A 277,324-nucleotide genomic window follows, 5' to 3' on the forward strand; every position below is an offset into this window, starting at 1 on the left:
GGCGTTGCGTGGCGTTCAGAATTTACAGCCAGGAAAACAGGAAGAAGATTGGGGGCAGAATTCCAAACAGGAGTAAGGCATTCGTGTCAAGGATATGTGCACGTGTACCACCATCAGAGGGAGAGAGCCCTGGACTTTGGAGTCAGAGTGCTAGGTCTGTGTACACTCACTGCGTGACCCTGGGCCAAGCACCTAAGGGCACTAACCTTCAATGTGACACATTTAGTGAGCACCTGGCAGGCCCTCACCCTCTCCAGGCGTTTCCTGATATCCTTCCGCATACCACCACTCCCCCCCCAAAAAAGTGGACTAGGTTCTTCTAGGTTCCAATAAACACCCTGCATTTACTACATATTTTTTTAAAAGATTTATTTGTTTTTGGCTGCAGGGGGTGCTCTCTCTAGTTGCCGTGTGTGGGCTTCTCGTTTCTGTGGCTTCTCTTGTTGCGGAGCAGGGGCTTCTGGTGTGCGGGCTTCAGTAGTTGTGGCACAAGGGCTCAGTAGTTGTGGCTCGCGGGCTTAGTTGCTCCACGGCACGTGGGATCCTCCCAGACCAGGGATTGAACCTGTGTGCCCTGCGTTGGCAGGCGGATTCCTAACCATTGCGCTACCAGGGAAGTCTCTACTACATTACTCTAGAACGTCAACTTCCAACGCCAACGAGATTGTGAGGGTCTTAGCCTTGTATTCACAGGGGGAGCTAAAAACAACAAAAAAAATCATTGTTAAGGTTTAAATAGCAAAAAGACACCCTTAACTACACACAACTACACACCAATGAGTACATGTAAAGGTGGCGAAATCTGAATAAAATCTGTGTCTATTTTCTAGTTGAGATATTGCACTAAAGTTTTTCAAAATGTTACCATTGGGGGAAACTGGGTAAAGGGTACATGGGATGTCTTTGTATTATTTCTTAAAACTGCATATGAATCTGTAATTATCTCAAAATAAGTTTAATTTTAAAAAAGAATACCTTTAGTACCAATATAAAAAAATAACATGATTTCTTTCCTGGAAGAGTTCTGTCTAACCAGGGAGAGAGATGCATAAACAATAATGACTACACAAAGTGATATTGTTATTCAAAGTTCTGTGTGCCTGTGAGGGAGCTTTAGAGCTACAGTAATGGCATTAGCATAAAGATCAATATATAGATCAATGGAACAGAATAGAGTCCATAAATAGATCCAGACATATATGATCAATTAATGTTGCTAAGGAAACTCACTGGGGAAAGAATAATTTTTTTAACAAATGGTGCTGGAACAATTGGATGACCATATGCCAAAACAAAGCAAAATAAGCAAAAATCTGACCCTTACCTCATACTACATACAAAAATTAACTCAAAAGACTTAAATATAACAGGTCAAATTATAAAACTATAAAAAAAAAGATGAAAATAATAGAGCAAAAAAACATGAAAAAGAAAAAATAAATTTGATGTCATCAAAATGAAAATCCTTTGCTCTTCGAAAAGACACTGTTAAGAAAATTAAAAGGCAAGCCACAGACTGGGATAAACTATTTGCAAAACATCTATCTGACAAAGAACTTGTAAATACAATAAATCAAGAGCTCTTACAACTCCATAATAAGACAAATAAATAAAAAATGACCAAAAGATTTTAATAGTTATTTCATCAAAGAAGATATGTGGAAGGTCAATTAGCACATGAAAAGATGCTCGATGTCATTAGGAAAATACAAATTAAGAACCACAGGTACGGGGCTTCCCTGGTGGCGCAGTGGTTGAGAATCCATCTGCCAAGGCAAGGGACACGGGTTCGAGCCTTGGTCTGGGAAGATCCCACATGCCGCGGAGCAACTAAGCCCATGCGCCACAGCTACTGAGCCTGCGTGCCACAACTACTGAAGTCCGCGCGCCTAGAGCCCGTGCTCTGCAACAAGAGAAGCCACCACCTGCTCACCGCAACTAGAGAAAGCCCGTGCGCAGCAATGAAGACCCAACACGGCCAAAAATAAATAAATAAATAAAAAGAACTACAGGTAGACACCACTACACACCCGCTATAATGGTTAAAGTGAAAAAGACTGACTTTACCAGGTGTTGATGAGGACGTTAAGCAACCAGAACTCTCACACACTGCTGGTGAGAATGTAAAATGGTTTAACCACTTTAGGAAACTGTTTGGCAGCTTCTAAAAAAGTTCAACACACTTACCATATGACCCAGCCATTCTACTCCTAGGAATTTACCCAAGAGAGATCAAAGCTCTATGGGAACATTCATAGCAGCTTTATTTGTAATAGCCCCAAATTGGAAACATATCCATCAACTGGTGAATGGATAAACAAATTGTAGTTTATCCATGTAATGGAATACTACTCAGCTATTAAAAGGAAAGAACTATTGATACATGCATAACATGGATAAGTCTCAAAGTAATTATGCTGAATGAAAGAATTCGTACAAAAAAGACTATATAGTTCCATTTATATAAAATTCTAGAAAATGCAAACTTAATCTATATTGCCCAAAAGCAAAACGGTGTCTCCCGGGAACTTGGAGGTATAGGGCAGGGAGGGATAGATTACAAAGGAGTAGAAGGAGACTTTTGGGGGGTGAAGGATATGTGTATTATCTTGATTGTGGTAACATTTTCACTGTGTATGCACGTGTTAAAACTCATCAAATGGTACACTTTAAATATGTACAGTTTATTGTACTTTAATTATATATCAATAAAGATGTTTTTAAAAATTCAATAAAACAGCAACAGTAACGTGTACTTTTTGGCAGTTTACAAAACACTTTGTGATATTCACAGCACCCAAGGGAGGGAGGGAGCCAGGCAGTACTTTCCTGGTTTCCCAGATGAAACACTGGGCCTGAGCGAGGTGACAGGGTTTGCCCCAAGCCACAGCACCAGGATATAGGGGAACTGAGCTGGGATGCGTGTCTTGCGTTGGATTGGTAGGGTAAAAGGCACTGGAATTGGATCCCAACCTGTCCCAGCCATTTACTAGCTGGTCTCCTTATGTTACTTCTTTATATCCTCATTTACTGTGAATTAAAACATAGGTACAGAAACATCAATGAAACATACATGTACAGTTTAATAGATGATTATAAAATGAACACCCATGCATTCATCACACAGGTAAGTCAAGAAACATATTACCAACAGGGGGCTCCCTGTGAGGCCCCTCCCCAATCACAACCCCACCCCTGCACTGCCACCCCTACCCAGGTAACCACCACCTTTCCAGTTACTGCTCTGGTGGGAGCCCCCATGGTCTCTCTCTTGGATTAATGCAAGATCCTTCCAACTAGGTCTCCGCATTCTACCCTTGCCCCCTTCCTTCTCAACACAGGAGTCAGAATATTCCTTCTAAAATATAACTCAGATCATGGCACTCTATTTAAAACCCTATAATGGTCCCCTATTTCACTCAGAATAAAAGCTACTCTCCCCATCACGCCCTGTGCTCCAGCCGCCTGGCCTCCTTACTGTTCCTCACGCAGGAAGACACCAGCTAGTCTCCTTCCTTAGGGCCTTCTCTTGGCCTGTTCTCTTAGCCCCAGTGGGCCTGGGACTGGGCTGGAATACTCCCTCCCCACCACTTAACTGACGCTTTCCCCTCCTTCATGCATTTGCTCAAATCTCTCCTTTGCAATGAGGCTAACCCTGACTGTCCTCTATAATACTGCAACCTACTTGCCCTCAACTTCCAGTGTGGGAATTGGTTATTCTTTTTTTTTTTTTAACTAATTAATTTTTTTATGGAAGTATGTTGACTATAAAATTGTGTTAGTTTCAGGTGTACAGCACAGCCATTCAGTTATATATACATACATATATTCTTCAGATTCTCTTCCCTTACAGGTTATTACAAAATACTGAGTAGAGTTCCCTGTGCTATACAGTAGGTCCTTGCTGGTTATCTGTTCTATATACATAGTAGTGTGTATATGTTAATCTCAACCTCCTAATTTATCCCTCCCTGATTTGGGAATTCTTGATCCTCTGTGCTTTTCTTTTTTCCATAGCACCACCTTCCAATATACTATTATAACTTCTTTATTTATTTTATGAATTGTTTATTGCTGTTTCCCCTGATAAAATGTGAGCTCCACAGGGTGAGAATCTTTGCTTGTTTCATTCACTGTTGTTGCTGCTCCAGTGCCCAGAATAGCATGTGGCACATTGCAGGAGTTCAGTAAATACATATTAAATGAAAGAACCACTGTCCTTTTTTTTTTTTCCCAATAATCATTTCCTTGCTTTTCTCTGTGGTTTTTCCACTTATGTATCCATTCCAAATAATACAATTTAGTTTTGCTTGTTTTAACTCTATGTGAGTTGAATCCTACTATAACTGTGTTTTTATGGTCTACTTCCTTTTGCTCAACACTTGTTTTTTGAGACGCATTCATGTTGCTGTGGGTAGCTGCAATTCATTCATTTTCCCCTGCTGTCAAGTTTCTCCTTGTGTGAATATACCACAACCCATCCATCCATCCAACTGTTGATGGACATCTGGGCTCTGTCCAGTTTTTGGACAATCTTGCATGTGTGTCCCCGCACATATGCGTGTGAGAGTCTCCGGGGTACATACCTAGGAGTGAAGCTGCAGGGTCTTAGTGTATGTGACTCTTTAATTTTATAAGATAAATGCCAAATGGTTTCCAAAGTAGTTTTTTTTTCTTTTTGGCTGCATTGGGTCTTTGTTGCTGCGTGTGGGCTTTCTCTAGTTGTGGTGCGTGGCCTTCTCATTGCGGTGGCTTCTCTTGTTGTGGAGCATGGGCTCTAGGCATGCGGGCTTCAGTAGTCTTAGCACACAGGCTCAGTAGTTGTGGCTTGCGGGCTCTAGAGCACAGGCTCAGTAGTTGTGGCGCATGGGCTTAGTTGCTCCGCAGCATGTGGGATCTTCCTGGACCAGGGATCGAACCCGTGTCCCCTGCATTGGCAGGCGGATTCTTAACCACTGCACCACCAAGGAAGTCCCCCAAAGTAGTTGCATCAATCTGCCCTCCCATCTGCAGTAAGGTCACCTCTTTGGACCTCAGTTTCCCCTGTATTTCCTATGTAAAATTAGAGAATTGGACTAGGGTATTTCTGAGGTCTCTTTTGGTTCTGACTTTCTATGAATCTGTCATCAAGGAGCCCTGAATAAGCAGCACTTGGGGCTGTGCATCCTTGAGACAACACCTAAGTTGTGAGGGAGAGAGGAGGATGCAACCTTTGCTTGGGATGAGGCCTCCAAACATCCCAGGATGTCTCTTAACATTGGTGTTGGGAGACTTCACTGGTAGTCCAGCGGTTAAAACTCCTCGCTTCCAATGCAGGGGGCCCGGGTTCGATCCCTGGTCAGGGAACTAGATCCCGCATGCCTCAACTAAAAGATCCCATGTGCTGCAACTAAAAGATCCCGTGTGCTGCAAATAAGACTAGGTGCAGCCAAATAGATAAATAAATATTAAAAAAAAAAAAAAAGATTGGTGTCAGGGTAGAGACTTTGGCCCTGCTGGAGCCTGACAGCTCTTATCTGTACACCTTCTACCTGCCCTTGAAAGAATTCCCCAAAATGGAATGCAAAGAGAGACAAGAGGCAAAAATGACAAATTCACTCAGAGATAAGGTAAAACATGGCAAGTAAAGGTCAAGGCTGAGTGATCTGTTAGGGAGGAGTCATGCAGGCTCTGTCTTGGAACAGAAAGTGGTAAACTGCCTTCCTAGGGGAAAGTTTCCTGAACGAAGGGGGAATTTCACAGGAAAACACCTGGTGGGGAGGAGGCAGCAGCAATTTTTAAGACAGGGTGAGGGTAAAGTTGGAGGTGACTAGAAAGAGGCCAGCCAGGATTGGTTGGTCTGGCTGGAAGATACTTCCTGAGTACAGATGCTGGCTCTGGTGGACCCTCCCTGGGGCACTTCTCCAGGGCACACGGGCCCTTGGCTCCAATTGGTGTTGGGAAAAAATTGAGTGTTGCAGGAGTGAGAAGTCCCCCTGGTTCTCCACAGGGTGGAGGGACGATGGGTCTCTGCTGTAAGCCCCTGTCTCTGGCTGTCACAAGAGAGAGGTGGGTTTAGAACTGCACACTCCCGTAGACCCTCCTCCTGGCTGCATCTCCTCCCTCCTCCCCCTACTGTCCCCCTATGATTTCTTTCTTTCATTCACACATTCATTCCAGCGTATGTTCAGTCATATATACAGTGAGTGCCTAATACATGCCTAGCCCCATGCTAGGCACTGGGGATGCCATAATGAACAAGGCACATTCCCGAGTCTTGAGGAGCTTATCGTCCAATGGGGAGATGCACTGGATATGATTATCTTTCCCTCCTCTTCACCTGCAGCAGGTTGTAGTGGACTAGGCAAGGGACCTGGTGGCAGAGGGTCAGTGGCTTATCTGCAAAATGATGATGACACTTAGTGCAAGGGGTTGCTGTGAGGAGTATGTGCTAGCACCCATGCCTCTCACGTAGTAGGTGCTCAATGAATATTAGCCAAAATGGGTTAAAATCTAGGAGGGAGTCATTAGGTAGTCTAAGGCTTCTGAAACTGACATAGAGTGCCCAAAGCCTGGGCTCAGAGATGGTACCCAGTGACATGGACCTGTCCTCTGCCCAGTCTAAAAGAGGAGGGAGGTGATTCAAAAGGGAAAATCAAAAGAGTTTAGAGCTTTTAAGTCAGAGAACAGAAAGATGAGAACATGGCGCCCAGATTGATTAATTTGAAGCAGAGGAGCCTCTGTGGGGGCATGGTGAGGTAATGAGGGAGTCTTCCTGCGGGAGGCTGGGGGTAGAGGCCCGGAATGGGACCACTGAGAGAACTCAAAAACCTCAGTGATTGGCTCATGGACGTCTGGCCAGCACCTCTCCTCCCTCACTCCTTGGACAGTTACTTTCTTGTTGTCCTTCCCAGGACTAGTCAGACTTGGGTCCAGCAACATCTAGATGGGGAAGATAATCACTCAGCAAATATTTATTGAGCATTTACTATGTACCAGGCTCCACTCAAAGTGCTGGAGAGACAGCAATGAAGAAAACATGTACATCTGCAAATATATCTGAAGGATAAATTGTTAGAAGTGGAATTGCTGGGGCAAAGGGCATATGCATTTAAATTTTTTCTCCACATTGTCAAGTTGATATACAAAGTTTGTTACAGTTTATGTTCTACTTGGATGCCTGTTTCTGGATGAGTGGTTTTGTTTTTTTTTTTAATTTTGTTGAAGTATAGTTGACTTACAATGTTGTGTTAATTTCTGCTGTACAGCAAAGTGCTTGTTATACATATATGTATTCTTTTTTATACTCTTTTCCATATGGTTTATCACAGGATATTAAATATAGTTCCCTGTGCTATACAGTAGGACCTTATTGTTTGGATGAGTGTATCTTTCTAACCAGAGGGATAACTGCTACACAGTTGATACCCCTGACTGCAATCTTCCCACTAGCCCACGAAGATCCTGAGTTGCTATCCACCAAGGCCAGAAAAGGAGTACCTTCATAGGAGATCCTTTCTTTAGCTGTGATGAGGTCATCTTTCTCCAAGATTGATGCTATTTGGGGAGATTCTTGGTAGGGGTGGAGCTCACTCCATGTAGGAGTGGAAGACTCTCTATGACCAAGAGGAGAGGGGAGTTGAGGAACTGCTATTTCAAAAAGATGCCTGAGGGAAGGAACCAGAAAGTGACATCAACAGGGATCACTTTGTTCAGGCATGGGCAGCAAGTTTAGCTGCCCCACTCCTGGCTATGACTGGATTGCAGGGAGAAGGGTTTGGCGGAGTTTTTGTGCACAAGAATGTCAACATCGTTACAGTGTATGACCCCAGTGCTTGGCAGGGACACGGCCATGCGGATTCTCTGCACACTGGGCTGACCCCTTCACCTGAGCTGCTCAGCGCATGATCCTCCTTCCTGGAGCTAGACAGCTGTTAGGGTCAGGGAGCAGCTCGGGAGACCTAGAGGACTGGGGTGGACATAGGAAAGCTCCAGAATGTCGCAGCAGTAAATATATGTCTTGGTTTCCAGGACTGTCTGATTTCAAAAATACTGCCCCACAAGTTCACCAGCACCTGTCAGGCCGGGTGTCCCAGATTTTGACTTGGAAAATATAGTCTGTCTGACAGGTAATGGAGAAGGGGGAAGGCAGCAGTTCGTTCATTCCTGTGTCTAAGCGTGGGATTGTGGGGGGAGGGGCGGGAGCAGGAGACCAGCAGAGATGGGCCCAGCTCTGTGCTAGAATCTCCCGTTGAATTCTCAGCTCTGCGCTGAGGTGAGCAGGTGAGTAGGACGCAAGGTGGTGTGATTGACGCCTTTCTAGCCCCACCTGCTTACCCGGTCCTCCGCCCTATCCCACCCACTTTGGGAGGTCTAATCTATAAGCCTCAGCTCACTGCCTCGCCCCACCAGCTCAACGAAGAAGGTCCACGTGCAAATGGGAAAGCAGTCTACCACGGCTGCTTAAATACCTGGTCTAAGCAACTGGGTTCGGTGTGACCGATTTCAGGCTGCGGGGATACGGACGTCAGTTTCTCCCCCGGGGAGACAGGAAGGAGACTCCGGGTTCCCAAAGCTGCTATACAGCCCGTTCGGTTGACACCCCAGGCCCCCTCCCCAACTCCCCCATCGCAGCGGCGGTCCGCCCACCTTCTAAGCGATCAGGCCACTGCCCCCAGCCTCCTACGTTCTCCTCCCAGTGTAGCCCGGCCCATCTCCCCACCCGAGGCCCCGCCCCCGACCCCTCCCTGTCCTGGCAGGCTCCGGAGAGGCGGTGCCGGCCAGCGGTCTGGGACAGACGCACCAGCGGGACTACAAGTCCCAGCAGCCCCTGGGGCCCGGCCTCGGGGCGGGGCTATACCGGGCAGCGAATTGGGAGGAGCCCTGGAGCTCAGGCTAGGGAAAGCGCATGGCCAATCGCCCGGGGGCTCGCGCCGTGTGCCGATGGGGGCGGGGAGAAGCCCGCCAGGGCCCGGACAAAAGCCGGATCCCGGGCGGCCACGGGAAGCTGGAGCGCTCCAGGTAGTGGCGGTGTTTTGGGGCCTGTAGACCGAGCGCCGCTCACAGACTTTCGCAGAGAGGTGAGTGGCGGGCGACTGCTTTCGCGAGATGGACCTCACCTGGTCCCGGAGCTTCCTGCCTCCCTCCCCCAACCCGGAACCGCCTCCCCCGACGCCGGCTTCGGGCTCACGCGCGCTCCCTGCACCTGCTTGGAAGTTTTGAGGGTCTTAAGCTTTAGGTTAGCCTTCGCCGGGATCCCGGCTGGTCGCCTCCTGTCGCCCCCTCCCCTCCCCCACTCCTCCACATTCCAGTTCCTGGGAGTTTGCACAGGGCTTGCCGCCGTCCTTGGCTGTCTTCCCTCCGCCGAATTGCATTTGCCCCTAACTGGAGCCCCTCATCCCCACCCCGGGGCCAGTCCTCGAGCCTCGTCGGGCTTTATCCGGCCACTTCTTGCCCCCATCTGGGTCCCCCCCACCGGATGCCAGGGACGGGAAGTAGTGGCTAGTTTCCCCACTCCTACCCCTCATAATCCGGGCTTAGGCCCTTCCTCTTAGTTCTGTGGAGAGTCGACTGAGCCCCGCGCCGAAGTGGAGGGAGCGAGCGGGGCACGCAGCCGCTGCGGGCCATATGGGGCCGGGCCGACCCAGGCCTTGCCACGAGGACCTAGCCTTGGATCGGCGGCACAGGAAAGACCCTCCTAGCTCTGGAGGTGCCGTCGGACCCAGCCGCTAAGCGACAGATGGCCGGGGTACCCGTCTCCCTCCCCACCCTTGGCGTTGATGCCGAGCTTGGTTGAGGCAAGGTCCTCAAGGGGCTGGAGGATGCTGCCGCCGCCCTCCTGTTGGGCTTGGCAGAGGGCCAGTCGCGGCGCCAGCTGCCCTCTCCAACCTTGGCGGATACTGTGAAGTGCCAAGGAGTTCTGCCATTAGGTAGTCCTCCGGAGTCGGCCTGGGAAGAGGATTTTGCGGGGGTGGAGGGGAGCAGTGCATAGCACAGTTTGGTCAGCCAGCCCACAGCCCGCTTCTCTCTCCACCCTTTAACTTTGCTCTGGGTTCCACCCAGCTCAGATCATTGGGTTTCTGAGATTCTGAAATGTTGGGTGAAGGACAGCTGGTAGACCCAGCTGCCCAGAGGGTTGTTTTCACCTCTTAAAGAGCTGCTGCTGCTGCTGCTGCTGCTTCTTCTGCTTCTTTTTTTTTTTTAAGAGCTCCTTAAACAGCTTGGAGGATGGTGATGGGAACAGCCCTCAGACACTGAGCTGGGTGGTTGGTGCCTCCACCCCCATTCTCCACTATGTTTGCTGCAGTAGGGGACCCTCAGAATTCTGCCCCTCCTTTTACTCCAGGGATTGCCTGTCATTTCAAAAAAAACCCCAATCCTACGGATACTAACGTTAAAATAAGTGCTCTTTGTCCTTCCCACAGAGACCATAAGTAGCATCCCCAGTGGTTCCTCTCCACTGGCTGTGTCCCAGGGATACAGTCCTGGGGAACAGACTCCTTTCATTCAGCCTTCTCTGTGGGCTGCTTCTGCCCTCGGTGGCTGCTGTGGATGAACTCTTATCCTGTCTGCAGAAAAGACCCCATTCTGCTCGGAAGGTCCCTCCTTTGGATTGAGAGAGAGAGAGAGAGAGAGAGAGAGGGTGTGTGTGTGTGTGTTTTCAGGTTCCTTGGCATGATTTCTCCCACATATAGCTAGGTAACAGTTTCCGGGGCCCCAAAGTGGACCCCTGGGGTCTTAGCTCTGCCCTGAAACCATCTCTCACCAGTTTGCTAGCACATTCAGTTATTCAATTCCTGAGGAGGCAGCCCAAGACTCTGTAGTGGGGTGTGTGTGTGTGTTGTGTTCCCAGCACAGATTGGTATACACGTTAAGTCCCGTTGTCACTTGAGCAGATGTTCTTAGCTATTGGTCTCTGGGCTGTCAGATCATGGTCATAGGTCACCACCTTGAAATGATATGCACAATTGGGTATGTGCACATTTTTCTGGGCTTTTCTTCTGGTGCTCAGAAGAGTCTGAGACCTCAAATAGGTTAAGAGCCACTGCCCTAGAGAGACCCTACTGAACGATTAAACTTGCGGATTTATCTGCACCCAGTCCACTCCCTGGCTTTGTGAGCCTTCTTACCCTGTCTTGAATATGCAGAGGCCAGATTCTTTCCCTGCTTGCTTTTATTCTATCATGTAAATTCTCTGTCTTGGCTTTGAGAGGGCCTGCCCCATCTAAGCCACAGTGCTCTAGTGGCAAATCTGTGTTTGGGTGAACTGGCAAAGCTTTTCTATCCTGTATCATGCCCTGTTGTCTTCTCTCCCATCCCCTCCCGAGGACTGGTTGAAGATGAGTTCTTGGATCTGAGATTTGAACAAGGGCTCAAGAAAATTGTGATTTTTTTTCAGCTGCAGAAGGTCTCGTTTCTCATCCGTGTTCTTTCCAAAGTTGGGTCTCTGTTTGGGGAGGTGCCAGGTTCGGGGGGTTGTTGTTCTGGGAGCGCCCTCTGCTGGAGAGGCTTAGCGAGGGGCTTCCTTTCTCCTGGAATCTGTGATCTGCCAGCGGCTGATGTGTCTGAACCGCTAAGGGTGGTCAGCGGCTGCCCCCTCCTTTCTCTGCTTGATCTGCCCTGGGCTGCACTCTGTTTGGGAGGTGGGTAGGGGCACGTGTACCCATCTGATTTCAGGACCAGTTTTTCTGGTCTGAGTCAAGGAGGCTGGGAAATGGAGCTGGAGTGGGTGGGTGGTGGAGGGCCGTGAGGCAGTGGGGCTGGTTGAGGTACCTCCTTCGGAAACTTACGTTGAGAAGGAGCCGGAAGTCATCCCAGGGGAAGGTGAGAAAAGGGAACGTCTCCTTTGAGCCCCTTCCCAGCTACCTGACTTTGGGCCAGACACCAGACTGAATGCACCCATTGTGCCGAGCTGGAGACTAGCTGGGAGGCTGAGGGAGCCAGCCAAGCCAGGGTGAGAACCTGAAGCCCAGCCTGGCTTTTGGGAGGGAGGTGCAGAGTGGCCCCTGGAACTCTGGCCTTCCCTCAGCTGGGAATGGAGATCAGCCTTCCTGAGTGTATAAACCAGCCAGCCCTCCAGTTCCACCCTCCTTTATTTACACTTGACTTTTCTCCCCCAGCAAATTCAACAACTTCAGTTCTGGGTCTTTGTTGGAGAGGCAGAAGTGACTTTTCCTGATCTGGCCAAGCTCTTGGCATGAATGACTTGGTTTCCTTTCCCTCCCTGTCTCCCCACCCTTTCTCTCCCCAAATCGCTCCTGGCACTACCCAAGGGAGAATGGGTGTGTCAGGACGAAGCGATGGGGAGGGAATATGAAGAAATTGTCATCAGAGACTCTTCTGTGAGGTGTAGGTAGGGGAAATGGCCTGGTCCTTGGAGAACTGGTCTTTTCTCTAGGGCTGAGGTGTGGGTTTTCTGGGGACCAGGAGTGAGAGGGTTTGGGTTCAAGCCTTGGGTCCCAGACTTCCCCGGTTTGGCAGTGGTTAAGAATCCGCCTGCCGGGGCTTCCCCGGTGGCTCAGTGGTTAAGAATCCGCCTGCCAACGCAGGAGACACGGGTTCGAGCCCTGGTCTGGGAGGATCCCACATGCCGCGGAGCAACTAAGCCCGTGCGCCACAACTACGGAGCCTGCGCTCTAGAGCCCGCGAGCCACAACTACTGAGCCCGTGTGCCACAACTACTGAAGCCCGCGCGCCTAGAGCCTGTGCTCTGCAACAAGAGAAGCCACTGCAATGAGAAGCCCACGCACCACAACGAAGAGTAGGCCCCGCTCACCGCAACTAGAGAAAGCCTGTGTGCAGCAACAAAGACCCAACGCAGCCAAAAATAAAAATAAATAAATTAAAAAAAAAAAAAAAAAGAATCTGCCTGCCAATGCATGCGACACAGGTTCTAGCCCTGGTCCCGGAAGATCCCGCATGCCGCAGAGCAGCTAAGCCCGTGCACCACAATTACTGAAGCCCATGCCCCTAGAGCCCATGCTCTGCAACAAGAGAAGCCACCACAATGAGAAGCCCGCGCACCACAACAAAGAGTAGCCCCCGCTGGCCACAACTAGAGTAAACCTGCGCGCAGCAACGAAGACCCAACACAGCCAAAAAAAAAAAAAAGCCTTAGGTCCCCTGCTTTTTTTTTTTTTTTTTTTTTTTTTTTTGGCTGCGTTGGGTCTTCATTGCTGCGTGTGCGCTTTCTCTAGTTGCAGTGCGCGGGCTTCTCATTGCAGTGGCTTCTCGTGTTGCGGAGCACGGGCTCTAGGGCTCAGGCTCGGTAGTTGTGGCTCTCGAGCTTAGTTGCTCCGCGGCATGTGGGATCTTCCCGGACCAGGGCTCGAACCCGTGTCCCCTGCATTGGTAGGCGGATTCTTAACCACTGCACCACCAGGGAAGTCCTCCCCCCCTGCCCCCGCCCAACCCGCTTATTAATTAGGCTTCTTGGACAAGTTATCTTAACCCCTCTGAGGTTTTATTCCTCATCTAAGAAACAAGGCCATAAATCTCCATGTCCCTCCCAGGGCTCACATACATGTGACCGAGGATGGTTTCTGCCTCTTCTCCCAACTCTGGCTCAGTTAGAAGTGACCAGTATGGGTGGTCCCCAGAGAGGCCTCTGTTTTGCTCTAAATTAGTAGCTGGATGACTCAGTGGGGTGGGTGGAATGCACTGAAAGTCCCAGTTCCCCCAGCCTGTTTCTGCTCTGAACTTGGTTGGGAGTCTAGTGTCCTGGGAGAAATGGGCTTTGACGTGACTCTTCCTCTTTGCTCCTTGGGGGCTTGGTCCTACGTGAGGCTAAGTAGACTTGCTCGCCCAGCCTTCAGGCTGGTGATGTGTATAAGAGTGTGAAGTGGGTGAGTCTGGGTGTGGGGGAGACCAAACGTGGAGGGCGTATAAGGCCAACATTGCACGGTTTGGCTGTGTTCCCCACAGGTCACAGAACCAAAGGGTGTGTTTCAGTGTCTGTATGTCCACCTTGGCTGGGACTAGCACTCAGGTTTGGGTCACATCCCTGCTATTCCTGGTCTCCCCTGCGGCTTCCTTTGTGCCAGGATGAATGTGGTCTTGGGTGAGCTAGTTTTCCCAAAGGGAGTGGAGGCCAAGAGTCCCTGGGGAAATAAATGCCACCTTTCTTTTTCTCCACCATCTTTCCTCATCCATCATTTCCCGATCCTCCTTCTATGATGTTAGAAGTGCTGTTTGAGATCTCCCTTCCATCCCTCCTCCTGGGGCAGCCCTCTTCTCCCTCGGAGAAGCGCTGAGATCTGGTTTTATTGTCTGGGAGCAGCTGGGCTTGGGTCTGCCCTGCTGGAGAAGATAGCGCCTCCATCTCCCCAGCCCCTCTGACCAGCCCCTCTCACCCCACCAGGTAGAGCAGGGCCCTCCGCAGCAATGTCGGCCAAGGCGATCTCCGAGCAGACAGGCAAAGAACTCCTCTACAAGTACATCTGCACCACCTCGGCCATCCAGAACCGGTTCAAGTATGCCCGGGTCACCCCTGACACTGACTGGGCCCACCTGCTGCAGGACCACCCGTGGCTGCTCAGCCAGGTGAGCCCGCGCCCGCCCGCCCCCCCCCCCCACCCCGGCCTGAGCCCCTCCGCCAGGCCCAGAGTCCCAGGAAGAGAAAGCAGTCGGTTTGCTGGAGATGTCCCCCCAGGGCATGTGATGGCAGATGGCCTGCAAGGGTGGGCAGGGTGCAGGGGGCTGAGCACGTTTTGTGTTTGGCCCCGGGCCCTGCATGCTGAGGTCCCCTGGCATTGCGTACAGAGCCTGGATTGGAACTGGACAAACCGGAGTTCAGATGGCAGCTCTCTACATATTAACCACGTGGCCTGGGGCAAGCCATTTCACCTCTCTAGAGTTTTAGATTCTCCATCTGTCAAATGGGCATAACACTCACCCTGTGAGTTTAAGGATTAGTAACAATGTCTGGAAAGTATTCAGTGTGCTGCCTGGCACTTGGTAGATGCTCACTAAAAAACATCCACCCTATCAGGAATATGTGAGGGCCATGAGGAAGTGTGACGTTGTACTTTGGGTAGAATGGCTGATGGGATCCACCCTGGAGTAGAGGCTCCTCTCTGTAGATCTCTGCAGGGCTATTGTTGGGACGGTGTCTGGAAGCTTAGACTTCTTTGGCAGGTCCCAGAGGGCGGGACCGGGACCAGTAGGGGGAGGCGTTCAAGGATGCAGGTTTCCTCCCACCATGAGGCAGCCCAAACCACAAAGCGAGCTGCCTCCGGAGGCGGTGAACTTCCTGGTACTGGAGGTGTGTGAGCAGTGGCTAGGGGCTGCTTGTTGGTCTTATAGACAGGGTTCAAACACAGGGATCGGGTTGACCAGATGTCCTCTAAGGTCCTTTGTCACCCCAAGGCTCTGTCTCTGTTCTTTGTTTTGAAACACAGGTGCTAGTCCATATTCTGAGGAGTTGAATGAAGCTAGGATACCACATAGGGAGGGTAGGGAATCACTTACTCATTCAGCAGGTATTCAGTGAGCACCTGCTCTGCCAGACCCCATCCTGGGTGAGGATGGCTTTAGATTCCTGGTTGTTAAAGATGTTGGCTGGGGTAGGTGAGGGAAGCTTCTGGGAGCTGACCTTGAAGGTTGGGTGGAATTCGCTCTGGGGGTGGGGTGGATTGGAAGCCACCAGGCTACGCTGTGCTTTGGGTCCCCAAACTGTCACCTCTTACTGTACCCTATCTTTCCTTGCTGTAAATACAAACCCCTCTTATTCCAGAGCTTGGTGGTTAAGCCAGACCAGCTGATCAAACGGCGTGGAAAGCTGGGCCTAGTTGGGGTCAACCTCACTCTGGACGGAGTCAAGTCCTGGCTGAAGCCACGGCTGGGACAGGAGGCCACAGTGAGTCTGGGTGTAGGATCGGGGTGGATGTGCTATGGTAACAGAAGCAACTGTGGTCGCCTCCAGATCAGCAACCCTGTGGGTCACCCCCACAGCCGGCCAGATTGCAGCCTGGGGAAGGCAGGAGCCCAGCAGAGCTGCCTTAGGCAGCAGGGCCGCCTTGGTGCTCATTCCCAGCTCCCCTATCAGGGAATGGCAAGATGTGCTATACAGGTAACCCCAGTACAATTTGAGAGCCAGGCGGAAATGGTCTGTTTCTTTAACAACAGTCGTGGAGATGGGACTCTGAGAACTATTCTGGGAACTCCTTTCTTTTCAGTTTCCAGAAAGGGTAGGGTAGCTTGTCATGACCTGCGTATATAAGTGGGTGGGTAAAAAGAAAAAAAAAACTTGTAGAAGGGAGACGCAGAATCATTTAGGCAGAAACGTTCTTGGGCCAAGAACCGAGGAGGAGGAAACAATTAATAATACTGAAGAGTGAACTTAATTCTTGCCTTCTCCCAGCTCGTTGATCCATTTCAACTCTGTAGATGAGATAGTTAAAAGTGGAATATGGCTTAGGAAGGCTAAGTGATGCCCAGAAATAAAATTGCATTTCTTTTTCTTCTCCCAGAAGGAGCTGGAGAACTGAAGGGAGGGAGTAGGCTGAGGCTTGGCTTACCCTGGGGAGGATGTGCTGTCCGTACCCGGCTCTGTCGCCTCTGGGGTGACCACGGACCGGGGCTGAGCTGTTCTCTAACCTGGTTGCCCGGGAGTAGGATGAAGATGGTGATGGAACCATCTTCCTTTTGACTGGCCTTCCTCAAATTAGCTCTTCACGTTAATTTCCCAGTTTCTGGCTCTTGTGGGTAAAGAGGGATCCTTGAAGTTATACACAGGCCTGGGGGCAGAGGGATCTTGACCTCTGTGCCCCCAGGCCTTTGGGGAGAGGACAGCAGGGTTGGGGGCTGAGCAGTGTCCCCAGGGAGGTCCTCATGCTTCCTTCTCCTCAGCTGTCTGTTGGGAGGGGGATGTCAAGGACCTCTGAGCTGGCAGCGGCGCTGACCCCGGCAGGAGCAGCTCATTACCTCTGATGGATCACTGTCTGGTCCTGACTCAGCAATGACGCACGCATGGGTGGGCGGGGGCTTCAGGACACGCTGGGAGGGATGAGGGCTGTCTCGCCTTGGCTGCTGCCAGGGACCCACTCAGACTGATTAGCTCTGCAGGGCTGTTGTCCTCAGCCGGGAAAGTCTGTGTGGAAAAGTTTTCCCTGTCAAGCTCCCCTCTCTCCCCCGCTCCCAGCCATTCCCTGCGCCTAGACTCACGTTCTGGGGCTGGGTCTCCCTGCCTGAGCTCTGGGATAGGTAGCCTTGATTTGTCCGAGCGCTTTAATTTGTGGCACGGCAGAGGGGGAGATGCTCCTGGTCTCTGCTTTTGGGGGCGGGGCGACGTTGCAGCTCATTTATCATCCTCCAGAGGAGGCAGGAAAGAATGTGTGAGGTCAGTGTTGAAGTGTAGCTGGCACGAGGTGGTGGGTGGAAGAGGAGATCTCATGAAGACTTCTTGAGCCCATTGCCCTGGTTTCTGGAAAGATCTCTTTCTGGCAGGTGTCGTGGCAGTAGTGCTTGGGCCCTGCCTCTGATGGGAGGGCGAGGTGGAGGGACCAGAGGGCGATCCTTCCTCCTGCCCTGCGAGCAAGACATGCCTTCTGGTCTAAGCTTTATCTCCCTCAATCTCTGTAGGTTGGCAAGGCCAGAGGCTTCCTCAAGAACTTTCTGATCGAACCCTTCGTCCCCCACACTCAGGTATGTGTGGGGTGGCTCCAAGCTGGGTCTTCTCCCTCTGGGAGCTTTGTGCCTGTTGACCCTAAAATGATGAAGGAGAAATCAAGCTGCTGGAGAAAAACCAAAGGGACCAGAGTCTCTGAAGCGGTGCTAAGGGTTTGAGGGTGCTGCGGAGCAGGGAGTCCAGAGATGAAGGAAAGGGCTTAGTTTGCAGCAGGAAGGAATCAAGGCTGGTAACAGAGGGGACTTCCCAGTGCTGGGATGAGAAGGACTTGGAGGCTGGGCCCCTTCCCCCAGAGCAGGTCACGTTGGCTCAGTCTGGACTGTCAGCCAGCAAGGCAGTGGCCTCTTGTCTCTTGTCCTCAAGGGGAAGATGGTGACCTGCTCTTACCTGGTGAGAGGTGTCTACGGGGTTTTAGAAATGATACCACCGGGGTTGGGCCCCTCACCCACGTGGTGCTCTCTTCCCCCGTAAGGAGGAGGAGTTCTACGTCTGCATCTATGCTACCCGAGAAGGGGACTACGTCCTGTTCCACCACGAAGGTGGGGTGGATGTGGGTGACGTGGACGCCAAAGCCCAGAAACTGCTCGTTGGTGTGGACGAGAAGCTGAATCTTGAGGGCATCAAGAAACACCTGTTGGTCCACGCCCCCGAAGACAAGAAAGAGTTGAGTGAGAGGGATGGCAGGGAGGTGGCAGCAGAGGAAGGGGGAAGGCCGACAGCTCTGGGCACAGAGTGGGGAAGGCAGAGTGGCCTTCCCTGTCTGGGCACCCACTACACCGCCCCCGCATCTGGCCGGAAGGTGGGGAGCAGGAGGCAGGCACAGCCACTCGCCATCCCCAGGAGGGACGCTGGGGGTGGGGGGAGGCCGGCTCAGACCGAAGTGTGCGTCAGCGTCCCTCACCTCCGTGCCCCGTCTGTCTGGCGCGTGTCCCCCTCCTGCCCCATGCCTGACAGCTCCCTTCCGCCTCAGTGGCTGAAGAGTGATGTCTGGGGAGCAGGGTTTGGAGCAGAAGGTGAGGGGTCAGCGGGGTGGGTGTTGGGAAGGGGAGCTGTCAGTGGCAGTGAGAGATTGCCACTGAGCCCACTCCGCCCCGGATTGACAGTCCCTCTCTGCCTCCCCCTCTAGAATTCTGGCCAGCTTTATCTCCGGCCTCTTCAATTTCTATGAGGATCTGTACTTCACCTACCTCGAGATCAACCCCCTTGGTAACTATCTCTGCTGGGGTGGGACAGGGCAGAGTCCCAGTACCTATGGTAACCCTGGCCTTGACGTTCCAAGGATCAGACCCCCACTTGCAGGGGGCAGCGCAGACAGCTGTGCGTGGGCGGAGGGATCTCCAGGCTCCTGTTCCTGAGCTCTCAGGAGGCCACAATCATTCCTCTTTCCGCCAACTCCAGTTTCTTTCTTTCTTCTGTGATGGGGAAGTCCTGGTTATGATCTGACTCTGCTCTGTGGCTCTCCCTGCCAGTGGGTTAGGCTGTTCTGCCAGGAGCTGAGCTGCCCCTGCATCCGCCTGACCAGTCAGACCCTTCCTTCCTCTTGGTGCCTCGGAGACCCCCTCCCACCTCCCCCTCCAGGAGTTGGTCCATCATTGACCCCCAAGGCTGGAAACACCTTGGCAAAGCCTCTCACGCTGTGAAGGAGGCAGGTGGCGTGGGCTGGCTCTGGCCAGGGCTTCTTAGGGCAAAGTCCTGATTCAGATTCCAACTAGGGATGTAGCCCCTCTAATGGACCAGATGGCTCTGTGCTGACTTAATTAGCTAAATGGCCCTGGGGGAAAGGGAAATGGACTCCAGTGAGGCGGCAGTAAATGAATCCTGCTGGCTGGGGGCCCAGTGTGCGCACGGCTTCCCACTTCTCGCTGGACCCTAGGAGACCCTGGTGTGTGCACCCAGGGGCCTTAGAGACTGTGCCTTAAACACTTTTTTTTTTTTTTTTTTTTTGAGTTCTGATAGACTTTATTATTATGTTTTTTTTTAACATCTTTATTGGAGTATAATTGTTTTACTTTTTTTTTTAAATAGCAGGGTTGTGGTGGATGAATAGTTAGACATTTAAGGCACGGAGTATAGCATTTTATAAAAATGCTTAAAAATTGCCACAGCAACTGAAACAGACGTTCCTGCCCTATTACCTACAGGTCAGGGAGGGGGGACTGGTCTTGTAGAATTTGTTTTTCCTTGAATGGGGGAAAAGCTGTGTCTCCGTAAGGACCAATCTGGTTTCTTGTTGAGCTAGAGAGTCGTTAGGCCTGGGTGGTCCCCCATGGGAGTGGTGTGTGGGGAAGTCTGGAGGGGGTTGGAGGTTGATGGTCGTCTCTGCTAGGGCCCATGTCTGATGGCCTGTTCTTTTTTTAAAGTGGTGACCAAAGATGGCGTCTACATCCTTGACTTGGCAGCCAAGGTGGACGCCACTGCCGACTACATCTGCAAAGTGAAGTGGGGTGATATAGAGTTCCCTCCCCCCTTCGGGCGGGAGGCTTATCCAGAGGTAAGGCTGGTTTGGGGAGGAGATGGAGAGTGAGGGGGACCGGCAGGGTGGCGGGGGGGTGACTGATCTCCTATGAGCATTTGGCAACCCTTGTGGGCTATATATTTGGCAGGAAAGGAAGGCCAAGTGCCATTTAATTTTTTTAAAACCCTGGAGGAGGAGGGTGTGGGGGTCAGCCAAGCCTCTGAATCCCGGCCGGAGATCCTTTTAGACTCCCCTCTCAATCAACCTCCCTGGGCTCATGACCTGATTTGTTGTTTCTCAGTAATTCTGAGTGGCTCCCCGAATCCTGTCAGGAAGGTAGTTCTCTCGGCCACTTGCTGAGAATTTTAATTGCTCCTTCCCACCCCATCCTCTGAGAGGTCCTCGCCACAGGATCAGGCGTGTGTGACAGAACCCAGGTCAAGGGAAGAGGCTGGTCTGGGGGGAGGAATGGGGCCTGGGGGGCGCGGCACGGGATGAGCTAGGCAGGCAGATGCTGGGAGTGGGGGCCGTGGTGGAAGCAGAGTGACATAGCGAGGTCTGGGACTTGGGCAGAGAGCCAAGGGCTTGAAGTCTGACAGAGAGGAGTTGGGAAGTTTGTCTCCAGGCGGTGACTGGCCGTGGGTGGTTTGGTACTTGGAGACAGCATCACGTTTTGTCCCAGGCACATGAGGCCCTGCACAACCCCTTCTCCCTGACGCTGTGAAGGCAATGGAGGACCTCTTCATGTGACTCCAGGAGAAGGGGAGGGGTCCTGGGATCTGTGACCTGGTGAAGGGTGTGCCCCCCATGGCCCACCTGTTGCTGTCTGGCCCCTAGGAAGCCTACATTGCAGACCTCGACGCCAAAAGTGGGGCAAGCTTGAAGCTGACCTTGCTGAACCCCAAGGGGAGGATCTGGACCATGGTGGCCGGAGGTGGCGCCTCTGTCGTGTACAGGTGACTGAGAGGGCTGCTGAGGGGATGGCGGCTGGGTCCACCTAGGCTTCCCACGTGTGGCCTGGATCAAGTCGCTTCACCTCGGTGTCTCCAGTTTCCCCCCTCGGTGCAGAGCAGAACTCGTGGGGCATCCCCGAGGGGCCTACACAGTGTCTCTGCAACCTTCTTCTTTGCTTCGAAATGAAGTTATTAGTTATAATTCTTATAATTAGTGATATGTGCTCCATGCAAGAGTACAACAAATACAGAAAGTGAACCAGAAGGTGAATGTTGCTTGGCTGTGTCACCACCCCTCCCCCTACCAGGTCACCACGGTGGGTGTCCTTCCAGGTGTTTTAGTGCCTGTATGAATAGTCATACTTTTACACTTCATAGAAGTGTTGGGTAGGGCTGGGAGGAGGCCCCCCCGGGAGAGCCTGATGCAGGACAGTTAACCTTCAAGTGTGACTTGTTTGGGCCTTGAGGGTCTGAGGTCCGAGAGGTCAGTTCCATAGGCTGCCCAGCCTCAAGGCTTCAGGGACGTCTGCGTGGCCTCCCAGGCGCCAGGCTGCCACCCTCTGCCACTCAAGTTGGAGCCAGCACTGACTTCCTTGTCTCCCTGGCAGCGATACCATCTGCGACCTAGGGGGTGTCAACGAGCTGGCGAACTACGGGGAGTACTCGGGTGCCCCCAGCGAGCAGCAGACCTATGACTATGCCAAGACGATCCTCTCCCTCATGACCCGCGAGAAGCACCCCGATGGTGAGACACGCACTCCTTCCCCGGACAGCCCAGCGTCCTCAGTGGGAACAGCTTTGGCTGGGCTGTGAGGCACCAAGGTTTTCCTGGTCCTTTGCAACCTGGGGCTAGTTATTTAACTTCTGGACCTCAGTTTCCCTGACTGCACAATGGGCAGTGACAGCGTCTGTCAGACTGGGGGCTCCGAGGGGGCAAGGAAGGGATGGATATATAAAGCCCTATGAGCAGGTGCAAGCGGGGAGGTGGTGGTGGCATGCTTTTGCTGACTGCTATAACGCGGTTCTTAGCGACTCACTTACACATTTATTGTCTGGGCTGTGTGATTCCCAGCTTTCCTATATCACCTGTCCTGTGTTTTGGGACTACAGATACCAGTTCCCCTTCCCTTGAGCCAGATAGAGATTCCCACCAGGGGTATCCAAAAACCAAGCTGGGTTTCTAGATGCCAGCTAGGAATGATGTAGAGATTCTGTGGGTTCGAGAATTCCCTGGCGGTCCAGTGGTTGGGACTCCGCACTCTCAATGCCAAGGGCCCGGCTTTGATCCCTGGTCAGGAAGTAGGATCCCACAAGCTGCGCGGTGCAGCCAGAAAAAAAAATTGAGATTTTCTGGGCTTGGATTAACCACCTGCTTGGTGGCATAGGTTATGGAGAGTTGAGCTGATGACGCTGAACGGGCATCAGGAGACACCAGCTTGCTCCCCCGGCCTCTGCACTGGTATCTCCTAACAGCCGGGGGACGCTCACTCGGGAGAGAGCACTCCCTCAGTTGGATTTCCGGTATGACGCCCAGGTCTACCTTTCTAACCCTTTTTTGACTTCTCTTGCTCCAAACCCAGGCAAGATCCTCATTATCGGAGGCAGCATCGCCAACTTCACCAATGTGGCCGCCACATTCAAGGTAACCAGCTGCAGGGGAATGTGGGTGGGTTGGGAGCGGGGAAGGGAAGTTTCTGGACAAGTAGGTTTGAGACAGAAGCAGGTTCCCATGAATTACCCAGTCCGGGGAGGGGTTTTTGACCTAGGGATGCACAAGACACTGGGATGGATCTGGATCCGAACCTGTGTGTTTTCTGGGCAAGCAGCTAACCCTCGCTGGGCCATAATTCTCCCATCTGAAGTGTGGGGAGAAGGGGAATTTCTGCCTTCCCCCCTTTCAGGACCAATTCTTCAAAAACTGGCTTGACTGATCTCATTTCCAACACTCCATTGAAAGATTCTGGGTTCTCTGCACCTCCTAGTGTTTTGTTTCCCAATCATCTGCCCCTTCTCCAAAAGGTTGGCATGAGGAAGTGTCTGATGCCCTGGGGCTCCTGCTCATCCAGCCAGAGGCCCGTCAGCCTGGGTCCCTGTGCACAGGTCAGGGGCGTGGGCCCCAGTTTAAAGAAAGTGTGACTGCCGGTCAAGAGGGATGACAGCTAACGTGTCTCGAGACTCCTCCCCTTCAAGGTGGCCGCCTCAGGAGGCCACTTATCCCATCCTGTCAGGTGCTCACTGAAGCCCTTCAAAAGAGTGTCTTCCATCTGGTAGTTCCACATAAGCTTTGAAAATAATGCATAAATAAGTGTCAGTCTTGAAAGTCTGAGCTCTCGAGAAGTCGGGGACCAGGAGGGGACCAGGCCTCGCCAGTCCTGCCTAAAACAGGTCCCTAATTGGACCTGATTCAACAAACAAATGTGACACAGGTGAATCTCGACAGCTTTAACTTCCGAGCAGCCTGTAATAAAGGCAGTGCCGTCGATAAGGGCGGTTAGGTCTGGAGCAGGAACTGTGTGTAGAGTTTCCCATGAAATGCCATGAACGACAGAACTTAGACTCAGTAGACTTGCTTTCCATCTGGAGAGACAAAACTGGTCCACACCGGTACCTGCTTCCACGTTACCAAAGTTGACACCCATTGCAATGCTTTTCCCCCAAATCACTTGAAGAAGCTTTTGTAGGACTTTGACATTTAAGTAGACTATGTCCTGATCACGCTGACAACTCTTGCATAGGACCTCGGTATAGAGTTTCCCCCAAAATTGCAATAAGAGAACAAGAACGACTACAGATGGGATAAGAGAGACCAGCAAAGCCCCACTGGCGTTGGAGGCCCAGCACCCCGCGCATCGAGGGGTGTCACCGCTGGGTGCCCCATGTTCTCACCTCAGCACCATTAACAGTGGTTGCTTGTCCTGGGCCTTTGGGTTGCTTGTGTGTGCAATACGTGTAAAATTCTTGAGTGCCAGGGCCTGCTGTGCTTTGTGAGAAGCCACCCTGGTTTTCTCGTTTTGTTTTGTTCGGGCTGTGCCGCGTGGCTTGTGGAATCTCAGTTCCTCGACCAGGGATTGAACCTGGGCCGTGGCAGTGAAGGCGCTGAATCCTAACCACTGGACCACCAGGGAACTCCCAGCAGCCCTTGTAATCTACACCCTGGGACATTTGTTTCCCATGGTTATAACTGCTTGCTTTATGGCTGCGTTCATTCTAGTCACATGTCTGTTGTCCCTTGCTGCTTCCAGGGCATCGTGAGAGCGATTCGAGATTACCAGGGCCCCCTGAAGGAGCATGAGGTCACGATCTTTGTCCGAAGAGGTGGCCCCAACTACCAGGAGGGCTTACGGGTGATGGGAGAAGTCGGTAAGATGGGGAACCTTTTCTGTCTCTCCCACCCTGAGTGTCATGCCTCCTCGGGATTCCTGAAAGAGTCCATCTTCCAGTGCCTCCATGCCCTCCCACCCGCCTCTGGAGGTGCAGCTTGCTTCTGCTGCTGTTCTGTGCCCTCCTGACACAGAGCACCCGACCGAAACCTAAATTCAGAATGAGCAGGAAGGCATTTTCATTCAGCTGTTCGTTTAGCAAATAATTGTGTAAGGCCTGCTGTGTGCCGGGCCCTGTGCTGAACCCTGGGGTCACAGCCACACGCGACAGATGACGGGCAGCAGGCTCTCGTGCAGTTGAGGACAGCGACTGCAGCGTCAGGTGGCATGAAGGAAGACGAGCAGGGGGAAGCAGGGGACGTCTGTGCATCTAGCATCTGTGGGAGGGGACAGCGCAGTTTTAAATGAGGCAATCGGAGAACGCTTGACCAGAAAGATGGCATTTGAGCAGAGACCTGGAGGAGGGAGCAGTCAGTGGTGACTGTCTGCCGAGGAAAGGGCAAGTCCCAAGGCCCTGGGGTAGGACCAGCTGGGCGGGCTGAGGGACTGGGGTCGGGAGAGCGAAGGCAGGGAGTCCGGGGATGGAGGCAGAGAGGCCGAGGGAGCAGATATGCGCGGGGCTAGAACAGGTCCCGTGGGCACTTGGCTGTGACCCTGGCAGCTGCTGGAAGGCTGAGCAGAGGAGTGACACCATTTGACTTAGGTTTGGGAAGGTTGTTTAGGCTGCTGGGTGGAGACAAGACCAGAGGGCAGCCAGGTCGAAGCAGGGGGACCACCTAGGAGGCTGCGGCAGCCTCCAGGGCAGAGTGGTGGCCTGGACTGGGGCGCAGGGGAGGGAGACAGTGGTAAGTGTCCAGACCCCGACCGCTGGTGGCCTGGATGGAGGGAGGGGTCCGGTAATTGATAGAACCGGAGGGAGTTGCCCCTCGCTGAGCTGAGGGCAGAGAGGGTGTGGGTCCATTTTGGTTTCCTTTCTTCCTTCTGCATTTTGGGCGTCTCCTGCAGGCTCCTGAGACCTCAGACTCAGAGCCGTCAAGAACTTGGGGACCACGTCACGTCAGGGAGGACTAAGATTAGGTCTCCCTGAGTTGACCTGATAGAACCAGCAGCTTTGGTCTTGAGTGAAGCGCAGCCCCGTCGCTAAGAGCAGTTATGTGTGGGGTGGGGGGTGAGGGTGAGGAGGATATGAGACGCTCCTGCTCGGAGATCACGCCCCTAACTGGAGAGGCAGAACCTTTCCACCTTCCCGTTTTCCCAAATCTGCTATCCATGGCAAACACTAACCCACCTAGATCACTTGAAGTGGTACCAAGTCCTAGTTTTCACCTAAAACCGTGGACCTGCCATGGACTTAGCCCTCGGAACGGCACAGTGAATGTTACTCAGTCATGCCTGGGACGTTAAACTCATGGGACAATGAACAAGTAAACAGCGGCTGGAACAAGAGGCTGTTTGGTGGGGACCTACAGGCAGGGCGGTGTGGAGGGGAGCGATTGTCGAGGTCAGGGAAGGCCTTTCCCAGGAGGTGGCACTTGAGCTGAGCTGAGTGACAGCCAGGTGACAGCTCCATGCAGAGGAAGGAACAGGGCCAGAGCCCTGGGGAAAGGAGCCCGGTTGTTCAGGAACAGAGGCTGGGCCTGGGTGGCTGCAGTGTGGTGGCCACGGGCGACAAGTCTGGAGGGGGTTGGAGAGCCGGGCAACGGGAGGAGCGCAGGCTCTCATGGTGCCTGTGGTCACTGGAGAGTGTCTGTAAAGCTGTTTCTTGCTCTTATTGGCAGGTAACCTTTACAAAGTTTTGTTTGGTGGTGAAGATAATGACCACCAACTCCTTGGGGGATAATTGGTCTTGCACAGAAAGCGCCAGACATCGGGCGGGCTCTAAAGGGGCCTTGCCAGAGTCATGTGGCCTTCCTTGCAAGGCACTTATTAGGAGACTTGAACCATGGATGCTTTTCCGTCCCTCACAGGGAAGACCACTGGGATCCCCATCCATGTCTTTGGCACTGAGACTCACATGACGGCCATTGTGGGCATGGCCCTGGGCCATCGGCCCATCCCCAATCAGCCGCCCACAGCGGCCCACACTGCAAACTTCCTCCTCAACGCCAGCGGGAGCACGTCGGTAGGTGCCAGTCTTCCTCTGCCGTAAAGCCTGCAGAGTCATCTTTGTTGCCCCTCATATCCCATCCCATCCTGGGCACAGTCCCCGGCTTTTTGGGGGCATTGGGGAGGTATGGGGAGAAGGTAGTATGTGGTTGGTTTCTGTGTCTCTGCCAGTTTTTTCTGCCCTATCAAGGTAGTATAATGGAAAGACCAGGGATTTTTTCATCAGACCTGAGGTCAAGGGAGGGACCTTGGTGGGTATTGCCAAGAACCTGTTTGCTCACCTGTAGCTTGGGGACAATACTAATTCCTGTCTCAGGGGGTTGTTAAATAGTTCTTTTGGAAGCAGCTTGTAGGGAACAGAGCTGTGCATAGTTCTTGTTACCTGAGTTCTCTGGGGCCTTAATGACCAGTAGCTTTTTTCCCAGCTGTTCCCTGCGACTGTTTCTCTCTCCTTGTCCCCCCAGACTCCAGCCCCCAGCAGGACGGCGTCCTTTTCTGAGTCCAGGGCGGATGAGGTGGCACCTGCAAAGAAGGCCAAGCCTGCCATGCCACTAGGTAACTCCCAGCAGTTTCAGGACCCTCCTGTCCCCCTTCCCTTCCTGGGCCCTGCTGGGCCAGCAGAGGTGGATGGAAAGCGGTTTGGGCTTTGCTTTTGGGCATGGTGCCTGGGATGGGAACAGACACGAGGGCGTGGTGGCTGGAGCCTTCCCCGTGGGCTCTCCTGGTGCTGAGGGCCCACGCTGCGCCTGGGTCAGCCCACTCCCCGTTGTCTTCCCCTCCGCCCCCTTCTGTGGGGGGTGTGAGCTGGGCAGGGAGGCTGCGGAGGAGACAGGGGTACAGAAATACCAGGTGGGGGCAGGGTCCCTCAGACTCTCCTCCTGAGTGGACGGCAGGAGCCCAAAGCTCAGGATGGCAGAGAACTCCCGCGCCCACGCCCCCAACCATCCTGGGGCTCTTACCAGGACATTCCCTTCCGGTGAGCCCACCGCCAGGGCACACATTGTCTACCAGCCCGTCTGTGCTTTGCCTGCTCGTCTGTCCCTCCTGTGATTCACCAGAGACATGATCCCTGCCAGCCAGCCCTTGCGACCAGCACTAGGTAACCTGTGTTAGTTACCACTGGGCTGACATGGCCTGTGCGGCCTCTTCCTGGGACGGACAGAGCGTGCTTAAGGCATCTTGTGAAATAGTGACGCTGGCTCCAGGCACTCAAGATTCGAAGCTGCCGCCCTGCAGTCCCCAAACCGGCAGCTTTGTCCACAGCACAGAATGACAGGTCCAGTCCCTCGGCCTAATCATCTCATGGTGCTTCATGGGGACAAAACAGGTTAAGAGGGTGGGACCGGGCCCGCTGTCCCTCTGGAGGGCCTGGGCCTTTGGTGTTCAGCACACCCTCCAAGCCTTGGTGCTTTTGCTCCTCTCTGCGCTCTGTGCTCCTTCTCCCCTTCTTGCCTCCACTCTGCTGATCGGGGGTCTCTCTTCTGTTGGCCTTGCTCCTGTCTGTTGTGAATAGACAGGAGACGGTGAGCGCAGCAGCCCTGCAAGGCTTGTCCATGGACCCCTCCCTGTTCCCACCCGCTCCCCTCCAAAGCCTCCAGCCATCAGCGGGTCACTCAGTTGCCTTGGTCATTTTCTTTGACAGATTCAGTCCCAGGTCCAAGATCCCTGCAAGGTAGGATGCCCCCAGCTCCACGTGTGGCTTGTTAGCGGGTTACAGTCTTACGGTGTGCTTTGTCTCCCCGTCCCCGGTGGGTTGCAGTGTTGTCTGGTATACTTTCTGTCCCTGCCTTGGTGTGGCCTGTCCCAAGTCCTAGTCTTCGCTCTCCCTTCTTTCCCACCCCTGCTTATTTCACGCCCCCGCTCTCCTTGCCGTGGGGCTGTGACTCTATACGGGGGAGGGGGTGGAGAGCGCAGGAAGGGCAAGAGCCAGGCCCACAGCCTTGGAGAGTGGGGTGGAGCCGGGGAGGGAGGGTCCTCCGGGGAAAGCGGGAGCCATGGAAACTGAAGGGGGAGTGGCAGAGCCAGCGGGCCAGGAGGGGAGCCACTGACCACCTGATTTTCACCTACATCCCGTGATGTCCTCGTTTTCTTTTCCCACCTCAGCCTCACCACCGCCGACTTCATCCCAGACTCCCAGCACCAGGGACAAGTTTAGATTTCTCTGGGATTTGGGTGGAAGAGAGAATGGAGAAGGAGAGAGAGAGACCCGGAAGGGTGTGCAGTAAATCTGGCGAAGGGACTGGGCTTTGTCTGGTGTGTGAGGTCACTGTTTAGCAGGGACATTTTCTGTGTGTGTGTTCACACACACTGTACACATTCATCTATTGACCGAGGTGAATAGGTTCATTGAGGTGAATAGGTGAATCAGTTCAAAGTGTCAGGGCCTCCATTTACCTTTTTGACATTGACAGCTGTGAGAGATCCCCCGCTCTGGGGAAGGGGAGTTTCTGGTGAAGGGGGGTTTCGTAATGATGACCTCTGACTCCTTGCTAAGAAGAGGAAAGGGGTAACTAGGCAAGGTCAAGTAGCCCTTCCTCCCCTACCTCTGGCAGCATCCACTGTTACCTAAAAGACCAGACCTGAGGCTGAGCCCTGCTCAGAAGGACAGAAGGAACGGGGGCAGACTCTCAGTGAGAGAGCTCTTGGCTGTGGAGGGTGGAGGTGGGGTTTAGTCTTACTGTCCTGAGCGGTGCTGAGATGTGGGAGAGGAAGGAGGGCGGTGGATCAGGAAGGGAGGGTAGATTGGGCCAGGACAGCAGAGCCAGTGGAGGCGCCTGGTGGGGGCTTAGCCCCGGAGCACAGGTTCTCTCTGGGGCCTCCATCTGTGCTGCCGCTGGGCTGAGGATCGCCACCTTCAGTTTTGCCTTCTCTGTGCTCTGAGAGCTCCAGTTCTGCCCCCTTTCGAGCTGGAAGTGCGGGTGGGTTCGTAGAGATTCCAGGCCTTGTCCTGATTTCTGTAGCCTCTCGGGTGGGCAGACGGGTGTATGTGCACATGCGCGCATGCTGACTCTTGGGGGTGTGGGTTCCCCGAGGATGGGGAGTGGTGGGGCGGTGCTGGCTTTATATCCCTCCTCAGTTGCACAGTTGAGCTGCATCTCAGGTTAGGACAGAATCCTGGCTCTGATGCTAGATGACCTACAATCTTCGTCATTTGGCAGCTCTGGCCTTCAGTTTTCTGGGGCTGGAAAGTGAGGGAACTGGATTAGGTGGCCTCCCTTGTTCTGTGATCTCATGTCTCGTTGGAACCCAGATGGGTCCAGGGCACGGTAAATCCCGGGTGTTTGCACCATCAGGAGCCTTCTGTCGTGAGAAGCTTATGGCTGTGATGGAAGAGGCAAGCCTGCGTAGGGATGAGAATCTTACATGCCTTGGGAAACTGGTCTCTTTTAGCCAACCTGTGCTAGTACAGTAGGTTAATTAATACCAATGCCCCTGAGCTCTCTGCATTATTTTCCTTGGGGGAGCTGAGAACCTCCCCTGTGAGCTACTTTTCTCCAGCAGAAAGCAGGAGGGTCAGGTGACCTTCCCGTCTGGGGTGACAGCTCAGGAATGCACTTCTGCCAGCTCTTGTTGTTCCCCTCACCCCTTTCCTGACGCCCCTTTTCTGCCGGCCTGTCCAAGAGCATTGTTCTGAGCAGGAAAGAGCCACCTGGGAGGAGGCTGTGGGGAGAAGGTCAGGTGGAAGCTCTGTTAGGATAAGGCTACAGCAGACCTCTTCATTGGACCTACGCTGACCTAGAATCAAGAGGATTCAAATCCTGTCCCGAGCTGGCTTATGTCCAAATTCACAGGTGATAAAGATTGTTGGGGAGCCGTTTGAAGTCTTGTGGTAGACAACAAGGTCCTACTGCATAGCACAGGGAACTATATTCAGTGTCCTTTTATAAACCATAGTGGAAAAGAATACACAAAAGAATATATATATGTATAACTGAGCCACTTTGCTGTACAGCAGAAATTAATACAACATTGTAAATCAACTATACTTTAATTTTAAAAAGTCCAAGGGACTTTCCTGGTGGTCCAGTGGTTAAGACTCCATGCTTCCTAAGTCAGAAAGAGAAAAACAAATATCGTATATTAACGCATATATGTGGAACCTAGAAAAATGGTACAGATGAACCAGTTTGCAGGGCAGAAACAGAGACACAGATATAGAGAACAAACATATGGACACCAAGGGGGGAAAGTGGTGGGGGGGGGGTGGTGGGATGAATTGGGAGATTGGGATTGACATGTATACACTAATATGTATAAAATAGATAACTAATAAGAACCTGCTGTATAACAAATAAATAAAATTAAATTAAAAAAAAACAAAAACAAAACAAAACGACTCCATGCTTCCACTGCAGGGGGCACAGGTTCAATCCCTGGTTGGGGAACTAAGATCCCGCATGCCCACGCCCCCCCGAAAAAAAAAAAGTTTAAAAAAAAAAGTCTTTCGGTCACCCAAATTGGGAGAGCTTAACATTTTTTTCTGGTGACTTTAAAAATAATTGATCAAGCCCTCGTTTGCATATACACACCTTTCCTGTGAAGTTGAGCAGGTCCTGTAGGAATTCTGCTGTCTGTTCACTGCTGAGTCCTTTGCCAGCCAGGCAGGTCCTCTCAGTTCATTTTGCGCTCTCTGCCACCTCTTTCCAGAAGAAATCTAGGCGCCTCTTCCCCCCACGTTCTCAGAGTTCCATCTTCTTGACATTCCTTTGCAGTTTTGACGTGTCGCCCTCGTGGGACATGGGGCATGGAGGGGTCTGGCAGGCAGCCCCCGGGGGGGATGTGTTCTGGGTGTACTCGCTGTGTCTCTGCCCCCCAGGAAAGAGCGCCACCCTCTTCAGCCGCCATACCAAGACCATCGTGTGGGGCATGCAGACCCGGGCCGTGCAGGGCATGCTGGACTTTGACTACGTCTGCTCCCGTGACGAGCCCTCGGTGGCTGCCATGGTCTACCCTTTCACGTGAGTTGCGCATGGCAGGGAGGCTGGACGCGGCCGCCGAGTGGGATGTCCTCATCCCATCTCCTCCAGCAGCAGCACAGAGCTGGGCAAGCCCTGGATTGTCCCCTTTGCCCGAGAAGCATCTGCCCACCCCAGACGGGGGTGGTTGATGTTCCTGGGGGATCTTTTTCCCCCACAGACTAAACTCTTTGAAGGCAGACCCTGCCTTTCCGCCTTCCGGGTGAAGCCCCTCCCGAGCCCTGGCAGGTTAAGAGTGTCCTGACCCCTCCTCTGCCTTCCTCACAGCGGGGACCACAAACAGAAGTTTTACTGGGGTCACAAGGAGATTCTGATCCCCGTCTTCAAGAACATGGCTGATGCCATGAAGAAGCACCCGGAGGTGGATGTGCTGATCAGCTTTGCCTCCCTGCGCTCGGCCTATGACAGCACCATCGAGACCATGAATCACGCACAGGTAGCTCACTGCGCCCCGGGGCGGGAGGCAGGGGCACCCTGAATGGTGTCCGCTGAGACAAAGGCCTTGGGATTCGGGACTGGCCAGTGATTTGGGGGATAGTGGTTGGAGACCTGATCTTCAGGAGGCAAGGTAGTCGCCAAGGGTAGGTGGGCTGCTTACCCGGGCTGGCAAAGAGTCAGTCCGGGGTCGTCTGCCTCCACCAGGTCCTCTCTGTGCTGAGATTGGCTTTCAAAACAGGATCAAAAGCACTTTTTTTGCTTATTGTAAAATTGTTACATATTTATTATAGAAAAGAATTAAGTGCTGATAGTAAGAAGGAGAGGGTAAATACCTCAAGTCTCATTTGCCAGAAATATGGTTGCTGACCTTTGAGTACATCCTTATTCACACCTTTTTCTGGGTTTGAACAAATGGAATAACGCTGTGTCTGTTTTATAATCCTTCAGTGACTCTTTCCACATCAGTACTTACCAGCAACATCATTTTTGCTTTTTCCAGTCTCATGATGAGCATACGTCCTTGTTTCCCCAGGGTTCATGTCTCGAAGTCAAACTGCTGCATCAGAATGTGCAGATTTGAAAGCCTTTGATCCATCCTGCCCAGGTGCCCTCCAGGAAAGTCCAGAAATGGGGACGTAAACTCCCATCACTAGTTTGAGAATGCCTGTTTCTCTGTACCCTTGCCAACACTGAACGCTTGGACGTAAAGAACATACATACTTGACAAAATGATAGGCATTCTATTTAATTTGCATATCTTTGATTATTAACTAAGATGAGCTTCTGAAAATATGTATTGGCCATTTGCATTCTATGACATGGCCTCACCTCCTTTTTTTCTGTTGAGGTGTTTGTCTTTTTTGTTACTGATTTGTAAGAGCCCTTAGGGATTAAGATATTGATTTTTCTGTTCAAAATTATTGTCCGATCCCAGACTGGCTTACTTCAGTTTATGACTGGAAACTTGTTTTGATATCTAGATGAAGCAAAAAAGAAAACACACCTGCTAAAAATGAGCGGCTTTTCTAGTTTAGAACAGAGGTTGGTGAACTACAGTGCAAGGGCCAAACCCAGTCCCCTGCCTGTTGTAAATAAAGTTTTATTGGAACACAGCCATGCTCACTTATTTACATATTGTCCATGGCTGTTTTTATGCTGCAGAGGCAAAATTTAGTCGTTACCGCAGAGACCACATGACCAACAAACCCCAAAACACTATCTGGCCCTTTATAGAAAAAGTTTGCCTTGGATCTTTCCCGCCACCCCCCACCACCCCCTCTGGCTTCTCCCTCAGCCCACTCTCTGGTCCAAGTGTGGAAGCAGCTTGTTTCTATCAAGGTTTTGTCCTGTGGGGATGCACAGTCAGAGCCTCAGAGGGCACAGCAGGGATAGCCCTAGATAGCTGCTTTATGATCCGGCACCTAGACAGGTGGGAAACAGGTGGGGCTGAGTCTCATGAGTTTTTGGATAGGTGAGAATATAACAGTTTGGACTACAGCAAGTTTTCAGAAACATTTGTTCCCACTTGGTTACTGACTCACTGTGGTGTTAACCAATGGAGCGCAGTTTTGGGTGCCTCTCTTTGGGGGGAGGGTTGAATGATCAGGGTAGGAACAGAGGCCTGTGGGAAGAAGGGGGTGCATATTGTTATCATTACTCCTGGAAGGGGGCCTGGGAGATGGGTTCTGGAGTGGTCGCTGCCTCGACATCTCAAGTGGTGAAATGATAACGGGAAGGGACTGTCCTCGTGCTCTAGATCCGGACCATCGCCATCATAGCTGAAGGCATCCCCGAGGCCCTCACGAGGAAGCTGATCAAGAAGGCGGAGCAGAAGGGAGTGACCATCATTGGACCTGCCACTGTGAGCATCCCTTCCACTTCTGGGCCCGCAGGAAGCTCATTGCTGACTCTACTGTCTCCCGTCTAGTTTGAAAAGATTGAGAGAGTACCTGTTGAAAGTCAGTCTGTCCATTTCCAGTTAATTTTTTTTTCCAGCTGCGCCGTGAGGCCTACAGAATCCTAGTTCCCCAACCAGGGGTTGAGCCCAGGCCCCGGCAGTGGAAGTGCTGAGTCCTAACCACTGGACCGCAAGGGAATTCCCTGTCCGTTTCCAGTTAATTTTTTTTTTTTTTTTTTTTTTTATTTATTTAATTTATTTATTTATTTATTTTTGGCTGTGCTGGGTCTTCGGTTCGTGCGAGGGCTTTCTCTAGTTGCGGCAAGTGGGGGCCACTCTTCATCGCGGTGCGGGGACCGCTCTTCATCGCGGTGCGCGGGCCTTTCACCATCGCGGCCCCTCCCGCTGCGGGGCACAGGCTCCAGACGCGCAGGCTCAGCAGCTGTGGCTCACGGGCCCAGCCGCTCCGTGGCATGTGGGATCTTCCCAGACCAGGGCTCGAACCCGTGTCTCCTGCATTAGCAGGCAGATTCTCAACCACTGCGCCACCAGGGAAGCCCTCCAGTTAATTTTTTAAAGGACTCTTTTCACAGACCATATCACCTTTACAGTTTCGAGGGGCTAACAAGATTTCTTTAAGTGTCCACCCTCAGACAACCATAGCATGGTCTTTGATTATTCCTTCAACTGTAAACCAAAGAAGAATCTACCTAGGGGCCTTATTTTTGACCCAAAGGCCTTTACATAAGAAAAAATTGCCCCGTGAATGTTTTTTGTTTTTGTTGTTTGTTTTTACTTAGTTGTTGTGTTAAAAATTTGGCTGAAGCTAAGAATTTTTTTTTTTAACATCTCTATTGGAGTATAATTGCTTTACAATGGCGTGTTAGTTTCTGCTGTATCACAAAGTGAATCAGCTGTATGTATACATATATCCCCATATCCCCTCCCTCTTGCATCTCCCTCCCATCCTCCCTAACCCACCCCTCTAGGTGGTCACAAAACACTGAGCTGATCTCCCTGTGCTATGTGGCTGCTTCCCACTAGCTATCTGTTTTACATTTGGTAGTGTATATATGTCCATGCCACTCTCTCACTTCGTCCCAGCTTACCCTTCCCCCTCCCCATGTCCTCAAGTGTAAGATTTTTGAGCTAAGCAAGGGACCTTTCATCTTGGAGGTAGAGGGTGATCTTGAGCAGAGGTGCACACTTGCATCAGACACCTTTACTGGGTGCTGTTGCCCTTTTGGAGCAAAAGAAGCGACCTAACCCTGAGTATACATCTCCAAATCTGCAGTCGTAAGCCACGTTTTACCAATAAGGCTCCCTTTTTTCTGTGTGATGTCTCTTGATGGGGAGAAGAGAGTCTTCCTCAACAGGAAATCTGACATGCAGGTGCTGGCCAGGGTGGGCTGGGCAGGTAATCCCGGGCTCTGTGACCACCCCCCGAGCTCTATGGTCAATCAGCCCGCCCTCCTTCCTGACCGCGGTTTCCGCCCCTGCAGGTTGGTGGCATCAAGCCCGGGTGCTTTAAGATTGGGAACACCGGCGGGATGCTGGACAACATCCTGGCCTCCAAGCTGTACCGCCCCGGCAGCGTGGCCTATGTCTCGCGTTCAGGCGGCATGTCCAACGAGCTCAACAATATCATCTCTCGGACCACGGATGGCGTCTACGAGGGCGTGGCCATCGGCGGGGACAGGTGATCAACTGAGGGACAGGGCGCTAGGTCCTCTGTCTCTGCTCGCCGCCCGCCGCTGAGTTCCAGGCACATAGGGATGTTGCTTAAGTCCATAAAATGGGGCATCTCTTCTCTGTCTCAGGACCAACATGAGCATAAGATCAGAAAATACAGAAAAAAACACAGAAAGGTGTTTTAAAAGGTGTTTGGGCTTTGGGGGTAATTCTGTTTGTTGTCTGAGTTGTGGCCGGAGGGTGGCAGCAGAGTGCAGTGCTTAGCAGGGCTCATTCTGAAATCAGACCCCGGGGGGTTCAAATCCCAGTTTCCCTGTTTGGGGTGGGGTGGGGTGGGGTGGGGGCAATCCTGGGCAGGTTACCAACCCTCCCTAGACCTCCATCAACCTTACGTAGCAAACGGGTAAAGTCATAGTCCCTACCTCCTGGGGTTGTTGGAGGATTAAATGAGACTAACACAGGGCCTGGTGCTTAGTTAGTACTCAGTGCTAGTTGTGGTTAATAAGAGTGAAAGGAAAAACTGTTCCTTTACTCACTACCGTACTCACACTTCTGGCCACAAATGTGGCCAGATTTTCCCACACCAAGCAGTTCTCTGATTCTCTGCAGACACCAGCTGGAGGTCTTACAATTCAGTTCACTTCTGACACTCTACTTCGGGATAGCATCATAGCGTCAGGTCCCACAGGTTCGGGGCTCAGTCCCACAGGAGTGCCCCCAACTTCATATGTCAGTCGCAAGTCCAGCCCTCTGGTACTTCTGACCTGACCACTGGCTATAAGTCGGAGGTTCCCATGACCCCCTCCTCAAGTTCGATAATTTGCTAGAAGGGCCCACAGAACTAAGGAAGAGTTTGCTCACTAGCTTACCGGGTTATTACAAAAGGACGCAACTCAGGAACAACCAGATGGAAGAGGTGCAAAGGGCAAGGCATGTTGGGTACGTGGAGCTTCCCTGCCTTCTCTGGTGAACACATCGCAGGAGCCCTCCAAGAGTTGCCTCATGAGAACAAAAGACACTCCTATCACCCCCATGACTAAGGAAATTACAATGTTTTTAGGAGGGCTGTGTCAGGAACCGGTGTCAAAGACCAAATATCAGAACAAAAGATGCTCCTAGCACCCCTGGTCACTCAGGAGATTACACGTGTTTTCAGAGCTCCGTGTCAGGAACTGGGAGCAGAGACATATACGTATTTCTTACTATTTCACAAATAGTGTCCTCATTATTTTTGTTAGTAGCAACAGTAATCAGTAGGTCATCAATTGAGTAATGTCTTAGAGCAATCCCTGGTACTTATTACCATAATAAATGTTAGCCATTACTGTTTACTGTTATTACTGCTATTAATACTGCCACTGTTCGGCTCAGAAACCAAAAGCTGTTGGGAGAATGAGTCACCTTGTCAGTCTTCCTGGCTCTCCCAAGTCATTTCAAATGGAGCAACTGCGTGAGAAGGGACTCGCTGAGGTCTTCAGGGAGGTGTCCTTGGGACCCCTAGTCCCCAGGTGCTCCCTGACAAAAGGCTCTGGGTCAGACGAGTCTGGGCAGTGCTGCCAGTTGTACTGTCCTCCTGGGATTTAAATGCTCCTGAGCGTATCAGAAGCACTCGAAGATCTACAAGGACCTTGTAGATCTTAAGCCTACTTGGCCTTAAACAACTCTTTTGCAAACTCATGTGACAGTAGAAAATTTAAAAAAATATTTTGGCCTATACACAGACCTTCTAGCAATCGCCTAGGATATAGCTTGGTACGTTGTATTAATTATCTTTTGCTGTGTTTTAAAAAAGTCACCCCAAAACAAAGTGGCTTCAAACAACAATAAACGTGTATCCTCGTGGTTCTTGTGCGTTAGGATTCAGGGCTCAGCTGGGCAGTTCTGGCAGGTGGGCTGTCTGTTGAGGTGGTCAGATGTGGCACGCTGGAGGTGGCCCGTCCACGTGGCTGGCAGGTGGTTCTTCTCTGCGGGCTTCTGCACAGGCTGCTGAGAGTCCTCAAGACACGGCGGCTGGCTTCCCCTAGAGCGAGCGATTCAGGGGAGAGTGCTGGACAGAAGCTATTTTTTTTATAACCCCGCCTTGGAAGTCAATGTCACAGAATGACTTCCTCCATATTTTGTTCATTAGAAGCTAATCATTAAACTCTACCCAAATTCAGGAGGAGAGGCATGAGTTTCCACCTTTTTAAAAGAACTTGTGGACATATTTTACAATCACCCCACATGTGCTCTCGAGGCATCTCTTACTGCCGTATGAACTTCTCTTGGCTTACTAGTTCCTCTTCCTTCCCTTCCCTTGTGCCCCATTTACTACCTCCCCCTCCCCCATGATTCCTAAGGCATCTCTGGACCCTCACTGGGCATCCACACCCACAAAAAACCCCGCAGTGTTCTTAGTACAGGTGTGCTTCCCACACCTGTACACACACCTCACCTCACCGAGTCTCCGGATCCTGAACACCCTCCCTGCTCTCACCAGGTACCCCGGCTCAACGTTCATGGATCATGTGCTGCGTTACCAGGACACCCCAGGAGTCAAAATGATTGTGGTTCTTGGAGAGGTGAGTTATTTTTAAAAAATGGTTTTACAGCAGAGATTGACACAACATTGTAAATCAGCTATACTTCAATTAAAAAAGAAAAGGATACTTGATTATTAAAGTCAAAAAAAATTTTTTTCTGATTATAAAAGTAATGATGATTTTAGTTTTTAAGAAATTCATGCATTTTGGTTATCTATAACTGAAAATGACAGTCCCTGGTAATCCTACTCCCTAGACACTGGGGCTTAGAGGCTGTCACTGTTAACACTGCCGTGTTTGTTCCTAGGAGAGAAGTTCTTGCCTCTCGGTGGCACAAGATATTTTAGTGCCAGCAGAGGAGAAGCTTTCACTGGCTGGCCCCAGTCTGTCCCTGGTGGGCAGTGGATAGCTGGAGTCAAAGAGCCTCTCTTACTTGTGCCCCTGATCAGGTCTGGTCCTAAATTATCTCATACCCTTAGTTCAGGAAAGGGGAGTTCCGGGGACTCTCCGAGGATACCCACTGCCCTTTAAAAATTCTTCCTTGCATCCAAACTCGATCTTCCAGGCCAAAGCCCATGTCCCCTCATTTTCTAGCCAAGTTCTAGCTCGGGACACCTGATGACCCTGGCCCCTACCTGATTTGGGACAGATTTCCTGCTGCATTGCTGCTCTAGGTGCAACTCAGAATGGGTTCCACTGACTTGGGGGCTTTTTCTTGTTCCCTGTTCCCTGGCAGATAGGGGGCACGGAGGAATATAAGATCTGCCGGGGCATCAAGGAGGGCCGCATCACCAAGCCCGTGGTCTCCTGGTGCATCGGGACCTGTGCCACCATGTTCTCCTCCGAGGTACAGCCGGGACAGATCCCTGCTGGGCAGGGAGGCCGAGAGAGGGGGCGTCTGAGGGGAGCCGTGTGGTCATCTTATGAAGCAGCTGGTTTCTTCGATAAACGTTTATTACCTGCTTGGTTCCTACAAGGTCCAGCTGGGGCCCTGCTCTCTAGAAGCTAAAATCCAGTTGGAAGAGACAAACTCATAGCCAGATTAAGGCCAGAACAAGGCTCTGAGTCCCTTCTCAGAGTAGGAGCAATTTACTGCCTGGAGGAGTTGAGGTGGCTTCATGGAGAAGACGAACTGCTCCTTAAGGAATAAGGAGGAGTTTGCTGAGCTAGAGGGAGGCTTGGGAGGGAGAGGACACACCCTAGGCTCAGAACTGGGGAGGGGGGGTGGTGGGCTCGGGGAGAGGCTGTAAAAGAAAACCTCTGGATGTGTTAACATGACCGGATGCCTGTGACAGTGCCTGGGGGCAGAAGTAAGTACAGCCTGTAGTGGATGTTAGATAGAAAAGCTCTGAGCTGTCGGACTCCTGCTGGGTGCGATCGGCCAGACCTCAGCCCCTGTAGTCCAGCTTAGACAATCCTCTGTCTCGAAGATGGCCCACCCGGTGAGGATGAAACCGAGGAAACAACCACCTGTCACCCATCAGTTCATCAGTAGCTGAGCAGGCTCTGAGTGTAAGGCCTTGACCTCTGCTGTGTGTATATGAAACAAAACTTGGCCATCAAGGATTCCTGCAGCAATGATAATCCCTACGCTTAAACCCTCAGTTCTTCGAGTCAGCCTGTCACCCTATCCTTTCGCCCTGGATTGCTTGCCTTTCCCCATCAGAGTCCTGCCCACCTCCAAGTGGCAGTATTTGTCCGGTTGTAAAATGCACCTCTCTTTTGAACCAGCAGTTCCATTCCTGCAAATTTACTCTGTGGGTCTGCGTGCAAAAATATTTCAAGGTATGTGTACAAGGATACTCACTGCAGTGTTGCGATGGCAAGAGAAGGAAACACCCTAAACGCTGGTCGGGAGGGGACTGTGTCCTCATGGCACGGCCATGTAATTGGAAACCAGGCAGGAGAAGAATGAGGTGGATTTTGAGATGTCGACATAGAGTGCAAGTTATGTTGACTCTAAGAAGGGGCAGGGTGCGATAAATGCTTATCATAGGATCCATCTGGTGTAACTATGAACTGTGCATGTGTATCTGTTCTCTAAGTAAGTGAAACGGGAGGGAGCGGGTCACGGAATCCTGCCCATCCTCCAGGGCTGAGCTCCACTCTCACAGGCTTGAGAATCAGCTCTTGGTGGATCTGTGTGACTGGGGCAAGTCGTTTAGCCTCTCCGTACCTCAGTTTCCTGAGCTGTAAAAAGGGGATGATTCGGGGTTGTTGCGTGACTTACATAAGAAGGTAATTGTAAAGGTCTGCCACATACAGGTCTTAGCAAATACTCATTTCCATTCTTCAACACACCTGTTCTGTGAAGTGCTTCCTGATTCTCTTTCTTCACGGCTGCTCTCCCCTCCACCGCAACAGCCAAAAATAATTCCTCCCTTCCCTCCAGGGTTTCTCTTCACCAGCTCTGCTTTACAAGAGCCCCCCACCTCCCCACTCCCACTATGCCGAGGACACCTCCGAGAGGGCAGGGACCCTGCTCTTCTGTTTCTGGCCAGGTGCTCATCATCGCCCCGTGGGTAGGGCAGGTCCTCAAGGTGTTTTGCTTTTGCTTTTTGATTCGTTTTTTTTTAACAACTTTCTTTGTGTAGTTTCAAGGATATACAAATGTAGAATAGTACCTTGACAGCCCAGCTAATAAGTGCTTTTTGATTTCTTGAACAGGTCATATGACCTTGCCCTATAGAGGAGGTGAGATAGGTATACAACACAATATCCTCAGTTCAGTGCCTCGGGGAAACTGAACTGAGAACTGGGGGATGGGAGTAGAGACAAGGGGACAGTGGTAAGGTGGCATTTGCACAAAACACTGGTCCTGTAGCAGTGGTCCTCAAAACAAAGACAACGGGAAGCTTCTATAAATTATGAACATGCGATATCATCTCTCTCCCTTCTAAAAGCTTTGGTGTTAGCTTTGAGAAATCTGAGTTACACTGGCTTAACTTCCTTGGACACAGTGTTCTCTAAGTTTATGTGAATGCAGAACCTCCTTCCCACCCCATCCACCCACGCAGATTAAATCCTACAAAGAAGGCATTGGGAACCCACTTTGAAGCATGTGTCTTCAAGCCCCGCTAACTGGAGCAGCGGCTCCTAACCTTTTCAACACTTCAGCCCCTTTTGTTATATGTCGTGGTAAAGAGCACAGTGAGAGGCCACATTGCCTGGTTCAAGTGCTACCACGTACTACCTGTGTGACCTCGGGCAAGTTACTTTACCCCTCTGTGCTTCCATTTCCTTGTTGAGAGGAAACAGTCGAAGCTACTGAATGATGACATTTGTAAAGCTCTTAGAAAAGTGCCTGGACACAGTGTTATTTAAACAGGGAAGGTATTGTTATGATTACCCACCACACCTGCCCTAATCAGGGTTTTATACCATGTTTCATTAGGTTAATTCCTTTTCCTTGTTGCTTAATCAGAGACACAGGTAACACTTAGCTCTTCTGATTGGTTTTCTCTTCCCTCTCACTCCCCATAACCAGTTACTACCCCTCCATATTCTATTGACTTTATAGTTTAATCTTAGTTCATGCTCAGGTGGAAGGGGGCAATAGCTAATTGGCTCCCTGTGATTGTTGCTAAGTGGGAATACAGGCCAAATGGTGCAAAATCTGACTTTTTAAAAGAAGCTGGAAACTTGTTGTTTTTTAAAAACCATTGAATTGTGCACTTTATTTATTTATTTATGGCTGTGTTGGGTCTTCGTTTCTGTGCGAGGGCTTTCTCCAGTTGCGGCAAGCGGGGGCCACTCTTCATCGCGGTGTGCAGGCCTCTTACTATCGCGGCCTCTCTTGTTGCGGAGCACAGGCTCCAGACGCGCAGGCTCAGTAGTTGTGGCTCACGGGCTTAGTTGCTCCGCGGCATGTGGGATCTTCCCAGACCAGGGCTCGAACCCATGTCCCCTGCATTGGCAGGCAGATTCTCAACCACTGCACCACCAGGGAAGCCCGTTGTTGTTGTTCTTAATTAATTTATTTACTTATTTTTGGCTGCGTTGGGTCCTCGTTGTTGCGTTCGGGCTTTCTCTAGTTGCGGTGAGCGGGGGCTACTCTTCGTGGCGGTGGTTTCTCCTGTTGCCGGGCACGGGCACTAGGTGCACGGGCTCTAGAGCGCAGGCTCAGTAGTTGTGGCTCGCGGGCTCTAGAGCACAGGCTCAGTAGCTGTGGTGCACGGGCTCAGTTGCTCCGCGGCCTGTGGGATCTTCCCGGACCGGGGCTCAAACCCATGTCCCCTGCATTGGCAGGCGGATTCGTAACCACTGCGCCACCAGGGAAGTCCCATTTGTATTTTTAATGATATCTTCTGGTGTTCTGTTTTGCTTAATAAGGGTACATCCTTTATACAAAGTATGCGCAGGACAGTCCGATCCCGCCTGTGAGCTCAGCTTAGCTAAGGCTGGCAGTTTGTAACTTCTCACAGTTGCTCGAAACTAACGGCTATTCTCTGTCTCCCCACCCGCCACCCCGACAAGTGCCCCACGGGAAGCCACATGAAGGTGTTTGCGGAGTTGGGTGCTAGGCTTGGTGTCCTGGCTGTAGTGCACCAGCTGTGTGACCTTGAGTAAGCTCTTGAGCTGCTTGGTGCCTCAGGTTCTCACCTGTGAATGAGAGTCAGACATCGCGCCTATTCAGTGAGCTTTCTGGAGGCTTGAAGTGATTCACATAGAGCACTGAGTGGGGTCCGGCCTGTAGTCAGTGCTGATGGTCCCAGGAGCCTTTGTCCTCTCTTTCGGGGGATTAAGGGGCCTGGTAAAGCTGTTCTCCTTTGCCTTCCAGGTACAGTTCGGCCACGCTGGAGCTTGTGCCAACCAGGCTTCTGAAACTGCAGTAGCCAAAAACCAGGCTTTGAAGGAGGCCGGAGTGTTTGTGCCCCGGAGCTTCGATGAGCTTGGAGAGATCATCCAGTACGTGGAGCTGGTGGAGGACGCCACCTCCCTGTCCCTTTCCCATTCCCTCCCGAGGACAGCACCCTCTCCAAAATATAGGTGTCTGATATGCCTGGACCCTCTCAGGTGTCTAAGGCAGCTCTACGGATGGTGCAAAATCCTTTCTTTCTGGCTTTCATTTTGTTTTGTTTCTAGGAGCAGCAGTTACGCGCCGTTCAGACTGGCGTTAAAACATTTCTGAGCCTGCCTAGTTGGCGGGCCATAAGTGAGAGAAGGGCATAGAAACATTAGAAAATGTCATCTCAAACCAAATGATAAAGAGCTGCTGGATAAGCTATTGTCTCTTCCCGTTCCTTCCGTCTGGCCTTCCATGGCTTCCAGATTCTCAGCCTTCTCTAAAGCCCCATTCAGAGACGGTGGGGCAGGCCTTGGCTAGAACCTGTTTTCATAACTGCTGACAGGAGGGGATACAGAGCTGGGAAACTCGGGGGTAAGAGGGAGGAGCGTTCGTGGGATGGCTTAGAAGAGCCCAGAAGAATAAAATCCACATGGATGTCTTTTCTTCTCCCCTTCCCCTGCCTCCCAGGTCCGTGTACGAGGATCTCGTGGCCAGAGGGGTCATCATACCTGCTCAGGAGGTGCCGCCCCCGACGGTGCCCATGGACTACTCTTGGGCCAGGGTAGGTGCCACGTGTGTCCCTGACTGTGTGGGCAAGGTGCACTGGAGCTTGTGAGGTGGCCCCTTTTGACCAGCAGGTGAAACAAATGCAGGGCCCAGGAGGGCAAGGGGTGGCGTGTATCTCCCACAGCTGTGTGGCCTGACCTGGGAACAGGGGCTGGGGACAAACAATGTCCTCTAGAGCTGTTTGCACCTGCTAAGAGATTTCAGGCTACTTGTCTAAGGCGGGGGCATAGATAAAGAGCGAATTTCCTTATATACAAGAACTCTTAGAAATCAATTTCTTTTTAATAATTTATAAATTTATTTATTTACTTATTTTTGGCTGCGTTGGGTCTTCGTTGCTGCACGCAGGCTTTCTCTAGTTGCGGCGAGTGGGGGCTACTCTTTGTTGCGGTGCGCGAGCTTCTCATTGTGGTCGCTTCTCTTGTGGAGCACAGGCTCTAGGCGCACGGGCTTCAGTAGTTGTGGCACACGGGCTCAGTAGTTGTGGCTCGCGGGCTCTAGAGCGCAGGCTCAGTAGTTGTGGCACACGGGCTTACTTGCTCTGTGGCATGTGGGATCTTCCTGGACCAGGGATCGAACCCGTGTCCCCTGCATTGACAGGTGGATTCTTAACCACTGCGCCACCAGGGAAGTCCCTAGAAAATCAATTTTTAAAAGACCAGTACCCATTAGAAAAATGGATAGGAGATGTTCTTTCAACATAAAGAGATGCTCAACTTCACTCTTTATAAAAGAAACCAAAGTAGAAACTGTGACACCAATTTTGCTCTACAGGTCAGCAAAGAGAAAAAAAAAAAGTTCTCTGATACATTGTATGGGTGTGAGGAGGCTGCTACATTGATTCATTGGTGGCGAGAGTGGTATTGACACAGCCTTTGTGAAAGGCAGTTGGGTCATGTCAATCCAATTTAACAGCGCTCCTACATTATGGCCCGGCCCGGCCGTTCCAAGTCTGGAAAGCTCCTTCAAGGAAATGCTTGCATATACACACTTGTTCAAGAATATTTTTCTAGTTGATGGTCATCAGTGGAGGAATGGCCAACCTGTAGGATTGTCATATGAGGGGATACTCTACAGTAGTTAAAGGAATGAACTAGATCTACATATGTGCTGACATGTGTAGAGCTCAGATTCATTGAGTGACCAGCACATTATAGGACACTATTTATATTATGATTATGAAAAATGTAGGCACGCAAAACACCGCTGTCTCTTCTCCGCGTGTCTTTGCGTGTAAATAAAAGTAGAGAAAGAAAGGTCCAGAAAGATGTCCTCTAAACTAACAAACACGAAGGCAGAAAACCAAGATGGGGTGGAGGTCAAAGGCAACATGATTGTAGCTGTCCTAGTGTGGATTTTTAAAAAGGAGGATGTATTCATGTTGCTTCTATAATTAAAACATAACTTAAAAGCATTTCTTAAGTTCACAAGGGATAATTGAAGAAATGGGCTTGGACAGAGTTAGCTGTTGCTACCCCTGTTGTGCCCCAACTCTGGAAACGGAGGATTCAGGAGCTCGGTCTCCTCCCCCCAGGGAAAGGACGTGTTGAGGGGATTCCCCATTTTCCCAGCCATGTGCCTCGTTACATTTTGCTGGGGGACTGGTAGCTGTGTGTAGAGTATTTTAAAAATTGTCCCTTTGGATTCATTCTTCCATTTCTTAGCCAGGTGACCTGGGGCTGGTTACTCTGTTTGTGAGGTTAGAATGAACCCCTGGATTTCAACAGCTTAGCGAACTGCCCGGGCCCGCGAACGCTTGGTAAAGACCAGCAACAGTGCCCAGGCTGAGTGGGTGCCGTGGCATGATTGCTCCTATTTTCTACGCCCCACATGATCTAATAAAAGGGCTTTTGCGCTTCCTTCTTGGGAGGACTTTGAGAGCTGTTGCTTGGCCGCCAGAATTTAAGACCTGCCTGGGACACTGGTTCTGGGCACAGACAGTGGGGCCATTGTGGGAAAATCGCTGTGGTCACCACAGCCCTGCTTGCCTCTGCCCCCATCTGTGCTCAGGAGCTGGGCTTGATCCGCAAACCTGCCTCGTTCATGACCAGCATCTGTGATGAGCGAGGACAGGAGCTCATCTACGCGGGCATGCCCATCACTGAGGTCTTCAAGGAGGAGATGGGCATCGGCGGGGTCCTCGGCCTCCTCTGGTTCCAGAAAAGGTGAGGCGTGGAGGGCAGAAGGTGGTAGGGCCCTGTGACTCAGAGTTAATTTTCTTCCCCTGACAAGGGAGTGGGGGTGGGAAGCCTTGGGGACCATGTCCAGGGCTACTCTTTATGGCCACAGATCAATTGAAAGGTCAGAGAAAAGAGATAAAGGCTGTTCCTAAGTCTTCCAAGGACAGAAAGGCCAGCCTTAACCAAGAGAAGTAGAAAGCAATGACCTCATCAGGGATCTTGGATCAGCCCCTTTCCCATGGGAACTTTTAAAGAAATGGGCCAGAGTTGAATGCAGGCCTCTTGAGAGAAAGGTAGGGGTTAGCAAAGGAGGTCTAGGGGCGTCCAGTAGCTTAAGGAGTGCAGGCCTGCTGGAGTTGCTGAACCGGCACAGTTAAAAGTACCTTGTATTGTGTCCTCTGTAAATTTGTGTCTCGTCAGCCTGCATGGAGAAAAAAATTGGTTTTCTCTGCAGCTCCCAAGCTGAGCCCTCCCCTGGGACTGACAGTTGAGCAAGGAGGCCAATGAGTACATGTTCACAGAGCCCTGGCTTGGAGTGGCTCTGGGCAGAAAGCCAGGGGGAAGTCTTGGTTTGTGTCCTGCCCTCACCTGAAGAGAGATGGGTCTTGGTCCTGCTTTGGACCCTTCCTGGGAAAAGTTCAAGGGTTGTAACACCCGAGCAGGTTTCACTGTGTGTGCTCTTGCGTCCCCACGGCTCCAGACTTTGGTTTTTGTTTGTTTGTTTGTTTTTCGGGATTTTTTTGGCTGCACCGCTCAGCATGTGGGATCTTGATTTTGGGGGGTTTTTTTGACTGCGCCGCACGGCTTGCGGGATCTTAGTTCCCCAAGCAGGGATTGAACCCGTGCCCTCGGCAGTGAAAGCATGGAGTCCTAACCACTGGACCGCCAGGGAATTCCCCAGACTTTGTTCTTAATCATCAGCTGGGAGGTTGATCGCTATGCACTGTGAAAGGGACAGGGATCTCACCTCCTCTGTGTCTGGCACGGCGAGAGTAGTAACCACAAAAAAGGTCACATCCTGTCACAGCAACTCAGGCTGAAAACTGCCTAAAGAAGAGATTTCAAACCCTGCTTGCTAACCTCAATTCCAAAAGCAGTATTTGATCTCGGCAACATCCAGAGCCACTCAGGAATCAGAAGGTTCTGCCTTGGAGTTTTAAGATCGTATTAGGCCTGGATTGGGAGGTTGCTGCCCTTCTTGAGTTTGAGTGACTTGTTCAAGGAGACGGGAGGCAGGAGGACCGTGGCCTTGTCAGCGTATCTCCTGTTCAGCCTCTTGCCTTTGTTCCAGCGCTCCCGTCCTCTCCCCTTTGCTCCCTTACGCCCTCCTCCAGGTTGCCCAAGTACTCCTGCCAGTTCATTGAGATGTGCCTCATGGTGACGGCTGATCACGGGCCAGCCGTCTCTGGGGCTCACAACACCATCATCTGTGCCCGGGCCGGGAAGGACCTGGTTTCCAGCCTCACCTCGGGACTGCTCACCATCGTGAGTACTGTCTGTCATCCTGGGAGGTAAACAGCAGGGACACCAGGCTTTAGCATCATGCCGCTTGGCTGCAGCGGGGTCATAGAGGGAGCTGTGGAGTGTGACACCCCATGCTGGGGGCTGTTCGGGGCACGCCGGATTGGCCTGCGAAGCTGAAGGAGACTCCGACAGCTTGGGGCGACATGGGCTGGCTCCTCCTATAGGGCGACCGGTTTGGGGGTGCCCTGGATGCAGCAGCCAAGATGTTCAGCAAGGCCTTTGACAGTGGCATCATCCCCATGGAGTTTGTGAACAAGATGAAGAAGGAAGGAAAACTCATCATGGGCATTGGTCACCGAGTGAAATCGGTAAGTTGTCGCTCTCAAGGCACTGGATCTACAGGGTGGATGGGGATGAGAGAGCACTGATTTAGTGGGGCACAGCCGGGCTCTCAGCTCCCAACATGAAAAGCTTTGTTGACAGATGCCAGCACTGAGGCAGCTGTTTTTTCCATTATAATACAGACTGCCCTTAAACAGTTTTTATTGTGTTCAGTTGTGGTGTGAAAATATGAGGAGCTGGAAACTTGGTACCTTTATCTTCCCAGGTGAATCTTAATAGGAGAAAGGACTAGGGTCAGGGTTAAGGGGACATATTGGTCACCTTAGGCTACATAATGCTGCAGGTTGCAGTAACAAACAACTCCAAAAATCTCAGTGGCTCACAGCAGCAAAGGTTTGTTTCTTATTCGTCCTCCATCCACTGTGGGTTGGCTGCAGCTCCGGCTCCGTCATCTCCACTGAAGGAGCAGCCCCTATCCAGGAGATGCCGGTCTCATGTCAGAAGGAAAACAGCCATGGCAGAACCACAAGAAAGCTTCGTAAAGCTTCTGCTTGGAAGTTGCACAGCCCCCTTTTTTTCACTGACATTTCATCGGCCAAAGCAAGTCAATGTGGTTAAGCCTGACACCACTGGGGCAGGAAGAGTAATAAAATCAGGGCCAGCCCGATTGGGAGAGGCCAGCGTGACTATTCTAAGTAATTAATAGAGTCTCTCACAGGGCGGGTAGTCCTCTGTGTGTCCTGTGTGAGTTGTGTTTAGAAATCAGAGGCAACGAGAGAAGAGGAAGCGGCAGCTGCTCGGGGTCCTTGGCTCCGTAGCTCCAGAAACCTCACTCTGCTGGTCTGAGCGGGGTGTGTGACGCACATTAATACGAGAGGGTCATGCGTGTGATCCAGGCATCCCCATGCTGGGCCAGCTCAGGGTAGATCCAGAGGCAGCTGGGTGGCAAAGACTGAAGCAGGGACAGTGGTTCCTTCTGAGGGACATTGCATCCGGGCTCACAGAACTTGGCTCAGCCATCGCCACCTCCCAGGCAGACGGCACACGCACAGCACAGGACATCTTCCCCAGCTCGCGGCAGGCCTGCGCTGCCACACCCAGTCTTTGGGTGCCTTCCTTCCTGGACTCCATCCTGACCTCGCGTGTCTTGGCCAAGGGAGGAGGTCCCTGTGGTATCGGGACTTGGCGGGCGCCTAACCTGTCTCACTACCCCCCCCCACCCCCAACAGGTGATCGCTTAGTGTGGCTCTCTGAACAGAAGGTTCATCTCCATTCATCTCAGGTCCAGACGTTTTCCTGGAATTTCAGGGATGCTTTGCTGCTCCACTGCCAACACGCGCTTGCTTAGTTAAAAACTTAGAACTTGGTTACAGCTTGACTAGGTTGCCGAGCTGGTGGGCAGTATGGCTAGCGGCTAGCTAGAACCTCAGACTTCCCATTGAGGGTAGGCACCCCAGCCCCCTGCTGCTTGACCCCATGGCTGACTTACCCAACATCGCCACAACTCAGGTGGTTTTGAGGCTCAAATAAGATATGAGAGGACGTCAAAAAACCTTAAGCCCCACAGCAGTGTCGTGATCTGTGCTACATGGAATCATACATGTGGATCAGGTCCCTGAAACACACCTCCTGGATATGACACGTACGGTTGTGTCCACCTGTGAGACACAAGCATGAACATATCTTTTTTTTTTTCCCCCTTTGGCCGTGCCACACAGCATGTAGAATCTTAGTTCCCCAACCAGGGTTCCAGGCCCCAGCAATGAAAGCGCAGAGTCCTAACCACTGGACCACCAGGGAATTCCCAGGAACATGTCTTTTAACAGCAGGGTTAGAGTGGGTTCCTCTGTAACTTTGGGTCACTTCCTAGATAAACAACCCAGACATGCGCGTGCAGATCCTCAAAGATTACGTCAGACAGCACTTCCCTGCCACACCCCTGCTTGACTATGCGCTGGAAGTAGAGAAGATTACCACCTCGAAGGTAAAAAAGAAAATGTCCCTAATGCCCGAATCAGAGTTTTGGCTGAATTTCTCGGGGAAAATGAGAGCCAGGTTACATTTTGACTGTGCAGCTAAAATTGAACCTGGTTTTCTGGAAACGTTTGTTTCTGTTGCTTAACTAAGTTCAACAGGCCTACTAAGTGTCAACGAGGGGTTGGGTCCTTTGCTAGACATTGGGAATTAAGTAAGACACTGTCTCTCCTAATCAACTGGGATGTTTTGGTGGGAGCCTTTTAAATGGTGGTCAGGAATTCATAGTAATAGTTGTAATAGTAATAGTGGAACATTACGAGGAACAAAAATGAGTAATAATGATAAATACTTGGAATTTTTTTGCCTTCCCAGAAACCAAACCTTATCCTGAATGTAGACGGTTTAATTGGAGTTGCATTTGTAGACATGCTCAGAAACTGTGGGTCCTTCACTCGGTGAGCTTGCAGCTATTTTCTTCTTCCTAATGCTTACTGATTTTTCTTGTTTCCTCCCAACTCTAAAAGCAATGCATGCTCATTAGAGAGGATTTAGAAAATATGGAGAGGTATAAAGAAGAAAAAAAGTGCCTCTACACCTACCATCTAGAACATCCCTTTTTTCTACTTTGAGTTCAAAGAGAGCTAGCTTCTCATTCCTGGGCAGAAATTGTACTTTCTGTCTGGGGGGAGGAGGGCAGTCATGTGAGCCATTGTTAAACTACAAGTGGATTGTGTGTTGCAGGGAGGAAGCTGATGAATATATTGACATTGGAGCCCTCAATGGCATCTTTGTGCTGGGAAGGAGTATGGGCTTCATTGGTGAGTTGGTAGTAAGAGTTCTGTGTGTTTGTTTTTGTGTTTTTTGTTTCTGTTTTTGTTTGTTTTACCCAGTGGTTCAGATATACCACTTAACCTATGTGGCCAGTTTCTGTAAGAGAGATGACACATTGTCTTAATCATTGTTCCTAATCCTTCCTTTCTTAAACTTCTGCCTTATCTTTATCTTTGTTCCTTTGTTCTTGGAAATGAGTTTGATTGCTAGCCCAGGAAAATAGAATGAAGTCCAACAGTTCCCTTTTACCAAGGCTGGCATCTGCCTGTGGGATGGATCTGGATGTCCTTCCCCATTTTTTTTGTATTAGTTAAGATTTCCCTTCCTTATCTCCTCCCCCTCACCAAAATTTTAAAAACTCACCAACTCTTAACAAAAAGATGTGTTTGCTTCATTTTAGGACACTATCTTGATCAGAAGAGGCTGAAGCAGGGCCTGTATCGTCACCCATGGGATGATATTTCATATGTTCTTCCGGAACACATGAGCATGTAATGGAGCCAGGAACCCTGCTACAGTAAATTGAAGCCGAGAACTCCTCCCCCCCCCCCCCCCACCGGGGAAATAGCCACAGACAGCTGGCACTGGAGCTTGCTTAAAGGATGGGCCTGGAATGTAAACAGCCACCAGTGTACAGGCACCGAAGACCAACACCCACAGGCTAACACTGTTCAGTCTACACAAAGAAGCTTAATATTTTTTTTATAAGCATAGAAATAAGAACCCAGCCAATACTTGTAACATTTACTCTGCTACCTGCTGTATTTATTATATGGAAGCATCTGAGCACTGTCAGGATAGTGTTTTTCCTCATTGTAGGGTGTTACAATGTTGCTTTCTTTTTTCCATTAGTTAAAAAAATGTTTTCCCCTTGAAGGAAGGGAATGACACTTCTAAGACCTCAAGATACTCTCCATTTAAAGGACCCCTAATACCTTGTTTTTCCTTTTCACTTTTCTTCCTCCTCATATAACCTGAAGAGCATTGTATTAATCTGATTTTTTTTTTTTTAGGATCTTTTCGTATGTTGTGTGTTAAGAGTTTGTTTGGTATCCCCCTGAAGTGTTCCATGTTGCAGACCAATGTCAGGGGGACAGGACCATTGCATCCTTAGCCATTGTTACAGAATATGTGGAGCAGTAATTTAAAATGTAAAGTCGTAACATACATATGTTTAAAATGGAAGTGCAAAGCAAAAAGCTGTGAAATGTCTTGTGTCTTAACATTCTCTGTATTTATGCAACTGACTTGTCTGTTATCGACTTGTCTTCAGTTTGCATCTGTAATCCACAAAGATTCTGGGCAGCTGCCACCTCAGTCTCTCCTCTGTATTATCATAGTTTGGTTTAAATAAACTATATAGTAACAATGAAAACATACTGCTGTCTCATGTCATCCATTTCCTTTCATCTGCATTCCTTTGAAGTGTACCTTCTAATAGTTTTACTACATGTAGTTTTAAAAATGTTCATCCATCTCTTAAAAAAAAAAAAAGAATCAAAATACTATCTTCAAAAAAACCCCACTATCTTCTCCCGTGAATCTGTACCTTCCATTTCGCAGTGAATGGGAACCAAAGCTTTACTTAGATACTCAAGCCAAAAGCCTGCCTTCACTTCTCTGGTTGCCAAGTCCTGTCGATTTACCCCTCTGATCTACCCATATCTGGTCTGATAACTTAGTGCCCTTAGTTCCACTTTTGTCCCCTTACAGTCCATTCTCCACACCGCCACCAGCGACATTTTAAAACAGGCATCTGATTGAGCCACTCCCTTGCTTAAAGCCCCAAAGTGGCTTTTATTTATCTTTTTAACAAGTATGTATGGAACAGTAACTGTGGACCAAGCACTATGTAAAACACCTGACAAGCATCTCATTTAATCCTCACAGCGATCTTCCAATCTAGATAGTATCCCATTTTTAGAAAGATAAATTAGTTCAGAGATAATAAGTAAGTTGCTCACCCGCATCCACTTAACTGGGGCTCAGTCTCGAGTCTTTTTTTCTTTTTCAATTTTTACTCCAAGGCCATTCTAAACCTTTAAATAAAAATCCAATGTTGCCACCCAAGACAACACTGGGTAAGGGTCTAAGGTGGCTTTTGTTTTACAAAATGATCACGAAGAGCACGCTGCTCTCTAAGGGGATGGAAATAGCCATCCTCCCAAGGGCGTGTGCATGGGCGGCCCCCGGGGAGACAGTCATAACTAGGGAGCAGTACGTTTGCACCTTACCTGAGGGGGCGCGTTAGGTCGGGTGGGGAGGCGCATGCGCAGACCCAGCGGCGGCCGGCTCCGCCCCGCGCCCACTATTTATTCCCAGAATCCCTCTGTGTCGCACCAGAACAGCCGTATCCTTCAGAGCCTGGGGGGCCGGGGGCGGTGGCGTCAAGATGGCGGCGGCGGCGGTGGCGGCGGCAGCAGCGGCGGCCGCGGCTGCATCTCTGCAGGTGCTAGAGATGGAGAGCATGGAGACGGCCGCCGCCGGCTCGGCGGGGCTGGCCGCCGAAGTCAGAGGCAGCGGCACGGTGGACTTCGGGCCTGGGCCTGGCTTGTCTGCAATGGAGGCGAGCGGGGGCGACCCGGGCCCGGAGGCCGAGGATTTCGAGTGCAGCTCTCACTGCTCGGAGCTGTCATGGAGGCAGAACGAGCAGCGGCGCCAGGGCCTCTTCTGCGACATTACCTTGTGCTTCGGCGGTGCGGGAGGCCGCGAGTTCCGGGCCCACCGCTCGGTGCTGGCCGCCGCCACCGAGTACTTCACGCCCCTGCTCTCGGGCCAGTTCTCCGAGTCCCGCTCGGGCCGGGTGGAGATGCGCAAGTGGAGCTCCGAGCCCGGGCCCGAACCCGACACGGTGGAAGCCGTTATCGAATACATGTACACCGGGCGCATCCGCGTCAGCACGGGCAGTGTGCACGAGGTGCTGGAGTTGGCCGACAGGTAGGTGGCGGAGGCGGGATGTGCAGGGCGGGGGTGGGGATGCTTGCCGACCGAGGGCCGCATCCAGGGAGGGCGCAGGAGAAGGCGGGGAGGGCAGTGCCCAGGGTGGGCTCGAGTGAGCCCTGACGAAGTGCATTCGTTTGATACTTATTGAGCGCCTGCTGTGTGCTGTGGGGCCGCCCCTGCGCTGGGTGCTGAGGTTGCAGCCTGCCAGTCCGGCGAGGGCTCCCTGTCAGACTCCAGGTGAAGGGACAAAGGCAATGAAGAAGGTCCGCATGTAATAAGTACTGTGTTGACATTTAAAAAGGATGAAAGGATAGTGATTGCGTAGAGGAAAGACCTTTCTGAGGAGGTGACATTTAAACAGACCTTTAAACGGCAACGGAGTACTGGCCATGCAAAGATGGGGAATGACCATTCCTGGCAGATAGCACAAAGGCCCTCGGGCGGGATCTCATTTGGCTTAGAGAAGAAGTAAAAAAGGAAAACTCAGTGATCTAGTGGGTGAAGGGGAGAAGGGTGTGTGAAATGTGTTGGAAAAAGGAGTTTGGGTTTTACTGGGTGATGGGAAGCTGGCTAAAGAAATTATCTGATTTAAAATTTTTTTTTAATAAATTTATTTATTTATTTATTTTTGGCTGTGTTGGGTCTTCGTTTCTGTGCGAGGGCTTTCTCCAGTTGCGGCGAGCGGGGGCCTCTCTTCATCGCGGTGCGTGGGCCTCTCGCTATCGCGGCCTCTCGTTGCGGAGCACAGGCTCCAGACGCGCAAGCTCAGTAGTTGTGGCTCACGGGCTTAGTTCCTCCGCGGCATGTGGGATCTTCCCAGACCAGGGCTCGAACCCGTGTCCCCTGCATTGGCAGGCAGATTCTTAACCACTGCGCCTGTGGTGTGGTAGGGAAGCCCCTGATTTAAATATTTTAAAGATGATTCTGCTGCTGTGGAAGATGGATTTTAGGGGCCCAGATGGATGTTCCAGAGACTAGGTAGGAGGCAGGTGAATGCAGTTTGGAGATGGGGAGGAGTCTTTGGGGGCAGTATTATGTTACACATTCGTTATTTGAACAAATACCTATTGAGTACCTATTATGCATCAGTTCAGACACTGGGTTCTAAGCTGCTGGGAATTCAGCAGTGAACAAAACAGACAAAAGTCCCTTTCCACATTGCACTTACATTGGTAGATGGACAATAAATAAAACAGCATGTGAGGTGATTGCTAGAGCTGTTTTGAAAATTATATAATGGATGGTGGGGCATATAGAAAGTGCTGGTGTAAAGGAGCTGTTTTAAAAATTGGATGGATAGGGGCTTCCCTGGTGGCGCAGTGGTTGAGAATCTGCCTGCCAATGCAGGGGACACGGGTTCGAGCCCTGGTCCGGGAAGATCCCACATGCCGCGGAGCAACTGGGCCCGTGAGCCACAACTACTGAGCCTGCGCATCTGGAGCCTGTGCTCCGCAACAAGAGAGGCCGCGACAGTGAGAGGCCCGCGCACTGCGATGAAGAGTGGCCCCCACTTGCCGCAACTAGAGAAAGCCCTCGCACAGAAACGAAGACCCAACACAGCCAAAAATAAATTAAAAAAAAAAAAAAATTGGATGGATAGAGAAATCCTCGTGAAGAAGAAGACATTTTGCAAAGATCCGAAGGAAGTGAGGTTAAGGGTGTTTCAGGTAGGGGACACAGGTGCAAAGACCCTGAGATGGTGCTTGTCTGGGTGTTAGAGAATAGCAAGAGGCCAGTGTGGCTGAATCAAAGGGATGCAGGGTGAGAGGAGTAGGAGAGGCCTGAAAGTGGTAATGGGGATGGATCCGGATCCCACAGGGCCTTGTCAGCCTGTGGAAGGACTTGGGCTCTTACTCTGAATGACATGGGAAGGTTTGGAGTAGAGGAATGATGCAGTCTGATTTGGAGAATGCTGCTGTGTTGAGAAAAAGGATGAGGTGGTGGGGAAGGGGCTGCAAGGGCAGAAGCAGAGAGACTAGTTTAGGAGGTTGTGGCAGTGGTGGTGGAGGTTTGGATTGAGGAGGGAGAAGGAAAAGTGATGAGAAATGCTTTGATTCTAGACATTTTGAAGGCAGAGGAGATGAATTTGCTGATGGATTTGATGTGGGGGGTTAGGGAAAAGACTGCTAGTTTTTTGACCCACTGGAAAGATGGAGTTTGTTCATTATTTATTTAGATGTAGAAGACTGCAGTAAAGTGTTTGGGAGGAAAATCAGGAGTTTGGTTTTTGGTCCAGGAAATGTCTAGTAGGCAGTTGTATAGATGAGCACTGGGAGCTACAGATTGGCAGGAAATTAGCATATAGGTGGTAATTAAAGCCTTGGCACTGGATGCAATTACTTAGGAAGAGAGTGTAGATAGAAAAGAGAAACAGCGGGACTGAGCCCTGGGGTTCTCCAGACTGGTAAAGAGGAACCAGCAGAGGAGACTGATCCCATGGAAGCCTAAAGTGTGTCAAGGAGGGAGTAGCCAATCATGTCAGCTCCGTCAACTGTAAGCGATCACTGGATTTGGTGATAATAGAGGTCCTTGATGGCACTGACAAGAGCCATTTAAGTCTGACTGTCAAGAGGATCAGAAAAATGATACACATGGACATGTGTGGAGAGGAGTCCAGGGAGGTCTTCCCCCCCGCCCCCAAGATAGGAGATAGTGGAGCATGTTTGTGTGCTGATGAAAAAAGAATCTGTGGAAGAGGAGAAATTGATGTTATAGGACCAAAGTCCTTGAAACCAAGAAGGGGATAGAATCCATATTAAAAGTGGAGAAGTTGGACTGGGAAGGCAGAGTATAGCATACAGCTGTTAGGCAGACAGATTGGATAGTGGGAGAGAATTCCCCGGCAGTCCAGTGGTTAGGACTCGGTGCTTTCACTGCCGGGGCCCGGGTTCAATCCCTGGTCGGGGAACTAAGATCCTGCAAGCTGCGAGGTGCGGCCAGAAAAAAAAAAGATAGTGGGAAAATGAAGTTTTTGCCTGACTGCTTCTGTTTTCTCAAAGCATGAGATTGGGTCATCTATTTGAGGGTGGGGTTGGGTGGGTGGATGTAGGTCTGAGAGAAGAGAGGGAGGTTTGTTGAATGCAGATGGATAGAGAAGGGTCATTGCACTCACTCAAGCTACGTTTGCTTCTGTCATGTGAGCTTGTGTTCATTCAGATTTACTGCTGCTTTACTGGAGAATTGGGGTGAGGAGAGGAGAGAACACCCCAGACAGTTTACTTAAAACTTTAACTTCTCTCCATATGTCAGTTGCTGAGCAGCTGCCTCGTGTTTGGCACTAAGTGCCCTGCAACCATCACATCCAATCTCACCCATCAGCTCTGAGGCAGGATTCCTTTACTACCTCCCCACCTCCCCCCATATACTCTTCCTGTTGATCATACCTACCTCGCAGGCACTTACAACCTGAAGAGATAATAGGAAGTGCCCAGCATGATGCCTGTCACATGGCACATGCCTAGTATACAGTAGCTATTATTTTCATAGAGCAGTGTTTCCAAATACCTGTCCAAGGGGATACGTGTCGGCTTACTTGGAGTGGCTGCCAAAAATCAGAAGTAGGGGGTGGGGCAGCCCAGGAGTGAGTGACCCTGGCACCCAGACATGTTTGAGAGCCACTAGAGCTCTTACCACTCAACCTTGTCTTTGTTTTATGTCTGAGATGGTGTGTTCTCTGGAGAGGGTGAAGGGAGCCTGTCTTGAAATTAATCTTCATATCGCAGTCAGTTATTAAGCACAATAATCATAATAGCAAATGATTACTGAAGTGAGAGAGGCCTGGACTGATGAAGTCATTCCTTTTTTTTTTCTTTTTTGGCCGTGCCAAGCGGCCTGTGGGATCTTGGTTCCCCAACCAGGGATGGAACCCGCGCCCCCTGCAGTGGAAGCGCGGAGCCTTAACCACTGGACCCCAGGGAAGTCCCGATGAAGTCATTCTTACATTATTTAATGTTCTCAGTTCTGGGGACTTACTCTTTAGCAGTGGTCTCAAATTGGCCACCCTTGGGGCTGAATTCTGCCAGATTAATTTATGTGAGCAAACAACATCTAGTCAGCTACATGCCAAACTACTTTCTTTCCTTTTTTAACGTGGACCATCCTACACGTTTTCTGTTGTTGTTTTATTTCCTGGCTTCTTCAGATGTTTTCGTTTGCCTTGCCTCACCTGCTTTAATGAGAACCCAGCTCAGGACAAAACCCCTGAGCACCACCCCTGCCCCCACCCCTGGGCTACTCAGGGAGAGAAAGCTCTGGTGAAGAGAAGATTAAAACCTCTGACACAAAGCCTGCACCGCCATTCCCTCTGAGAGCTGACCAAACAGCCTCCCAGGAGTCACAGTTCCTGTACCATGTAGCTGATGGTAAAGAAATTCTCTTCACTGAGACCCAGCCTCATCTAAGAAGAGGCTGGTTGCTGGCAAAGGACTAGGGCAGGATGGCAGAGACAAGTTTGGATTGGGATTTGCCTTTGCCAAGGGCAAATTAAAGTGGAAATAAAGTATGGGACTGTTGTACTTTATTAAAGGATATGTTCTGAAACACCTTACATAATCAAAAACTCTTGTTTTGTGTGTGTGTGTATATTATACATACTTTGTATAATATATAATATATATAAACTATCTAATGGAAATAATTTAAAATATATCATATAAAGATGATTTTTATATATGCTTTTAAACCTACTTTTCAGGACAATCCTTTTTAAGTTGGGAGGATATGCTTTTTTCAGGTGTTGTGCATGAAGTGAGATGAAGCTTACATTTCAGTTTGTATAATTCAGATGCACTCAAAGTGCAGCCACATAAAATATGCACATTTGAAAATTCTTTCTCTTTTTCTTGATTTTAGGTTCCTATTAATTCGTTTAAAAGAATTTTGTGGAGAATTTCTCAAGAAAAAACTTCATCTCTCTAATTGTGTGGCCATTCATAGCTTAGCTCACATGTATACTCTAAGCCAACTTGCTCTGAAAGCTGCGGATATGATACGGAGAAACTTCCACAAAGTAATTCAGGATGAGGAGTTTTATACTTTACCTTTCCACCTCATTCGAGACTGGCTGTCAGACTTGGAGATAACAGTTGATTCTGAAGAGGTTCTATTTGAAACAGTTTTGAAATGGGTTCAGAGAAATGCTGAAGAGAGAGAGAGATACTTTGAAGAACTTTTTAAATTGCTCAGATTGTCCCAGATGAAACCTACTTACCTTACTCGTCATGTCAAACCAGAGAGGCTGGTGGCCAATAATGAAGTTTGTGTCAAGTTAGTGGCCGATGCAGTGGAGAGGCATGCTCTTAGAGCCGAAAATATACAGTCTGGCACGTTCCAGCATCCCGCTTCTCATGTCTCATTATTACCTCGCTATGGGCAAAACATGGACGTGATCATGGTTATTGGAGGCGTGTCGGAAGGAGGGGACTATTTAAGTGAATGTGTGGGATATTTTGTCGATGAGGACAGATGGGTAAACCTACCCCATATTCATAATCACCTTGATGGACATGCTGTCGCAGTAACAGAATCCTACGTGTATGTTGCTGGGTCGATGGAACCTGGGTTTGCTAAAACTGTGGAAAGGTATAACCCAAACTTGAATACCTGGGAACACGTTTGTAGTCTGATGACAAGGAAGCATTCTTTTGGACTAACAGAAGTCAAAGGGAAGCTATACAGCATTGGAGGACATGGCAACTTCAGTCCTGGTTTTAAAGATGTGACTGTTTATAATCCCGAGCTTGATAAATGGCACAACTTGGAATCAGCACCAAAGATTCTTCGAGATGTTAAAGCACTAGCCATTGAAGACCGGTTTGTGTACATCGCTGCCCGCACTCCTGTGGACCGGGACACTGAAGATGGATTAAAGGCTGTCATCACTTGTTACGATACGGAGACTCGACAGTGGCAAGATGTGGAATCTTTGCCACTTATTGACAATTACTGCTTTTTCCAAATGTCTGTGGTCAATTCAAACTTTTATCAGACAGCCTCATGCTGTCCCAAGAGTTATTCTTTAGAAAATGAAGAGGCAGTAAGAAAAATTGCCAGCCAAGTTTCCGATGAGATCCTTGAAAGCTTACCTCCAGAAGTCCTAAGCATCGAAGGAGCGGCCATTTGCTATTACAAAGATGACGTTTTCATTATTGGAGGCTGGAAAAACAGTGATGATATTGACAAACAGTATCGGAAAGAAGCTTACCGATATTGTGCTGAGAGAAAGAGGTGGATGCTTCTTCCTCCCATGCCACAGCCTCGTTGTAGAGCCACTGCCTGCCATGTGAGAATCCCATACCGGTACTTGCATGGCACTCAGAGATATCCTATGCCTCAAAACTTAATGTGGCAGAAGGACCGGATCAGACAGATGCAAGAAATACATCGACACGCCCTAAACATGCGACGAGTGCCAAGCTCTCAGATAGAATGCTAGGTTCTCTGATATGTGCAGCTCAAAACAGTTACACCTGTTCATGAGGCTGAAGATACCCAGACTGTTACTTGAAAAAGTATGTCGATAACTTATTTTCTACATGAACTGATTATTGCCCCATATAAAGGAAATATAGTCAAAAACTGAAGAATGGGAAGATCAATTCAATACATGGTAATTTTTGTTAGTTTGCAGTCTTTATCCATCTTTGGTTTGTGTGTGTGTTACCTTTAATAAGATCTTATTCAGCTAAGTGGAAAAACCAGGTGTAGTTACTTGACTGTTTGTCTGCCAGCAAGTTATAACTCCTTTGTCTGAGGGTCTTATGTTTTGAACATGCTTTAAGCACCAGTTATATTTGCACATTTACTTTGATAATCTTTTTCATTTTTTTCCCGAATGGTTGGTTTTGACAAGATCAGAATTTATGCATTGAGCCGTCATCTACAGGAGGTATGTGCAATAGTGAGATTGAAATTTGAAGGAAAAAGCACAATATTTCAGCAAGATGATTTCAGAATGTTTGCATTGATACTTTTTTGTATTTGTTTATCTACAAATGCTATCTTGTTTATTTCTGGAAGAGAAGATTGATGAGAAATTTGTGATTGGCTCATGTATTTTTTGAGTATTTTTCATTTCTTTAACAACTGTGTTATGAACTTCAAGTCATCACTCTGAGACAATGGTAGTTGGCAAGAGTACTGATCTTTAGCTGATTGAATACAGAGGAAGTTATATCTGTGAAATTTGTTTCTCTAAGAAGAAAAGTATTATTAGTCTAGAGTAAGAAATCAAAGGCACTGAAAAATTTAAAAACGCTTTTTTCGGGAGTTGCAGGCTTATTTGAAGATTAATTAATGAGTGTAAATAATGCCAATGACAATCGACACAATGCCTTCAATTTTAAATTTTGCTCTGATGCATATTGTATGGAATCCTTACCATTCCTTTCTAAAAGAAACTTTTTTCAAAATGGGAAGGAAGTAACAATTTAGAGAAATGTTGCTAAAGAGAAGCCTTATTATTTCTCAGCCTGGATTATTACAATGTTTTATCTAGTTGCCCTAGACTTTCATTGGAACTTTGCCTGAGCCTAGAATACTACATTTGGGCGCATAATTATGGCTCTTAAAAATTTATCACTATGGTTATCTTTTATTTATTTTTATGCATTCTTCTGATACTCTTATCTGCGCCCAGGCTTTATGTAAATTACCACTTAGGTTGACTTTTAGCGCTCAGTTAACATAAGGGACTCCTGCTCTAATGGTTTGAAGTGTGGGTCCAGTATACTTTTCTTGTTTCTTTCAGAATGTCTCTACCTTCTTAGACATTCTGAAATACCATTCTAGAAGGTGAATTCCAAGTACAGTGATTTTTTTTTTTTCCCTAGTCCAATATAGTTAATCTTATTAGTTGGATCAAACATCAAAAGGAAAAAAAGCACAACCAGGAATTTTGGCTCTCAGTGTGCTGTGAGACTATTAATGTTTAGCCCTTGGACTCTATACTAAGAACTTAACTGAAATTTCTGAATTGGTATCCCTGCCTAGGACAAAGTTTTTCAATAATGTGTTGGAAATCTGCTTTAAAACCGTTTAATTTAGGCCGGGGTAGGGATGGGAGACTGCAAGTCTATTTCTATATGAGGATATATTATCCTACCCCACCTCTACTGTTTTCTTAATTTCCATTTATTTGTAGTTATTTTAATAAAAGCTATTTGGATTCTGAGAAGTGCTAAGTAGTTGTGAGAGGTCTGTGCAAGTAAGACAGAAAAGTTCATTGAATGAAGTTCTCATTTCTCTCTGATAAGACTGTGCTAGCAAACTGCCTTTTCTTGGTGCTGTTGAAATAATTTAGTAGCTCACTAAGGTGCCAGTTTCTCTCCAGAAGGGTGTAAGGTTTTTGATTGCCTTTTTTTTTTTTTTGTCTCAGAGTTGTCTTCTGAGACAGTCATTACCAAGTTATTTGTAGGGTTATCTTTTTTTCACATGATGTGGCGGAAGTCATAACTCATAAGATTTAGGTATAATCTGGTTTTGAAAACGTGATTGAAACTGTTGTTTTTTAACTCGGCAGGCAGCCTAGGCCATGGCTGGAAAGAGAGGGTAAGTCCTTCCTTGCATGATGATGTGTGCAGGGTTCCTGACTACTGAATTCCTAATTTTCATATTTGAATTCACATGTGTGATTTCACATCAGTAACTTGTGTTTCTGAAATATCCTAACTAACTTGTTAATAAGGAAAGAAACCAGATTTGCTTAAATCTGTTCAAGGCTGACATTCTGAAATTCTAAACTGGAAATAACTTCCCGCAGTATTTGGAAAGGTTCTGATTATGATGACCAGCCTAAAATGGCTCTTTGGGAAAGAAATTTCCTTTTTGATGAAAACTTAAAGATTGTGTTTGATAATTTAAGCAGTTAAAAATACAGCTTTAAAAAGACAGCTTAATATGTATTCAAGCAAACCTTTTTTGCTTTTGTTTTTGTTTTGTAGAAGGAAAAGAGAGGAATTGATTATACCAAAAAGTAATAACTATACATAACTTTGAGTGAGGCTGCTTATATCTTAGAATGGATATCCTTTAACTATACCTACCCCACCACGGTTAAAAAAAAAAAAAAAATCAGTGTATATATTGAGAATGTCAGTCATGAGCTTAGTGTTTAAGTAATACATCTCACTTGCAGTTGTTTGCATGATTAGTCTTGTGTATCTTGATATCCAACTTTGCTTTTGCTGTGCCAATTCAAAACTACTTTGCTAAAAAAAAAAAAAAAAAAACACCTCAAAATTCATTGACATCAGTTTTGTCTTGATTACTTGATTTTGTATTGTATTTCTGGGACCAAAAAAATTTTGAAATCTTTTTTTATGTAGGACAGAAGTTTGAAGCTGGAAAGATAGTGTTTATGGCAGATTTCTGTTCTTTTGTATATTAAACTCTTCAGGCTGCTGGGAAGGCAGTTTCTAGGGCACACTTTTTTTCCTCTTTATGTTTCTTGCTAGTGTAGACGTGGTATGTTTAAATACTTCATTCTCTGCTTCATAATTCTAATATGAACACTATACTATTGGTAGACACATAAGCTGAATTGTATATTTTAGTTACTTGGCCTAATCAAGCATAACCAAAGGGAGGTTTTTTTGTACTTGCCTCAAACTAAGCTTAAATAAGAAGGGTGTATCGGCCACATTTCATGTCTTTTCCAAATATGTAGAATTGTGAAGCAAGTTCTCTGCCTACACTAGAAACATAGGGTGTTTATAGGTTGTCATTTAAGTGTAGAATATTTGGTGAAACAATTCAGTCTCTCCTTTTTTAAACTGTTAAACATTCTGTCACAGTTCATCACTCCAGTTTGTTACTTTCTTGAGAATAGTCCATTTTTGTTTTTGTTATAATGCTTACATTATAATATGTTTTCGTCATTGGAAACAAAACAGCTCATAGTCGTGATGTAATACAATAACAATAACATAACAGTCATTTTTACTTCAAGGAATTTAATTAGATAGCCAAATAACCACTCTTTGTTGATTACCTTTGTAGGGCTTTTGTCTTACTCTCCATGCCCATTACTGGAAATGTCTGACAGTGAAGCACATACAATAGAGCACTTGTTAACTTAATCCTCCTGCATAATGCACTCGTGAAAAGTAGTGCTTGCTACATGGGTGAAGATCTTACGATCCATGTGCTGGGGCTCTTTGAGTTATTTGTAAAATAAATATTTAGTTCCAGTTGATACAGTGAGTTTTCTGGGCTAACAGTATCAAGCCCCTATCTACTGCAAGTATAATCTTGACTGCCCCCCTTTAGTCAGAGGAGATGTAGAATTTAGGACACTTTGAGACATTACATTGTAAAATAGCTTGTTTTATGTTCCTAAAGCTATCTTGTTCTGTGTTATAGCTACTAATCATCTCAATGTGTTTTAAATAAATGTATTTCTTTAGAGCTGATTTGCACTGTGATTTTTCCTTTTTAATTCTGCACCATTGAATATAATTGCTTTCTTCCTCCCCCCTTATTCCCTTCAGTCATGCAACCCTTGGCTCCCTTAAGTTGAACACTTTCCAATACTCTTACAAGTTTAAACACTGCATTTATTTAAAAGAAAGAATTCTTATTGCTGAGACTTTTTATTAGCTAAATGAAGAGGCTCATACAGGTAGGGTACTTGTCGAGGCGGAATACTTTACTTCATCACGCAGTGCTAATCCTGTGAAGTTGTCTCGTCTAGCTGCGTATTCCCCAACATTGGCCAGCCCTGGTACCACACAGCAGCTCAGAGCACTGCGGTATATACTCATGTCATGAGCATCATACCACTCTTCAGTCTTTTCATCATAGCACTCAACATTAAAGGTGGTGGTAAAGCCATTAAAGCCACCCACCACAAACAAGAGGTCGTCTACCACCTCGATACCAAAATTGCTACGAGGATTAAACATAGTGGGGATCGTGCGCCAAGTATTAGCCGCTGGGCTGTAGGCTTCTGCACTCCTAAGTCGATTAGCTCCGTCAAAGCCGCCTACCTGTGGACAGCAGAGGAAACACAGCTGGCTGTTAACCATCGCTTCTGTTTGCTGAGGATGCCCTCTTTGGGGAGGGGGGGGGGACCAGTGATTTCATACCTCCCTCTTCCACTGTCTTCCATGGAAAAAAGCTTTCAAATTCTTCCCAGTGGTAGTGTAAACCTATTTGCTAATAGAAAATCTAGGGCTATAATTTTTGTTGTACAAAAGAAACTCACCGCATATATGTGTTCTCCATAAGCAATTACGCCTATTCCACTCCTCCTGCTTCTCATGGGTGCTATGACTGTCCACTGATTACTCTCAGCGTCGTACACTTCTGCTGTAAACAGGCATTCATTTCCGTTAAACCCACCACATATGTAGACCTGTGTGAAGAGAGTTCCAAGATTATTAAAATTGGGGAGTAGAAAGAAAGGGTGTGTATATGGTGGTGGCTGGGGGCAGGGGACACTTCTGATGCCAGTCTTCAGTCTGAGTTTCTTTTTTCCACATGTGCATGCATTGCTTTTTTTTTTTTTTTTTTTTTTAATTATGACTGTGTTGGGTCTTCGTTTCTGTGCGAGGGCTTTCTCTAGTTGTGGCAAGTGGGGACCACTCTTCATCGCGGGGCGCGGGCCTCTCACCATCGTGGCCTCTCTTGTTGCGGAGCACAGGCTCCAGACGTGCAGGCTCAGTAATTGTGGCTCACGGGCCCAGTTGCTCCGTGGCATGTGGGATCTTCCCAGACCAGGGCTCGAACCCGTGTCCCCTGCATTGGCAGGCAGATTCTCAACCACTGCGCCACCAGGGAAGCCCCCATGCATTGCTTTTTAATAAGTAAAATCAGAAAAGATAGTTACAAAGGGCCACTTAGTCATCTGATGAAGGAGTTAGTATTGCAAAGTGAATACTGCCGCTTCTGTTTTCCATCTGTTATTTCCAGGCTTGTTTGCTTTCACATCTCCTAACCCCACCTTCCCCCGGCGTCTTACCTTTCCGTGGAGTGTTGTGGCACTCGCATCACTCCTCTGTTCGTGCATGGGGGCAATGAGCGTCCACTGGTTGGTCTCTGGCTCATAACGTTCCGCAGTGTTGAGACGCACGTAGCCATCAAATCCTCCCATGGCGTAAATAAAATTACTGAGGACTGTCACGCTGACGTAGCAACGCCTGGAGTGCATCGGGGCCACCTGGTGCCACGTTTTCTTGACTGGGTTAAAACGCTTAACACTGTTGAAATAGTCTACACTATCGAACCCCCCAATGATATAAACATAGCCTTTCAAATAAGCTGCCCCGTGGTAGGCACGAGGACTCTCTTCCTCACAAGTGACATTCAGCCATCTGTCTGCCCGAGCATCATATGCCTCAATGGCATTGGTGGGGCTCCCACCACTCCAGCCACCAACTGCAAATAGGATGGCATAGGGCAGGCGGGGCCTGGTGAGTGGGTTGGTGAAGTCAGAATTAGAAGGTCCGTTCATGTTTAGGTCATACATGGCCCTCAGTGCATTAATGATGACTGGCTTGCATTCCTCACTGTCTTTGACATAGTCATTCATCTTAACATTGTTCATGAAGTATTCAGCATGCATTAGAGCCAGGCGAACCTAAGAAGGAAATACAGAAAGCCATTCAGATGAGGTATGGTGTCTGGAAAACCCATGTCCTTAAGCCCACAGTTTTACAGTCTCCTCTGAATGCAGTAGGGTCATGTTTTGTTTTGTTTTTGTAATTTACAGCTCACAGTTTAAATATTTGTTTTTTGGAGGTGGTATACATTTGGATGCTGAGAATGAGCGAGGTAGAAGCCACCTCAAATGGTCACAGAGCTCGTCCATTCCTTGGCCCCTGGACAGGACTGTTAGACCAGAAAGAGCTGCGGTCATTGTTCAGTAATTGGATATCTATGCCTCTATATGTAAAATAACATGAATTAGCACCAAATGGCTACAATTGAGTGCAATACTCATGATCTGGTTTCTTGTCCAACTCCTATTTTGGTTGGGGAAACTCACAGAAGGAAAGGGGTGAGAGGAAGACCCTTTAGAATTCTTTTGAAGGCCTGCCCTCTCCTTCCCCCACTATCAGGGAGAATCTTGGTCAAAGAGAATATAACTGGAGCAGAAGGAACTAGCAATGCCAAGGGCAGAGAAAATTGCAAAATTCCAGAGAATAGCAGGGGATGCCTTCTACAGATGTACATATATAAGTACATGTAAGTATGACCACAGCCTTGGAATCTGTCAGACATCTGAGTATGGCTCTTGGGACAGTCCCTCTGGGATAAATGAATCAAAAGTGAGCAATTAAGGGAATTCTCTGGCAGTCCAGTGGTTAGGACTCCGAGCTTCCACTGCAGGGGCATGGGTTCGATCCCTGGTTGTGGAACTAAGATCCCACAAGCCATGTGGCGTGGGCAAAAAAAAAAAAAAAAAAAAAAGCAATTAAGCATCCCACAAAAGAATAACTAAACGACCTTGGGAAGCAAAACTGAAATATGCTGCTTCCTATTTTGGGGGTCATGAGAAATCCATTTTAAAATGGCCTCAAATACAGCATCTTCTTGCTTGACGTTGAGCTCATCTTTCTCAATGATATCCTTAAGTTCAGTGACTGAGAGCTCTAAAAACTCTGCTGAGACTTTCACCATCTCCTCAAAGTTGTGCAGTATGAACATGTAGGCCTTCCGCCTCAGCTCGGGGCAGTAGTAGTAGTCTGTGAACTTGCAGATGCCGATACAATTAACCAAACACAGCTCCGACTTGAGGAACTCACAGCAACCCCTGACAATACCCATGATGTTAAATTGGTCTGCAGCAGCCAGCAGCTTCTCCACGTTCTCTGGTGTGATGGGGATGGTCCGGGTGTACGCATATTCGATAATTAGCTTCATCATGTCGGGGGAAATGCCAGGGATGTTGTATACCTTCTTTTCAGTGTTGTTCCAGCCACTTGTAAACAAAGCTCTGGAAGAAAGAAAGAAACTAGCAGTCACTGAAATATTTCTCTCTAGTTTGCCATGTTCCCTCCCCCCCGCCACCTTCTCTTGTTGTGGAAAATTTGGACATTTTCCAAATAGCGTGCACAATAAGTCAATTGGAAATAAATTGGCGTGAGGAAGCGGGGGGGAGGAGGGTAGGTTTTATACAGTGGTCAAGAGAACCTTTCCAAGAACTTTGACTTTGGTCACTTTTATTCCTATCTTCATGATAAGTAGGCTTTTTCCCATTTTGTGGATGGAGAAACTGGGATCTACAGCTGGGAGTAAGACCCAGGTCTTTTTCTGTCTCAGCCCATTGCCCACCAAATTCTACCTTAATTAAGGAAATTAAACTTGAGCAAATACACTTTTAAAACAAGTATTACTCAATCAACACATATCCAGAATCCGATCGCTTCTCACCTCTCTCATTGCTACCTTCTTGGTGTGAGCTACCACCAGCTCTTGCCTAGATTATTGGGAGTAAACCTCCCAACTGATCTCTCTGCTTCTGCTTTTGACACCTCCAGAGTTTATAGTCTTATCCCAGCCACCAGCATGATTCTTATGAGTTTATGCTCCTCTTCCACTCAGAACCTTCCACTGACTTCCCTTGTTACTCAGAGTAAAATACAAAGTCCTTACCAGGAACTACAAAAGACCTCTAGGATCTGGACCATGAATACCTCTCTAACCACATTTCCTCTTGCCTTCCTCCTCACCTTGCTCTAGCCCTGCTGGCCTTGCTTTCCTTGAATACACCAGAGATGCTTTCATCTTTGCACTTTGCTTTGTACTCTGCCTGGAAGGCTCTCCCAAGATCTCCGTTATTTCCCAAGACCGCAGCCCCTTGAAGTCTTTGCTCAAATGTCACTTTGTCAGCAAAGTGATAATCCTATTTAAAATTACCACTGACCACTCTCTATCTTCCTTTTTTTCCCTAGCACTTATGATCTAATATGTATTTTATTTATTAAATGCCTGTTCTCCCTACTGGAAGGTAAACTTTACAAGAGCAGGAATGTTTATACATTGTTTTATTTCCAGTACCTGTCACAAAATAGGCACTCAATAAATAACTATTGAATGAGTAAAATGACTACTATTCCACAACAACTTATTGGGTCCCTACTATGTAGCTAGGTACTTCTCTAGGTGTTGCAGAGGACAGAAGTCCCTGCCCTAATATATTTTTCCTTCCTTTTTCTAGGAAGTTTAAGGGAATGTGGGCTCAGAGATCAAATTCTCTAGAGAAGAGTTCTGAAAACCTACAGCCTCTTGGCCAAATTCAGCCCAACTCTTGTTTTTGTACTGCACATGAGCTAAGAATATTTTTTACATTTTTAAATGGGGAAAAAATATTTTGTGACACCTGGAAATTAAATTCAAATTTCGGTATTCATAAATAATTTTATTGGAACACAGCCATGCCCTTTCATTTAGTATTGTCTATGGCTGCTTTCCTACTAAAGGCAGAGTGGAGTAGTTGTGACAGAGACTGTACGGCCTGCAAAGCTTAAAATAGTCACTATTTGGTCTTTTTGTATACACTGCTCTAGGTCTAGATGAATGAGAATTTTTAGCAACGGGTGGCACGCACTTATCATATCTTCATTGGAACTGAGTACTCAAATATTTTCAGCTCATGAACAAAGTAGGTCTTTTACTTCCTGGGTTACAATAGTTTTGGCTCAAACTCCCTTTTTCTTCTGAAAAATATTTCCTTGGTTCTTTCCCCTCATCCCCCTTCCCACCCTCTCAGTCCTTGTTAATTTGTCACCCTGTTTGAGATCGTCTCAGATAGGGGCTTAAGGGGTGGCTGAAGTGGCATTGTCATCTAGGTTTAAGCAGGAAATCCACTACAGGTGTCCAACCTTCCCAAAGTTTGGTTTGGGTGAAAATCAAAGAAAAAAAGCATCTGGCCCACCAACAGTTGGTCGAAATCTAGTTGAAAACGAGACAGAAGAGGCTCTGGCCCTAACTGTGTCTCTTCAGAAGACAAAGGAGCCAGTCTACAGGAGCCCAGGGCTTTGACGGTGTCCCTAAACTTAAGATAATGGGGCGGGAAATATGAAATGAACCAAAATGTCTCAGAATGAGCCCCGTTCCCCCTTTTGGCTTAGTCCAGCAACCCTGTTATACCTAAAGTAGGAACTGCAGCTACAGAGGATGTTCTTGTGGGCATTGAACTCAAAGCCATTGACCTTGATGACCACGTCGCAGAGCTTGCCCTCTAGTCTAAGCTCGTTGAAGATCTCACAGGTCATCGCACTCATCTTCCTCTCCATGTGAGGCTGGTGGAAACATGTGGAGGCCACTGCGCTCTCCATCTCCATGGCACCCTGGGACAAGCGGAGAGAGGCTGCTCTCCTAGGGTGTCAGGGAGGATTGTGGGGGCCCTTCAGCCAGCTGTCACTCCTTCTCCCTACTACATCTCTCATATAAGGGCCTAGCAGGCAGCCCAAGTTCCAGAATCCTGGGCCCTTAGTGAGATCACTCTCAGGATTGTGCTCTCAGGTTCTGGAACTCTCTCCTGTCCCTGTCCTCCTTCCTTCCCCACCCCTCCCCCAAGGCATCACTCAGGCTGAAGACCACCTCACATCTTCCGCAACCAACCAGGAGCAGGACGTGACCGCCAACACCACGTAAGACTTTTGATTCACTCTAGCTCCTGCTGCCCACTTCCGGTGCTCAGTCTGGCATCTCTGCGGCATCCATCTACCTTCTTCCGCAGCTTGGCACTTGGCTCCCGAGACACTGAGTTCGAGGAAACCAAGTCAGAGGAGGCAGAAGGGAGAAGTAAAGCTGATGGGTTTTCATTCTGGCCCAGATGTGCAGGGCCCTCCTGCCCTCTGGACTGAGTCACTCATCTTCTGTGATGAGGAGCGAGCCCCGTGAAAGAAGCACCTTCTGGATGTCCAACAGAACTCACTTATGGCTCCTTCACACCCTCTCCCATCTGCGGCCTTTTGGTCATGCAAACCTTAAGCCTGGAAACGTCCATTCCGGTTAGGGTTTTTGTTCTAAAAAGAGTGGCACCCACCCACGTAACCCCAGCCTCTTGGGACACTCCCCGTCCCCCCCAGCCCCGGACCCGTTCCCCGTCCCCCCACCTCACCCGCGACCCGCCTCCCCCCCGCCTTCACCCACCCCGGCGGAAGCGACGCCTGCGCAGTGGGGCGGCGGGGCGGTCGTTGTGCCCACGCCGCCAACCGGCCGGCGAGCGCCATGGCGGAGGAGGTGAGGCGGGAGGAGGAGACCGGCGTGAGGCGGGCCCCGAACCCCCGGGCGCTCCGAGACCCCCACCGGGCCGCCTGGGCCTCGCCGTGCTACTGCGGCCCGTAGGCGCCCAGGCCCGGCCGGAGCCCCCGCTCGTCCCCCGCGCCCCCGGCCCGGCCTCGCCGGCCTCCCCTTGGGCCCAGCGCGGTGCCGGGGTCAGCGGTTCTCTCGGGTCTCGGGACAGGTGAGCACCCTGATGAAGGCCACGGTTCTGATGCGGCAGCCCGGGCGGGTGCAGGAGATCGTGGGCGCCCTCCGCAAGGGCGGGGGAGACCGCTTACAGGTACCGCGGGGGGGCTGGGGATGTGGCCTGCCCAGTGCGCCTTCCCGCTTTGCTGCGGACACCTGCAAGCATGCCTTCATCCCCTAGAAATGGCCAGGTGCCCGAGGGCAAGACTGTTTTGCCTTGGGGGAGAGTCCACCTGCCCAGAAACCTAGATTTCAAATTTCTCAGTAAGGTCGTGCTGGAGACAGAAAGCACCCCACACCAGGCCTCCGGGTCTTGTTGTCCTCACTGGCCGAGGTTGGTGGGCTCCCCAAGAAGGCGCAGATGTGTAGATGGGCCAAAAGGTGGGGGCATCTTAGGAAGGACCAGGGCATTGAGATGGGTGCTATTGAAAGAGTGGAAGGGGTCCTGATTCTGCAGTCCCCACCCCCATCCTCAGAGAGGCTGGGTCTTCTCTGGGTTAGCACAGGTACTAACTAGGATTAGTTCTTCCTTCAGCGCTTCCTAACTCCCCCAAGGCTTTGCCCGTAGACTGGCACTGAGCTGTTTGGACTTCCATAATCATCCTCCCTGGCTGGCACAGGGCCACCCTGGAAGGAGCCTGTCTAGGCTTCATCTCTCTTTTGCATTTTAGGTCATTTCTGATTTTGACATGACCTTGAGCAGGTTTGCATATAATGGAAAGCGATGCCCTTCTTCTTACAGTAAGTCACATACTAGCTTGCTTTATTGGGCTTGACAGGATGATGGCTTCTAAGGGGCAAGTAAAAGGAGTTCTGTGTTTTTGCAGATATTCTGGATAACAGCAAGATCATCAGTGAGGAGTGCCGGGAAGAGGTGGGTTACTCCCTTCTTTGCTCAGAAATGGCTATCATGTACGACTTCCAGTGGTTCTTGGTTAGGACCAAAGATTCCAGGGTTGAGACCTTAGAAGATTAATTTTTAAAAAAAATTGGTGTTATGCTCAGGTGGACCTAGTTTTAATACACTGAGACAGCTTTTCCTTATTGGCCAAGACATGTGATGATGGATGGTTGGAATATGCTTACTGCTATCTGTAGAACTTAATAGGAGACTTCGATGTTTGTTGTTTAACCCTCCCACAACTCTGAGAGGTGGATAGAATCATTACTGTCTCCATTTAGCAGATGGGAAAACAGAGGCTTGGAGAGGTTTGAGCAACTTACCCAAGGTCATACAGCAAGATGCAGAGCTTGGTTTTCCCATAGATCTGATTCTGTTCCCGAACTCTTTCCACTATATTATGCTCTTTCCTTGATAGTATAAATGTTCTTGGTAAGGCAGCAGGTACCAAGAAAGACTTCTGAATTAATGTCTATGTATGAAACTCCCGTTTCCATAAGATGCATACAGATATTGTAAAGCGATCCCTGTAGCCTTGGAGTTCATTTTACTTTGCTCCGTGTTCTTCCCATCAGTGTCCTCTTTGCCAGAGCAGAGCTGTGCTAGCCCCTCGTTTCTCTGCAGGTTGCTGAGCTCTTTCTGCTAAATAGCTATATCATTTAGTTCCACTTGATTATGAAGTTCACCAAATTGGTTACTAAGTGGTCTGTTGGTCTGCCATATTGGTCAGATCTTCTAATACTCTGTCATGATTACTGGTTATTAAGATGGACAGTGGGGCTTCCCTGGTGGCGCAGTGGTTGAGAATCTGCCTGCCAATGCAGGGGACACGGGTTCGAGCCCTGGTCTGGGAAGATCCCACATGCCGCGGAGCGACTGGGCCCGTGAGCCACAACTACTGAGCCTGCGCGTCTGGAGCCTGTGCTCCGCAACAAGAGAGGCCGCAATAGTGAGAGGCCCGCGCACCGCGATGAAGAGCGGCCCCCACTTGCCGCAACTAGAGAAAGCCCTAGCACAGGAACGAAGACCCAACACAGCCATAAACAAAAATTAATTAATTAATTAATTAATTTAAAAAAAAGATGGACAGTGAATTATAGATAGCTCTTCTGTTTCTACACTTGTCTCTCTGGTGATGCCACTTGCAGCTTAAGGTAGATTCTGGCTCCACCACTGATTGCCTTCGGCAGATCACTTTTTTTGGTTCCTCACATCCCTGATCATAGCAGCTTCCAGAGAGCTACGTCCACAAATAAGACAATAGGTTTGGATGCTCTCTCTAGGGTAAAGAAGCTAGAGAACATTAAGATTTGTGGCTTTGATGGGTTCCTGAAGAAATTAATAAAGCAAAATTTATGTAAGAAATCTTTTTTCTTTTTAAAAATTTATATCCTGGGGGCTTCCCTGGTGGCGCAGTGGTTGAGAATCTGCCTGCCAATGCAGGGGACACGGGTTCGAGCCCTGGTCTGGGAGGATCCCACATGCCGCGGAGCAACTAGGCACTTGAGCCACAGCTACTGAGCCTGTGCATCTGGAGCCTGTGCTCCGCAACAAGAGAGGCCGCGATAGTGAGAGGCCTGCGCACCGCGGTGAAGAGTGGCCCCCACTTGCTGCAACTAGAGAAAGCCCTCGCACAGAAACGAAGACCCAACACAGCCAAAAATGAAATTAAAAAAAAAAAAATTTATATTCTGTTGAATTCTGTTACACTTTCAGAAAAATGTTCTCACTCAAGAAAACATTGAGAATCTTAACACATTTTAGGAGCTTTCTGTCTTTGTCAGTCTTTGTATTTAACCCTCTTTTGGACTGATGGTCAGGGACTCCATTTGATCTCATAATATTCCGAGACCATGCACGTATTAAAATTAAAATTTTTTACTTAGTCAATTCTCATTTTTATTGGGCCCTGTTACTGCCTGAGCCCGTGTGACACATGATCCCTGAGGCAGCCTCCCTAGATTGTGGAAGGTCCTGGCATGTGGAAGGTGACCTTAGCCAGAGGAGGTGCACAGAGATGCTCCCTGTGAGGTTGTCCACCTGACGTTGGCAGAGCGATGGAGTTATCCCCTAACGTGCTGTGTCCCAGGCTCCAGTCTTCTAGTTCACTTGAATGATTTTTGCCAGATCTGTGTAAATTACCCTGCTTTTAAAGATCTGAATGCAATTAACTTGCAAACGAAAGAAGCAATCTTGATGAAAGCATGAGTGTGCTATTCTAGTTTTCTTTCTTTTTCTGACATACGTTAAAATGAATCCCAAACCACTAAAATGAAAAGTGTTTTTATCCATGTACCCCCCCCACCAAAGTTATCTTGCCTACCACCTGAGAAAATGTACCACATTTTGGGAAATACAGCGTTAAATCCATTCTTACTGATTAAGCGGGAGTGCAGAGGGATGGCCAGCTCTGCAGCTCCAGTCACTCCCTGACGTGAAGTTGCATCTTCTAGGTGACTTTTTTCTCATGCTGGACTGTAGGACTCTGCTGGGGAAAACTTGATGTGGACTAAACGGCTTTTCTCTTCATTTGGATGTCACAGCTCAAAGCGCTCCTCCACCACTATTACCCAATTGAGATTGACCCACACCGGACCATCAAAGAGAAGTTACCTGACATGGTGGAATGGTAAGTGATGGTGGTGGTGAAACGCCCCTGGCCCTCACGATGCTTGGTCTGGACGGGGGCGTAGTTTTCCTGAGCTTTGGTCAGATGCAGGCTCCTTTACCTTACTGAATGCTTAACTGAAGACCACAAGCCCAGCTGCTAGAACAAATTGTCCAGATACAGCCAGGCTACGTGTGGCTACTGCTAGAGTAGAGGGCTCACCAAGTATCCTTGGAATGAGTTAGAAGCCCCTTAGTTTGGGGCAATAAGTGCTTTGGGGCAATAACCCTCCTAAGGAAACCAGTATCACTGGGCAAAGCCCCAGTTCTCCAGAGAGCGGGGTCACAGAGGAAGGGATTCAGAAGAGCTTTGACATCAGCAGCAACTTGCCCAGCTCTTGTGTTGCTGCTGTGTTGCGGTCTCACCCTCTTCCTTTAGGGACAAGCAGGGTCCTTCAGGAAATGGCTCTGGGGAAAAGGATGAGGCCTCCGCTGTCAGTACTTCAGAGGGGACTCGGCCCTGAGATGGGAAAGGTCACTTTACTTAGTGGTTTGAATTTGGGGTTTCGTGGGGTGTCTGTTTCCAGGTGGACCAAAGCGCATGAGCTCCTGTGCCAGCAGAAGATTCAGAAGTTTCAGATAGCCCAGGTAGTGAGAGAGTCCAACGCAATGCTTAGGTGAGCTGCCTGCTCTGGAAAATGTTTCTGCCAGACTGTTTGGAATGGGTTTGCTCACAAAAGAGAGGCTGGGAAGGATCGAAGAGGAGTCAGTTGCTGGGAGAGTCAGAAGCGATCTAGCACCATGAGTAGCTGACGTGCAGAAGGTTCCTCTCTGGACACAGCCAGAGAATTTTCTATCCTTGGGTGTGTCCTAGGATGCGGTCTGCCTGCTGGTAGTGGATGTGGTATGAATATGACCAGGGCTCCATCTCCTAGGACAAACAGCGTCTAGCTCATTTTTCCCAATGATAAAAAGACTTTTGGGGTCCCCATGGTGACTGGTGTTCTTTATCCAGACATGGGAGTTGACTGACCTAGGACCCTTGATCATCCGTGGCCTTCACAGTGCAGCTGTCTTCTGGAGCGTTCTTTACTGGAGGAGGGATGAGGGCACGTAGAGGAAGGAGTCAGCACGGCTGCCTTCCCTCAAGGATTGTGTGTCCTGATTGGGGAGAGAGGCTAGCTCGTGGAAAGCCAGGAGAGTAGACATGTGCAGACCCAGTAAGTGCCTGGGTGGGTTGGAGGTGTTCCCCAGTGAAGCTGCCTCAGGATAGCTGCCTGGTTGTATTTTGCTCAGGCAAAATAATCCAGAAACAAACAAACAAACAAAAAATGTGGTTATGTGGTGTATATGAAGTTCAGGGACAGGGAGATCAAATCAATGGTGATGTGAAGTCAAAATGGGGGCGATGGCATCGACTGGGAAGGGACATGAGGGAATCTTGACCTGGTTAGTAACTACATGTGTGTGAACGTATGTAAATATTAACTGAGCTGAACACTTAAGATTAGTGCACTTTAATAATTTACTCTATGTATTTTATACCTCAATTTAAAATGTTTTTAAAAAAATGTTAAAGATGTAACCCAAATAGAAAGTAAAGAACAGTTGCAGAGGCAATGCCATTTCAGAACCATTCATGTCACTTCAGGGATGGATACAAGACGTTCTTCAACACCCTCTCCCAGAACAGCGTTCCCCTTTTCATCTTCTCCGCGGGTGTTGGGGATATCCTGGAAGAAATCATGCGCCAGAGGAAAGTGTTCCACCCAAACATCCACATCGTCTCTAACTACATGGAGTTTGATGAAGATGTGAGCTGGGGCCGGAAGAGGGGTGGGGACCGCCAGCCGGGGTGCTTCACCCTAAATGTTAACCTTGATGGGAGAGGTGGGAGGGAAGACATGCAGGCTTCTTTGCCCTCAGCAGTTATTTATTTATTAGTGCCAGCTAAAGAGTCGCTTTTGAAGGACCCACTCTTGGGTGTTTGGCTGACAGTTGACTCTGCCAGGGAGGACCGGGTTTAGGGCTCAGCCAGGCCCCGTGTCACTGTCATGGCTCGTGTGCCATCCTAGGTACTCAAGGGCTTGGACTTGGACTTGTTTTTCTTGAGCCAGAGGTGGGCTGCTCTGACTCACCCGTGTTCTGACTTCTTCCCCTTAAAACCAAGGCTGGAATTTTCATCCCTGTGACCTGTGGTTAGGGTGTGGCCCACAGCTGAGGTTAGCGCACGTGTAGCCAGGCAGTGCTTGTATCACGGGCTTCATGCTTTCACCAGAGTAGGTGATGAGCGATATTTGATGATCCCTGTTAGTTTAAACCAGGGGTTGTAAACTTTTTCTGTAAAAGACCAGGTAGTAAGTATCTCGGGCTTTGTGGGCTATATGATCTGTGTCACAACTACTCTGTCACACAAAAAAGCACCCATAGACAAGATGTAAACAAATGGGCCTGGCTGTGTTCCAGCAAAGCAATTTACAAAAATAGGCCAAATCTAGTCCACGGGCCCTAGCTTGCTGAGCCCTGTTGGATCACAATGAAGTTTTGGCATTATCTGTGGCTTTCAGGATTCCCTTTCCTCTGTGGCAGAGACAGTGGAACACTGGTCCTGAATGGGTCCCTGTAGCCCTTCTGTCTGTCTCTTGTCTTGATTATTTAGGGCTTCCTGAAGGGATTCAAGGGCCAGCTCATACACACCTACAACAAGAACAGCTCCGTGTGCGAGAACTCTGGTTACTTCGAGCAGCTTCAGGGCAAAACCAACATCCTCCTGCTGGGAGACTCCATGGGGGACCTCACTATGGCTGATGGGGTTCCTGGCGTGGAGAACATTCTCAAGATTGGCTTCCTAAATGACAAGGTAGGTAGGAGACCCGGGTTCTTCATGCTGGCTTCTCCTTCATTCCTGTTAACGAGTGCTTATTGAACACCTTCTGTGGGCTAGACGCTGTGTGAAGTATGAGAGGCACAGAGGTCAGACACAAACCATAGTCTCATAGGAAACAAAAGAAATACCCAGTGGTTACAGCTGTGCACGAAGCACACAGTGTGACCCAGAGGTCAGAGCACGTCATCAGAGCCCACACTTACCGAGTGCTCACTGTGTGCCGCGCACATTAACCCAGTTAATCTGTACAGTCATACTCTGAGGTAGTGACTATTATACCCAGTTTACAAATGAGGAAACTGAGGCAAGGGGCTTAAGTAACTTGCCCAAGGTGGCATAGTTTAGAAAGTGGTTGGGCTGATTACCAGTCCTCCTAAATCATACCAGTAGGGCATGATTGAGATGGGAGATGTTGGTATTCAGGATGTGGGTTTATAATTTAGAGAAGGAAAGCATAGGAACAGACCAGAGGTTGACAGGGGTGAAAACATAAGGTCACAGAGGGGCACAGTATGGCATCAGGCTAGAAGGCCTCCAGTCTCACCCTCGGCCAGCAGGTGCTGAAGCCTTGTGAAGATTCAATCCAGATAGATTAGAGGTAACATCTGATACTTTTTGTTTCTAATCGTTGTGACGGTCCTTTTGGCACTGACCCAAGGGTTAATTGTGGCAGCCTGCATCCGTGGCCATCTGTGTCTCCAAAGGGCAGGTCCCGGTAACCTTGAACTCCTCCTGGGGAGTCGCAGCTTGAATGCCCTCTTCCCCAGCCCCAGGTGCGCAACAGTGGGCAACGCGGAGGGCAGGGCGCTGGGGGACTCTCGTTCTCTGCTCCCCGGGCAGGTGGAGGAGCGGCGGGAGCGCTACATGGACTCGTATGACATCGTGCTGGAGAAGGATGAGACGCTGGACGTGGTCAACGGGCTGCTGCAGCACATCCTGCCGCAGAGGGACTGGATGGAGATACAGGGCTCCTGAGGGCGGGCCGGGGTCAGGCCCTGCGGGCTGTGACGAGGAGGGGCTTCACCCGAAGGCCACTCTGCTCTGAGCACTGCTCCTCCCCGTGCTGCAGAGAGGAGTCCGGGCGGCTGGGAGCTGCTGGCCCACGCCCCTCCCTCCCCCGTTCCCTGGCTTCGTGGTTTGTGTTCTCCGGAGCCTTGAGGGACCCCTGCCAGCCCGGAGGGCAGCAAAAGCCATTCTAGATGAACTGTGGACCTACACAGTGTTAGCACTTTAGGAATCATTTGGTCCAGGGAATCTTTTTTCCAGTATTTTTTAACATGGGAAGCTGCTCTTCAAACAAATCTAATATGTGAAACAGATCAAAATAAAAAAAGGAAAAGACAGAGCTGTTCCGATTGGGGTGGGGGCGGGGCAGAGCCTGTACCTCCTGGTTCTGGAGGCGCAGGAACTTCCGAGAAGCTGCTAGAGCTAGCTCCACAGAACACAGTTTGAAAACCCCTGAATTAGCCCAGGAGACTCTGAGCACAGCGAGCACAGCCTAGTGTGTCTGCGGGCATCACGGTGGGCAGGCAGGGGTGGAAGGGGGTGTTTCTGACCTGGAATGGTTTGACTTGATTCTCATGCAGCCGTTAACCTTGAAATTCAGCTGGGATCAGCTGAATGTGGCCGGCCCTGTATGCAGAGCCCCCTCTTTATGGGTCCCTAAAGTGATCCATATGAGTGTGGATTTTCACTGGTGCCCTTGGCTCCTGTCCCTCCTCCTCCTCCACGGCCACTGAAGTGGATGACTTAAGGGCGGTTGAGTCGGGACCTGAAGGGAGCAGGTGCTCAGGTAGTCAGGTTCATTCCCTCGTCCGCCTGCCTGGTGGCTGGTAAGTTGTGTTTGTCTGCAGCTCAGCAGAGAAAGTGACGGGAGTGTTGACTGAGGGCCAGCTGTGTGCACCCAGGTGCTGCAGGTGCCGTTTCATCCTCACAGGATGCAGGAGGTGCACACCTCATCCTGCAGGAGGTATGGGTCCACTTAGAAAGGACCAGTCCTTTGCCCAAAGGCCAGAGCTGGGAGCTCGAGCTGGGGTTGCAGTGTTTCCGCCAGAGCCAGCCTTCTCTTCTGCGTCGCGCTGCCTCCACACGGACTTAGTTCAGGCTGCCCTGTTAGGCTTGCGGGAGGGTGGTTATCATCTGAGGCTGTCACCTCTGTCAACCCCGAGGTGCTTTCTGTGCTTTGGGACCAGGGGGTATCAGTCACTGGCGACCATGGGGAGCAGCTCCGTCTCTCGGGGGATCTTGGGCAAGAGCTCGGTGCTTGTGGGGGCAGTTTGGGGTGTGAGTCCAGTCAGTTATTTTCTCTCCCAAGCATCCCCCCCACCCCGCCCCCTTGGATGGCTTGGGTCATCTCTGTCGCACTGGCCAGAGTCCAGCCAGGCAGGTGAGGGCAGATGGCCTGATGAGTGGCTGAAGCAACTCCTTCAAGACACCAGAGGTTTGAACTCAATTACCTTTCTTTCTGGCAGGAGGGAGAAGCACCAGGCAGGTGGTAACAGCTGGCGGCCAGGAGCAGGGAGAGGTGGGAACATCGTGGTATTATTAGAAACGATCTATGTGAAAGGGGAATCTGACCTTTGTGGTTTAATTTAACCCTTGAGCTTTGCATGTTGTGTTTGAGTTCAGCGAACTTGTTTTTCCATTCAGCTGGGACCCTTAGGAGATCAGGATCATGTCTCCAGGCCTCCCCTGCAGGCCTCTCTCTGTGGACACTTACCCCCCAGCCTCCCTCCATGGTGAGGGCCCCAGCTGGGCCTCAGGGAGGCAGGAGGCTGAGACCTAGGGACACAGGGTCTTGAGCTGAAGGGCCATGGAGATGGCCTGCTTTGCTCCCCTTCCTCCCAACACTTGGGTCTAAGCTCCCCGCCCCCAACCAAGAAAGACCACATCCCAAGGACTCTGGTTTCAGATGTGTTTTATTTGGCACAAAGGAGAAGGGGGTATGACACCAGTTTAGCCTTTTGAGTGTGCAGAGCTCTGCCCACCCCCCTTCTCACCCCTCAATAATGAGCTCAGCCCCGAACCAAGGATTTCATAGCCCTAAGATCCATCCAAGTAGGTTTCCTCATACCACCCCCCTTCATTTTTCTCTTGTTCTTTGGTCCCTAGAGAAGGCAGCCTTCTTTAAGGATAAAAGGTGACACAAAGCCCAGCCCTGAAGTGCAGCACCCTAGGGGCACTTCAGCCACCACTGGACGGCAGCAAGGAGGCATGGGACAGGTGAAGGGAACCGGACAGGTAAGCTAGGGCTGCCCCCCCGGAACCGTCCCCTTCCCTAGGAACCAGCCAGAGCCGAGGGAGGAAAGCTGGGGGTTCATGTTCCTGGGGAGCTGCCAGGACAGAGGAATGGGGGCTGTGGGCAGCTGGGGGCGGGGCAGGTTGAGCATGGTGATGAAAAGTACAGGTAAAGGGGAAATAAGGAAATGATGAGCTTGGCCTTGCTCAGTGGCTGGTGACACGGAGGGGAGGTCTGAGCAAGGGGCCAGCAATGACCCCAGCCAACCCCCAAACTCCACCAATCCCCAGATTGGCTTTGTAATTCCAAAACTTTTAAGGAAGGGGTTTGGGGTTGGGAGAGAAAAACCGAATAGAGATCTGTGCTGTGGATTTTACTCTCGGGCAGTGGGAAAACCAGAGTTGTCCCCTCTGACCACTTTCTAGAAGCTTCCAGACCTCATCCCAGCAGAGGGGAGGGCGACTGTTGGGAAGTCAGCCCCACTGCCCACTGTCCCCTTAGACGTGGACCTTTGCATTTGGGCCCAGGCCTCTGCCCTTCAGAGCTCCTCATGGACCCGCTCCTGGTCTTCGTCCGACTTCAGCTTGAGTTCCTCGGCGGTGATGTTGCCATCCTGGTTGCGATCCTGATTCTGAAACATGTCTCCTATGGTTTTCTCAGGGTCCTGGCCAGGCAGGAGGCGTCCTTTGCCCTCACTGACTTGAGCCTTGATGAAGGTGGAGAACTACGGCGAGGAGAGCCAAGGGGAGGGGGAGAGAGCGTCCTGCCTGAGCAGCTGTGCTCACCTTGGGATGGGCCCCCAGGCGGAGGCCTTCCAGTGAGGACTGAGGAGGGGAGCTGGTGCTGCGTCCTGAGGGGGGCGGGGGCGGAGGGCGTGCCCAGGGTCAGGCAGCCATGGGGGAATGGGCTGCATGTGCCAGAGGCAAAGGCGGGGATGAGGGGCTTAAGGCACACTGACCCGCAGAGGGGCAGGAACATGGGTGCAGACAGGATGGTGGACACACGCTGTTCTCGTTAGATGCCACCGTGCAAGGTGGCTTCTGCCGGGTGACAGCGTGGGAGGGATTACTAGAAGAAGCGAACTCCTCACCCACCTCCTCCGGGGGGACCTCGCCATCCTTGTTGAGGTCCATGTCTTCAAACAGGTTGGCAGGAGGGTCTTCGTGCCACACAAACAGGTAGCCTGTGGGCAGCCCATCCTCCCGGGACACCAGCTCCACCTCAAACAGGAGCACAGCACTTCCAGGGACCCCCCGGGCTGGAGGGAGGGGAGGAGGAGAGAAGGGAAGGGTCTGGGCCTGGCTTCACTGCCCGCCCAGTGCGCTCCCAGCCTACAGGCCTCAGCTCCTGCCTTGGGGGCTGGAGAGGGGGGCATGGAATGGGAAGCATCCGGAAGGCTTCACTCACTCCTCCCACCAGCCGTCAAGGCTCCAGGTGGCAGGGGCAGAGGGGAGGAGGAAAGCCATCAGGCCAGTCTCTGCTCCTCACCTCCACTCTCTCCATGTGCCAGGTGCGGGGGGACCACAAGCTGCCGCCTCTCTCCCACACACATGCCCTGCAGGCCCGTGTCCAGGCCTTCGATCACCTTGTGGGCACCCAGAGTCGCCTCCTGAGGGGCCCCGTAGTCATGGCTGGGAGGAGAGCAGATTCCCAGGTCAGCGTTCATCCTGGTCCCCGGCAGGCCCAGCTCCCGAGTCACCCCTGGTGCCGCCCCACAGGGCAGGGTGCAGGGGCCCAGCAGTGCAGAGACAGGATCAATCCCCTTATCTCGCCACTGCCCTGCAGCGTGGCCGGGGGCTCATCTCTCCCTGCTCGCTTCCCTCCACTGAGTGGAACTAGCAGCTCCCCCTACTGCTTACTTCACCCTCCCTCTGCCTGTGGAGTTAAGAATTTCAGCTTAGATGGGAGCTTAGGGAGGAAGGAAGCGTCAGGGGTGCTGCTAGGAGGACTCCCCATGCCTGGGCCCACCCACCTACCCAGCCCTGGCCCTGCCCCGGACCCACGAGGAGAAGAGCTTGGTGCCATCCAGCAGAGAGCAGTTGTAGTGGTAGCGAACAAAGTCCCCAAGCTTGGCCGTCTCGTTGCAGGTCTCCGGGGGCCGGGACAGGGTCTTGACTTCCACAGGATCTGCAGGGTTGTGGAAGTCGATGATGTGGACGTCGAAGATCAGCACGGCAGAGCCAGGGATCTTGTCTCCTGGGGCCAGAATGGGGGGCGTGGATCAGCTGGAGTCTAGGAGGGGCTGCTCTAGGTCTCCATGGAGGCCCCAGACCTTCCCCATCCTGGGGTTTTAAACAAGGATGGGATGGGATGTTTGTCCACATAGTCAACTCTTGTAATATACTCTGTGGTGGTGAGGAGGCAGGGGAGGGGAGGGGCACGCCAGCTGGAAAGCCTTTTACATATGTATCTTGCAACCTCCCAATAACTTACCCTGCTGATCGATGTGATTAGTCTCATTTTACAGGTGAGCACACAAAGGCTTCCAGCAAAGCTGGGACTCAAATCCCGGTCTCTTTGCTTCCCAGGGCTATGCTGTTTCTGTTCTTCCATAACCACCCTCCCTCCCCAAGCTCAGGAGTCGGCTGCCCTTCTCCAGTGTGGAAGGGGAGAAGTGGGGGACCGCCCCCTGGAGAAAAGGATGGAGTCCTTGTGGCAGGAGTTGGGTGGGGGACCAGTTTTTTTGATGAGAGGGGCAGAGCAATGGCTGGAATCCACCCCCTTCGCCCCCGCTCATCAGGGGGAAGGTCAGGAGGAACTGAGGTGTTGGCTTGGGGAACAGGGAGCAAGCCTACCAGTCCCGTTCTCCCCGTAGGCGAGGTGGGGGGGGATGGTGATTCTCCGGCGCTCCCCCATGCACGAGCCCTGCAGCCCCTGGTCCATCCCTGGGACGACATAGCCCTGCCCCACATAGGTATTGTAGGTGCGGTTTCGGGAGTAGCTGCAATACGAGGGCGGGGAGGTGGGCAAGGGAGTCACAGTGGCCCCGCCCTTCCCCCAGCACAGAGCCGCCCCCAGTCCCCACCGCCATCCTCAGGACCCCCCCGGACCTGGAGTCAAAGAGGGTGCCGTCCATCAGGGAGCCGTTGTAGTGGTAACGCATGAAGTCCCCAGCCACGGCTCTCCGGACGCAGCCAGGTGGCAGCTCCAGTGTCTCCAGCTGGACCGTGTCCTTTGGGTTGTGGACGTCAATCAGTAGGACATGGAAGACCAGGGAGGCCTGCGGGGGGATCACAGTCCCTGGGGAAGGGATAGGCTTGAACCATACACGTGGAGAGCAAAGCAGGGCTTCTTCTCCACTCAGGAAGGCCTATGTGAGCACCGTGCAAAAAGGTACTAACCCTGCTTTCCAGAGCCTTTGACGCCCATCAGCAGCCCTGCTTCTTCCCCTGTGAGGCCTGAGCTGAGCTTTCCCCAGGGCCACCACCAGCCCATATGAGCCTTTGTGTGAATCAGAACAAAGCATCTTAGTTCCCCAACCAGGGATTGAACCCGGGCCCCAGCAGTGATAGTGCCGAGTCCTAACCACCCAAGCACCCCTTCTTAGTGAGGTGATCACCAAGGGTTAGATTTCATCACTACTTGCCTCCCTGGCCGGGTGTCCTTGTGCAGTACTCAACCTGAACAACTGTATGTGGCAGCCCACTTCTAGAGAATCCCCAAGTCCCTGCTTGCCCTCACCATAGCCTTTCTCGCCATAGGCCAGGAATGGAGGGATGACGATCTTCCTTCTCTCTCCAGGACACATGCCCAGCAGCCCCTGGTCCATGCCCTTGATCAGCCAGCCAGAGCCCACGTAGGTGTCGTAAGTGCCACCTCTATTGTAGCTGCAGAGAATGAGGTAGGGGTGAGGCTGCTGTTGGTGGGAGAGGCAGGAAGGCCCCCGATTCCCCGCTGCATGCCACAGCCCCTGGCGCCCCAGGGCTCCTTCCAGCCCTTACCTGGTGTCGAAGGCAGTGCCATCCAGCAGCGTGCCATTGTAGTGGTAGCGGACGAAGTCGCTGTCCTGGACCATGCGGGGGCAGTGGGGCGGGCGCAGCAAAGTGCTCACCTGCACGGTGTCCGCCTTGTTCCACACATCAAGCAGGACCACATCAAAGTAGAGGGTGGCATCCGGGGGAATAAGCCCCGCTGTGTTTGGTGCAGCCCCCAGGGTGGGGGGTGGAGTGGAGGTCTGAGCATCCTGCTTGGCCTCCCCCTCCACCACCCTTAGTTCCCCTTCTCCCAGGTCAAGCTAGGATCCTACCCAGGGCCCTATTATTGCCCTTCCTCCCGCCCCAGCGGCAGGAGACAGAAAAGTCTAGTCCCAGACCTGCCTCGCTATTCATTCTGCGCATGCATTGTGACCTTGGAAAGCTGCTCTCCCTCTCTGAGCTTCAGTTTTCTTGTCCTGGGCCCTCGCTTCTGCCTCCTGGTCTCCTCCACCCCCATGCCTGGGCCCCAGCTCTCCTCACCCACGCCGATGCTGCCGTAGCCAAGGTGCGGAGGCACAATGAGGCGTCGCCGCTCATTGACGCACATGCCCATGAGGCCTCGGTCCATGCCGGTGATGAGGCGCCCCACGCCCACCACGATGGCCACCAAGGTGTGGCGGTCATAGCTGGGGAGGGAGGGGACAGATGGGATACAGTGGCCTCTGCCCATGGTTGCATACATGCACAGGTGCACACAAGTGCACACACACACACAATCCCCCTCCCTACACAAAGGTGTAGATCCACAGGCTTCTCAACGTTTCAGGCCTCCCTCCTAGGTGGGCCGTGACTCCCACCTTAATAGGATGGGCTGTTACAAAAGGAAGCCCTCCAGGAGGCCAGGGGCTTTTATCTGCCCTGGGATGGGGGGATGGTGACAGCAGTCCTGTCTGTTCCTGCTATGTGCAGACCGGGGCGGGAGCGGGGGGCGGGGAGACCAGTTATCCAGCACTTAAATGATAAGGCCGACGAAATGCTTGGCATTTTGCATTCATTATCTTTTTAAAAATATTTATTTATTTGGCTGCGCCGCATCTTTAGTTGTGGCACTTGGGATCTTCGTTGCGGCACGCGGGATCTTTTAGTTGCGGCATGTGGAATCTAGTTCCCTGACCAGGGATCGAACCCGGGCCCCCTGCATTGGGAGCACGGAGCCTTAACCATTGGACCACCAGGGAAGTCCCTGCATTCATTATCTTATTTAATTCTCTCCCCTGTGAGGTGGGCATTATTATTATTATTATTATTTGCTGCACCATGCAGCTTGTGAGATCTTAGTTCCCCCACCAGGGATCACAGCCAGGCCACAGCAGTGAAAGCGCTGAGTCCTAACCACTGGACCACCAGGGAATTCCCGAAATGGGCATTATTGATTTCATTTTTCTTACGAGAAAAATTGAGACTTGAGAGACCAAATGACTTGCCCAAGGTCACACAGCTAATGTTTGGTCTGTTGAACTCCAAAGCCCACGTTTGGGCCACGGCACCATCAATTCACAGAGGAAAGGAAGGGGAAGCAGAACTGGCTGGGGATAGGGATTGGTTTTCAATTTTGAAAAAGCCTACTCTAAAATTGCCACGGCTTTTACTTGTTTTTAGTTACAGTTTTAAGTTTTCAGAAGTTAAGGAAAGATGGGAGATTATTATTTTGATGGAAGGTGTCATGAGTTGTAAAAGTTTTCCAAGCTCAGCACCGCTTGGACCCAACCTGGATCCAAGAGTCCCCATCAGGATCCCCGATAGGGAGGTCATTCCCCAACTCCCAAGCCCTCCTCCACTCCTTGGTGGCCACAGGCTCACAGCTGTACTCCTGGCTACTGTCTATGCCTCATTTTGCCCACTGAGCTGGTTGTATGGCCTGCTTCCTCCACAGCGCCGTTGTGAGAGCCCAAGCATGGCAAGAAGCTTCTACCAGTTAAACACTACCAAAGTTCTCCCCAGAGTCAAGGCTAATGTGTACTGAACCTGCTTGCAGACTGTAAGGTACTGTGTGAAGTTCACTTTCATTCATCATCTTGAGTCTTACCATCAGCCTTAGGAAGTAGGGACGCAGTTTTTCAGACTGTTTTTTAGTCTCCTTTTTTTCAGATGAAGAAAGTAAAGCTTAAAGAGGCAAAACTCCTTGTCCATGATCACAGCCTGGGTTTGAATCCAGGGTCTTGGTCTCAGGAGTTCGTGTTCTTACCCAATAAACTGCCTGCCTCCAGAGCCACTAATTTCTATAGGCCGACTTGTGTGTTTTGGGGAAGGGTCTAAGAGGGACTGACTTCTTGGGTGTGGGGTGGGGGCTTGTGTGTGTGACCTGGACCCAAGGTTTAACTAAGGCTGGCCTGGCGTACGGCCCTGCCCCCACCAAGAAAAATGAACTTGCCAGAGCAGACGGAAAGCTTGGACACAGAAGAGGAGCCCATCTCTCAAACCCCAAGGCTGGCAAGATGGGCGGCAGCACTGACCTGGTTGAGCTAAGATGGAGGGAGATGAGGGTGAGGGATCACGGGGAGAGGGAGGCATGAAAACCCTCGGAGGAGCCCAGGGTGGCATGTGTGACTGTGTGACATGTAGGCAGACAGGGTCCCTACACCAAGCTATGCCCTGCACTCCCTGATCCATCCTGCTGTCTTAGAATGCCCACCTGCTTTACCCAACTGGCTGCTAAAAAAACCCCTCCCCCTCCCCCAAAAGCTCTACTTACTTTTTCTCTAAACACAAAGGCACTGAAACCTGTGGCTGGAACCAGAAAGGGAGTCAGGGTGGATGGAAAGGTAGAGGGTGCTGGGCTGAGACCACTGGAGGATTCACATGCAACAGGGACCATGCCCTTCCCCCCAACTCTGTGGACCAGAAAACCCCCTCTATGTCTTTAAATAAAGCGCTGGTAAGTAAATAGAGTAGTTCACTTTGATTCTCAAGCACTCTGAGAGACAGAGGGAGTTTGTGTGAAAGAAATTGGGGTCTTCTGAGAGGCGAAGGTTTGGTTTGAAATTGAGGGCAGGGATGTCTGGGGAGATGGACGTCTAGGAGTCCCCCCACCCAGGGTGCTGTGTGTGAGGTTAGGGGATCACGGTGTGAGTAGGGAGCATGCAGACACAGCTTAAAAGCAGCAACAAGGGAACCCCAGGACTGAGAGAGCTTGGTCCCGGGCTCCGGGAAGGGAAATGGTGAGTCTGGGGGCACTCAAGCCATTACCTCGAGTCAAACTTCTTGCCGTCCTCGAAAGTACCGTTGTAGTGGTAGCGCACAAAATCCCCCATCTGCACTTCCCGGGGACAGGCCCTGGGGATGTGGTACCTCTCGATGACCACATCTTCCAGGGGGCTCCCGGCCGGGCTGGCGCGGCTCAGCCCCCTCCCCACGGCCTGCAGCAGCAGCAGCAGCAGCGATTGCAGCAGGGGGAGCCGGAGGACGGTGTGGCTGGGGCGCCCCGCGCGGAACATGGTGCCTGGAGCTGGGACGGCCGGCTGTGAGGGCGAGCGAGAGAGCCGCCGCCGCCAGACTCCTTCCCCCAACTCCTCCCAGAGCTGGCTCCCCCTCTTCCTGTCCTCCATCCCCACCCCCGCCCTGGCTGGTCCACGTGGAATGGGGGCTGGGGAGGCTGAGCTGGCGGGGCGGGGGGGTGTGTGGGGGGGAAGGGGTGTGGAATAAGAGGAGGAGGGCCAGGCTGATAGCTTTAGAGTACAAGGAAAGCACCACAAAGCCCTCCAGATTTACCCCCACCCCCACCCTGGGGCTGAGAGACCTGGGAGGGGTAGGGAAGTTCCGGAAAGTTGGGAAAGTCGGAGCCGACTTATAAAAAAAAAAAAGTTCAGAGTTTTTTTCTGGAGCCCCCCGGGTCCTAAAGCCAGACTGAGGCAGCCCTTGTTTCTTTGGCTGGCAGCGCCAAACTAGGTCTCTCCAGTGGCTGGTGAGGCTCCAAAATCGGAGGGGTATCTCAGTGCTCCCTCCCACCCCTTCTGCCCCAGGGACGGCCTCTCCAGGGACGGGCTGCTTTGTCCTGCAAAAGCTGGACTGCCAGAGGACTTTCTGACGTGGGGATGGAGATCGAGTGGGAGGTGGTTGAGAGTGGAGGATGTGCAGGGTAAAACCGGGGGTGTGCCTCCCCGTCGCGGGCTGGGGGGACACTTGGAGGAACCTCTTCGGGGCTGGGAGTGGGGAGTAAGCAGAAGGACCGCTCTGATGGAAGGAAGAGCAGATTCCAGGGCTTGGGTAAAGTAGCGTGAGGTGGCACTTCCCTCAATTTCTCTATATTAAGGTCCCGGGGGCGGGGGGGGGGACTGTCTTTGTGTGGGAGGGGCTTTCTGGGCTCCGCATCCCTGCGGGAATTGTTCCTCCACCCTCTCACCATCTGCCAAGGGGAGGACCCCCAAGGGCAGGAGGTCGGGGACTCAGGATAGTGTTGGCTCTCTGAAAAGAGTGGAGACACAGCCCTCGGCCCCTCGGGGGATCTGACTCAAACCACGACCCCGCCTCGCTGCCCCCGGTGCCAGGCGCTAAGACCCAGCGGGCGCGCCGGCCAGTCCCGGGCCCCTGAGCCCGCCAGCCTGCCCGGCAGCTGGGCCGGGACGCCTGCTCGCGGAGGGGAGAGACAGCGGCGCGGAGGGGGCTATGGCTCGGGCGGCGTGGGGGCTGCTGTGGCTGGTGCTGGGCAGCGCCGGGGCGCAGTACGAGAAGTACAGCTTCCGGGGCTTCCCGCCCGAGGACCTGATGCCCCTGGCCGCGGCCTACGGGCACGCGCTGGAGCAGTACGAGGGCGAGAGCTGGCGCGAGAGCGCGCGCTACCTCGAGGCCGCGCTGCGGCTGCACCGGCTGCTGCGGGACAGCGAGGCCTTCTGCCACGCCAACTGCAGCGGCCCCGCGCCGCCCGCCGCCGCGCCCCCCGGGCCCGCTACCCCCGGCCCCGACGGCGGCGGCGGCGACGAGTGGGCCCGCGAGCTGCGACTCTTCGGCCACGTCCTGGAGCGCGCCGCCTGCCTGCGGCGCTGCAAGCGTTCGCTGCCCGCCTTCCAGGTGCCCTACCCGCCGCGCCAGCTGCTGCGCGACTTCCAGAGCCGCCTGCCCTACCAGTACCTGCACTACGCGCAGTTCAAGGTGCGCGCCCAGGCGGCGGCGCCTCCCAGTCGGGTCGGGGGGAGCGCGGCTCCTCGCGTGTGCTCGGGGTTGCGGGCTCTGGCCCTGCTGACCGGCCCTGTCCCCACGCCGCAGGCGAACCGGCTGGAGAAAGCGGTGGCCGCGGCCTACACCTTCCTTCAGAGGAACCCGAAGCACGAGCTCACCGCCAAGTATCTCAACTACTATCGCGGGCTGCTGGACGCCGCCGACGAGCCCCTCACGGACTTGGAGGCCCAGCCCTATGAGGTGGGGTGCCAGGGTAGGGCCAGCCCTGACGCAACTCCCTGAGTCCCCCCATAGGGCCCGTGGGGGAGGGGAGGTGTGGGGGTCCCCTTGACCCCTCTGCCGCGTCCCCTCCCCCTAGGCCGTGTTCCTCCGGGCTGTGAAGCTCTACAACAGCGGAGATTTCCGTAGCAGCACGGAGGACATGGAGCGGGCCCTGGCCGAGTATATGGCCGTCTTTGCCCGGTGTCTGGCTGGCTGCGAGGGCGCCCACGAGCAGGTGGACTTCAAGGACTTCTATCCAGCCATAGCAGGTACCCACCCCGGTGGGCATCCCTTTCATCCACAGGGCCCTGCTTCCCAGAACTCCTAAGGCACCTTAACACAAATATTCATTCCATACACATTTATGGAGCGCCTACTAAGTGCTTGGGAGGCCGACAGGCATAAGGTGTTATCCCGACACTCAGACCCTTCAGTCGTCGTTGGCTGAGAGGGGCCAACAGAACACCTGCCACTGGGTGCAGAGGGCTGCAGTAGGGAGTGTCCAAGGTGCTGGGCATCGGTGCAGAGAGGAGGTGACATCCCAAAAAGGTCTGGGGAGGTTGGGTTCATGGGCCTTCCAGGCAGAGGGCAACGCAAGTGCAAAGTTGCTGAGGTGGGAAACGACCCAGCAGGTGTGTGCAGAAAGCAGTTTGTGGCCAGAAATCACACCTAGTCTGGGGATCCCTAAGGGCGGAGTCCCTCAGCAGGGGCAGAAGGGACTGTCCTGAGCTTCTCTCTTTGGGCTTCAGGCCCACCTCCAGGCCTCACCTGCCAACCTCCCAGTGTGCCCTGGTTTCCTCTGGCTTTGGGGCGGTGGGTGAGCTGTGGGGGTGATAAGTCAGCCCAGGCCACTGTAGGCTTCCGCAGCATCCCTTGTCCCTCGACTGTCTCATGGGATCATCAGGCAGAGCTGGGACTGGAAGTCATCGGCCGTCGTCCCCATCCGCGGGATGGAGCTGTTCAGTACAGAGGCACCCGAAGCACGAGCTCACCGCCAAGTATCTCAACTACTATTGCGGGCTGCTGGACGCCGCCGTGTCCAGCTCCTCACCGCTGCCACCCCCACCCCCAGATCTCTTTGCAGAATCCCTGCAGTGCAAGGTGGATTGTGAGGCCAACTTGACCCCCAACGTGGGCGGCTACTTTGTGGAGAAGTTCGTGGCCACCATGTATCACTACCTGCAGTTTGCCTACTACAAGTGTGAGCCTCCTGGTGGGCTTGGGGTGGGGGAGAGCACTGCACTGGGAGTGAAGCTGAGCCAGAATTGAGGACCCTTGGTGATGGGAGGGAAGGCTGGGGGTGGTGAGGCAGGTGAGAGGCTTGTGGCGGGGAACAGAGAGCAGCCTCAGGGGAGAATGCCAGGGCCTCTTGGGTAAATGACTAGATAGTCAACAACTGCACAGCACTTGATAGTTTACAAAGCCCTGCCACATCTGTTTATCTCACTTGATCCTCTCACAAGCAACCGGTAGCTGGCGTTACTGGACCCATTTTTCAGATGAGGAAACCGAGGCTCATAGAGGGTAAGGGACCATTAGTCACATGGCTAATAAAAAGTAGCACCAGGACTTAAGGCTCTCCTCACTTAAGGGGGATTCTGGCATCAGCCGGGGCTAAGATGGTCAATCTCCAGGGTTTCTGCAATGCGGAGATGCCAAGATTCAGACAGGCTGGAGTTGGAGAGGAGGAGCTGAAGACCAAGGGCCAGGAGACCCTTTGTGTTCTAGTTGGCAAACAGGTTGAGGGCTGGGCCACCAGCTTCTGATTCCCCAGTGCCATCATTCTCCAGCTGTGTGAGCTCAAGCAGTTTACCTGATCTCTCTGTGCCTCAGATGTCTTATCTGTAAAATGGGGGTGACAGTAACAGTGAAGCTTAAATGAGTTACATGGGGCATAGGGTAAGTGCCCAATACGTTCTAGCTTGTATTATTATTGGGTCGGGTGAGGTGCCCAACAGGTATTCTGGGAGGCAGCTGGGGAATCAGGGGCAATGGACTAAATTGGGAGATAGGGGTGGGTTAGTTGAGGGTTATCCCTGAAGGTGGGGAAGTGCCAGGGCCACTACTCACTCCTGTCCTGCCTACAGTGAACGACGTGCGCCATGCTGCCCGCAGTGCCGCCAGCTACATGCTCTTTGACCCCGAAGACAATGTCATGCAGCAAAACCTGGTGTATTATCGCTTCCACAGGGCTCGCTGGGGCCTGGAGGAGGAGGACTTCCAGCCCAGGGAGGTGGGCATCGCCGAGGCATTCTCAGGATATGTGATTTGATTTAAAAAAAAAACACACACACACAAAACAAACCTGGCTTCCTCCAAAGGCAGGGTGAGAAATAAAAAGAAAGAATTTGGGTTGTAGTTGGAGTCCTAGGTTCAAACCCACCAGCTGTGTGGTCCTGGGAACACTACTGGCCTTTTCTGAATCTGTTGCCTCACCTGCAAAATGGGGGTGGAACAGCCTACGTCTCCAGCACAGTGCCTGGCATGTGGGAGGTAAAAAGTATCTGTCCCTGCCTGCTCCCTTCCCCACTCTCACCATGCTCACTGCTGGCCTTTGCCCTTCTTCCCCAGGGACCCCATAACCTGGACCAACTGAGGATTGGAATTCTAGGAATTCTAGAACCCTGGAATTCTGGAATTCCAACCCTGGAATTCTAGGGCAAGACTGGCAAATATGGGGCACGTGGTGCCACTCCCCACTTCCTTGTCAGTGGCAGACATTGCGAATCGATTTAGGCACTCTTTCTCACTGAGCCCTCAGAATCCTTCTTAACCCGGCACTTCAGGCAGCTGTGATTTTTTCGATCAGCATGTGAACTGATACCTGTTCCCTGCTCCTCGAGCTGTAAAAGGGCCAGAGGGCCCAGATCCTATGAGCTCTGGCTCCTCCACCATCTGGCAGCAGGGCCTGGCTCACCTCACTTTCCTTCCCTCCTCCCAGGAGGCCATGCTCTACCACAACCAGACAGCTGAGCTTCGGGAGCTGCTGGAGTTTGCGCACATGTACCTGCAGTCAGATGACGAGGTAAGTGGCCCCTTGCCCTACTGGCTTGGGTGGTGATGGACACCCCTTGATCCTCTTCCTGGGGCCGCTGTGCCAAATCTCAGCCTCAGCTCGTGGCAGTCAGCCGTTGTGAGGCAGAGAGATTTCACCTGTCCCTTGCTTACACCTGCCCTCCTCTCCCCACCCCGTGTTCTCACACCCCCTTTCTCTACATGTCTGAATCTCGCTTCTCCTGGGCCCAGCTCTGGTGGCGCCTCCTCCAGAAGCCCTTGCTGTATGTCCTGGCTCTGTCTTCTGGGCTTGCAGTGCCTACTCTGACCGTCTGTGCCTCCCTGGACCGGAGTTATTTACAGCCCTCGTCTGTCTCACCCCGCCCCTTTCTCCAGCCAGTCTCCTAGAGGACTGGGCTCCAGGACAGGGACCAGGTTATTCCCAGCTCTCCCACAGCACCTGGCAAAGAGCTGGCCCTCAGAAACTGAGCTTGAATGAACCAGTGAGTGAATGAATGAACACAGGACGCCGGGAAGGAAGGACCACAGTGTGTTATTATATTGATTCTAAATGAGGGTTTGAGAGCCTGAATTCTCTGAGGCTTTGCTGCCCAGTGCTTATTTATCCATCCCGTGCATCGTTCATGCACCCATGCCCCCCCCTCATCAAACAGGGGGCCAGGTCTGCACAGTGAGCCCCCAGGCTTTGGTGCTTACCAGACTTGGCTCCACCATTTCCCAGTTGGATAGCCTCCAGGCAAGTGTTAGGTAACCCTCTAACTTCCATTTCTTCATCCATGGAATGGAGAGAATAATGGCCATCTTACACGGTTGAGGTGAGAATTCAATGAGATCTAGTATGTAAATCACTTAGTGTAGAGCTGGCACATAGTAGGTGCTCAGGGGGTGGTGGCCATTTTGATTACTGTTATTTGTTGCTTGCTGTTTGCCAGACACTGTGCTTGGGGCTGTGGTAAATTGATGAAAGGCACAGTCCCTCGCCCAATCAGCTCACCGTTAGTTCAGTGCAATGGGAGAAGTCAGCACGGGGCACTGGACGAGGCCTCCAGACCCAGCCAGGGTCATCAGCAAGGGCTGCATCCTGGAGCTGATGCCTGGTGTTGGAGGGATAAACAAAAGCTATCCAAGCACAGGGGAGTAAAGGTGTTCCCGGCCGGGAAGCAGCGTGAGCAGACAGCATTCATAGACTCGCAGTGTTGCCTGTGTATTTATGCTTAAAAGGTGGGCTGTGGAGAGGAAGAAGGTTACACCAGCCCTGAAGCTCTGCTATTGGAGCCCCATGCATCCGTTCACTGAGGGGGCAGTTTGGGAACAGGACTTAGGGAGAAACCCTCCAGTCACTCCTGTGTGAGGTCTTGAGTGTGACTGGGAAGGAGGGGTTTGGGACCGAGACGGGATGGGAGGGCCCCTTGGCCAGGAAGGGAGCCGATCTGGGTTTGTGCCTGCTGTGACCTGGTTTATCCTCCCATCCTGGGGCTGCTCTAGATGGAGCTGAAGGAGACAGAAGCGCCCACGGAGCCTGAGGAGCCCCCGTCTGATGCCGAGTTTGAAGGAGAGGGCGACTACGAGGAGAGCATCTATGCTGACTGGTGGCAGGAGCCAGACGCCAAGGGTGACGAGGCTGAGGCCGGTCAGTGACTTGAGTCCTGGTGGAGGGCGGGGATGCAGCCTGGGCTGGACGTTAGGGACAGGAGGATCCAAGCACTGGGCTGCAGGGGCTGTGGAGTAGCTGTGCTGGGTGCTGGCACCCCTCTTCTGGGGGCTTCCGGCCTGTTAGCAAAACCCCCGTCCCACCAGGTAGAGGGGTGGGGGTGACATCCTTCCTGGAGCAGGGACCAGCTGAGACCTGTTCCCGGGGACCCTCACTCCTGCCTGCACCACCTCCCCGAGGACAGCACCCGGAAACCTGTTGGGGATGGGAAGCTGACCCCAATGCTCTCCCCTTTCATTTTTCAGAGCCGGAGCCTGAACTAGCATAAGAAGAGGGCCCCCGGCACCCCTCCAGGGCTTGGGAATCCCGGGCCCAGTGGCACCACCCCCACCAGCCTGGGCAGCAACAACAACTATTTATTAAACATGTAAATGGACATAGCTGACCAGGCCCCATCCTGTCCCAACTGTGAGCCCTGCTCCCCAGACCCCTCTTGCCTCCTCTCTGGGTCTCTGGACCACCGGATGATGGTGCTGCAGCTGCTGACGGCCTGCCCTCCTCCCAGTGTCCTCCCCACCCAGTGGGGCAGTCTCCTGGAGGAGAAGATGCCAGCTCTTCCTAGTTGGGGACTCAGCCTGAATTGCAGGTACAGCAGAGGGGCAGCTGGCATCACGAAGAGCACTGGACCAGGAGTCCAGCTGTTCCTTGCACACTGGCAATTGGTGCTCAATAAACATTTCTTGTTGAATGAATCACAGCATTGGGGTCCAGACTCCCCTGGGCGGAGTGGTGAGGGTGCAGGTCCATCCCTCCCTCCCTCTGCACCCATCTCCCCTCATGAGTAAATGTGGAGACAGGTGAGGGGCCACAGTTCGCCCTCTGTGGACCCTGGGTGTTTGCGACCACGAGGAGCATCAGCCTGCCATTGCAATCTGCCGCTAGGGGGCGTGAGGATGCAGTTCTGCCTGAGTCCTGGCAAGATGGTGGTTTCAGATTTCTAAAGTGGTATGTCCTGTATTTTCCTAGTTCAGCATCGCTTCCCTCAGGGAATGTGGGGAGGGGGCCAAGGACACTTACTTCCGGTTTTTACTTTCCAAGCATTTACTGAGTCAGAGCAAACATGCCCTGCGCTGCCCTCTCTGCCCATTCTCCCATTCATTCCACAGCAGGGAACGGGCCCTCTGAGTGGCCAGAGGAACCCTAGGGATACGGCTTGATAACATGAGACTTTGTGGTGGCAGTGGGACTGCCAGACCGTCTTGCCCAATCTTGCATTGGCTCTGGGGGGCAGAGAATTTGGAGGTGGCTACCACCCACCCTGTGATTTCCCCCCCACTTCATGTTCCAGAGCAGGGAAGTAGGGGCAAAAGGGGTCTCTCTGGGGAGGGACACCGGGCTAGGGCCAGCCAGGTGACAGTTCTGGCCCACTGCCCACATTTCTGTTCTCCCAGCGGCAGGGTGGTGGAGGCCCTTTCTCCTCTTACTGGCAGGTGGAGCGGAAGCTGGTCAGCCCAGTTCTCACTGTCCACACCCCTGCCCAGATGTGCCAGCTGACGTGGCCTGGGCCCTATCCATCGCTGTGCCCAGGAGGACTCCGTGCCCCACCCCATGCCCTTCCCCTGGGCCTTGGTGAAGATGAGGAAAGGAAGGACAGAGTCGGAGTGTGGAGCACGGGCGGGGTCGAAGCTGGGGGCGCCGGTGACCTCACTCCTCCCTCTCTCCCGTAGGTGGGTATGCAGTGGCAGCGTCTCCAAAGAGCTCCCAGGTACCAGGGCGGCCCTGCCCCACCCCACCCCTCTCAAGCTGCTGTGTTGTCAGCTTCCACCGAGGCCCCGCCCCCTGTTTCTGGGAGGGGCTGCGCTCCGGGGCTGGCCCTCCGGAGGGTGGGGAGCGGGGACGTGCTCCAGCATGCCTGCGTGAGTAGGAGCTTTGGAATCTGGACCGCTGGGTTTGAGTCTGAAAGCGCCTGTGTGCGGGAGCGAGAAGGCCTATGTGCTTGGGTGTTGGTGTGGATGTGAGCGAGTGCCTGCGTGCACGTGTCTGAGAATGTCCGTGGCAGCGTCGTGGGCGACAGAGCGGGTTTGCGCATGCGTCCCTGAGGGTGCGCGCGTTCGTGACCCTAACCCTAGAATATGTGATTGTACCCAACGGTTATCTATTGGGCACCTACTATGAGCCGGGTACGCCGCAGGTGCTGGGCATACAATAGTGGGCAAAGCAAGCCAAGCACCCCCTGCCTTCCTGGAGCTTGCATTCCAGCGGGGAGACAGGCAATAAACAATAAATGTAATAATGAATGAGTTATCAGGCCATGTTACATAAGTGCGTTGGAAAAATAAAGCAGGGTGAGAGGATCGGGAGAACAGGGCGGGAATGGGGGTACGGTTTAAGAAGTGTGTTGATGTGTGTGTCCAAGTGTGCATCTGACGGTGGCGTCTGAGGGTGAGGGTGTGTGTGTGTGTGTGTGTGTGCACGCGTGTGTCCTGGGAACAGAAGGCCGCCCCTCTCTAGGTACTCACCCGCATCCCGGCGTTAGCCCAGGCCCTCCTCCCCTTCCAGTGGGTCTTACTCAGCTTCTCCATCGTTGGCAGCCGCCAGCCACTCCCACCTCTCTCTGATGCCAGCGTCTCCCCATTGCCCGGCCAGCTCCCCAAACCGGTGAGACCGAGTTCTAGCGAGTCCCAGCGTGGGCCCTCTGGGGCCGTCCAGCCCATTCTCCCAACCCCACCCAGCCCAGACGCCTTCACCTCCTCCACGTCTCTGTCTCACTCAGTCCTCTCCTTACCCTGCTCCCAACTACCCACCCAGCACCTCAGCAGCCCTACCATCTGTAGCAAAATGGCGAGAAGGTTAGAGACAGCCAAAAGGGCACTGGGGATGATGACCTCACACAATAGGGCCAGACTCAGATGTCACAGAGGTGTCCTGGACCCAGAAAGACCCCGTCCCAAGCAAAGCATCACTGCTACAATGTATTGAATACCTACTGTGTGCCGGGCACTTGGCAGGTTCTTTACAGCCTTCAAAACAGTCTTCCGGTTCCTGGACTTCCCTGGCGGTCCAGTGGTTAAGACTCCTTGCTTCCACTGCAGGGGGCAAGGGTTTGATCCTTGGTCCGGGAACTAAGGTCCCGCATGCCATGCGGCCAAAACAAACAAAAAACAGTCTTGCAACATAGATATCAATGCCCTTCTGCCACAGGTGAGGCTGAGGAATGAGAAGCAACCTGTCCAAGGTTCCTCAAGGTGGGGGGTGGCTGAGCTGGGTTTGAAACATTTCTCCCTAAATCCATGATGCTCAGAGAAGGGAGAGAGCCGAGAACACCCTGGTCTCCTCTCTCTGGTCCCTGGAGCTGGCTTTGTCCCTTTATGCTGTCAGCTGGGACACAGGAGAGGAAGGTGAGGACCAGATGTGGAGACAAAGCCCGCGCATTGCCACAGCTCACCGAGGGAGGCAGAGAGTTCCAGAAGGGAGAGAGGGAAGGAGGAAGGGAGGAAAGCAGGAAGGGAAGGAAGAGCAGGCAGTCAAGCCTCACTCTCAGGCCTGATTCCATAGCCCAGTCCCACTTCCCGCTGTTGGCTCCCTGGGATTGGACCAGATGTTAGAGGGCCTGGGGACAGACTCACTGGGGTCATTTAGACCAGCCTCTTCTTGAATCCTGAGAGGTGATGGCCAAGGGAGGCAGGGGAGGGAGGGTCCTATGGGATCTCCCCAAATTCTTGTAAATTCCAATGGAAACAATTCCCCTCTTAGGTTTGAGAACTAGTTCTTGAAGTCTCACCCTAGTGTTCTCCTCCTCAGGGAGAGTAGGGTCCCCCTGACCCCCTCCTGTGTCAGAAGGCTGTGTCCAGTTGGCACTGGGGCCAACCTCATAAGCTTACTGGGGGAGTCCTGGCAGCCGCAGGGCCCAAGCCCTATGCAGCTTCCCCACTCAGGGGCCTTCATCCAGGCCTCCTCTTGCAGCTTCTCTCCAAGGATGGCTCCAGCAGATGGCCCCAATTTCATGGATGGGGAAACTGAGGCCCAGAGAGACTAGATTGGGCTCCCAGGGCTGCATGATAAAACTCCAAGATGACTTGGGGATTAGATGGGAGTATGCTGAGTGCTGGGGCTGCCCACTGGAGCCAGCCCCAGCCCAAACTGGGGACTCATCACCCCATAATCATCACCTGGCTGGGTGCCAGCTGGCACTGGGGTGCCTGGATAGCATCTCTTCTGACCCCCAAAAAGCCCTTGGGGTGGGAGCACCTCTCATGCCCCTAACTCAGGTGGAGAAACTGAAGTAAAAGGAGGACATGGCTGCTTGTTTACCCCTCTCCCCCGCCCCATATACTTGATCCTCTGAATCTGTGGAAGAACTCACTAAGGTATGTCCCTTGGTAAAGAAGAGGCCAAAAAAAAAGAAAGAAGAGTCCAAGAGAACTTGACATTTTCTATTTTGGGTCATCTTTTCAGCTTTCCTTTAACAAGAAGAGTGCTATGTTATGTTCCTGGAGCGAAGTAAGTGGTGGCCATTTGAGATTCTTTTCTTTTGAGCATTTGGCTAAATCCTGGTGGCTTTCCTAGAGGAGGAGGCTAGGAAGGAGTGAGGTTCAGACAGTCTAACTGGGGAGTCTGGCCTCTTTCCCTGGCCCTGGGTGGGTATGGGGAGCAGGGGGTCTTTTTGGAGGTTTCACAGCCATGAAGGAGATAACATAAATTTTTTGTTATCTCCAAGTGAGGTTATGCACACAGTTACAGAGACACAGGAATGAAGTCAGAAAATGCTTGTCATGTAACTTTAACCTTTAGCATAATTATTTTGATAACCCTTTTTGTTTTTTGTTTTTTTTTTGGTAATACCTTGATATCCTCAAAAATGGAAATGTCCCTGGCCTTGGAGCTCCTCCCCGGCCCCCAACACATACTTTGGATGGAGCTGGCTTCACAGCTGTGTCCAGGCTTCACCCGCCCCCACGCTCCCTGCCCCTCCCCCTCACTACTTCCAGGTTCTCTGCTGGGGCCATAAATTATCCATGAGCTGTAAGTTGGCTGCTTCTTCAACTGCAGGCTGAAGTGCTGATGAAATATTCAAGGATCTCAACTCTCAAAATTCCCTGGTGGCTGCAGTATGGGACTAGGGAAGCTGGGATTAATGTACAAGGCTAGGGGCCTCCAAACCTTGGCCCTGGTTCCCACCGAGGTGGAGTCCTGGGCAGGGAGACCGGGAAGGCCAGAGCGCGGGAAGAGGTGGGGGAAGGGTCTCTTTGCATAATCGATGGCAGTGGGTCTGTGTAGGGCCCTTGCCGGTTTAGAGGGTTTAGAGGAAGTGAGGGAAAGTACGGATTTAGTCCCTGAGGAGGGCCGGCCCCACCCCTCCCCCAGCCGTGGCTCTCTAATCCGGAGGTTTGCCTGAAGTCACACCTCCAGCTGACTTCTCCCAAGGTTGGTTCTCATCTGCCCCCTCCCCCCAACTGCCAGGAGTTTGCTTGTGTGACCCTGGGGAAGTTCCTCTCCTAGCTCCGAATTCAGTGTCCCCAAATATACAAGGAAGGGGGCTCTGATTAGAGATTCTCAACAGGTGGGGGAAAAACTCCTGCCGTGTGTGCGTGTGCGCGCGCGCTGACACGCACGCACGCATGCGGGCCGGGGAGGGGTGGCCTCTCGGTGGGAAGGGTGCCTGTCGGGGCAGGCGTCGCCCCTGGCTTGTTGGGGGAGGGAGGGACAGGCAGGCTGGCAAGGCGGGTGGGGCCCCAGCTGTGTCAGCCTGTGAGTGGAGTCGCCCAGGCCAGGGACAGGAAGCGGGGTGACTCAAGCGGCAAGGGCTCGTCCCCTCCCTTCCCCCAACCCACTCAGGACGGGGAAGGGGTTGCTCAGAGACCCAGGGAGACCCAGCTCCAGAATAGAATCCTGATGCTTGGGGCCCTGCCTTTTGGGCTCCTGAAGCCCTGAAATCGTACCTTGGGACAGTTGAGGTAGGTGAGGGGGGAGGAGGGGGCCGCTCGGAGATGGACATTCTCGGGAGAGGTCCTGACCCTCCTCCAGCCTTTCCGTCCACCACCACTGGCCCCTGGTATCTCGCCCTGGCCCGTGCTATTTCTGGCCCATCCTATCTCTGTTTTCTTGTCTCCTTGTTTTCCCTTTGACATTCCATTCCCGCCCACACACCTCGTCTCTCTCGGGGAAGTGTGGCTGGAGCTACCTCTGCTATTAACAGCCCTCCCCAGGCCGGCTGGGCACACACCCACTGGGCCAGGCCGTGGGCAGCCTCTGGCCTCGAGGTTCCTCCCCTTGGACAAAGGGGAGCAAAAATGTCAGGAGCACACCCACCCTCACCTCTGGGGCCTTGCACCGTCCTGCCCTGTTCCCACTCCTGGCGATGCTTGGGCCCACTCCAGCCAGAGCATTTGGGAGACTCTTCTGTAGACAATGTCCTCTCCCCAGGCCTGAAGGGGTCACCCTGAGCAAGTCCCCTCACCCCAACGCCAGGGGCAGTGGACAGGGGCAGCAGTGCAAACGGAGTTGCACATACATAGATCTACATAAGTTACAAGTCAAGCTAACTGTTCAAAGATACACCTTATTACTAACAAGGACCTACTGTATAGCACAGGGAACTCTACTAGTTTTGTGATAACCTATATGAGAAAAGAATCTGAAGAAGAATGAATATATGTATATGTATAACGGAATCACATTACTGTACACCTGAAACTAACACAACATTGTGAATCAACTATAATCCAAAAAAAAAAAAAATGGATACGTGAAAATGCTTAGAGAAAAAGCTGGAAATATATACAACAAAATATGAACAGTGATTATTTAACTATGATGGGAATATAGCTGATTCTTTTTCATTTTTTTTAATACTTAACATGTTTTGTAATAAGGAAGAGAATAATAAATGTTCTTTTGTTCAAAAAAAAAAAAAAAGATACACCTTGCCAAGTATACCTCCACCGTGACCTGAAAGCCAGGCTGAAATTCAGACTTCTGACTCCTTCTCAGAACATGGAAGCCTGCAGAAAACTGCTCCCTGACCCCCAGCCCCTGGGCCATCTCCCCTCCCCTTCGCAGCCCTGGCTTCCCCCACACCACAAAGGGCCTCCAGCATGTGGGTGCAGGTACCCCAGCTTGCATGTCCCCGCTGTGTGCATCCCTTTCCCATAACTGCCCCTTGTTGCCCCTTGGCCTATTGTGCTCACACCATGCACGGTGCTGCTATCTGAACAGGAGAAAGAGCCTGAGTAAGAGACCCACGGGCCCTAGAAGCAGGGTCAGTGCTGGGCACGTACCCATAGTGTGATCTTCAAGGGCTGAGGCATCAATCTGTGTACGTTCATCCCCTTGGCTCTGTATGGAGGGGTGCAACCCCGGAAGGACCAGAGCAGGGGCCTAGGTGTACGGATGGCTCTGCCCCTTTGCCTGGGACTTTGCCACCCGGAAATGACTTCCCACTTGTCCGTGCTCCTTTCCCGCTGCTGTAACGCCAGGGGAGAGCTGCTGGGTGGTGGCAAGGGACCGTCATCAGCCTGAAGTTTAGCGTCCCGTCTGTTTACCTGGTCTTCCTTTATGGAGGCAGCCATTCCTGAGGCCAGGCAGAAGAGGAGGGAAGAAGGCTGTGTGTATTTGAGTGTACTGGGGGGAGAGCGCTGACACGGCTGGGGTTTGTGTGTCTGAATCTGTGCCTCTGAGTGTATATCCCTGAGGTGTGAGCATGGAAGGTTGTGTCTGTGTGTGTGTGTGTGTAACGTGTGCAGATCTAAATGTCTACTTGCTTCTGTCTGGGGAAGGGGCCTCCACAGAGAAAGGACTGATTGAGAACTGACAACAGAGACTCATGCACCTCCTTATATGGCCCAGAGGCCTCGTGGAGGTTGAGAAGAAGGGAGAGGAGCTGAGGAGGGCAGCCGGGCTGCCTCGGTCACCTTTCTCCAGGGAAGCGCCTCTCCATCCTCCACCGGCTCCCCTCATCAGATGGGCCCCTGGACCACTCTTTGCCAGTAACTCCTGTCTCTGGGGTGACTTGGGAGGGGCCACTTGATGCCCTTTCCTTCTTTACTCTGAGGCCCCAGAAATCTGCAAGGTTGAATTAACTATATGTGTTCTTGGTGGCCCAAAGACTCTGCTTCCACTGAGCTCTGGGCAAGAGAAATTAGTTTAAACTGCAGGGATATGAATTAGGGCTAGACACCAGAAGGAATTTACCAGTGTTAGAATAAGGAGACAAGGGTATTCATATAAGGGAGGCTGGAGAATCTCCTTTCCTGGAGATTTGTCAAACAGAGAAATCCCTGCCTTTAAAGGCTTGGAGGCAGGGGACTGGGTAAGATGGTCTTGTGGCCTTTCCTTCAAGTTCAAGCTACAGAGGAGACTGTGGCCGCCGGGACTCCCATCCCTATCCCTAGGCACCTCCTTGCCGCATGAGACCAAATCCCCTGTACAGACAGCTGATTCTAGTAAACATCATTTTCTGATTCTTTTCTGTATCCTACAGATGAATCCTCAGTGCCTAGCAGGCAATAGTAGGTGCTTAATAAACATGCAGAAGCTACCTTGATGTGGGAGATGCAGCTCTTAGCCCAGCCTTTCCTGCTGCTGTGGTAATGCCTCCACCCAGTCTCAGGCTGAGTTTTGGGGCCAGCTTGTTGCAGCATGTTCTAGGCTGACATGCCGGGAGAATTCTGGGGACACACACACAAACACACAGGTTTTATTCTGAATCCTTATTTCTGTCTCTCCACCCAACCCAGGCTTCTCCACCCCTTTGCAGTCAACCAACCTACTGAAGTCAGGAGAAAGGAAGGGGTTAAGCCAGGCTTAGGTCTGGAAGTGTGTGTGGCTGTGTGTTGCCTTGTGTGGGGTGTGTGAAGTGGGCAGGGGAAGATGGGAGGTGGGAGAGGAAGGAGGAGAAACCCTGGAGGGGGCAGCAGCCTAGGATTGGGAGCTCTTTTCCTCCCAAGCTGGGGTCTGGCTGCTGCATGGCGTGGCAGGGTGGCAAGCAGGTGGGTGGGGCACAGGGAAGGTAGGGAGAAAGAAGTTGGGGAGTAGGGGAAACAAAGCACAGGGCAGTGGCCAGGGCATGTGGATGGTAACTGGCTGGGGATGTTGATGTCTCCCTGGCCCCTTCCAGGAAGACTTGGAGGGCACAAGCCTCAGAAGTGAGACTGTTTTGCCATCATTCCTTTCTCTGGTGGAGAAAGTGGTCAAGGATGGACGTACCTCCATCCAGCCCATCCTGAGGGCTAGCTTTGGGGATGTAAAGGTTTTCTGAGCGGGGGACCCTTTCCTGAACAATCACCCCTCCAACACCGACACACACAGAGTGGCTAATATGACCTGTTTACACTTGGCCCTCTGGAAGCCCTTTGAGGGTTGGGGACATTTTGATTTTCCGTGTCACCAGGGTCTAACCCAGTGTCTAGCATGCAGTTGGTGCTCAATACTTGTGTGTTTTTTTAAAAAATAAATTTATTTATTTATTTTCGGCTGTGTTGGGTCTTCATTGCTGCTCTCGGGCTTACTCTAGTTGCGGTGAGCGGGGGCTACGCTTCAGTGTGGTGCGCGGGCTACTCATTGTGGTGGCTTCTTTTGTTGCAGAGCACGGGCTCTAGGAGTGAGGGCTTCAGTAGTTGCAGCACTCGGGCTCAGCAGTTGTGGCTCACGGGCTCTAGAGCGCAGGCTCAGTAGTTGTGGTGCACGGGCTTAGTTGCTCTGCGGCATGTGGGTTCCTCCAGACCAGGACTCGAACCCGTGTCCCCTGCATTGGCAGGCGGATTCTTAACCACCGCACCACCAGGGAAGCCCAATACTTGTGTTAATAAATGAATGTCTGTAAGACCCTTGGCACACTGTACAGCAGGCATTCATTTCATCAACCACAGAAAGACCCTTGTCTTCTCAACCCGCCTACTGGGAAGTTTTCTTTTTTTTTTAAAATTTATTTATTTTACTTATTTATTTTTGGCTGCGTTGGGTCTTCGTTGCTGCACGCGGGCTTTCTCTAGTTGTGGCGAGTGGGGGCTACTCTTCGTTGTGGTGCGCGGGCTTCTCATTGCGGTGGCTTCTCTTGTTGCGGAGCATGGACTCTAGGCGCACAGACTTCAGTAGTTGTGGCTCGTGGGCTCTAGAGCGCAGGCTCAGTAGTTGTGGCGCACGGGCTTAGTTGCTCCGCGGCATGTGGGATCTTCCCGGACCAGGGCTCGAACCCGTGTCCCCTGCATTGGCAGGCGGATTCTTAACCACCGCGCCACCAGGGAAGCCCTGGGAAGTTCTTTCTGATAACTAACCCCGATTCTTCCACTACTGAGGGGCCTGCTGCCCCATTTCTTTTATGCCAGTGTTGATGTCCTTTAGATCTGCTGCCTGACTTTTTCCAAACCTGCCAATACTTTCTCTTTGTCACACATCGTGGCTCTTCTTTCTCTCCCTAGAATATTCGTTTTTGCCTTTTCCGCAGCCCCTCCCCACTGCTTTGACATTTTATGTCTATGCTATTATTCCACCAGGAGAACATGTGGTTTGCTGGGCCTTGAAGTTAGAAAAGGGTTCTAGTTTAGGACGTGCCACTTTCTAGTTTTGTCATCTCTCTGAAGCAGTTTCCTCATCTTTGAAATGAGGACCATTTTGTTGCCCTAACAATTTTTCAGAATTGTCATGAGAATTAAAAAAAAAAAAACCCATCATTAATTTAAGTTTTAGCAGTTGTCCAAGTGACTTCACAAAACTTCCTTCACCCCCATGAGAGAGAGAGATATAGCTCATATACCCATTTTACAGGTGTGGAGAAACAGGGTGAAAGACAAGTAATTTGCCTAAGGTCATATAGCTACTAAGTAGCAGAACCCGAATCCAGGACTTCTAATTCTAAAGCTCATGAGCACTCCATCTTTGGGGGAAAAAAATCCCAACCCAGAACAAAAAGCCTATGAAATGCTATACTAATATGTTACTACCACTTTGCGGCAAGGGTGAGTAAGCCCCATGAAGCATCATGCCTGACGCTGAGTTGGCTGGCCAGTGAAGGCGTCTGTCCTTGCCCCTCCTGACTCACCTGTTGGACAGGTAGGGGGAAGGGGAGAGTAATCATTCTTACCTGCTCGGAGGTAGGGTGGGACAAGACACACCCCATCCCTTCCATTGGTTCTTTCCTTAGTCTTACTGACAGTTCCTTGCCCAATCAGGAGGAAGTAACCCTCAATCTGCCAATAGGTGAGGAGTTAGGATGGAACCTCAAGTTGGAGAACGTCCCTAGGGCCGAGTGGCAGTCCCTGGGGCCAATGGCCAGCGGATAAACAGAGGCGGCGGTGAAAGGGGACTGGGCGCGAGGCTCCGCCTCTCCATAGGACAGTCAGGCCAGGCAGCCAGTAAGCCCACATCAGCGGGTGGGCGTCTCCCTCAGGGGCGGAGCTTCGAGGGGGCGAGAGGCGTGGCTTGGCTGTCAGGTCCCTTCGCCTTTTGTTCGGTTAGTGAGTTGCTGCCTTGGCCAGAGTCCGGAGCAGCCACCGCCCGAGTGTGCTGAGCTCAGTTCGCAGCCCGCGCCGGCTCCCATCCCGGCCCGATCCCTACCCAGCCCGGCCAGGCTCCAAACGCAGGTGCGGACGATCGAGGCAGGTATCGCTGGGGCGAGGGAAGCGGGGCGAGCGGACGAGAGGCCGATCCCCGCCGTCCCAGGGCAGGTGAGGGCGGGAGCCAGGGAGAGCCACCCTGCACCGGCGGCAGGGGGCGCGCTGGGGTCCTGGGCGCTGTGACTAAGTGGGCGCGAGGTTCGGGCGTAGCGCGACTGGGGGCTCCGAGAGCCGGTGTCTGAGAAGGGTGGGGAGGGATCAGGGCAGGTGCCTCCGGGTCGCGCCTCCCCCGGGACCCGCGGAGCTCGCTGGGCGCCGCGTCCCTGACTCTGGCCCTGCCTCTTGCGGCGGAGACTTTAACCTGCTCGGCCTGCGTCCCAGCGCTCACTCTGTAATCAGGAATTTACTGTTTGCGAAACTTGCTGCCGCTGGTCTCTTTGGGGCCACCCTCACCCCACCCCACGCGTTACCCTCGCTTTCCCTCCCTCTCTACTCCCCCAGGCCTGGGTGGGGCCCTATTGTCTACGCCCGGCTAGCCCAACTGTGAGGGCTGAGCGCACATTTTCCCAGAGACGCGGGCCCCACCTGCCGAGCAGGTGAGCACACGGAGTCCGGAGGCCCTGCCCTCCAGCTCTGCGAGCCTGGTCGGGACTGTACCTGCGGCGTCTCCCTCCGCTCCGTTCGGGTGGGTGCCGGGCTCTGGCTCCGCCAGCGGAGGCGGGAAGGGATGGCAGTGGGATTGGTGCTGGGCCCGGCTCCGCGCCCAGCCGGTGTCTGGCACCCGAGGCTCAAGATAGGGGTCTGGGCGGAGGGGTCGTGCACGGGTGGAGAATTCACCGGCCCAGTTTCCAGTAGCTGCGGCTTCCAGAGTGTTGATATGGGAACAGGACTACCCTTCCTTTCTATCCTCTTCTTGGCGGAAAAATCACCCAGAACAAACTTTCCAGGAAGGAGTATTCACGGCAGCTTTCTCTGGGGGTTTTCCTGCCTCCTTGCCCGGGGCTTCCCGCAGGCTTTAGGGGTCCTTCTCGGAGTAAAGCCTCCTCCCCCAGCCGGCCAGGCTGAACCTGGGCAGTGCCTGCGCTGTGACCCCGTCTTCCCAGCCCCCACCTCCATCCTGTTTGCTGGGCCCCTTGGGGCCTGAGGGGGAGACCGGGGTGGGGGGCCGGGCCAAAGGGGAAGCAGCTTCTTCCTTGTCTTCCTGTCTCCGGGGACCACCACACCCCCTCGCAGGAGGCCTGCCCTACAGGCTTTCTCCGGAGCTCTGCCCCCCTCCCCAGGAATGGGGGTGGGGCAGGGCCGGGCCAAACTGATTGAGGGTGGGGGGAGCGATTGTTCTGGTGTTTTTTTTCCCTCTGTCCCATCCCCCACGTTATTTAGCTGGCTGGGGATTGAGGCCGAAGAGCGCGGAGCAACGGGGCTGGATTTCCATTTGATTTCTGGGTTTTGAAGGTGCATTCCTTCTGGAGGCTTTTGAAGTCCTTCTCCTACCCACCCCCTTTCCGGAGAGACTTCGATGGGGAAGGTGGGACTGGAGGAAGTCTTCAGTGGGGAAGGTTTCAGGCAGAGCTGCGTTAGCTGCTGCCCTCCCTACTCCCCCCAGCGATTTCCTGAGAGCCCCTTCCCTGGCCTCCTTGGGGAACAGAAAGGGGAATGTAACAGCCAGGTTCTCCATTCCTGAGGTGAAGGGAAGATTGGGGGGATCAGGGTTGCTTGCCCTGACTCGCTTGGGAAGACCCGTACCGCCCTACGTAGATGGGAGAGTGAGGGCGGCGGAGGTCAGACCCACCCCATGGAGTGCCCTGGGTCAGGGGGAGTCCCATGCCTCTTCTGCTCCAGTGGGTGTCACAAGGGCAAGGAGTTGGGGCAAAATAACCGTTTTCCCTCTTCTCTGTGCCAAAGTGGAGGAGGGGAAGGCATTGTTAATTACACTGGTTAAATGATTAGGTTAGCTAATCTGGCTCGTGACTTCGATGAAAAGATAATACTGAGGAAGTATTGTTAGGAGGTGCAAACTGGCTACTTACTGGACTGGAGGGAGAGGGGAAAAAAAGGTAGGATCCAAGTGGTCATTTCTTGCTAGATCAAGCCTCAGCTTGGGTGACATGAGCCCTCTCCGTGCCTCCACCCGGTCCCACCCCACCCCAATTACAACCCCATTTCCTCTGGAATCTCTGTTTGGGCTGCCAGGGATGAGGCTTTGAGAGTGCATTGCATGGGAAGGAAGGGGTACTGATTGGGCAGGTACAGGTGACGGGGGTCTCTCCCCGGCCTGGGAGGGCTTGGGGAAAAGAGCCACCGTAGAATGAGATGGGGCAGTTGACTTCTCTACAGAAGGGCTATTATTTGGACAGATGTTGTAGTGGGGCAGTTCTGAGCATAGGGATTTAGGCTTGGACTGAGCTAGGTTTGATTCCCAGCTCTGTCGCTCGTTACCTGCGTGGCCTTGGTCAAGTCACTTAACCTCTCTGAGCTTCAGTGACCTCCTGGGCAAAATGGAAATAATAGTACCAACTACCGAATAAGTACTTGATAAATGGTCACTTAAAAATTAAGGGACTACTTACAGATTCCAAGCACTTTCATTAACTGTTCTCACTTAATCCTTATGACCATCCCTCTAGGCAAGTATCATTACCCCATTCTACAGGTGAAGAAATGGAAACTCGGGGAGTTAAGTAACTTGCCCAAGGTTGCACAGTGAGACCCAAGCAGGGCCAAGGCTGGCATTTGGGTCCTTTGGCGCCAAGCCCAGGGCCCATCTTGCTGTATCACCCCACCCTGGCTCTGGGAAGAATTTTTCTGCCATCCCTTTTTTGAGAGTCTCTGCTTAGGAGTTTGGGGAGAAGAGAATTCCAAAGGGTCCAGGGTGGTGTGTGTGGTTGGTGAAGGCGGGGGCAGGTTTGCCAGGTAGGGGTGACTCACGTCCCAGCCTCCTGCCCCCTGAAACCCCTGCCCCTCCCATGGCTTGGTTTTTGGCTCCTGGTGGAGGGGGCTATCTCCCCAAGGCCAGGGGCTGTGGCGGATGTGTGGAGGAGGTTTGGCAGGGAGAGGAGGGCAGGGGTGAAAGCCGCTGCCGCCTCCTGGCTTGAGCTGGGCCAAGCCATGGACTGTTCTGGGCTTGTCCCTGTGTAGGAAGTGGGAGTTGTCTGCTTTGCTGGGGGCTGGAGCTGGGCCAAGATAAAGGGGGACCTGTCCCCTGGGGAGTGGAGAGAAACGAGAGTCAGATTTAGGACCGGACCAGTGTCCTGCTGGACTCCACCAGTCAGCGCTGCCAGCCTGCTCTTGGGCAGGGAGCTGGCTGTCCTCTGGAGCTGGGAGCCCTGGGGGCTGGGAGTAGGTTTTCCGTTGCTGAGGAGGCCTTTCCGGTGATTGGGGTGGGGTCAGCAGGGCCTGGGTCCTGGAGGGAGGGGCTGGTGTTACTGTCCTCAGACCTCCCTGGCTCTGGCACGTCTGCCAACCGGGCACCTGACACCGGAATGGGCCTGGGAAATGGGGCCTCTATCTGTGTCAGTATAGCCTGGGTACTGAGCCTATCAACACGGGGCTTCCAGATCCCTTGAGGTCAGGAGGGGACCCTAGGCATGGGGAGTTATTGATCCTGGAGAAGAGAAGGCTGAGGGGACTTGATGTGACAAAGAAAGAAAGAGAATGAACTCAGTCCCGGGTGATTGCTGTGAAGAGGGTGACAGGCTTGCAGTTTTCCAACAGCCCTGAAGACACAAGAGCGATCGGGACTCTTATGGAAGGAATGGAGGCTAGACAGGAGGAAGGACTTCCTGCCTGTTAGAGATGAGATCTTGAGTTGATGAGTAAGAGGGAGATGCTGGTGGAGGCTCAGGGTTGACTCTTCTCTGAAGAGGATGAAGCAGGGTCCCATCCGTGTGAGCTGGGGGAGAGCCAGCCTGCCCCAGGAGAGAGGGCAGGTAGGAACCACTACCCTTTGGGGCGAGTCTGAGGTCTGTTGGGGTCCCTGGGGAAACTCTTAGTCTTGTGTCTTTTGGGAGGAGAGACCTGGCCATGTGAGAGGCAGGTAACCATGAGCCGCTGGCCCAGTGACCCCTATGAAGGTAAGGAGCAGTGACTGGGGCAGGTCATCAGGGTTTGTGTCTCTGCAAGCGACACCATGAGGCCTGCCTCCTGGGACATGGTTGAATCTGGTGGAGCTCTGGGGGGCGTGGACTGTCCTGATTTCCAGCAGCTTCCTTGGCTAGGCTGAAGAGAAAACTCACTGACCACTCCCCTTTGCTCAGCCTCCTGGCCCCTCAGGCTTTGGGGGCCCTCAGGGCAGGAAGCTCAGCTTTCTGTGACCTGCAGAGTGTGGGTTAACAGGTTGACTGTCTTTCCTCACTGTGGGGACAGAGGATTCTTGTCTCTGGATTCTTGTCTCTGGTGAGTGGCAGGGACAGGGGAGAATTGGGGCGGGGCTGGGCAATCAATACACTGCTTATTTGGGGGTGAGTGGAGGTTGCACTCACTACACGACTCCCCCTCCCACTTGATTGAAAAAGTAATATCTGATCATTTTACAAAACAGTTGGAAAGTTGAGGAAAGTTTCCAAGAGAAGAAAAAAAGTCACCCGTAATCCTGTTGAGGCATCTAACCATGAACATCTCTTTCCCTTCTCTTTTCTTAGCATCCTCTTATTTCTCAGCCTCGCTCTTGGATGATCTTATGCTCTGTATACAATAACAAATTTTAACCAAATCTTTATCCAAACCCTAGTTTTCTCCAGCAAATGCTGAACAGGGAAGTACGAGTTGGGTCTTCCCTGCTTTTCCAGGAGAGGGCCAGGCAGCGATCCTTGCAGAATGAAACCCTGGGGAATCACACCCTGAGGAGTAGACATGAGCTGGGGTCGGACTCCCCAAGCCCCCCTGGGTGGGGGTGGTCAGGTGGGGACAGCAGGCACTTGGGTATTGAGATACGTCACAGACCCAAGTGAGTCCTTAGCTGTTGTTTCCTGAGGCTGGTAAAGTGTTTTTCCATTCCCAGGAGTCCCGGTCTAGGGTCATCTGCCGGTTTGGGATTTTTGCCCACCCAGGGTCCCCAGCAGGGAATGGCGCTCCAGCTGGAGCTCTCTCCAGGGGAGCCTGGAGTTTCCCAGGGTCCAGCCACCTGGCCAGGCATTTCCCTCTCCTCCAAGTCCCCTTCATTTTCCCACCCTGGTTTGTTTGCTTTGGGCAGGAGCCCAGAAGGAAGAAAATAAACAGCAGCTGGGTCGGCCTGACCTGAACCTCTACCCGCAGCCAGTCCTGGGCCACAGCTCAGGCTGTCCTCCAGACTGGAAGTGAGGGCTTTCCTCCGGAAGCTCAGGATGGGCTTCTGTATCTTCTCCCGTCCCCAGGACCCTGGCCACGCATGGTGCCCGCTTCAGTCCCTGCCCGTTTGGAATGACCAGTCTGATGGGGGAGACCACAGTCTCTGCCAAGGAACATCTAGTCTGCGGGTGGCGGACGTTTCTCCTGGAGCTACCCGTCTGAGGGGAGAGGCCTAGTTGGGAAGCCCCAGCCTGATGGGGGAGACAGGGCTGTCAAGGGATGCAGTCCTGTCTGTCTCTGTACTTTTCTAGAGTCTGTTTCCGCCTGTGCTTGGGACCGCTCGCCAAATCTCTGCTGGAGCCAGAGACAGAGTGGGGAAGGCTGGTGGCTGGTGACACTGCGGAGCCCAGCCTCTCCCCTGGGGCTGCTATGTGGGGAATGTCCAGGCCTGACTGGCCTGCCGGCCCCCAGCTGCAGAAGGCAGCACGTGTGACCGGGGAGAGGGGCAGCGCCATGTCTCCACCTGGCCTCCCCTCCCAGGACCTGGACATAACTCGTCTTCCCCGACCCCAGGGGCTCTGGCCTAGGGCCAGGAGGCAGCTCCCCTCCTAGCCTTCATCTGAGGGTTCAGGGAAAGGAAGCCTGGGTCTTGCCCTGGGTACTGGGTCCCACAAAGCAGGCTGGCTACCGGCTACCTTGCCAGGCCCATCTCTACTGGCTTCCTCCTCTGCCATTTCTGTGTTTCCCTAGTAGAAGGACGCTTGCCTGGGCCTTTCCCACCAACAGAGGCCTTGCACAGTCATGGTTGTGTACTATCCACACAACACACAGCCGTCTGAAGAAAGGAGTGTCTTGATTGTCTCTACTTTACAGAGGAGGAATGAGGCTTCAGGAACTTGCGTGATTTGCCCAAGGGCACACGGCCAGTGAGTGCGGGGGCAGGATGGAACCTTCCCCTGACCCCCATGCCCTCCCGCCCTGCCCATGGCCTCCTTCGTCTGTCGTTGTCTGAGCCCCTGATCCGTGTCTGCACAGGGTGCTGGCCTCTGGCCCAAGGAACTTCTGGAGGGCCCTGCCTGCTCTAATGCCATGTTTCTGAGCCGGGTCCCAGCTCACCTCTCGGGCAGCCCATTCCTGTCCTGGTTTCCCGGCGTCTTACTGACACTTGGCGTCCTGCAGCACAGCCCAGCCCGTCACTGTGGCAGGTGCTGGCAGGGGGAAGAAGCCTGATGTAACTCTGGTGGGAGTTCCTTTTATTTATTTTTAATTTTTAATTTGTTTTTGGCCATGACGCATGGCATGCAGGATCTTAGTTCCCTGACCAGGGATCGAACCCGTGCCCCCTGCGGTGGAAGCGTGGAGTCTTAACCACTGGACTGCCTGGGAATTCCTGGGAGTTCTTTTTAATGTCAGAGCTGGACCACACTCTGCCAGGACAGTCTTGGATTTAGGGTGCCTGCTGCCAGCCCCCTGGGTCGGCCACGCGGCGGAGGAAGCAGGAGCGACAGGCGGGGTAGGCCCCGAAGCATCCCCCTTGCTAGCTTGCAGATTCCTGGCCAGTGTGGACTGGTGGGGGAAGGGTCCTTCGCACACCCTCTTCAGAGCCCCTGTCTTCTCTCTTCCTGTCCCTTGTGAGGTCCCCCACCCCACCCAGTGATCTCTGAGCTGGCTTCTTCCTTCTGCAATAGAGATTGCTTGCTAAACAAAGTGCCCCCATTCAACTCAGAGCCCCGCCCTGTGTCTGGCTCTGCCCGGCTTCCGCCAGGGTGCAGGGGCAGGGCCCGCGTCTGTCTCGCCTCCTTCCACCCTGGCTCTGTCCAGGGGCATTGTGGTGGGTCTCACTCCAGGTCCAGAACAGAGAGGGACAAGACCAAACCGGGTGCGGCCTCCTCCACCCTGGGAACTGCAAAAACAGCATTTTTGTTTCTTGTGAAAGAATTCCCCTGGGGCTTCTCTGGTGGCGCAGTGGTTAAAAATCCGCCTGCCAGTGCAGGGGACACAGGTTCGAGCCCTGGTCCGGGAAGATCCCACATGCCACGGAGCAACTAAGCCCGTGCGCCACAACTACTGAAGCCTGCGCCTCGCCGCAACTAGAGAAAGCCCGCGTGCGTCAACGAAGACCCAACACTGCCAAAAATAAATAAATAAATAAATTTATTTAAAAAAAAAAAAGAATTCCCCTGGTTCTCCTGGGGAGTAGGTGGGGAGACAGGTGGGGCTGCTTGACAGCCCTGCCTGAGGTCTGACATATCTTTCCTGTGGCAGGAGTAGCTCCCCACCAGCATGCCTTCTTCAAGAAGAGTTCTGGTGCGTGTCCTCTCTGGACTGCTTTCCACCTCTGACCCTGCCCACCCTCAGCCTTTTCTTGTCTGTCATGGGAATTCTGACTCTTTATTCCTAGAATCTTAGATATCAACATTCCTCTGAGATCACCTGGGCTACCCTTTCTGAAGATGAAGCACAGAGAGGGAAAGCTGTTGCCCAAGGACACACAGCAAGTTTGCAGCAGAGGTGGGACTAGAACCTGGGACTCCTGATTGCCGAGCAGCAGGTGCTCGGCTCCACCTGTGCCCCTCCTGCCCCCTGCCCATCACTCTCTTCTGCAGCAGGGTGTCTGGCATTCTCTCCTTGGTGGGCTGGAGGCTGGTTGGCAGTGAGGCAGATCTGGATTTGAGCAGAGCGCCACTGTTTTTCAGCCTGGAGCTTGTTTCCTCACCTAGAAACTGGGAATAATAAAATGCCGGCCAGGGTTGCTTCTAGGGAAGCATGAGATTCATTTGCTAGTTAAGGCTCTCCGCCCCCCCCCCCCACCGCCCTCTGTCCCCCGCCTCCCCTCCGCCATGGATCCTTTGACCTTTGAGGGCTCTGTCTCGCCCTGGGCAGCTGTCCAGCCCTCAACTTCTCTTGGCTCCAGGCCTGGGCTGGCGGGGGTGGTAAGGGGCCTGCTGAGGAAACGCCCCTCCCATGGCCAGCCTTGACCTCGGTGGTCCCTTTGGATATGGGGCTGGTGAGGGGATTGTCCCTGAGGTTCCGACCAAGGCCCGTATCCCTCTCACTTGGCTCAGAAGCACCAGGGTAGGCGGTGGGTCTCTACTGGTCTCTTCTGGCTCGGGTGGGGTGTTTTTACTGATAGGGCTGGAGATGTCCAGTTTGTCCTAAGCGAATCTGACTGAGGCTCGGCATCCAGATGTTGGCTCAGCCCTCTGCCCGGCAAAGTGGCCTTTACAGGGTTAATGCAACTGTATTTACTGACACAGTTTCATCTTCCTTCTCCAGTGCTTGGATGTCCAAGGCCTCCTGCCTGAATTTTCTCCCCGGGGGCTTCTGCGACAGGCTTTCTCCTCCCAAACTCTCCTGTATTCTCTGTGTCTGTCTGTCCAGGGAAGGCAGGAGTGCCGGGCAGTGTGTGGTTAGGGCGGGGGCGGGGGGGAAGGGCTCCCCCTGAAATAGCCACACTTGGCCGGTGCCTGGAAAGCAGCTGGGCACATCTGGAGGCACCGAGCCTGCTTCTGTTGATCAGCCGGAAACTCTGAGTCACTCGGGGTGATGGGAGGAGAGGAAGGAGTCTGCGGGGAGCTGGTCTGGCTCCTGTGTCTGCCGGTTGCAGGTGTGCTCACAGGCAGGGGAGGAGCTGGGGTCGCCATAAAAGGCGGGGAGACATGAAGGATCTTTGTCATCCTCCCGGAGGGTGGCACTGGGGCCGTCCCAGAAGACATATCCTTGGTGATCTTTGTTCCTGGGTTGGGACCAGGCTCACCAGCCACTCCAGCCTCGTCCTTAACTGGTCTCCCAACACAATGGGGCAATGGGTTTGAGGTGCTGGGTGCTGCTGCCCAGCCTCACGGGTGGGCCAGCCTGGGGTCTACTTGCCATCTGAGGCCACACTGGGTGTGCACAGGCCACAGACTCGGGTGTCACTCACACCTGGGCCTGAGCCTGGCTCTGTCATTTCTCTGCTATGCCTCCTTACTGGGTGGAGCCTCAGTTTCCCCATCTGTAAATGCGGGAGCAGAGCATGTGCTTCGAAACCCACTTGTGAGGATGATGACTTTTTTTTTTTTTTTAATTTATTTATTGTATTTATTTTTTAAATTTTTGGCTGTGTTGGGTCTTCGTTGCTGCGCACAGGCTTTCTGTAGTTGCGATGAGCGGGGGCTACTCTGTTGCAGTGAGCGGGCTTCTCATTGCGGTGGCTTCTCTTGTTGCGGAGCACCGGCTCTAGGCCCGCGGGCTTCAGTAGTTGTGGCATGCGGGCTCAGTAGCTGTGGCTTACGGACTCTAGAGCGCAGGCTCAGTAGTTGTGACGCACGGGCTTAGTTTCTCCGCGGCATGTGGGATCTTCCCGGACCAGGGCTCGAACCCGTGGCCCCTGCATTGGCAGACGGATTCTTAACCACTGCGCCACCAGGGAAGCCTTCTTGAAGGACACCAGGAAGGCCCTCACTGGGGCACAGCTTCCCTTGCCCGTCCTCCCAGCTGCTGGACTCTGGAGGTCAGCACCGAGACGGGAGCTGGACAGACCAAGTGGGTGTCACCACCTCCCTGGTACAGAGGCAGGCCCAGCTATTCATGAGCCTCAAGTGGCCCCAAGTCTCTGAATAGCAGTGACCACCCCAAGGTCTGCCCCACCCCGAGGGAGAAGCAGTACTGATATCTGGCCAAGGTCACCAACATTGAGCACCTACTGTGTGCCAGGCACCAGGCTGGGTCCTTTATGAATCTGGTCCTCACAACAGCCTACGAGGGAGGTGGTGCTACCCCATTTTACAGATGAGGACTGAGGTTCAGCGGAGCGGTGAGTTGCCCCAGTAGTATGTGGCTGAGATTTGAACTGGTTGGTAGGGTTCAGAATTCTGGGAAAGGCTTCTAGAAGCTGGAGTGCTGGAGAGATGGGGTTCTTTTTTTTTTTTTTAAATGAAATGAGGTTAAGTTTTTTTTTTTTTTAAGGCAATCAGATGTTTTAATTAATTTATTTATTTAAGGCTGTGTTGGGTCCTCGCCTCTGTGCGAGGGCCCCCTCTAGCTGCGGCAAGTGGGGGCCACTCTTCATCGCGGTGCGCCGGCCTCTCACCATTGCAGCCTCTCCTGCCGCGGAGCACAGGCTCCAGACGCGCAGGCTCAGTAATTGTGGCTCATGGGCCCAGTTGCTCCGCGGCATGTGGGATCCTCCCAGACCAGGACTCGAACCCGTGCCCCCTGTGTTGGCAGGCAGATTCTCAACCACTGCGCCACCAGGAAAGCCCAAGATGGGGTTCTTAGGGCCTGAGCCTCTGGGGTCACTCGTGATCCTGCCCCATCTGCAGGAAAGTGAGATCTTGGAGTCTCTGAGGCTTCCAGAGAAACCTGTCTGGCTGCTTCCCTGCCCCACCCGGTTTCCTGCCCAGTGCCTGGGGTGTAGCTGCCTCACCTCTACAGTTCTTCCCAGGGGGCCCCAGTGGATGGGGGTGGGTCTGCGGGACCCCAGAAGCTGTTGGAGGTCCTGAATGCCTTCTCCTGCTCTGGGGGTTTTGGGCTGGGACAGCAAGGTGAGTGAGCTGCGGACTGGGTTGGGGCATCTGGCCCTTTATGCCCCTCCCGCCACTGGGTTCACCCCACCCTGGACTGGAGGTCAGAGATGCAAGCCCAGGACTCACAGACAGGTGTCCCATCCTGGCGGTCCCTCCCTGGGCTTGGTCCCTCCTGTCTCCCACCCTCCTTCACAGCCTGCTGACGGCCTTGCAGCTGTGGTGCGGGTTAGGGGTGATGGGCAGGGCCTGGGGAGAGGCTGAAGGTGGGGACTGGGCCCGGTGATGGGATGCCCCACTGCGGCCAGCTAATTTCCTGCCCCTCCTTTGTGTCCCCAGCAGCCACCATGGACGTGATGAACCTCATCGAACAACCCATCAAGGTGACCGAGTGGCAACAGACGTACACCTACGACTCGGGCATCCACTCGGGGGTCAATACCTGCGTGCCCTCGGTCAGCAGCAAAGGCATCACGGAGGAGGACGAGGCCTGTGGGCGCCAGTACATGCTCAAGAAGACCACCACCTACACCCAGGCGGTGCCCCAGAGCCAAGGTCGGGATCCCTGGGGACTCTGCCATGGGAATATTCCCGCCGAAAACCAGGCTGGGCCCTGGAGGGAGGTCAGGGTCAGAGGAGGCAGACTTTATGGGGCTCCCAGTCTGAGGAGGGAGGCACAGCTACTGTTTTTTTTTTTTTTTTAATATATAAATATATTTATTTATCTATTTATTTTTGGCTGCATTGGGTCTTCGTTGCTGTGTGCGGGCTTTCTCTAGTTGCGGTGAGTGGGGGCTACTCTTTGTTGCGGTGCACGGGCTTCTCATTGCAGTGGCTTCTCTTGTTGCGGAGCACGGGCTCTAGGCATGCACGCTTCAGTAGTTGCAGCACGTGGGCTCAGTAGCTGTGGCTCACGGGCTCTAGAGCGCAGGCCCAGTAGTTGTGGCTCACGGGCTTAGTTGCTCCGCGGCATGTGGGATCTTCCCAGACCAGGGCTCGAACCCGTGTACCCTGCACTGGCAGGCGGATTCTTAACCACTGCGCCACCAGGGAAGCCCCACAGCTCCTGTTCTTAGACTCAGCAGTCTGAGGGAGGAGGCACAGCAACTTCAGAGCGCCCCCATCTGGGAGGGAGGCAGATTCCTCTTCCGTGAACCTCTAGGACGGAGCGGAAGCATAGACCCTGCCCACCAGTCTGAAGGAAGAGGCACAGTCTTTGCCTTCCATGAACTTACAGTGTGATGAGGAAGCATCATCGCTGCCCTCAGGGAGCTCAGGGACTGTGGGGAAGACACAGTCCTCTTGCTCCAGGAGCCTCAGATATTCCGGGGAGGTAGAGCCCGGTTCTGGGGCTTAGTCAGGGGTGGGGATCCCCGTCAGCCCAGGGTACCCTGCCTCTCTGGGGGAGGGAAGTACCCAGTCCTGTGTGTAGTCCACAGATGCCTCCAGGGCCCTGAATGTCGCAGCCCAGAGAGCTGTGGGAGCTGGGGAGGGTGCAGGGTAGGCTGTGGCAGCCTGGGCCACGGCAGAGCTCAGCCTCTGCACCCTGGGGAGCTCCTCCCACACAGCAGGCAGAGGCCTCTCAGCTTGGCAGGGCCAGGCATTGTGTTGGTAGCTCAAGTACAGCATCCGGGTGGGAAAGTCATGTGGATGGTCCCTCCTTCCCGACTGATTGGAGGGTGGAACCTCTGCCTCCCTCTCTTCGGGGCTTTGGGACACTCGCCAGGGCAGGGCTGCCTGGGAAGCCAGGGCACCTGTTTGTGGGACTCCCAGACCCACCAGGGGGTGGAGCCTGGACTCTTAGCTGAGAGCCCACCTCTCGCTTGCTGAAACCCACAGTCTGGACTTTCCCTCTCATCTGCTCTATTCTACTGGGTGGCCCTCTGGGCCTCTATTTGCCTGCCCATATAATGGGAGAGTTGTCTCCTTTGGGGAGGATGAGGGTATAATTAGAATCGTGAGATTTCAGGGTTGAAAAGAGACCGAGGTTGTCTCATCCTACCCCTACCTGGTGGTTAAGGGAGGGGCATAGAGTCGGAGTTGGATTCTGGAGTCAGGCTGTCTGAGTTCAGATCCCAGCTTGGGTTCTTATAACCTCTCTGTGTCTCAGTTTTCCCATCTATAAAGTGGAGATAATAATAGTCCTTACGTTCTAGGATTGTTGTAAGATTAAATGAGAAAAGTATAAGGAAAGCACTTAATTCACTGCTAAGCACATAATAAGTACAGGCACACCTCGTTTTATTGCACTTCACTTTATTACACTTCGCAGATACTGCGTTTTTTACAAATTGGAGGTTTGTGGTAACCCTGCATGGAGCAAGTCTATCGGTGCCATTTCTCCAACAACATTTGCTCACTTCATGTCTCTGTGTCACATTTTAGTAATTCTTGCAATATTTCAAACATTTTCATGATTATTCTATTTGTCATAGTGATCTATGATCAGTGATCTTTAATATTACTACTGTGACTTGCTGAAGACTCAGATGACGGTTAGCATTTTTTGGCAGCATTTTAAAATTGAGATATGTACATTTTTTAGACATAATGCTATTGCACACTTAATATACTACATACAGTGTAAACATAACTTTTATATGCACTGGGAAACCAAAAAATTCATGACTCACTTTATTGCAATATTCACTTCATTACAGTGGTCTGGAAATGAAACCGCAATATCTCCAAGGTGTGCCTGTACTCAAAAAATGTTAGCTATTCCTTTTAATAATAATAATCTCTGAACGTTTTTTAACAATATGTGCCAGGCACATGCATCCTTTCTTTTTCTTTTAATAAATTTATTTATTTATTTATTTATTTATTTATGGCTGTGTTGGGTCTTCGTTTCTGTGCGAGGGCTTTCTCTAGTTGCGGCGAGCGGGGGCCACTCTTCATTGCGGTGCGCGGGCCTCTCACTATCGCAGCCTCTCTTGTTGCGGAGCACAGGCTCCAGACGCGCAGGCTCAGTAGTTGTGGCTTGCGGGCCCAGTTGCTCCGCGGCATGTGGGATCTTCCCAGACCAGGGCTCGAACCCGTGTCCCCTGCATTGGCAGGCAGATTCTCAACCACTGTGCCACCAGGGAAGCCCCATTCTTTCTTTTAAGAGCAATTCACAACTTTTTTTTTTTAAGATTTATTTATTATTTATTTATTTAATTTATTTTTAGCTGCATCAGGTCTTAGTTGTGGCACGTGGGCTCTCCATTTTGGTGCATGGGCTTCTCTCTAGTTGTGGCCTGTGGATTTTCTGTTTTCTAGTTATGGTGCGCAGGCTCCAGGACGTGTGGGCTCTGTAGTGGCGTGTGGGTTCCAGAGCGCGAGGGCTCAGTGGTTTGTGGCACGTGGGCTCTGGTTGAGGTGCGTGAGCTCAGTAGTTGTGGCACGTGGGCTTCGTTGCCCCGCGACACGTGAGATCTTAGTTCCCCGACCAGGGATCAAACCTGCGTCCCCTGCATTGTAAGGCGGATTCTTTACCACTGGACCACCAGGGAAGTCCCAGTTCACAACTATTATCTCATTTAATTCTCGTAAGAATTCCCTGCGATGGACAGAACAGGTGGTGCCCCATTTTACAGATGATATAACTGAGGCGATGATGCCCTCCTCAAGGTCACTGGTTAAAGGTAGAACTATGAGTGGTGGTCTGGGAGGCAGTCCAGAGGACCCAGATGGGATGCCTGCTCCCCAGTGTCCCCCTGCCTGCATCCTGCAACTCAGTCCCTGCCTGTTGGCCCCCAGGTGACCTGGATTACCAGATGTCCACAACAGCCAGAGCCAAGCGGGTGCGGGAGGCCATGTGTCCTGGTGTGACAGGAGAGGACAGCTCCCTGCTGGTCACCCAGGTGGAGGGACAGACCACCAACCTGCAGCGGCTGGCCGAGCCATCCCAGCTCCTGAAGTCAGCCATCGTGCATCTCATCAACTACCAGGACGACGCCGAGCTGGCCACCCGGGCCCTTCCTGAGCTCACCAAACTGCTCAACGATGAGGACCCGGTCTGTGAGGGGCCTGCCCGGGCTGGAGGCAGGACAGGGAGGGGAGAGGTCAGGTGTCTGCAGGAGAGGGCCCTACCTGGGGTGGAGGGAGGTCATTGACCCAAAGCCCCATCAGTGGGAAGAGTCTGACCCGGGTCTGTCTGAGCTTTGTGGAGGGGTCTCCTGGCCCTTCCTTCTCACAGCGGCAACCAACCTGGCCCATCTGCTCAGATCCTCCCGTCCTCCCACCTCCCCCCAGGTGGTGGTGACCAAGGCGGCCATGATCGTGAACCAGCTGTCGAAGAAGGAGGCGTCTCGGCGGGCGCTGATGGGCTCGCCCCAGCTGGTAGCAGCCGTCGTGCGCACCATGCAGAACACCAGCGACCTGGACACAGCCCGCTGTACCACCAGCATCCTTCACAACCTCTCTCACCACCGCGAGGGGCTGCTTGCCATCTTCAAGTCGGGCGGCATCCCTGCCCTGGTCCGCATGCTCAGGTACCGACCCCTACTCACTGCGGGAGCCTGGGGCTTCCCCTCCCTTGGACTCCCCACCCTGCCCACGTCCCTGGGCTTCCATACATTTATTGAGCACCTACTATGTGCCAGGTGCAGAACCACACCCAGTCTTGGTGCTCAGCTGCTCACAGCCTAGCAGGGGAGACAGGCATGTAACTCACAGGTTAGTTATCAGGATACAGTATAGATGAGGGCAAAGGTGTGTCCAAGATTGGTCAGCAGAGCTCCAAGAAGCTGTTCACTCTAATGGCAGGGTGTTGACGGATGAGTGGAGTTTGGCTGGTGTAGATGAAGGGAACAGTATTACAGGCAGAGGGAACAGCATGTGCAAAGTCCCTTGCCACCTTTATCTTTCCCAGCCTTGCAGTGTTGATTGGCCTTTTTCCTTACATCATATTAGGCTGCGAGTTACCTAAGGGTGGAGATACTGATCTTATTCCCCTCTGAGTCCCTTGCAGGACCTCTCTAGTATGAGGCCTTCCACATGGCAGTTACTCAGTAGGGACAGGTGTTGAGGGGACCAACTGTGCGTTTAGCACCCAGCCGGGAGCCCAGAGCAGAAGGAGTCATGGTCCCAGTGGAGAGAGGAGAGGTGCTGTGTGCTTTGTGCATAAAAAGGGCTGGGGGACTCCCCTGGCGGTCCAGTGGTTAAGACTCCACGCTTCCACTGCAGGGGGCACGGGTTTGATCCCTGGTCAGGGAACTAAGATCCCGCATGCCACACGGTGTGGCAAAAAAAAAAAAAAGTGGGGCTGGACTCAAGGGACACCACTGGGGTGTCAGTACTGGGAGGTGGCCCACGTTTACCTGGTACCTGGCTCACGCGAACCCCCTGCCCCTATCCCAGCTCCCCCGTGGAGTCGGTCCTTTTCTACGCCATCACCACGCTGCACAACCTGCTGCTCTACCAGGAGGGCGCCAAGATGGCGGTGCGCCTGGCAGACGGGCTGCAGAAGATGGTGCCCCTGCTCAACAAGAACAACCCCAAGTTCCTGGCCATCACCACCGACTGCCTGCAGCTCCTGGCCTACGGCAACCAGGAGAGCAAGGTGGGCCGCACCCCGCCCCCAACCAAGACCTGCAGCTCCCATGGCATCACCCTCCGTCCAGCGGCAGCTTCAGGCCACTGCCTTCTTACCCTTTTTAGGTTAAATATATATGTATATACAGATGTACATGTTTCACCATATTACTGGATATTTTGAGGATAAGGGAAAGAAAAAATTCATTATCCTCATACAACCATGTGCTTCTCCAGTGCTTTCCTGTGGGCATATTTATACACAGTGGTAGTTACAGCAATTTACAACTTTGCATCTGTTTTCTGCATGATATTAAATTTTTTTTTTTTTTTGCTAGACTGTCCTCAAAACCACCCTCTATAACAGCAAGTAGCATTTCATTTAAGTGGAGGCCCCAGACTTTATTCTGTGGGAGGGCATCTAGGTTGCTCCCGGTTTTCCACCTTTATGAACGAACGATGCTGTAATGAACATACTCAGGTACACAGCCTTTCCCAGAGAGTAGGAAAAGTGTTTCATCAGTGGGGCTGAGGATATTTAATATCTCGAAGCTTTTACTCAGAGTTCCAGGTACTTTCCGAAAGGACTGCATTATTTGCAATGCCATCAGTGGCAGTGTATGTTAGTAGTTTCACCTCATCCTTGCCAGCATTGTGTATTACCTTTTTTTCCCAACATTTTGGCTTATTTAATAGTCACAAAAGCTCTTCAGGTTTTAGATGAAGCACAGTAATAACGGCTCTGTCACCCCCCCTTCCTTCTCTGTTCCCTGTCATGGTCCCATCTGTCTCACACTCATTGCCCCCCTCCCTCCACAGCTCATCATCCTGGCCAACGGAGGACCCCAGGCTCTCGTGCACATCATGCGCAACTACAGTTACGAGAAGCTGCTCTGGACCACCAGCCGTGTGCTCAAGGTGCTGTCCGTGTGTCCCAGCAATAAGCCCGCTATCGTGGAGGCTGGTGAGTACCGTGGCCGGTGAGGGTGGCCCATGTGGCCGGGCAGGCGGGGGTGGGGGCCCTGACCGGTGACCGGACTCGGTCAGCGGTGCTCCCCTGTGGCTGACGCGCCCCCATCTCCCACCCCAGGTGGGATGCAGGCCCTGGGCAAACACCTGACGAGCAACAGCCCCCGCCTCGTGCAGAACTGCCTCTGGACCCTGCGCAACCTCTCGGACGTGGCCACCAAGCAGGTGAGGGAGGTCATCGAGCCTGGGTCCGCCTCTTCAGCCACCTCGTCCTTCCATCTTACCGTGTCCAACCTCCTGTCTGGGAGTCTGACCTTAGGAGCTGGGGGGGAGGCCGGAGGCCTCTATATCTTGCTCCACTGTGGCTGGGGATGGAAGTGCCCTGTAGCCCCTCACCCCTTTAGGCTCAAGGCTCTAATCCCTGTTAGGGATTCAGAAAGGGGACTAGATGGAGGAGGCTGATGTTTCTTGGCTGGGGTTCAGGTGGTGTCAGAGGAACAGGTCTGACCTAGACCCTGGGCGGGGAGCAGTAGTGTGCAGGAGACGGCTTGGGGGCCCCCGGTGCCTAAAAACAGCTTAAGGAAAAATGCAGTTTCAGGACAAGTCTTCTGGTCCCTCCTTCCAACCTGTCATTGCTAAGAATTGCATCAGTCGGCTGCTTGTTGAGCACCTGCCATGTGCTGGGCTCCACTAGGCACTGGGGACATTGGCTCCTTTACCCCTTTCAGTACTTGGAGGTAGAGTGCGGGGCCCATCATTAGATGAAGAAACAGAGGCTCAGGTGGTACAGATACACAGTGGAATATTACTCAGCCATTAAAAAGAATGAAATAATGCCATTGGCAGCAACGCAAATGGACCTGGAGATGATCATACTGAGTGAAGTAAGTCATTCAGAGAAAGACAAATATCATACGATGTCGCTTATATGCGGAATCTAAAAAAAACAGACTCACAGACTTAAAGAACAAACTTATGGTTACCGGGGGGAAGGGTGGGGGGAAGGGACAAACTGGGAGTTTGGTATTAACATGTACACACTGCTATATTTAAAATAGATAATCAACAGGATCTAGTGTATAGCACAGGGAACTCTACTCAGTACTCTAATAACCTAAATGGGAGAAGAATCTGAAAAAGAATAGATACATGTATATGTATAACTGACTTTGCTGTACACCTGAAACTAACACAACATTGTTAATCAACTATACTCCAATATAAAATAAAGAATTTAAAGAAAAAGAAAATTTTCACAGAAAAATAGAAAAAAAAAAAAGAAACAGGCTCAGGGAGTTAAGGAATGACCCTTGGTCACAGCTAGCAGACAGCAGAGCTGGGATTTGAACTCAGGACTGTCTGTCCCCAGATCCTGGGGTCTTCCTGTTCCATCACAGGGCCCACATGGCTCCCCTTGGGAGAATGAGGCTCCTGGGTTAGGGATGTTTCCTGAAAGCAGATTTGGCCTGGGGACCACTGAATGGGCAGCAGCTAAGGCCCAGAGAGGGGAGAAGCGTGTAAAAGTGGGTCAGCTGGGCCATGGAAGCGTGGACCTCCTCAACAATTTCCTTCTGGCCTAGGGGCCTCCCTCGGCCTGAGTTGAGCTCTGTTGGGTCTGAGGACAGGAGTGGGTGGAGGAAAGAGCGTGGAGCTTAGAGACAGGCTTGAGTTCAGATCCGGCTCACTAGCTGTGGGTCTGTGGGCAAGGCCCTCAACCTCTCTGGGCCTCAGCTGCCCCACGACTACCTTCTCACGGGTGTTGGCAGGATCACGGGGATGAACACACACAGGCAGGGCCCATCGAGTATGAGCTGAGTGGGCTGGAGACCTCCTTAGGCCATCCGTTCTCCCGGATACACTTGGGAAGACCCTGCGTTTGGGAATCTCCCTCACTCTGCACTGCCTCCCCCGACCCCAGGAGGGCCTGGAGAGTGTGCTGAAGATTCTGGTGAACCAGCTGAGCGTGGATGACGTCAATGTCCTCACCTGTGCCACGGGCACTCTGTCCAACCTGACCTGCAACAACAGCAAGAACAAGACGCTGGTGACGCAGAACAGCGGCGTGGAGGCGCTCATCCATGCCATCCTGTGCGCGGGTGACAAGGATGACATCACAGAGCCCGCCATCTGTGCCCTGCGCCACCTCACCAGCCGCCACCCCGAGGCCGAGATGGCTCAGAACTCCGTGCGCCTCAACTACGGCATCCCGGCCATCGTCAAGCTGCTCAACCAGCCCAACCAGTGGCCACTGGTCAAGGTACCGCCCACTGCACGGTGGGGTCAGGCGAGGGGAGGAGCTCTGAAGACAGGATTAGGCGCTGTATGGGTTCAGGCAAAGCTGCGGTAACAAAGAGGCCTAAAATACAGTGGCTCCGATAAGACAAAAGTTTACTCCTCTCTCATGTTCCGGTTTAGACCTCCACAGCGGCTCTGCTCCTGAGACCCAGAATCCTTCTATCTTGTAGCTCAGCCATCTCCTAGAATAGAGCTTCAAAGTTTAACATGCACAGGACCACCCTGGGCGGTCTCATTCAACTGCAGGCTCTGATTCGGTGGGCCTGAGAGTCTGCATTTCTAACAAGCCCCCAGGTGCTATTGGTGGTCCATGGAGCACATTCCTTCTGCCAGAGGGTCTGGGCATGAGGACTGTCCTCACACGAACAGTTGGACTACATCATCCCCGTAGGTGCCTTTTAGCCCTGGAGAAGTAGGGAGGGCTAGCAGCGACCAGAAAGTGGGACACATCACTTCAGCCCATACTCTGGAACTTGGTCATTTGGCCACATCTGGATGCAAGGATGTTAGCACCGTGTTAATGTGTCCTGCTCAAACTCAGGAGGGTTGCGAAAAAGACAAAGGGTAGAGAGGATTCTGGGGACACTTGGTGTCTGCTACTGGGAGCCAGGGTGGAGCTTTCTTGTCAGGAGGCTGCCTGGGTAGAGGAGAGGTGTGTATCAGTTCCCTGTCACAGGCAGGGGAGGTGAGGGTGAGCCAGGGCAGAGCTACCGGCGTGTGTGACACCTGGCTCCAGAGAGTGAGGAAGCTGCCATAGACCGGGGTCTTGTCAAAGGGCACAGGAGCCAGCTGGCCGGGGCTCCTATTGCCTAAATTTTCAACAATATAACAGTCCAGATAAGAATGACTCTAAGTGATTATATATATATTGTATTTTAAAGAAAGGGCAGCACGCGGTCCCTCCCCTCCTTGGTCTTGGTCTGCAGCACAAGCTCGAGGTGGGCGGAGGGTTTGCACCCTGACCCAGCAGCTAAGTTGACAAGCGACCTTGGCAGGTCATCCACTCTGTCCTCATCTCCCCCATGATTTTCATCCCTGCCCTCCTGGTTTCTTGTTTTGAGGATCAAATAAGATGATAAATTGCTCCCCAAGGAGCCCTGGGAGGCCAGAATGGCTCCTGGGAGTTGGAGGACCCTGGAGCAGAGACCTCTTCCCAGAGCCGCCTGCTGGGGACTGATTACAGTGTGAGCGTCACCAAAGCAGGAGGCTTCAGGGTCAACCCTAGTGAGGACTCCCTCTCCCTGATAATCAGGGTTTGGGAACTATCAGAAAAGCAAGACTATGTTGTCTGTGAGTGGGAGGTAAGAGAGAGGGGACAGGGGGTAGTGTCAGGGCCTGGGGGCTGATGGAATATTCTGGAATGGGGTATCATTTTGGCAGGACCTCTAAGAGTTAGACATGAGGACCCACAGATCGTATGGAATAAGGGGCATGGGCTGGGGGTGATCTCATTCTCTGGAGATCTTCCAGCATGTCTGTGGCTGGCCTGGGGGACAGAAGAGATGAGAGGGGAAGGAGGAGATGATGCTGGAGAAGCGATGCCCAGGAAATGCCCTTGATGAGTGTCCCTTTTCTTGCCAGGCAACCATCGGCCTGATCAGGAATCTGGCCCTGTGCCCAGCCAACCATGCCCCACTGCAGGAGGCAGCGGTCATTCCCCGCCTCGTCCAGCTGCTGGTCAAGGCCCACCAGGATGCCCAGCGCCACATGGCTGCAGGCACACAGCAGCCCTACACGGTAAGTGAACTGCAGGGGCCTGTGACCCTCTACCCTGGGAGTCAGGGTGTCCTCTGTGTGAACGTGTGCGCATGCGAGTGTGTAAATAGGGAGGCGAGTTGCAATTGATGCCAACTCCAAGGACCAGTGAGGTTTGCCAGGGTCGTGGGGGGGTGTGACCACTCCCAAGGGCTACCTGTTGCTATGCCCCAATGGCTCCTCTTGTACAGGATGGCGTGAGGATGGAGGAGATCGTGGAAGGCTGCACCGGGGCCCTGCACATCCTCGCCCGGGATCCCATGAACCGCATGGAGATCTTCCGACTCAACACCATCCCCCTGTTTGTGCAGGTGAGTCTGGGGCAGGTGGGCAGGAGAGGTTCCCCCAACCCCTGCTTCTCCCCACTGCTGAAAGGGGAAGGTTGACAGCCATGGGTTTCAGGGGGTCTGGGCCAGGCATCAAGAGGTCTTTGGAGGAGTTTGAAGAAAAGCGGCCGCACCAGGAGTGACCACTTAGCAAACGCCAACAAATGAAAACAAAAACTATGTTTTAATGTCCGAAAAAACCTAAAAGCATTGAAAAGTAAACAGCAAACTGGGAAAATATTTGCAAGCATCACAACAGACAAGAGTTTAATATCTTTCATATAAAAAGAGCTCGTTAATACTAGACCCCAGTGCTAGACCCCAGCAGTTATATAAGAAGAGGCACATGCAATTCCCAGGTGGCTCATAAACAAACAATGCTCGGGACTTCCCTGGTGGTCCAATGGCTAAGACTCCGCACTCCAAATGCAGGGGGCCCGGGTTCAATCCCACATGCCGCAACTAAGAGTTCACATACCACAACTAAAGACCCCGCATACCACAACTAAGACCTGGCGCAGCCAAGTAAATAAATAAATATTTAAAAAACCCGAAAAACAAAAAGCAATGCTCAACCCCAGGAGTTTAAAGAAGTGAAGCTTACCCTGCAGTGAGAGCCCATTTTCCACTATCAAATTGGCAAAGAAAAGAATGGGAGTGCTTTGTGCTGATGAAGATGTGATAAAATGGGCAGTCTTATACCCTGCTGGTGGGAAGATAAGGTGGTAAAACCTTTCCAGAAAGCAGTTTTGAAATACGTATAGACAGTCAAGTAGTACAGGTCTGGGACTCTGTCTTTATGCAATAGCGTAATGTAATTGAAAACATGGCATAGATGTATGCACAGAGCTGACAATTGCAATGTTAACTACTAATAATTGAAAATTAACCGGCTGTCCAATGATAAGAGAATGGTTAAAAAAGGAGCGGTCCATTATATCATGTGGTCATAGACAATGGTGTTGAAGAAGAACTTTTAGTTTTTGAAATGTTTTTCCTTTAATTATTAATGTTCAGAGTAAGGAGTTGGTGCGGGTAACTACCTCCACTTGCGATTGATGAGGCTTTTTGCTTTTTGTTGTTGTTTTGCTTTGTAGCATTCTCTTTCTCTCTCTCTTTTTTTCTTTAATTTAATTTTTTATACAGCAGGTTCTTTTTTTTAAAAATTTATTTATGTATAATTTTTGGCTGAGTTGGGTCTTTGTTGCCGCGCGCAGGCTTTCTCTAGTTGTGGCGAGCGGGGGCTGCTCTTCGTTGCGGTGCGCGGGCTTCTCATTGTGGTGGCTTCTCTTGTTGCGGAGCACGGGCTCTAGGCGCACGGGCTTCAGTAGGTGTGGCTCGCAGACTCTAGAGCTCAGGCTCAGTAGTTTTGGCCATGGGCTTAGTTGCTCCGCGGCATGTAGGATCTTCCCGGCCCAGGGCTCGAACCCGTGTCCCTTGCATTGGCAGGCGGATTCTTAACTACTGGCACCGCCAGGGAAACCCCTATACAGCAGGTTCTTATTAGTTATCTACTTTATACACATCAGTGTATACATGTCAATCCCAATCTCCCAATTCATCCCACCACCGCCCCCCCCCACTCCCTCTACTTTCCCCCCTTGGTGTCCTTACTTTTGTTCTCTACATCTGTGTCTCTATTTCTGCCTTGCAAACTGATTCATCTGTACCATTTTTCTAGATTCCACAAATATTAATAGTTAATATACGATATTTGTTTTTCTCTTTCTGACTTACTTCACTCCGTATGACAGTCTCTAGGTCCAGCCAAGTCTCTATCTCTTTCTCTCTTGAGTATCAATATGAACGCATAGTTTTTTTTTTTTTTTTTGGCTGCTCTGTGCTGCTTGTGATTTGTTCTCTGACCAGGGATTGAACTCACGCCCTCGGCAGTGGAAGTGCAGAGTCCTAACCACTGGACCGCCAGGGAATTCCCATGAACTCATAGATTTTTAAGGAAAAGTTATTGAATAATATGGGAAAATGCTTTATGCTACAATGTTTGATAAAAAAACAGGAATCAAATATATGTATATGACTATGATAAAAATCCAATGGAAAGAAGCTGTGTCTGGGTGGGGGATTGTGTCCAGTGTGCTTTTACATTTCTTTATACTTTTCTTAGACTTTTCACGCTTTCTACTATGGGCTTGGGTTAAATCCAAAAAAGGGAGGCAGAGATGGGCAGGGCGGTGAGGTGCCTCACGCCCGCCTGCCTCACACCCGCCCTGCGCCCCCTCTCCCCAGCTCCTGTACTCCTCAGTGGAGAACATCCAGCGTGTGGCCGCTGGGGTGCTGTGCGAGCTGGCCCAGGACAAGGAGGCGGCCGACACCATTGATGCTGAGGGGGCCTCAGCCCCACTCATGGAGCTACTGCACTCCCACAATGAGGGCACCGGTGAGGGGCTGGGCTGGGGGCGAGGGGGGCGAGGGGGGAAGCTGGGCCTTGTTCCCCCAGCCTGGGTGGAGGCAGGCACCTGACTTGGCCTGTCCTTTTCTCTGCTCAGCCACCTACGCTGCTGCCGTCTTGTTCCGCATCTCCGAGGACAAGAACCCAGATTACCGTAAACGTGTGTCTGTGGAGCTCACCAACTCCCTCTTCAAGCACGACCCTGCAGCCTGGGAGGCTGTGAGTATCCTGGGTTGGGCTGCAGTGTCTGGTTGTGCAAGTTGCGCACTGCACAAGGATTGTACTTTTAGGGAGGCCTCTACCATCCTGTCAACTTCATAGATTTTTATTTTATAATTGGATCATTTATGACAATTCCCAGCAGATGGAAGTAGTAGGTTGAACCATCTACTGTTTTTGACCTACAAAATGGCAATTTTATTTTGTCCAAATTAATGTGAAGTGTTGGGGCAGGGGTGCCTTTCTCTAACTTGCACAAAGGTGCTGTATAGGCTGGAGGCTGCCCTGATCCTGGGTGGGGCAGCTCCTGGCACCCATTCTCTAGTCCTCTCCCCTCCACTCCCCTCCCCGCTCTAGTTCTGCGGGTGTCTCCAAGCGTGAATGGTGGGACCCTCCACCCTGGGGAGGTGCCTGAGGAGAGGAGTTCATCAGGGCACTGTGTAACCCTATCTCATCCTCTGTTCCTTCAAGGGGTCTTTGTCCCCCAGCCTGGAGCCTGCGTTTTCCACCCTTCCCCTCCCTCAATGTTTCTCTTTGTCTCCATCCTCAGGCCCAGAGCATGATCCCCATTAATGAACCCTACGCAGATGGTAAGTGTGTGCAGAGCCCAGGGCAGAGGGGGTGCTGTGTGGGTGTGAGCAAGGGGGCAATTTTGTGACCCCAGGGCCAAAGGACCAGTGACAGCCACTGTCGTGTCCACATGCACTCCTGTCCGGGTCCCTGATGTGAGAGTCTGGGGAAGGGGGCGGACCCACGGGGGGTGGGCAGAGGTAGAAGGTGTGGCTGAGGGCTGTCCAGAGCCCCGTGGGGCAGCCTGAGACCCTGGACGGAGCTCCCTTCTCCTCCCCAGACATGGATGCCACCTACCGCCCCATGTACTCGAGTGACATGCCCCTGGACCCCCTGGAGATGCACATGGACATGGATGGGGACTACCCCATTGACACCTACAGCGACGGCCTCAGGCCCCCCTACCCAACTGCGGACCACATGCTGGCCTAGCTGCCTGGACCCTAGTACGGCGACCCCTCCCCGCCCTGCTTTGCAGCTCTCCCTTCCCCCTGTGGGCTGCTGAGACTCGGGCTTTCCCTTCCCTTCAGAACCTCCTTCTCATGGAGGCCCTCTCACGTTTCCCCTGAAACCCTGGCTCCTTTTTGGGGGGAACAAGTGTGGGGGCCTCTTGGTGCTGAGCTCCCCCAGGGAAGGTGTGCCTCGCCTGCCTCATTCTGTTATCTTCGCTCGAGGCGAGGAGCCCTGCCCCTTCTACCATGGTGGCTGGGTTACGCACGAGCTCCTGCGGGCCACGGGGCTGGCCTGACCCCTCTGTGTCTGCCCCTCCCTCCAGGTGCGGTTCCCCATCTGAGAGGCTCTCCTCGCAGGCGTTGGGGCGAGATAGCCAAGTGCCTGAGCCTGGGCAGGAGGGCTGCAACTTCCTGCTGAACCCCGCGCCTTCAGAGGCCCTCTGTAGGGTCTTTCTTGGGATGGCGATCTGCTCTTGCTTTTCTGTTCTGGGCTGTGGGTCCAGGGCCCGACACCCCCTCCCAGCCCCGAGGCCCTGGCACTAAAGCTTTAGACTCGAGGCCCCCACTCTTGTCCCCCCTCCTCCTGGGCTGCCCGTCTCCATAGGGCTGTGGTTCCTTCTCTGGCTGGCTCCGATTTGGTCGCTGAACTCCACCAACTGTACTGAGCCCCGGGGGTCTCCAGGTCCCCAGGTTCAAGGCCCAAAGGCCCAGAATCCAAAGCTTATCTTGAAAAGTTCAGGGATCGTCTGACCAGGGGGCAGGGCGGATGTGCCTTCCCTGCTCCAGGACTCGGCCTGCTCCCTCCCCAGGATGCGCAGTTGGCTTTGGCCCCTCCCGGGGTTAGCAGCTCCCTTGCACCCTGTCCCGCCCACGCGACTGCCCTAGCTGACCCCCTGAGAAGTGCTCTTGGCTGACCCCTCTGGTGTGCGGTGAGGGGCTTTCTCTTCCCCTTCCTGTTTCAGGCTCCCCCCACCACCTCCTGCACACGGGTGTGGGGGGCTGGGGAAGGTCCCAGTAGAAAATTTTATTATTATCGCTTTATGTTTTTGGTTATTGGTTTTTTTTGTATAGACCAAAGCAAAGAAAATAAAACTAAGACACAGATCTGGTGGAGACTGTTTGGGGGAGAGGGGTGGGGGGACGGGGCTCCCTTAGCAGCCTGATGCCTCCTCGGCCGGATCCCGAGCGTCCACGGCCACCGTGTGTGTGGAGAAGGCAAGAGCCGGGGTGGGGGGGGGGGCGGGGGGAGAAAGGAGCCTTCCAGGAGCTGGAGTTGATTTAATACACACAACTTGGAACCTCAGGAGGCTAGGAGGGGTGAAGAGATGACTGGGGGGTGAGTCCCCCCTTTTGGGCACACCAGGCAGTATTTCTCTCTTCAGTGGGCAACCTCCTTGCCGGCCTCTCAACTTCCAGCCTGCTCTGCCCCCGTCCAGCCTTAATGAACATTGGCGCATCTCTCCTGGGCAGAACACTCCCCCCGTGGCCTGTGGCTTGGAGTCCAGGCCCCTTATTGGTCGGTCTGTGGTGGGCCCGCCCCCGCCCCTGTACGCCTCCCCGTCGGCCCTTCAGCCGACGTCGGCCCTTCAGCCGACGTCGGCCCTTCAGCCGACGTCGGCCCTTCAGCCGACGTCGGCCCTTCAGCCGACGTCGGCCCTTCAGCCGACGTCGGCCCTTCAGCCGACGTCGGCCCTTCAGCCGACGTCGGCCCTTCAGCCGACGTCGGCCCTTCAGCCGACGTCGGCCCTTCAGCCGACGTCCTCCACTCTGTTTCTTGCCTCTTGATCTTTGTCCATGCTGTTCCCTCTCCTCTCATTTCACCCATCACGGGGCCACTGTCAGCTTATGTGACGGTCCCCCACCCATGTCCCCAAATTCTCCTTCCTGGGGAGGGCTGAGTATAACACACATGCCAAGCCTGGAACATGTGGCCCCTGTGGGCCTGCTCTCACCAGATCCGTTGCCTCATCTCTGTACCTGCCTGGAGCTCGGGCAGTGGAGGGAGGTCATGGCCTTGCTCTTGGAGGAGCAGTGGCACAGGTCTGGTGTTGGGGGCAGGGCAGGGAGCCCAGTTAGGCGGCAGCGGAAAGGTGCGGGGGAGAGGTGATGAGGTGCTGAGCCGAGCTCTGCCGAGAGGGGCCGTGGAATGGGAGGGGAGAACAGAATTTTCAGAGATCATGAGAAGGTCTTTTGGTCTTTTTTTTGGCTGTGCCTCGCGGCTTGTGGGACCTTAGTTCCCCGATCAGGGATTGAACCCGGGCCCTTGGCAGTGAAAGTGCAGAGTCTTAACCACTGGACTGCCGGGGAATTCCCACGAGAAGGTCTTTTAACAATGTGCTTTCTGTACCCTGTGTTCAGGGCCTGCCTTAGTCGGCTTGGGTTGCTGTAACAAAATACCGTAGACTGGTGGCTTAGACCCCATTTACTTCTCACAGTCCTGGAGGCAGGAAGTCCAACATCAAGGTGCCAGTAGATTCCATGTCTGGTGAGAGCCCACTTCTTGGCTTGCAGACAACACCTCCTTGCTGTGTGCTCACATGACCTTTCCTTGGTGCTGGCTCATAGATTTCTCTCCCTCTTCTTATAAGGGCATTTCTCTCCCTCTTCTTATTTATTTATTTTTTTAAATAACTATTTATTTATTTATTTATTTTTGGCTGTGTTGGGTCTTCGTTTCTGTGCGAGGGCTTTCTCTAGTTGTGGCGAGCAGGGGCCACTCTTCATCGCGGTGCGCGGGCCTCTCACTGTCGCGGCCTCTCTTGTTGCGGAGCACAGGCTCCAGATGCGCAGGCTCAGTAGTTGTGGCTCACGGGCCTAGTTGCTCCGTGGCATGTGGGATCTTCCCAGACCAGGGCTCGAACCCGTGTCCCCTGCATTGGCAGGCAGATTCTCAACCACTGCGCCACCAGGGAAGCCCTCTCCCTTTTCTTATAAGGGCACGAATCCCATCATGAGAGTCCCACCCTTGTGACCTCATCTAAAACAAATTATCTCCCAAAGGCCCTATCTCCAAATACCATCACACTGGGGGCTAGAACTTCAACATATGAATTCAGAGGGACACAGACATTCAGCCCATAAGAGAGCCCTGATAGGACACACTCAATTTGGGTAATTTGAGAATTTGCTAAAGGCACAGTTTTATAAAGGTGTGGGCAGGTATAGGAAGCAGGAAGGGAGAGGGTAGCACCCTGGACTAATTATGGAGGCCTCACCTTCTCTACCCTCAGGCAAGAAGGGAAGGAGTGCTTCTTGGGGACAGGACCCTGTGGATGAGGTTCCTGACAAGGGAAGGCTGTGACCTCACTCCTTCCTACTGGTGCTCCCTGTTGGCCAAACCCAAGCAGAAACCAGAGAGCCCATCAATGTGGTCTATCCATGTTGTATCCTGCTGCCCAGAGCAGAGTGGGGAGTAGATCTGGGGAAGCCGGTAGAATATAACTCTCTCCCACCCCCCATCTTTCCAAAAGAGGATTGGAGACTGCTTACAAGAAAGGATTCCTCTTTCAAGTCTCAAAACAGGCAATGAGGACAAGGGAAAGCAAGGGGCAGCAAAGCACCCATGTTAAGTGTTCATACTAGCCATGATTGAGCTTCCTCATTAGACTCTGAGCTTCCTGGCAGCCTGGTCAAAAGGGGGAAACAATGCAAGTTAAACTCAATGGAGTGAGTTGACTGCTTCTTCAGTTTTCACAAAGGAGCTGTCTGAGCCCCACAACCTGAAGAAAGTCAGTTCACTTCTCTGAAGTTCAATATCCTCATCTGTAAAAAGGGCGTAATGCCTGCTCCGCCTACCGAACATGAGGATGAAATGAGAAAGCACAGCGATTCCAGCAAGAAGAAGGGGAAAGGGCGAGAGGCTTTTTTCTAGAGAGACATTGCCTTTTCATTTTCCAGAAGGGACATCCACTCCAGGGACGTATCTGGACATGGGCTGGACACTGTCACATGACCATCCCTTGCTGCAAGGGAATCTGGGAAACAATATTTCAGCTGCACACATTACCTCCTTGATAAAAATCAGGTTTCTGATAGTAAGAAGGAAAGGGGACATAGAGGACCTGGGGTAGACCACCAGCCATGTCTACCGCGACTGGGAATGAGTTCCGGGACCAACTGCTGCCTTTTTAGGTAGGTTTGTTGGGGAAGCCAGCAGAAGAGCTGAGTGGGTGTCAGCAAAAGAACTGACAGAGTAGCAGACCAGAAGGGAAATGCAGGCTTAGGTGAGGTGGGCAGACCTGATTGAGCCACATCCAAGGAATAAGAACCTGGCCCTGTCCGTCTGGAGGGTCTGGAGGAAGGTCTCTGCCACCCACATGATCAACATCTCTACCTTGGTATCAACAGTACCAATGCAGACAGACACCCACCTATGACAAGGGAGGGTCACTTGCTAGATGGCTGAACCAAGCCCCCACCTGCCCAGAAATGGCGATGGGCCAGAATGAGGGGCAGAATCCAACAAGGTGGGATTAATATCAAGTTATTAAAATACGTCTTTAAAGGACTTCCCTGGAGGTCTGGTTAAGCTTCCGCCTGGTCGGGGAACTAAGATCCCACATGCTGCATGGCGCGGCCAAAAGGGAAAAAAGTCTTAAAAATAAGTTCTCATCTGTGGACCTAAAATGGCTCTTAAAATAACGCCTGTCAATTAAAAAAATAAGTTATTAAAGGGAGTCTTACACTAAACATTTTAAAAACATTTCTGCATGACCTCATCTCCAAAGCATATAAATTGGCTTAAAAGGTACAATCGATAAGATAAAATAACTAGGTAGGAAATAATTAGATGGAATCCTAAATCCTATACTTTAATCTAAAAACATCTATGCACATATAGGAAATATGGGGAAATTCAGCTACACCCAGAACGTGTGGGAAAGATTTGAGAAATTCAGTTGACCCCCAAGTTCACAATAAATTGTTAGTACAATGGAGCTTTGGAAAATGACTCAAAATGCAGTCCTAGTCTGTACTGATAGAAGTATAATGTCTCTGGAGGAACGCAGTAGCACTGCACTGGCTAGATTTGTGGATCATTCATTCATTCATTCATTCATCAACTGCTTCCTAAGGGCCTGCTGTTTGCCAGGCTTTGTTCAAGGCACCGTGGGTAGAGACGCCCATGTTCTTGTCTTCCAGGGGGAAGGTGGATGGACAGTAAACCAAGACCAGCAGGACAGCATGGAAGGGAGCATGTGCTTAGGAGTCTGGATGGGTCCAGGAAGTCCGAGAGGGAGTGGGGGACAATTGAGCCTCATTGTGAATAAGGAGAAGGTATTTGCTGGGCATCACTGGGAGGCACTGGCATTCCTGGCAGTGGGAACAGCGAAGACATGGACATGGGGATCTGGGTGGGGAGTTCAAGAAATAACAATGGGTTGGTGTGCCCGGCCCTTAAGAGGAGGGGTGTGGTACAGTGAGAAACAGGCTGGAAAATGGGGCAGAAGTCAGATGGCAGAAGGCCTTGTGCATCTGGCCAAAGCGTGTGAACTTGATCCTGGATAAGATGGGGTGTTGGGGGGAACCACTGAGGTTTTCACCAGAAGGCAGCAGGGACCCCACGTGGAGCGTGAGGTTCTGTCTTGAGGTCATTCTTGGAGGGCCGGTCGTAGTAACAGTCAGTGATCATACTCGTCATCACTCATGTACCTTTTTCTTCGTACCGGACCCTATGCTAAGTGATTTCCTCACAACTTTGAGGGTGGGGATAATTTCCTCTCATTTCACTTTTGAGGCCAAAGACGTTCCAGTGACCTGCCTATAACTCTATAGTTTTAACTAATATTAACAACAGCAGTTATGAGCCCTCAGGTGCAAAGTGCTTTACTGAATAATCTCAGTCCCCACATCCCTGTGAGGTGTATAAAATGAAGGTAAATTTATACAAGGTGCAGCCCCCGAGACTCAGGGAGGTTAGGAAACGTGCCGAAGGCAGAACAGCTGTGTGAGCACCAGGGCTGAGATCTGAATCCAGGACACCTGACTCTTTTTCTTTCTTTAATTTTGTTCTATTTCTTTCCCTTTTTTCTTTTTCTTTCTTTTTTTTTTTTTAAAGCTTCTTCCCTATTACTTTTTTTTTTTTTTTTTAATGGCTGTGTTGGGTCTTCGTTTCTGTGCGAGGGCTTTCTCTAGTTGCGGCAAGCAGGGGCCACTCTTCATCGCGGTGCGCGGGCCTCTCACTGTCGCGGCCTCTCTTGTTGCGGAGCACAGGCTCCAGATGCGCAGGCTCAGTAGTTGTGGCTCACAGGCCTAGTTGCTCCGCGGCATGTGGGATCTTCCCAGACCGGGGCCCGAACCCGTGTCCCCTGCATTGGCAGGCAGATTCTCAAACACTGAGCCACCAGGGAAGCCCCTCTTTCCCTTTTTAAAAATATGTATTTATTTATTTTTTGGCTGCATCGGGTCTTCGTTGCGGCACACAGGATCTTTCTTTGTGGTGTGCGGCTCTTCGCTGCGGTGCGCGGGCTTCTCTCTAGTTGTGGTGCGCAGGCTTAGTTGCCCCACGGCACGTGGGATCTTAGTTCCCCAAGGAAGGCACTGGCGTCCCCTGCATTGCAAGATGGATTCTCAACCACTGGACCACCAGGGAAGTCCCCAGGACTCTTAATCCCAAGGCACTTTACCCAAACCCCGTCCCCAAGGTTGGGACCCTGAGCCTAGGTCTGCGTTGATGCCATGGCCCCACTGGCAACCCCTGGCTGGCCTGGGGCGCCCCGATGAGATCAGGAGGGAGGGGGTTCATGCCCGACCAAAGGATGCGGGGCCTGGAGAAGAGCACGCTGGCAAAAGACCTGTCGGATGTACCGGAGCACTGGGGGGGTGCAGCCTCGTTCTGGGGATGCCCAGAGGGCGTAACTGGAACAAGAAGTGGGATTGCGTGTGGGAGTGGGATTACAAAGAAGAAGATCTTTGCTCTAAGCAGAAGTCTTGAGAAAGACTTTTCCAGAACGAGGGCTGTCTGGAAGTGCACAGACTACTTTACTGAACTCCCCATTACTGGAGATATCCAGGCAAAGGCTGGAGGATGACCTGGTGGGGCGGTGATGGGAGGGGGGGTTCTGCAGCAACTGACAAAGGTCTCCACGGAAGGGCAGGAGGGCAGGAGTGGCAGTGGGGTTGCCTGATAAGGGAACTCACTCCTTGGTCAGAGGTGCTAAGCCCCCCTCCTCTGGGGCCAGAACACAACCCTCTCTCTCCTCCCCACCCCAGCAGCACTGCCCCTCCCCTCTCCCTCCTTCCCTGCCCTCCAACCCCACGAAGTCCCCTGGGAGGGCTCAGAGCCTGGACACAGACCCAAGGGTCAGAGGGAGCTGCCGACTCTGGGGACAGAAGTCAAGGAGCGAAGGGCTCTTTGGTACCCTGCCTGAGGCTGGAGGGAGCTCAGAGAGGCCCGAGAGCAGAAGAGTATCCTCCCAGGCTCGCCAGCACCGCCTGCCCAGCAGGCTAGACCTGGCTGACGGCACTGCCCTCCTCACAGTGGGCGCTGTGCTTCCCCTCACCCCTCTCCCAGCTGTTCCCCACAGAGCCTCCCAGGGCAGGGCCGGCCCTGTGACCTGCCAGCTCCATATCCCACTTAGGCCCACAGCTCTGGTCCCTGGAGGAAGTGAGTGGGGGCCAGGCTGATGGGCTCTAAGTGAGAGTTCGGGGGAGGTGACTGAGCTGGGGGTCCCCCACTGAGGGTCTGTGGCTCCCATCCTTGAATTCCCCCGCTCCCAACAGGCGCTGCCTGGGAGGTTTCCCAGTGGGGCTCACCTCTGCTGCGGATTGGGGAGCACTGGTCTGGGGGTCCAGAGCCCTGGGCTCTCACTTTGCCTGGGCAAGTCAGCTCTCTCTGAAGCCTTTGGGGGTCACTGCCCCCCCCCAACAGACAGACTCGCCAAGAGAATCCATCGTGTGTTCATTCAACAAATACAGAGTGCCTACTCTAATTAGAGTCCTGAGGATACAGAAGTGAGCAAAACAGACACTGCCCTCATTGTTTCTATTTTATGTAATTAATTAATTAATTTAGGCTGCTCCACGCGGCATGCAGGATCTTAGTTCCCTGACCAGGGATCGAAGCTGTGCCCCCTGCATTGGAAGCGAGAAGTCCTAACCACTGGACTGCCAGGGAAGTCCCTCACTGTTTTTATTTTATTATTTTTTTTCAATAGACAGCAAACATGGTCTCCTGTACCCTGAGCTGTATTCTCCTCTTCACGCATTCTTTTTTTTTTTTTTAACATCTTTATTGTAGTATAATTGCTTTACAATGGTGTGTTAGTTTCTGCTTTATAACAAAGTGAATCAGTTCCTAATTGTTTTTAAAATAATCAGCTCATGGGTAACAATCTTACACGGTGAACAGTGAGAGGCAGGCGAGGATGCCAGGAGAGGGCAGATCAAGGAGACACCCCAGTCTCAGAGCAGGGAGGGCTTCTCAGAGGAGGAGGGCAACCTCAGAAGGCGAGATGAGCAGGAGTGAGCCTGCAGGCTGTATGGGTGGCAGGGGTTCTACGGAACAAGAGCCCTGTGGGAGAGAGCTTGGTGGGGCTTGGAGAGGAGGAAATGGCACTCTGCCCAAGGTCCTGGCCACCCTCCCTGGAGCCCCTAAGTCCCACCCCGACCATCGCCCCAGGTACTTCCTCTCTGTCCTCTCTCCTTGCTTCTCTCTCTTCCCTGTCCTGGCCAACAGCGGGGCCTAGAAACCAGAAGACAGTGGGCTGAGGGGCTCGGCCCCAGTGCATCCCCATGTCCTCACCCCGGCTCAGGGGAGGGCTTGGAAGGCTCAGTGCCCCAGGAGTCTGGCTGGGATCCTGGGAGGAGGAGTAAGGGAAAGGGGGCGCTGAGGGGTGGAGGGACCTGGGGGATCGGGGGTTACACTGTCGTGGCCATTGCCTGGTTCTGCTGGGGAAGTGGGACCAGGAGAGGGAGGAGGGCTCCCCTGAGGCCTGTGGGAGACGAGGAGGAGTGGGGGTGGGGGTGAGAGGTCTGTGCTGTCCCACGTCCAGGGCACCCCTCCGTCCTGCCCCCCAGTCTGATGCAGAAGGTAGGCCTGGTGCCTGGCCCTGCCCAGGTCCCTGCATTCAACCTCAGGGGCTCTTTCCATGGGGAACCCTGTTCCAGGTGGCTTTTTCCAGGTTCAGGCCAGGGGAGGTGGCCTGAGCTGGGTGTGTGTTGCCCAAGGCTGGGGGTCAGAGTGTCTGTGCCCCAAGTTCATGGCTGCAGTGAGGAGTGTTCCTGGCAGACCTGGGCAGCAAGCGGCAGAAACCCAACAGCCAGACCAAAATGCTTATTGCGGAGGGACTGGGGGTCTGAGCCCTGGTTTTTCCATCTGAAAAATGGAGTCACCATCCCTGCACTGCCTCTTCTGTGGGGTGATGACCCTGCAGCCGAGGGAGCTGGGGTGGGGTGGGGTGGGGGTGGGGGGCATGTGGACTGGTACTGCCCTCTGGTGGCTACAGTGAGAGTTGCCAGGCACTAGTGCCTGGTCCTAGAGGGTGTTGTTACCTGGGAGCCTGATGGGTCCCCTTCAACTCTGTCTTCTCCATCCCAATTCCTTCTTCTTTACCCCCACACTTCCCAGGGGTCTCAGGGCTACTTTCTCAAGGACTGGGATAATTCAGTTCAGCAAACATCTATTTAGCAAAAATTGAATGGGCCCCTGCTCTATGTCCTGTTCTGTGCTTGGTGTTGGAGCTACAGAGATGTCTCAGTAAGACTGTCCAGGAAGCTAGTGGCTAGTGGGGGAGCCACTCGACAGAGCTGCAGAGCTGCAGCCTCATGAAGTCCGGGCTGTGCTGATGCCCGGTCACGGCCACCTCCTGGTATTCTCCAACCTCCCTGTCCACAGCAAGCCCTTGGGGTTGGGTTGTGTCTTCTTAAAACTTCTTCTTTTTTTTTTTTTTTAATAAATTTATTTATTTATTTTTGGCTGTGTTGGGTCTTCATTGCTGCTTGCAGGCTTTCTCTAGTTGCGGTGAGCGGGGGCTACTCTTTGTTGCGATGGGCGGGCTTCTCACTGTGGTGGATTCTCTTGTTGTGGAGCACGGGATCTAGGCGCTCAGGCTTCAGTAGTTGCAGCACGTGGGCTCAGTAGTTGTGGCGCACGGGCTTAGTTGCTCTGCGGCATGTGGAATCTTCCCAGACCAGGGCTCGAACCCGTGTTCCCTGCATTGGCAGGCAGATTCTTAACCACTGTGCAACCAGGGAGGTCTCCTTGTTAAAACTTCTTGTTGACAGACAGAGAAAGACAGATATCAAATGATATCACTTATATGTACAGTCTTATATGTAAATAAGTCCACAAATGGACTTATTTACAAAACAGAAACAGACTCACAGACATAGAAAACAAACTTATGGTTACCAAAGGGGAGGGGGGAGGGATAAATCAGGAGTTTGGGATTAGCAGATACCAACTACTATATATAAAACAGATAAACAACAAGGTCCTACTGTATAGCACAGGGAAATATATTCAATATCTTGTAATAACTTATAATGAAAAAGAATATATATATGTATAACTGAACCACTTTGCTGTACACCAGAATCTAACGCAACATTGTAAATCAACTATACTTCAATAAAAAAAAATAAAAAACTTTTTGCTGACAAATAAACCATAGGAAAAACGTGCACACTTTATGCACCCCTATGTTCATAGCAGCATTATTTACAATAGCCAAGATATGGAAGCAAAGTGTCCATCAACAGATGAATGTATAAAGAAGATGTGATATATATATATATATATATATATATATACACACACACACATATATATATAATGAAATATTACTCAGCCATAAAAAAGAATGAAATCTTGCCATTTTCAACAACATGGATGGACCTAGATAGAGGGTATTATGCTAAGTGAAATAAGTCAGACAGAAAGACAAATACCTATGATTTCACCCATATGTGGAATCTAAAAAAAAAACCACAAATGAACAAACATAACAAAACAGAAACAAGGTTATAGATAAGAGATACAAACAGGTGGTTGTCAGAGGGGAGGAAACAAAAAGTTGAGGGAGATTAAGAGGTACAAATTTTCAGTTGCAAAATAAATGTCATGGGTATGAAATGTACAGTGAGGGATATAGTCAATAACTATGTAATATCTTTGTATGGTGACAGATGGTGACTAGACTTATCATGGTGATATATATATGTATGTGTGTATATATATATATATATATATATTTTTTTTTTTTTTTTTTTGCGTTGGGGGGCCACATTGAGGGACTTGCGGGATCTCAGTTCCCCAACGAGGGACTGAACCTGGGCCACGGCAGTGAAAACCCAGAATCCTAACCACTATGCCACCAGGGAACTCCCATGGTGATCATTTTGAAATGCACAGAAATATTGAATCACTGTATTGTGCAACAGGAATTAACACAGTGTTGTAGGTCAATTATACTTTAAAAAGAAACACATAGAAAAAGAAATCAGATTTGTGGTTAACAGAAACGGGGGGTAGGGGAAGGGGGAAGTAGGGGGAGTCAGTCAAAAGGTACAAACTTCCAGTTACAAGATAAAGAAGTACTAGGGATGTGATGTATAACACGATAAATAGAATTAACACTGTTTTATGTTATCTGTGAAAGTCGTTAAGAGAGTAAAGCCTAAGAGTTCTCATCACAAGAAAGAAAATTTTTTTGTTTCTTTAAAAAAGATCAGTGGGGGACTTCCCTGGTGATGCAGTGGTTGAGAATCCTCCTGCCAATGCAGGGGACACAGGTTCGAGCCCTGGTCTGGGAAGATCCCACGTGCCACGGGGCAACTAAGCCCATGCGCCACAACTACTGAGCCCGTGTGCAGCAACTACTGAAACCCATGCGCCTAGAGCCCGTGCTCCTCAACAAGAGAAGCTACCGCAATGAGAAGCCCGTGCACCGCAACGAAGACCCAACACATTCAAAAATAATAAATAAATAAAATAAATAAATTTATAAAAAAATAATAAAATAAAATACAGCTGCTATAAAAAAAATACAGTTGCTAGAACATTTAAAATTACATGTGTGGCAAAACAAAAACAGACGGACATAGAGAACAGACTTGTGGTTGCCAAGAGGGAGGGGGTGGGGAAGGGATGGATTGGGAGTTTGGGATTAGCAAATGCAAACTATTATATATAGAATGGATAAACAACAAGGTCCTACTGTACAGCACTGTATTCAATATCCTGTGATAAACCACAGTGGAAAAGAATATGAAAAAACTTACATCTGTGGCTTGTGTTTGTGGCTCCCATTCTATTCCTATTGGACAGCGTTGCTCCAGAATTCATTCTTTACCCAGGAGCCAAAGTGATCTTTTTATAAATGTAAGTTAGACCATGTTGCTCTCCTGCTGGAAAATCCTCGGGGGTGTCCCATCCCACGAGCATCCAAGCATGCACGGGTCTCCAGGTCTTTGTACTTGCTTTTCCTCTGCCTGGACAGCTCTTCCCTCATATAGGCGGGGCTCACTCGCTTAATTCACTTTGGTCTGTGCCCAAATGTCACCTCCTCAGGGAAGCCTTCCCAGAACACGCTTTCTGAAACAGTAGCATCTGTTCCTCCTTCTCCTTACTTGGCTCTCTTTCTCTCCCAGAGTGTTTATCACCATAGGATATTATAGATGGTGTCACTATGTGACATTATAGGTGGTGTTACTGTGTCTGCTTCCTTAGAGTGGAAGCTCCCGACGGTAGGGACTTGTCTTGTTCATCGCTGTATCTCCAGTTCCTAGAACAGTACGAGGCTCTTGGAGGGGCTCAGTGAAGACTTGTTGAGTGAATGAATGAAAGTGTGAGAAGTTCCAAGAGTTGGGAGAAGTCCTGCATGGCTGGAGCGGGGGGATGTCAGTGGATGGCAGAGGTGCAGGTGGGTGAGATGGGAGGCCCAAACAGGAATGAATGTGCTGCCAAAAAGTTGGACTCTTGTTGGCCTTGATGGCAATAAAACTATGTAAGATTGAAACGTTTTGGGCGACAAAGCAGGAGAGGTGCTTACAACTGATTTTCAGCCCTCTTTGTAGAGGATAGGGAGTTATCAGGGATAATGTGTGTCTGTGTGTTACTACTTTAAAAGTAAGATTTTATTTATTTATTTATTTATTGGCTGTGCCGCGCAGCTTGTGGGATATCAGTTCCCTGACCTGGGATTGAACCCAGGCCCTGGCAGTGAAGGCGCCACTGGACCACCAGGGAGTTCCCTAAAAGTAAGATTTTATTAAGACACCCCCCCCAATGTTCATAGCAGTGCTATTTACAATAGCCAAGACATGGAAACAACCTAAATGTCCATTGACGGATGAATAATGAAGAAGATGTGGTATACATACAGAAAGGAATACTACTCAGCCATAAAAAAGAATGAAATAATGCCGTTTGCAGCAACATGGATGGACCTAGAGATTATCATACTAAATGAAGTAAGTCAGAAAGAGAAAGACAAATACCATATGATATCACTTATATGTGGTATCTAAAATATGACATACATGAACTTATTTACAAAACAGAAATAGACTCACAGACATAGAAAACAAACTTATATTTACCAAAGGGGGAAGGGAGAGGGAGAGGGATAAATTAGGAGTTTGGGATTAGCAGATAAAAACTACTATATATGAAATAGATAAACAACAAGGTCCTACTGTATAGCACAGGGAACTATATTCACTATCCTGGACAAACCATAATGGAAAAGAATACGAAGAAGAATATGTATATATATGTATAACTGAATCAATTTGCTGTACACCAGAAACTAACACATCATAAATCAACTATACTTCAATTAAAAAGTAAGATTTTATTATGGAAAACAAAAAACACACGAGAGAGAGAGAACAGTATTATGATCCGCCTGTGTTTATCCCACGATGACGACACTATTTATCAACTCATGGCCGACCTTGTTTCATCTATGTCCCCATCGGCTTCCCCCTCCTGTGTTATTTTGAAGCAAATCCCAGACATTGTTTCATATACAAAAAGTTCGGTATCTATCTTTAAAAAATAAAGGCTCTTTTCAAAAACATCGGGGGACTTCCCTGGTGGTCCAGTGGGTAAGACTCCGCGCTCCCAATGCAGGGGGACCGGGTTTGATCCCTGGTTGGGAAACTAGATCCTGCATGCATTCCTGCAACTAAGAAGCCCACATGCCCCAACTAAGAAGTCCGCATGCCTCAGCTAAATATCCTGCATGCCGCAACGAAGATCCTGTGTGCTGCAACTAGGATCTGGCGCAGCCAAAATAAATAAATAAATAATAAATAAAACAAAAACGAAAGGACATCAGTAGGTGAATAGATTAATAAACCATGGTACATCCAGATGATAAAATATTATTCAGTGCAAAAGAAGAATGAGCTATCAAGACATGAAAAGACATGGAAGAACCTTAAATATGTATTAGTAAGTGAAAGAAGCCAATCCAAAAAGGCTAGATATTGTCTGATTCCAACTATATGACATTCTGGAAAAGGCAAAACTATGAGATTGGGAAAATGTCTGTGGTTGCCAGGGTTGAGGTGGAGGGAGGGATGAAAAGGTGGAGCACAGGAGATTTTTTAAAAATTTTTATTTATTTTTGGCTGCATTGAGTCTTCATTGCTGCACTCGGGCTTTTCTCTAGTTGCGGAGAGCGGGGGCCACTCTCTGTTGTGGCGCATGGGCCTCTCACTGTGGCGGCCTCTCTTGTTGTGGAGCACAGGCTCTAGGCACGCGGCCTTCAGTAGTTGTGGCTCACGGGCTCTAGAGCGCAGGCTCAGTAGGTGTGGCGCACGGGCCCAGCTGCTCCGCGGCATGTGGGACCTTCCTGGACCAGGAGTCGAACCCGCGTCCCCTTCACTGGCAGGCGGATTCTCAACCACTGCGCCACCAGGGAAGTCCCGAGATTTTTTTTTAAATTGAAGCATAGTTGATTTATAATGTGTTAATTGTTGCTGTACAACAAAGTGATTCAGTTCTACATATATGTATACGTTCTTTTTTATATTCTTTTCCATTATGGTTTATCACAGGATTTGAATGTAATTCCCTGTGCTATACAGTAGGACCTTGTTAAACAACAAGGTTATCCAAGGTTGTTATCCATTTTATATATAATAGTTGGCGCCTTCTAATCCCAAACTCCCAGTCCATCCCTCCCCCATCCTTCCTCCCCCTTGTCAGCCACAAGTCTGTTCTCTGCGTCTGTGAGTCTGTTTCTGTTTCATAAAAAAGTTCATGTGTGTCATATTTTAGATTCCACATATAAGTGATATCATATGGTATTTGTCTTTTTCTTTCTGACTTACTTCACTTAGTATGGTAATCTCTAAGCCCATCCATGTTGCAGAGGATTTTTAGGGCAATGAAAATGTTCTGTATGATACCATAATGATGGCTACATGTCATACATTTGTCCAAATCCATAGAATGTAAAACACCAAGAGTGACCCCTAATGTAAACTACGGACTTTGGGTGATTATGATGTGTCAGTTTAGGCTCATCAGTTGTAACAAATGTCCCACTCTGGGGGGAGATGCTGATAATGAGGAAAGCTATGCATGTGTCGGGGGAGGGGATATATAGGGAACTCTTTGTACTTTCTAAGCTCAGTTTTGCTGTGAACCTAAAACTGCTCTAAAACATAAACTTCATTTTTTTTGAAAGATAAAATATGGAGTGATGGATATGTTCATTATCCTGATTGTGATGATGGTTTCATGAGTATTATAAGTATATCAAAATTTACCCGATTTAAGTATGTTCCACTTTAAGTATGTTCAGTTAGAATTGTCAATTATACCTCAATAAGTCTGTTTACAAAAAAAGGAATGAAGTATTGATATATTCTACACCTTGGATGAACCTTAAAAACATGATGCTAAGTGAAAGAAGCCAGACACAAAGGCCACATATTATATGATTCCATGTATATGAAGTGTCCAGAATAGGCAATCCACAGAGATAGAAAGTAGATTAGTGGTTGCTGGGGCTTGTGGGGGAGGGGAATGGGGAATGACTACCAATGGGTATGGGGTTTCATTCTGGTTTGATGAAAATGTTCTGAAATTAGGTAGTGGTGTTGGTTGCACAATTCTGTGAATATACTAAAACCAGAGATTAAACATTTTTTCTCTCTTTTTTTGTTTTATCTTTTAATTTTTAAAATTATTTATTTTAAATTTATTTTTATTTATTTATTTATTAAAAATATTTATTTATTTATTTTTGGCTGTGTTGGGTCTTCGTTGTTGCGTGTGGGCTTTCTCTAGTTGCGTCCAGCGGGGGCTGCTCTTCGGTCTGGTGTGCAGGTTTCTCACTGCGGTGGCTTCTCTTGTTGCAGAGCACGGGCTCTAGGCGTGCAGGCTTCAGTAGTTGTGGCTCGTGGGCTTTAGAGCGCAGGCTCAGTAGTTGTGGAGCACGGGCTTAGTTGCTCCGCGTCATGTGGGATCTTCCCGGACCAGGGCTCGAACCTGTGTCCCCTGCACTGGCAGCGGATTCTTAACCACTGCGCCACCAGGGAAGTCCACATTGGACACTTTTTTTTTTTTTAATTTAAATTTTATTTATTTATGGCTTGTGTTGGGTCTTCGTTTCTGTGCGAGGGCTTTCTCTAGTTGCGGCAAGTGGGGGCCACTCTTCATCGCGGTGCGTGGGCCTCTCACTATCGCGGCCTCTCTTGTTGCGGAGCACAGGCTCCAGACGCGCAGGCTCAGTAATTGTGGCTCACGGGCCCTGTAACTCCGCGGCATGTGGGATCTTCCCAGACCAGGGCTCGAACCCGTGTCCCCTGCATTGGCAGGCAGATTCTCAACCACTGCGCCACCAGGGAAGCCCCTGGACACTTTTAAATGGTGAATTTTATGGCATGTGAGTTATACCTCAAAAAAGCTTTTATTTTTTTTTTAAAGAGTGATAGGGTTGTTACAGACTGTTTTGTCCTCCACCTCCCTCTGCAATTCGTAGGGTGAAACTTCAGCCCCAATGTGATAGTATTAAGAGGAGACTTTGGGGAAGTGATTATGCCATGAGGGTGGAGCCCTCCTGAATGGGAATTGCGGCCTTATAAAAGAGACCCCAGAGAGCTCCCTTACCAGGTGAGGACACAGTGAGAAGGGAAAAGGCTGTCTATGAACAAGGAATTGGAACTCTCACCAGACATGGAACATGCCGGCATCTGGATCTTGGACTTCCAGCCTCCAGAACTCTGAGGAATAAATTTCTGTTGTTTATAAGCCATCCAGTCTATGGTATTTTGTTAGAGCAATCTGAACGGACTAAGACACCCCCTACTGTCTGTCTATTCTCAGCCAAACAGCCAGAGCCTTCCTGTTAAAGCTTAAGTCAGGTCACATCACTCCTCTGATGTAAAGTCCTCCACTGACTCAAATTAGGTCTAGCCCATCGGGCCCTGCTGTTACCTTTCCGCCTCCCTCATCTATAGTCCCCTTTGTTCATGCCATTTTAGCCACTGTGGCCTCCTTCTCTGGCCTCGAGTCTTTGCATTTGCTGTTGCTGCTTCTCACCCTCTGTCGGTGAATATTCTCCCCAGCTCCCTCCCTCCTTCAGCTCTGGACTTAAGTGACTCTTCAGTGAGAGCTTCCCTGACCACCCAAATATTTAAACTTGCAACCCACAGCCCACCCACCCCTCCCAGGTCCTCCTCCTGCTTTCTTTTCTTCTCCCAGCACTTTTCACATCATTTATGCTATGTGCTCTACTTCTTTGTTTATTATTTGTAGCTCTGTATTGCATGTGGGCCCTATGAGGGCAAAGATCTTTGTTTTGTTTCACTGATGTGTCCCCAACACCTGTCACAATGCCTGGCACCAGGTGCTTGATAAATGTTTGTTGAATGCACACCTATGTTCATAGCAGCACTATTCACAATAGCCAAGACATGGAAACAACCTAAATGTCCATCAACAGACGAATGGATAAAGAAGATGTGATATATATATACAATGGAATACTACTCAGCCATAAAAAAGAACGAAATAATGCCATTTGCAGCAACATGGATGCAACTAGAGATTATCATACTAAGTGAAGTAAGTCAGACAGAGAAAGACAAATACTATATGATATCACTTATATGTGGAATCTAAAATATGGCACAGATGAACCCATCTACAAAACAGAAACAGACTCACAGACATAGAGAACAGACTTGTGGTTGCCAAGGGGGAGGGGGAATGGGGGAGGGATGGAGTGGGAGTTTGGGGTTAGTAGATGCAACCTATTTCATATAGAATGGATAAACAGCAAGGTCCCACTGTATAGCACAGGGAACTACATCCAATATCTTGGGATAAATCATAATGGAAAAGAATGTAAAAAAGAATGTATATATGTGTATAACTGAGTTACTTTGCTGTACAGCAGAAATTAACACAACATTGTCAATCAACTATACTTCAATAATAAATAAATAAATAAACAAATATTTGTTGAATGAATAAGGAGTAGAAGGTAAGTTAGGGGGACGAGAAGAGCTGAGATGAAAGAAGGAATGAAGCCAACACACATTAATGTTGTTAAAGATTATGACCATAAAAAATGGCCGTGGATCTTAGATGCCCCATCTTTTTATCCAAAGCCTCCGGCCTGAGCCACCTTTAACAACTTGGCAGAAGTGCCCTGGAGTCTGGATGGGAGGAGAGGAGAGGAAGAGGGAGCAGGGGCCAGGTGGGCAAGGGTTGGGAGGGGTCTGGTTCCGCAGGTGAACCACTTCTTACTTCCCAGCCAGTGAGGGGGCTGCATTTGAGCCACTGTTTCAGAAACAACGTGACTAGTGCAGACTGCTCCTTTGATAAACTGGCAGATGAATCCCCGTGGGGGTATGCAGGATTTGGGGAAGGGGAGGTGAATTGGCACCAGGGTTCACTCACCAATCAGGAATAAGAAACACAGGCTCCTGAGGAGAGAGGCTGCCACTGGAGGGGTGTGGGTATGAATGGGCTGTGAAGGTGGAGGTGTGGGTTGAGATGCAAAATACTATGAAATTAACGATTTCTCCTCTCCCACGGCCCAGACCACCCCGTCAGTAGCACTTTCCATTTTTCTCAGTCATAGCTCCCTGTTTGTTTCTTTCAGAGAACTCCCCACACTCTGTAACTACCTTACTTGTTCTCTTGTTTATCTGCCTCCCCTTCTAGACTCTAAACTCCAGGAGAGCAGGGATCTAGTTTCTCTTGTTCCCTGGTCTAGCCTGAGAGTCCAGCACAGTGCCTAGTATATATAGTAGGTGCTCAAGAAATATTTGTCAAAGGAATGAATGAACCAAGACAGAAGGAAATACTCTGATCACAATGCTTCTCCACTGGACGGCTGGGGATGGGGCACTCTGATCCTCCTTCCTGGGTTGTGCCTCTTGTTCCAGGCTGTGTCATGGACACCTGGCCCCCAAAGCACGCTGTCAGCACGAGGAGCCTCTGTCCCAGGGGCAGACCTTGGGCACAGCCTCTGTCCTGGGCTCCGGCTTTGAGTGGTGGCTGTAGGAAAAGGGCTCCTGGAATTCCTTAGCTAGGACAGGGGTATGAGTGAGAGGGATGGGTTAGAGATGGAGTCATGTGGATGGGGGTTGGGTGGGTGGGAGGATAGACTCAAAACAATCTAGAAGAGAGAATGAGGCCTCAACAGCAGAAGGGCTGAAAAGGAGGTGGCACATTTGAGAACTATTTAGGAGGTAAATTAAGCAGGATTTGGTGATTGACGGTATTGAAGAGAAGGAAATTGGGGCACCAAGAATGATCCCAAGGCTTTAAAAGAATCAGTGTCGCAGCCATTTCTTTTTGGCCTGTAGGTTCCTCCGGTCCAAAGGCACAGAAATGGCCACTGGACTCCTCTGCCGCTCCACAGTTCCTTCAGGACTTACGGCGACCCTCACAGGTATCCCGTCCTGTGCTGCGCTCTGAGGGACACGCTCCCTGTGTCGAAGGGGCGCACGTCTGGTCTCGGAGACACACACAGTGTGACCACTGCGGCCATCGCATAAAGGATGCTCTGGGGCTGAGAAGGACAGGGTCGGAGGAGTCTTTACGCGGAGACACCTAAGTGGGGTCTCCCGGAAGAACAGGTGTTTGCTGGCGTGGTATGAGGTGGGCAAAGTGAATGAGGGCGGAGGTAAAGGACTAGGAAAGGCAATAAAACGACTTAAGAAATAAGAAAGAGGTTTGTCAAGCGGCTGCAACACCGGGAGTGTGAGCGCAGGCATCATGATGCCCCAGACTGGGCAGCGCGTGGAGGCCGTACTGGAGTTTGGATTTATCTCCCAGCCCACGCGGGAGAGACACAATACGGCCCCAACTCACAGGTCAGATCCAGGGAAGGCAGCCGAAAAGCCTCGGGCTGGAGCTGAGCGAGGGGGTGCGCCCAGTTAGGAACTTCGAAGTCCCTGTAACCGAAACCCCGGGAAGCGGCGGCTTTGGGCAAAACCATTCTCCGGAGGTGGAGAGGGGAGAGAAGGCCAGCACTCGGAGCCCAAGTCCGTTGAACCAGCTGGAACGTCCACTCGTCTCTTCTCCTCGCTCTTTTCTTACTTTTGCGCTCTGTTCCGCCCCATTAGCTCGCCTCCTGCGCGCCCACCAGTGCCGGGCACCACCAGTTGCTCCTCGGCCGCCCCCTCCCGCGCGTGGTACGGCCCGGCGGGCGCGCGTCCAGGCACAGGTTATAAAGGCCCTGCTGCGGCAGCCGACTGCGGACTCAAGATGCGCCCGAAAGAGTTGGGGCAGGGTTCAGCCGGCGACTGGCCGGGACCCGGCGTTCCGGCAGCAGTCACCCCAGCTCCTCCGCCCGCAGCCAATCCCGCTCCAGAGCCCTCCGTCGAGCCTGAACCCGCCCCTGTGCAGGTACCGGCGGCAGGACCGGTAGCAGGATCCGGATCCGCAACCATCTCGGGACCCTCAGCGGGAGCTCGCCCGGCCTCCAAGGCTGGATCGGAGGCAGGAGCCCAGCGCGCGTCCGCATTCTTGGCAGTCCAGGGGAATGCCCAGTCCGTGCCCAACAACTCGGACGCGCCGTGGACTCGCTTCATATTCCAAGGTCCATTTGGGCCCCGGGCCGCTGGCTTGGGGACTGGAAAGGCAGCGGGCATCTGGAAGACGCCGGCTGCCTACATCGGCCGGCGGCCTGGGGTGTCGGGCCCCGAGCGTGCCGCCTTTATTCGGGAGCTGGAGGAAGGTAAACTGGGTCCCCGGGCCCCCGGAGCAGGTGGGACTAGGGCAGCAGCAGGGAGGAGGGTGCCCCGTCGGGTCCGGGCGCCGGGTCCCCTCTGGCACTCAGTCCCACCCCTCCGCCCACCCTTGCGAAGTCATGGTCTGCGGCGCCTCTCCGGTCCCCTTTTCCCCACCTCCTTCTCTCCTTCTCTCGTTCCCTATTTCCGTCGGTGGGTAGGATCCCCGGGGCTCGTGCTCGCCTGCCCCCCTCTTCACGCCTGTTGCTGCAGCAGATCTGCGCACTCTCAGTGCCCCCCTCCCGAGGCTACCGCAGTGCCAGGAGAGGGGCGGGGGGCTGCGGGAGGGCGCTGCCCCGTGCGCTCTGAGCCTGCGCTGGTCCGCCGCGCCAGCGACGGGGAGGTGGGTGGGCAGAGCGGAGGTTTTGCCAACCTCTTGGCTGCTGGGGTCAAGATCGGGCTTCCCCCCCCCCCCCAAAAAAATCTTGGGGGTGGGCGGAGCCTCAGACAGATGCTGCCTCTCCTCTTCCCTCCCACCTGCTCCTCGGTCGCTGGAGCGCTCCTGATTGGGTCTAGAGGCTCAAGTGGCCCCTACCCCAGTGCTGGAGAAGTCTCCTCCTCCTCTCCTCACGCAACAGGTGCAGGGTGGGTGACTGCGTCTGTTTTTATGACCCGTGAGGCTCCAGTGAGCTGGCCAAGGCTGCCCTCTGGGTAAGGGGTGATGAGTCAGTTGGCGCTGTACTTCCACTAGCTGCCTCTATTCTCCTAGGTTCCAGGAACTGTAGGACTGGGATATCCTTACCTCTCGCAGGCCCCTCCAGAAAAAACAGTCAATCAAACAAACAAGAGTCCAGTTGGCCCTGGGAGCAGGGAAGGGAGTGCTGATTACTGGGGGTATGGAGAGGATATTGGGGGCAGAAAGGGAACTCAGTCTTCTCCCTTGTTGCTGACCCTTGCTGTTGAGGGCAGGAAACAGTAGGGTGGCAGGTAGCATATGCCCCCTTTTTCCTGATGTGGCTTCCCGCTTTCTGTTGCAGCACTGTGTCCTGACCTACACCCACCAGTCAAGAAGATCACCCAAGAAGATGTCAAAGTGATGTTAAGTTTGCTAGAGGAGGTGTGTGCTGCCTTTCCTACCCGGGACAGCCCCAGCTGTAGCCAGGCTCCCGTTTTAATTATGTCTGTAGGGGTAGGAGTGTTCTTGCCTGAATACCTCTCTGGGGGCCGAGCTGGAGGTCCCTCTTATGGAAGGCAGGTAGATGTGGGATGTCCAGGCTGGAAGAGCTCTTAGCACCATCCGGTCTGATCTCTTTTTCCGTAGGGGGAAACTGAGTCAGGTCCCACAGTGGGTTCATGGCAGGCTCTTGTCTAGTACCTTGGAGAACTAGGGGATGGAGAGGGTCTCCAGTAGTGGCCTAGCTTTCCTCTGACCGCTAGCTTCTCCCATCTGTCTGGGAGATCCCAGAAACCAGGAACATATTCCCCATGGATGGGGGTCCCTCTGCAGAGAGAGCGGGACCTGAACACGGCAGCTCGCATTGGCCAGTCCCTGGTGAAACAGAACAGTGTTCTGATGGAGGAGAACAGCAAGCTGGAAGCCATGCTGGGCTCGGCCAGGGAGGAGGTACCTGGGTGGGGAGGGCAGGGGGAGGCGTATCTCAGGCCTGCCTCCATCCCACTGTGCTGGGATCTGTGCCTGCCCCCGCCCATACCCCGACCCAGGGCTCCTCTTCCTCCTGCCAGATTTTACGTCTCAGACACCAGGTGAACCTGCGGGATGACCTCCTTCAGCTTTACTCAGACTCTGATGATGGTGAGGAGGAGGAGGAGGAGGAAGAAGAGGAGGAAGAAGAAGAAGAGGAGGACGAGGGGGAGGAAGAAGAAGAGCAGGGGCATGATGATCCCTACGAAGCCTCAGACCCGTGAGTGTTCTGCCTTTTTTTTTTTTTTTTTTTTTTAATTTTTGCTGTGTCACGCGGCTTGCGAGATCTCATTTCCCCAACCAGGGATTGAACCTGGGCCACGGCAGTGAAAGTGCCAAATGCTAACCACTGGACCACGAGGGAATTCCCCACAAGTGTCCTGCCTTTGCACCTGGGCGGCCCCTTCTCTGAGCCTCAGTTTCCTTGTTTGCAAACAGGGACACCATGTACCTGCCACTGGGGTTGCTGGAGCTAATTGAGACTACCGCAGTCAGCCTGGGGTGGGGGAGCCCTGGGTGGGCTGGGAACTGGGTCCCCCGAGCCCCTGCACCCCGACTCCCATCACTCCCTCCCCTAGGACTCCTCTGACAGAGTCAGAGTCACACCGCTGCCCGCAGCTGGAGGCCCTGCAGGAGCAGCTGCGGCTGCTGGAGGAGGAGAATGAGCAGCTTCGAGAGGAGGTGAGGATGGGGGAAGAGGGCGTGCCCGTGGGCAGGGGGTGTTGACTCCCCTGCCCCTTCCTGTCTCCCTCCCTGCAGGTCTCTCAATTCGATGACCTTGAGGAGGAGGAGCAGATGTTCATCCTGGATTGTGTGGAGCGGTTTTGTACGTGAACTTGTAGCGCGGGGTAGGGGGCTGTCCAGAGGAGCAGAGAGAAGAACCTGGGATTTGGAGTCTGGAGACTTGAGTTCATGTCACAGCTCTGACACCTCCTAGCTGTGTTAGCTTGGACAAGTTCCTTAACCTCTCTGAAACTTCATCTTTAGAATGAGCGTTAATAATCTTGGCCCTGCTGACCTCTCCAGGGGTTACAGCTGAGGAAGTGCTTTGTGCAAACTGCAAAGAGCTGTACAGATGCCATGGGGCTCCGCTAAGCCTGTCTCCTTTTGTTATTTGAGAAGGGGGAGGGAGGGGGCTGGGAGCGAGGAATGGAGGGAGCCATGAACTGCCAGAGACCAGGCCCCCACCCTCCCTCCTCAGGCACTGCATGATTAGGCAGAGGCTGTGCCTGGCACTGTGTGGTCATGGAGATGCGTGAGGCACAGCGTTTGTCCCTGAGGAGCTCAGGCCTAGCTGGGCAGATGCATACTCAAGGTGGCAACAGCTGAACTCGTGCTGTTCCGCTCACCCCAAATCTGGCCTGCCTTCCCCTTGGGTTCCCTGAATGGCCCCCCTGGTCCCAGGCCCCCGGAGTAAAAGCCAGTCCCCACATTCTGTTGCTTCTATGTCCTAGGAAAGGCTCACGTCTCTTTCCTTTTCCCACCCCAGCTGCCTCTAGCCCAGGCCACCTCTTACCTGGTCTCTCTGCCTCCACTCCTACCCTTCCAGGCCCTTCTGCACACAGCGCAAAGGAGTTTTCTAAAACCAAATCTATGTCACTCCCCTGCCTAAAATACCCAAATAACTCCCCATTGGCCAAAGGATAAACCCCACCCTCCCTGCCCCAGCCCTAGTGATCTGGGCCCTGCCCACTGCCCCAGCCACTCCCTCCTGGTGTCCTCTGGGCCTCTCCACACCCTGCCTGGGCCCTGTCTTCCCTTCTGCTGGGCGAGCCCCACTTCCCCGAGGGGGTCCTAGCATCTCAGACCTTGCCAGCCTGGCCTGGGTGCGGCAGCTGTGACCCCCAACGCACCCTTTACACTTGCTGCAGCCTAGTTCATAATACGCACTATTGTGATTTCTTTTTCCCTCAGTCTCCACACTGGTCTTGAGCTCAATGTGGGCTGGGGCCAGGTCTTGCTGACTGCTTGTCCAAGACCCTGCTCTGTGTCAGTCAATAAATGTTTATTGAAAAGAAGACCCAAGTGAGGGATGCTAAGCCCTGTGGAACCTGGGGGACTTGGTGCGAGCTGAGGGGTGCAGGTGGACAGAGGCATCTGGGAGACTGACGGCCCGGGGAACCAGGACTGACCTCTCCCCACTCCTCCCCAGCGGAGGCCAGCCAGCAGATGGCCGAGCTGTCGGAGGTGCTGGCACTCAGGATGGAGAACTATGAACAGCAGCAGAGGGAGGTTGCCCAGCTGCGGGCCCAGGTCATGAAGCTGCAGCGGTGCTGCCGGTCGGTGCGTCGGGGTGTGTGCGGGGCTCCTTGCTCCTGTCGTGGCCCCATGGGACCCACACCTCCTTCTCCCTGCCCCCACCGCATGGAGCTCAGAGGCCCAAGGCCCCTCTCTGTGTCAGAGTCAGTGTTGGAGGAGACATCAGAGAGCGCCTCATCCTGTCCCCTCGTCCCAAGTTGGGGACCGAGCCCAAAGAGAGACACAGGGTGTTCCAGGAAACAGACCACGTGACTCCCCACGTTCTTTGGCCTTATTCCATGTGACTTCTTTTTTAAAGAGCTGCCAAAGACTCACTGATGAGCCTGGGAAGACTTGCCAGAACAGGGTGTGCACGGGAGTGGGGAGGTCTGGGGTGAGGTTCACTGGTCTTGGGTCCTTCCAGTATGGGGCTGAGGCTGAGAAGTTGCAGCAGCAGCTGGCTTCGGAGAAAGAAATCCAGATGCAGCTCCAGGATGAGGTGAGGCCCCCCTGGGGTCCTGGCCCAACGTGGGGGACCTGGGACCCTTGGGCGGCTGCCTGACTCTCCTGAGAGGACAAGCTCCTTGCAGCAGGGACTGGGTCTGTCCTCTCCATACCCTCAGGCTCTGGCACAGGGCCTGGCAGGTGGCAGTTCATTTGGGGTCTGAGTGGAGTGGAGTCCGGGGATCACCCTGCATATCATTATGGGGGTCTAGAGTCTGGGCCTCTTGCCTCTTTGCCCAGGCTTCCCGCCCCCTGGGGAGAGAGTGGGCAAGGCGTCTGGGCTGGGTGTGCCTGGGTCCCAGCAGAGCCTGGGGGCGGGTTCCCAGCTGCAGGACCTACGGGAGAAGTACTCTGAGTGTGGGAGCATGCTGATTGAGGCCCAGGAGGAGGTGAAGACCCTCCGCCAGCAAGCCCCAGCGTCCACTGGCTCTGTCACCCACTACACGTACACTGTACCTCTGGTGAGGCCCCCTGGCTGCCTGCCTTTTACCTCTGTGTGCTCTGTGTCTATCCGCAGTCTTTCCTGTGCCTGGAGGTACGGGTGGGGGGTTCTGTGGGGATCTTCTGGTAGTGTCCCCCCTCTCCACCATAGGAGGCACTTCCTGATTTCCAGGAGACCCTGGCTGAGGAGCTCAGAATGTCTATAAGGAGGATTATCTCAGACCCTGTGTTTTTTATGGAAAGGTGCACTCTGGGCCCCAGACCTTTGCCTGCCCTGCACTCACTCTTGCCTACCTGGTAGGCAGCAGCCTTTCTGGTAGTGGGAGGGGTTCCCCCCCTCCCGCCCCCTCCAGCTCTGACCTCCCTCCCCCCTCCCCCCCTCCCCCCCTCCCCCCTTCCCCCCTTCCCCCCTTCCCCCCTGTGGTGCCCCTCCTCCTGCCTCATTGGTCCTCGACCCCTTCCACTCAACACACCTTTCCTCTGTGCACATGTTCTGCGTGCATCATTTCTCCCTGGGATTTTTCTGCATGATGGGGTCCCAGGGATTTCACACTTTCAGCTTCCTGTTGCCTCGGGACAGTGAAGACCCTTTTCTATGTTGAAGGAATTATGAAGTGACTCCAGAGGAGACCTCAGATCTGGGGTATGCTGACCAGGGGCTCCCCCTTCACCTGCCCTCACCTTTTTTTTTTAAATTTTATTTTTTTTGGCTGCATTGGGTCTTTGTTGCTGTGCAGGCTTTCTCTCATTGTGGCGAGCGCGGGTACTCTTCATTGCGGTGCGCGGGCTTCTCATTGCAGTGGCTTCTCTTGTTGCGGAGCTTGGGCTCTAGGAACGCGGGCTTCAGTAGTTGTGGCTCGCGGGCTCTAGAGTGTAGGCTCAGTAGTTGTGGCACATGGGCTTAGTTGCTCTGCGGCATGTGGGATCTTAGTTCCCCGACCAGGGCTTGAACCTGTGTCCCGTGCATTGGCAGGCGGATTCTTAACCACTGCGCCACCAGGGAAGTCCCCACCTGCCCTCACCTTTCAGCAGCCAGACAACCCCCTGCAGCTGGTTCTGTGACCCTACAATCCTGGAGAAGCCCCTGCTCTCGGGCCGGCTGGGCTAAGAGTTGTTCTGGGAAGGAGCTGCCCCCTTTGCCTTCAAATCTTGCCCCATAGGTGGCCGTCTGATTTGAGGCTTCTCCAAGTGGGGGGCTGAAGCCTTCCCTTCACCTGACCAGGGGCTGAGAGGCGAATGGGCACTGGCCTAGGAGCTGGGAACAACTGGGACTGAGTCCCAGCTTGATCCCTTTACTGGCTGTGTGTCCTTGGGCAAGTCACTTGACCTGTCTGGGCCTTACTAAAATGGATTTGTTCCTATGGCAACTAGATGTGGGATGGGTTGTGAACGTTAAGTAACGAAGGAGGGGGGCAGAGGGGATGTTATTCCTGCTGGTCTGTTCTGTGCAGCAGGGTGGGGTTACTGGGGGAAGGCGGGGCCTATGCAGTGTTGGTGACCATTCTTCTTTCTACCAGGGTCATGGGCTGGGTGTTTGAAGCCTTGAGGCTGGTACCCAGCTGCCCTCTCCCCTGGCTGGGACAGAAGTGGGGAGTAACCATCAGGGTCTGTGTGCAGACCGGGGCAGAGAGCAGGAGCCCCAGTGGCTGGAGATGTCCTGGGGGAGTGAAGAGGGGTGGCTCTGGCTTTGGGGGGTTAGGGAAAGACTTTCCTGTCTCCCTGCCCAGATATGAGCTGCACCACAGTGAGGATCGAGAGCAGGAGCAGGGGCTCGAGGCAGAGGAGGGGCTGATGTCGGCTGAGCATTTCGTGCCTGCGGAGGAGCTGGGGGCCACAGAAGAGGCGCTGCCAGCTGAGGAGGGGGTGACGGAAGAGGCAGAGCTGGTGTCTGAGGAGGCTGAGGCCTGGGAAGAGGTGGAGCTGGAGCTGGATGAGGCAACGCAGATGAATGTGGTCACGTCAGCCCTGGAGGCCAAAGGCTTGGGCCCCTCGCACCTGGACATGAAGTATGTCCTCCAGCAACTGGCCAACTGGCAGGACGCCCATTACAGGCAGCAGCTGAGGCAGAAGATGCTCCAGAAAGGTGAGTGCTCCCGTGGGGGCCTCCCTCCGGCCAGCCGGACAAGCTGCAGATCGTCAAGCCGATGAAAGGTGAGGGTAGGTGAGCCCCCCAAACGCTCACTTACCCCAGCCCGGCCCCACCCAGTGTGCTGATTTGCATGGACTTTGCATATCATTTACATAGGCACCTCAGGTCCCCCTCAGTGGGAACTGTGGCCCGAATGCTTATTTACGTGGAGTTTGCATAGGATTCCAGATCTTCACCCTTTTTGCTCCTGGGGCTGGGCTGGGGGTCAGGGCACGGACTGTAGCCCCTCACTGCGTCTCAGCTTCCTGTCTCTGCCCGCTCCCTTCCCGTGTCCCCCACCCCCACCTCCCCCATCCCCAAGGCTCCCCAACCCTGCAGCAGTGGCAGCAGCAGGCCAAAACAAACATGGGGGGCGGGATCGTGGAGGAGCAGCTGGGGGTGCCAACCCAGGACTTTCGGAGACTGGAGGAGGAAAGGGCCAATCACCCTCCCAGGGCCTGGGAGGAAGAGCGGCCTTCTGGGGCCACCCAGGCCATTGGGACGAAAGCCTCTGCCAGCAAGGGCCACAGTCGGACCAGTCCCCTGGGTGAGTCTGAAGGTGAGCTAGGGTCTCCTACAGGGTGATGGGGGGCGGTTAACGTCTCCTCTCCCCAGCTGGAAGCCCCAAAGGTTGGGGAGTAACACCTGCTGAGTACAGGCCTTGTGCTAGGCCGTGAGAGCCCTGCCTTGAGGAGCTCATGGAGATATCAAAGGTGATTTAGTGATGCGAATTATCTTCTTTAATCCTCACACCCCTGTAGGTACGTATTATCCCCATTTGGAGAGGAAACGGAGGTTCAGAGAGCAAAATAATTTGTTCAAGGCCACTGAACCCGTTTTCTTCACTGCTATGCCATAACAACTTCCCCGACCCATCCCCCCCTCCCCTCTAACCCTGTCCTGGTGCCTTCTTGGCCTTCTGGGTGAGCTGTGAAGTTTATAAACTGTTGGCAGCCTCACCATTATATCTGATCTGCCCTGACTCTGATGGTCACTGCTGGGTGGCCTCATCGGGGTCGCCATGTAAGGTTGTGCAGGTTGTAAACTGAATGGTGACCTCTATGGCCGGGCAGTGGACAACCTTCATAACTCTCAACGGTGGCTGTCTCTTTCTGATATAGCTGACCAGGCCTCGCCCCTGCCTGCTGCCCAGGCCAGACCTGTGATCCTCAGGCCCCCAGTTCACGTCCACCCCCTTCTCTTCCAGGCTTTGCTGTTTCCCAGCAGCCTGCAGAGGCCCCACAGACAGGCTGAGGCCCCTCCTTCCGCTGCCTGGCCAAGCCCCACCCTCCCCAGACCTCCCTTCCCTGGCTCAGAAACCGGACCCCCGATCTGTCACCAGGCCACCCGCTGTCCTGATGAACCTGGGCCAGAACTTGAGGGCCCAAGCCTTGACCCTCTTCTGGGACAGGCTGAAGGAACCCCGGCCCTCGTTCTGCAGCTGGTGCAAAAGCTGTGGCTGCTGGGCCTGGATCACTTGGTGGCCCCAGGGGCGTAAGAAGCCCAGGGGGTGTGAGAAGCCCAGGGGGAGGCCCACCAGCTACCAGACTCCGCTCTGAGCTGGGGCAGGGCTCAGGCCCGGGGTGTAGGAAGTTGTTTTGAGCACCTTGCTCACTGCATGCCCCTCACCCCTTGACCCCCAAATCAAAGGTGGCTTCCCAGTCCTTGGTGACTTTTAGGGACCTGGTCGTCTGTCCCGGTTCTTGGCTCTTTCTTCTCAGTCCCTAATTGCTGTGTGTAACCAGAAGCATCTGTCTGTGTGGGCGAGGACTCCCTCTGCCCGGGATGGGGGTGCAGGGCTCGCTCCCCTCGCCTCCCCTCCCCACCTCCCCGCCTGTGGCCTGTGAGTGTCCACGCTCCCTCCCAAGGCCCTGTCACTCCCCACCACGTCCTCTCCTCAGTGCCCCTTGTTTCCTTGTTCTAGATGTTTCGCCCTTTCCCACCCCTTACTCATAAACACCTGGAGTCGGGGGCGCAGGACCCCCGTCGGTATCTGCCCACCTCCCCGCTGTGCTTCTCACGCTCCTGTTGCTTGTCAGCCCGTGTACGTGCCGGTGCAGGAAATAAAGGACCTGTGCGCTACCTGGCCCAGCCTCTGCTGTCTTTCTCAGGGAGTCCACATGTGTGTGTGTGCATGGTGTGCGTGTGCATGTGCACTTTGGTGGGGCAAAGCTGTGGAGAGAGGATGGGCTCCAGTAGTGAATTATGTGCCAGGGGCTTTGATTAAATACATAATCATTTCAACAACCCCTGGGGGGGGGGGTGGGTGATCTGATAAATGGTCGTCAGGTGATGAAACTGACACCTAGGCAGGTGAAGTGACCCTCCCAAGAGTGGAACAGCTGGTTGTGGAGCTGGGATTTGAACCCAAGCCCTCAGGCCTCCAGAGCCCATGCTTGGGCAGGCCCCCTTCCCTGATCCTTTCTGTTCCTGGGATCCTGACTCAGTGCCTGGCTGCAAAGGGTAAAGCAGGAATGAAGTCACCACTGTCTTAGGTAGAGGTCCCCCAGAACAGCATGTGAAAACAAGTCGTTTATTCCGTTAAATGAGGCTGTTGGACTGACTCTCGCCAAGGCAGGATTCTCAAACATGCAGGCAGACAGGGACAGAAAACAGTATGAGATCAGAGGGTCCCTGAACTTTTGTTATGAGTCTGGCTTGATATGTTCAATTTCCAGGCTAGAGTTTATCATTTTGGAAAATAAGAGCTCAATTCTCGGAGCGGTTTAGTCACCTTCTAATTCTTGGTGTTTCCAGAGCATTGATGATAAAGATTTCAATCATGAAAAAAAAAAAAAAAAACCCAAGTAGTTTATTTAGAAGATGATCCCAGGAAGCACTCTTGGTGGGGGAGTGGGGAATTGAGAACAGAAGGAAGCTAACGAAAGGGAGTTTTAGGCAACAGAGGCTCAGTCCTACTGGGGAACCCTGGGAGGGAGTGTAGCCCGTTGCAACTCAAAGTGTGGTCTGTGGACCAGCATCATTAACATCTCCCGGGAGTTTATCAGAAATGCAGAATCTCAGGTCCCACCCAACACCTATATTGTCGGAATCTGCATGTTGACAAGGTCCCCAGGACCTTGACCTTCAGTGCATATTGAAGTCGGAGATGCACCGATCTAGAACCCATTTCAGTTACCCCATCCAAGGGGCGAGGAAGCTGGGGCAGGCATCCTCCAAGTTTCGTTTGTCATTGGCTGAGGTCTGCTCCTGGGGGTATTAACTCACTGGTGCTCTGGCCTCTCCACACATATGCTGGGGAAAAGCCCCCTGGCAGGACTAACTGTGCTTGTCACAGACCATGGTCAGCGTGTGCTAGAATGGTGAGTGCCGAGGATGCGGGCAGGTCACTGACAGTCTGCTACAGTTCACCCTTTGTGCCACTCAGATGCACTCAAGCCCCATGTGGAGTTCACTCTGGCCTGGCATTGCTTCTTTAAGATGGCGGCTGGTCACAGTATCTTAGAAAGAAGAATTACACCTGGAGGATGAATGGTATAAGCTGTGGTCCTCAGCTGCAATTGGTCCTGAATCCCTAGATGAGATTTCTCATCTCCTTCCTCTACCACCCATCCTATATTCCCCTCTTCCTTGGTCAGCACTTCAGCTGGTCCAGGTTGCTTTCCTGGTGAAGTAACCTAGATCTTCATTCCTGAGAGGTCTGAACACTTGGTCATCGGCCCTGGTCAGGCTATTGTTACTGCAACTGCCTGTTTATGGTTATCGCCAGGCAGGAAGTCCCAAGACGCACCTCAGTGAATCCCCCTGAGTTCCAGACCCCGAATACTCCTTCCTGCCCCCATTATGAGGCAGTGATCCTAGCCCCTCATGTTAATCAGAATCAGTAACCCCTGCTAATAATTGACCTTTCTTTGCCTGATGGTCTAATGACATGAACCAAAAATGGCCAGGCAGCCCCTATAACTTTATTTCTTTCTTTTTCTTTCTTTCTTTTTTTTTGTTTTTTTGCTTTTTTTGTTTTTGGCTGCACCATGTGGCTTGCAAAATCTTAGTTCCCTGACTAGGGATCGAAACTGGGCCCCCTCTAGTGGAAGCACAGGGTCCTAACCACTGGATCACCAGGGAATGCGCAAGCCCTTATAACTTTAGATTTAGGAGAATCTTTACTGTTTTCCCTGGTGGAAGCATCTTTCCCCAGGAACCAGGATTTCTAGTCCAGGAGTGTCTAGAATCGTGGGGACAGGAAGTACAAATTTCTGAGGTGGGCCACTGGCAGTGATGGTCATAGGGACCACTTCCACTCTCCCCCTAGGTTCCCGGACCCGCGTGTTCTGGCTGTCAGGGACAAAGCACTGTTTGAGAACCTCTGGCTCAAAGTATATCCTGCACCCCACCCTCCAGGGTGCATCCCCAAGTTAGTGCCTTAGCTGCGCCTTTAATTCCAACATTCTTTTAGGCCTGCGGTCTCTGGGTCACATGGTGTCTGAGAGGACAAGTGGATCCCATGGTCACGTGCTCATTGCTGCACCTCCTTCACTATAAAGCAGGTCCCTTGTCTGAGGTCATGTTTTTTTACTTTTTAATTTTTTTTTTAACTTAACATCTTTATTGGAGTATAATTGCTTTACAATGTTGTGTTAGTTTCTGCTGTATAACAATGAATCAGCTATGTATATACATATATCCCCATATCCCCTCCATCTTGCATCTCCCTCCCACCCTCCCTATCCCACCCCTCCGGGTGGACGCAAAACACCAAAGCACCGAGCTGATCTCCCTGTGCTATGCAGCTGCTTCCCACTAGCTATTTTACATTTGGTAGTGTATGTATGTCAGTGCTACTCTCTCACTTCATCCCAGCTTCCCCTTCCCCCTCCCTGTGTCCTCAAGTCCATTCTCTGTGTCTGCGTCTTTATTCTTGTCCTGCCCCTAGGTTCATCAGAACCATTTTTTTTTTTTTTTTAGATTCCATGTATATGTGTTAGCATACGGTATTTGTCTTTCTCTTTCTGACTTACTTCATTCTGTTTGACAGACTCTAGGTCCATCCACCTCACTACAAATAACTCAATTTCGTTTCTTTTTATGGCTGAGTAATATTCCATTGTATATGTGTGCCACATCTTCTTTATCCATTCATCTGTCGATGGACACTTAGGTTGCTTCCATGACCTGGCTATTGTAAATAGAGCTGCAATGAACATTGTGGTACATGTCTCTTTTTGAATTATGGTTTTCTCAGCATATACGCCCAGTAGTGGGATTGCTGGGCCGTATGGTAGTTCTATTTGTAGTTTTTTAAGGAACCTCCATACTGTTCTCCATAGTGGCTGTATCAATCTACATTCCCACCAACAGTGCAAGAGGGTTCCCTCTTCTCCACACCCTCTCCAGCATTTCTTGTTTGTAGATTTTTGGATGATGGCCATTCTGACCCGTGTGAGGTGATATGAGGTCATGTTTTATGGGATCCTGTGATGGCATGTCACACACTGTGCGTCCTTAGATGCTCCGTGGCCCTGTAGCGCTGGGGGAGGCACTGCGGGCAGAAGGGAAAGCCTACCTTCAGAACGTGAACCACTCCCCGCCAGGATGGTTCAGTGCCCCTTCTAGGGTGGAGGGTGTCTGATGGAATCAATTTACCAAGTGGCTTGCTGGTCCCCTAAGGGCATGGTCCCATAGCCAGGGCTCAGAAACGGCCTCTGCTGCTCACAAGTCAGATGTGCAGCAGAGGTAGCAGCTGGATTGACTCTCGGTTCCATGCCTGACCTCTGTCTCTGGCACCATGGTCGCTTTATTCACGGGCCTGTAGTGCAAGTAGGGAGTGGCCAAAGACTGCATCTAGCTGACCTCCATTGGGTGAGACATCCTGACCACCTGGTCATTTCAGTGGATGCTCTCGGGTGGGCACTGATGTATGCCTTTCTCTGCCTTTTCTCTGTATGCCAACCTGCCTTTCTCTGATTGGTTTATTTATATTTTTATACCATTATATTTTGGTAGCCCTTAGAAGTGCATAAAATCTAATAAGCTAAAAATGAAAGCAGAGAGAAATCAAATCAAAGGGATTAATGATAATTTATTTTTCTTTTTGCTTTGCCAAGTCGATGAAATTGCCCTGTTAAAGTGGCATGAAAATCATTGCTATATTAATGGAGGCAGCCAAAGGAAATTTTACATGAGTGTTCCGTAGTTAAGTAGATAGGAGAATTTACCTGCCCATTCTCCCTTCTCAAATCCTATCTTTTCTGTCTTGGAATCTATTGATGATATAGCACAGTTTACACTCAAATGTTTGTTGCTGTTAGTATAATGTCAGTATTAATATGCAAGCATTGCTTTTCTAGCAAATGAGGAAATGTATTTTAAAACTTGAGAAGTTTAAAAAGAATTTAGGCAATGTATTGCTTTCCCCGGTCTGGGTTAGGGCAGAACCAGAAATTACATTAGGCTAGTCGGTCTGATATAGATGCAGGGAAAATTAAGATGCACTATTTGATGGGTAGGCATAATCCATACAGAGCAGGGAATTTTAAGTATAAAGGGAACAGGCAACAGCATAAGCAAATGCATAAAAATTGAAAAACACATTATACATTTAAATTATTGTGAATGAAAATGTGATGTGAGACATGAAGGTCCACAGGCCCTGTGCCACCCTCCATAGATCTATCTACTTGCCTCTTTCCCAGATGTCTTCATCTCGGAATTTCTAGTCTTTCTCTTGCACGTCCCCTGACCGATCTGCTGCTGCCCAGAGGTCTGTGTGTGTTCTTCCCTCAAACCGCTTCTCCCTCCACGCCAAGTGGATGCCCAGGTCCAGAACGTGAAGCTCTACCCACCTGAAAGACAGCCCTTCACCACCGTCTTCCAGGGCCGCCCAGAGTGAGCCGTGGTTCAGCAGCAGTTCATTTTCAGTTTTTACCAGCTTATCAAGTCTACCCCCTCGTGAACCAGGCCTGAATTTTTCCTGCTGTATGAGCTGGCCATAGGGAACCTCCAGTGAGGCTATAGGGGTAAGCCGAGGAAGAGGCACTGGTGCAGTAGACGTAGGTGGCCTGGGGGTGTGGGTGACTGACTAACTTGTTTGTGCCCTCTGGCCTTCCTCAGGCCCAATCTCAAATGTACCATTTCATCCTAAACTGAATCACTGCTTGGCCCATCCAACCTTATGACGTGGTGAGTCTGAAAACACCCAGCTCATGATGGGCAACTCTGATTGCATAGTAACTTAATGTCCAGTGGTCAAGTGCTCATTCCCTACTAGGGCCCAGTAGCATGCTGGGAGCGGCTTTTTTAACAGTAAATAATTCTCTTCTGTAGATAGCATGCCCTTGACTCTAGAACAGGGGTCAGCAAACTATGACCCATGGGCCAAATCTGGCCTGTCACATGTTTTTGTTTGGCCTGCAAGCTAAGAATGTTTTTTTGTTTGTTTTTTTAAAAAATAAATTTATTTATTTATTTTTTGGCTGTGTTGGGTCTTCGTTGCTGTGCGCGGGCTTTCTCTAGTTGCGGTGAGCGGGGGCTACTCTTCATTGGGGTGTGCGAGCTTCTCATTGTCGTGGCTTCTCTTGTTGTGGAACATGGGCTCTAGCCGCGTGGGCTTCAGTAGTTGTGGCATGTGGGCTCAGTAGTTGTGGCTTGCAGGCTCAGTAGTTGTGGCTTGTGGGCTCTAGAGCGCAGGCTCAGTAGTTGTGGCATATGGACTTAGTTGCTCCGCAGCATGTGGGAACTTCCTGGACCAGGGATCGAACCTGTGTCCCCTGTATTGGCAGGCGGATTCTTAACCACTGTGCCACCAAGGAAGCCCTAAGAATGTTTTTCATAGTTTAAATGGTTACACTTTAAATGGTTATTTGTGTACCTATGCAATGTCCTTGATTTTGCCTCTTGGCCTGCAAAGCCTAAAATATTTTCGGTCTGGTCCTTTAAAAAAAAGTTTGCCAGCCCTAGGGGTATGCACTGCAGTTCTCTTATTGGGACTTCCCAGAGACTTCACATGAAATTCTTGTCCAACACAGATATTTCTAGCACTGTGGGATCTGTAGCATCACAATTACTGAGATTCTTCTTTTAAAATTTTTATTTTATATTGGAGTATATTTGATTAACAATGTTGTGTTAGTTTTAGGTGTACAGCAAAGTGATTCAGTTATACATGTGCATGTATCTATTATTTTTCAAATTCTTTTCCCGTTTGTTGCAGAGTATTGAGCAGAGTTCCTTGTGCTATACAGTAGGTCCTTCACAATTACTGAGATTCTTATCCGTAGTGAATTAGGATGGGATCCAGGTGGATGAGGGTGCATTGGCTTATCAATTGCTTCAGCACTTAAGAGATAAGAGCAATGATTATTATGACTGTGGAGTTGCTTGGCTATTGTTAATCATCAGAGAATCTCTAAAGGAGGAATATGTTAGGCTCAGGTCAGCCAACCATTGACTCAGGACATAGTATGAAAGTCAAATGGCCTCCATTGCAACAAAGGGAAGATTGCATTGGAAATCAGGACCAAGACCTGATGGTATGAGTGCAGAGCAACAAAGGAGGCTGAAAGCAGAACTCCAGAGGTCTCCTCTGCTGAAGTCCTAGAATGAAAGGAATGGGACCATGACACCCATGGGTGGAACATTTGAGGAGATGCCCTTAAGAATCTTGAACTCCCAACCCTCCTACACTGTTGGTGGGAATGTAAATTGGTGCAGCCACTATGGAAAGCAGTATGGAGGGTCCTTTAAAAGCTAAAAATAGAGTTGCCGTATGACCCAGCAATCTCACTCCTGGGCATATATCTGGGCAAAACTCTAATTTGAAAAGATACATGCACCCTTATGTTCATAGCAGCACTATTTACAATAGCCAAGACATGGAAGCAACCTAAATGTCCATTGACAGATGAATGGATAAAGAAGATGTGGTACATATATACAGTGGAATACTACCCAGCCATAAAAAGAATGAAATAATGTCATTTGTAGCAACATGGATGGACCTAGAGATTATCATACTAAGTGAAGGAAGTCAGACAGAGAAAGACAAGTACCAAAAGATATCACTTACATGTGGAATCTAAAATATGACACAGGGACTTCCCTGGTGGCGCAGTGGTTAAGAATCTGCCTGCCAATGTAGGGGACACGGGTTCGAGCCCTGGTCCGGGAAGATCCCACATGCCGCAGAGCAACTAAGCTCGTGTGCCACAACTACTGAGCCTACTAACTTGTTTGTGAAGCTCTACCCACCTGAAAGACTGAGAGCCCGCAAGCCACAACTACTGAAGCCTGTGCGCCTAGAGCCCGTGCTCTGCAACAAGAGAAGCCACCGCAATGAGAAGCCCGCGCACCGCAACGAAGAGTAGCCCCTGCTCACTGCAACTAGAGAAAGCCTGCGCGCAGCAATGAAGACCCAACACAGCCAAAAATTAATTAATTAATTAAGAAAAAAATGACACAAACCTGTCTACAAAACAGAAACAGACTCACAGACATAGAAAACAAATTTATGGGGAATTCCCAGTGGTTAGGACTCAGCGCTTTCACTGCCGTGACCCGGGTTTGATCCCTGGCTGGGGAATTAGGATCCTGCAAGCCTCGCGTCCCAAGGCCAAAACAAACAAACAAACAAACAAATAAATAAATCCCCTACCCCATTTAAAAAAGAAAAGAAAAGAAAAACTTATGGTTATCAAAGGGGAAAGGGGATGGGATAAATTAGGAGTTTGGGATTAGCAGATACACACTATTACATATAAAATAGATAAACAAGGGCCTACTGTAAAGCACAGGGAACTATATTCAATATCCTGTAATAAACCATAATGGAAAATAATATGAAAAAGAATATGTATACATATGTATAACAATCATTTTGCTGTACACCAGAAGCTAACACAAGGTTGTCAATCAACTACACTTCAATTTAAAAAAAAAAGTGAAAGAATCTTGAACTCCCGGTTTCTGGGAATCCTCTGGGCTGGAAGAAGGGCCTCTACCTTGCCAGAGGGGAGCAGCTTCCCTTTACCTGGAGGCTGCAAAGACCTCCTTGAGGCAGATGCCTCCTGAAATGATGCTTCTCAAGATTTTCCCCTGCCACCCTTAGGCGTTTCTAAACCACAAGCTAACGTCAGGTCTTAGCATGTGGAGAAGTACTGCTCCAGATAAGAGAAGAGAGGGATTATTCATCGCCAAATGCTGCAGAAGCTGAATGACCTGGATAATATGTACCAGCAGGGACCAGGACGACAAATATAGGAGTGGATTTTTGAGGCTGGTAGACCCAGGAGGGTGAGCTGGAGAATGGTAGAATGACTGGCTAGGGGAGAGTTTATTTTATTTTATTTTGACCATGCCGCCCGGCTTGCGGGATCTTAGCTCCCCGACCAGGGATTGAACCCGGGCTCTCGGCAGTGAAAATGTGGAGTCCTAACCACTGGACAGCCAGGGAATTCCCAGGGGAGAGTTTATTGATATGGGAGACAAGGTTGCTTACTCTCCTATGACTCGGGATTTAATTTCCTGGCAAAGACACCTGAAGCCAAATGCCTCGCTGGCAATGACTCCTTGAAGCTCAGACAAAACAACAGTATACAGCAATTGAATCGAAGATGTCTGAATTGCCTCAGCAGAGTATTGAGGAAGGAGACAAAAGGCTCAGAGAGGCAGGCTTGCTAGAATGGAATTGTGATGTAAGATGAGAGAATCCACAGGTGACAGTGATGCTTCGGGTGTTATCAGCACCCCTCTTAGCACAGCAATGGGGTCTGGCTGGTGCAGGACCAAATCTCAGAATCCCATCATGGGGGTCTTACTTCCTATAACCCCTTCTAGTACCCACTGTCTTAGGATGAGTTCCCCCAGATGCAGACTTGGAGATAGGGATTTGAATGCAAGTAGTTTATTTGGGTGGTGATCACAAGAAACATCCGTAGCAGGCTAAGGATGTGAGACAGGGAAGGGAAGGGAGCCAATAAAGGATATCGTTGAGCAGGTCACTGCTGTGGGTAACTAGGGCTCAGTGCTACTGGGGACCTCTGGGAGACAGAGCAGCATACACCTCAGAGTTACCCCACCCCAGGGGTGAGGGAGCTGGGGTATTTATTCTCCAACTCTAATCTGTCGTTGACTGACAGATGCTTCCGGAGGTACTAACTCCCCAGAATTTCCAGCCTGCCTTGCATTCTGAAAGCCCTCAGGTGGAGTGTAGCCGGTGCCTGTGGTAGTATGCTGTGACAGGCACAGGAACAGTAAAGGAACACGAGTGAAACGCCAAGTGTGTGTGCCGGCCACGCGCCTATCCATTTGATATGTTTTAAATTATTTATTTATTTAATTCATTTTTGGCTGCATTGGGTCTTTGCTGCAGCACGCGGGACCCCTTGCTGCGGCGCTCGGGCCTCTCTCTAGTTGTGGCGTGTGGATTTTCTCTTCCCTAGTTGTGGTGCGCGGATTTTTCTCTTCTCTAGTTGTGGCGCAGGTTCCAGAGCGCGTGGGCTCTGTAGTTTGTGACACGCAGGGCTCTCTCGTTGAGGCACACGAGCTCAGTAGCACGTGGGCTTAGTTGCTCTGCGGTATGTGGGATCCTAGTTTCCTGACCAGGGATCACACCTGCATCCCCCACATTATAAGGCTGATTCTTTACCACTGGACCACCAGGGAAGTCCCCTGTTTGATAAATATTTGTGGGGTATCTCCTGTTCTTGGCACTAGGGATACAGCAGGGAAGAAGGACACGTGGTCCCCACCCATACAGAGTTTCCCTTCTAACTGGGGAGGCAGACAATAAACTGGCAAACAGAACAACTATAGACTGTGAAATGCGCTCTGCAGACAGTACTATGCTGTGTGATTAAAGACTATTGGGGGCTTTGTGTGCGGAGCAGAAAAGGCAGGTCTCTCAGGAAGAGGCCTTTCAACCAAGACCCAAGAGAAAAAGCGGAGCCGGCCAGGAAATGCATTCCACGCACAGGGAACAGCAAGGACAAAGGTTCAGAGCAGGAAAGAGCATGGTGCGCTTGAGTGGCAGGAAGGAAGAGGAAGGAAGAAGGAATCTGGCACCCATGAGGGGGAAGAGGACAACAGGGCTACGTCTTAGGGCTATGGCAAGGAGCCCACGTTGGGTTTTTTTTGTTTGTTTGTTTGTTTTGTTTTTTTGGCCGGGCCACGCGGCATGCAGGGATCTTAGTTCCCCAATCAGTGATCCAACCCGTGCTCCCTGCAGGGGAAGCGTGGAGTCTTAACCACTGGACCACCAGGGAAGTCCCCAGGAGCTTAGGTTTTATTCTAAGTGCAACGGAAAGCACTGGGGGGTTGACTCTGGAGTGGCATGATTGATTTCTCTTTTAGAAGGCTCACTCTGGTTGCGATAACACCATCTATTCTCCCATCCACACTGTAGAGTCTTGTTCAACGTTAAGCTCTGGGGACACCCAGGAGACTTAGCCAGTATCCCTGCCCCTAGGGGAGTGCTCAACCCTCCTCCCTGTCTCAACTCTGCTGCAACCCCCATTCCCTGCCCCATGACACTTGACACAATGTGATTCATTGGAAACTAGTTTATTTTGATATGTGTTCCATGGGGCTGGGCTGGGCAGGGCTGGGCTGGGAGGTGGCTGGGCTCTCAAGCTTGGTTCTAGGGACGTAGGTCCCCTTCCTCGGCACTGCGGCGACCGAAGTCCATCCATCCATATGCTTCTTCTTCTTCTTCCACCCATGGTCCCTGCTTCTTGGACAGGTCTGAGGGTCAGAGGTGGGAGAGGAGGTGAGGATGCGGGAAGGACGCCTAGCCTCTGGAGACTGAGGCCACGGCCAGCCTGGGGGGACCTTGGCTAAACCAGGCTGGACGAGGCAAGTAGGGACAGTTGTCACCAGCTCCTACCTGCTACCAAGTGTGAGGGATCCTGGAGCCCCAGCTGCCTTCGGTGGTGAGAGGCTGGGCCCAGCCGGTCCAGCCCACGTGGCTCCTGGCCCCTATTGGCCCCTGGATCCAAGGGTGCATCTTGCAGGTGGGAGTGGGGCTTCCAAGAAGCTTCAGAGAAGGCGGCCAGAGCCAGCACCACGATCAGCACATACACACACAGTCGCTGCATCTTGTCTGCAAAGGAGAGAGGGGTTGAGCTTAAAGGTGGGGCTGTCCAGGCACCCAGAGGCAGGGCCAGGACCCTCCCTGCTGACGGGTCTGCAATTCTGCGTGGGGTTGTGGTCTGTTCCTCCAGGTCCTGCCAGCTCCTCCCCTAACTCCCAACCTCAAGCCTTGCCCTTTTGCTCCTTACCTACCCTAGTTACAGTGACTGCTTCTCTCGGAGGAATTTAAAACCCAGAACAATGGTTTCCAAACTGTTCTGAAGAATTTGAGGCCACGTGAGCAGTTCTGTAATGCTTAAGTCTTGCAACTGAAAGTGAACTTTTAAATAGTAATAGGAACGGGATGTACACACTCAGCTGCTTACGTCTCTCTTTGCAGCCAACCAGCACATTCACTGTGTAGTGGGGTCACCCTGTTTTTGTGCAGCCTTCGGAGGGAAGGTTCTCCTGCTGTTTTCACTTAACTGAGGACTATCCTCTGATTATAATCTAGCACTTAAAAAAAAAAAACCAAACTGAAACTGTCACCATTTGCAGCTATGTGTTAAGGTGAACCAAGTTTGGGGAAACCAGAATACAGAAATAAAACGGACACTCAAACAAATCTAAAATTTATCAGAAGTAAATAATAAAAATGTTGCCTTCGGAGAACACATTTGTATTAATAAAATACTGGTTTCATCTGTTTTCTCTGTTAGATTTCTTTTGGAAGAGAAAGGGTTCTGTTGCTAAAGAAACAAACCTGAAAAATCAGTGATCTAGAGCGACGTTGTCCAATATGGTAGTCACCAGCCACGTGTGGCTCTTTACATTTAAATTAATAAAAATTAAAAATTCCTGGGACTTCCCTGGCGGTCCAGTGGTTAAGACTCCGTGCTTCCTCTGCAGGGGGCACGGGTTCAATCCCTGGTCCGGGAGCTAAGATCCCACATGCTGGGTGGCCACACACACACACAAAAATTCCTCTCCTGCACAAGCCACGCTTTTAGTGCACATGTGGCTGGCGGATACCGTATTGGACAGTGAGGCTGTGGAATGTTACCATCAACATGGAAAGTTCCATGAGACAGTGCTGGTCTAGGAAAGAGCTTGAGATGGGTCTAGGAGCTGTGGGTTCCAGTTCCAACCCTGCCCAATTTGTGTGACTTTGGGCAAGTCACATCTCTCTCTGGGCCTCAGTTTTCTCCCCCGAGAGATGGGAGAATAGCCTTCGTCCTCACCCCGCAGGGCTGGGGTGAGCATGGAGTCAGAGGGTCAGGGAAGGGCCCTGGTTGAGGCAGCAGGGCAGCTCGAAGGCAAAGGTTGGGATGCCAGGGTGGGTCCTAGAGCTGAGACCTAAGCCAGCTAAGGGCTAAGGGAAGGCTCCCAGCCCTGGAGACACTGAGGTGTGAGCCTGCTAACTGGATGAGGGCAGGGGTCCCGTTAACCCTCCTCCCAGCTTCTCCCCTCCCTCCCTGGGTGCTCTCACCTGCAGAGTTGGGAGATGCGTGACGCTGCTGTTGGCCTGGCGCCTCAGTTCTCTGCTCTGCTGGGCGCTCCAGCCTGACTTATAAACCCTCAAGGGCCCTCCCAAGCCCTCCTCCCCCAGGAGGCCAGGCTCCCCACTGCAGAGGAAGAAGGATGGGCCCAGGTACCTCAGCCCCGCCCCACCTGGTCATTTAGTCAGCCGTCCAGATGTGGGGGAAGGGAAGGCGAGTTGAACTTCACAGCGAGGGGCAGGAGCAGAGTGGGGGCAGTTCTTCAGCTGGGCATATCAGGTGGGAGATGGGCTCCCTGGGCTCAGGACAGAGCCCCCTGCCATGTCCTTGGGGTCAGAAGCCTGGTGATCATCCCTTGGACCACATCCCAGTTGGATGGACCGAGTGACCTTAGATTCAGAGGAAGCATGTTTCCCGATGTGTTCGTGTTTGAAGAGCAGGGAGTGTGTGAACGTGGAGTGATGTATTGATCCCCTGTCCCCTCTGCTGGGCTCTGCAAACAGGACGTGTCATAGTTATCAGGAGCAATGGGCCGTGGGCTGATGGCCCCGCTCTCTCTACCTGGTGGCTGTGTCCCGGTGGCCTCTGAAGCCCCTTCACCTCCCTTACCTGGAAAACCCTGAGCGTCCCCCTTCTGATGCTTTTGATGCCCTCTGCTCTGGGCTGGGTTTAGCTTGGGGTTCCCCATCATCTCTCGGGTCTGTCCCTCCTCCCCCACCCCTTGCATCCCCCATCAGAGCCAATTTCTTGAGGTTCCTGAACTTCCAGTCTCCCTCATTTTGTTTTCAAAGCAAGACAGTAATCTGCACTTTTCAATATCGAAATACATCTTTAAATGGTTAGCAAAGAGACTAAAGCGTTTGCCCGAATGTACCAGAAAACCAAAGGGTGCGTTCGGTCAACTTATTTGATAAACTGCTGCATCGACCTGGTTTGGGTGGATATAACTAGCTCTAGGCTGTGTTTGGTTTTTCCATGGTTGGGGCTAGAGATTTAGCTATTGTTCATGCGTCATCAGGGCCCCTCCTTGTCTGGGGGAGTTTTGATGCCCCTGGGTATCATAAGGGGCCGTGGTACCCACGCTCACAGCCAGACTTGCTGAAAATGAACAGGTGATGAAAGAAGCAGGCTGTGAAGTGTCCATGGCAACCAGTGGCCAAACGTTCTGATAAATAACCACTCACATCCGGAGCAGGACTCAGTGACTCAGTAGACGAAATAAATGAAAATGACAAAAACGGGGCAGGCATTGTTGATAATTAATTGAATCACAGAATCTCAGAGATGGAAGGAACTTTGAGGGGGCTTGGGAGAAAAGGTGGGATGGGGAGCAGCTCTGCTCACACGCTAGGGGAATAGAGGCGTTTGCGTTGCTGTGGTAACAGGAAATTATAAGCTTACAGCAGAGCCCTGGCTGTATAGGGCCCAAAATGTGATTTCTGCTGAGGAGGGGGTTATGCTCCTTTGGCTGTTCTTCTGCAGGCTGGTTGCTGGTGGGGTGGTCACTGCACAAAATAGAAGCAGGTACTCCCATGCAATAGGTGATGGTGGAAGGCGGCTGCTGCTGGTGGGTGTTGGCAGGCCTGCGGGGGGGCTCACAGTCACAGAAACTGCATGTTCTCCTTACAAGGGGAGCTTGTCCGATGGCAAAGGGAAGGGTTTCCTGGCTCTGTCCTTTTCCGGTTTTGGGCAGATGGCTGTTTTATCCCCCCAGGAAATGAAGGAAGTAACTTGGAGAGGAGTCTTGAAGATGATGTACATAAAGCACAGTTGCCCAGAATATCGTGGGCATCTAATTTGTTTGCATCTTCTCCCCTTAGCCTCTCTGGGTCTCAGTTAGCCTCATCTGTGAAATGGGAATCACTCATTCCTACCTCACAGGGCTGTGGTGAAGGGGGAATGTGACAAGATCTATGCACATGTTTTGCATACACGGTGGAGCTTCTCCCACCCCCACCACCCCCACCACCCCAACCAAGGATTAAGGAACGCAGTTCCCTAAAAAGCATTGTCTGTGAATCCAAGGTTTTCCCTCCTGCTGGCCTGACACCTGCCCTGAGTTGCTATTGAAAGGGGTGGCAGGGATGGTGGCTGTGGAGGCTGGGCTTCTCAGAGGCCGGCACCTACTGGTGTGCAGAGGGTTTTGGAATTGATGAGGCCAAGGTGGAATCCTGGTTCCAATGCTTTGACTAGCTGAGTTACCAGAAAATCCAGTTTCTGGGTGTACCAAGTTGAAGAGCAGATCCCTGGGGCCCAGCCCCCTCCTGCTGCCTGTGGACCCTGCCCCTGTCTTCACGGTAATGACCATGCCGAGTGCCAGGCACAGATAAGCCCTTCGGGGGAATGAATGCAGTTGCTCTTCACCATGATCCTCAGACACAAATGCTAGCATGTTCCCATTCTACAGATGAAGAAACTGAGGCTCAGACAGGTCTAACAATCCCTGTCCTGAGTTTACATGACTGACCAAGGAGAGCTGGGCCGGAAACTCAGGTCTCTATCTTCCTAGTTCTGGGATCTTTCTCCTCCCAGTGGGGGTGTGGTGGGCAGAATAATGGTCCCCCAAAGAGGTCCACACCTCAATCCCTGGGACCTGTAAAGATGTGACAGTGCATGGCAAAAGAGATGTTGCACATGCGATTAAGGTTACAAACTTTAAAATAGGAAGTTTACCCTGGATGATCTGAGTGAGCCCGGTTTAATCAGATGAGTCCTTAAAAACAGAGAGCGCTCCTCGGCCAGAGGCAGAAGTGATGTGGCTGAAGGATGAAACAGAGATTTGAAGAATGAGAAGGACCAGCCCTTGTTGGTTTGAAGACAGGTGGGGGGCAACGAGATGAGGGATGCAGGTGATCTTAAGGAGCAAAGTGGTCCCCCCATGACCACCAGCAAGGAACAGGGATTTCAGCCCCACGACCGCAAAGAACTGAATTCAGCCAACCACCTGGATGAACTTGAACTTGGATTTGTCCCTGGCACCTCCAGAAAGGAATGCAGCCCTGGCAGCACCTTGATTTCAGCCCAGTGGGCCATGCTACACCTGGACCCCTGACCTACAGAACTGTGAGGGAATGAATTTGCGTTGTTTTAAGCTTCTAAGTTTGTGGTAATTTATTATGGCAACACTAGAAAATGAATCCAAGGAGTTCCAGCCTTTTGAAGGCTTCTGTCAGTGAGAACGGACCCTGAGTGAGTTCGCGGGTGATTTTTCCAGTGCAGTTAAGGGAGATGTTCGTCAGGGCATCTGACTCCCCATCTAGTCCATTTTTGTTCCAGTTATCGAGCATGTGCTGTAAACCACGGTCTGGATGAGGCCCTGGGGATAAGAGGTGACTGTGACGGGCCCTCTCGTGGCTTTGGTGGAGTTTAGATTCTTGAGGAGGGGGGACACATAAAATAGACAAAAACGATGGTTGCCTGTCAAGGGGAAAATCTTCCCTGGACTCCGCTGCCACCACGTCCCCCGCCCCTCGCCCCAGCTACACTCCCTGCTGCCAGGACTGGCCTTGGGAAACCTCTGAAGAGCGGCTGTCAGGAAGGCAGTGCCTGGGCTTCCTAATCAGTTATTGATACGGAAAAAGGGAGAGGTTGACGGTGACTCAGTCACCCCGCCCCAGGCAACGGGGCCTTGGAGGGTGTGAAGGTGCTGGGACAAACAGGGACACCCGAGTGCCATTCATATCCACATGGGCATCCACGGTTCCTCCCAGGGCTGGGGCTGGGGCTGGGGAGAGGGAGGTGGGTTCACGACTTCTGGCCTCACCTGCTGTCCGAAGGTCATAAGGTAGCAGGACCAAGAGGACAGCCCGTATGATGCCCTCAGGCCTAACTGGAGAGGCCACCCGCCAACCTCAAGGGCAGGTGACAGGCCCGGCAGAGAGGAGAGAGAGCAGAGGTGCTCCCATCCCAGCCTTCTCTCCCTAGCCCTGCTTCTCACCTCTCTCTCTCTCTCTCTTTCTCTCTTTTTTTTTGGCTGTGCTGCACGGCTTGGGGATCTTAGTTCCCCTACCAGGGATCGAACCCACGCCCCCTGCAGTGGAAGCACGGAGTCTTAAACACTGGACTGCCAGGGAAGTTCCCCCCCACTTCCTCGACGGTGTTTTTATTTCAAAAATATTTATTCATTTATTTATTTATTTGGCTGCGCCAGGTCTCAGTTGCGGCCCACGGGATCTGTTCCCCAACTAGGGATCGAACCCGGGCCCCCTGCATCAGGAGTGTGGAGTCTTAACCACTGGACCACCAGGGAAGTCCCACCGATAGTGTTTTTAAATGGGAAAATAATTCTAAAGGTACTAATGTGAGAGGACTCTTTACTCAGGTGCATTTTAGGGATGGTCGGCCAGGTTGAGTCGCTTACCCCAGACCCAACGGGTAGGAGGTGAGGAGGCTGAGCTGTGAACCTGGTCCGTCTTCTTGGTCTCCGCGTACTGCAGCCTCTCCTCGCCCACAGCCTCCTGTTCTACCCTTTCCCCTGAAGCCCAGCTCCTGCTGAATCTACCTTTGCTGGGATCTCCAGTTCCCCAACCCCGTCTGGGTCCTCACGACCTACCTACCCTTCCCGGTCTCACTTTCCTCCCCAGCCTGGGCCACGGGGTTTGTCATTTCAGTTGTGTGTGGTGCATCTGAATTGCTGCCCTTGTCCTGCTTCAGAACCTGCCAGGCTGGTCCCCAGTTCCTGGCAGAGGATGCCACTAACCCTTAGTTTCTGTCTCCCTCTCCCTGCAAACAGGAAAGTTCCTGAAAGTGGCCGGTTGATTCGATTACAGATTAATATGCTGCAGATTAATATTCTGCAGCTGGGCTGTTGCCTGGCAACCTTGTGAATCATCTCTCCCTTCACTGTCAAAGTCATCTGACATCAGCCCCCATCTCTCCACCATGACCAAGGTTGTCCAAGTCCGCCTTCCATCCTTTTTTTTTATTTTTTATTTTTTTTAGGCCCCTTGGGATCTTAGTTCCCCAACCAGGGATCGAACCTGTGCCCCTGCAGTGGAAGTGTGGAGTCTTAACCACTGGACCACCAGGGAAATCCCCGCCTTCCATCCTTTTCTCCTTTCTGCCGTTACTAGAGGGGGCATAGCCCTGTTCAAGATCAATCCCCCTACCAGGGTCCTTCACCCCAGACCCTCCTGCCTGCTTAGAGACCTTGTGCCTTCACTTTTTCATTCATTCATTCATTCATGCATTCATCTGTTTCTTCAACAAAAATTCTCTAAGTTCTCACCTAGTGCTGGGCACTGTGCTGACCCTGGGGACACAGTGTTGATCGAGAGGGTCTTCATGCCTTTTCTCTTGAAGGGGAGACAGTATGATGCGAGCTTAAGGTACCACAGGTGGTTGGGGATGATGTAAGCGGGGGAACCTTGTCTATTTCCCTGGATCTTGAAGCTCTCCTCCATGAAAGTCTCCTGACATCTATAACATGTTTCCTCCTCCCTCTTCTCAGAATGACGGTGATTAAAATTTAGGGAGCACTTCTATGGCCAGACCTCCATGGTAAGCACTTTGCATGCATTATGTCTTCAACCCCACAAGGAGGGTAACACTCTTGTCTCTAGTTTATAGCTGAAGAAACGAAGGCACAGAAAGAGTTGGTGATTGTTGGGAGAAGCAATGAAGCAATCCACTATGGACCTTGAGCATCCCTGAATGTTCTTGCTGAGGAGGCCAAGAATGCAAGGTTATGACCACTCTTCACCTGGGCCATGTCTCGGGGATGTCTTTGGAGTGAGTAACCTTGAAGAATGAGGTTCTTGATCTCCCGATGGGAGTAGGGAGACTCCCCAAGCTCAGTGTTCCTCAGCTGCAACTACTGCCCACAAAGCATCCATCTGGGTCCATATTGTGTCACCAACTGTGGAGATTGAGGGGCGAGGGGAATTGATGCAAATCATGCCGTTAGCTGGGTTGTAAGTAATAAGGTTATTTGTCTCTGACCCAGGAGTCTTGTGTCTTCTGCCGGCATTGATCAAAGAATAACTTATCAGCTCGTAAGTAGGGTCAAATCAAATCAGTCAAATCAATCCCAAAGTCAACACAGTGATTTGCCCAGGACACAGGGCTCACCCACTGAGATTTGAACTTAGGCAGTTTGATTTCACAAGCATTAAATAACAGTCTTTCCTTGCTGCTTTCCTGCTCCCTGTATGGCAATCTTTGAGCGGGGTTGGTTGGAAGGACATGGGGCTAAGGAGAAATGGGAGGAGGTTTTGATGGCTGATTTTACCTGTGACCTCACTTGGCTATTGTGAAAAGCTATTTCAGGGAAGGGAGAGGGAGCAGTGTATTTCTCCAGGCTTTACTGAAGTTCTCCTGCATTTATAAACCCATCTCATTCTACAGTATCCCTGGCAGAGAGTAGAGGACATTTGTGTTCACCAGCCAAAGTGGTGCCAGGTGGCAAGGGCAAAACTCCCTGCTCATAATTTGCTCACCCAGCCAGCTTTGAAAGGATGCTATTAAAAAAATACATATAACCTATTTATTGAGATATATTTCACATATCACACCATTCAGTCTTTTTTTTTTTAATGATAACTATTTTTTAAAATAATTAATTAATTAATTAATTTTTTGGCTGCGTTGGGTCTTCGTTTCTGTGCGAGGGCTTTCTCTAGTTGCGGCGAGCGGGGGCCACTCTTCATTGCAGTGCGCAGGCCTCTCACAATCGCGGCCTCTCTTGTTGCGGAGCACAGGCTCCAGACGCGCAGGCTCAGTAGTTGTGGCTCACGGGCCTAGTTGCTCCGTGGCATGTGGGATCTTCCCAGACCAGGGCTCGAACCCGTGTCCCCTGCATTGGCAGGCAGATTCTCAACCACTGCACCACCAGGAAAGCCCACCATTCAGTCTTTTAAAGTATGCAATCCAGGGGCTTTCAGGATATTCACAAAGTTACCCAAATATTACCGTTATTTAATACCATTTTCATCACCCCAAGAGGAAACCCTGTTCCCATTTGCTGTCCCTCCTCATTCCTCCTTTCCCCTGGCAACCACTCATCAACTTTCTGTCTCTGGACATGTCTGGACATTTCATATAAATGGAATCATACAAAACATGGCCTTTTGTGTCTGGCTTCTTTCACTTAGCATTGTTTTCAAGATTTACTCATGTCGCAGCATGTATCAGTACTTCGTTCCTTTTTTTGCCAAATTATATCGCGTTGCATGGATATACTACATTTTATTTATTCATTCATCAATTAACATGATCAGATGGACATTTGGGTTGTTTCCACTTTTTGGCTATTATGAACAATGCTTGCTAGGAACATTCATGTACAAGGTATTATGTGAACATATGTCTTGAGTTCTCTTGGGTATATACCTAGGAGTGGAAGGGCTGGATCACAGAGTAAGTCTGTGTTCAACTTTTTGAGGAACTGACAGACTGTTTTCTTCAGAGGCTGTACCATTTTACATTCCCACCAACAATGTATGAGGGTTCCCATTTCTACACATCCTCCAACAAAAATGGTTATTTTTTGTCTTTTTGACTATAGCCATCCTACTGAGTGTGAAGTGTCATCTCAGTGGGGTTTTGATTTGCGTTTCCCTGATGGCTTATGACGTTGAGCATCTTTTCATGTGCTTATTGGCCATTTGTATATCTTGTTTGGAGGGATGTCTATTCAGATCCTCTGCCCATTTTTCAATTGGGCTATTTGTCTTTTTTTTTCTTCACTGCTTTGTAAGAGTTCTTATGCATTCTAAATCTGAGTCCTTTATAGGGTATATGATTTGCAAAATTTTTCCCCATTTGGTGGGTTGTCTTTTCACTTTCTTGACAGTATCCTTGGAAGCACAAAAGTTTGAAAATTTGATGAAATCCAGTTCAACTATTTTTTTTTTTGTCACTTGCACTTTTGCTGTCATGTCTAAGAAAGCTTTGCCTATCTCAAGGTTGTAAAGGTCTTATATTTTCTCTTAAGAGTTCTATGTTTTTAGCTCTTATATTTAGGTCTATGATCCGCTTTGAGCTTATTTTTGTATATGGTGGAAAGTAGGGGGTCCAACTTATTTCTTTTGCATGTGGAGATCCAGTGGTGCTGGCACCTTTGTTGTAAAGACTATACTCTTCCCTCTTGACTTGTCTTGGCTCCCTTGTTGAAAATCTTGTGGAAAATTTGAAATGCGATAATTCTTGACAATTTTTAATTTGGGGGTAATTTGTGTTATTTCAAATGCAGTGCATAGAGGGAGGCTTTATTAAAGTGGGTTTCCTAACAGTGTTTCTCAATTTTTAATGTGCATGAGACCCACTGGGGGTCTTTTTAGGATGTAGATTCTGATTCAGTTGGTCCCATAGGGGGCCTGAGATTCTGTGTTTCTAAAAAGCTTCCATGTTAGCATGATGCTGTCGGTCTGCAAATCACACTTGGAGTAGCAAGGTTTTATCACATGCGATTTCAAATGTGCACAATTGAAATCCACAATAAGAAAGCCCCAGTTAAAAAAAGGTTTGTGATAACCACCCCAAAAAATGGGAGCACAGAGATCACTCTAAGAAGTGAGAACCCTTCCCTCCTCATCAATTATTTGAAATTTAAAGCTACTCTCCTGAGGGACTTCCCTGGCGGTCCAGTGGTTAAGACTCCTCGCTTCCAATTCAGAGGATGCAGGTTCCATCCCTGGTCTGGGAACTAAGATCCCACATGCTGTGCAGCATGGCCAAAAAAACCCAAAAAAACAAAAAAACCCCACTCTCTTGAAGAACCTACAAAAAGGAAACGAATACCACAAGGTACTTAGAAAATTATAGCCACGAGAATTCTAAGAGATGGGGCCAGATCTGATTTAGAGCATTAAAGCATTCGTCATCAAGCAAAGGAATTAATACAAATGTGTGAATCTTTAAACTCAAGAAGTTAGAAAAAGAACCACAAAATCAACCAATGAATGTAAGGGCGAAAGAAAAATGATAAAAGTGGAAATGAATGATTGAGAAAAACAGAAAAAAATGTTAGGGCTGATAAGACTAAGAATGGATTGGGGAGGCAATCAATAAAACAGAGACATCTAGCAAGTCTAATTATTCAAAACCCAGAAATCACATGTGGTTAGACATGAGAAAGAGGATGTAATTTTAAAAAATAGAGATTTTTAAAATGATAAGAAATACTGTACATACTTCTATGCTAATAAAAATGATAATCTCAATTAAGGGGACAATTTTCTGGAAAAACACACATTTCCAAAATCAAGAAGAAAACTCAAAAGAGTCCAAATTATGGAAGAAATTGAAGGAGTTGTCAAAGAATTACCTCTAATAAAGATGACAGGCCAAGAGGATTTAATGATGAAATATCATTCTGCCATTAATAGTGGTGTTTTTGAAAAACAGTTAAGGACACAGGGAAATTTTCACATAGTGGATTACATAGATTTCTGTTTTATTTTTTCCTACTTTTTGCAGTTTTCCAATTTTTCAGTGAGTGCATATCGTTTTCATAGTCAAATAAAATATATATTTTTAAGGAAGAGTAGTGTGTATCCAATGCACCCACCTCTTCACCCCCCCCCCCAACACTGCTCCTTGAAAAGGGGCTTCTGACCCTTCTCAAGGTCACCAACTCATTGGCCTTGGGTGTCTCCTAGTTGCCTACAATTGTTTCCTGCAGCATTTGGCATTGTAGTCCAGCCCTCTGGCCTTCTTTAAGGTCTCCTACTAGGCACCATTCAACCTCTTTACCTGCTTGAACCTTCCATTTCTTCCAAATATAGGAATTCCACAGGGATCATCTGGACCCTTCTTCTCTTTCCCTTGCTGGTCTCACCCTGTCATGACTTCAGTGTTCATGATCTTAAAGCTCTGTTTCCAGACACACCTTCTCTTCCATGTCCAGACCCCATTGCCAACTCTTGGCTGTGTTCATTCATTCATTCGCTCATTCATTCACATTTACGGAGTACTTACTTGGTGCAGGTGCTGTACCATGCGTGGGTTCAGCAACGAACAAGTCAAACCACAGCTTTTTCTCATGGAGTTCCTATTCTAGTTGGGGAGTCAGATGCTAAGCCAACCACTGTACAAATAGCTAAATTATTTCCACTGTGTTTAGGCAAGGGGTCACATTCAGTGTGTGACAGAGAGAGGCACTCTTTTTCTCCTCTCTTTTTCTCCATAGCACTTACCACCATCTGGACAAGGATCTAATTCATCTGTTTGATTTTGTTCGTCTTCCCCCACTGGAATGTAAACTCCACATGGGCAGGGATCTTTGTTTAGTGCTATATCCCCAGTGCCTCAAAGATTATCTGGCACATACTAGGTGCTGAATAAATGTTTATTGAATGAATGAATGGCTCATGCTACGAGAAGTTTAAAATGAGCCAGGTTAGCCTATCTGGTAGAGCAGGAGGGAAAGGATGGGTGAAATCAGTGGGTCTCAAAAGGGAGGTATGATTTTGCCCCCAGGGGCATTTGGCAATGTCTAGAGACAGTTCTGGTTGTCTGGGGAGGTGGGGTAGGGGAAGGAGTGCTATTGGCATCTAATTCATAGAGGTCAGAGATACTGCTAAACGTTCTGTGATACACAGGACAGACCACCTCCTCTCCCTCCCCCCAATAACTACCTGGCCCCAAATATCAATAGTACTGAGGCTGAGAAACCCTGGGTTACATGAGCCCACTGGGCACTGTCATAAACCTGGGAATGCTTTTCAGAGTCACCCACACCCTGTCTTCTGTCCCGCGGCTGAGATCTCCCTCAGTGAGTCTCAATTTTTTTGTATCAATGATCCTTTTTACTCTCATATGAAAAATCTAGAGGGACTTTCGTGGTGGTCCAGTGGTAAAGAATCTGCCTTACAATACAGGGGACGTGCGTTTGATCCCTGGTCAGGGAGCTAAGATCCCACATGCTGCGGGGCAACTAAGCCCACGTGCCACAACTACTGAGCTCCCACGCCTCAACTAGAGAGAGAAACCCGCAGGCCGCAACTAGAGAGAAGCCCTCACGCCACAATAAAAGATCCCACATGCCTCGACTAAGACCCAATGCAGCCAAAAATAAATAAAATAAACAAATAAATAATAAATAAATCTTAAAAAAAAAAAAAAGAATCTAGAGAGGAATTCCCTGGCGGTCCAGTGGTTAGGATTCCCCAATTTCACTGCTGAGTGTGTGGGGAACTAAGATTCCATAAGCCACCACAAGCCACCACAAGAATCTAGAGAACCAGCTTGGGAATTTTAGATCATTTTCATCGTATGCCAGGTATACGCCAGGCATTTTAAGTAAAAGATAATTTATTTGAGGTTGGTAATGATAGGTTCTTCTTTAAAGCTTAATTTAAAATATAATCTGTAACTCACAGACATAGAGAACAGACTTGTGGTTGCCAAGGGGGATGGGGGATGGGGGAGGGATGGAGTGGGAGTTGGGGGTTAGCAGATGCAAAGTGTTACATATAGAATAGATAAACGACAAGGTCCTACTGTATAGCACAGGGAACTATATTCAATATCCTGTGATAAACCATAATGGAAAAGAATATAAAGAAGAATGTATTTATATATGTAAAACTGAATCACTTTGCTGTACAGCAGAAATTTACACAACGATGAAAATCAACTATACTTCAATAAAAAAATAAAAATAAAAATGAAATAAAATAACTGTAATAATCATACCATTTAAAGATAAAATTTGACTTTCCCATTAAAAAGTGACAAAACATTGTTTATATTTAATTAGAAGAAAAAGCACGATTTTAGACAAATTAAAAAGTGATATTGCATCATGCTTGGTTATGAAAACAAATATATGTTAAAATGCAGATTTAAATTTCATTAGGTATTCTTTTTAAAGCCGTAGTCCATAGGGATCACCTTATATTTTTTTATAAACTTTGTATTATTTTTCCTGGAGGGTGATATAAGAGAGTTTCAGGCTACTTATGCAAGCACATTACAGATAGCACATGAGAGATGGGCGCTGTCTTTGGTCCCAGTAAATGAAAAGCCACATTTGATATAGCCATCACTGTATTTTCTCCTCCAGCATTGTTTTTGACATCCTTAATCAGATGAACAGGACCTGCAGATCTGGTAGGGTTCGGTAGTGGTGAATGGAGAGATCACTCATGGGCCGCTCCAGGGCTTCTGGCCTGAGGCGCTGAGGGCTGAGCTCAGGCTTGGTACCACTGAAAAGCGCCCCAGTTGACTGCCGTGACAGCCAGTTTTCTGCGCCTCTCAGCCAGTGCCATGTTATTTATTTTTTGCGTTTCAATAGAACGAGCTTTATTATTATTATTTTTAAACAAAAGAAATGGTCTAAAAGCAAATACAGATATGTACCAAGGGATGGATGTGACCTGGTACTTACAAAGGAGCTGCTGTGTCATAAATGAAAACAGCATGTTAGGAGAAAAATAATTTTCAGGTGCTGTCTGCTTGAATAATCTGGAGATGCATGGTACTAATCGGTGTACCACGGTACTAATCAGTTCATATTTAGCTCATAACTGTTGCTTTCCATTCTTCAACGGTCTGTTTTTGTGCATTTCAATGCATATCTGAAACTGTAATGGAAAATGCATTTATAAAAAATTTAAACTCATAACGTTACTGTTTTTCTTTAACCAGCTTGCAGATCACTCTATGAGGTCTGCTAATTTTATGGTCCAAGCTGGTGCTTCTCAAACTCTGTTAATGAAGATTCTTAAAGTGAAGATTGAGGGACTTTCCTGGTGGCACAGTGGTTGAGAATCCGCCTGCCAATGCAGGGGACATGGGTTCGATCCCTGGTCCAGGAAGATCCCACATGTCCTGGGAAACAACTAAGCCCATGAGCCACAACTACTGAGCCCACGCGCCGCAACTACTGAAGCCTGCACGCCTAGAGCTGGGGCTCTGCAACAAGAGAAGCCACTGCAATGAGAAGCCCGTGCACCGAAACGAAGAGTAGCCCCCCGCTCGCCGCAACTAGAGAAAGCCCGCGCGCAGCAACGAAAACCCAGCGCAGCCAAAAAAAAAAAAAAAAAAAAGATTGATTTAGTAAGTCTACTGTGGGGCCTGAAATTCTGCACACCTAACAAGCTCCCCGGTGATACTGAGCAGCAGGTCTTTAGCTCTGTTTCCATGATGGGACAATGGAACCTAAGTAAGTCGCAATCTCCCTGCACCTGATTTGGTCCTGTGTTTGTTTTCTACTGTTTCACAGAAATGGAGTGAGAATCAATGACTTGACACAAGCACAGAATGACTGTCACGTTTATGCTCCCACATTAACATTTTCCACCCTCTGCATTCCCTATGCTTCCTGTTTTCGACCAGTTGTCCATTCTGGGTATAAATTAACCATAAAGGTCTAAGATTAAAGACAATTTGAACCTCGCAACGACCTGGATGGCTGCGGCTGGATGACGGCTGGTGATAGTGGCTGTGCAGCGAGTGAGTCGCGTGCGGGCTTCCGAGCGCCTTGGAGTCTGGCCGCTGTGTGCGCTTTCTGCTCAACACACACTCTGTTTCAGAGTTATTTTTAAATATTTTAAATGGTTATTAATTTTAAAAATCGATATTGAAATAGGCACTGTTACTGCTTGTAGTGATGTGTCTGGAAAACCTTTGATAATCCCTGGGGCTTCGCAAGTCTTGGGAGGAAATCATGGGCCAGAGATTCTTAACTGTTCTGGGTAGTGGCTTCCTTTAAGAATCTGATTAAAGCTGTGGAAGGTCTTGAAGAAAATGCACACACGTACGTTATACATGAACTCTCACAAAGTCTCAGGGGTTGGTTTCTCAGATGCTGGTAACCCTCGGTCACCCCTTTTTCTACCATCTTAAATAAATAAAATACTCTTTTAAAAAAAATTTATTTATTTATTTATTTATTTATGGCTGTGTTGGGTCTTCATTTCTGCGCGAGGGCTTTCTCTAGTTGCGGCGAGCGGGGGCCACTCTTCATCGCGGTGCGCGGGCCTCTCACTATCGCGGCCTCTCCCGTTGCGGAGCACAGGCTCCAGACGCGCAGGCTCAGTAGTTGTGGCTCACCGGCCCAGCTGCTCCGCGGCATGTGGGAATCTTCCCAGACCAGGGCTCGAACCCGTGTCCCCTGCATTGGCAGGCAGATTCTCAACCACTGCGCCACCAGGGAAGCCCCTAAATACTCTTTTTTTAAAGTTTTTTTTTGTGTGGACCATTTTTAAAGTCTTCATTGAACTTGTTACAATATTGCTTCTGTTTTATGTTTTGTTTTTTTGGCTGTAAGGAATGTGTGATCTTAGGTCCCAGACCGGGGATTAAACCTGCACCTCCTGCCTTGGGAGGCAAAGTCTTAACCACTGGACCACCAGGGAAGTCCCTTAGATAAAATACTCTTGATTACTTGCCCTGAAGTTTAGCTCTGATGATGCTTCTCTCCTACTCAAGTTTCTTCAATATCTCCCCATTAGCCACAGCAGTGTTTTCCCACATGGGGTTTGTGGCCCTCCCATAGGAACAGGCTGATGCTGGTTAAAGGGCAGGGCCCCATTTAACCAGCTGGGCCGCATTTCAGAGTTTCTGGATCAGAATCTCTGGCCCTAAAGGCAGGGCCATTTCCTGGAGTTTGTAGGCCTCTGTAATATCCTCCGAGGCTATGTCACACCTCATACCAAATGAATAAAATGTACTCACAGGCCATATAGACATACATTTTCTGTAACTTTTTTTTTTTGAGGAGGGAGGAAGCAATTCTGTAACATTTTTGAAAACATATTTATAAATTTTACAAATCTAAGTTTTGTTAAAAATATTATTCTTTCTCTAGAACCTTTAGTACGTTTACATATAGTTATATAAGAATTATATTGCAGCTTTTGTAGTGTTAAACAATTATGCTGATTTTGCAGTTTTTGAGTCAATTTTTGGAAATGATGCATTTTTCTTGAGTCCTTAGACATTTTGTAGGCCCCTGAAAAGTAGCTGGGACCCGGGCACTGGTTAGCTAATACCCAGTACAGCCAAATTGTCCTGGGAGGGGCCTAGAATCTGAATTTTTAACAGGTTCCCCCAAGAACAGTGCATTTTATGAATATTTTAATTGGAGTTGAGTGCAAGAGAAGAAATTACCAAAGCCTCAGATTATGAGCTAATTTTGAAATAATGTCTTATCTCCTTAAAAGTTAAAAATTAGTCAAGGGGCTCTTAATTTCAAAGTAATTGTGACAGTGAATAGTAGTTTTTTGTTTTGTTTTTTTAATTTTTAAAAAATTTTATTGGAGTATAGTTGATTTACAACGTTGTGTTAGTTTCAGGTGTACAGCATAGTGATTCAGTTATACATATACATATATTCAACCTTTTGTAGATTCTTTTCCCATATAGATTTTATTTTTTATTAAAAAAAAATTTTATTTATTTATTTTGGCTGCTCTGGGTCTTAGTTGTGGCATGTGGGCTCTTAGTTGTGGCATGTGGACTTCTTAGTTGCGGCATGTGGACTCCTAGTTGCGGCATGTGAACTCTTAGTTGTGGCATAGCATGTGGGATCTAGTTCCCTGACCAGGGATCGAACCCAGGCCCTCTGCACTGGGAGTGCAGAGTCTTACCCACCAGACCACCAGGGAAGTCCCTCCCATATAGATTTTAAAATTTAATTCTTTTTAAAAAAACTTTATTGGAGTATAGTTGATTTACAATGTTGTGTTAAGTTTCAGGTGTACAGCATAGTGATTCAGTTATACATATACATATATTCATTTTTTCCCAGATTAATAGTAAAGTGTTTTGACACTGATGCCACAAGGGGGTACCACCCAGGCTGGTAAACAAGGAAGGGAGTCAGTTCTAGAGCCTTCTGGTACAATGTTTGTTCACGAATATACTGGGTTTCTTTGGCCTATTTATAGATTAAAAATTGAGTAGGTTTTAAAGTAGCTTTAGCTCACCAGTCTGCATTTTGCCTTCATTTTGTCTTTGGCCCTGCTTGTCCCTGTTGCTGAGGGTGAGCATTGAGCTGGGCAGGGAAACTGAAGGAAGAGAGGGGAAGGATGAGGCAGAGAGAAGAAACTGGGGGTGGGAGAAAGGAACTAAGGAGCAGAGAGCTGGGAGACATTTTTTTTTTTTGGCCGTAAATTTTATTAATCATCTTCCTAATCAGTCTTTATTTTTTTGGCCAAGCTGCATGGCATGCAGGATCTTAGTTCCCCAACCAGGGATCGAATCTGTGCCCCCTGCAGTGGGAGCGCGGACCCTTAACCCCTGGACCACCAGGGAAGTCCCTGGGAGATTCTTTACTGTGATTCTTTTGCATATTAACATCAAAAAGTCTTAGCTCGTGGCTCAGCCCACTCCGACCTCACACCAATCTTCCCCCCAGCCCTTATTCTCCTCCACCCCCTCCTCCCCACCTACTTGCTGGTTAAGTTATATTCCCTCTCTGAATCTGTATACCATGGGACTGAGTCCGTACTGTGAAATGAGTCGTTTCGCACCGGCCTGGCATATGGTGAGAGGCAGTACTGAATTATTTCTGCTCCATGCAGAGCCTTTGTTCCAGCCACGGGTTCCTCACACACACTAGGTGCTTCCACCCCTGGGTCTTAACTCCTTCTCTTTGCCTCGAATGCCCTGCTTCTGATGACACCTCCTCTATGAAGCCTTCCCTGGTCCTATGGGGTCCAGATGGAGGTGGGGAAGATTTCCCAGTCCTCAGAGATCCTGCAGCTCTTTGGTCAAGCCACTGGTGGCCTTGACCCCTCTCTGCCTTGTGTCACGGCTGTGTGCCAGTCTCACACCCCTATCTGGGGTCAGCATCCCAAGCACAGGGTGTCTGACTAGCCTTTTTGAGGCCCACGATTCCTTGCATGCTGCACTGCATGTACCAAGCATGCAACCTCTGTAAAATAAACTATTTAGGTCATCTGGTGGGAAGCGCAGTGGAGAGTCCTGGGTTCTAGAAAATGTGCAACCACCTATTAGCCTTGGGAATGTCCACATTTCATATTTCTTAACTATCAAATGGAGACAATTAGGCTTTTTTTGGGGGGGGGGCACGCCCATTTGTGTATTTATTTTTTGTCCATTTTTTGTCCATACCACGCGGCATGTGGGATTTTAGTTCCCCGACCAGGAATTGAACCCATGCCCTCCGCAGTGGAAGCGTGGATTTTTAACCACTGGACCGCCAGGGAAGTCCCTAGCCTTTCTTAATTATTTCATTCCCTGAGATACACCCAAGTCACATCAATTTGATTAGAATGTTCACAAACCAGGACTTCCCTGGTGGTCCAGTGGTTAAGACTCCAAGCTTCCACTAAGGGGCCACAGGTTTGATCCCTGGTCGGGGGAACTAAGATCTCTCATGCCACTTGGTGAGGCCAAAAAAAAAAAAAAAAAAAAAAAAAATGTTCACAAACCTCTTGCCATTATGTTCAGAAACTTGTTTTGGTTGGTTCCAGACAGCTGACTGAATACTGATGTTGCTAGTTTTCCAAAGAATAGTCCCATTCTGGAGAACTGGAGGTCTTTAATAGCCACAAGAAATGTTAACAACCTAGCACAGGACCAGCACACCAACGGCACAGGATTCTCTTACTGTTTCATCCCATCTTCTTTTTTTTAAAACAGATTTAAAAAAAAAATTTTACTTATTTTTGGCTGCATTGGATCTTTGCTGCTGCACGCGGGCTTTCTCTAGTTGCAGCAAGCAGGGGCTACTCTTCATTGTGGTGCATGCACTTCTCATTGCAGTGGCTTCTCTTGTTGAGGAACATGGGCTCTAGGCACGCAGGCTCAGTAGTTGTGGTTCGCAGGCCCTAAGGCACAGGCTCAGTAGTTGTGGTGCACGAGCTTAGTTGCTCCACGGCATGTGGGATCTTCCCGGACCAGGGCTTGAATCCATGTCCCCTGCACTGGCAGGTGGATTCTTAACCACTGCACCACCAGGGAAGCCCCTCATCCCATCTTCTGATTGTGGTCTTCTGTGGGTTTGGCCTCTAGGTTGTTCTATAATAGAAGCCCCTATAAGCCCTTTTGCTTAACAGTCAGATCTTTCTGATTTTTAAAAGTATCATCCAAATGCTTTGAACAACGCTGCTATGTTTGGAGCCAAGTGCTAAGTTGTTCATTAAACACAATCAGTTTTGTAGGATCTTGGGTTACAGGCCTCTGCCTCTGGGGTTAGAATGTTGTTTTCAAGGCAGTTACCAGTGGCTCAGCCCTGCATCTCATTGGTCCTCCTCTTCCACACACACACAACCCCCTGGCTCCAGGTTGGCCTCTATGTGGGAGGCTAACCTTTATTTACAAAATGCAACCGAGAGGGGAAGGGTTGACTCCTAACGACCATTCTGAGTTTGAAGCCTGACCAGTTCATAACCCACAAATGGATTTTGTGTTTAACAGAATGGCCCTAAGAGCAGACTTTGATACACTTCACTGCTCATTGCCCTTTGTCAAGGGATGGCCTCCCAACATTGTTTCAGCTTCTCCAACATTTTAGTAACTACATTTTTAATACTACAAACCTATTCTCTAGAAAAAGTACTTTCGTTATGCCTTTTCTAGGGTTTGTGGATTACATCAAGCCACACACCACGCTTATCTTTCTGTCACAGTCCTTAATACCTGTTAAGAAGGGAACTCAAGGATTTCCAAACCAACCCTGCTCTGTCATCTTACAAGGCAAGTTCCTCCACAACCACTAAACCACTCAGGCAGTTGGCCAAGTGTCTGTCAGCCAAGCAGCACCTTCTTTCAGGACAGATTAATGGGACAGCACAGCTCTGGCTGAATGCTTATAGGACAGCTGACATGGGGGGCACTTGGACGGACAAGCTCACTAGTTTTTCATTAAGAGGCTGAGGCCCCATTTGAGGAGCTGCAGGTGCAGGTGTATCCTCTACTGCCATTTCTGTGGTTCCTCCACACATACAAGATTGACTATGACTATATATTAAACAGAAATCTGCAAGTCAGATGTTTCTGAAAACAAGTTTTATTTAAATAAGGGTTTAAATACATTACATAACATTAAAACTGAAGGGGAAAAAAACCCCCCAAAAAACCAAAAACCAGTTTGTTACTTCACATGGCATTGGGCAGCTGTTGCTAGTAAGTTGCGAGCTCTACAGCTACATGACTGATACATCGGTTTGAAATTTGTTCCCTTGTCAAAAGTTTAACTCTGATAGAAGGTTGGCCTCACATTCTAGTTTGGACATCGATCAGCTAGGATATGTCTGGGCAAAAAGACCTTGGTGGCAAGCCAGCTGTCCTGTCACCTCAATAGAAGGAAGGTGGCTGCTCTAAGCTCTGCCCACCTGGTCGCGTTGGAGATACCAGGGGATCTTTCCCCTGATGATCAAAGACTCCCTCTAGCAGTACAGCTGCCGTCGCTGCCTCACCCCATCCTCCACTCTCAGCTTCACTGAGGGCTGTTCAGGTGGCGACATTCTCTTAGAGCAGGGAACTCTGTAGAGGGATTGCTGAGGAGCTTCGGGCCAGACATAGCCGTCTGTGATCTTGGGGCTCTGGACTTGGCTGAAACATCACTGTTATTGCTTTGTTTCAGGCTGGACACTGCCAGGTGCCTACTGCTTGACCTCTGTTTAAATGAGGGACTTCAAGACTAGACAGCATGGCTCTTTTCAGTTTATTGCATGAAGGAGTTACACTAGTCCAAGTTAAAAGCAGACCCCAAATGGTTACATTACACAAACTGTGAGGTTTTTAAACTTGTGACAAGGGACAGAAGGAAAATTCTACTCATTGCAAGGAAATCCTCACTTAAGCTTCAGTGAGCCAGGAGCACTTAAAACCCATGAACCTTCAGCTGATCGTCCTTAGCCAGTCCAATCTGCAAAGGAAAAAAGGGCAGTTTTAAAGCCTCCATTTCTGATGACAACAATCCTGTCCTCCTGCTTCTACACTGGTCAAAAGAAGTCCCAGAGCCCAGATGCTCTCAACTCAGGGTACACTCAGTTAACCACCAATGGTGTAATAGGTAGGATTTTAGCACTTAGAACAGCCAACCAGACATCCTGCTTGTTTTAGTATGTGTCTGCATGCAACTGCACCCTTAAAGTAGATCCATGTAAACAGTAAACTTAAGGCAGACAAATCCCTTGCTTTCATAAATACATTTTGTCTACGAACTTCAAAAACTCAACTGTTTGGCTTAGCCTTAGAAAACAAACTTCTATGTCCCCAGCAGAAACTGACTAGACTAGGCAGATTAGTTAGCCAGGGCAGAGACACAAATGTACTAACAGGAAGTGACAACTCACCTCTACGAGGAACTGGCATATGTTCTTGCGCTGGTCACCCTGTAGCTGAATTACTTCTCCATATTCTGGATGCTCAATTACAGTTCCATTGCAGGCAAATTTCTGCAAGGACAACGCAAGCAAAACAAGTTAGGCAGCGCAACGGCCTGAATGCCACTAATAACCCTTTTCAGGAAGTAATACAGGACAGCAGCCCCATGCAGGCAAGGTAAATGCGATTCCCCTACAATCTCATTAAAAACCTACCTTCTTAAACGCCTTCACTAGTTTCTTTTTATCGTAATCATCAGCGATCCCTTGGACAGTAGTAAGGGTCTTCCTGCCGTTCCTCTGTTGAATTCTTATATGGATATAATCCTCAGTGCCAGCAGGAAGCAGATCATCACCCTTACTTGCATCAGCAAAGGGGTCTGGGAAAAAAGGTCAAGCTCATTTAGTGCTGTCGTGCTCAGTTCCCACTGCCACCCTCCCACTGGATCTCTTCCGTGTGCAGAAAGTGATACTGAAATCGTCAGAGCCTGGTCAGATCAGATATATTCTTTGTTGGCTCTCCTCGAACAGGTCAGTCCGGGACGGCCGGCTTTCCCAGTCCGGGAGAACGTCTGGGCTTCCTGCCCCAGGCCCGCCCTCGGAAGCCGATTACATGTCGGGGGAGCCAGGGTTGGCCGGCGGCGCCCCACCCAGCTGATGCAACCGGCCGGAACCCAAGTTCCGAGGCGGGGCCACGCTTCCCGCCCCATTGGCGCGCGCAGCTGTCACTTACGGCTGGCACCGCCTCTCCCTCCCGGCTCCGTGACAACGGCGGTGACGTATGGGATGTGACGAAAAGGTGCCGGGAGGGGCGGGTGTGGCCCGATGAGGCCAGGGAGCCATTAGTAAATGCGCCACCCGAGACGCCGGACCCGCCCAAGGGCTGACCTCCCGCCCGCTCCTTCCGGTCGCGCTCAGGGGCCAACCCCAGGGCCCAGGCCGCGGCCCCACTGCCTGCGAGCCCGGACATCTCTCCTCTACCCAAGTTCACTAAGGCCCGGAACGCTTAGCAGCTTTCCAGGCCCTGGCTGCGGACCCGGAGCGCCCCGCCCGGGCCTTCCTCCTCTTGGGACCTTTCCGGGACTTACCGAAAGAGTGGAGGTTCTGGATAGCGGACATACGATACGATTCCTTTTCCTCGGTGGAAACGGCCTGCGGAAGGCGGCGGCTGGAGAAGGCAGGCGGGGGGGACGGAGCGTCGGGAAACGAGGGGGCTCAAGGGGGAGGCTGCTGAGTCCTCGGCGGCGGCTCAGTGACTGGGACGGAGGGGCGGTGCCTGTATTCACTTATATAGCCGCCCCTGTGACGCCAGCGCGCTGCCCTCACGTCCAGGCCCCACCCACGGCGTTCTGCCCCGTGCGCCCGGGCGCCGCCGCTTCCAATTGGTCCGGAAGCGGGGACGCGGGACGGCGCTTGCGCAGGAACTGTGTGCTGCGGGAGGGCGTCCTTTCGACTAGGGGAGAGATGGAAGGGGGAGGGAAGGGTTGGTTCGTTTAGGCGCCTGCGCAGTGCTGGAGGAAGGTGTCAGGCCGGTGCAGACAACTGGCGGAGGTTTCTGCGCCTGCACCCTATGTTCTATGGCTTGTTCCGCCTTCTTGACCCTGTTGCAGGGAAGGGTTTTTTCCTGCGGTAGATTGGCGCTCCTTAGAGGGGATTTAGATGCTGACCCTCCCAAACACGACAAATTCCCACTATCTCATACCCACCCAACTACCCACTTACTCCCTACTTTACAGATTTGCTCCGTGACAGATTTAGGGCGGCACTTTTTCAACGTACAATAGTATAACCAAAACCTTAACTTTATCATTTAGATTAATTTATCATTTAGATGAATCTAACCTAAAAATGGATTAATCTACTTTAAACGTATCGTTTAGATCCTCTAAGGAAAGAATGCCCAGATCATTAGCACGAGTTCAAGGGAGAGTAACGCTGGTTCTGGGGGCCAAGAATTCACGCACTTGGAAGGGGGGTCCTTTCTGTCATACAAATTGTGTGGGGTTGAGCCTTCCCAGAGCTTAGTTGAACTATTTCCTTCAAAACAGTCAACCTTTCTTGCACTTTCAATGTATTAATCGAAATGCTCATAGTTGCAGGGGTACCTAGTGTGGTTTTAGACTCCAAAGGCTTCCAGGGGCCAGGGAGGTAAGATAAAGGAGTGCAGACAGCCAAGGATGGTGTAATGGGGTGTGGTGAGCGCCGGGGTGAAAATCAGAGGCTGCAGGGGCTCCAGCCCATTGTACTAGATCTTCTTTTTCAAGAGAACCCTGAAATTCAGATGTTTCTATAAAATCTTTTGATTTCTAAACATTGCCAATAAATATAATTTTGGAAAAACACTGTGCAAGGCAAACAGAAAAATGTATGCTGGCCTCAAGGACTGTGGGTTTATGTCTCTTGATGGTCAGGGTCACTGGCACCAGTGGAGTCTAATGGGAGAGAGAGACAATAAATAAGATGACAGATTGTGACAGGTGCCAAGAAAGAAGTAAATAAGGTGGCATGACAGAGTGACAAGTGTCATGGTCCGAGCACGGGTTGGAAAAGAATTTCCAGACGCAAGGCAGAATGTAAGGAAGATAGAATTTATTAAAGAGAAGGGTCGCTGCAAGAACAGTGAGCCGACTTCCTGGCAGCCAGGGAAAGTCGACGATGAGCATGGGTTGCTTGTCTGTTTTTATAGCCAGGGAACAAAGGGACTTGTGAGTCACCTGCCTATTGGGTAGGGTCCACATGTTTCCAGTGGGATGAATACCTTCCTTTATATGGGATGGGAAAGGAGCAAGGCATGCTGCTTGGGAAAGCTCAGAGATGTTGGCAATGGTCTTATTGTGACAGAGTGATAAGGGTCTGGTAACTCTCTGTTCTGGTGATGTTGGCGCTTTGAGTTTATCTTGTTCTTTGTCCTTGGAGCACATCACAACAAGGGCTTCAGGAGGCCTCTGAGGAGGTGACGTCCCAGTTGATGCTTAAATGGAAAGAGCCCATCACATGGAAAACCCCAAGGGAGGAAAAGCTGGGTGTACTTGATAGTTTGTTTTTAAAATTAATTTTTATTGGAGTATAGTTGCTTTACAATGTTGTGTTTGTTTCTACTGTACAGCAAAGTGAATCAGCTATATGTATACATATATCCCCTCTTTTTTGGATTTCCTTCCCATTTAGGTCACCACAGAACACTGAGTAGAGTTCCCTGAGCTATACCGTAGGTTCCCATTAGTTATCTATTTTATACATAGTATCAATAGTGTATATATGTCAATCCCAGTCTCCCAATTCATCCCCCCACCCCCCCTCCCCTTGGTTTCCTACGTTTGTTCTCTACATCTGTGTCTCTCTATTTCTGTTTTGCAAGTAAGATCATCTATACCATTTTTCTTGATAGTGTTTTTGATTCCGTATTTACTAAGTAGTCTTTTCAATAATCATTTGGCTTCCTTGATATCAGGAATTGGGGAACCATGGCTAGAAGGCATGGGCGTCCCAGCCTCACACCCATCCCAGTGTGAGAAGCTAAGGACACAACCTTCCTCCACCTGGAAACCTCTACACTCACAGACGTGGCTGTGCTTGAAAGGGGTTTGGGGAGAGAGAGTGAATGAGTCAGAGCTGGCTCCCCCAGTGTGCACACATATTTTGTTATAAGAAAATTTAAAATAACAATGTGGTCCAGCTTATCTTTTCCTTTTAGGAAAAGATCCTTTCTATGTCATATTGAAGAAATCTTTTGTCTGTCTCCAGTTTATAAAGATACCCTGTTTTTGTTTTTTGTTTTTCCGAAAGTTTTAAAGCTTTGCTTTTTCACATTTAGGTCTTTTTAAAAAAATGGGCTATAGTTGTTTAACAATGTTGTGTTAGTTTCTACTGTACAGCAAAGTGGAGTTCCCTGTGCTATACAGCAGGTTCTTATTAGTTATCTATTTTATACGTAGTATCAATAGTGTATATTTGTCAGTCCCAATCTCCCAATCACATTTAGGTCTTTAAACCACCTGGAATTGTGTGTGTGTGTGTGTGTATGTGTGTGTGTGTGTGTGTGTAATGTGAGAACGGGGTCTAATTTTTTTTCCTCTGTGGATAGCCAATTGTCCCAGCACCATTCATTGACTTTGTCCTGCCTTCTCTATCATAATCGTATTTCCATTTATGCGTGGGTTCGTTTTCAGACTCTCTGTTCTGTTCCACTGCTCTATTTATCCCAGAGCCATAATCTCTCAATTATAGGAGTTTTACAAAAAGTCTCTGTGCCCAATAGCATGAGCTCCTCTGTTTTGTTCTTCAGGATTATTTGGCTTTTCTTGGTCCTAGTTCCCCTTCACCTTATGGTGTATCACCACTCCCCACATTCTACAACGTTCTTTGAAGCACCCGATCTTTCTCATTGCAGGGTCTGTATGTGCTGTCCCTTTTCTTCCCTCCTCTTCTCTGTTTGATATCTCCCACTCATCCTCCAGGACTCAGCTGGGAGTCTTCTCTGTGCCCCCGCTTCCTCTCTTTGGCATTAATCACACTGCATTTTGCTTGCCTGTTCCTTGAACTGGCTACATAAATTGCTGGGCCTGGTACAAGATGACAGCGTGAGGCTCTTTGTTCAAAAACGATTCAGAATTTGAAGACAGCGACAGCAGAACATTAAGCCAAGCACAGGGCCCTCCTAAGCGGGGGGCCCTGTGTGATGGCACAGGTGGCATGCCCGTGGTCTGGCTCTGCCAGTTCCCTTATTTATCTCCCTGTTAGACTGTGAGCTCAAAAGAATAGGGTACGTGCCTCTCTCCTCTGCTGTGTATGTGCGGTAGGTGCCTGCACACAGTGGGTGCTCAATGCTTGTCGAATGAACAGGCATTGTAGGTGCTACCAATTAGGGTTCTTGGCCTTCCTTAATCAATAGACATTGATAAGAGGCCAGACGAGAAATTCAGGCAAGGCTTCACTGGGGGCCCTGCTGCAGCAGGAGGGGAGCAAAAACAAGCAACCGGTTCCCTTGATCGCTCCCGAGGAGGGACGAGCTGGTTCCCTATATGGGGTGAGAGTAGGAGTGTATCCAGGGGTCGGGCCAGAGGGGTGGCTGAGGTGATCTGCCCACCCCTTTGGTGGTGTTGAGTGCAGGGGGCATGCGCAGTACCCTGCTTTTGCTCCTGGGTCTTCAGAAGTGGCCGTTGGGTTTTTGGTCTTTTTGTATCTTGTTCATTATTTGCCCCAACTGCGCATGCACGCAGTTATTTTTAGTCCCTCGTAGTTTCTTTGCATTTTGTTGTTCTAGGAGACGTTTGGTCAGGTGCAAACACTGCAGCAAAGAGTCCCAGGTCCCAACTTGTCTCACAGTTGCTCAGTTACTAGGAATGGCCAACCCCTGGCTCCAGGCTGCAACCTCTGCCGCCCTCTTAGAGATTCCTGGGGGGTGAAGCACTGAGAAAAAGTCCTTTTCAGAGGTCCGACTCTGGGCTCTAAAGGGAGCTCCTGGACCTGGCTTCCTGGTGCAGGGCAGGGAGGGTGGCCCTAGATAAGCATGTTCCCCAGCTCCTCTTACAGGGACCTGGTGTCCGGTGCCAGACCTGACCTCAGTGCATTGTAAACAGTTATTGCCACAAACACACACAGGCTTTGCTTTCAGAGGCCAGGCCAGGGACAGGTGGCTAGGAAATTGGGACATCCAGTTCTTGCTTACCACCAGCTTCCTGGGCGACCCTGTTCACCTCTCAGGGCTTCCATTTTATCCCCTAGAAGGAGGACTCAGTAATTTCTAAGGCCTTTTCCAGGTCTAAAGTCTGTAGCTCTGTGTTCCCATTGGGGACATTTCCAAGGAGGGTCTATAAGAGTCCACTATCCAGGGACTTCCCTGGCGGCCCAGTGGTTAAGACTTCGCCTTCCAATGCAGGGGGTGCGAGTTTGATCCCTGGTAGGGGAGCTAAGATCCCACATGCCTTGGGGCCAAAAAACCAAAGCATAGAACAGAAGCAGTATTGTAACAAATTCAATAAAGACTAAAACTGGTCCACATCAAAAAAAAAATCTTATTTGAAAAAAAAAAAAGAGTCCACCGCCTAGTGCGGAGGTTGTCCCAGCCCGGGGAGCTTGTAGAGTAATGATGGAGCCAGGATAAATCTGTCTGAAAGTGACATCTGTGCCTGCCGATAATACTGGCTTGTTCGTTACCGCACTCCTAGTTCCGAGTCCTGGCCCCAGAGCACGGGCTCTGGAGTACCTGAATCTGAGTATCACCTCCACCTCTTCCTGCCTGGGTGACTCAGTCTCCCAACCTCCATATTTTTCATCTGTACAAAGGGATACGAATACTTTCTCTCTTAAGCTTTTGAGGAGATTTAAAGAGAAAAATATGTGTGACAAGATAAAAATGTAATGTTATTAAATCACTAAGTAGATTATGCCAGATTCTCAGTGGAGAAGGGAAAGAGAGAGAGCTCAGAGCAGCAGGGGACAGGAGCAAGTCCCTGAGAATGGGGGGACAGATGTGGGCACCTCTCCAGGGTGAGCTTGGGACATGGCAAGGGCATGGCTGTGTGGGACTCCTGGGGACCTTCAGCCTTGATTAAGATTCCCCAGGGCTCTGAACCTGGCATGGAAGCAGCAGAATCTCCCACCAGGAAAGGATCACATCCTCTGGGGAAATAGGCATCTCCATGGTAACCAAGGCAGATGGCTGATCTGGTCCAAGTGGCCTCTCTGTAGCTCTGGTGCTACAGAAAACCCCGTGACCTAGAGGGAATCCTGGGGATCGCTGGAGGCCCTGTCACATCCAAGGTCAGATTTCTGGGCAGCTGGTGGGATAACTGGCACAGGATTTAACTTGATTGAAAGAAAATCAAATAAATGCGATCTTTCTTGCATTCCTTATTTGGGAGCTACCAGTATGTACATAAATGATGGGAATCATGTCCCCCCCACCCCTCCTCAGTGGATGAATGAAGTCTGCTATTCTTACCACTTGGAAAAGGAGGCAGACCTGGGCTTGCTGCAGCACTGACCCAGATTGCACGGGGTTGTTGCGAGATGTGCTTTAGCCCTCAGCTGGGGTTCCGCTCATGATACATCACCCCTTCAACCTCCCCCCACCCAGGGTGTGTAGTGGGAAGCGGCGCGAGGGACCCTTATGGGGTGCTGAAAACGATCTCGATCTTGATCCTGGTGGTAAGAATTCATGGAGCTGGACCCTTAAGCCTAGTGTGCTTTACTCCCCTCCAGCCATACCCCCGCCCCCTGCCGCTGCCCCCCACCGCCAGGCTCTCTTCTTGTTCTCACTTTTCCTCTGCTTGCCGGGGCTCCTGCTCAGTTCCTCTTTGCCGGCAGAGCATCTGCCTTCCCCGTCCTGCTTTCTGCTCCTTCCCCTCCTCTTCCTCCTCCTCCTTCTGGGAGTCCTGCAGGACCCTCTGTGGATGGGATGAGGGGGAGGCAGCTTTGCTTAGGAAGGGAGGTACAGGCCAGAGACCCTGGTTCTCCTTCCCTGGGCAGGCAAACTGCAGACTTGGTTGCGGGGAGGGTAAAGTGTAGCCTGCGCTTGCAGAGGAAGCCTAGAAGGCACCTACCTGGCACCTACCCTCAGAGAGTTCACAGCTTGGCAGGGTTCAGAAGATGCCCCCAACGAGCCAGGGGCCCAGGCGGAAGGGAGGAAGTGCCGGGTGCAAGTGCACAGAGGGTGCTGCATTCTGAGCGTGGCAGTAGGAGTCCCCTGGGGTGGGGTTGGGGTTGGGGTTGGGGTAGACATTCCAGATGGAGTAAAGAGCATCAGATGTGTTGTGTGGAAGTCAGTTCACACCTGGTCCCTCTCTGGCAGAAGCTCACAGGTGTGTCTGGCAGTCTTCCTTGGACAGAGACCATACCTCCTCAGGTTTATTTTTATTTTATTTTTTAAAAAGCTAATGTGGGGCTTCCCTGGTGGCAGAGTGGTTAAGAATCCGCCTGCCAATGCAGGGGACACGGGTTCAAGCCCTGGTCCGGGAAGATTCCCACATGCCGCGGAGCAACTAAGCCCGTGCGCCACAACTACTGAGCCTGCGCTCTAGAGGCCGCGAGCCACAACTACTGAGCCTACGTGCTGCAACTACTAAAGCCCGTGCGCCTAGAGCCCGTGCTCTGCAACAAGAGAAGCCACTGCAATGAGAATCCCGTGCACCGCAATGAAGAGTAGCCCCTGCTCGCCACAACTAGAGAAAGCCTGCGCGCAGCGATGGAGACCCAATGGAGCCAAAAAAAAAAAAAAAAAAAGTAAAATATCTCAATAACTTTTATATGATTGCTTATTGAAATGATAATATTTTGGATATATGGGTTAAATAAAATAGATTATTAAAATTAATTTCACCTGCTTCTTTTTACTTTTTTAAAAATGTGTCTACCAGGAAATTTAAAGTTACATGGGTGGCATGCATTATATTTCTACTGGAAAGCACTGCTCTAGATGATTCCAGACTGAAGAGAGGGTTCATTGACACAGCACGTGGCAAATCCACACTCATACACTTGGCTGTTCCCCCCAGCCTTCTCCTCACCAACATCAGACTTGTTTCCTGGTCTCCTACTCCAGCCTCAGGCATCTCTGATGAGCTTGCGAATTGCTTCCTGCTCCCAGTTTAGAAAACAGCTCAGGGATGGTCATGTGAAGAGAGTTACATGATCTTTTCCTTTCCCAAGTGGCTTATCTTCGCCCACCCAAACTGGATCTCTTCCTGGGCAGGGCTGAGAGTTCTACCACCAAGAAGGTGAAGGTCTTTCCTTTTGTTTCACTCGCCCAGCCCAAGCTGACACCTCCACCAGCTAGTGACCAGATATGGCCACCTGACCATGCCCCAGGGGCTGGGGCACCGACCTTGTCTTTTGCCCCAAACAGCTTAGATGCTGTCCTCTCTACCCCTAGATAAGACTCTTCCTAAGAGGAATTCTAGGAAATAATTACAAACAAATAGACTTTATTCTTTAGAGCAGTTTCAGGTTTACAGCAAAATCGAGAGGAAAGTATAGAGAATTCCCATATACTTTCTGCCCCCACCCAGGCATAGCTGCCTCTTCCACTGTCAACATTCCCACCAGAGTGGTACATTTGTTACAACTGATGAACATACAGCGACACATCACAATCACCCAAACCTCATGGTTTACATTAGCGTTCACTCTTGGGCAATACATTTTTCATTTTGTGAAACGAACAATTATTGAGTACCCACTACCCACCTCATGCTGTGCTGAGTGTTTCCCACTCCTGTCCCACGAGATTCTGACAAAGCAGGTGGCATTAGCTCTTCTGTAGGTGAGGTGCCTGGGCTTGGACAAGGACACTGGCCAGGGTGGTGGTGGCCCTCTTCCTGCTGGCCAGCATGGCCACCTGGAGTGGCTGGGTTTCCAGGAGAAGCCTTGGGGTGATTCTGCCTTTGTAAGGGGGTTGGTCATTTGCTTGGTGGGGCTAGTGCCTGGGAGTGCATCCCAGTTCTTGGGGTGAGGGGGGGATGTTACTACAAGCTTGAGGACTGAGTCTGGGTGATCACTTCTGCTGTGGACAGGGCAGCTATCACAGCACACAGACTAGGATTTAAAAAACAGTTTTTTGGATCCCTAATTCCTTTCTTTAAACAAACAGTGGCTGAACCCACACTTTGACAGAAGGGTCAGAGGGGTCGCCAGAGTTCAGTTGTGCTTCACAGATGAGCGGGACAACATATGCGTATGTGTGTGTGTGTGTATATGTGGGTGTGTGTGAGTACGTGCAGGTGAGAGTGCGTGTGCAGGCTATAGGCATGTGAGTGTCAGGGTGCGTGTGGATGCACATCTGAGTGAGTGTGAGCGTGTATTCGTGGGTGTTTTCCTTTCTCTCTTCCCAGATGCTCCCGAGAATCTGAGAGCTTCCTGCGTTGCAGCCCAAACCCAGGGGAATCATCTCAGTCCCTACAGGAGGCCCTGCTAACAAAATTGGGGTTTTAAGTCAAGGGACCATTTGAGATGCTGTCCTGCTACTCGTCTGTTCTGTGTCCTCAGGCTGTAACCGTGTCCAAGCTCGTACTTCTCACCGCAGGACAGGCCAGTAAATCAAGAGACCAGTTGTTGGGGCAAAGGATAGCGACTTTACTTGGAAAGCCAGCAGACAGAGAAGATGGTAGACTAGTGTCCCAAAGAACCGTCTTCCCTGAGTCAGAGTTCAGGCTTCTTTTAGACTAAAAGAGGAGGGCGTGTGGTTGGTTGCTGCAAACTTCTTGGTGCCAGAATCCTTTATTCTTTTTTTTTTTTTTATTAAAACAATTTTTTAAAAAATTGGAGTATAATTGCTTTACAATGTTGTGTTAGTTTCTGCTGTACAATGAAGTGAATCAGCTATACGTATACCTATATCCCCTCCCTCTTAGACCTCCCTTCCAGCCCCCCATCCCACCCATCTGGGTTGTCACAGAGCACTGAGCTGAGCTTCCTGTGCTTTATAGCATGTTCCCACTAGCTAGCTATTTTGCGCTTGGTAGGGTATATATGCCAATCCTAATCTCCCAATTTGTCCCACCCTCCCCTTGCAGCTGTCTGCGTAGGTCAGGTTTTGATGTTCCTGTAAACCTTCAACAAGAAAAATGTTATTCTCTGTTCTGCAACTTTTTATTTCTATATGAATAGACAAGTGTTATACCTTTAAAGGTCAGAGCCTTAAGAATGGGCTATCCTGTAAATTGCAGGCTATAAGCAACATTCTTAACTTGTAAGAAAAGCAGTAGAATGCAAAGGTTAAAGTAAAAGAAACAGATCCAGTATGGGGTCAGGTTTGTTCTTCCCTATTACAGGACAACTTGCATAACCTCTGTGAGCCTCAGTGTTCTTTCCTGTATGTATCAGGAAAAAACCCACTGGTTTATCTATAACCTGCAGCTCACCTTCTAAGGAGAGCAGCTCCAGTGCCCTGAGGGGCCTTAGTTGGCAGGTGGAGGAGACTGGTGGAGCTACGATGCTGGGCGAAGGATGAGACCCCCTGGGAGACTCCAAGGGAGGGGTAGGCATGGCCAGTGAGGCTGGGGGCCATGCAGCCTGTGGGGACAGGTGGAGAGGGAGGGTCTGGGAGAACCTGGATTTGTGCACCGTGGGTGTCCCACCTGACCCAGCCTCACTGCTCCTGCCGAATCCTTCGTAAAATACCAATTGCTCACTGGTGCTTCTGAGGACAGGATTTTCTTTTGGGGACAGAGTGAGGTTTGGGCTTTTGCTTCAAGACTGGCCTGGGCTTCTGCATGGGGGAAACTGTGACACTTTGGTTACCTTATAGGGAGACCATGGCCTGTTGTAGAAATATTATTTACTATCTGCTTCCAAGTGATGGGCTTGGCATTAGGCACTTTATATTTACTGTCTTGTTCAATCCTCCCAACACCCCACCAAACGGGAATGGCTCTTCTCTTTTACAGATGAGGACACTGAACTTAGAGAGCTGGGATTATTTTTGCAAGATCATAGCTAGTAAGTTGCAGGGCTGCATTCAAGCCCTGAGCCTGTGCCCTTAACTGTGAGGGTACTCCCGCCCTGGAGGACTGTGTGTGCCTGGCCGTGCCCCCCAACAGATACCCCCAAATCACTGCTGGCTTTTCTTCCCAGGGCGGGGGAGGCACGGAACCCCCGCACAGGGCAGGACGGCCTGGCATGGCCCTTGAGTGAACCCACTTCCTTGAGTTCTTTCAGCATCTCTATGCTTTATTTTATTTTCAAAATAATGATGATATCTCCCTAAATTGTAAAATAATACATTCTTATTGCATAAAAATTTAAAAAGTAGAAAAGTGACCCCCCAAAAAACACCTGTTAAGTCAGTTACCACCTAGGGATGACCAGGACCCATTTTGGCATGTTTCCGTCTGTTTACGTGGATTTTTATGAATCTGCCCACTGCTTTGAGTGTCCTTCTGCCTTGTGCCTTGCTATCCTGTACACAGCCTTCGGCATGGCTTCAGATCCTCCCCAAAGAATCCATTCTTACTTAAAACATGAGTGAACGATGTAAGTTTTACCCAGTGACCCTCAACAGAGGGCACTTACACCACCTCCCCTAACTTAGCTCAAAAGTCTTAGCTTGCGCAGACCCCTCCTGGTCTTTCTAATGCGGCTCTTTCTCCATCCGGGACCCACCTGTGCTGGCTCGTTCGTCTCCCCCTTTGATCCTTTCGCAGTTCCAGGCCTTAAACTCTTGCCCCCTTGATTTTGCAGTTCAGCTCTGCGCCATGCCTCCCTCTGCATGTGTACAGTCAAGACCCATCTCCACTTGGCAAAACAAAAGGTGTGCAGGATTGTAGGATCCCTAGAGAGCAGATGCAGTTAGAAACATCAAAAATGTTTTTTTTTCTATTATTGTACATTTAAAAACAATATTTTTGTTTGGGATCAAACTTTACAAACTGTTTGTTTTTGTCTGTAATAGATAAGGAGGTACCCTAGTCTTAGTAAGAAAAAGGATACGTGTGTGTGTAAAAAAAAAGGTCTTAAAAAAAAAAAGGTTACTTGTAAGGGGAAAGAGGGGATATAGTAGAGGGGACAGGAATAGAAGCTGGATCTCCTTGACTTTATCTTGTTTTAGAGATTTGATTTTGGAACGATGTAAATATTTTACATAATTATAAGGATAATACATGCAATAGATTGAAACATACCAAATCTATTTATTTTTTAATATTTATTTATTTGGCTGCACAGGGTCTTAGTTGCGGCATGTGGGATCTTTAGTTGCGGCATGCATGTGGGATCTAGTTGCATGACCAGGGATCAAACCTGGGCCCCCTGCATTGGGAGCACAGAGTCTTAACCACTGGACCACCAGGGAAGTCCCCAAATATGTTTATTTTAAATATATTTAAATTTATAAGTTTGTAATGAGGAAAGAAAATCCTTATGAGTTACTGTTGGAGCATGCTAGGGAATCATCTCATCACTTTGAAAGCTTGCCTTTCCCGTAACAACTGTGGAAACAAATTGTAGATGCAGGGGAGGGGCATGATTCTCCTTATAGCAGTATTCCCAGGTAGTAAATGAAGAAGTACAATCAGAGTGTTGCCATCTTGCAACCCCTAATGAATGAATGGATCTGGGCATTGATCATCTATGGCTGCTAAACTCACCAAAAGAGAAACAATGTATTTCTCCCGCACCACCTATAAATTGCCCCTGCTGAGAAGGAGGAGGAAACCTTAAGTTTGATCAAGACTTTAGGTCTAACTAGCAAGTTTCAAACAATACAGAGGACAGGGAAACGTTAAATTACACCATGGGAATGCAATCAACGAAGTCCAGACTCTTTGGCTGTTGGGTTGACCAGCAGTCCGGGTCTATGGGACAAATCATTTTTTCTACAACAGATACATTGGGAGGGGAAAGAAAAGACAGGGAGGAGGTACTCATCATTTGAAAGACTTAAGATATATCCAACCAGTTGTTTTGTGTGGACTTGATGTGGATCCCAAATTCAAAAGAAAAAATTGTCATTTACAAGACAGAAACTTAAACACTGACCAGATATTGGATTATGTTGTGTGGTATTGTGATAAAACAAATAAATATTTGGTCTCTGTCCCCAGTTCCTGGCACAGAGCTCCTAAAACCATTGTGATTTCCTGAGTGATAGGGGTGCTGGGAATATCTTTTATTAGTATATTTGGTCTTAGTCCCTGGTTCCTGACACAAGAGCTTCTAAGACTCTTAGAATCTCTGGAGTGATAAGAGTGTCTTTTTGTCTGTTAAAGTGATGCCTGGTGGCTGGGGCCCCTAGATAGCTTCCGGATGGGGGCTGGTTACCAGAGGAACCGATCACGTGATTAGAGGGTTAGAACTTTCAGTCTTGTTCTCCAACCTCCTCTGGGGAGGGGGAGGGGCTGGAAATTGAGTTACTCACCAGGGGCCAAGGATTTAATCAATCAGGCCTACATAATGGAAGCTCCATAGAAACTTTAAACAACAGGGTTCCTGTTGGTGAACACATCCACGTGCTGGGAGGGTGGTGTACTCAGTCCCTGGGAATAGAAGCTCCTGAGCTTGGGACCCTTCTGCACCTTGCTCTGTATTCCGCTTCATTTGGCTGTTCAAGTCTGTTGTTTATAATATCCTTTATAATTAACTGGTAATAGTAAGTAAAGTGTTTCTCTGAGTTCTGTGAGCCATCGTAGCAAATTATCAAATCCAAGGAGGGGGTTGTGGGAACCCCCGATTTGTAGCCAAGTTGGACAGAACTATGGGTACCTTAGGACCCACCACTTGTGATTGTCGTCTGAAGAGAGGGACTGAACCTTTAACCTGTGGGGTCTGTACTAACTCTGGGTAGTTAGTGTGAGAATTGCTTGGTATGGAAAACCAACGCATTTTGTTCAGAAGTCTTATGAGTAGAGAAACCATGTTCCTTTACTAAGGAATTATTAATTATTTTAGGTGAGATAATTGTATGTGGTTATGTTAAAGAAGAAGAGTTCTTATTTGCTAGCTACATACTGAAATATTTATGGATGAAATGCAATGATTCTTGGGATTTATTTGAAAATAATATGTAGGAGGAGGGAGGAGGGGGGTGGGGTTATGGATGAAGGCCATTTGTGAGTTGGTAATTGTTGACTTTGGGTGATGGGTGCATGGGGGTCTATTACATTATTTTTTCTGCTTTGGTGCACGTTTAAAAATTTCTGAAATAAAAGAGTAACAAATATATATATTTGAGCCTCTTTCTGTGCTGATAAAACAATTCTACAACCACATTTTTAACAGCTATGTAGTTTTTATTTATCTGAATGTAGCATAAATAATGTAACCAGTTTCCTTTTCTTAGACATCTAAATCATCTCCAATCCTCTGTTCTCATCAACAGCACTGGATGAACATCCTTGTGGGTAATTCAACTTGCACGCCTTTCAGGAATTCGGAGGATAATTCCTCTAAGTGGATTTTCTGGGTCAACAGATAAGCATATCTTTAAGGTGTTTGCTAAACTGCCCTCCAGAGACAAACTGGTTCACATTCCCTCTAGCAGCCCATGTGAAGGAGGGCCTTTCTCCTCTCTCCCAGCCACTTCTCTGACTCTTTCCTCCCTGGGCTCTGTGACGCTCTCTCAGCTCTCTGCCAAGGGCTTTACAAATCCTAGTTCATCATATTTAGTTGTCACGTCAACCCGATGAGGCAAGGACTTTTTAAAAATAATTAATCAATTAATTTTTGGCTGTGTTGGGTCTTCATTGTTGCGTGCGGGCTTTCTCTAGTTGCGGCGAGCAGGGGCTACTCTTCGTTGTGGTGCATGGGCTTCTCATTGCGGTGGCTTCTCTTGTTTCAGATCATGGGCTCTAGGCACGCGGGCTTCAGTATTTGTGGCATGCGGGCTCAGTAGTTGTGGCTCACGGGCTCTAGAGCACAGGCTCAGTAGTTGTGGCGCACAGGCTTAGTTGTTCCGTGGCATGTGGGATCTTCCCAGACCAGAGCTTGAACCCATGTCCCCTGCATTGGCAGGCAGACTCTTAACCACTGCGCCACCAGGGAAGTCCCGAGGCAAGAACTTTTATCATCACCATTTTGTAGATGGGGAGACAGAGGCTCAGAAAGGGTAGGTAGGGACTTACCTACTTATAAATAAATAAATAAATAAATAAGAAAGGGTAAGTAACCAGCCCAAGGTCACACAGCTGCTAGCAAGCTGTGATTGAATGGCCTGTCCTGGGACTGTACTGACAGGCAGCTCTCCCTGTGCTTTCTCTGCTAGCTCCCCTTCCTTCTCTGGACTCCTGCCGGGTCCTAAACTCCTGCTTCCTGCTGTCTTGGGTCTCACATTCCTCTCTTCTACAGCAAACTGGCAAACTCGTTCCCCACCAGCTCTATGAAGATGGCTCCTAAGTTTGCACCTCGGTTCAATTCAGCTCCCACAAGTTTCTATTTCCAGGTCTGTCTCTAGCAGAGGTTTCCGAATCACAGTGGCCAAGCGAACCAGAAACATCTCTGGGGCAAGCATCCTTGGCTCAGGGCTCTGCTACCTCCTGTAAGTTTCTTTTCCTGTCTGATTCTCAAGCCCTCCTGTGTAAAAGTGGGGAAAAAACACACAGCATTGGGAAACAGCATAGCAGCGCCTCAAAAAAACTAAACATAGAATCGACATATGATCCACAATTCCACTTCTGTGTATAAACCCAAAAGAATTGAAAGCAGAGAGGCATGAGCAGATGTACACCCATGTTCATAGCAGCACTATTCACAATAGCCAAAAGGTGAAAAACCCTCAAATGTTCATTGATGGATGAATGGATAAACAAAACGAATTCCTATACAATGGAATATTATTCAGCCTTAATAAGGAATGACATTTTGACACATGCTACAACTTGGATGAACCTTGAAAACCTATGCTAAATGAAAAAAGCCAGATACAAAAGGACAAATATTGGATGATTCCACCTAGCTGAAGTGCACAGAACAGGCAAATTTATAGAAATAGAATGATGGTTGCCAGGGGTTGGGGGAGGGGAGAATGAGGAGTTATTGTTTAATAGGTACAGAGTTTCAGTTTGGCATGATGAAAAGTTTCTGGAGATGGATTGCGATGAGGAGGATGGATGATGGCTGTACAACAATGTGAATCTACTTCATGCCACTGAATGATATACTTAAAAATGATTAAAATGGTAAATTTTATGTTACGTGTGCTTTCCACGATAAAGCACACACACACAAACGCACACACACATGGTTACCAAGTGGGTTGAATGAAGTTAATTCACTTGATATCCGCCTTGTGATGTTTAATAAACACCCCAAACTTACCAAGCCCTAGTCTGAGCTCCTAATCTCCTCTCCCCGCCCAAGCTGCCCCATTCACAGTCGCCCCATCTCCGCTGATGGCAGCTCCTTCCCCGTGGAGACAGCATCATGACTCTTCCTTTCTCTCCCACCCCACATCCAATGGTTAGGCAACCCTGAGCTCTCTCTGCACAATATATCAAAGCCTTATCACTGCTCGCCACTCCTTGGTTCCTGACCCCAGACTGAGCCACCATCATCTATGCCTTGGATTGTTGCAATAGCCCCCCAACTTTCACCCCAGCTCCCTGGAGTCTGGTCCCCACATGGCAGCCTGAGGAAGCTCCTTAAAATGGAAATCACGTCATGACTGTCATCTGCTCAAAAGAAAAAGCCGGTCTTCACATGTTCTACAGGGCCCCTGTATCAACCCTCGTCACCTCTCCCAGCTCATCTCAACTACTCCACCCTCCACCCCCAACTCCAGCCACACCAGCTCCCTTGCTGGGCTTAGAACATGCCAGAAATGCTCCCACTTTGGGATCTGGAAGCTTCTCCCCAGATATTCACATGGCTTTCTTTCCCAAAGTGCTCTAGGGGAAGAAAACATAATTTTCCCTCCACCCTTCTAAGTTCTTGGCTGAGACTCCTGTAATAAAAGACAGATTAACAAGAGAAAAACAAACAGGTTTATTAACATGTATACCTCATGCATACGGGAGAGGTACCCAGGAAAAAAAATGAGTAATTCCAAGGTGGCTTAGAATTCAGGCTTTAAATACCATCTTAATAGAAAAAAGGGAAGGTGGGGGGAATATAGGCCTCTTAGTGGAAAGTAAATTAAAAAAATTAAAAAAATTGAAGTATAGCTGATTTACAGTATCGTGCTATTTCAGGTGTACAGCACAGTGATTCAGTTATATATAAATATAAATAAATAAGTAAAGTAAGTAAGTAAGTAAGTAAATAAATAAATAAATAAATTCTTCTTCAGATTCTCTTCCTTTATAGACTATTACAAAATATTCAGTAGAGTTCCCTGTGTTATACAGTAGGTCCTTGTTGGTTATCTATTTTATATATAGTGATGTGTATATGTTACCCCAGCCTCCTAATTTATTCCTCCCCCACACCCCCTTCCCCTTTGGTAACCATAAATTTGTTTTCTATGTCTGTGAGTCTCTTTCTGTTTTGGAAAAAAGTTCATTTGTATTTGTTTTTTTTTTTTTTTTAACATTCCCTGCTGCCCTTCCTCTCGAGGTTTTACTTAAATGTCTCCTTTCTTGACCACCCTGTTTTATTTATTTATATTTTTTAAAATTAAATTTTATTTTTTTAAGTTGGAGTATAATTGCTTTACAATGTTGTGTTAATTTCTGCCGCACAACGAAGGGAATCAGCCATACGCATAAACACATCCCCTCCCTCTTGGACCTCCCCCCCCCCCCGCACCCCCTCCCCCCGTTTTTAATTGCAGCCCTGCACCCGGTCCTCCCATACTCCTTTCCCTGCGTTACTGCTCCTTTTTTCCCATAGCACCTTCTAGAACACCATGTACTTTACGTATTTATTAGGGCTGTTAATGTCTGTCTCCCCTACTGGAATCAACCACCATTTACTGATGGATCCCAAACCATTTAGCACAGGACCTGGTGCATAGTAAGGGCTCAATAAATACTAGTCAAAGGCATGCATGAGTTAAAGTGCTTTCTTTCCTATGTAGTCTGTACACATGTGAGCGAGTGTTACTGCTGCCACTTTTATTAATTTATTATTTCTAGTTGCGTGAAGGACGTCTTCATGGAGAGCAACTCAAGCTGAAGTCCTCGTCTCTCCTGGTGGCCCTGGCTTGTCGGCACTCTCAGTAGTACCACCATCAGCGCTGCGTGTTCTTCATCCGTTCTCTTTGCCCAGCACCTTCTCAGCTCCCCAAAACTTCTCTACTGTTTGCCCTGTTCACTCCCCTCCTCTGCAGCTACTATGCTTTTTTTTCCTGGAGAGATCCCTGACAGAGCTGTGCCCCTGCTCAGAGACTTTTGCTGGCTCCTTACTGCATAAGGATTTAAGTACAAACTCAGCTTTGCCTGTTAGGCTCCCAGATGATCTTGCCCTCAATGCCTTACACCTGACCTAGGCTTGGGACAAACTGGATTCCTTAGAACCGATGTTTTCCTGCCTCTGTACCTTTGCTCAGGCTGGTCCCTTCACCTGGAGTGTCTTCTTTCATCTTCGCTTGCCCCCAGTTCTACCTGCCCTTTAAGGCTCAGCTTCAACATCACTTTCCTGATGCCTCTCTCCATCTTTTGGAACCTTTTGCAGACCTTCTATTTTGGCGAGTATCTGGCGCTGAGTTGAGTTTTGGACCATGTCACTTGGAGGCCACCCGGCCAGACTGGAAGTTTTAGACGAACTGTAAAGGAACGGGCTGTGCCTTGTCCCTTTCTATGTCCCTGGGAGCCGGAGCACACTGCTCAGTTTCGCTCAACACAAGTGTTAACTTGGAACTTTACAGGACGAACGCAGAGCGGCGGAACAGGCGCACTTCCTGCTAAGGCCACAAGATGGCAGCATAGACCGGGCTTCAGAACTGGTGAGGTTTCCGCCGGTCCCCCCCGCCCACCTTGTTCCTACCACCTTCCCAGCACCCAAAGCCCTGAAAGGTTACCCGGTTCCCTCGAGGTGTGTGGAGGAGAGTCCTCTCGCTAGGGCTGGGGGCGTTAGGTCTGGGGTGGGGACACCAGTTGGAGGCCTATAGCGAGTGTGTGCGTGTGGTTCCTGTACCGCCCTCTTCCAAGGTCCCTTTTCCAAGAGAGATCCCGGTAGGATGGAAGGAGCACCCGGCAGGGAGGGAGTGGCAGGTTTGGGTCCTTGTTCTGCACTGCGGCCTCGGGCAAGTGTCTGTGTACCAGGAAAAGGCCGATCACAGAGTCCAGCTCGCGGCAAATGCCCACGAAGTCTCCACTTCCTGTTCTCTCCCAGTCCCCCTGCCCCGATTTTCGCGAAGGCGAAACGATGGTTGCACTAATGACCTGACGGTCACCACATTCTCCCCCTTTCTGGGATTCTGTGTGGCCCAGAAGAGGGGCGATGTTGGAGCAGGGAGGGACTTTAATAATTTACTATTATTATTAAAGTCCTCTTCCGCTCCAACATTTGACAATTGAGACCAACTGAGAGAGCGGGGGTGGGATGGCGGGATTTAGGAATGCCTGAAATGTGCTTGCCGAGGGCGCAGGAGAGAGGCGAGAGGAAAGACAAAGATGTCTGCGGAGGGTCTGGTACACTCTGGGGCTTCCCTGGGCGACGGGGTGTGTGAGGAAGGGGCGGGACTATCCCCAGTGGTTCGCGGGCACAGAGGGGAGGAGGGGGCGGGGAGGGGGTAAGGACTGCGTGTCCCCCCACCCCCTCCCGCGGCGCGCAATGATGGGTCTGTCCAACAGAGGGCGCCGCGAGCACGCAGGGCTCAGTCTTGAGCTTCTTCCAGCTTCTTAATTGAGTGGGTTTGTCTTCCGAGCTTTGGGTCTCTGCACCTTCACCAGGGATGTGATAGGGGCGAGGGTACTGCTGGTTAAGCTGGGGAGCTGTGTCACCGTTTGTAATTGTGCTGGCCTGCGTCCCGAGTGGCAATTGTGGGTTTGCATGTAATCAGCACAGTGATCATTCATTCACTCATTTATTCACTCATCCAGCTAAAATTATTGAGCACCCACCAGGTGGCAAGCACTGTACTGGGAGTGAAGTGGCAAACGAGGAGCGCTCACTGATGACCGACACCTAAGACCCGTGTCACAGGTCAGCCCAGGGCCCTGGGGGCACACTGAGGGCAGGGAGCACTTCCTGTCTCCATCCCTCGCAAGTGCACCCACTCTGAGGTGAGCAGTGTTATGCCTCTTTCACAGAGGAGAGAATCGAGGTTCAGAGAGGTTAGGTAAGAGGTCCAGGGTTACACAGCCATTAAGGGGATGAGCTGGGATTTGCACCTGGAGCCTGGTTCCAGAGTGCCCTCCCACTTGCCCTGTGAGGCTGCCTCTGTCAGGGGACAGCCAGTGAGGCTGTGAGGGGGTGAGAGGCTGTCCTGGGGGCAGGGAGGCCACTCCACCTGTGCATGTCCTGAGCAGGACAGGAGTCCGTGGGCAGGGGGAGCTTACAGCTGGCTACTTCATCCCAGAATGAATAACTGGCCAGCGATCAGAACTGCCCAGTCATGGAATGGCTGAGCCTGAGGAGCAGAAGTGCCCTGCCTCTTCCCAGACCTTGCAGGGGCTGCCCCTTGACCCTGGTGCATTCACCCAGCGTTGGAGGCTCTGCCTGGCACAGTCCGCTTCTCCCTCCAGCCTCGTCTTGCGTCCTTGCCCGGCTGCTCTCTGTGTTCCTGCCTCTCAGGCCTTCTTTCAGCAACTTGCTGGGCACACTCACCTCTGGGCCTTTGCACATGCACTCACACATCTTCGGGCCACTTCAAGCCTTCCCCAAAGCCTTGTGTGCTGCTCTGCTGGTTTAGGCTTCTCTGCTCCCCCTAAATATGGCTCCTCATGCCTTACTGAAATTATCGGGTAATAGCCTTTCCCACTGGACTGTCAGATGCACGTGGCAAGGACACTGTCTTGTTATCAGGGCATTGCCTCGTTTGGTGCTCAAGAAAGTTTTCTTGGAAGAATGAATGAATAATGAATGAAGGTAAGAAAAAATGAAAGAAGCATGCAAAGCCCAATGCATGGTTGGGGGACTTGGGTCAGTTCAAGATCTTTCAAGTCCCTTCCAATCATCCTCTGGCCGCAGCTCTTGTTCCCCCCACACCCCCACCCCCGCAGGAAGTGGAGACTGAGAGCCACAGTCAACACCTGACGTTTTTAAGCATCTAGGCATCCCGCTAGGCACTGTCACATGTACTCTCACCCATCAAATAAGCAGGAACGAGGTGAAACGTTTTCATTGGACACTAGCTTGAAGGCTTCAGTCTCTGCCTGAATAGTTTGCCGGTTGGCCTCGGTCATTGCTACATCTATCTGCACGGGTCCCGCGTTCCCTCGGACCTCGTCCGCCTGGGCCCCTGGATGCACTTCCGAAGAAGGCCACCAGGTGGCGGCAGACGCCAAGAGTCGGGGCTCGGCGCGCGCCGTCCAACCTCCGACCGCCGGCAGGGGGCACTGCTGTTCTTCCGGGTGCTCGGAGGAGGTGGGTCGGGTTTGCCAGCAGGGCTAGGGAGGCGGGGTCAGCCCTGCCTGGAGTTGGGGGCAGGTCCGACCCTCAGCAACGGAGGAAGGCTGCGTAGCACCCTCATTCTTCCTCATTCGTACAGTGCGGTCTTAACCTCTACTTTATAGGCTTAAGAGGCAAACTTTTTTGTAAAGGGCCAGATGGTAAATATTTTAGGTTTTGCTGACCATTTGGTCTCTGTCACAACTACTCAACTCTGTCCTTGGAGTGTGAAACAACCCATGGAAAAATGGGCGTGGCCACGTTCCAATAAATCTTTACTATTGGACATCGAAATTTGAATTTTGTACAATTTTCTCGTGTCACAAAATGTTGTTCTTTTACTTTTTAAAAAAACTGCTTAATAATGTAAAAACTATTTTAGTTCTTGGGAAGGGATCAGGTGAGCCCTGATCTAGGTGAAGTCCCAAACCAGTGCGTGTCGTACAGTAGGTGCTCAATGAGGGGTCACTGATGTCAGCCACTCAGAAACACTCAGCAGGGGGTCCATAGACCCTGGTCTCCAGCAGCCCTTGGAGGGGGTCAGGACGCTCTCCTCCCAGTTTTGGCCTTGGCTCTCCTCCACCCCTCACAGAAGTGCTCAGTGAGGGAGACCTGTCTCCTCCCCTTCTTCCTGTGGCTGCATTTTCCCACCTCCATGTCTCCACCTGGGCAGTTCTCTCTTTCTAATGAAACCCCTGTCCTTTTTACCTTGCAAGTCCCAATCTCATTGCTCTCTTTGTAAAAATTCAACTTTAATTGAGGTATTGAAGTATTCACCCATTTTAAGCGCAGAGTCCATGAGTTTATTTATTTATTTATTTTTTGGCTGCGTAGGGTCTTAGTTGCGGCACGCGGCATCTTCGTTGCAGTGTGTGGGCTTCTCCCTAGTTGTGGTGCGTGGATTTAGTTGCCCTGTGGCATGTGAGATCTTAGTTCCCCGACCAGGGATCAAACCGGCGTCCCCTGCATTGCAAGAGGGATTCTTAAACACTGGACCACCAGGGAGGTCCCAAAGTTCATGAGTTTTGACAAATGCGTGTACCCAAAGGACCACCACCCCAATCAAGATAGAGAACATTTCCTTCACCCCAAAATCTTCCCCATGCCCTTTCCTAGTCAACCTTGGATTATTTTTTTTAATGTCTCCCAATTATCAAGCACTTGCAATGTGCCAGGCTTCACGGAGGCCCTTGACAAGTCCTGTCTCACTGAAGCCTCGGGAACCTGGTGAGGTGGGGGCAATTGTTATCCGTGGGCATCTTTCAGCTCAGGACTCCGAGCTCTGGGTTGGGGAGACACGGGACCACTGCAAATCAGGACAGGGCTGAGATTTGATCCTGGCCTGCTGGTTCCTAACCGCTCTTCTACCTGCTTTTCTCCCAGCCCCCTTCGTGTTCCCAGGGGCATTGTGCACACACATCTATACTCCTGGGTGCTTGCAGAGTGGCCTGGGACCGGGAACATCAGTATCCCCTGGGAGCTGGCCAGAAATGCAGAGTCTCGGGCCGCACCCAGAACTACTGAGTTCCCAAGTCCCCAGGTAATTTCAAGGCTGAGCAGCGCTGTCCTGAGCCCGGCTCTTTACTGGGGAGTGGTGGCTGGGTCTGTGTCCACTTCCCAGATAGACTGTGAGCTCCTGGAAGGCAGGGGCTGAGCCCACCTCAAGGCCTCCATCCTGCAGCCCTCTTGTGACTCAAAGTTGAACCAGTAGGTGCAGGGAAGAGCAGGAGGCTGGAGCTTCGGGATGAAGGTTTGGGGGTGGGGGCTATGTATGCTAGGAACTAGTGCGAGGACTGAGACAGGGCTAGGGGGTGGTCTGTCCCTTTGGAGTTTGGCTGTCCCCTTGCTCTGGCCACTGTCCAAGTTGACGCAGGGAGTCTAGTTCATTTGCATATTATTTGCATACAACGAGCAAGTCTCTCTGGTGCCTTTCCTCTTCTTGCAGATTACATGGTGGTGGGGGAGGGGAGCAGACTGGATTTGGGAGGCGGTGGAGAGGACACAGAGCTGTGGGTTTTGGGGAAGCCTTGGGCTGCAGACTCAGGCCTGGGTCCTGGCTGATGCCCATCCCGGGAGCTGGTCTGGCATTAAGCAGTGACCCTCTTTGGGTTAGGAGGGGCACTTGCGAGGTCCTCCAAGCTCCAGATACTTGCTGTGGGAGCAAGGTTGGGGGCTGGGCTGTTACTCACCTCCCTGCCTTCGTCCCCCAAGTTCCCCCGCCTGGAATGTCCTTTCCCACGTCCCTGTCACCATCCTACAAGTCTGTTCACACAACAGGATTCTCTCCAGCAGTGAGAGAACCTTGCAGATGTAATGTTCAGCAAGAAGACATAAAAGGAGCTGTGTTATGAGTCCAATTATATAAAGCACGAAAGCAGGTCCTTTGAGTCTCTGCTTTTAGATGTAATGGTCCCCCTGCGGGATGGTTAGTACCTGGAAGGGAGCACGGGGTGGGGGTGGGGACTCTGGGAGATGCTCAAGTCACTTTGTGATCTGGGTGTTGGTTATACGGGTGCTGGTTTCACTTTGTGAAAATTCACCGAGCTGCACAGGGATTACACATGCATTTTTCTTTTCTTTTCTTTCTTTCTTTCTTTCTTTCTGTCTGTCTGTCTGTCTGTCTGTCTTTCTTTCTTTCTTTCTTCCTTCCTTCCTTCCTTCCTTCCTTCTTTCCTTCCTTTTTTTCTTTCTTTCTTTCTTCTGATTTACTCAACATTTATTTTGTATTTGCTGTGTAAGAAGTATGGCGATAATATGAATTATAAAAATTCACTTTCTGGACCAAGCACCTACACTATGTCTGTCCCTCAGATCATTTATATTCAAAATATGTCTGTATTTCAGGAACTAAATTGTAGCATTCTAAATCCTCCAACTTTGCTTTTCACATGTCCTTAAAAAAGGAAAGTTTTCGTTAAGATCCATTTGCATTTTCATATCTTAACAGGTAATTCTAATGTGTAATAATAGCACATGGAGGGATCACTTTATGAACTACTGCTCCGTACGTGCATTTTTCTGTATACAAAGTTGAAAAAAGACCAGATTGAATGCCGAGATGAATCCTGGGCGCATGAGCTGCTAGGAACGCTACTCTCCCCCTGCCTGCCCTTCGCAGCTGACAAGGCCCTGGCTGCTCTGTGGCATTTTAGTTTTCTCTTGCCCTCTTCTCCCCTTGGGCTGGGACACCCTGACATCAGGCCCAAGCCTGTTCATCCGTGTCTCCTGGCCTGGGACCTGGCACGGAGCAGGCGCTGAACATCTCAGCATGAATGTGGTTCCTCAACATCCCTGGGCTGGCCCACGAGGCCCTGGGGCACCAGACAACATGTGTATGGGGCTATTTCTCCTTACTCCCCCTCACCGCCCTGCAAAGGCCAGCATTGAAACACCTGGCTGTGGCCCAGGGTTAGAAGTGGGCTAAGGGATGGGACAGCAGAAAGTGCCAGAGGAGAGAGAGGGGCCCCTGGTGTGGGGAACCACTGACATTCCGGGCCCTCAGCACCCTGGCCTCTCATCGCTGCTCCCTCTAGCCGGGGTCGGCGCCTCCTCTTGCCTTGTGCGTTCACCCCTGACCCTAAGGGTGCCTGGGCCCTTGCTTAGCCCCCACTTCAGTCTCCAGCAGGGGAGGCTGAGGCCTGGCTTCTCTGCCCTTGGCTCTGTGCTCAGGCTGCTCTGAACCTGCCCGGCCCTGCCTCTGACTCACCCCTGCTCACCCTGCCCTGCAAGTTGGGGCTTCCCGGTGGTGCCTGAGTTACAGGGACCTGCAAACAGACACAGAGCCCCCTCCCCACGGTCTGGAACTTGTCATAGAGGAACTTTGGGCAATGGTCTGGCCTCTCTGGCCTCGGTTTCCCTTTTCCGTAGAGTGGGAGGGCAATTCTGCAGCTGTGGGGTCTGAGGAGTGTGGGAGACCTTGGGAGCCGGAAGTGCGGGGTCAAAGGCCTGCTGGGGAGGGGGGATGGCTAGTCAGGGGCCACATGGCCCTTCCCCCTCAGCTGGGTGGGTCTGCGTGGTGGGGGCAGGTGAGGGGGTGGAGAGGTCTGTGCTGCTCTTCCCAGGGTTCCTCTGGGAGGCGGGTGGAGGTGCCGGGGGAGCATGGGAGAGTCAGGGGCCTTGGTTTAGGACTGACTTGGTCCTAACTGTCTGCAGGCCTGGTCCTTCTTCTATGGGCCTCAGTTGACTCCTTTGTCAAGGGGGCCATTTTGTTCCATTGTCCCTCAGGCCCCCAGAACTCCGAGGCTCTCTCATGCACATGCTGTTTGACCTGCCTGGGGTGTTATTTTGGAATCAGTGTCTACATTTAAAAGATCAGAGACCTCCCGGGGCTTCCCTGGTGGCGCAGTGGTTAAGAATCTGCCTGCCGATGCAGGGGACACAGGTTCGAGCTCTGGTCCGGGAAGATCCCACATGCTGCGGAGCAGCTAAGCCCATGTGCCACAACTGCTGAGCCTGCGCTCTAGAGCCCGCGAGCCACAACTACTGAGCCCACGTGCTACAACTACTGAAGCCTGCGCGCCTAGAGCCCGTGCTCCGCAACAAGAGAAGCCACTGCAGTGAGAAGCCTGCGCACCACAAGGAAGAGTAGCCCCTGCTCGCCACGACTAGAGAAAGCCCGCGCGCAGCAGCGAAGACCCAATGCAGCCAAAAATAAATAAATAAAATAAATTAAAAAAAAAAAAAAGATCAGAGGCCTCCCAATCACATCCTGCGTTCCAGCTTCCTGAGCAGGCAGGCAGAGGTCTGGCCTCTTTGGGATTCTCTGTGCCAGCAGCAAACGGGGACAGCTGCTCCCGGGGGCCTCCATTCCCTGGGGACCCAGCCCCCTGCACTGTCCACACCTGGGGGCCTAGCCTGGGGCCGTCCCTGCCCAGGACCCTCTGCTTCCAGCCACGTCAGCCCCGTGGATGTCCCACCCCCAGCAGCCCAGTGGTCCAGCAGCTGGCGCACTTGCACGAACGGGCCTCTTTTCTCTCTGTTTTGCCAACTTAAGGCTTTGGAGGGCAGGTCTGGATTAGTTGGGCCTTAGCTCATGTGTTTATCCAAAGCAAAGACCTAGGTTTCGGGATTTCCGGGGGGTGTCTAGAGCCTCGGTCAGGGCCCAGAGATGGTGTCTGCTTGTGGGGAGGTGGGTCCCTACCTCCTGGGGCCAGGTCCTTCCCCTCGCCCTGAGATGACCCCCATTCTCAGTGTCTCAGCCTGGTCACAAGGCCCTCGGAGACCAGCTCTCCGTCTGCCTGCTGATCTCTTGGCCTCACCTCCACACCCCTACCCCAAATGCCCACACTCATCGTGTTCTTGGCGGCGCTGCTGACTCTCCGCATCCCTAAGTCCCTTCCCCTCCTTCCTCTGCCTCAGCTCCCCCTCCCCCTCCCCCCCCAGGCTGCCCTGCTCTGTCCCCATGGGCTGCTCCCTGATGCCCGTGGCCTCCTGCACCGTGGCTGTGTCCCTGGCGCTGGGATGGGGCCTTGGTCCGGCCTCCCAGCCTTGAGCACAGAGCCAGACACACAGTCAGTGCTCAACGCACGTTCTAACGATTGAAGTTGCCTTTTGTCTGAGGGGCAGGGGGGCTGGTGAGGAGTCACCGGAGGTCAGGCCGAGATTCTTTCAGCTGTTGCTTGGCCATCACTGGGAGAGGGAGGAAGGGTAGCCCTAGCCATCGGACGAGGGGACGGGGAGGCCCCCTCCCCTCTGACACCATTCCTGGCCACAGCCCTGGGCTCCTGCCCTCAGCCACTTGTTGGCACTCAGGTGTGCCAGCCCCAGGATGGGCAGCGGCCTGCAGAAATCTAGCCGGCCGCGATCCCCTGCCCACCGCCCTGCTCCTCCCCCTCCCGGCTCAAGCCGGCCCAGCTCATGGTGGGCACACAGAACTAGGGAGGCTTCTCAGGGACCACCCATGCCAGCTCCTGACACTTTACAGATGGGGTCGAGGAGGGGTGGTGACTTGACCTGGAGCCCTGGGACCCTCTCCCAGGTGGCCTGAGCCCTGGGTGGTGCAAAGTCAGTCCTGGGGGTCGGGACGTGGCAGTGCCTGCTGTGCGGGGGCCCTGCCCCCATCTGAGCAGCAGAGGAGCCAGCCCTTCCCTCGCCCGGTTCCACCTGGCCTGGTGCCTCCCAGAGCTGGCAGAAAGGTAGGGCGGGAGCAAGTCTGAATCAGCCCAGGTGGCTTCGAGTCCCAGCCGGCCCTCCCCGCCCGCAGGCCCTGGGAGCGGGGACTGAGCTCACACCCCAAATCCTCTGCCTTCCCTCCCCACCCATGCATTCAGCCTGGGGCCCAAACATGGCAGGGAGCCAGCCCCAGCCTGTCTCCTTGGTAACGGAGGCACAACACCCAACAATACAGACTCTTTGCCCTGCCAAGGTCACACCCGAACCTGGGCCTTCATGCCTGGCCGGGGAGAAGTCTGGCTGGGGGAAGGGGGATGCAGGGGGCGGGGTGGGAGGAGGGGGCAGCAGGGTCCCTGGGCCTAGAGACCCTTCCCTCCCTTCTCAAGCTCAGGGGAGCCAGGACTGTTGTCCCAGCAGCCTTGGATGCTGTGACCCCAACCTCAGCCCTTCAGACTTGGTAGCGTAGTGCGTGGAAGGCGGAGACGGGCCAGGTAGATCACAGGGAGAAGTGTGGGTCTAAGCAAGAGAGCCCTCCTGGGCCAGCTGGGCTGTGGGAAGGGCTCAGGGAGGGAGGGTATGAGAGGGTCCTTCTGTTCTGGCTGGGGGACAGCAGGGCCTCTTTCCCAGCAGGCGAGGGATGGGACGTTCACCAGCCCCCAGGTTGGGGCAGGGGCACTGGGAGGCCGTTCCAGCCTCGTGTTTGGGGGCTGCTTGGGTGGATAAGCAGAGGGGAAGCTGGGATGGTGCTGGAGAGGGGAAGGACAGTTTTTCTGACCTTCACTGGCCTTTGGTTTCTGTGGCCCAGGGCTTGGGATTGTGGGGCGATACAGGCAGACAGGGTCTCTGTCCCTGGGGAGCCTCTGTCAGGGAGGAACATGGCCCCAGACCTTGGGAGCTCTGGGTCTGAGGGGGGAGGCCCAGCCTCTGTCCTGGGGAGTTTGGGAACATCCATATGGGCGACAGAGACAGAGGACAGATGGAGTCACTCAGCTCTGGGGCACGGGGCTCACCGAGCCTCCCTGGGGAATGCCTCTGCCGCTTAGGGAGTGATGGAACCTGAGGGTCTTTCTGCTTCTCCTCCCTGGGTTGGGGGTACCACCCCAGAGCTGATGGGCCCTTCCCCAAGTTACCAGGCCTGGTCAGAGCTGTGATCAATTGAAACTGCTTGTCCAATGCTTGCAGGTTAAGCAGAAACTTCTCCCACCACCTCTGCCTGGCTCTGTGGGGAGGAACCATCATTGGCCCCCCTTTATGGATGAGGAAACTGAGACTCAGGGAGGTGAGATGCCCGTGCTAGAGGGCTCGGGTCCTATGGGCCAGACCGCTGTGTTTAGAGTGCCCAGCTCTCTGATGTTTGGGGGAATCTGAGGCAGGCAGACCCTGGGCAGTGCAGGGAAGGGCAAGTCAGATCTGTGTCCCTGCTGTCTCCCAAGTCCTGAGACCCGATGTGTGCTGTCCCGGTTCTCGGCCCCTCTGTTAGGTCCTGTACCCTGCTTCAATCCCCGGGGGGCCAGAGGGGAAGGTGGGGCCGGGGAGACTGGGTCTTGCTGAGGCTGCATCTTCCCTGCCCACGGCCCACCCAGGCTGAGTCAGGGCCGGGCAGGAGCTACGGGGGTGGCAGCTTTCCCAGGACCAGCCCGGGCGGTACCCACATTCCGCACAAGCTGGGTGCGTCTGGGCTTGGCCAAGCTAGGAGTCCTGGACCCCGCCCAGGCCCCCGCCTGCCCCAGAGCCAGCTCAGCACCATGGCCTTGGCCTTGTAGGGACCCCACCTGGACCGGGGTGTTGGAACTGCTTGCCTTGCACATACCTGCTGGGTGGGGTGCAGGCTGGTGTGGGGGGGGATCCTGCTGGAGCCCCAGCCCCCCACCATGGCCCGGGCATTGGGGTGCCCACTGCTCACCCCCTCCTCAGGCCCCCCTTTTGCCTCTGCGCTTGGACACCTGGAGGCTGAGGCTTATGCCGCCCATCTGCGGTTTGGGCCTTGGTCTTGCTCATGGCTCAGCAAGCGCTGGTGGAAGAGTGAAGCGTGTTCCGACAGCTGGGGGGTGACGAGGGCCCCTCCAAGGCCAGGAAGCAGCAGTGGGCTCATCCTGTTTGTAGCCCCCAGTCTCTCAGGGAGGCCTTTGTCCTCAGCAGCTTGGAACCCTGGGTGCCAGGTGCGGTGCTGGGGCGGAGGCTCTGAGGGGGGCCCCATGCCCACGGGGGCTCCAGCTCTGGGGGCTGCCTACAGCTTGCCCCTCCCCGCTTCCTCCGCGTGCCCGCCGGGCTCTCTGCAGGGCAGGGGGCTGCTAGGGATCCATGTAGGCGTTGGTCAAGGTCAGTCCCCACCTCTCCTTTGTGAAACGTTGCCCGCAGTCCACCTCCTCTCTCTGGGCCTCAGTTTCCTCTCCTGTCAAAGGAGGACAGACCCCCCTACATACCTGCTGGGTGGGGTGCAGGCTGGGGTCGGGGGGAATGTGAGGCCCCTGGGCTCTTGGTGGGCGGACTGTGACCTTGAGACTGAGACCTGAGATGGGCTGTGCTGGCCCACCTCCCCCTCCCCACCGGGGGACCCTCCACCCCAGCTCCGCAGTTTCCCCATCAGCCTCTGTGGGTCAGGCCGGGCCCCTGCCTGGGGGTAGGGGAGGTAACCTCAAATCTGGGATCTGGGGACCCTGTCCACGGTTCCCCACTTCCTCTGAGGGCTGCTGGTAGAGCTAGCATTTCATTCGCTCCAGCGAATGGCTGACAGGTGCCACTTGCCTTCCCGAGTCACCCAGTTCTGCGGCCTCAGCAGTTCTGAGTTCAGCCCGTGGGGCCTGGGCTGGTCGCCTCTGTCATGTCCCTGCAGCAGGCAGGGCCGGGCTGTTTCCTGGGCAGGCCCAGGGCTGCTTGGGCTGCAGAAACCACTTCCCAGGCCTTGGTGGGAACCAATGGGCCCTGGCCCTGCACCCAGGGTGGGCATGGGAGTTCTGTCCTGCATGGAAGGTCGGGAAGGGTGACACCGGGGCTGTCGGAGGAGGGGCAGGGGACAAGCTGAGATGTCAACTCAGCATGTCACTTGGAGAGGCAGCAGGCTGAGTGCCAGGCGACCAGGGGGCCTGGGCCAGGGGAGGGGGGAGCAGGTGGGCACAGCCCCTACCCTATCTAGCCCATCACTGAGCACCCCTCAGGGTCCCCCCTCCCCGGCTTCCGACGGCTGAGCCCTAGAGCCGGCGTTCTGGTTGACCCTGTTCCTGCGGACCCTCTAGGGCAGCACTTTGCCCTGGGAGTGGTGCTGTTTGCAGTGGAAGGAAGTGCCTCAGCCCCTGAAAGCCCGCTCTGTGTCCTGGTGTCCTTGGGCTAAGGATGGTTCAGTGTGTGTGTGCATGTGTGTCTGTGTGCGTGTGTGTGTGCACATATTTGTGTTGGGGGGAGGCAGTTGTCCCAGTGGAGGTGGATTTCTGGACATTCAGACCAGGGTCTTTCTAGCTGGATTCTGAACCCTGAAGGATTCTGGGAGTTAGCACTGCGAACTGGGCCCGGGGCAGCCTGGGAAACAGTGGGAACAGGTGAGAACAGGCTGGAAGGGTGCGGCAGCAGCTGGAACGTGTAGGCTGGAGCAGCTCCACCCTCCCTCATACAGGAATGGGCGCTGGCTGGGGAGCTGGGACCCTGTGCCTTCCCCATGCTGTCCCCAGCTCTGCTCCGCTGGCCTCCCCAGCCCCTGCTCCCTCCCGTGGGGCATCCCCACACCCCCTCACTCCTTGCTGGGCTAGAGCCAGCGGCTCAGCTGGGCCAGGCTGCTTGGGAGAAGCTGGCCACTTTTCCTGAAGATTCCCAGGTTTTTGGTTTGCACGTTTGTTTCTGACCCTCTGCACAGATAGACTCTGTCACTCACGGGGGTCGTGTTCTGATGAGTTAGGGAAGCACGCAGCTCACCTGTGGGGTGTTCCCTGAACCAGTGGATGGGGTTTCTGGGCCAACTCTCTTCCTGAGATAGGGGCTGAGGGCACCTGCCATTCCCAGAGCTTCTGGACACACTGTTGGCCTCTGCAGAGAGGCTCTGTCCTCGCCTGTCCTTCACGGTTGATCAGGGAACCCTGTAGCCATCAAGAGAGAGGCTGTGCTCCTTAGCAGAGCATACAGGGCCTTCCACTGCGGGCCCCTGCCCGCCTCTCCAGGCCTAGATCCCATCTCGGCCTCCCCAGCCAACCCCCCCAATCCGGGGCGTCTCACTTCCCTGAGGGTGCCAGGCCCTGGGGCCTCCTGGCTTTTGCACATGCCAGTCACCTGCCAGGAAGGCTCGTGTCTACCTGTGACCCTTATGTATACAGGTCCCTGCTCAGACCCCTGCCCCAGCTGTCCTGCCTCTTGGGCTGCATCGGGGGTCCCTCTTAGGTGCTCCCACGGCCCACCTGCTCAACCAGCTTGTGATGTCTGGTGCCTCCCCCGGGGACAGAGCTCCCCAAGACCAGGGCCCACTGTCATGTGTGTCCCCTGCCACGTCCCCAGGCTCTCCCTCACGGAGGTCGGGGAGTGAGAGGATGAACTAGTGAATGGGTGCAGGCAGCTTGGGGAATTCCTCTGAGGCCTGCAGACTTGTAAAGGGCTGTCACGTGATCCTGGCCCTGATTCTGCTCCCTCCAGTCTGAGGAAAAATATCCCTTTACCTTGGGATTGGGGCCTCCTGGGCAGATTCCAGAAATCTCTCTGAGAGCAAGGTGGGTAGAAGCTCCCCACCCCCCCAGGGGGAGGACTCAAGGTTAATGGGCCAGCGTGCATGGCAATGGCTGCTTTGTGTGAGTGGGTGGGTAAAGGACAAGCCGTGAGAGGCTGTGTGAGTGTGCACAAGTCTGAAAGTGCCCACGAGTGTGTGAAAGTGCCCATGAGTGTGTAAAAGTGTGAGCGTGAGTCTGTGAATGTGAACCAGTGTGAGGCTGTGCACGTCTGTATGCATGCGTGAGGCTGTGGATACGGGTGAGTGTGCATGGGCGTGTGGGTGTTAGGGTGTGTAAGTCTGTGAGTGTGAATGTGTGTGAGTCTGCGTGAATGTGCGTGAGAGCTGATTGTGAGTGTGAGTGTGGGTGTCTGTGAATGCGTAATATACTCTGTGCGAGTGTGTATGGATCTATGAGTGAGTTCGTGTGCATCTGTGATTATGACTGCGTGAGTCTAGGAGTATGAGTGTGACTGTGTGAAAGCTGTGGGTGAGTGTGTGAAGGTGGGAGCCTGAGTGTGTGTATATGAACGTGCCTGAGAGCGTAAGAGTCTACGAATGCGTGAGTGTGTGGTATGAAGTTGTATGAGTGGGAGAGTGTGAATGTGAGTGTGTAAATGTGCGAGTGTATGAGTGTGTGAATGTGTCAGTCTGTGAGCATGTGACCATGGGCGTGTGAATGTGCGTGTAAGCTGTGTGTAAAGGTGTGGCTAATCCTGGAGGGTGGTGGCAGGGGACCCAGGGCCGTGGTAGAAGCTCGGGTCTCCCCTTCCCCAGGGTGGAGGTCAACCCCAGGGAACCCTTCCAGGAGTCTGGGAAGACCCTAGGAGCTGCCAGGCTCATGTTTGCCCCAGAAGTTGACTCAGAGGGGCAAGGGGTCTTTCCCTGTTCTAGAGAGAGCTGAGGTCAATCTTTATTAGAAAGAAAAAAAGTACCACCAAATGGATTCAAAATAATATCTACAAAATATGGGTAGGATTTAAGAATTAAGGCAACAAACACCTGTGAACCCACTACCCGATTTTAGAAACGTTGACAGCACCCCCTCCCATCTCACCCCGACCCGCAGTGTGGATTATGGGCTGTTAATCCCTTGCTCTCTTTGCAGATCTGAAGCACTTCTCTCCAGGCCCCGTAGGTGAGACACAGGCCTCTTTCTGCCTGTCAGGCGGCCGGCAGGGCCAGAGCGGCTCAGTGCTGCCTCCTGGGGGCGCGGGACGCCGGCCTCCTCCCTCTCCGCGCCGCCGCCGCCTGGGTAGGCGCCCCCGCCAGGTCACTCTGCAGACCCCACAGAGGTGCACGTACTCGCTGTGCACGCACGCGCAAGGCACGCCCGGACACATGTGCACACCAGGCACTCACAGAGCTTTGCACGCAGACGTGACCCATCTATTGTGAAGGGAGCAGGTGCCGTACTCTGTGTGGGGCGCTCCAGCAGGAGCCAGCCCGCAGCAGCTGCTGCCCCAGGGAGCTGGAGGCAGGAAGGGGGTGGTCCTCACGAAGGGGGTCCTCGGGGACCCTCCCACTCAGGGCTGGGGGAGTCTCGGTAAGAAGTACCTTTAGGGTGAGTCATTTAATAGAAAGGTCTAAGAACGGGGTTGCCGGAGGAGGGCTTTGTGCCAGAGGCAGGGGAAGGTTTTTTGGAGATGGAGAATGAGGGGAGAGGCATAATGCAATGCACAGGCGAGCTTCAACAAGGAATTTCATGTCCATTGGCCTGGAATGGACGCAATGGCCCAGCCGGGGCCCCTGGTGCTACGGGGGTCATGGGACTACAGGGAGAGGAGCTGAAGACGGTGAGGAGGAGCCAGGCCCCTGGAGAAGGCGCTGGTGTGAAGCGCAGGTGGAGGATGTCTTGAGTCCCGTGGTCCCTCCGCTAGTCGCAGGTGCCACCTCCCAGGACTGCTTGGCAGAGGCGCGCGACCCAGGGTGGCCAGCAGAGGGCGCTCCCGCTACAGATTTGAGGCTCCAGTCGGCGCGGTCTTGAGCCCGGGGTTTAACTAGGATCAGATAGATCATCCTTGGAAAGCGCCCGGGCCTGCAGTCCTGATGGAAACATTCTGGCTTCCCCCTTGGGGGCTACGGAGCAGAAGGGTGAGAAGAGACGACCACGTGAGGTGGGAGCCCCACGAGTGTCCTCCTTCTCCCTTTCCTCTGCTCCCTGGTCAGATGCTGTCCGGTCAGTGTTTGCATCCCCTGTCTCCAGGTGGCGACCTTGAAATCAACCCAGAAACGCGACTGGCTCTCCTAACCTGCCCTGGAAGTCTTCCTCGAGGCCAGCAAGCTTTTCTAGAACGTTCCCCAGGGAACTAGTCCCCGGGCTCTGCCTCGGGAGTCTCCCCGCTTCCCTCGCTGGCCACTAGGTGGAGGACTTCCTCGCCTGGTGCCCAGGAGGCTTCCCCCGCTGCCACATCCACCAAGCCCGTGGATGCTAGAGTTTTCAGGACCAAATGCAGCCCTTTGTCTTCTGCCACAAAGCGCGACAGGCTTCCACGTGGCCGGTTGGTGGACCCAGCCAGGTCCAGCTGACTCAGACGAGGTGGCAGCCCCGTCAATCCCTTGGTGGTGGTGGTGGGGGATTATGGAGGAGAAAGTCCCTTCATTTGTGAGTGCCTCCTTCCACACCCTGGCATTTCCACCCAGGCAGAGGCACCTCGAACTCAGGTCATTCACGTATTCATTCATTTCTGCAGTTATCAAGCACCATTTGCTATGTCTGTTCCTGGGGACAGAAAGGAGGCAGGGTCCCTGCCTGAGTAGAGGAGGAGACAGGAAATAGGTGTGACCACACAGGGTGGTACGTGCTTTGAGGTCAGTGAATTGGTTTCTTCCTCTGAACCCCGCTTTTCTCTCTGGCTTCTCGGACCCAGTCAGTGGCATATTACCTGCCCATCTGCTCAACCCCGAAAATGCGGAAACATCCTGATGCTTCCCTTGCTTAGGCCCATCTCCCTGTCGGCCACTGTGTCCCATCCTTGCCCTCATCATCTCTCTCCCAGGCCATCCCTTTAGCCCCGGAGCTGGCCCTTGGCCCCCTTCCGGCTTTCACATCGCCACCAAAGTGAGCGCTTCTTCAAACTACCTGATGCCCAGAGGCATAAAAGAAAAAATTAGCAAATGTGACCTAAGGGAAATCGTTTTGTTTGGGGAAAAAAACACTGTAAACAAAGTTGGAAGACCAGTGGTCAGCTGGGAAAAGACATTGCAACCCATGTGGGAAAGGCCTCCTTCCCACGTTGACCAAAAGCTCACACAAGTCAGGAGGGACAAGATCCCACAGAAAAAAAAAAAAATGGTGAAGACTAGGAACAGCTGGTTCATAAAAAACAAGAAGGGTGCTGGCTTTGGCAGCATATGTACTAAAACTGGAACAATAGAAGATTAGCATGGCCCCTGGGCAAGGATGACACCCAAATTCGTGAAGCATTCCATATTAAAAAAAAAATGATACAAATGAACTTATTTAGAAAACAGAAACAGACTTTGAAAACACACTTATGGTTACCAAAGGGGAAATGTAGGGGGGTGGGACAAACTAGAGTTTGGGGTTAACAGATACACACTTCTATATATAAAGTAGATAATCAACAAGGACTTACTACTGTATAGCACAGGGAACTCTACTCAATATTCTATAATACCTATATGGGAGAAGAATCTGAAAAAGAATGGCTATATGTTTATGTATAACCGAATCACTTTGCTGTACACCTGAAACTAACACAACATTGTAAATCAACTCTATTCCAACATAAAATAAAAATTAAATTAAAAAAACAAACCAAACAAGAAGGGACCAAAAAATTTAGGGAAGGATAGTCAGTCTTACTCATGATTAAAGAAATGGAAACTGAAGCAACAGAGAGGCCTTTTTCAACTATCAAAAAAACAAAACTTGGAAAACAACAACAAACTTCAAAGCTTGATGAGACTCAGTGCTGATGGGTGTGGGTAGGTGGAGGGAGGAGTTATTCTCATTCATGGTGGGTGGGAACGAAAATTTGTAGAACTTTTCAGGAAGACTTGGAGGTGAAGATCCATGACTGGTACAGGGCCTTGGGGCTGCCCGTGACCTTTTTTAAAAACTGTGGCAATTTCAAATATACACAGAAGTAGAGAGAATGGCAGAACAAACCCCCATATGCCCATCACTCAGTTTCAATAATTGTCAACATGCTGCCATTCCTTTTTTTTCTCTTTTCAATATTTTTTTAATCAAAGTATAGTTGATTTACAATGTGTTAATTTCTGCTGTGCAGCAAAGTGATTCATTTATACATATATATATTCTTTTTAAAATATTCTTTTCCATTATGGTTTATCACAGGATATTGAATATAGTTCCCTGTGCTCTACAGTAAGACCTTGTTTTTTATCCATTCTGTATATAATAGTTGACATCTGCTAACCCCACACCCCCCCTCCACCCCTCCCCCAACCCCCTCCCTCTTGGCAATTACCAGTCTGTTCTCTATGTCCGTCAACATGGGGCCATCCTTGTTTCTTCTCTCCCTTCCACCATCTTTTGTGGGGGAGATTATTTTAAAGCAAAGATAAAATTTCAATTCACTCTGAATGAAAATTTGGCAAGAGCTATCAAAAGAGAAAATGGATCTACCCTTTCACCCAGCAATCCCAGGCTAAAATTTCCCCTAAGGGTATATTTGTAAAAGTTCACCAGGCTTATGTTCAGGGAGGTTTATTACGCCATTGTTTGTAAAAAACCTGGACACCGTTTTGGGGGGGACACGAATGAGTGAATTACAGCTCACGGTCACGATGGATTAAAGAGAGTGAGGTGGCTCTCCAAGAGATATTATTAGCTGGGAAATTGAGACGTTGAAGAGATCAGTCATATCCCTTTGTATAATTAAAATCTCTATAAACAGATAAATTAAAACAAAACAGTACAGCAATGCTTGGATGACTGTATTGCTATAGAATAAAGTCCAAACCCTGCAGCACACTTTTCATGGAGGTCTCTCTTTCCAACTTTCATTCTAGCCATTTCTCCCACTAATATGCCCTAGGAATTGGCCATTAGATTCCCAAAATGGGTTCCAAGGAACCGTAGCTCCACATGCACCTCCTGAAAGTGGGTCCATGGGTGATTTAGTTTGGGAAACCCTTAGCGCTCTATCTTCTCCTTGTACAATCGCAATGCACATTAGCTTGTTAAGGGCTCTGGGAATTCTGCAGTCAAACAAACAAAAACTGCTTGACATGGATGTACGTGCCTTACCCTGGTCTCCCAGGCTCTGGAGCGTGGTTCTCAGCCTTGGCTCTCATTAGCACCACCTGGGCCCAGCCCTGTGCATCAGGGCTGAGAACCACTACTCTGCAACGTTGCCCTGCCCCTTTCTGAGCTTATGTACCCCCACTCTCTCCTTTGCTCACCCCACCCCAGCCATACTGGCCCTTCTTCTAGTTCCCTGAAAAGGAGTGTCTTGGTTCAGCCCCAAGGCCTTTGCACTAGCTCTTACTTTGGCCTGGAATGCCTTTCCCTGCACCCGCTCGCTCCTTCCTTATTTCAGTTTTCCCCTTAAGTGTCACTTAGAAGAGGCCTTCCTGCCCTGCCCAGGAAGCACTCACATTCCCTTTCATGTTTCCGTGAAGGATGTCTCATTCTCTGGATTAATTACTGTCCATCTTACCCCCTAGAATGTTTGCTCCATAAAAGCAAAAATGGTTTCTTTTGTGTTCATCACCATATCCCCAGAGCCTAGGGCAGTGCCCGGTACACAGTAGGTGCTCAATTAATAGTAGCTGAACAAATGTGTTTCCTTCGAGATCTGCTTTCCTTTTGCTCCCCCTGAAATTGTGATCCAGCTGCAAGTCTCCCGATGGCCCCCAAACACGCTGGGCGCGTCCCCACTTCTGCCTGGATGAATTCTCACCTCATCTTCTCTGCCTGGCAAAGCCCTGCCCTGGCTTCGAAACCCAGCTTTCTGGTCCCTCCCTATGAAACTGCCCTCAGCAGCCTGGTCTGAATGAGTCGCTCCTTCCCGCTCCTCCCAGGTACTTGTATACACACACCTTCATCACCACACAGTTACACGATGCTTGGATGGACTGTGTGTGTGTCTGTCTCTCGCTCACCTGCCTGCATTCATTAAGGGCAGGGCTCGCTGACTCAGTGCCGAGTTCTTGGGCACCCAGCCCAGTGATGGCCACACCATGAATGCAATGAATGGGTGCTGAGCGAAGCCCAGCATTGGGCTCTTATTGCCTGCATTTATCCAGCCAGCATTGATTGGTCACTTCCTGTGCACAAAGCACCGAGTTAGACCTTAGAGTGGGTCCAGAGATAAACAGAAAGCCATCTTTTGGCTGTAAAGGATTATCATTCTAGAAGGGAAGCAGATCCAAATAATTCCAACACAAGTGAGAGTGGCTAGCACTCATTGGTGCTAGAATGGGCTGGGGGAGTGTATTAATTTCCTATTGCTCTTGGAACAAATGACAACTTTAGGGCCTTAAAGCAAAACACACTTTTTACGTTACAGTTCTGGAGGTCCGAGGTCTGAAATGCGTCTTAGGAGGCTAAAGTCAAGGTGTCAGCAGGGCTGAGCCCCTTCTGGAGGCTCTAGGGGAGAACTGTCCCTTGTCTTTTCCTGTTTCTAGAGTCTGCTTCCCTGGCTCATGGCTGCATCACTCTGACCTCTGCTTCTGTTGTCACATCTCCTTCTCTGACTCTGACCCTCTTGCTTCCCTCGTTTAAGGACACTTGTGGTTATATTGGGCTCAACCAGATAATCCAGAATAATCTCCCCATTGCAAATCCCTTGACTTAACCACACCTGCAAAGTCCCTTTTGCCATATAAGGGGATAAGGCCGTGGACGTCTGCCTAGCACGGGGAGGGAAGGGTTACATCTCACCCCGGAGGCCTTCACCTAGCCAGCTTTGGAGTCATTGGTCCTTCCCCCGAATCCCTAGTGTACACGAGGACTGGGGCCAGCTACTGTGACAAGCTATCTCATGTAAGCCTCACAAAGAGTTTTTCATGGAAGCCGAGTAGCCTCATTTTGCAGATGAGGCTAAGAGAAGGGATATGACTTGTCCACGGCAGAGTCCACATTGACCCAGGCCTTCTGAGCTCTTTTCATGAGGTGCGGAGTCGTGATCACAGATAACGTGCTTCACGATGGGGGTCGTGAAGGTCAGGGGCTGTGGTTCCTCCCCCACAAAACCTTGCTGGAGAAAGTGTATCACACCTGAGCTGTTAAATAACAAGCCCCAGGGCCCGGGTTCTGAGGCAGAGGCAGGGACAAGGGGGCTGTGAAACTGCCAGGCTGGGGCAGCTTCAGGGACGAGGCCGGGTTTAATGGCGATGGAGCAGGTGAGGGGCCTGGGGTGGGGCGGAGTATTCCATGGAACCCAGGCCTCTGCACAGGCGTGCTCTCCCTGTTGGTCAGGCACGTGGCTCATCCTGCGGTGGGCTGGGCTGTCAAAGAGCCAAGAGCGCCCCTTCCTGCCGGCGGTGTCAGGTGAAGGAAGGAGGCAGGCCATGCTCAGAGCGTCCCCAGGCTCACACGGGGGAGACACGGCCTCCACCCCCAGCGAGCTCCCAGGCTGAGTGGGGAGCTACAGCTTCTATCCTAGGAAGCCTCCAGTCTGAGGGGAGAGACAAAGCCTCTCTCTCGGGGAGCCCGGGCCACACCTGCCCCTGGAGGAAATCACTCAAGAGCATCGAAGGACAGGGACCAGTGAGGGTGAATTAATGGAGAGCAACCAGCCTCGCAGGGCATGGAGGGCGAAGAGCAGAGAGGGCAGGCGGGGCAGGGCCCAGGGGCCTGGGAGGCTGGGGTTTCTGGCTTGGTTCCCCCAGACCCTGCAGGGCAAAGGGGAGGGGGTGAGCCCCAGGTCCGAAAGCCCGCCCACCTGACCTGCTGCCCTCTCTTCCTCCCCCATAACTCCCTGAGGCCAAGGAAGGGGGGAGGGAGGGAGGGGCAGAGGGGAGGGGCTGGCCCTGTTAGGCTGGAGTCTTCTAGCCTGGGAAGAAGCCAGGGTTCCCTCCCTCGCTGGAAGGCCGAGGCTCCCCTTCCCAGACCTCCTCCCCACCCGTTCCCCGGGCGGCTGAATCCGGTCTTGGGTCCACCCCAGGCACGTGTTTCCTGGAAGCCAGTTACTTGGAGGTGGCTGAGTGTGCTTGGGCGGGGACGGGAGCACCTAAGGACCCCTGGAGTCCAGGGGGCATCGCAGGACGTCCCGCCTCTGACTCTCCTAATCGTGCCTCCTGGGAGGCGAGAGCCAGGACCGCTCCCCGCCTTCCGTAAACCCCGCCCCGCCCCGAGGCGGAGGGTGGGGCCTTCTTTGGAGTCAGACATAAATCATTAGTGGGTGGACCTGGGTGGGGCGGCCCTGGGGCCTCAGGACAGAGGCTGAGGAAACAGAACAGAGGAAGAGGATTCCACCTGAGGGCAGGTGTGGCGGGGTGAGGGTGCCTTTGGCAAGGGGTGGGGAGGCTTCAGGGCTGAGGTAAAGGGAGGGGCACCTGTGGGCTCCTTGGTGACCTATCCTGGGCAAGGTGCCTGCAGGTGAGAGGGACTACGTGTCTGTGAGGAAAGGAGCTGACAGGTCCTAGTGGCAGGGTCTGGGGGTGGGGTCCAGTCTTTGGGACCCCTGAAGGATTTGGGGTCCTCTCCTCACCAGCCAAGCCAAAGTCCAAGCTGGGAGCCCACCCCCAGATCCTGGGCCTCTCACTTCCCCGACCTCACCTGATACGGACCCTTTCCCTTGGGGGGAGGGTAGAGGTAGCTGTGTATTCCTTTCCTGGGCCCCTGTCTCCGCCCCGGTCATGGCCCAGGCTCCCTGTTCCTAACAACTCAGCGAACACTTACAGAGCACCTGCTGCATACCTGCTGTGCCCTGGGTTCTGGGTGGGGGTGGGCACTGTCCTAGGAAGGTGACAGTTAATGCTCGGGGGGGCCTGTAGGAGTCAAGGTCGGCTGGGCCCATGTGGCGAGACCTTTGTCAACATCGATATGCATCTATCGAGCATCAGGTGTATACGGGGCCCCCAGGTCACCCTACACCTTGTGCCTTCCATCAACATCGTAGGGTGGGTACAGTCCTGGGGACTCTCCCCACACACCCGAGTCCTGCTCAAATCTGAGACAGGGTCTGTCCTAGTCAACCCGAGAGCACGCTGGCCGTTCAGCAGCCTCTAGCGAGGAGATCCAGGGCCTGTGGTGTTGGGCAAGGCTGGGGCCGGCTGGGGACACTGGGGGATGCTGGGAAGTGTCCCAGCCGTCTCCCTGGGGCCTCCTCCTCCTGTCCCCTGCCCCCTGTGCTGGACCCCCGGCAGGCTGTGGGGTTGGATCGCCTCGTCCTTTTCCTCTCCTCCTCCTCCTCCTCCTCGTGGGCCAAGCTGCTGACAACTGTGAGGGCTGTGGGCCTGGCTCTGCCCCTCTGGCTGCTGGGGTGGGGGAGGACAGGCCCAGGCAGGAGAATTCACAGCTGAGAGGACCTTGGCATAGCCCTCCGACTGGCTCCTGCCAGGCCTTCCTCCCCTGGCAGGGGGAGTGGGTGCTGCTGGGGCCCCGCTGCAGGCCAGGCTCGGCTGCTAGCGCCCGGCTGCCCTGCCGCTCCGGCACCCTGGGCCTCGGTTTCCTCATGGCGTCGTTGGCAGGATCTGGCCAGGGCTGTCCTGAGCCGTGAGGGAGGAGTGTCCGGGCTCTTCTCAGGCCTGCCAAGGGTGGCCACACTGTCCAGAGGGCCAGGGAGGCCTTCCTGGCTCTGACCCTGTCCTTTCACCTGGGGAGAGGGCTTGGGCCGGGCCTGTCCTTCAGCAGCAGGTGAGGCCTCTCTGGGCCGAGGTGCTGGAGGGGGGCTTCAGAGGTGGCAGAGTCTCCAAAGGCCAGAGGCAAAGGGCCTGGGGGTCACTGGTGTGGAGACACACCGAGGCCCAGACCTTGACACACAGCCTGACATCGGGGGGTAGCAAATGGAAGTGATGGGGGGATGGTGGGACCTTGGTGATTTTGGAGGGAGAAAGGAAGGTTAGTAAACTCTCTGCCCCTTCAAACTGGGCCTCAAGACTAAGGTCTGAGGGCTTTGGAGGTGGGGTGCGGGCTGGGATGCAGGCTCTGAGAGAGGCAGAGGGTGGGTGGTGCCCTGTGGCCTGGCCCCCTCCCCCGGCCCCTGGCTCTGCTCCAAATTCACGTCTCTGAACTGAGTGAGGCCTGTCTGGAGGGAGGAGGTCAGTCAGCTTCTGGGGGAGGGGGCTTCCTGGGAGAGTGGTTCCAGTGGGAAGGGGGAAGGTCATTCCCTGTGAAGGTGAGTGGGTGGTGCAAGGCTGGCCTCTGACCCATTCAGGTGACCCCAGGTTCTATTGCTTCCCTTCCCCAATACTGTCCTGGAGTAGGAGGAAGTCCTCCCTGGTGTCTGGCCTCATGGAAGAGCCCCTGTGTTCTGACCTTGCTCCCTAGCCTTGACCTTGAGCCCCCTCCGTGGCCCCAGGAACCCTGAGAACCCCCAGACTTTACAGGCAGGGTGGGAGCAGGATGAAGTCAATCAGGTTGTCCCCTCTCTCACAGTAGCTTGTGGAGTCCCCACTCTCCAAGCAAGGAGACATCCTTGCGTGCGAGGACACTCACTTTCTTTCCCTGTGTGTGGGCCGAGAGCCCAGGCCAGCCACGTGTCTCCCTCCGCCCCTGCCTGGCCCGAAGGCCTCGCTGCCCCTGGAAGCTCCCCATTCAGACAGGCCCGGTGCAGACGCCTGGGTACTGGCAGCACATAAATCATTAGCACTGAAGCGATTAAGGCTGGTAATCTCCTGGCTGGGCGTGGGCGGTTGCCAGCTGCCAGGATGTGGGATTGTGCTTTGTCCTCGCAGAGGCCACACTTCCCCAGGGCGCGGCGCCGTGGGGGCTACCCACCGCACAGGTCCTGCTTCTCCTGCGCCCCGCATCTCCTCTGGGGGCCCCTTGGGAGTGTCTTCCCTCTGGTACTGCGGGGGGGGGCGGGTGTGTGAGCAGGAGTGCCCTCTGCTTCCTTCTGCTAACCCTCTGCTAACCCTCAGCTTCCTTCTCTCCCTCAGCCCCAGCTTGACTGATGTCAACCATCTCTCCAGATTCCCTCAAAGACCCCCCTGGGAGGCAGGAATTACCCCCGTTTTGCAAATGAGGCAACTGAGGCTCTTGAACTGACTTCCTGAAAGGTTTGGATCCAAAGCTCCCTCAGGTCAGTGGCTGTGACTATTCCCCTCAGATAGGGCAGCCCCCAGGCCAGGGGCTACGCCTCCTCCCACAGACTTGGAATAATCCCAAGAGACCTGGGGGGCTCCCTCAGGTCAGAGGCTGATTCGCCCCCCACCCCCAGCCTGGGGGGCTCCCTCAGGGCCACATTGTACGGGGTAGGGGAGGGTGTCCCCTGCATCTCTCCACCCTCTCCCTGGGACCCAAGAATGCTGGGTGGGGGGCCAGACCAGCCCCAGGCTCTGGGCCTGTGGAGCCTTGTTCCAGGCCCTTTCTGGCTCCCAGGGCTGGGTTCTGTGGACTCCCCCCGAGAATGAGCTCAGCCACCTGATTGCGGCTGAGGATGGAGGATCACCCTACCCCGGGGTTGTGGCTCCAATACCACCTTTGTTTCTAACAGACAGTGGGCTGCTAAGAAGCCAGCGTGCCCAGGCCGGGCTCGGGATGCACTCGGTGTGTCCAGCCTGAGCCCCGGGCCCTGGGCGGCTGGTACAGAAGCAAATTACACGGCTGGGGTTTTGGGTCTGACTTCAAGAGCCAGGGCCCCAGCCGCCCTTTAGCCTGGCTATAAAGGGCTATAAAGGGCTACCTGGGGTCTCTGTGCAAACCAGATCCTGCGCCTGACTTGTGGACACCATGGCCGCCACCACCACCAGCATCCACCGGCTTTCCACCTCCGGCTCCGTCAAGGGCCTGTGTGTGCCCAGTGGCGGGGGTTTCTCTCGATGTCTTCCATCCGTGTTGGGGGTGCCTGCCGGCCCCCCAGCCTCCTGGGAGCCAGCAGCTCTGGCAACATGTCTGTGTCCTCGTCCCACTTCTCCGTGGGCACGGGGGGCAGCTATGGCAGGGGCTGCTCCTGCAGCCTGGGTGGGGGCTTTGGCTCCAGCTTCGGGGTGGCAGACGCCCTGCTGGGGGGCAGCGAGAAGGAGACCATGCAGAGCCTCAACGACCGCCTGGCCTCCTACCTGGACAAGGTGCGTGCTCTGGAGGAGGCTAATGCCGACCTGGAGGTGAAGATCCACGACTGGTACAAGAAGCAGGGCCCTGGGCCCACCCTCGACTACAGCCACTACGTCAAGACCATCGAGGACCTGTGGAGTAAGGTGGGCGCTCCCTGCTCTCTGTCCTTCGTACCTGCTTCTGACTCACACCATCCCAACTTTGGACCTTTGCCAACATTTCTCCTCCAGCCTAGGTCTCCATCCCTCGCCCATTCATTCATTCACTCACTCTCACTTGCTCTGGAACCCAGCCCTGTACCAGTCACTGGTCCCAGGCCTGGAGAACATTCCACACTGGAAGGCTGTTTGGAGTTCCTCCTTTCTGGGGGAGGGTATTTGGGGTGGGTGATAGAGGAGTGGGCAGGGAAGGCTTCAGAACCTTGACTGAGGGCAGCAGATGGCATTCCAGGTATAGAGATCAGTGTGGACAAAGGCATAGATGTGGGAACGTGTTTGGTGTGGCTGCTGGGAGATGAGGCTCAATGTCTCCTTCTCACTATCCCATTCCCCTTTGAGTTTGCCCCCCCCGCCTGCCTCACCTCCTCCAGGCAGTCCTCCTGGATGGACGGCACTTGCCTTTTATCCTTGGATCTGGGGGTCCCTTCCGCACTTTGAGGTTCAGTCCATGCTCTGTTCATTGGGCTGATTTCACTGAGTCTGACATGTTCTCACAGCTGCTTTCATTGTTGGTCCTCCTCACTCCTTCCATGATGGTCACTCTGGGGGTCCCTAAGAGCAGAGGCTGTCTCTGCTTGCAGATTGTGGAGGATGGTCCCTGAGGAAAGGAGCTGTGTCTTCCCACTCAGACTGGAAGCTTCCAAGGGGAGGAGATACTTCTCTTAGTCTGATGGAGGAGACAACACACACACACACACACACACACACACACACACACACACACACACACACACACACACACACACACAATGATCTCTGTGAACATGACCTTGGCATTCTGTAAACACGGCACCTGGGTCTTCTGTGCAGACCTTGCTCCTGGAGGGACCTACAGGGCTGCAGCCTCCAGAGGCAGGAGAGAGGTCAAAGAGGTGCAAGAGCCGGGCTTGGGGAGAGCCGGGCTGGGGGCTGGCTGGCCCGGGGTCAGCCCACTCAGTTTCCTGGTGGAGAACCAGGCCTGCTGCCCTGCGAGGGGCTTAGCCTGCTCCTGCCCAGGACCCAGGCCCGGAAGGGAACTCCTGCAATTGCCCACTGGAAGCAGAGCTACTGGGAGTACCAGATCAGATACTGGGCTTGACCTGGGCAGCAGGGAACTCAGGGGAGCCCTGGTGAGTCAGTGTTCCTGAGCTTCGGGGTCAGCCAGCTCCTCACCGCCAGCCCCCGATGCACTGCGCACCAGGCCTCTGAGTCACTGCCCCTCGGCCGTTTTTTACCACTGGCCCCTCGCTGGACCCAATCAGCCTCCTAAGCAGGGAGGTGGATGGGGGCCCAGTCTGCAGGTTGCCGATGGGTCTAGTGAGGCCCTGGGGCGGGTTCAGTCAGACTGGCTCTTAGGTTCATTCTGGAAACGGAGCCTGACTCAGGGTGCCTTTTCAGAACTTAGGGCCACGAGCGGGCTCTGAGGCCCAGGATGCGTTTACTGGGGCTGCCCCCTCTTACAGCTTTATACTTCAGCCCTCAGCCTTAAAAAATTCCAGATTCTACTCAGCTCATCTGCCACCTCCACCGCGACCTCCTCTCTGCTTGTTCTGGGCAGTGTGGAGGGGCCTCCCCCTCCCCCCAGCCCCATGGCCTTTGACTAGAGCCTCTCTTGGGTATTTCTCCCAACAATAACGACAGCAGCAGTAATAATAACCAACCCTCTGCTCCTTCCAGAGCCTCTCCCTTCCCTGTTGTCATTTAAACCTCCCAGATGACCCTGTGGGAAAAGAAAACCTTGCCCTAGGGTTGATGTGGGGCCAGCCATAACATTATTAATTATTTAATTAATCGTTTAATTAAACTAATGTTTCCTGGGGGCTGACTCTCGGCCAGGCACTGTACTCAGGGCTGGGGATTCCAAACTGAAGGAGACAGACATGAGACAGGGCCTTGTTCCTCTGGAGCTCAGAGTCCAGTGGAGGAGAGAAAAAGACACACAAAAAAGTCACAGAAAAAAATTGCACTTGGGAGAAGTACTGTGTAAGAGAGATGGGCAGAGGGGAGGTATGATGGGGAAGAAGGACCCAGACGGGGAATTGAAGAGGGCTTCCTGGAGGAGGTGGCAACTGAGCCTAGAGGTGAATTTATTTTATTTAATTTAATTTATTATTTATTTATTTATTTATTTGGCTGCATTGGGTCTTCGTTGCTGTGTGCCAGCTTTCTCTAGTTGCGGCGAGCTGGGGCTACTCTGTTGCGGTGCGTGGGCTTCTCATTGTGGTGGCTTCTCTTGTTGTGGAGCACGGGCTCTAGGCGCATGGGCTTCAGTAATGTGGCACGTGGGCTCAGTAGTTGTGGCTTGCAGGCTCTAGAGCGCAGGCTCAGTAGTTGTGGCACACGGGCTTAGTTGCTCTGCGGCACGTGGGATCTTCCTGGACCAGGGCTCGAACCTGTGTCCCTTGCATTGGCAGGCGGATTCTTAACCACTGAGCCACCAGGGAAGCCCTAGAGGTGAATTTAGTTGGGGGAAGATGGAGTGAGGTCCAGGCAGCTTGGGCAGTGACCCTCACGGTAGGAGAGGGGTGCATATGGGTCTCTTTCCTGGCACCATGGTTACCTGTGCCTGGGTATCATGCCCCCACCCCTTGTGAGCCCCCCAGCAGGGCGCTCAGAGGAGGAGACCACAGGGACCCTCATCTCCCTCACTCTGGCCCACTCTCCAAAGGGCTGCAGGAGGGGTGTTGCAAGGTCTTCCTGTGGCTGCCCAGGGCGCTTGCTCACCAAGCCCACTGTGTCCCCCAGATCCTGGCGGCCACCATCGACAGTGCCATCTTGGTGCTGCAGATCGATAATGCCCGCCTGGCAGCCGATGACTTCCGCACCAAGTGAGTCTGGGCCTCGGGGACAGCTCAGGGGGCTGGTGGGGGTCTGGCTCTCTGTGTGTACGAGGGTGTCCTAATGGCACTCCATGGTTCAGGCTTCCCTGCCTCCCCCGCTGCCCTGCCAAGGTATGAGATGGAGCTGAACCTGCACGTGAGCGTGGAGGCCGACATCAACGGCTTGCACAGGGTGCTGGACGAGCTGACCCTGGGCAGAGCCGACCTGGAGATGCAGATTGAGAACCTCAAGGAGGAGCTGGCCTACCTCCGGAAGAACCATGAGGAGGTGAGGCCAGCTCGGGAATGCAGGAGAAACTTGCCTGAGAACAAGCGAGGCCGGGGCCCCCAAATCTTTCTGGGCCAGGGCCACGCTCTCCATCCAGTTCCCATCTCTGCTGGGTTCCTGGCTCTGACCCTGGGAGACTCTCATTGGGCCCTGGTTGAAGCCTGGAGGGCCCTTTCCCCCCAGAGATACTTCTCTGTCCCTCGAGGCACTGCCTCCTGTGTGGTGGCAGTTAACTATCTAATGGGCGAATCAGTCTAAGAACACGCAGGCTAATTATTATGGTTAATTGTAATAGTGATAGTCATAACAACCACAAAAATCTGCCCAGCCCATTATGAGTGTTTCACAGCAATTATCTCAGCTGATACCGACAGCCTCACTGGGAGAAAGGAGCAAGTTCTTCTCTTTACCAGTGAAGAAACCGAGGCTCAGAGAGGTTAAGGAATTTGTCCAAGGCTGTACAGGGGTGGGTCTTCCCTCAGGTCTGCCTGAGCCATATCCACACCCAACTCTGACTCCACCACTCTGCCACTTCTCCCACCTCCCAGGGACCCCAAGGCTCAACCCGAGGATAGGGATCCAAGACCCTGCAGGGGGACTAATGAACCTTGTGGCTTCCTTCCCATCCGACTTCTGGGCTGGCCTGAGCTGAGGGAGCCTAATGCCCGAGTAGCAGGAGTCCAGAAAATGTCTCTACTTGGCTTTGAGGCTGGTTATAGGGATTGCATCCCCCAGCAGATTCACATTTCTTAATGAGGTCTGACTCCCCCGATACCGACAGGCGGCTGCTTTCCCCATGCCTGTGCTGCGTGGTTGGTGATGGGGGGGTGAGGCGGGTGGTCAGGGCTGGAGTGAGGTTGTCCTGGCTCATCCCCCACCATGACCGGGAGTTGCCATCTCTCCCGGCCCAGCACACACCGGGACTGGGCAAAGTCCACCCCGTGAGCATGTGTTGGGGGAGATTGTTGATATCCACAGCCCTGCATGTTTGAGACATGATGACATCCACCTCCACCTTCAGGGTGAGGAACTGTTGGCCTGTCTGTGTCTGTCTGTCCTCTGCACCCATCTCCCCAAGACGTAGAAGGCAGCCCCAGGGACTCTTCCCAGGATGGCCCTGAGTGAGCTCCTTCTCCCCTCTCTGCCCAGGAAATGAACGCCCTGTGAGGCCAGGTGGGTGGTGAGATCAACGTGGAGATGGACGCCGCCCCCGGTGTAGACCTGGTCCGCATCCTGAATGAGATGCACGACCAGTACGAGAAGATCACGGAGAAGAACCGCAAGGACGCCGAGGACTGGTTCTTCAGCAAGGTGGGTGGCCCGCGTGAGCAGGTATGCACACATGTGTGTGCATGCGCTGTGTGCTGAGCACATGTTGGAAAACTTACAGATCCACAGACTGTGGATTCCCAGCTGGAAGGACCTTTGGAAACCAGGAGACCAACCCCTCACGTTCAGGGGGACATTGTGAGGCTCAGAGAGGCCTTATGCTCACACAACCCTTCACTGTGGCCTGGGGAGCAGATCCAGGTCTCCTGATCCCACTAGGGATTCTCCCAGCCCGGGCATTGGTAGGTAGGTGTGTGTCTGGATGCAAACTCTCATGCTCCCAGTAAGCATGCACTGAGTAGCTGCAGTGCCCGGACAGTGACAGGCACAAAAAGAGTAAAACCCATGGCCTGCCCTAGAGCAGTACCTGCAGTCCAGTGAGGAAACAAACGACCACAGAGCAAGGTGAATTCTACAAGTTCCAGGGTATGCAGGTGGGCTTGGGGCCCTGCAGAGGCCGGGGAGGGACAGGTCTGGGAGGTCAGCCCCCTGCCCCACCTCTGCAAGCCTCCGCAAGCCCCTAGGGCCCATCCTGCCTTCCAGACGGAGGAGCTGAACCACGAGGTGGCCACCAACACCGAGGCCCTGCCGAGCAGCCGGACGGAGATCGCGGAGCCGCGCCGCACCGTGCAGAACCTGGAGATCGAGCTGCAGTCCCAGCTCAGCACGGTAGGGCCTCTGTCCCCTCCCTGTCCTGTACCCGTCACTCCAAGTGGGCCCTGCCTCCTGGACCCCCATTCGGAGAACCAGAGGCTGCCTGCCCCACCTGCCACTGCACACTCTGCCCCACTTACTACCCCACCCACAAACCCACACACGTGGGGCCCCCTGCTGGGGGCTCGGTCTCACCAGCCACCTCCACCTTGACCCACAGAAAGCGTCGCTGGAGGGCAGCCTGGCAGAGACCGAGGCGCGCTAGGGGGTCCAGCTGGCCCAGCTGCAGGGGCTCATCAGCAGCATTGAGCAGCAGCTGTGCTAGCTCTGCTGTGACATGGGCTGTAGAACCAGGAGTACAAGACGCTGCTGGACGTGAAGACGTGGCTGGAGCAGGAGATCGTCACCTACCGCCAGCTGCTGGAGGGCGAGGTTGCCCAGTGAGTGGAGGGCACCCCGCACCTGCTCGGTGGGCTGGGTGGCTTCACCCAGGGAGGGCCAGCACCAGCTGAGGCAGGAGGTGAAGCTGAGAACACTGGCTGGGGTCCCACTCGATGGAGTAGGCAGTGGGGAGCCGCGGGGGCTTTTGCGCAGAGAGAAGTATGATCATCAAGACATCTTAGAACATTCACCCTGGCTGCAGAGGGAGAAATGCATCCGAGGGGCGAGGGTGGGGTCAGGGAGACCAGTCAGGAGGCTGGAGCAAGGGCGTCAGGCCAGAGAAGACCTGCCATAAGGCGGGCGAAGGGCAGGGAAGGGGAGGTGGTGCACCAACAGGATGTGTTATAGCTAAAAACAGCAGGATTGGATGCCTGCATGCAGGGGCGAGCGTGGCTTGCAGGCGGGACTCGATGAACGTTTGAGTTAGCACGTGAAGTGGTTAATGATGATCCTGGCTTTCTGGTTCCAGTTTTTGCATGGTTGGTGATCCCATTGTCTGGGATGGGTGGCGATCTGGTTTGGAGTTGGATGGGTGATGGGGAGCTAGTGTAAAGGGGCCGAGGATGTCCTGGAGTCTCCATGCTTAGTCACACATTCCAGCTTTTTGCTCTATGACGATGGCTAAGTTTATCTACAGTCTAGCCACAGCCTCTCCTGCTTTAATTAAGTTTATTTGTTGGGCCCTTCAGGATCTGGAGAAACCACTTGCTCAGCTTCTCCTTGTAAATCCCTGGTTGGCCGCAAAGTGCCTCTGGGCCTTCTGTTGGGGTATCCCCTTTCCTTACTCCTGCCCACTGGGCCTGTGCCCTTTGACCCTGTGATTGCCATTCTTTCCTGTATATTCCCTGCTGTGATTTCTGTCCGATTTGCTGGGACCTCTCTCCCCTCGGCCGGGGGCCTCCCCAGCTGCTTCTCCTCCCAGGGGGCTGGGCTCTCAACCAGCACTACTGGGCTGACAGGTCCCCCTTTCCCTGCAGCCTGGCCACCCAGTACTCCTCGTCCCTGGTCTCTCAGCCCACCCGGGAAGGTAAAAGCCTGCCCCGTCCTGCCCAGGGCGGGTGGGGAGAGGCTGAGGACCCTTCTTTGTGGGAGGCTTGGGGAGGGCCTCCAGCCTGAGGTTCCCTGTGCCTCCCTCCTCCTCCGCCCGTAGCCGCGGTGACCAGCCGCCAGGTGCGTACCATCATGGAGGAAGTCCAGGACGGCAAGGTGGTCCCCTCCCGCGAGCAGGTCCATCGCTCCCCGCACTGAGGCCCCGTCTACCTGCGACAGCCCAGCCTCCAGGGTCAAGGGGCAGCCATTGCCTGCAGCTCCCAGCACGCTACTGCTGCGCCCCGAGTGCCCGTCTGGGCCACCGCCCAAGAGCGGTTGCCTTTCTGTATCTGCTTCCCACAGCCCCTCACCAAGGGGACCTCCTGAGTTTGCCCCAGTGACTGCAATTAAAGCTTTGCTTGAAGTTCAATGCCTCCTGTGGTTTGGTCTGGTCATTGGCTTGGGCAGTGTGGGCTGAGGGATGGGGGGGACAAGGAGAGTTTGCTGAGGGTTTGGGGCTGCTTGTCCCCTGCCAACCTGTTCTGCCCACCCCATTCGGGCCTGGGGCTCAAAGGAGGGAGACGGGAGGCTTGAGGGCTGAGAGATGGGACAGCCAATCAGGTTGGGAAAGTTCCTGAGAATCAGCCCCTGGGTCCCTATTGCCTGTGGCTGGTCCCTGGGGGGGCCCCACAGGCTTTCCGGGGAACCACACCTGTTATAGACAGCTCCTGTCTCAGCCTGGGGCCGTACAAGGTCAAGATCGGAGGGAGAGGGGCTGGGCAGGGCGCTCTCTGGAGAAGTGGTCCTGGGCGCTGAAGCGTGCGAGGGATGGCAGTGGCACGGCCAGTCCAGGAAACCAGACCAGCTCTGTTGGGCTTGCTGGTGTGTGGGGTGGGGTGGCCCCTCTGAGTGTGAGCATGGGCGGGGTGGGGGCGTCCTCCTTGCTTTGGTGGCTTGGCAGCTGCTGGGCTCTTGGGGAATCTCTCTCAGCTGCTGGCAGGGGCTGTCTGGGCCTGTCTGGGAAGTGGAAGCCATCGGCAGTCTGAGACACGAGCACGTTCCGCCCACTGGGCCTGCCGGGACCCTGGAACTGAGGGTGGTGGGCAGGGCAGGGTGGGGCTGTGGGGCGGGCACCTGGCCCATCCTGAGGGGCCAGGTCAGGGGATTGGGTGGGGCCCCTGGGGGAGACTGCAGGGGAGGGGAGCCGGGGGGGAGGGGGAGGAGAGGGGAGGGGGGGAGGGGACTGGCTGGTGGGGGGGCGTCTCAGGAAGACCCTCTTCTTGGGCAGTGTCCTTTAGATTTCCAGCTGGCTGGGACCCAAAGGCATATGCCCCCTGCCTGAGGCCTCTTGGGGAATAGGAGGGGTAAGGAGGGTGGAAGGGGCCTGCCCCTCACCCTTCTTCCTGTTGCCTTTACCACGATGCCCCCTCTCAGCCTGCCACTTCCCCAGCCTGCAGCTAAGCTCCCCTTTGCCCACTCCAGCCCAGGACTCCCCATTTGTGAGAGAAAGATGGGGAAAGGTCAGAAAAGGACACTGGGTCTCCAGGGGGTTCCAGGGATGGACAGGGTCAGAAAACTGGACAGAGGGAACCACGGCCCCTGCAGTGCTTCCTTGGTGTCAGGGCTCTGCAGAAGGGGGCCAGTGTGTCACAGGCCCCTGGGGAGGCGTATAGGTGCTGTGGCAGGGTGCGATGAAGGATGAAGGATGAAGCCCTGCCAGCCCCGTTCTGAGTTAGGTGGGGCGGTGGGACACTTTCCCTCTATGAGCCCCAGTTTCCTTATCTGTAAATGGGGTGGTAATCTGAGACCTGACCGAGCTACTGTGTGTGGTGAGGCTGGTGGGTTTAGGTCTAGTTTCCAAGGCAGGATGCGGTACCGGTCCTCGCTGTCTCCCCTGCACCTCGCCCAGGGCCAGGGTCGTGTGTGGCGTGGTGTGTGGCTGGGGGCAGCTGCCTGGCAGGGCTCAGTGACGGTGACGTCCTGCTATTCCTCTTGTCCATACTAGGTCATGGGAAAGTGTAGCTGAAGGGCCTGCCTGAATCACAGGTGACAGGCCTGAGACCAGGAACATGCACATACACACAAGCAGACGCCCAGCACGGGGGTTCGGAAGAATGATGCAAAGCCCCGACGGTGGGAGGGAAGGGGACCCACAGCCACCTGGGAGCTGGCGGGCAGCCAGCGGTGATGAAAGCCCAGGGGAATGGAAACAGAGGAGCGAACCTGTTGTGATCGTTACGCCCATTTGTCGGGGCTTATAAAGGAGGCGGGCGAGCCCTGGCAGCAACACACACCTTGGGCCTCTCTCCTCTCGAGCCCTTTCTCTCCGTGTCTGTCTGCCACCCGCTGCCGCCACCATGACCACCACCAACCGCCAGTTCTTCTCCTCCAGCTCCATCAAGGGCTCCTCTGGCCTGGGGGGCGGCTTGTCCCTCACCTCCCGCCAGCAGTCTGGCAGCCTGGGTGCCGGCTCCTGCAGGCTGGGGTCTGCCGGCAGCCTGGGCAATGCCCTTGGGGACGGCAGCTACTCCAGCTGCTACAGCTTCGGCTCTGGCGGCGGCTATGGCAGTGGCGGCTACGGCAGCGGCGGCTATGGCAGCGGTAGCTTTGGCACTGGTGGCTACGGCAGTGGCTTGGGAGGTGGTGATGGGCTCCTGGTGGGCAGTGAGAAGGCCACCATGCAGAACCTCAACGACCGCCTGGCCTCCTACCTGGACAAGGTGCATGCCTTGGAGGAGGCCAACACGGAGCTGGAGGTGAAGATCCACAACTGGTACCAGAAGCAGACCCCAGGGCCGGCTACCGACTACAGCCACTACTTCAAGACCATCGAGGACCTGAGGAACCAGGTAGGGGCTGTGGTGGGAGGGGACCTGGCGGGGCACAGCTTTTCCTCCCCTACCTCCTGACCTTGACCAAGGCCTGGAGTCCAGCCTGGGGGCTGCCACAGGGTCTTGGGGAACTAAGGACAGCTTGGATCCGGCTTGGCCTCTGGGAGCCCATCCTGGGGCCACCTTGTGGCCTATGGTCTCTGTTTTTGGGGCAGCAGCCTGGACTAGGGACAAGCAGGCCTTGTGGAGCTCCTTTGAGCCTCAGTTTCCCATCACGGAGCTTTTTGCCACCTTGTGTGATTGTAGGATAAGGTGAATGGATGCATGTGGAGGGCTGGGCCCCTGGGGTCGCCGGATACTCAGGCACCTCTTCCCTCGGAACGAGAGGGGGATTTAGGGCTACAGTGAGGTCAGGGGTCTGAGTGAGCTCCTGCTGGCACCTGCTAGGAGGAGGAGGTGAGAGGGAGGGGGCGGGGCCTCAGGAGGCCACTTGTGTGCCTTATTTGGGGATTTTTCTGGCTTCCTCATCTCTCCTGCTGCGCCCTCAAGACTGGGGCTCAGCAAACCTGGGGCGGGGCCGGGACTGCCTGCTGGAACCCGGGATCAGGGCTTAGCAGGGATCATGACTTCTGATTTGGAACTACTCTTTGGTGAGGGCTCCTTTAGTCTTCCTTTTTGGGGGAGCCTCTCAGGGACACCATATCCCCAACTGTAAAATGAGGTTTCCCACATCCGTCCTCTTTCCAGGATTCGTGAACAACTTCTGCCCTGGGGCATCCTCCCATTCTTTTCTTGTTCTCCTGCATTCCCAGCCTGGCACTCCCAGATGGCTGTCCACTCTGGTTTAAGGCAGAGCCTGGCATGAGGGTGCGGGGCAAGGTTTCAGCCATCAGACTCGGGCTGGCCCCGCCTCTCTTACCAACTGTAACGCAGTAAAGGGGAATGGCTGGGTGGGAAGGGAGCCTTCCTGGAGGAGGCAGCCACATCCTGGCCCCCAGACAGAGAGACCCATCTCAGAACCCTGGTCTGTGCTGAGCTACTCCCACCCAGTGACCTGATTACTCTCCCATCTTCCCAGATCCTCAAGGCCACCACAGACAATGCCAACATCCTGCTGCAGATCGACAATGCCCGTCTGGCTGCTGATGACTTCTACACCAAGTGAGCCCTGGCCAGGGGGGCTGGGGAGGAACTGGGGGCACCCCTCCCTACCCCAGGACTCCTCAGCTGCTGGTGGCAAGGTCCAGGAGCTGGGGGTGGGGGAGTCCCTGCTAAGAGTCCTGCACCTCTTAGCCCAGGATGCAGCAAACGCAGCAGATGCTGAAGGTTGCTGGGCTTAGTCAGGTGATGGAAGAGCGGGAGGGGAGGCGGGAGGCAGAGAGGAGAGGAGCCAGGAAGCCGGGTGGGGGTGGGGCCTTGCCCTGCGTGGTCCCAGGCCCCCAGGGCTGCGATGGGCTTCTACTGCACCCCCTCATTGTTGGGAGGCAGGGTCCTGGCCAGGACCTGCACCTGCCAGTCCAAGCATCTTGACGAAAGTCTCTGGTTCCCTTCGCAGGTTCGAGACGGAGCACGCCCTGTGCATGAGCGTGGAGGCCGACACCAATGGCCTGCGCAGGGTGCTGGACGAGCTGACCCTGGCCAGAGCCGACCTGGAGATGCAGATCGAGAACTACAAGGAGGAGCTGGCCTACCTCCGGAAGAACCATGAGGAGGTGAGGCAGCCGGGGCAGTAGGTCAAAGAGGATGCTGAGTGGGTGGCAGGGCTCTGGGGCCATGCCAGGTTGAGACCGTGGGAAGGGCACAGGTGTCCAGGCTGTTCGCCTTGCAGCGCTGCCCTGTCTGCAGAGCCCTGGTCCCCACGCAGGACAGCCTCCTCCATGTACTACCTCGCTTCCCTGTATCTGGGGAGCCTCCCAGGGGCCCGCAGAGGCCTCTTCTGCCCCTCCTGGCTTCCCTCACCAGGACAGGAGAGAATCGAGGAGGTTGCCCCCTTGTCCCAGCTCAAACCCTCGAATCTGGCCCCTAGGTAGAAGTTTGGAAATTAGATGGGATGTTTTGGGCGCTCAGGCCTAAGAATTAGATTTTATCTTCAGAGAGCCCTCAGTCTAATGGGGGAAACACAGAATCTGTCCTCAGGGAACCTCTAGCCTGATGGTGGAGGCAAAGCCCACATAGAGCAGGTGAATAAAAATCATTCAGAGGGTCGGAGGGTAGAGGGCAGGCAGAACAAAGGAGGTGTCCTTGGGAGGGGTCTGGAGAACTTGCGTGGGAAGGGTTGGGAGTGAGAGGTCAGGATGCATGCCCACACCCACCATCCCCTCCTCCACAGGAGATGAACGCCCTGCGAGGCCAGGTGGGTGGTGAGATCAGTGTGGAGATGGACGCCGCCCCTGGCGTGGACCTGAGCCGCATCCTGAATGAGATGCGCGAGCAGTACGAGAAGATGGCGGAGAAGAACCGCAAGGACGCCGAGGACTGGTTCCTCAGCAAGGTGGGGGCTGCCGCAGGCCAGAGGCCTCCCCCAGGGGATGGGGTGCAAGGCTTGAGTCCCCACAGTAAGCCCAGCGCCTGGCATCTTGGGTGCCTTATCCCCGGTGAGCCACACGGACACCAGGGGTCAGGGTCGCCTGTTGCATCCACAGACCTGGAGCTTGGCTGAAGCTGGGATCTGGTGGGTGGGTAGGGAGCGCCCCTCAGGAATAAAACCAGAGGGTCAAGACCCCAGGAGCTTGCATCTGTCGCTCAAGAAGTCAGGAACTAGCACCAGGGGTTCTCAAGTTTCCTATTCTTGTGCTTTACACTTGCAGGGATTAAAGATAAAACTTAACATCCTTTCAAAGGCTTCTGGGTTTTGGGAAGTGGGAAGCTGGTGAGAAGGCACTGCTCCCACAGTCAGGTTTGGGAGGAGGCCTGAGAGGCCCAGGGGAGGTCAGGAAGGTGGCCATGGTGAGGGGGGGCTGGGGGGAGTGGGGAGAGCCCAGGTGCCTGTCTGGGCACAGAGTGGGCCCTGGGCTGAGCATATGGAGGCCATGGGGGTCACCTGACTTGGAGAAGGGAAGCTGGGCTCACGCTGCCCTGTCCTGTGTCCTGTTTGCAGACAGAAGAGCTGAACCGCGAGGTGACCACAAACTGCGAGCTGGCGCAGAGCAGCAAGTGCGAGGTCTCAGAGCTCCGGCGCACCATGCAGGCCCTGGAGATCGAGCTGCAGTCCCAGCTCAGCATGGTAGGGGCGGCTGCCAGGCCTCGGGGGTGGGGGCGAGGCGCCCAGGTCCCTGGAGGGGGCACTGAGAACCCTTCTGACCCCTGCCCCTCCCGCTCTCCTGCAGAAAGCATCCCTGGAGAACAGCCTGGCGGAGACAGAGAACCGCTACTGCATGCAGCTGGGCCAGATCCAGGGGCTGATCTGCAACGTGGAGGAGCAGCTGGCCCAGCTGCGCTGCGAGACGGAACAACAGAACCAGGAGTACAAGATCCTGCTGGACGTGAAGACGCGGCTGGAGCAGGAGATCGCCACCTACCGCCGCCTGCTGGAGGGCGAGGACAGCCAGTGAGAGGGGGCCCGGGGCCAGGGCTGGGGGCCTGGGGCAGAGGTGAGGCTGAGACCCACATCTAATCTTCTCTCTCTCTTTTTTTCTGCAGGCTGATTCACCACAAGCTCAGAGAATGTAAGCATCTTGGTAGCTGAGGGTGGGGCTGCACAGGGCAGGCGACCCACCTGTATGCTGCTGGGGGAGGGTGTCCAGGAGCTCCAGGAAATGATGGCTGATCCTCAGCAGGGGTGGGTGAAGGGACCCGGTAGGGCTCAGGGTCCTAATCAAATGAGGGAGACACTATCTGGTCCAATGGGGGAGGGGCAGGGAAATGGCCCTTACCTTGGAGATCCTAGTCTGAGGTGGGAGACATGGTCCCAGCTCTGGAGACTCTCATCTGATGGGGAGACAGGGACATGGTCTCATGATCTTTGCTCTTGGGACCCTACAGATGAGCAAAAGCAGTCTTGTGTCTGGAGTCTCTTGTCTGATGGCAGAAAGGGACTTGGTCCTTGTCCTCCAGATCCCAGTCTGATGGGGAAGAAAAAATCCCAGCCCTGGGGCATCTAGTCTAAGGGCGTGGACCAGGGTCTTGTCTTGGAGATCCGCTTCTGAAGGGAGCATGACCCATGCCCTTGAGACTGCAGAGAAATGGACACAGACCCCATTTCGTGTAGCGTCCAGTCTGTGCAGTCTTCCTCTTGCAGAAGGACATGTGGGTCAGAATCAAACCATCTATTCAGGAGGCAGGATTCACCCAGGGGCACCAGCAAGGAACAGGGTGCGAGGGAGGGAGTGGCAAGGTCAGGGGGACACCTGTACGGATGTGATGTTGAGGGGCCAGCAGAGGTGTGGACACCAAGTGGCCATGGGGGAGGAGAAAGCTGGCTCCGCTCATGGGGCTGGGGGCTGAGCCAGGACCTCTTGGCCCCCGCCCACCCTGAGTGTCTGTCTCCTGCAGCTGCGACCACCCGCCAGGTGCGCACCATTGTGGAAGAAGTCAAGGATGGCAGAGTCATCTCCTCCCACGAGCAGGTCCACCAGACCACCCACTGAGAACTCTGCTCCCCCCGCCGGCCCCTCTGGGGCCCCCCATTGGCTCCACAGACACCCCAAGCCCCAGCCCCCGGCTTCAGTCCCTTTCCCATCCCCCCTCCCTGACCAATAAAGCTTGTTGACTGAGACATGGAATGCTCCCTGTTTGTGGCCACTGACGTGGCCCTAGTGTGGAAGGGGTGAACCGGTGTGGGGGGCAAATGGGGGCAGGGGGAGGAGTCCGTGGACACCCACTGTTGTTGACTTGGAGGTCAGGGGTCATCTTAGAACAGGGTGAAGACTAGGTCTGGGCGGAACTCGAGGGGTGGGGGCTGCTTTTTATCTCCCAAGGGCTGGTGATCCCGGGGAGGGTGGTCCAGGCAGCGCCAGACCCAGGGCGAGGTCAGCGTGTCAGGGGGAGGTCTTAGGTGTCCTCTTCTTGGCCTGTAATTGGGTCCGTGACCTTGGGCGGTGCCTTCCCCTCCCTGAGCCTCATTTCCTCATCCATAAATGGACAAGATCTCGGGAGCCAGAGACGCGGGGATAAGGCGTCCGACCGGTTGCTCCTCACGGTCCTCTGGGCTGTGTCCTCCTCTAAGAGGGGACAAGGTGGGGAGGGGGCAGGGAGGCAGGCCAGGACAGGAATCAGGATCCTCCTGAACGGGGGGATGGAGGACGGAAGGCGGGGAGGCAGGCTGGGTGATTAGGGCCCAGGTTCCTGTGTGAGTCTCAGGAAACCCTTAGAAGGGGTTTGTGGGTCCGGATGCTCCCATCAACCCGAGGAATGTGAGCTGAGAAGGCAGGTGTGGGAGAGAGGGTGGGGCCTCTCCCAGGGATATGCCTTCAAATGGTGAGCTCAGGATGGGGCGTTCAGGGGAGGTTGTGCCTGCGGAGCGGCACTGCCCTGCCTGGCAGTTTGTCCCCTCTTGGTTCCAGCAGCTTGGAGGTCGGGGAGGTGGGAAGCTGCCTCCTGGGGAAGGGGGACGGGCCGTCCTGCCCCAGCCGCTCCAGCACCCTCCAGCCCAGCCCCTGTCACTCCATGGGCGGGCGCTGAGCCGGCAGGAGAGGAGCCCCGGAAGTCTTCCTTTGAGTAAATCTGGAAACCACTGGGCCAGGCGGGTCTGATTTCCTGGTTTTCTTCAAGAAGTGGGGGTGGGTGGAAGGGGTTAACGGGAGAAGGGATGTGCTCACCCCGGTTCACTGACAGGCCCCCTCCAAACACCTGCTCTCGCCTGGTGCCTGGAGACCGAGGGCGCGGCCGGGGCAGGGAGGGGGCAGGAGCAGCCAGAGCCCCAAGAGGCTGGCGTGGTGGAGGCGTGGGCAGCGGGGTGTGAGGACTTTGGGCAGGTCACAGGCCCTCTCTGGATCTCAGAAGCCACAGTAAAGGAGGAGTGAGATGAGCCGCAGCTAACGGCCCTTCCGGCCCTGATCCCAGGGGCAGGGAAGACAGTGAGTTCCTTTCCGTGGCAGGGACGGCAGGCTGGAGTCCAGGGCCTGTGTCTGCAGAGGCAAATGCCAGAATCAAAGCAGGCTGGGAGCGTGGGCTCCGCTCCTGCAGGGGCTGGCCTCTCTCAGCTGCCTGGGCAGCAATCAGGGTAGGGATGGACGGCAGGAGGGAGGGAGGCACCGTACCCACCAGGCCCCCACCGTACATCCAGCCACAACTGGGAGAACCAGCCCTGGGCTGAGGATGGTCTGTCTGGGGGTGATCTCATTTACCTGAATGACAGTCCCGGGAAGAGGGGAGGGTCCGGGAAGAGGTGCCGCATTATGTGGATGGGGACACTTCAGCTCCGAGGAGCGGTGACTCAACCCCTGTTTGGAGCCTGGCGTGTCAGGGGTGGAGTAGGGCGTGGGAAGGGAGGCAGCTATGCTGGGAAAGCGGCCAGAGCCCCACCCCCTGCCCAACCCCAGGCTCTTAGGCAGGGCCCTCTCTCCCCGCAGACTCTGGGGGTCCACTTTTACTGATGGGGTGAGTGAGGAGGGGTCAGAGTGTGGGGCTGGGAGAGGCAGCCCTGGATTTCACCCTTCTGCGGGGGGAGAAGCCCCTGCCCACAAAGCGAGTGGGTGGGTGGTCAGGAGGCCACGATGGGGGGCAGCCAGGTGTCCCGGGAGCTGCACCAGGAGAGCAGTGGCTGCGGTGCCGGGGCTGGAGGTCCACAGGGCAGAGTGCTGGGCCCAGAGAGGGAAAGCCCCGCCCTTTCCAGGAGTGCTCAGCCCAGGCCTGGGCAGGTGGGGGCCGCAGGGAGGAGTGACTGGGGGTGGAGGCCTGTGGTCCCCTTGGGGATGGTATGGCTTTGTCCAGGCACACCACGCTGACCCAGGCTGCTGGGGCACGTGCCTGCGGCTGGACCGGGGGACCCAGCTGTGGGACTCTCCAAGGGACTTAACAGTTCATCCACGTCCACCCACCTGCTGCACAAGATGTTTCAGTGAGCCGGTCTGTGCCTCCCCTGGGTGCCGCCTCACCCACCCTCGTACGATGGACACACACACCTGATGCCCAGGCTCGGGCCGGCCATGGGTAGTCAGCCCCCGTGACCCTTCCTCCACCTCGCCCACACTCTGCAAGGGTGACCTGACGGTGCTTTCTGCAGAGAAATGACATGGCAGTAACAATGTCCACGGCACTGCGTCGCTCTGTGCCTGGGTCTGCACTGGGCCCGGGGGAAGGCAGAGACCCAGGCCCTGGTTCGGAGGGACCCTGAGGGACCCCAAGGGACCCCAGTCTAGGAGTGGTAAGCCGGGCACAGTGGCAGGCCTGACAATCCTCCCTCAGCCCTTATGCAGTGTGGTCTCTTGTGCCACCCAGGCTTTGGGGGGCTGAGGGGAACAGAGGGACCAGAGCCAGGACAGTTCAGCCCCCAGGCAGAGTCCAGACTGTCACCCAGCTTAACTCAGCCACAGGCTCCCCTGAGGGCCCCTGGTTGTGCAGACCATTGTGAGGGGCTGCGAGAGGCCCTGCCTTGGAAGAGGGAGATCCAACACTGTGGGGGAGGATCGCCTAAGGTGGGTAAGGCACTCACAGACTCACCCAGATCCTGGGACCAGGCGCGGGGCCGGAGCCTGCCTGGGGGCCATTTGTTCACCCCCAGAGAGCCCGTCCCCTCCCTGCAGGCCCCCTACCCCCCATTATGGCCTCAACACTCAGTGTTGGGGACGTCTCTACCTCCTCCAGACATTCTGCCCTGAGGGCCTCTCTGTCTTGTTCTTTGCATCTGACTGTCCACAGTGTGTGGCACATAGTAGGTGCTTTATAAATACCTGAAGATAAATGCAGTGATAGCCACCAGTCTGTGGCAGCTGCTTTATTTATTTCACCTCTCTGTGCCTGTGAAGTAGTGCTGCCATTCCCATTTCCCAGGGAAGGAAACTGAGGCTCAGAGGGGAGGAACGACTTGCCTAGTATCTGACCCCCGCTGGCCCGACTCCAGCCTGCTCTGTCCTGGCTCATCTGGCTCCTCTCGTTCTTCATCCTGCCCTGAAGCCTGTGACTGTGGCTGTCATCAGTGGCTGGGGGCTTTGCAGCGGCCTCCTCTCTCCCCTCAGGCTCCCTGGAGTCTCCTTCCCCTCCCCTCCCCTCCCTCCCCCAGCCGCCTCTTGGTCCCCAGCCTGGCTGGTCACCAGAATCCCCTGGGAGCTTGTAAAACCTCCCCACCATCAGGCTTGTCCTGGGCGATGCTGATGAAGTGGGTCAGAGCAGGGCCCAGGAATCTGTATGGGGATTCTCGTGTTCAGTCAGATTTGGGAACCACTGCAAGTTGAGGTGCGGCATTGGCCAATAATATTTCCTGGCCAATTCAGGTGTGTGATGATGATACCTGGGATGGAGCTGGGCCAAGGAGAGAGGAAAGAGGCTTGGGTGGAGGAAGGAACCCACTGCCTGGAGGGGTGGTGAGAGTCTGTGCTCTGTGCCGACCAGGTCTGGTGATTCTGGCTCTTGGCAACCTTGGGGCAGGTGTGCCTCACTGGCACGTAGGAAATGCCAGCTGCATCCTGCAGGCCAAGCATCCCAGGTTTCCTGCTGCACTGTGCTGTCTTCCCAGACTTTAGTTTTCTCTCCAGGGTCAAATGATAAGTTCCAAGGTCAGAGACCACGTCAGCATCCCTCTCCTCCCTGCCACACCCCAAATGCTGGACACATGGTGGGTGCTTGGTCTGTGGTGTTGATTGAGTGATCTGATGGGTTGGTTGGCAACTTCCGGCAGCTTCTCAGCCCATGCAGATCCCCGACCTCCAGGGCTAGGCCTGTGTGTAATCCCACCCCCAACTCCTCCAGGAATGGGGGCAGGGGCGGCAATCTGGTGAGAAGGGAGGTGGAGGGTTGGGAGGTGGTGCAGAGAAGGAGGAGCTCCCAGAGACTACCGGGAGAGTCAGTGTGGACTTCGGTCAGGGTGCTGGACCTGGGTCTAGTCTCTGCTCCTCTGCTGCTGCTTCTTCTTCTTTTTTATAAAAAATTGTTTTGGCTGCGCCACGCAGCATGTGAAATCTTAGTTCCCCAACCAGGGATTGAACCTGCACCCCCTGTATTGGAAGCATGGAGTCTTAACCACTGGACCTCCAGGGAAGTCCCTGCTCCTCTACTTCTGTCCTGTTTAACATGGAACAAGTCTTTGGTGCTCTCTGGTTGGGGCTTGGTGGTCTTTGCTGATCTTGAAGGCCATTTCCAGTTCCGAAGGTGATGAATCTGTGATTGGACCTGAACTCCAGGCCCATCCTGAAGCCTGGGATGGTGGGGGTTTTGTCTAAGATTCCAGGGTCCCTTTTGCCTATTTTGGGGGTTAGGGGAGGGAATAGCAGGTTCTCTCTCCCAGGCCTGGCCCTGAAGGCATATGCTGGGTACCAGCTCTGCTCATCCCTCTGGGCCCTGTGCCTCCAGATGAGGGACATTATGTGGCAGAAACAAAGCCCTGGTTATGCGGAGACAGAATTTCCTGCCCCAAGGTTCAAGGTGGTATTGCCCAGCAGGACTCAGGCTGAGGCAAGCCCTCTTCCGCCTCCTCTCACCTCCACAGAGGCACTGCAGAGCAAGGACAGTGGCGAGCTCTGTTGGTCACCCCCCAGGGCACCCCAAGGAGGCCTCTTTGTTGGGGTCCAGACCTCCCAATCCTGCCTTCAGCCCTGAGGCCAATATCATGCCCACCATGGGCAGAGCTCATTCCAGACACCTCGGGGAGGCAGATGATAATGGACATGCTTGCCAGGCATTGCGGGAGAGTTGAAGACAGCCCATCTCTGGGATCAAGTCCCGGCTCTGCAGCTTAAACCCAGTGTCTTTGGGCAAATCACCCTCTCTCTCTGGCTCTCTCTGGTTCTCCCTCTCTCCTCCTCACCTCACAGGGTTGATTCAAGACAGGGATGTATGTTGGAGGGGCAAAAAGAGAGTGGTTCAGGATGGTGGAGAGGACTTGGGCTGGGTGAGCAGACAGACAGGGGTTCAAGCCTCAGCTCCCCACTGACTGGGGTCTTGGTAAGCCCACTTACCCTTCCAGCCTCCTCATCTGTGAACTGGTGGCAGGAATAAGGCCCCTCACAGAACCGTGTGGCATGTGTAGGGAACTCCATGCAATACCTGAGTGTGGCAGGTGACCAGAGAGCCACCTTCCCCCGTCTCCTCGACTGAACGAATAAAGTTGCCAAGTCCAGCCTGGAAGCTGTGGACTCTCCAGAGAAAACTGTTGGGATCTAAGCCCTGGATACAGTGTGGGGTCTTGGAGTCTTGTGGCGGGGTTCGGGGTCACAGGTAGTACCGGCAGCAGGATGGGGAGTCCCTCCCACCACAGTTTACGGTGGGTGCCTGTGATTAGGTGAAGCAATGCGCTGGGCGGGGGAGCCGCTCAAAGGGTGGGAGTGTGGGAGAGCAGAGGAGAGGGCAGGTGCCAGAGCATAGAGGTGGGCCAGGAGGGGCGGGTGAGGGGTAGCTGGGCTGGAAAGGAAGGAAGGGGAGGCTGGGGGTCAGGGCTGGCCATTGGGGAGGGGCCAGCAGGGTCCCTCATGCATGTTCCTTTGTGGCTGGTGGTGTGCCCTCCCCTTTTACAGATGAGAAAACTGAGGTCCAGAGGCTCATAGACTAAAGGACTACCTATGCCACGCAGCTTGTACGGGGCAGGGCAGGGATTCAAGCTGCTACCTGCTCGTTTCATGGTACATACCACTTCTGGAGGTCCTGGGGGCTCAAAGGCAGCCTCTGAAACTGGGATAAGAGTCATAGAATTTGTAGAACTGGAAAGGACTCTGAGATTGCCCAGTTCAGCCTTGTCACTTTACTGAGGGCAAACAGAGGCCCAGAGAAGGTAGATGGCGGGTGGGGGGGGGCACAGGTCACACAGTGAGCAGAGCAGAGCAGGACCATGAACCCAGCTCTCCTGTCCACAGCCAGCCATGTAGGGTTCCCACAGCTGCATCCCGAGACAGCCCCTGGACAGCGTCGCTGAGGCCATTCATCCAAGGCTGTCACCGTGGGGCAGGGAGTCCTTCCATGGGTTGACTCACTGCCCAGGGATGCAGTCACCACAAATTTGCCTGTGCCAGGGCACTGCTGGCCCCTCAGGCTCCAGGAACTAACTCCAGCTAGATTCCCGTTGCCTAGCATGAGTCACCACCAACTTGAGTTGGTATGTTTTCTCTCGGCTCCACACCCCCAAAAGCTGGGTGGGAACTCAGAGAGGCACACAGGACGTGAGTTGACCCCGGGCTGAATGATCTGGAGAGGGGAGTTGGATGGGATCTGGAGTGATGGAATCCGGAGGGGGGCCCGGAGTCAGCAGCCGGGAGGGCCCCTCCTTCCTCACGTGCATATAAACGTTCCTGGGGTTTGAGGACGTCTCAGCATCCTCCCAGCCTCCCCGAGCACCTTTCTCTTCTCTCTTCTCACCATGACCACCTGCAGGCGCCAGTTCACCTCCTCCAGCTCCATCAAGGGCTCCTTGTGGCATCGGTGGTGGCTCTAGCCACGGGTCTTCCGTCCCGGCCGGAGGCTCCTGCCGGGCCCCCAGCGCCAACGAGGGCCTGTCTGTCTCCTCCTCCCGCTAGTCCTCCGGGGGTGTCTGCGGGCTTGGGGGCGGCTATGGTGGCAGCTTCAGCAGCAGCAGCAGCTTTGGTGGGGCCCTGGGTCGCATCTTCATTGGAGGATATGGTGGTGGCCTTGGAGTCTGCCTCAGTGGTGGCGATGGCGGCCTCCTCTCTGGCAATGAGAAGGTCACCATGCAGAACCTCAACGACCGCCTGGCCTCCTACCTGGAGAAGGTGCGCGCCCTGGAGGAGGCCAACACGGAGCTGGAGGTGAAGATCCGTGACTGGTACCAGAATCAGAGGCCCAGGTCTGCCCGTGACCACAGCCCCTACTTCAAGACCATCGAGGACCTGAGGAACAAGGTGGGGTGGCCAGGTGGGCGGCTCTGGTGGTGGAGTGTTGCTAGAGGTCATGGCTGCAGTGGACCCTAGAAAAACGCTTGCTAGCATCTTCGTCTTACAAACAGGGAGACTGAGGCCCGCTTTTGAGGAGTGGCCATGGACTATTCAGAACTGGTGGCGGAGGGTCCCTTTTTAGCATCAGGGTATCTGAGCTGGACCTGGTACCCTGACTCTCTTGCTCCCTGCAAACATTCTTTGGATCAGCTTCTCTCCAAAGTAAGATGGGGCCCAGGATGGGGTGGTGGATATGTGGGTGCCTCCCCGGCACATGCTGAGCTGGGTGGAGAAGGCACCCTAGGCTGTCTGGGGGAGAGTAAAGACTGACCTGCCAGCCAGATAACCCCAAGTATGGGGAGGCTCCTTTCTCCCCTCTTTGCTGTTCACCCCTGAGCAGCAGGGCCTTGGCTAACCGGACCTGTCCTTCACCCCCTCTGCAGATCTTCGAGGCCACAATAGAGAATACACAGCCCCTTCTGCAGATTGACAACGCCAGGCTGGCAGCCGATGACTTCAGGCCCAAGTGAGCAGCACGGTGGTGGGCTGAGGGCAGAGAGCAGAGGGCAGGGGGTGAGAAGTGGGGTTGTCCAGACAGGAGGACCAGCAGGTCTGGAGCCTCAGAAACTTCATGATGGACCCTGAGGCCCTGACCTTTGTCTTGCCAGGTATGAGCATGTGCTGGCCCTGCGCCAGGGCATGGAGGCTCACATCAATGGCCCGCGCAGGGTGCTGGACGAGCTGACCCTGGTAAGGACTGACCTGGAGATGCAGATCGAGGGCCTGAAGGAGGAGCTGGCTGAATAAGAGCCACGAGGAGGTAAGATTGCTGCTGGCAGTGGGAGGCTGATCCAGTGGGTCTGCAGATGCACCTGGGGCCAGGGAAGGGGGCCGCTGAGCTGACCACCTCCCCCCATCCCTTCCTAGGAGACGCTTACCCTGCGGAGTCAGACCAGCGGGGACGTCAGCGTGGAGGTGGATGCTGTCCCCAGCGTGGACCTGAGCCACATCCTGAATGAGATGCGCGACCAGTACGAACAGATAGCAGACAAGAACCGCAGAGATGCCGAGGCCTGGTTCCTGAGCAAGGTGATGTGGGTCCTCAGTCCTCCTGCAGGACCTCCCAGCCGAGGTGCCTCTGGAGTGCCCCACACCTTCTGTTCTTTCCTATCTCAGACAGAGGAGCTGAGCAAAGAAGTGACCTCTAACAGCGAGCTGATGCAGAACAGCCGCAATGAGTTGAATGAGCTCCGAAGGGTGCCCCGGAGCCTGGAGGTCAAATTGCAGTCCCAGCTCTGCATGGTAAGAAGGGATCCGGCCCAGCCCCAGCCTCCAAGTCGCCAGTAATGTCACCACCCCTGGTAATGGAACACCGCTGCAGTACGGTTCCATCTCTCTTTTCCCAGGAGTGGGTTGGAGGGATCACTGTACCCATTATATAGATGGAGAAATGAAGGCCCAGAACAAATAGTGGAATAACTTTTCTCCACGTTGTCTAGCCCATCAGTAGCCCAGCTGGGGTCAAAAATCCATGCACCTCTCAGGAAACATGCCCAGAGACCTGGGGGGACAGCAGTGACCCCCTCCGTTGACTCTCTCTTTCGCTCTCTCACATTCACAGAAAGCATCCCTGGAGAAGAGCCTGGAGGAGACCAAAAACCGCTACTGCCTGCAGCTGGCCCAGATCCAGGAGCTGATCTGCAGCGTGGAGGAGCAGTTGGCCCAGCTGCGCTGCAAGATGGTGCAGCAGAACCACGAGTACCAGATCCTGCTGGACGTGAAGACTCAGCTGGAGCAGGAGGTCACCACCTACCGCCGCCTGCTGGAGGGCGAGGACACCCAGTGAGTGGGGACCCCCCCCCCCCGTCCTGCCCCACAGACCCTTCAGCCCCACCCCTGCTGCTCCCAACACACCTAACCGCTCTACCTTTTCTCCCTTACAGCCTCTCCTCCCAGCACCCATCCGGCCAGAACTATGTTTCCTGCGAAGGTAAGGCTCCTGAGGGTCCCGGGGCCGCCTTTGCCCACCCGCCGACCTCACCACCTGAAGGCCTGGGTCCAGCCCCTGCTCACCCCAGCTGTCTTCCCTCCCTCTCTGCTGGTGGTGGGCTAATAAAGCTGACTTTCTGGTTGATGCATCAATCCTGTGTGGTCTCCGTTCCTGAGCCGATGGGAGGGGAATTGGAGGTGCCTCCCAGGAATCTTCTGGGACCTCACAGCCTGAGGGATGCAGGAAAGAGCCAAGCTCAGAAGAGCTTGTAGGGTCTTCCTTGAAGACCTGCATGCTGTCGGGGGAGTGGGAGTTGGGACGTAGGATGGGAGGGAGCTCGCTCGTGTTGGCAGATGCTGTGTGAGGCGTTTTACAGCAGCTCTTTCCTCCGACTCACCTGGAGACTGTGAGGGGGCTGTGGTCAGGCTCACCTTGGTGCTTAATGTCACACAGACACGACGTGACACAACTGTGCCTCAACTCTGTCCAGCTGCAAAGTCCATGCCTTTCTTTTATACGGCTCTATCTTTTTAGGTATTTTAACCCAAGACTCCCAAGCTTGAGCTCCTAACTCTACCCCTTGGAGCCTCACCTTTGCACACAATGATTTTAGTGTTGGATGGGGGAGGGAGAGCCTTCTGCCTTGGGGGTGGTGTCCACGGTTAGGACTGAATCTTTCTTCTCCAACCTGCTCCCCCTCATCACTCCCATCAACTCCCTCCTCTTCCTCGTTCCCCTCAGCCAGTGAATCGTGTGCCAGCGAGTCCCCTAGAAATGTCTGTCACCCCTGCTTCCTTTTCATCCCCACAACCACCGCCGCCATCAGACTTGCTTCCTCACTCCCTAGAACTGGGCCCAGCCTACTAATTGGAATCCCTTGCTGTCCATCTCCCCCACCCTCATTTCTACCTAATGACCTTTCTAACGAGAATGTGGTACAGATCAAGAATAAGGAGGCCGTCAGGTCCCCTCCGTTCAACCACCTGTGTTGTTCCCTCTCTCCCGGGATGCTTGGCCTTCCCGTCTCAACCCACCGTGGTGCCTCTCCCCACCCCCTGCACCCCATGAATCCACCCTACTTGGCTATTGAGGTGTACCACACTTCTCACTTGCTGTGGATGCCTTCCATATTTTAAAATTTTGATTAAAAAATCAAAGCTATGGGAATTCCCTGGCAGTCCAGTGGTTAGGACTTGGCGCTTTCACTGCCGGGACCCGGGTTCAATCCCTGGTTGGGGAACTAAGATCCCGTAAGCCGTGCAGCGCGGCCAAAACAAAACAAAACATAACAAAACAACAAAAAAAAATCAAAGTTATGTCTGTAGAACATAATTAGATTTTTAAGAAAAAGAGCCATTCCCAGGCTGACATCCCCAGGTGTCACACACCTCCATACCTACCTCCCACATTCAAGTCTTAGTTCTTACTTTTGTCATTTGCCTCGTTCTTTTTTTTTTGAATTTTATTTTATTTATTTTTTTATACAGCAGGTTCTTGTTAGTTATCCATTTAATACATATTAGTGTATGTATGTCAATCCCAATAGCCCAATTCATCACACTACACCCCCCTGCCGCTTTCCCCCCTTGGTGTCCATATGTTTTTTCTCTACTTCTGTGTCTCAATTTCTGCGCTGCAAACCGGTTCATCTGTACCATTTTTCTAGGTTCCACATATACGCGTTAATATATGATATTTCTTTTTCTCTTTCTGACTTACTTCACTCTGTATGACAATCTCTAGATTCATCCACGTCTCTACAAATGACCCAATTTCATTCCTTTTCATGGCCGAGTAATATTCCATTGTATATATGTACCACAACTTCTTTATCCATTTGTCTGTCGATGGGCATTTAGGTTGCTTCCGTGACCTGGCTATTGTAAATAGTGCTGCAATGAACATTCGGGTGCATGTGTCTTTTTGAATTATGGTTTTCTCCGGGTATATGCCCAGTAGTGGGATTGCTGGGTCATATGGTAATTCTATTTTTAGTTTTTTAAGGAACCTCCATACTGTTCTCCATAGTGGCTGTATCCATTTACATTCCCACCAACAGTGCAAGAGGGTTCCCTTTTCTCCACACCCTCTCCAGCATTTGTTGTTTGTAGATTTTCTGATGATGCCCATTCTAACTGGTGTGAAGTGATACCTCATTGTAGTTTTGATTTGCATTTCTCTAATAATTAGTGATGTTGAGCAGCTTTTCATGTGCTTCTTGGCCATCTGTATGTCTTCTTTGGAGAAATCTCTGTTTAGGTCTTCTGCCCATTTTTTTTTTTTTTTCACACACACACACTGTATTTTATTTTTACAAGAGATAAATAGACTGACACCAAGCATTGTACATGGATGACCACAACAAAAGCAACAATGATTGTAATTACCAAACATGAAACACACTCATACTATGTCATAATATTGACATTCAGTCCAGTAATCCTCCACTGTAACAGCTCCTTTACTTTGCAGTGAAAATTGATTTGTATATTCTTTGCCTCTGTGTCCTTGTGGGATTTTTTTTTTTTAATTCAGACAGAAAGTCACAAAAATTATACTCATCCTCATCAGTTCACTCAGTCCCATGTAATTTATTTATTTTTTCATCTTGATCTTTTGTTAGCACTTTTATGAGTTCATCAGTTTTTCATTAGAGTTCTGAAAATGCTTATTCATTCAGTTCAGCAGTACAGTCAGTTACCAGAAACCTGTACTTGTCAGAGTCTTTTCCATGAATTTCTTGAAGATGAAAGCCTTTTATAGGAACATATTTGCAAAAGCATCAGAGTACACCCAGAACTGTCTGTGAATGACAAAAGACTTAAAAATGACCACTGTTAAAGATTTGATGAAAGTTCATAATAATGCAGTTGACAAGAAAATTAGTTATTTCTGAGATATACATTTTAAAGTAATAACTAGGATTATTACTTATAACATTATACCAGAACATATAAGATTTTTAGAAATTTCATGTAATGTCTGAAACATTTATATTAACATATTTCCATACAAATACAAATATAAGATTTTTAGAAATTTCATATAATGTCTGAAACATTTATATTAACATATTTCCATACACATTTCCATACAAATACAAATATAAGATTTTTAGAAATTTCATGTAATGTCTGAAACATTTATATTAACATATTTCCATACAAATAACCCAATGAAAGTTTAGTATTAGTTGTTTTGTTTGTTTGTTGTTTTATACTGCAGGTTCTTATTAGGCATCAATTTTATACACATCAGTGTATACATGTCAATCCCAATCGCCCAATTCAGCACACCACCATCCCCACCCCACTGCAGTTTTCCCCCCTTGGTGTCCATATGTCCATTCTCTACATCTGTGTCTCAACTTCTGCCCTGCAAACCGGCTCACCTGTACCATTTTTCTAGGTTCCACATACATGCATTAATATACGATATTTGTTTTTCTCTTTCTGACTTACTTCACTCTGTATGACAGTCTCTAGATCCATCCACTTCTCAACAAATGACTCAATTTCGTTCCTTTTTATGGCTGAGTAATATTCCATTGTATATATGTACCACAACTTCTTTATCCATTCATCTGTTGATGGGCATTTAGGTTGCTTCCATGACCTGGCTATTGTAAATAGTGCTGCAATGAACATTCGGGTGCATGTGTCTTTTTGAATTACGGTTTTCTCTGGGTATATGCCCAGGAGTGTTCTGCCCATTTGTGGATTGGGTTGTTTGTTTTTTTAATATTGAGCTGCATGAGCTGTTTAAATATTTTGGAGATTAATCCTTTGTCAGTTGCTTTGTTTGCAAATATTTTCTCCCATTCTGAGGGTTGTCTTTTGGTCTTGTTTATAGTTTCCTTTGCTGTGCAAAAACTTTTAAGTTTCATTAGGTCCCATTTGTTTATTTTTGTTTTTATTTCCATTACTCTAGGAGGTGGATCAAAAAAGATCTTGCTGTGATTTATGTCAAAGAGTGTTCTTCCTATGTTTTCCTCTAAGAGTTTTATAGTGTCTGGTTTTACATTTAGGTCTCTAATCCATTTTGAGTTTATTTTTGTGTATGGTGTTAGGGGATGTTCTAATTTCATTCTTTTACATGTAGCTGTCCAGTTTTCCCAGCACCACTTATTGAAGAGACTGTCTTTTCTCCATTGTATATCCTTGCCTCCTTTATCATAGATTAGCTGACCATAGGTGTGTGGGTTTATCTCTGGGCTTTCTATCCTGTTCCATTGATCTCTATTTCTGTTTTTGTGCCAGTACCATATTTTCTTGACTACTGTAGCTTTCTGGTATAGTCTGAAGTCAGGGAGTCTGATTCCTCCAGCTCCATTTTTTTCCCTCAACACTGCTTTGGCTATTCGGGGTCTTTTGTGTCTCCATACAAATTTTAAGATGATTTGTTCTAGTTCTGTAAAAAATGCCATTGGTAATTTGATAGGAATCGCATTGAATCTATAGATTGCTTTGGGTAGTATAGTCATTTTCACAATATTGATTCTTCCAATCCAAGAACATGGTATATCTCTCCATCTGTTTGTATCATCTTTAATTTCTTTCATCAGTGTCTTATAGTTTTCTGCATACAGGTCTTTTGTCTCCCTAGGCAGGTTTATTCCTAGGTATTTTATTCTTTTTGTTGCAATGGCAAATGGGCGTGTTTCCTTAATTTCTCTTTCAGATTTTTCATCATTAGTGTATAGGAATGCAAGAGATTTCTGTGCATTAACTTTGTATCCTGCAACTTTACCAGATTCATTGATTAGCTCTAGTAGTTTTCTGGTGGCATCTTTAGGATTCTCTATGTATAGTATCATGTCATCTGCAAACAGTGACAGTTTTACTTCTTCTTTTCCAATTTGGATTCCTTTTATTTCTTTTTTTTTTTTGTTTTTTTTTTTTTAATTTTATTTATTTATTTATTTATTTATTTATTTATTTATTTATGGCTGTGTTGGGTCTTCATTTCTGTGCAAGGGCTTTCTCTAGTTGTGGCAAGCGAGGGCCACTCTTCATCGCGGTGCGCGGGCCTCTCACTGTTGTGGCCTCTTTTGTTGCGGAGCACAGGCTCCAGACGCGCAGGCTCAGTAATTGTGGCTCACGGGCCCAGTTGCTCCGCGGCATGTGGAATCCTCCCAGACCAGGGCTCGAACCCGTGTCCCCTGCACTGGCAGACAGACTCTCAACCACTGCGCCACCAGGGAAGCCCCCTTTTATTTCTTTTTCTTCTCTGATTGCCATGGCTAGGACTTCCAAAACTATGTTGAATAATAGTGGTGAGAGTGGACATCCTTGTCTTGTTCCTGATCTTAGAGGAAATGCTTTCAGTTTTTCACCATTGAGAATGATGTTTGCTGTGGGTTTGTCGTATATGGCCTTTATTATGTTGAGGTAGGTTCCCTCTATGCCCACTCTCTGGAGAGTTTTTATCATAAATGTGTGTTGAATTTTGTCAAAAGCTTTTTTCTGCATCTATTGAGATGATCATACGGTGTTTATTCTTCAATTTGTTAATATGATGTATCACATTGATTGATTTATGTATATTGAAGAATCCTTGCATCCCCGGGATAAATCCCACTTGATCATGGTATATGATCCTTTTAATGTGTTGTTGGATTCTGTTTGCTAGTATTTTGCTGAGGAGTTTTGCATCTATATTCATCAGTGATATTGGTCTGTAATTTTCTTTTTTTGTAGTATCTCTGTCTGGTTTTGGTATCAGGGTGATGGTGGCCTCATAGAATGAGTTTGGGAGTGTTCCTTCCTCTGAATTTTTTGGAAGAGTTTGAGAAGGATGGGTGTTAGCTCCTCTCTAAATGTTTGATAGAATTCACTTGTGAAGCCATCTGGTCCTGGACTTTTGTTTGTTGGAAGATTATTAATCACAGTTTCAATTTCATTACTTGTGATTGGTCTCTTCATATTTTCTGTTTCTTCCTGGTTCAGTCTTGGAAAGTTATACCTTTCTAAGAAGTTGTCCATTTCTTCCAGGTTGTCCATTTTATTGTCATAGAGTTGCTTGTAGTAGTCTCTTAGGATGCTTTGTATTTCTGCAGTGTCTGTTGTAACTTCTCCTTTTTCATTTCTAATTTTATTGATTTGAGTCTTCTCCCTCTATTTCTTGATGAGTCTGGCTAATGGTTTATCAATTTTGTTTATCTTCTCAAAGAACCAGCTTTTAGTTTTATTGATCTTTGCTGTTGTTTCCTTTGTTTCCATTTCATTTATTTCTGCTCTGATCTTTATGATTTCTTTCCTTCTGCTAACTTTGGGTTGTGTTTGTTCTTCTTTCTCTAGTTCCTTTAGGTGTAAGGTTAGATTGTTTATTTGAGATTTTTCTTGTTTCTTGAGGTAGGCTTGTATAGCTAATAAACTTCCCTCTTAGAACTGTTTTTGCTGCATCCCATAGTTTTTGGATCATCGTGTTTTCATTGTAATTTGTCTCTAGGTATTTTTTGACTTCTTCTTTGATTTCTTCAGTGATCTCTTGGTTATTTAGTAACGTATTGTTTAGTCTCCATGTGTTTGTGTTTTTTACATTTTTTCCCCTGTAACTGATTTCTAATCTCATAACATTGTGGTCAGAAAACGTGCTTGATATGATTTCAATTTTCTTAAATTTACTGAGGCTTGATTTGTGACCCAAGATGTGATCTATCCTGGAGAATGTTCCTTGTGCACTTGAGAAGAAAGTGTAATCTGCTGTTTTTGGATGGAATGTCCTATAACTATCAATTAACTCTATCTGGTCTATTGTGTCATTTAAAGCTTGTGTTTCCTTACTAATTTTCTGTTTGGATGATCTCTCCATTGGTGTAAGTGAGGTGTTAAAGTTCCCCACTATTATTGTGTTACTGTCGATTTCCTCTTTTATATCTGTTAGCAGTTGCCTTATGTATTGAGGTGCTCCTATGTTGGGTGCATATATATTTATAATTGTTGTTATCTTCTTCTTGGATTGATCCCTTGATCATTACGTAGTGTCCTTCCTTGTCTCTTGTCACATTCTTTATTTTAAAGTCTATTTTATCTGATATGAGTATAGCTACTCCAGCTTTCTTTTGATTTCCATTTGCATGGAATATCTTTTTCCATCCCCTCACTTTCAGTTTGTATGTGTCCCTAGGTCTGAAGTGGGTCTCTCGTAGACAACATATATATGGGTCTTGTTTTTGTATCCATTCAGCGAGGCTGTGTCTTTTGGTTGGAGCATTTAATCCATTCACGTTTAAGGTAATTAACGATATGTATGTTCCTATGACCATTTTCTTAATTGTTATGGGTTTGTTTTTGTAGGTCCTTTTCTTCTCTTGTGTTTCCCACTTAGAGAAGTTCCTTTAGCATTTGTTGTAGAGCTGGTTCGGTGGTGCTGAATTCTCTTAGCTTTTGCTTGTCTGTAAAGCTTTTGATTTCTCCATCGAATCTGAATGCGATCCTTGCTGGGTAGAGTAATCATGGTTGTAGGTTCTTCCGTTTCATCACTTTAAATATGTCATGCCATTCCTTTCTGGCTTGTAGAGTTTCTGCTGAGAAATCAGCTGTTAACCTTATGGGAGTTCCCTTGTATGTTATTTGTCATTTTTCCCTTGCTGCTATCAATAATTTTTCTTTGTCTTTAATTTTTGCCTATTTGATTACTATGTGTCTCTCCGAGTTTCTCCTTGGGTTTATCCTGTATGGGACTCTCTGTGCTTCCTGGACTTGGGTGGCTATTTCCTTTCCCATGTTAGGGAAGTTTTCGACTATAATCTCTTCAAATATTTTCTCTGGTCCTTTCTCTCTCTCTTCTCCTTTTGGGACCCCTATAATGCAAATGTTGTAGTGTTTAATGTTGTCCCAGAAGTCTCTTAGGCTGTCTTCATTTCTTTTCATTCTTTTTTCTTTATTCTGTTCCGCAGCAGTGAATTCCCGCATTCTGTCTTCCAGGTCACTTATCCGTTCTTCTGCCTCAATTATTCTGCTATTGATTCCTTCTACTGTATTTTTCATTTCAGTTATTGTATTGTTCACCTCTGTTTGTTTGTTCTTTAATTCTTCTAGGTCTTTGTTAAACATTTCTTGCATCTTCTCGATCTTTGCCTCTATTCTTTTTCCGAGGTCCTGGATCATCTTCACTATCATTATTCTGAATTCTTTTTCTGGAAGGTTGCCTATCTCCACTTCATTTAGTTGTTTTTCTGGGGTTTTATCTTGTTCCTTCATCTGGTACATAGCCCTCTGCCTTTTCATCTTGTCTATCTTTCTGTGAATGTGGTTTTTGTTCCACAGGCTGCAGGACTGTAGTCTTCTTGCTTCTGCTGTCTGCCCTCTGGTGGATGAGGCTATCTAAGAGGCTTGTGCAAGTTTCCTGATAGGAGGGACTGGTGGTGGGTAGAGCTGGCTGTTTCTCTGGTGGGGCTTAATCCACTTGTCTGCTGATGGGTGGGGCTGGGTTCCCTCCCTGTTTGTTGTTTGGCCTTAGGCGACCCAACACTGGAGCCTACCTGGGCTCTTTGGTGGGACTAATGGAGGACTCTGGGAGGGCTCACGCCAAGGAGTACTTCCCAGAACTTCTGCTGCCAGTGTCCTTGTCCCCATGGTGAGCTACAGCCACCCCCCACCTCTGCAGGAGACCCTCCAACACTAGCAGGTAGGTCTGGTTCAGTCTCCCCTGGGGTCACTGATCTTTCCCTTGGGTCCCGATGCACACACTATTTTGTGTGTGCCCTCCAGGAGTGGAGTCTCTGTTTTCCCCAGTCCTGTTGAAGTCCTGCAATCAAATCCCGCTAGCCTTCGAAGTCTGGTTCTCTAGGAATTCCTCCTCCTGTTGCCAGACCCCAGGTTGGGAAGCCTGACACGGGGCTCAGAACCTTCACTCCAGTGGGTGGACTTCTGTGGTATAAGTGTTCTCCAGTTTGTGAGTCATGCACCCAGCAGTTATGGGATTTGATTTTATTGTGATTGTGCCCCTCCTACCGTCTCACTGTGGCTTCTCCTTTGTCTTTGGATGTGAGGTATCTTTTTTGGTGAGTTCCAGTGTCTTCCTGTCGATGACTGTTCAGCAGTTAGTTGTGATTCTGGTGCTCTCACAAGAGGGAGTGAGAGCATGTCCTTCTACTCTGCCATCTTGAACCAATTGATCTCCTTATTTCTAAATAACAGGCTATGTTATAATTTCTTGATTTTTTTCAGTTTTAGTTTATTTTTTTCAAATTGAAATATAGTTGATTTACAATGTTAGTTTCTGGTGTACAGCAAAGTGATTCAGATGTATATATACATATATATATATATATATACACACATATATATATATATGTATATATATATACTCTTTTTCATATTCTTTTCCATTATGGTTTATTATAAGATTTTGAATATAGTTCCCTGTGCTATACAGTAGGACCTGGTTGTTTATGTAGTTTATATATAGTAGTTTGTATCTGCTAATCCCAGACTCCTAATTTATCCCTCCCCACTTTTCCCCTTTGGTAACCATAACTTTGTTTTCTATGTCTGTGAGGCTGTTTCTGTTTTGTAAATAAGTTCATTTGTATCATATTTTAGATTCCACATATAAGTGGTATCATATGATATTTGTCTTTCTCTGTCTGACTACTTCACTTAGTATGATAATCTTTTTTTTTTTTTTTTTTTAAATTTTATAGCTACTTTATTTATTTATTTATTTATTTTTGGCTGTGTTGGGTCTTCGGTTCGTGCGAGGGCTTTCTCTAGTTGCGGCAAGTGGGGGCCACTCTTCATCGCGGTGTGGGGACCGCTCTTCATCGCGGTGCGCGGGCCTTTCACTATCGCGGCCCCTCCCGTTGCGGGGCACAGGCTCCAGACGCGCAGGCTCAGTAGTTGTGGCTCACGGGCCCAGCTGCTCCGTGGCATGTGGGATCTTCCCAGACCAGGGCTCGAACCCGTGTCCCCTGCATTAGCAGGCAGATTCTCAACCACTGCGCCACCAGGGAAGCCCAGTATGATAATCTTGAGGTCCATTCATCTTGCTGCAAATGGCATTATTTCATTCTTTTTTTATGGCTGAGTAGTATTCCATTGTATATATATGTATATATCACACCTTCTTTATCCATTCATCTGTTGATGGACACTTCGGTTGTTTCCATGTCTTGACTATTATAAATAGTGCTGCTATGAACATTGGGGTGCATGTATCTTTTTGAATTAGAGTTTTCATCATTTCTAGCTATATGCCCAGGAGTGGGATTGTTGGATCATGTGGTAACTCTGTTTTTAGTTTTTTAAGGAACCTCCATAATGTTTTCCATAGTGGCTGTACCAAATTACATTCCCACCAACATTGTAGCAGGGTTCCCTTTTCTCCATACCTTCTCCAGCATTTATTATTTGTAGACTTTTTGATGATGGCCATTCTGACTGTGTGAGGTGATACTTCACTGTAGTTTTGATTTGCATTTCTCTAGTAATTAGTGATGTTGAGCATCTTTTCACGTGCCTATTGACCATCTGTATGTCTTCTTTGGAGAAATGTCTGTGTAGGTTTTCTGCCCAGTTTTTGATTTTTGTTTTTATTATTGTGTTGTATGAGCTGTATGTATATTTTGGAAATTAAGCCCTTGTATGTCGCATCATTTGCAAATATTTTCTCCCATTCCATAGGTTGTCTTTTCATTCTGTTTATAGTTTCCTTTGCTGTGCAAAAGCTTATAAGTTTGATTAGGTCCCACTTGTTTATTTTTGCTTTTATTTCTATTGCCTTGGGAGACTGACCTAAGAAAACATTGCTACGATTTATGTCAGAGAATGTTTTGCCTATGTTCTCTTCTAGGCGTTTTATGGTGTCATGTCTTATATTTAAATCTTTTTTAAAAAGTATTTATCGATTTATTTATTTTTGGCCACATCCTGTCTTAGTTGCGGCATGTGGGATCTTTCACTGTGATGCACGGGTTCTTTGTTGTGGCACACGGGCTTCTCAGGCTTCTCTCTAGTTGTGGTGTGGGGGCTCCAGAGTGCATGGGCTCTGTAGTTGTGGTGTGCAGGCTCCAGAGCAAGTGGGCTCTGTAGTTGTGGCATGTGGGCTCTCTAGTTGTGGCCTGCGGGCTCAGTAGTTGCAGTGTGTGGGCTTAGTTGCCCTGTGGCATGTGGGATCTTAGTTTCCTGACCAGAGATTGAACCCGCATCCCCTGCATTGGAAGGTGGATTCTTAACCACTGGACAACCAGGGAAGTACTGTCTTTAAGTCTTTTTGAGTTTATTTTTGTGTATGGTGTGAGGGAGTGTTCTAACTTCATTGATTTAAAACGCAGCTGTCCAACTTTCCTAACACAACTTGCTGAAGAGACTGTCTTTTTCCAATTGTATATTCTTCCCTCCTTTGCTGAAGATTAATTGACTGTAGGTGTGCGGGTTTATTTCTGGACTCTCTATTCTGTTCCATTGATCCATATGTCTGTTTTTGTATCAGTACCATGCTGTTTTGATTACTGTAGCTTTATAGTATTGTCTGAAGTCTGGGAGGGTTATGCCTCCAGTTTTGTTCTTTTTCCTCAGGATTGCTTTGGAAATTCTGGGTCTCTCATGCCTCCATATAAATTTTAGGATTATTTGCTCCAGTTATGTGAAAAATGCTTTTTGGTAATTTGATAGGGGTCACATTAAATCTGTAGATTGCTTTGGGTAGTATAGCCATTTTTCAGGTTTAGTTTTTAATCACTGCTGTATAGGAAGAGAATTTAGCTCTCTATGTGCATTTTCCCTATCCACTTTTTCCTACCCTCTCAATAAATTTTCATTAGATAAATGTTTAATGTTTACATTTTTATGACTATTTAAATATTATTCACAACCAAATCATGTTTTACACTATATTAAATTTCCTCAGAATAAATATCTGTTTTTCAGTTTGTGTAAGTTTTCTTTGTACCTATCACTAATTCATTGCCAGATGTATACATCTCCTCTTAATGTGTTAAACACTGCCTATTCCATCAATTTCAGCTTCTTGAAGATGTCCTTCCTGGAGCCCTCTGTCCTCCTGCTCCAGTCTGTTCTGGGTGCTCTCTGGGCCTGCTGTCACCCAGGCATCTCCCTTCACCATCGTCTTGGACATCTCTTCTCTCCCTATTGCACCCCGTGTTTTCTGGATCCAATGTCTTCTTTTTTCTCCCTCTCCCTCCCTTTATTTGAGTGAAACACATACTCTTATGAAAAGTTTTATAGAGGTTAAATTTTTGAGACCTTTCATTTCTGAAAATATTGTTAGTCTCTTGACTGGTAGTTTGGCTGGGTATGGAATTCTAGATTGGAAATAATTTTTCCTCAGCATTTTGGAGGTATTGTTTCTTCACTGTTTCCTGGTTTCTGGTATTACACTTGAGAAGTCTAATTCTATTTTGATTCTAGATCCTTCATACTATCCCATTCCCACCCTTCCCCCAGAAGGTTTTAGGTTCTTCTCTTTCTCTGCAGTGGCTGAAATATCACATATTCTGCCTTGATGTGGCTGTGTCTTCATCTGTTGGATTAGGCACTTAGCAGAATCTTTCAGTGTGGGAACTCATGTTCTTCACTGATAACATTTTGGTGAGTTTCTTTCATATATATATACATACACAAACATAACTACAATCACACCAAATACAATTTAATGCTGTTTCCAATTTTTTTGGTTGCCATTTAAAATAATGCAACAATGGAACATCTTTCTGCATAAAGCTTTGCTTTCATATATGTTTTGCAGTATTTCTTTAGGCTAGATTCCCAGAAGTATAATTATTAGGTGAGAAGACAATGAATATTTTAAGGGTCTTAATTTGTATTGCCAAATTGATTTAAAGAGAAGTTGTACCAATTTACATATTTTTCCCTCAGGGAATGGGAGTGCCTATTTCAAAACATGCTCACCAACTTTGAGTATTATCTTTAAAAAATATCTTTTGTGAATTGATTCATCTGTCACTTTTAAAGCTGATGTTATGCAAGAACTCTGACACAGACATATAGTCCTGGCCTGGGTTGTTAAAAACTCCTGAGCACACGCTCATGAGTTGTTCAGTAACGAGATGTCAGAACAGAGTGTGCAGAACACACTTTACCTGGGTGTGGGGAGCGATTTTAACAAAACTGTTTGTGCCTGTGTCTTCAGAATGAATACCACCCATCGGTGGACCCTCGGGAAGCTCCATGAGAAAGTCTTCCATTTGACAGATGGGGAAACTGAGATTTCAACTAATCAAGGAAAAAAAAATTTTCTTTGGATCTCTCAGCTAGTTAGAAAAACGGCCTAAGAGCAGGAACCACGTGTCTCCTGTTCATTGCTGTGTCCAGTGTAAACAAAACATGAGCCCCTTTTATTTTTTAATATTTTTATTTTATTGATGTATAGTGGATTTTTCAACATTATATTAGTTTCAGGTGTACAACATGGTGGTTAAATATTTTTATAGCTTATACTCCATTTAAAGTTATTATAAAATATTGGCTATATTCCTTGTGCTGTACAATATGTCCTTGTAGCCTATTTATTTTATGCATAGTAGTTCGTACCTATTAATCCTCTACCCCTATCTTGCCCCTCCTCCCTTCCCTCTCCCCGCTGGTAACCACTAGTTTGTGCTCTATATCTCTGAGTCTATTTCTGTTCTGTCATATTCATCATGAGTCCCCTTTACAGAAAGACATTATCAAAGCAGAAATGTAAATTTCACCTTCAGTAAAGGAAGCAGGTTTTCCATCTGGAAATGCTTGGATTTCTCAAGCTAAGATTCAAGTCCAAATCAAACTGCATTTTAAAGTTTTTAAAATTTTACTGAAGTATAGTTGATTTACAATGTTGTGTTAATTTCTGTTGTACAGCAAAGCAACTCAGTTATGCATAAATATATTCTTTTTCATATTCTTTTCCATTATGGTTTATCACATTGATATTGAACATAGTTCCCTGTGCTATATAGTCCTTATTGTTTATCCATCCTATATATACTAGTTTGCTTCTGCTAATCCCAAACTCCCAATCCATCCCTTCCCCATGTCCCCTCCCCCTTGGCAACCACAAGTCTGTTCTCTATGTCAAATCAGACTGCATTTTGCTCTTGGCTGGTCTTTCCTGCTTCCTAAGATCCTGGCACCTGAGATGAGGAGGTTGAGTGCTCTTGAATGTTCCTCGTAACTTGTCTATTTTGAACACACCCTCAAATTCTTAATGCTTGAGTTAAGTGTCAAAGTTGGTAAAATATTGTTTTAGATAATTGCATAAAGTGCTAAACAATGGCTGGAGTGAGAATTAATGATAGCCCATAAAGTGTACCTGCTGATGTCAATGGCTTAGTGGTAAGCTCCTAAAGGTTTTTCGTTCTTTGGGCCCATTGTTTCCGAGAGCTATTAAAAGCACTGTGTCACTCCTAATATCTGAGATAAGTGACTTCTTCTGTTTGCCTTCCCATTGCTGTAGCTTGTAGTTTAAGATCTTCTGATGGCTTCCTGAAACATAACACACGTGAAGCTTTTGGTTTTGCCTGTCCCCAACAAACTTAGACAGCACCTAGCATGTATGGGATACTCAAGATTTGTGGATTAGAGCCATGGGTTTGGTGTAGAAGACTCTGCTCTCTCTGGTCTCCATGGAACGTTCTCAGGAGGAAGATTCTTGGGGACAGACTTCTCTAGATTCCACGTGTCTTTCATCACATTGCTCCAAGGTTGCCGCAGAAGAGAAAGCAAGTATATTTTTGAGCTATGGAGGGATGGAGTCGGGGCTGTGAGAGCTGA

At 51.5% G+C, this 277,324-nt stretch overlaps 12 protein-coding genes, 1 long non-coding RNA gene and 1 other non-coding gene across 23 annotated transcripts; 9 read left to right on the plus strand and 5 right to left on the minus strand.

The window, feature by feature from the left end:
• The first annotated feature begins 8,891 nt into the window (after positions 1 to 8,891).
• ACLY (ATP citrate lyase) lies at positions 8,892 to 51,772 on the plus strand. Its single transcript, XM_057535282.1, has 28 exons — positions 8,892 to 9,059; positions 14,339 to 14,520; positions 15,713 to 15,835; positions 17,560 to 17,622; positions 18,078 to 18,268; positions 18,732 to 18,811; positions 19,966 to 20,096; positions 20,898 to 21,016; positions 21,622 to 21,758; positions 22,594 to 22,655; positions 24,256 to 24,373; positions 26,361 to 26,515; positions 26,964 to 27,054; positions 31,316 to 31,457; positions 31,743 to 31,911; positions 33,670 to 33,774; positions 35,313 to 35,509; positions 37,982 to 38,063; positions 38,761 to 38,871; positions 42,805 to 42,932; positions 43,501 to 43,594; positions 45,610 to 45,764; positions 47,114 to 47,264; positions 47,468 to 47,611; positions 49,456 to 49,569; positions 49,935 to 50,017; positions 50,304 to 50,380; positions 50,794 to 51,772. The coding sequence occupies exons 2-28, from the start codon at positions 14,362 to 14,364 to the stop codon at positions 50,886 to 50,888; spliced, it is 3,276 nt and encodes a 1,091-aa protein (XP_057391265.1). The 5' UTR covers positions 8,892 to 9,059; positions 14,339 to 14,361; the 3' UTR covers positions 50,889 to 51,772.
• LOC130705843 (uncharacterized) lies at positions 43,925 to 52,420 on the minus strand. Its single transcript, XR_009006221.1, has 3 exons — positions 52,358 to 52,420; positions 49,075 to 49,243; positions 43,925 to 44,234 (listed from the first exon to the last, which is right to left on the minus strand). It is a non-coding gene; the product is annotated as an uncharacterized LOC130705843 (long non-coding RNA).
• Positions 52,421 to 52,642: 222 nt separating this feature from the next.
• On the plus strand, positions 52,643 to 63,740 carry KLHL11 (kelch like family member 11). Of its 2 annotated transcripts, XR_009006220.1 has the most exons (3): positions 52,643 to 53,330; positions 58,188 to 59,943; positions 61,855 to 63,740. XR_009006220.1 is itself a non-coding variant. In XM_057535283.1 (2 exons), exons 1-2 carry the CDS (start codon positions 52,786 to 52,788, stop codon positions 59,767 to 59,769), a joined length of 2,127 nt encoding a protein of 708 aa, XP_057391266.1. In that variant the 5' UTR covers positions 52,643 to 52,785; the 3' UTR covers positions 59,770 to 63,740. The 2 variants fall into 2 exon arrangements, 1 of the variants encoding a protein (XP_057391266.1); XM_057535283.1 differs by having other exon boundaries at positions 58,188 to 63,740.
• Positions 63,741 to 63,946: 206 nt separating this feature from the next.
• Positions 63,947 to 69,622, minus strand: KLHL10 (kelch like family member 10). Its single transcript, XM_028165358.1, has 5 exons — positions 69,429 to 69,622; positions 66,783 to 67,272; positions 65,296 to 65,913; positions 64,540 to 64,689; positions 63,947 to 64,321 (listed from the first exon to the last, which is right to left on the minus strand). Exons 1-5 carry the CDS (start codon positions 69,620 to 69,622, stop codon positions 63,947 to 63,949), a joined length of 1,827 nt encoding a protein of 608 aa, XP_028021159.1.
• Positions 69,623 to 70,467: 845 nt separating this feature from the next.
• Positions 70,468 to 78,492, plus strand: NT5C3B (5'-nucleotidase, cytosolic IIIB). Of its 4 annotated transcripts, none has more exons than XM_057536976.1 (9): positions 70,468 to 70,526; positions 70,750 to 70,848; positions 71,426 to 71,495; positions 71,582 to 71,628; positions 74,199 to 74,284; positions 74,850 to 74,939; positions 75,914 to 76,076; positions 76,922 to 77,122; positions 77,917 to 78,492. In XM_057536976.1, the coding sequence occupies exons 1-9, from the start codon at positions 70,515 to 70,517 to the stop codon at positions 78,025 to 78,027; spliced, it is 879 nt and encodes a 292-aa protein (XP_057392959.1). In that variant the 5' UTR covers positions 70,468 to 70,514; the 3' UTR covers positions 78,028 to 78,492. The 4 variants fall into 4 exon arrangements, with proteins under 4 accessions (XP_057392959.1, XP_057392960.1, XP_057392961.1 ...); XM_057536974.1 differs by having other exon boundaries at positions 70,474 to 70,526; positions 77,990 to 78,492; XM_057536977.1 differs by lacking the exon at positions 74,850 to 74,939 and having other exon boundaries at positions 70,472 to 70,526; positions 77,990 to 78,492.
• A 1,557-nt stretch (positions 78,493 to 80,049) lies between these two features.
• FKBP10 (FKBP prolyl isomerase 10) lies at positions 80,050 to 87,878 on the minus strand. Its single transcript, XM_007177653.3, has 10 exons — positions 87,548 to 87,878; positions 84,842 to 84,987; positions 84,329 to 84,518; positions 84,069 to 84,214; positions 83,438 to 83,627; positions 83,183 to 83,328; positions 82,391 to 82,583; positions 81,876 to 82,018; positions 81,482 to 81,645; positions 80,050 to 81,111 (listed from the first exon to the last, which is right to left on the minus strand). The coding sequence occupies exons 1-10, from the start codon at positions 87,793 to 87,795 to the stop codon at positions 80,926 to 80,928; spliced, it is 1,752 nt and encodes a 583-aa protein (XP_007177715.1). The 5' UTR covers positions 87,796 to 87,878; the 3' UTR covers positions 80,050 to 80,925.
• An 807-nt stretch (positions 87,879 to 88,685) lies between these two features.
• On the plus strand, positions 88,686 to 95,155 carry P3H4 (prolyl 3-hydroxylase family member 4 (inactive)). Its single transcript, XM_007177833.2, has 8 exons — positions 88,686 to 89,446; positions 89,561 to 89,713; positions 89,832 to 90,003; positions 90,807 to 90,935; positions 91,822 to 91,967; positions 92,676 to 92,759; positions 94,235 to 94,379; positions 94,706 to 95,155. The coding sequence occupies exons 1-8, from the start codon at positions 88,964 to 88,966 to the stop codon at positions 94,726 to 94,728; spliced, it is 1,335 nt and encodes a 444-aa protein (XP_007177895.2). The 5' UTR covers positions 88,686 to 88,963; the 3' UTR covers positions 94,729 to 95,155.
• A 10,670-nt stretch (positions 95,156 to 105,825) lies between these two features.
• JUP (junction plakoglobin) lies at positions 105,826 to 132,335 on the plus strand. Of its 5 annotated transcripts, XM_007177648.2 has the most exons (15): positions 105,833 to 105,991; positions 117,055 to 117,270; positions 120,460 to 120,716; positions 120,955 to 121,193; positions 122,062 to 122,263; positions 123,055 to 123,199; positions 123,326 to 123,429; positions 125,123 to 125,461; positions 127,081 to 127,236; positions 127,446 to 127,565; positions 129,828 to 129,978; positions 130,088 to 130,209; positions 130,760 to 130,799; positions 131,060 to 131,225; positions 131,555 to 132,335. In XM_007177648.2, the coding sequence occupies exons 2-14, from the start codon at positions 117,063 to 117,065 to the stop codon at positions 131,209 to 131,211; spliced, it is 2,235 nt and encodes a 744-aa protein (XP_007177710.1). In that variant the 5' UTR covers positions 105,833 to 105,991; positions 117,055 to 117,062; the 3' UTR covers positions 131,212 to 131,225; positions 131,555 to 132,335. The 5 variants fall into 5 exon arrangements, with proteins under 5 accessions (XP_007177711.1, XP_007177710.1, XP_007177714.1 ...); XM_007177649.2 differs by having other exon boundaries at positions 105,826 to 105,976; positions 131,060 to 132,335; XM_007177652.2 differs by having other exon boundaries at positions 105,836 to 105,976; positions 117,058 to 117,270; positions 131,060 to 132,335.
• A 19,582-nt stretch (positions 132,336 to 151,917) lies between these two features.
• On the plus strand, positions 151,918 to 161,470 carry HAP1 (huntingtin associated protein 1). 2 transcript variants are annotated; one of them, XM_057535341.1, is made up of 14 exons: positions 151,918 to 152,389; positions 153,419 to 153,498; positions 153,889 to 154,005; positions 154,125 to 154,303; positions 154,662 to 154,764; positions 154,843 to 154,909; positions 156,236 to 156,366; positions 156,746 to 156,820; positions 157,152 to 157,286; positions 157,418 to 157,509; positions 157,871 to 157,909; positions 158,994 to 159,349; positions 159,717 to 159,953; positions 160,065 to 161,470. In XM_057535341.1, the coding sequence occupies exons 1-14, from the start codon at positions 151,918 to 151,920 to the stop codon at positions 160,109 to 160,111; spliced, it is 2,130 nt and encodes a 709-aa protein (XP_057391324.1). In that variant the 3' UTR covers positions 160,112 to 161,470. The 2 variants fall into 2 exon arrangements, with proteins under 2 accessions (XP_057391324.1, XP_057391325.1); XM_057535342.1 differs by having other exon boundaries at positions 160,602 to 161,470.
• Positions 161,471 to 171,986: 10,516 nt separating this feature from the next.
• Positions 171,987 to 172,443, minus strand: GAST (gastrin). The gene is made up of 2 exons (XM_007177831.1): positions 172,233 to 172,443; positions 171,987 to 172,090 (listed from the first exon to the last, which is right to left on the minus strand). The coding sequence occupies exons 1-2, from the start codon at positions 172,441 to 172,443 to the stop codon at positions 171,987 to 171,989; spliced, it is 315 nt and encodes a 104-aa protein (XP_007177893.1).
• Positions 172,444 to 192,823: 20,380 nt separating this feature from the next.
• Positions 192,824 to 195,433, minus strand: EIF1 (eukaryotic translation initiation factor 1). The gene is made up of 4 exons (XM_057535346.1): positions 195,251 to 195,433; positions 194,379 to 194,542; positions 194,133 to 194,234; positions 192,824 to 193,702 (listed from the first exon to the last, which is right to left on the minus strand). Exons 1-4 carry the CDS (start codon positions 195,279 to 195,281, stop codon positions 193,658 to 193,660), a joined length of 342 nt encoding a protein of 113 aa, XP_057391329.1. The 5' UTR covers positions 195,282 to 195,433; the 3' UTR covers positions 192,824 to 193,657.
• Positions 195,434 to 230,210: 34,777 nt separating this feature from the next.
• Positions 230,211 to 230,313, plus strand: LOC114237100 (U6 spliceosomal RNA). Its single transcript, XR_003622876.1, has one exon. It is a non-coding gene; the product is annotated as a U6 spliceosomal RNA (small nuclear RNA).
• Positions 230,314 to 237,979: 7,666 nt separating this feature from the next.
• LOC103017521 (keratin, type I cytoskeletal 10) lies at positions 237,980 to 253,211 on the plus strand. The gene is given in 18 exon segments (XM_057535179.1): positions 237,980 to 238,061; positions 238,687 to 238,799; positions 238,802 to 239,178; positions 241,978 to 242,060; positions 242,184 to 242,340; positions 243,490 to 243,651; positions 244,213 to 244,338; positions 244,544 to 244,667; positions 244,670 to 244,763; positions 245,915 to 246,099; positions 248,110 to 248,642; positions 249,703 to 249,785; positions 250,180 to 250,336; positions 250,954 to 251,115; positions 251,722 to 251,847; positions 251,951 to 252,171; positions 252,264 to 252,289; positions 253,116 to 253,211. Coding segments are annotated over 17 exon segments (2,799 nt in total). The 5' UTR covers positions 237,980 to 238,061; positions 238,687 to 238,711; the 3' UTR covers position 253,211.
• A 6,853-nt stretch (positions 253,212 to 260,064) lies between these two features.
• On the plus strand, positions 260,065 to 263,149 carry LOC103003201 (keratin, type I cytoskeletal 16). The gene is given in 10 exon segments (XM_028165309.2): positions 260,065 to 260,117; positions 260,119 to 260,563; positions 261,040 to 261,122; positions 261,265 to 261,393; positions 261,395 to 261,416; positions 261,524 to 261,685; positions 261,773 to 261,898; positions 262,218 to 262,438; positions 262,540 to 262,586; positions 263,121 to 263,149. Coding segments are annotated over 10 exon segments (1,317 nt in total).
• Positions 263,150 to 277,324: the final 14,175 nt, after the last annotated feature.

This window comes from Balaenoptera acutorostrata, chromosome 20 (genome assembly GCF_949987535.1).
Source record: "Balaenoptera acutorostrata chromosome 20, mBalAcu1.1, whole genome shotgun sequence".
NCBI lineage: Eukaryota > Metazoa > Chordata > Mammalia > Artiodactyla > Balaenopteridae > Balaenoptera > Balaenoptera acutorostrata.

Bases quoted from the DNA above. Each gene is read 5' to 3' on its own strand.
- KLHL10 (XM_028165358.1), bottom strand. From the start codon at position 69,622: ATGGAGATGGAGAGCGCAGTGGCCTCCACATGTTTCCACCAGCCTCAC. The intron at 67,273-69,428 runs GTATAACAGGGT...TCTTTCTTCCAG, and splicing joins AGCTGCAGTTCCTACTTTAG to AGCTTTGTTTACAAGTGGCT. The intron at 64,690-65,295 runs GTAAGACGCCGG...CTCTTCACACAG, and splicing joins CCACAACACTCCACGGAAAG to GTCTACATATGTGGTGGGTT.
- FKBP10 (XM_007177653.3), bottom strand. From the start codon at position 87,795: ATGTTCCGCGCGGGGCGCCCCAGCCACACCGTCCTCCGGCTCCCCCTG. The intron at 83,329-83,437 runs GTCCGGGGGGGT...CTCGTATTGCAG, and splicing joins GGCACCCTCTTTGACTCCAG to CTACTCCCGAAACCGCACCT. The intron at 81,112-81,481 runs GTGGGTGAGGAG...TCCTCGCCGTAG, and splicing joins GCGAGGTCCCCCCGGAGGAG to TTCTCCACCTTCATCAAGGC.
- ACLY (XM_057535282.1), top strand. From the start codon at position 14,362: ATGTCGGCCAAGGCGATCTCCGAGCAGACAGGCAAAGAACTCCTCTAC. The intron at 35,510-37,981 runs GTGATCAACTGA...TGCTCTCACCAG, and splicing joins GTGGCCATCGGCGGGGACAG to GTACCCCGGCTCAACGTTCA. The intron at 50,381-50,793 runs GTGAGTTGGTAG...GCTTCATTTTAG, and splicing joins AAGGAGTATGGGCTTCATTG to GACACTATCTTGATCAGAAG.
- JUP (XM_007177649.2), top strand. From the start codon at position 117,063: ATGGACGTGATGAACCTCATCGAACAACCCATCAAGGTGACCGAGTGG. The intron at 120,717-120,954 runs GTCTGTGAGGGG...ACCTCCCCCCAG, and splicing joins TGCTCAACGATGAGGACCCG to GTGGTGGTGACCAAGGCGGC. The intron at 123,200-123,325 runs GTGAGTACCGTG...CTCCCACCCCAG, and splicing joins GCCCGCTATCGTGGAGGCTG to GTGGGATGCAGGCCCTGGGC.
- EIF1 (XM_057535346.1), bottom strand. From the start codon at position 195,281: ATGTCCGCTATCCAGAACCTCCACTCTTTCG. The intron at 194,543-195,250 runs GTAAGTCCCGGA...CTTTTTTCCCAG, and splicing joins CCAGAACCTCCACTCTTTCG to ACCCCTTTGCTGATGCAAGT. The intron at 193,703-194,132 runs GTGAGTTGTCAC...TTTCCTTTGCAG, and splicing joins TATGCCAGTTCCTCGTAGAG to ATTGGACTGGCTAAGGACGA.
- KLHL11 (XM_057535283.1), top strand. From the start codon at position 52,786: ATGGCGGCGGCGGCGGTGGCGGCGGCAGCAGCGGCGGCCGCGGCTGCA. The intron at 53,331-58,187 runs GTAGGTGGCGGA...TCTTGATTTTAG, and splicing joins GTGCTGGAGTTGGCCGACAG to GTTCCTATTAATTCGTTTAA.
- GAST (XM_007177831.1), bottom strand. From the start codon at position 172,443: ATGCAGCGACTGTGTGTGTATGTGCTGATCGTGGTGCTGGCTCTGGCC. The intron at 172,091-172,232 runs GTAGGAGCTGGT...TCTGACCCTCAG, and splicing joins TCCCTCACACTTGGTAGCAG to ACCTGTCCAAGAAGCAGGGA.
- HAP1 (XM_057535341.1), top strand. From the start codon at position 151,918: ATGCGCCCGAAAGAGTTGGGGCAGGGTTCAGCCGGCGACTGGCCGGGA. The intron at 152,390-153,418 runs GTAAACTGGGTC...TTTCTGTTGCAG, and splicing joins TATTCGGGAGCTGGAGGAAG to CACTGTGTCCTGACCTACAC. The intron at 157,910-158,993 runs GTATGCTGACCA...CTCCCTGCCCAG, and splicing joins GAGGAGACCTCAGATCTGGG to ATATGAGCTGCACCACAGTG.
- P3H4 (XM_007177833.2), top strand. From the start codon at position 88,964: ATGGCTCGGGCGGCGTGGGGGCTGCTGTGGCTGGTGCTGGGCAGCGCC. The intron at 89,447-89,560 runs GTGCGCGCCCAG...CCCACGCCGCAG, and splicing joins TGCACTACGCGCAGTTCAAG to GCGAACCGGCTGGAGAAAGC. The intron at 92,760-94,234 runs GTAAGTGGCCCC...GGGCTGCTCTAG, and splicing joins ACCTGCAGTCAGATGACGAG to ATGGAGCTGAAGGAGACAGA.
- NT5C3B (XM_057536974.1), top strand. The intron at 70,849-71,425 runs GTACCGCGGGGG...TTTGCATTTTAG, and splicing joins GCGGGGGAGACCGCTTACAG to GTCATTTCTGATTTTGACAT. The intron at 71,629-74,198 runs GTGGGTTACTCC...TGGATGTCACAG, and splicing joins GTGAGGAGTGCCGGGAAGAG to CTCAAAGCGCTCCTCCACCA.